Source organism: Mauremys mutica, chromosome 12 (genome assembly GCF_020497125.1).
Source record: "Mauremys mutica isolate MM-2020 ecotype Southern chromosome 12, ASM2049712v1, whole genome shotgun sequence".
Taxonomy (NCBI): Eukaryota; Metazoa; Chordata; order Testudines; family Geoemydidae; genus Mauremys; species Mauremys mutica.
The window spans coordinates 79483809-79766563 of NC_059083.1; the positions used below are offsets into that span (position 1 = coordinate 79483809).

General features: G+C 58.5%; 1 protein-coding gene across 5 annotated transcripts; it reads right to left on the bottom strand.

The window, feature by feature from the left end:
• Nucleotides 1–1622: 1622 nt before the first annotated feature.
• On the bottom strand, nucleotides 1623–173325 carry SDK2 (sidekick cell adhesion molecule 2). Of its 5 annotated transcripts, none has more exons than XM_044983580.1 (45): nucleotides 172587–173325; nucleotides 88733–88892; nucleotides 62860–62966; nucleotides 51145–51292; nucleotides 46550–46683; nucleotides 43704–43815; nucleotides 42897–43087; nucleotides 42391–42474; nucleotides 42098–42292; nucleotides 40355–40471; nucleotides 39216–39383; nucleotides 38787–38889; nucleotides 37641–37817; nucleotides 36453–36589; nucleotides 35913–36060; nucleotides 35677–35817; nucleotides 35353–35534; nucleotides 34667–34782; nucleotides 31964–32159; nucleotides 31446–31544; nucleotides 30661–30852; nucleotides 30158–30279; nucleotides 29853–29962; nucleotides 29261–29411; nucleotides 27007–27244; nucleotides 26721–26836; nucleotides 26100–26289; nucleotides 25188–25286; nucleotides 24259–24453; nucleotides 23904–24105; nucleotides 23489–23592; nucleotides 23059–23129; nucleotides 22372–22507; nucleotides 19923–19979; nucleotides 19486–19587; nucleotides 18941–19056; nucleotides 16859–17045; nucleotides 14979–15116; nucleotides 13296–13457; nucleotides 12866–12991; nucleotides 12367–12531; nucleotides 11304–11444; nucleotides 8950–9088; nucleotides 7910–8057; nucleotides 1623–3643 (listed from the first exon to the last, which is right to left on the bottom strand). In XM_044983580.1, exons 1-45 carry the CDS (start codon nucleotides 172663–172665, stop codon nucleotides 3290–3292), a joined length of 6555 nt encoding a protein of 2184 aa, XP_044839515.1. In that variant the 5' UTR covers nucleotides 172666–173325; the 3' UTR covers nucleotides 1623–3289. The 5 variants fall into 5 exon arrangements, with proteins under 5 accessions (XP_044839515.1, XP_044839517.1, XP_044839519.1 ...); XM_044983582.1 differs by having other exon boundaries at nucleotides 7910–8036; nucleotides 172587–173324; XM_044983584.1 differs by lacking the exon at nucleotides 19923–19979 and having other exon boundaries at nucleotides 7910–8036.
• Between the last annotated feature and the right edge of the window lie 109430 nt (nucleotides 173326–282755).

Consider the following 282755-nt stretch of genomic DNA (forward strand, 5'->3'; position numbering starts at 1 on the left):
AAGGCTGGACAGAGTGTCCTCAAAATCGGCTCACTAATGTCATATCCCGCCCTACTCCTGCCCGCCACTTCCCTCCGTATCCGTCGGACGGCAGCTTGCCAGCGTTCTCTTATTGCGGCCTCACGCCAGGAGCTCATGTGCAGTTACTTGCGACCAGAACCCCTAAGTCCTTTTCAGCGTCTCTGCGTTCCAGGATAGCGTCGCCCACCCTCCCCTTGTGACCTACAGCCTTTGCTCCCCCATGTAGGCCCTTGCATTGGGCCGTGTTAAAACGCCCAGTGTTCAAAGAAGCCACCTTAGCGCGAAATCCATCATCATTTACCTTCCACCGATTCTTGTCAGTGGCAAACTTCACCAGCAATGATTTTATATTTTCTTCCCAATCATTAATAAAGCGATTGGAGGGTCACAGGTGGATCCTTGCGAGAACCCCTCCCGCCCTCGATGATGATTCCTCATTTACAGTTACTTTTTGTGAGCTGGCCATTTACCAGTTGCTAATCCACTGCTGAGTCCTGTCTAGCTAGAACAAGGACACCCGCCACGGGAAGCGCACCGTCTCTCTGCTATTCCTTCTTTCAAGCCTGGCCGTGGCGGACGGCTCGGGCAATGCAGATTTTAGGACTGGCGTGTCAGCTGCACAGGAAGGTTTCTGCAGGTCTGACCTCACCACTCAGGCTGATTCCAGTGCGGGGGGGGACCCCATTGACTTCCGCAGGCGTCAGGTCCTTCTGCTCTGTGTCTGGATCCAGAGCGACCCCCCACCCTTCACCCCAGGGAGGAACCAGCCCCACTGCTAATGGGTTTGGAATCTGCAAATTAAACTGCCAGCCGGCCCCCTGGGGATTCTTGATTACCTATTTCCTGGCTCTGGGCTAATCCCAATCAGGCCTTGGCCTGCAAGCCAGGGTCAGTGTCCTCAGGGTATCAGAAGGTGCTGATTAAATCCTGGGCTCACGGGAAGCAGCCAGCACTTGCCCTGTCCGTGGTGGTGAGTGGAGGGGCTGAGGATTTAGCTGCCTTGCAATGAGGGGGCCTGTGGGTTTGACTGGACGCTTCTTTCCTGCATAGCTGTGATCCCAGGGAGGTAGAGACCTGGCGATACGGTATCTTTGCAACGTAGGGCAGGCGCTTCCTACAGCGACAGAAGGGGTTTTCCCTGGCTGGAGTTAATGGAGCTCTCCACAAGGCGATCTGCGTGGGAGGAGGGCTGAGCTTTGTAAAGCTGCACCAGTGGGAGCTCTAGTGTAGCCAAGGCTCTGGGGCACACGGGTATTTTAGCCACCGTGCTCTCCAGCCCTGCCCTGAGCGCTCAGACAGCACTGCAGAGCTGATTTCTGGCCAGCTCTTTCCCAGGATAACCCATTTCTCGGTCACCTGCACAGAAACCGTCGCTCCTTCTCTGCGCACCTGAACGTAGGCGAGAGAGACCCCGTGGGCCACAGCTACTTACCCACATCACCCTCCCTTGCAGGAATGCGCCTGCAAAAGGGACCGGCAGCTGGGAAGTTCGGGGTGATCCCAGCTCCATCCCTGTCTCAAGTTCTGCAGGGTACAGGGTCATTCCTGAGTGCAGCTCTCTGCTTTTGGGGGGAGAGAAATAAACCAAAAAACTATTCCAGCGCTTTCGAGTCTTTATTAAAGGGACCCCACGCACCAGGTTCAATCCTCTGTCAACCAGCCTGGGCCGAGAATGTGCAAATACGGGCGAGAGCACGTGGGGCATCATGGATGGAGCCAATCACCCTGGTGACAGCTCCGGACCCCCTCCGCAGAAGGAGGGGGACACCGCGGGGGACAGCCGGACCCTCCACTCGTACTTGGCACCCGTGCGGAAGGGAAGACGGCCGAGGAGTTCGGGATCCAGCTGACGAGTAGGCACTGTGTGTGTTTTGCGATGCTGGAAACAACCACCACCACCGATCCCCCTCCTCCCGGTTCTGGCCCCCTCCCCTCGCATCCCCCGCCAAACCTGGGCACTAAAACAGAACACAAAACAAAGACTGCGGCTGCCAATCCATCACGCCAGCAGAGCCCCACCCCGTCCCGCCCCCCTGTTCTGCTGGAGTTAAAGGGGCGGCGTCTGTCCCAAGCCAGGGGGAGAGGACCACGTTGTAGGCGGAGGGTACATCTCGCCCCACAACCATCCCGGGCCCCGGGGCATTTTCCTTTCCCTCCCCCTTCCAGGATGTGGCCAAGGAAGGAAGAAATGAATTGCTGCCCCAAACCAAATGTCGGTGCCGATAAGCAACCCCCCTGTGCTGGTCACCTGCCCCGTGGTGCAGTTCGGCCACAGAGGCCCCCTCCCCAGCGGGCAGCGCTTCTCGCCAGGGATAAGGGAGGCTGGGAGGGGGATGTCTCCTCCAGAAGGATTCAAGTAAATTGATTACAACTCCAGCACCCCCGTCCCTCCCAAATCCACTCTCCAGCCCCCACATCCCGCCCCAAAGCAGCAAACCAAACGGCTGCACACGGGCTTTGTGTTTCGGTTTGTCACTTTTCCACACTCTGACATGGCGCGTCACGGGGAGACAGGAGAGGAGACGGGCAGAGGAGGGACCGGCGAGCCGAGTGGGCAGCCTGGCAAAGCGGGTCCCACGTCCAGCACGCGGGCCATCGGGCACGTCCGCGGCCCACTGGAAGCAAGGGCCGCAGGCATTGTTCCCACCTAACGCTGAGCAGAAGAGCAGCACCGTTCCCATCCCACGTCAGGCTCTGCCGTGCTGGGCCGAGGACGCCGTTGGTCACTGGCGTGGGTTCGCCGGTTGAAGTCTTGTGTAACCATGCTGCCCGATGGCACTTCCACGCCCCGCTCCTTCAGACGCCGCGGGTTGCCGCTAGCTGGCTGGCCTCTCAGGGATCGCACAAAGCAAGCTTTGGCCAAAAAGGGGTGGGTTTGTCCTGTTAGCAAAGGCCCTTGAGTAAACCCGCCTGCAAGGAGCCAGCGCCATGTGGAGACACCAGCGTCGTCCGGGAGCCCGCCTGCTGCCGTCCCTTACCCTGTGACTTTCCTCTCCGCGCCTCAGCCTCAGAGAGAAGAGGAGCCCCCCCAGCTGGACTGCAAGCTTTTGCAAAGGTCCTTTCAAGGGGTTCCTCTTCTATAGGGCTCCATGTGCCTCTGGAAGCAGCAAATGCTTAGAATCCGAACCGGGTCCGCTTGTCTCTCCCCGGCCGGCGCTGGGCTCACCTGCCGGACGTCTCCTTCGCCTCGGAAAAAATAACTCTGGACGTAAACGTGGGTCTGGGATTTTTTCTCCTTTTTCGCTTTTCTTTATTTCTTTTGAAACCATCAAACAAAAGAAGAAAATCCTGCAATGGGGGCTCGAGAGCCCGGCGCCAGGCTGCTGGGGGGGCGGTACAGGGTGCTCTGCTGGCTGGGGGGGTTGACGGGCGTCTGGGGGGTTGGAGTCCTACTGACTTTGGGCCGGAAGAGGCTGCCTTGCTGGGTGCTGGTGCTGTTGGACAAGGGGCAGTGGTCGGGGTCGCCGGAATCGCTCTCCGTGTAGCTGTAGGCCTGGGCCCGGGAGATGCCCTTCTGCTGGCGCCGCCAGGAGTTGTAGTAGGTCGGGTCGCTGATGTAGTGGTTGACGAAGGAGTGGGCCTTCTGGTGGTTCTGATCCACTTCGTACTCGCTGTCGCTCCCCTGCAGAGACAGAGCGCTGGGTTACTCCAGGTCTGGCTGGGCAGCACTCAGCCGCCCGACAAGCACAGGCCCACAAGGACATGGCGCTAGCAGAAGGAGCTGAGGGGGCACCCGCCGGGCAGTGCCATCAGCAGCCCACTGGGCACTGGCTTGTGAGAGGCAGCTTGGAAACCGTGACCCTACATGACATCAGAGCCTGCACCTGAATCCTTCACCACTGCACCCATCCTGCAGGCAGGGGACTGGGTGGGCAGGTGCAACCGGGGTCTCCCACACATTGGTGTGAGTCCAGAGTGATTCCATGCAACAGCACTGGAGTAAGGGAGGGTCCGAATCGGGCCCTGGGGGAAGCTGGTGATAGAGCATGACCAGACCCAGTGCCCGTCCCGGCCCGGCGTCCCTTCCTCAATGACCAGAACCAGTGCCCAGCCTGGCATCATCCCCCCAACAACCAGATCCAGCACCTGGCCCGACCTGGCGTCCCTTCCCCAATGACCAGATCCAGCACCCAGCCTGGTCTGGCCTGGCATCCCTTCCCCAATGACCAGATCCTGACCCCGGCCCAGTGTCCCTTCCCCAACAACCAGACCCAGACCCCTTCCCCAGTGACCAGATCCAGCACCCGTCCCGGCCTGGCATCCCTTCCCCGACAACCAGATCCAGCACCCGTCCCGGCCTGGCCTGGCATCCCTTCCCCAATGACCAGATCCTGACCCCGGCCCAGTGTCCCTTCTCCAACAACCAGACCCAGACCCCTTCCCCAGTGACCAGATCCAGCCCCCAGCCTGGCCTGGCATCCCTTCCCCGATGACCAGACCCAGGGCCCGCCCGGTTTCCCTGGTGACCAGGCCCAGCGCAAGCCCTGGCAGCGCTGACCCTCCGCGCCATCTCTGGGAGCAGCCGGAGTTATTTCGTCAGAGGGCACAGCGGGGAGGGGAGGACGGGGGAAGGAGAGAGCTCAGGCAGAGGCTGGGTTGGCTCCCGTCCCTCCTTTCAACTCGCCCTCTGCTTTCCATAATTGAATTCAGCTTCCCCCTTCCCCAAGGCACAATGGCCCCATTCATGAGGAAGCTGGGGCCGGCCAGGAGAGCAGCTTTCCGCTCCGCAGCTCTTACAGCTCCTCAAAGACACTCAACCGGCGATAATGCAAAGGGGGGTTAACTTGGATTTGCCTCCACTTTGCAGGCAAAGGAAAGGGCAGGCAAGGCCCAGGACTATGGGGCAGCTGGGGGGTTGCTGAAGAGCTGGAAGCCCTCAGCTGCCTGTTCCCCTCTGCGGCTCTGAGACACAAGCCTGCACCGGGCTCAGGTGATGGGAGCGGCCAGGGAATTCCCAGCTGTGCCCCAGATGCCCGAGTAAGCGTCACTGTACCTGCTGGGGCCCCAGCTCTCCTGCAGGAATAACTCAGCCTGCGAGGCCCTCTCCGTGCGGGGCTACCCAGTGCCTGGCACAAGGGGGTCCTGATCTCTGGGGGCACCTGCAGGCGCTCCTGTCGTGGGGGTACACGGGCAGGCTTAGTGCTCACGCAGCACCCGCGTCTGCACCCCCTCGGGTTCCCTCTGCCCCTTCCCAGTGCTCCGCCAGAGCTCGGCCGCGCAGCTACAGTCCTCCAAGGCGTAGGGAGAAAAGAGCCAGTCGGTCAGATTCCCACTCCCAGCGCTCCAGTAGCGTAAAGGAGCCTTGGTGCAAGGGAAAGGCCAAAGGGACCTTGGTGTAAAAGAGAAGCAGGCGCTATGAGCCAGAGTGAGATCTCGGCTACACCCGGCATGTCCCCCCCAACTCAGCGGGGATTTGCCCGGCTGCCACTGACAGAAGGATCTGACCCATCACCTCTACCCGCTGCTCCTGCGAGTACCATAATCCCGCTCTGAGGCTCTGGTTATTCCCTAGGCGCACTCAGCACTGGGCACCCCCAAGCGAGGGTCCCGCAGGGTGGGAAGAAACGTGCACCAGGGAGTCGAGTGCCTCAGCTGAGACAGTTGCTGAAGTGGGATTAGCGGGCCTGGGTCCCCTGGCCCGCTGCTCAGCCCCACGTGGTCGGCGCGAGGTGCTAATGACCCCGGTGCTAATGACCCGAGGTGCTAATGAGAGAGCCGAGCGGCAGGGTCTGTTTTGGCCTCGCCATCGCTCACAGTCTCCCAGATGGAGCGGGGATTCCAGGCAGCCATTTGAATCTCAGCCCCCAGGGCCACTGGAGGAGAGGGGCTCGTTTACGCAGGCCTCGTTAAGGGCCAGTTCCAGCACAGCTGCAGCATCTGCACCTGGAAATGCATGGCCAGGAGAAACCAGGGGTCCTGGGGGAATACGCGTTTTCCTGAGGTCTCTCTAGCCCCATCCTGTTCCCAGGGGTGCCGCTGCAGAGAGTCTCCCTGAACCTTGGCCTGGACCCTGCGGCCACTGCTCACTGCTCACCATGGCCCAAAGAGGGTGTGTCAGACGGGGACACAGGCTGCCTGGGGTCCCGGAGCAGCTGTTCCCTTTGTGGGGAGCTGGGCTAAACACCCAGCAGCTCCCGGCATGGTGCAAGGCAGTGCAAGATTGCCAGCTGGGGTTTGATACCGGCGTGGAGAGAGCCCGTGGCGAGGGCCTGTTTCCACTGTCCCTGGGTATATTCAGCATCTGGCAGTTACCGCAGCTCAGCTCCCAGCCTCCTGGATCTGTGCTCACCCCCGCCACTGTGCGAGCCCCTGGCTCCCCCCTCCGACACCAGGAAAGCCAGGGTCCCATTTGGTTGCTGCGGGGCAGGCTGCTAGGGGTCTGGCTGTCTGAGCAGCAAAGCAGGGGCATGCTGGTGCATCGGGGACACGCCCATGTGCTGTGCCAGCTCGGGCAGAACAAACAGTCCTGGGCGCACCTGCCAGGGGACAGGAGTTTTGTGTCCGTCAGGCCCAGCTGAGATGATAACCACAACCCTAGGTGCTCAGAGGGTGACCCATGTCCGTGGTGCTGCCCAGGGTGCACGGGGGGTAGCCTGCCTGCAAACAGGGAAGGAGCCTTTGTGGGGAGCACACCCCACGGTGGGAACCCCAGGCAGCAATGGAGCTTCTAGCAGGAATCAGTCGGGGCTGGGGAACTGTATCGTTCCTCCCTTTCCCAGCATGCACTGTGTAGAACTGATCAATGAAATTGTTTTTAATTGTTCACTTTATTAATGTAACTTCTGTTCACCATTCACTACACTTGCCTACATTGTAACTTCTATTCACTGTTTGCCATATTGTAATTCAAACCCCATTTTAAAACGCTCACTCCATTTTGTAAAAGCTTCCTCCAACCTTCATTTTTGCAAACCCTGCTGTACTCTTATGAGTTAGTTTAGACGTGTGACTGAGGTATGGATGGGTGATGGAATCAACCTCCAGCCCCAGCCTGGCCTGATGCAATAGAGTTCAAACCCCACCGGCTGAAGATGCAGACAAGAGCCCTAAGGAAGTGAGAAGAGCCCACCCTAAAAAGGAAAGGTGCAATAGAAGGAAGATCAAAGCCAGGTCCCAGGCTGAAAGTCACACCTGCAATTGACGGGTGATCGATCACCAAACCCAGAGGCAGCCTGACACAGAGACCTAGAGACTCTGGATTCAAACTAAAGCCTACAAAAAGGATGGGTGAGCTGGGAGAGTTTGGAGGGCAACATTCTGCTGCCAACATGGAAGGGCATCAGTGCGTGCCCAGCAGAGACCCAGCTCGTCCTTGTGCCCGGCTTTCCTGGCCAGTTACCGCCACAAGCTACGAACCCAAGCTGCAAAATCAAGCTACGAACTCAAGCTATGTTCAGGACTGGGAACTATGCAGCAGCTGGAGAACATCTGATGGATGTGTGTGTGTGTGTGTGTGTGTGTGTGTGTGTGTGTGTGTGTGTGTGTAGATATTAGGTATAATGTGTGTGTATAAGGATTAAGATATTAGTTATTGGTCATAAATCAAATTGTTATCATAATAAATGTGGCATCTTTGTCTTGCCCCCTGACAAGATCCTGTGTAGTTTTGTCTGTACAACAACTGGAACACACTCCTGTCCCCGGTCCCCTTTACGGGGTGTGGGGAGGTGATGAGGACAAGGGGATGCAGCTGACAGAGGGGACAGGAATTGCGGGGGATGACGGAGGCAGCCAGCCGGGGGGCCAATGGCTGAATGGGGTGGGGAGGCCTGTCTGCCCCCTTGGGCTGCAGCCACCTCTCACCCTCCCGCCAGGCCCTGCCGTGAGCGCGTGCTGCCCCCCAGCCCTGCTGAGCTGAGCGCCCCGGCCCCGGCAAGCCGCCCCTCACCTGGGAGTCCGAGATCTCCGAGGGCTTCTCCGTCAGGCTGCTGCTCTCGGCCGGGATGAGGTCGTTGTACTTGGTGACGTCCTCGTCGGAGTAATGCAGGCTCCCGGGGCTGGGCCGCGGCGGGGACCTCGGCAGGGACACGGAAGCTCTACGTTTCGTTTGGAAAGGGAGAACTCTGGCGCTGGAGCCGATCCCCCGGGCCCCGTTCGGGGAGACCAGCCACGGCCCCCCCAGCAGGCCCCACCCGAGCCCACTCACACCCCCCGCCATGACCCTGGGCACTAGCAGGGCTGTTCAGAGCATCGGCCGTGGGGCTCGCACCCCAACCCTCCCCTCTGCAGTCTGCTGGCCTGCCTGGGGATGAGCCGTTAACCAGCGGGGTCCTGGCAGCTCGGCTTCTGCTGCTTTCCTCTCCTGCCCTCTCCAATCCGAGAGCCGGTTTGGTGCTCGAAACCAGGAGCCGGGCAGGACGTGAGCAAGTGCCTACACCCACAGCTCCGCCAGCACCACACTCCTGCCCCGCAGCCCCGGGGTCCCGCCCCCAGCTCTGCCGGTGCCCCTCAACCCTGACCCGCAGCCCCCTGCTAGCCCAGCCCAGGGCTCCTGCCCCCCAGCTCTGCCAGTGCCCCTCAATCCTGACCCACCGCCACAGACCGGTGTGCTGGCTGCAGCTAGCTCCTGGAGCCGGGCGGGGGAACAGCCAAGCAATCCTGTGAGGTGCCTATGGGCTTTGCGTCGGCCCAGCTCCCAGGTGCTTCAGAGCAATGCCAGCCCCGGGCCCCCTACAACAGTCATGGGTGGGGGGTGAGCAGCGGCAGCCCCACTGGAGCCAATGGCTTTGGGCGGAGCCACATCCAACCCCTTTGCTGCTCCGGGCTCCACATCCCCACCCAGAACCACCTGTGGGTGCAGTTGGTGTCGGTGAGTGTCCGGCGGGTGCTAGCACACCCGTAACCCGGGCAGTGGGGCGCAGTGGGGGCGGGGGCCTGGCCCCAGATCTCTGGCTGGGCACACAGAGCCCTGGGCCCCACGGCCAGTACCTGGTGTAGATCCCGTTCTTCCTGCAGAAGGAGTTCTTGACGGAGAGGCGCCGGTTGTTGAGCTCCAAGGCAGGGAAGCTGCCCTCGTCCAGACTCACCATCTCCCCGTGGCTCAGCGCGTTCGCCTTGGAGTTGTTCCCTGTCGGGGCGGGAGGGGAGTCATCAGCTGGGGCAGCGCCCAGCCCCAGGGGAACCCGCACATCACACACCCGACTACGGGACCAGCTCGGTCTCCTGGGCCGACCCGCCCGACCTGCCGTGGGGAGCGGCCTGCTCCCCGAGACAGGCCTGGAGACGAGCAATGGGATTTGGAGGGGAAGCCCCCCGGGAAGTTGATGGAGAAAGGAGGAGCAGGGAGGTGCACTGTAGCCAGGGGTTCCCCAGGCCGATGACCCCCCTCTATCCCCAGGTGCGTGGGCATAGAACATCCCCAGCTCAGCCAGCGGGCACCACGCCCAGCACGCTCAGTGCCAATGAAGGGGTAGGGCAGCCTGCACCCGTCCCGTCTCATCACTCAGGCTGGGCTGGGCTGGGAGGGCTCCGGGGGATGAGCTCACCCCCTCTCCAGCCAGCCCTCGTATCCCAGTGCAGTGCCATATCGCCAGGGCTGAGGCGCCTCTCTGGGGCTCTTCACAGGTCCCCGGCGTGGCCAGGGGGCAGGGGTTACGCAGAGCTCCCCGTGCCAGCCCAGCCGTCTGGGCAGCCGAAGGCGTGAGGCACAGACTGCATGGCTGGTGCTCCGCTGGGAGTCAGGCTCAGCTCAGTGTCTGGCCAGCCCTGCTCGTCACGCTGCGAGCGTGGTAAAATCCCACCCGGTATGCCATCTGTGAAGTGCCCAGGCCTCGCGCAGACAGCGGGCGGATGGCACGCTGTGCCCAGCAATGGGGCAGCAGGCCCTGGGCAAATCAGGGCTGAGCATCAGGAGATCTGTGTCCCAGCTCTGCCAGCAGCTGACTGGGCAAATCACCACTCTGCTCGTGACTGGGTTTCCCCATCCCTAAAACGGGGGTACGGATGCTTCCTGATCTCCCCCAGGGGTTAACCCGTTAATGTCTATAAAGTGCTTTGAGATCCCTGAAGGGCGAGCGCTGGGTTTTGGCACAGGGTTCTGCTGCAAACAGCTGCACAAGCTGCCCGGCTCTGGCCCCTCTGCCCCCTGCCCTCCAGCCGGTGTGGGCGTTTCCTGGGGCAGCGCTGCCGTCGGACGCTGGCACCGGTGGGGCGAACGGTGCGGCGGCACTTCACACCCACAATGCCCCGGTGGGAGCAGTCACCCAGCAGCCGAGGGGTGGAGAATCGGGCCCCTTGGCTTCCAACTCCGGGCCCCACAAACCCAGACCCCAGCCCTAGAGGCTCTGGGTGCGAGTCGCCCGCACTAGAAGCCAGGAGTCCGGGCTCCCAGCGCCAGGCGTCTGCTACACAAGTGTATTGACTCAGCAGGGCGGGCGGCATTAGCCCCACAATCTGAGCCCTTCGTTTGGCTAAGAAAACAGCTAATCCCCTGACCTTTCCTGGCGCTGGCAGCTCACAATGAGAGAAGCCGGTGGTTTGATCTTTAGCTCCCAGCGACATTAACACGCTTTTCTAACCCGCGTCTGCCAGCAGGGCAGGGGCGGGATGGGTCTGTTGTGCTGGGGGGACGGTTCTGGTGTCGCTCCCATCAGCAGAGCAGCTGGCGGGCGAGTGGCAGAAGGCGGCAGGGTCTCACCCGCGAGCCAGGGCAGTGAAGGAAAAGGCTCCCACTGATCAGGCTGCTGGGTGAAGCCTTCGGGGAAGCTCCCAGCGCTGGGTGGCCGGGGCAGGCACCACGCCACGCCCAGGGACGCCAGGAGCACGGTGTGCACCCTGACGCTGGCTCCCCCGGGTTTGGAGTCACCGCCTGAGCCACGTTCTGCCCTAACCCCGGTGTTACGGGGTGCAGCGAGAGGCCTGGCCAGCAGTGACGTGAACCATAATAACTAGGGCAAAAGCTGATGGAGACCCCTGGCCTCCTCTGGTGTATCCAGGCACACCTCCAGCAGAGCGGCGCTGGTCTACCCCAGCCACGGGACAGGCCCTCTGGCTCCACAGCCCCGGGGGGTGCAAGCTGCAGACAGCGAAGGCGAAACGCGACCCTCCACAGCCCTCGTCTCCCGTACCCAGGCACGGCTCCCGGGCTCCCAGCGCTGCACCTCTGTCTTTGAGACCCGGGCGGCTCGGAGCCAGACCCCTGGTTCCCAGCACCTTGTCCGCAGCCGGGTGAGTCTGGGGGCCGCTCCTCCCGCACCGCGGCCTCGGTGGCACCACATCCCCCTGCGCCGGGCCGGGCAGCCCCACTGGGCGGCAGCTCCTGCCCTGCCTGCAGGGGCGCTCACCTGAGTCTGATTTCTTGGCATACTTCTTGCTCTGCCCGCGGATGATGAGGACGAAGACCAGCAGGAGGATGAAGATGAGCCCGACCAGGGCGATGACCACCAGGAACCACCACTCCTCGTAGAAGGGGTTGGCTTTCTGGGCTGGAAGGCAGCCGTGGAGAGCAGGGTGAGTCACCCACCCGCCCTGCCGGCTCACACCCTGGGGCCTGTCCTGGGCGCTGGCGGGGCTCGGAGCTTGTTGGTGTGTTGGGATGGGACCTGTCTCATCCCGGGGACCCTTCCACTGCCCCTGGGGAACCCCAATAGACTTGCAAACAACGGATCTTCTTCAACTGGGGGGCTGGGATAGCGGGGGGCTGGGAGTGGGGGGCACTGGCAGAGCAAAGGGGAGAGTCCAGGGCTGGGTGAGCAGGGGGCTGCCAGTCGGGGTTGAGGGGCACTGGCAGAACAAGGGGGAGAGTCCAGGGCTGGGTGAGCTGGGGGCTGCCAGTCGGGGTTGACGGGGTGGGGCACCGGCAGAACAAGGGGGAGAGTCCAGGGCTGGGTGAGCAGGGGGCTGTGGGTTGGGATTGAGGGGCCCTGGCAGAGCTGTGTGGGGAGCCCAGGGCTGGGCTGGCAGGGGTGATGGGTCGGGAGTGAGGGGCACCGGCAGTGTTTGTGGGGAGGGAAGGGGAATCACAATACAGTGACCGCCAGGTGTCCTGTCCGTATCCGCCCATTTTCAGGCTGTGGAGCAGAGCACATGGAGAGATCACCCCCTTCCCGGCAGGGGCTGCTCCAGTTAACTCAGCCCCCCCCCACTCTCCAGCCCAGGCCCCTGCCCCCAGCATGCCGACAGCACCTGCTGCCCCCCACCTCCCCTGCTGCTGATTTCCCCAAGTGCCAGATCCCCGCCCCTCCTCGCCCCCCCAGCCTGGGCTGCAGGGACAGGGGTACATTAGGTGGGACAGGGTGAATGAGGAGGTCCCTGCCTCCCTGTGGCATGAACCCTCCTTCCTGGCCCAGTGGCCCCACAGACAGGCCAGGAGAGCAGCCCGGGGCACGCCCCTCCCAGCCCCCGCACCTGAGACGGAAGGGGAGGGTGCACTGGGCGTCCCGTAGCCGTAGTCGTTGACGGCGATGACCCGGAAGTCGTAGCTGACCCCCTGCTTGAGGATGTCCATGCTGAAGGTGTAGGAGGTCACCTCCCTGGGGATGTCCTTGATGAGGATGTCCCACAGCCCCTCGTCTGGAAGAGAGGAGAGAGGCCCAGCTCGGTTGGGGGGGGAGCAGCCCTAGAGCGCGGGGGGGGGCGCACGGGGGGGCAGAGGGCAGCAAGTTCCCAGCTGTTCCAGTGCAGTGCGCGCTGGGCTGCCCCCCGCGCTCGGGGCGCCCGGCCCTCCTTCCCCCTGTAGGGCCCGGTCCTGCCTTGGGCCCCAGGGACAGCTAGGCCACCGGCCCGCGTCCTGCCCTGCAGGGATGGCAGCCGCGGGGCAGAGCTGGGCCCTGCGTTCCTGCCAGGCCAGTGGCGGGGGGGATGGGGACGGACGGACATGCTGGGGGGTGGGGGGAGCGTACGGTACCTGAGGGCCGGGCCTCGATGACGTATCGGGTGATGGGCCCCTTGCCAGGATCCCCATTCGCCCAGTGGATAGTGATGGCTGAGCCGTACCGGGAGATGAAGGGTTCGCCCGGTGGTCCGGGGGCACCTGGGAAACCAGAGAAAAACAAGTCGTCATGGGGAGAAAAAACACAAGCTTCTAACATCACTGGGGGGGGCGGCAGGGTCCAGCCCCCTGCCCTCTACCCAGCCCCCAGCCTGCCTCTGTCCTCAGCCCCCCATGGCTCCAACCCCCACATCCAACCCTGACTGCCCATCCGGCCTCCCACTGCATTTGCCCATGGGGCCCTTCGGGTCAATCCTTCCCGCTGCAGAGATCTCTGCTTGTGGGAATCCTGGGGGCCCCCCCACACCTCCGAGAGGCAGCATGAGCCTGAGCAGCAGCGCCGTACCTTCCCCGGGCCCTGTGGTGATATTGGCCTCGATCTCGGGCCCGTAGGCGAAGGTTTTGGCCCGGATCCGGAACCGGTACGTCACGCCCTCCGCCAGGTCCTTCACCTTCATCCACAGGGGGCTGCTCCCCTTCACGTCCACCGTCACGATCTTACTCACGCCTGGGGGGCAGAGGGCACAGACGTGGCATGCAGAAATCCTGGCGCCCACCCTCCCTCACAGTGCCAGGACTTGGCGCTGGGGAAGAGAACTGCAAGCCTGATGTGAGTGTGGCCAAACCAACCCACAGGCCTGTGTGGAGGAGCGACTCCCTGCAGCACAAATCCAGAGTAGCCGGGCTGGCGTCCCTGCTCTGGGGACTGGATCCCAGGTCTCTTGCACTATAGCACAGGCTGGCTCCGTTAACACACACCTACATGGCCCGTATCCTGCTCCAGTACCCTGCTTTGCAGGAAGCACGTAATGCCCCCTGCTAGCTGGCACAGCACGAGGAGGGAGAGCCTTCCTGACCCCGCGGGATCAGCACACGCCCTGAAGCATACCCTTTGCTTGGCAGAACCCCAGGCCCCTCTGTGCTGTGGGCGGCAAGCAGGGTTTGCAGGATCAAAGGACATCCTGCATGGCGCGGGTTCAAAGGAGAAGCCCCCCCGCCCTTGCTCCCTGGGGTCACTGCGGCCCTCCTCCAGAGCTCTTGCTTCACGGCACTTCCTCTGAACCCGACTCTCAGAAGCCCAAGTGGCAGCAGGGAACACTGAGCAGCCATTGTCCCCGGGCCACCCCACCCGCGCTCTTCGCTGCGTTCTCAGGCTCTCTCCTGCCCGCTCTGCATGTCCCCTTGGCCGCCCGGGGAGGAGGGGGGAGCCAACGCTCCCCCTATTTGCCTGTCGCTCTGGAACGTAACAGCTCAGGCAGGGGAGCCGGTGCTGTGGCAGTGCTGGGCCGGGCTACATGGGGCACTGCCGGGCTGCAGAGAGACGGGGGGGGGGGGGTGCTGGACCCGCTCTGAAGACGTGATGAAGGATCATGAGAGCTGGCTGCACCGGGATGTATTGACCCCATGAAAATGCCACTGAAGATGCTCTTTGCTCGGTTTTATTTTGGTTTGTTTTTTTCTGAATCCCTGAAACTTTTCACCAACAAAGGGACTTTGGCCAAAATTTCCATTTTGTTGAAAAAAACATGTTCACCATCAAAATGGCGGGACAAAACATGCGCCCTCTGCTCCCGCAGCGACGCTTCAGGTGTGCTCAGGACCGTGTGTCCTCATGTATCTCCAAGCCCTTCACACAGTGACCTACGGGACAATCCCAGGTGCCCTGCAGCCACCCCTGGGGAGGAACATGGGAACGGGTTTAAAGGGAACAGCAACAGAAGGGAAGGGCACAAGCGGGAGTTGGGCCGGGACACTGGGCTGGTCCCCAGACCCTTGTGACGAGTGGCAGGGGGCCACAAAGCGATTCTAGCCCATGCTGCCCAGCACATCCACCTGGCCTGGGGTAAACTGAATCCTTCCCCAGAAACAGATTTTCCTGCCTCCCGGGCTCCTTTACCAGCTCTGCTTCCCAGCCCCCCGGGAGCGGAGGCCCCCGACCCCTGTTCACACCTCCCCAGCTTTCCCCTCCGCAGCGAATGGCCCTGTCCCATCTCCACCTCACCCCGCCCGTTCAGCCCAGGGCCCTCACCGTCCACAGGCGTGCAGGGCTCATAGACAAGCCTGTACCCTTCCAGGATGCCGTTGGGCAGCAGAGGCGGCTCCCAGGAGACGTTCACTGAGGTGGTGGTCAGCTCGCTGAACCGGATGGTGCTGGGGGCGCTGGGGGCTGCGAGGAGAAAGCAGAGGGGCTTTGCAGACTTCCCCCGGGGCGAGGGAGCAGCGGGGCGTGGATCCCGCTGGCCCCCCTCGCTCCTCGGCCAGCCTGTCCTGGGGTTTGCTGGGTGGGGTGGTTGGCGAGTGAGACCGTGGGAAAGGGATGGATTCAGTCACACGCCATCAGCATTAACGGGTGTGTGTCTGTGACCTGCCCAAATTCCCTGCCCCCCACCCGGCACGCCCTATTGAGCAGGTGTGGGAAGCAGACAGGCAGTCCCTCGGAGCGGGGGTGGGGGAGACTGTGCGAGTTTGTGTTCTGTGTTTGAAAGACTTTGTCCAAGTGTGGGTTGCCAGGAGAGACACGCTGGGCTGGGGCTGGGGTCTAGAGGGCCAGCATGCACTTGAGGACTCACTAAACGGACCCTGGGAAGGGGTCACTTGGGGGACTTTTGGACCGAGTGAGTTCTTAAAGGGCCCTCAAGAGGGGGGACACCGAGGCAGGGCGCGATGGAGGGCGTGCTCAGGAGGTGGCTGCCCATGGTACGCCGAGTTAGCTGAGAACTCCAAACTCATCCTGCCAGTGCCAAGTCCCCAGTAACAACCCCCTTGCGGGGCTGGACTCTGCCAAGCCCCCCTCGTCCCACCGCATCTCCAGAAAAGAGCGAGAGACACTAGCACTCCAGACCCGATCGGAAACAACTGATCGGCCCTGCCGGGCCCCTCTGTGCCTCCCCAGTCTGCAGAGCTCCGCACCCCCGGTGCAGCTGGGCTGTGTCTCCTCCTGACACCAGCGCACCTTGCGCCTCTGGTTTCCCTGACGACAAGCTCCCTGCCAAGACACCTCACACCTCTGGATTATTTTGGGGAAATGCTACTTCCTGCCCTGACGCGACGGGCGAGGGGACGAAGGGGTTAATGCCCCCATTCCCCTTTTGCCCGGGGGACAGGAACGATCAAGGAGAATGAGGCATTGTTGCAGTGTGCTCGAAGCCCACCCGGCAGAGCGTCTCCGGGTCTTGGCCCTGAGGCCCCCCCAAAAGGCCGAGACGGGGGGGCCTGCCCCAGCGGGGAGCCCTGGAGCTACCAGGGCAGATCCAGCACAAAGAACTGGGGCGATTATTTTCAGCCTCCTGCCTGGTGCTGTGCCGAGAACAACCCCAAGGCCGTGACGAGATGCTGCCTCCGATACCGCCCCTGTGGGTGAGGGACTGGAACCCAGGACCAGCTCCTGCGCAGGCATCAGCTGGTGGCAGTGGGGTAACGTGGCCGGACATGGCAGCGGATCCGGCCCGGTTCTCCCGCGTTGCCCCCACGCTGGCTCCGTACCTGGAGCACTTGGTCGCACGGGCTGGTTTATTTCTCAGATGGGAAGGGAGGGTGCCAGGGACTTCAGCAGCCAGGTGTCCCCACAGCATTGCTAACTGCAGAGCCCCGCCCCCACCTGGCTTCAATCCCAGCCCGGGGCCAAAAGTGGGACGAGTCTGTCAGGTCTCAGCCTAGAGCCGCATAGCACCGAACCACCCGGCAGGAGCACAGCTCGGCTCAGCGGCCAGCCTCTGCTCAGGGCAGGACCAGAACCCAGAGGGACGTGGTGGCAGCACACAGGGCTTGGCAGAGCTGGGCAGCGGGAGCCCAGGGCTGGGATAAGGCGGGGCGGGCGGGGTGGGTCTGTCGGTCGGGAGGGGGCACGTGGGCCGCTGTGCGACCTCTCCTGATTCGCGGCCCCATGAGTGAGAGGAGGATGGAGCCCACCTGCCTGCTGCGTCCTGCCCCTGACGGGGGCACTGCGGGGCCCGTCCCCGGCGGCGTTGAAGGCTGAGACGGTGATCAGGTACGAGGTGTAGCCCGTGAGGTTCTTCAGCTTCACCCCATTCTCGGGCAGGAACAGCGTCTTCACCCGCTCCGTGCCGTTCCGGCGCTGGGCCTCCCAGAAATAGATCTGCGGGGAGATGGGGTCAGGCCAGGCCCAATGCTGCTAGCCTCGCTGATCCCCACGCGCTCCCCTTCACAGCCTGCTCCCGGCGTCTCCACCCTGGGCTGGGGTCCCCGGCTCCCCACGCGCAGGCTCAGCTTCCCCCAGATCCAGCCCTGCCTGGCTTCTCCGTGTGCAGAGCACGCCGGGAAACGGACCCCGCTGCGGCCCCTCGGTGGAGCGACTGCGGCGGTGGCTGCTCGGCGGTGGAGGACACGTAGGGCCCTTTATCGTTAAGGTCCCCTGCCCCTCAAGAAAGACCCCTGCCCCATCTCTCAGTGGGACACGTTCAGACACGCTCCAGAAAGAGGAAAGCTCCTGGGCCCACCTACCCTACAGCGGTGCAGTCAGGCCGGTGCCCTCTCCTAGGAAACGCACCTGCTTGGCACAGGGTAGGGAATGGGGAGTTCAACCCATTTCTCAAAACCTCTGTGAGGGGATATCGACTGCGGGTCAAAAGTGGCTTTTCTGGGCTTAGCTTAAACGCCTCCTGACCAGTTTGAGCCGAACACCACAAAGCGAAGCGAGTGTGTCCACATGGGGCTTGCACCGGTTTCATTAAGTCCCATTTTCAGCCCCTGCGGCGTCTGGGTCTGGAGAGTCCCAGGTTCCAGAACCAGCAAAGCGCCGGAGGCGTCTCCATTCCAGAAGCCCCCGCAGCCCCTCTCGGATCCAAAGGGCCCAGCCACACGCCGGCCGGGAGCACAGAAGACGCACGCACGTCTCTGGCTCTGAGTCGGAGAAGGGGCTTTCCTGTGTCCAGAGGAAAGGGGGGAGCAGGATGCGCCGTCTCCAGGCCACGCTGGATGGAAAATGTGACCCACATCCCTTGGCTGAGCCCAGAGACTCACACGCGGGCTGAGGTCACCCCTGAGCGGTGCCCAGATATCCAGGGAGAGGCTGTACGGTCCCAGCAATCCTGCCCCAGCCCCGCTTCCCTGAGAGCGGCAAAGCCACTGCCCAGAACTGGGCCTCTGCAGCACACCCCATGGCCTGGCCATGGACCCATTCTGCCCCCGCCCGCTGACCCAGTATCCCGCAGCGGTGCACCCCCACCACGCCACAGCGCGCGTCAGCTCAGGGGCAGACCCACCCCGGCCCTACGGGGGAGGCAACGGGGGGGGGGGGCAGCCAAGCTGCAAGCTCCCACCACCGGGCTGTGGGGCAAAGAAATCCGGCCCGTGGAGAAATGCCAGGTCCCCCCCCGCCCCAAATCCCAGCTGTGCCCTGCTGCAGGGAGCGCCCCGACCCCGGAGAAAAGGGCTGGGGCGGGATTGGAAGTGAAACCGCGCCACCTGCTGAGCACACCAGGAACTGCGCTCAGCTGTGACGATTCCTTCAGGGGGACAAGGACAGTTTGCTTGGGCCCGTCCCGTGTGTGTGTGTGTGTGTGTGTGTGTGTTGGAGCCTGTCACTAATCCGCTGCCCCATAGCTCAGGCTACCATGCCCACCGCCTCAGGGCTGGGCACCGCCCCCGGGGTGGAAGAACCCTGCTCCCCGGGGGCGACGGATGCACTGCAGGGTGGCTACATCCCCTGTTCCCATTCCCTTGCAATCCCGATGCCACTGACTGCTGGGCATCAGCCCTCCTGGCTCCGATGGCCTCGAATCAAACAGGTTCACTGTGGCTTGTATTCCTGGAGCGTCTTCTACCCGAGCATCTCCCAGCACTGACCAGTTAAACACCTTCACACATCTGGCTCAGTGCTCCTGGCCCCGCTGGCATCAGAGGGAAACTGAGGCACATCTGGTTTGGAGAGGGAAGCCAATGGGAGCTCTGGGAGCCCAGTGCCCCGCAGCAACGTGCTCCTATGGGCGCTGTGCCGATTGTAACAGCCAGCGGGAGGTGGGGGGCCAGTACCTTATAGCCCTGGATGTCGCCGTTCTGCGCCTCCAGGGGCGGCGGCTCCCACGTGACGTCCAGCTGGGTGGCCGTGGCGGTCTGAATGGCCACGTTCTGCGGCGGGGCGGTGGGCACTACAGAAGGAGAGCGAGCTGGGGTGAGAGCGTCCGAGCCCCCTGGCACTCCCGTCCCCTGGCATGGCGGCTGGGGTTTGGCGGGAGAGGGGGACGGCCCCTCTTCCATCTGATCGCACCCTCTCCCTGCGGTCCTGCAGCCGCTGTGCTGCCATCCATCAGACGGTGTCCGGCTGCTGGCTGGCTGCTGGGGAGCAGGGCAGGCCGTGGGCACAGGCTGGCTCCTTGCAGGGCAGTGCAGCCCCGGCTGCCGATAGGGAATGGCGACAGCTACCACCCTGGGAGAGGCTCCCTTAGCTCAGCTGGCCAGGGCCCGTGAATTCCCTGGTGAGCGCTGGGTGTGGCCCAGGGACGGGGCGGCCCTTAGCGACCAACGGGGGAGCTCGAAGCCTGCCCGGAAGCAGAGATGCCCACGCAGCCCTGACTCACCTGCCTCGCCGACGAAGACCTCCTGGGGGGGGCTGGCGGGCCCCTCGCCTGCGGCGTTGTACACACTCATGCGGATCTCGTAACGCCTGTGCTTGCTCAGATCTGCAGGGGGCGAGAGCAGGGGAAGTGGGTGCCAGGGAGAGCCGGGCAGGGGCCCATCCACAGGGCCAGGAGCACTGGTGTTTCGCCTCCCTCCCATTAACCCCCTCGGGGCTAGGCCGGGCGGTGGGGATGTCCTGTCCTGCTGTGATGCCCCAGCCGCAGGGGGCAGCTCTGCCGGTAGGTACGATGGGGAGCAGTGAAGTGACCAGGGGTCGGCCGTAGGTGGAGTGCGGGGGGGGCCCGTAGGTGGTCGCTGGAATGCGGGGGGGGGGTCAGGAGGGGAGCGACACGCAGACGGACAGAGACGAGCCCCGAAGCGGAGAGCGGAGACTTACTGTCCAGTTCGTGGTGCGTGAGGCCGGCTCCGGTCAGGTTCCGCACGGCGTACCCTGCTGCAGGCGTTGAGAGGGAGCGCAGGGAGAGCGGTCAGTGGGGTTAGTCACACACAGACACAACAAGCAGGACGGACGCCCCGCGGAGCACGGGAGCGGCGGGACGGCTGCCAGGGCTAGCGCAGCGGGCAGCATTGGTTAGCGGGCAGGAAGTAACTGCTGCCACCGGGGGTTCAGGGGAGCCAGAGCTGGGGAGCGCCCCGGGAGTGACAGGAGCTGGTTGTGCCCGGCTGGGTGAGTTCGCCCCGGGACTGCCCTCAGATGGCTTCCTGCCTCCCTGCCCCTGGCATGCCCGGTCTCTGCCCCTCAGCCTCAGCTCCTCTGGCACTGGCATTAGCCCAGCTGGCAGTGCCAGGCTGCCTGCTGCCCATCTGGCACTGGGTGGCCTCTGCCCTACCATCTCACTCCCCTTCTCCACTACCAGGGCATGGGCTGCAGCCCTCCCCAGGGTGCTGTTCCTCTGCGCATTAACCGCAGCCAGCAGGGAGCACGCAGCGCAGTGCCAGTGTCGGCGCCATGATCAGAGATGACTGACAGGTCTCAGCAGAGCAACTCTGGGAATTGGGGGCTGGGGCTCCCCTCAGGGCGGCTTTAGCATAAGTCTGGGGAGAACCTCAGCCCCTGGCCAACTCCCCTGGCCCCTGCCTGCCCCTGGCCCCTGCCTGCCCCTGGCCCAGCGTGCAAGAGACTTCGCAAACAGGGAAAAGGGGAAAAAAAGCACCAGGTCAAATTTCAGGCTCTCCCCAGCTAACCAACGTCCTTCTCAAGCCGGGAGCTGCCCCGATTGCTCATAGCCCTCTCCAGGTCCCCCCACCCGGCAGGGAGCAGACCCCTGCCCCACCCCCCCTTGGCGTCAGCACTCACCCCACCAGCCATGTCATCCCCCCGAGGCACGGGGCTCAGCCCTGGCGGGGGACGCTGCCCTGAGCCCCGCGGGAGGGGAGCGGGACACGCCGGCGCAGGACAGCTCCTGGAGCTCGGCTCGGTGCGCAGGAGGCTCTGGGGCCAGCTGGCTGGTGTGCACACGCAGAGCGCCCGGGGGGGGCTGGTGTGCACACGCAGAGCGCTCGGGGGGAGGGGGGCTGGGGTGCACATGCAGAGCGCCCGGGGGGGGGCTGGTGTGCACACTCAGAGCCCGGGGGGCGGGGGTGCACACGCAGAGCGCTGGGGGGGGGGGGGGCTGGAGTGCACACGCAGAGCGCTCGGGGGGGAGGGGGGGCTGGTGTGCACACGCAGAGCGCTCGGGGGGGGCTGGTGTGCACACGCAGAGCGCTCGGGGGGCTGGGGTGCACACGCAGAGCGCTCGGTGGGGCTGGTGTGCACACGCAGAGCGCTCGGGGGGGCTGGTGTGCACACGCAGAGCGCTCGGGGGGGAGGGGGGCTGGTGTGCACACGCAGAGCGCTCGGGGGGGCTGGTGTGCACACGCAGAGCGCTCGGAGGGGCTGGTGTGCACACGCAGAGCGCTCGGGGGGGCTGGGGTGCACACGCAGAGCGCTCGGGGGGGAGGGGGGGCTGGTGTGCACACGCAGAGCGCTCGGGGGGGAGGGGGTGCACACGCAGAGCGCTCGGGGGGGAGGGGGGCTGGTGTGCACACGCAGAGCGCTCGGGGGGGCTGGGGTGCACACGCAGAGCGCTCGGGGGGGAGGGGGGCTGGGGTGCAAACGCAGAGCGCTCGGGGGGGCTGCGGTGCACACGCAGAGCGCTCGCGGGGGCTGGGGTGCACACGCAGAGCGCTCGGGGGGGCTGGTGTGCACACGCAGATCGCTCGGGGGGGGCTGGTGTGCACACGCAGAGCGCTCGGGGGGGGCTGGTGTGCACACGCAGAGCGCTCGGGGGGGCTGGTGTGCACACGCAGAGCGCTCGGGGGGGGAGGGGGGGCGGGGGTGCACACGCAGAGCGCTCGGGGGGGGCTGGGGTGCACACGCAGAGCGCTCGGGGGGGCTGGTGTGCACACGCAGAGCGCTCGGGGGGGCGGGGGGCTGGTGTACACACGCAGAGCGCTCGGGGGGAGGGGGGCTGGTGTGCACACGCAGAGCGCTCGGGGGGGCTGGGGTGCACACGCAGAGCGCTCGGGGGGGAGGGGGGCTGGTGTGCACACGCAGAGCGCTCGGGGGGGCTGGTGTGCACACGCAGAGCGCTCGGGGGGAGGGGGGCTGGTGTGCACACGCAGAGCGCTCGGGGGGGGAGGGGGGGCTGGGGTGCACACGCAGAGCGCTCGGGGGGGCTGGGGTGCACACGCAGAGCGCTCGGGGGGGCTGGTGTGCACACGCAGAGCGCTCGGGGTGGGGGGCTGCAAGGCAGGGCAGGGGTGGGGCTGGGCCTCACGGAGAGCCCCACGGGCCAGGGCGAGAGGAATCCCCCCTTAAGCAGGAGCCGAAAAAGGGCACTCACGGGTGAGCTCCGCCCACTTGGCGCCGGGGCTGCTGAGGCTGCGTGTGGTGAAGCCGCGCAGCCCGTCGTAGACCAGCTCGCGGTAGCGGATCCGGAAGCCCAGCAGGATCCCATTGATCTTGTCCTCGGTGGGGGGCTGCAGGGGGAGGACAGGAGCCAAGGGGCGGGTGCAGTCAGGGAGGGGCAGCCCATGGAGACGGTGCCTGTCCTAGACGTGCCCGGCCCTGCCCGCGCCCGGAGCCTGCGCTGCCCTCACCCCTCTGTGGGGTTTCCTTCTTCGCTCGCTGCCTACAGCCAGGGCGGGCTCAGGGGTCCCTGCAGAGCCCAGCCCTGGTGTGAGGAGGGATCGATCCAGAGAGGTGCAAGGTGCCTCAGCAGCGCTCCCCGGAACCCGCGGGGAGCAGCAGTACCCACCGGGGCCAGCCTGCTTCCGGCCCCTCTGCGGCAGGCACTCTGCGCCCCGGATGCCGGGTCCTACTGGGCCAGCCGCGGCGGGCGGGAGCTCTGGAGCGGGTGGTGGTGAGCCAGTGGGGCCCTGCCCACAGAGAGCAGTGCGGATAGGAAGGGAGGACGAGGGGATCCGCAGTGCCAAGGGGACACGGCTCCCAGGCCCTCCCGGGCTCGGGAATGTGAGTCGAGCTGCTGTCTTACAGAGACAGGCAGGGGCAGCGCGGTGCCGCACGGTACCTGCCAGCGGATCAGGACGGAGGTGGTGGTGTGAGGCGTGACCGAGAGGATGGTGGGGGCTTCCTCTGGGGCTGAGGGGAGAAGAAACACAGGTGAGATGCTGAGAGGCACGAGGGTCCCTCCCCCATGGCTCCAGACTCCGGCTCCCTTCCTGAGCAGCTCAGGGGGTTGGAGCCTTCCACATGGTCTCTGGTTCTGGGAGGCCCACGTGACCAACCCCGGCCTCGCCCCACAGAGTGCCAGCTGGCCCCCTGGCCGAGGGGAACGAGGCCCCCTCGCTCTGCAGACAAGGCTCCAGCCTGGAGCGCGCCGGGAGCCGTGACCCAGCGTGGGCTGCACCCTGCCGCTGAAGAGACGAGGCCGGCTCCGGTGGCCTTCAGCCTCCGTGTGCCGCGTCTCCCATGCCTGCCCGCGGGGGAGGGGGACTGACCGGCCTGCAGGGTGGTGAGTGACTCCGACTCCGGGCTGTATTCGCTGTCCCCGATGTCGTTGGTCGCCTTGACGCGGAACTTGTAGGAGGTGAAGGGCTTCAACCTGGGCCAGGAGGGGAAGGGGATGGGTGTGAGGCACCGGTTCCAGAGCCTTCCAGTGGAGGCAGACGGGGCGGGGCGGCGGGGGGGGATGAGATCGACCAAAGAGCCCAAGGAGCGTCACAAAGCCATTCTCCTCATTTCAGGTGGGGAAACTGAGGCACAGAGCGGCGCCTAAGGTCGGTGGCAGAGCCGGGAATAAAAGCCAGACCTCCTGACTCCCAGCCCAGTGCCCCCAGGCCACGCTGCCTCTCGCCTGCCCCACCCCACCACAGATCCTACCAGGCCGTGCCTGCTTCGAAGGCCCCACCTCACCTGTCCACGGCAAAGGAGGTGGCGTTGTGGCTGACCGAGGCGGAGTGCAGTGTCCACTCGCCAGCTGGCAGCTCGCGGGTCTGCACGGTGTAGTACCGGACCGGGGAGAGGCCGTCGCTGCCCGGCTCCCAGCACAGCAGCACACTGCGGGCTTTCACGTCCTCCTGCTGCACCACAGGCTTGCTGGGGGGCTGCGGGCGGTCTGAGCAGGGAGAGACGGCCGTGAGGGCTTGGTCGGAAGCAGCGCCTGGCCCCATCCCCCCTCGGGCAGGGCCTGAGTTCCACGCCCGTGGCTGGCTCGGGGCAGTGCCCGCCCCTGCCCTGGGAGAGCGCCCCCCAGCCCCGGCACGGTTACCTCTCTTCTCGGTGGTCACCACCAGCGCCTCGGCCGCCGCGCCCCAGCCTTTGCGGGTCTGCGCGGTGATGCGGAAGAGGTAGGTCGACTCCGGCTGCAGGCCGGTGGCCGTGTACTGGCGGGCGCTGGGGTTGAGCACCTCCACGGTGGCGGCGTTGGTGCTGGTGGTATTCAGGCGGTGGGTGATCTGGTACGCTGCGGAGAAGGGGGACGGCGGCGGTCAGCAAGCGCCGGGGCAAGGCTGCCCCCCACCCCGGCCTGCAAGGGGGCAGAAAGGCTGCTCCAGGAGACACGGGATGGAGCCAGGACTGGCCGGGGGGACGCACTAATGAGCCAGTCGTGAGCGCCTGGGCCCAGCTGCCCCCGCAGGGTCCGGCCCTAGGGCCCGCCTGGGAGGTGACCCCACGCCGGGGGCGGGTGGCACTGGGCTGGCTCCGCTGCCTCAGGCTGGGTGAGATGTTCACAACTGGCCCTTTGGGACTCACTGTCCATGTCTCCCCGCAGCAGGAAGATGGGCGCCCGTGCCCAGCCCATCTCGGTGCCAGGCAGGGCTGGGCTCGGGCCAGCCAGAAGGGGAGGGGATTCTGCATCCCTCTGGCGGCTGATGGGGCTCGCCAGCTCTGTGGTTTATCAGGGGAGCAGCTCAGGTGCATCCAGGGACCGAGGCTGCTGGCTCCTGCCTGCTGCAGAGGAGCCCTGAGCTGGGGAGTAGCTGGTACAGCAGCGAGACCATGGCATGCAGGGCACTGGTGGGTCTCCAGCACGGCCCTCCCCCTGCAGGGCTCAGCTCAGCTCCATCCCCCGGCCCCAGCCCTGTCGCTCACACACACTGCTGCACCCCTCCCGCTGCCAAGCATCCCTAGCACGGCCCCCTCCCAGGGGTCCCGGGACCGTTACCCACCCGCCAGGGCGCTCGGAGAAGCGCTTACCTAGAATGATGCCGTTAGGCGCGGCTGGAGGCTGCCAGATCAGCCGGACTGAGGTGGTCCTCACTTCTGGGAAGAGGATGCCCACCGGGGGCCCAGGCACTGGGGCAGGACGAGAGCAGAGGGCGCGCTGGGTGACGGGCAAACAGGCTCAGTGCCCTCGGCCGGAGCAAACGGGGAACGGAGCCCAGCCCAGCCCAGCGGCTGGGGGAGTCCGCTGGCCAAACCCTGAATCTAGCGGCCGCTGGGCCTCCATTGCACAACTCTGCCGGGTGCAAATGCCCCACAGGGCACCCGGGGTGACAGGGGAATGGTGCTTCCCCTCCGGGAGCCGTCCCGCTGAAAACTGCCCGCGCCCCGACTCAGGCTGACGGAGCAGAAAGACTCCCACACGCACACGCGTGGACTTAGGGACAGACACACCCCGACCCTCCCTCCACACCCTTAGGGACACCCTCCCCACACCCACAGCCCCTTAGGGGCACACCCCACCATGCACCCTGTTAGGGGCTCCCCCATCCGTACACACCCCCTCCTCAGCATGCCCTGCTGGGGGCACACACCAGCACAAATACACACACGCGTGCATGGGGGCACACACCCACCCTGGGGCCCAGATACACACTCAGGAATGCTCTCTCCTGCCCTGTTACGTCCCCTCGTTCTATTTCTGGGGCCGGCACCCCCACCCCCATCTGTGGGAGCCCTCCGAGGACAGGCAGACAGAGGGGGAGCTGTCCGCACGGAGCGTGGCGAGGGCCGACCAGATGCCGTTTTCTCCCCATCCCAGCGTGATGGGGACACTCGCCCTCTCACGGACTGGCCCCCGTTTGCGCCTGGCCTCACCCCGCGTGTCACCCGCCGCGAGGGAGCGCCCCCGACAGCGGGCATGGGCGGGGGAGGAGCAGCGCCTACCGTCGTCCAGAGTCCTCTCCAGGATGGGCGGGGAGCTGGGCGCGCCGTCTCCGATGCGGGTGAAAGCCAGCACGCGGATCTCATACAGCACGTACTTGCCCAGGCCTGCGAGCTGGGCGCTGCGGGAGGCGTTCCCCTCCGCCGGCCAGACCTGGGCCCGCGCATCCGAGTCCTTCTCCTTGTACACCACCTGGAACAGGCCACGTGAACCCACGGAGCCACCCCGGGGCTGCCCTGCCACACCAGCCGAACCCACGCCCCAGGCTGAATGGGGCCCGGGCACACGACGGCCCCTCAGTTCACCCCCCATCGAGGTCACCAGGGGACACCTGCCCTAGCCGCACGTGACAGCGCCACGCCGCACGCAGGGCAGCCTCTCCCCAAGGAAAAGCCACGGCAGGAGCACTGACAGGCATGTTTCGGGGAGCCCAAGACTGGAATAGCCACGAGCCACAGGGCTGGGGAGCAGGGGGGCTGTGGATCGGGATTGAGAGCAGAGCTGGTGGTGGGGAGCCCAGGGCTGCGTCGCAGGGGGCTGTGGCTGGGGCTGAGGGGCACCAGCCCAGCTATTCAGAGGGGGCGGCTGGGTCCGAACAAGGGATCACCCGGGCTGCCACCCACCTTGTAGCCCAGGACGAGCCCGTTGCGATCCGCCTCGGGGATCTCGCTCCATCGGACCAGCATGCTGCTGGAGGTGGTGGCCAGCGCAGACACGTTGGTTGGGCCGGAGGAGGGGACTGGCGGGGGGAGAAGAGAGCGAGGTCAGAAGCCGGCCCGGCTGCTCCCCGTGGCAGTGGGGCTGGGAGGGGCAGAGGGCCGGGCAGGGCACACCCAGGCTGGGGGGCTGCTGGGCACTGCCAGCCGAGGAGCAGCCGGTGGGGCAGGCCCCGGGCCCGGCAGGAGGTACCTGACTCCCTGGTGCGTCCCAGCACGACGTGGCTCCAGGGCCCGGCCCCGATGGCGTTGAAGGCCTGCACCTGCACGCGGTACTCGGTCCACTCCTCCAGGTCCTCGATGGTGAACTCCCGCTCCACCCGCTCGTGGATCACGTGCGCCACCGTCCTGCCCCGCCCGTCCGCCCGCGTGTACCGCAGCCTGTAGCCCACCGACTCCGGGTTCCCGTTGTACTCCAGCTCCGGGAGCGGCTGGGACGGGGGAGACGCTCAGCACCAGCCACCCTCACCCGGCCCACCCCCAACCTGCTAACCCACGTACCCTCCCCGCACCCGGCACAGCCCCCTGCTAACCCACGTACCCTCCCCCCACCCGGCACAGCCCCCCGCTAACCCACGTACCCTCCCCCCCACCTGGCACAGCCCCCCGCTAACCCACGTACCCTCCCCGCACCCGGCACAGCCCCAACCCGCTAACCCACGTACCCTCCCCCCCACCCGGCACAGCCCCCCGCTAACCCACGTACCCTCCCCCCCACCCGGCACAGCCCCCCGCTAACCCACGTACCCTCCCCCCCACCCGGCACAGCCCCCCGCTAACCCACGTACCCTCCCCCCACCCGGCACAGCCCCCCGCTAACCCACGTACCCTCCCCCCACCCGGCACAGCCCCCCGCTAACCCACGTACCCTCTCCCCACCCGGCACAGCCCCCCGCTAACCCACGTACCCTCCCCCCACCCGGCACAGCCCCCAGCTAACCCACGTACCCTCCCCCCCCCCGGCACAGCCCCAACCCGCTGACCCACGTACCCTCTCCCCACCCGGCACAGCCCCCCGCTAACCCACGTACCCTCCCCCCACCCGGAACAGCCCCCCGCTAACCCACGTACCCTCCCCCCCACCCGGCACAGCCCCCCGCTAACCCACGTACCCTCCCCCCACCCGGCACAGCCCCCCGCTAACCCACGTACCCTCCCTCCACCCGGCACAGCCCCCCGCTAACCCACGTACCCTCCGCCCACCCGGCACAGCCCCCGGCTAACCCACGTACCCTCTCCCCACCCGGCACAGCCCCCTGCTAACCCACGTACCCTCCCCTGCACCCGGCACAGCCCCAACCCGCTAACCCACGTACCCTCCCCCCCACCCGGCACAGCCCCAACCCGCTAACCCACGTACCCTCCCCCCCACGCGGCACAGCCCCCCGCTAACCCACGTACCCTCCCCCCACCCGGCACAGACCCCTGCTAACCCACGTACCCTCCCCCCACCCGGCACAGCCCCCTGCTAACCCACCTTCCCTCCCCCCACCCGGCACAGCCCCCTGCTAACCCACGTACCCTCCCCCCACGCTGCACAGCGCCCGGCTAACCCCCCTTCCCTCCCCCTCCCCCGGCCCACCCCCAACCCGCTAACCCACGTACCCTCCCCCCCACCCAGCACAGCCCCCGCTAACCCACGTACCCTCCCCCTCACCCGGCCCACCCCCAACCTGCTAACCCACGTACCCTCCCCCACACCCGGCCCACCCCCAACCCGCTAACCCCTGTACCCTCCCCCGCACCCGGCACAGCCCCCCGCTAACCCACGTACCCTCCCCCGCACCCGGCACAGCCCCCCGCTAACCCACGTACCCTCCCCCGCACCCGGCACAGCCCCAACCCGCTAACCCACGTACCCTCCCCCCCCCCTGGCACAGCCCCCTGCTAACCCACGTACCCTCCCCCACACCCGGCACAGCCCCCCGCTAACCCACGTACCCTCCCCCACCCGGCACAGCCCCCGCTAACCCACGTACCCTCCCCCCACCCGGCACAGCCCCCCGCTAACCCACCGTCCCTCCCCCCTACCCGGCACAGCCCCCACTAACCCATGTACCCTCCCCCACACCCGGCACAGCCCCCCCAACCCACAAACCTTCCTCCAACCTAACCGCTCCCCCCATACCCTACACAGCCCCCAACTAATCTGTACAAACCTCGCTTCCCTTCTGCACTCCTCACCCAGCCCCCCATTCATCCATGTTCACCCCCTCACCCAACCCAGCCTGTGTGCAGCCCCCCACGCACTGCAATGCACAGCCAGGCTGCTTCCACCCCCCACCCCCGGGAAGACAGTGGCTGACGCTGCATTCCACAAGGCTGCCGCCCCCAGACCCTGTGACTGCCGTTTTCCCGGCTCCCCACCCAAGGGAGCGCCCCGGGCAGACACGGTGGCAGTGCCCATCCCGGGCAGGGTTTCCAGGATGCGCCCCATGGTCACTCACCATCCAGCGCAGCCACAGGCTGGTCTCGCTGGCCGTCCGCAGGGTGACGTTGGCGGGTGCCACGTCCGGGGGCGCCTGCAGGGTCTGCATCCTCCTGGAGGGCACGCTGGGCGGGCTGGTGCCCACGATGTTCACCTGCCGCAGGCGGAAGCTGCGAGAAGCGGAGCCGAGTCACCGTGGGCAGGGAGGGGACCCCCCGAGCTCCTCCACAGGGGCGACAATACAACCCCCACCCCGTTTGTGCAAAGCTCAGGGCATCCCCACCCCCAATGCTGCACCCATGCTGTGCTCCGGGGGACACTAGGGGGCGCTGCTGCTGGGGAACGGTTCAGCTGCACCTGGGACCCAGAGCCCCCCTCCCTGATGCTCTCAGGCTCCGCTACCTTCCCAGGGCGAGGCTGACGCTGGGGGCACGATGCTAGGGGAGGAGAGGCTGTGTCCAGCGCCTCTGGGGAAACACGTCTTCGGCGGAGGAAAGCCCAGTGCCCGACGGGCTGAGAAGACCCCTTAGAGCCAGCCAGGCCCCCTTGCCACCCAGGGTGGGGGTTGTAGCAGCCACGGCACTCGCCAAGCGCCGGTCCCCAGCACCCACCTGTAGTACATGTACGGGTGGAGGTTGGGCACCTCCATGGAGCGGACGTCGGGGTCGTTGGCCAGCTGGTGAATGAGCTCCCACTCCTCGTTCTCGCCGATCTGACCCACCTGTGGACAAGTGGGTGGCGTGAGGGGCGGTGGCGCTGCCTGCACTGCACATGGGCCATGCAGGTCGCTCCTGTCGGCGCAATGTCCCAGCCCAAGGCAGCGGAGGCCGAGAGCTCCCAAGTGCAAGGTGCTGTACACCCCCCAATAGGCCTGGATTCCCCGGTTCCTTCACCTCCCTCTCCAGAGACCCCTCACCTGAGCTTCCACCAGCCAGCGGGAAATAGAAGTCTTCCCGTCGTAGCCTGGCCTGAACTGGAGCGTGACGGAGCGCGGGCCGATGTTGGAGATGCCCAGATTGGTCGGCGCGCCAGGGAGCTCTGCAGGGAGAGGACAGGATGGGAGGGGACATCCTGTCGCAGGGCCAGGGGGCAAGTGCAGCCGGCCTTCCCCTCCCATCAGTGCCCGCACCCGTGGCAGCAGTGGGGGGAGACCGTAGGGGAGAATGGCACAGCTACTGGAGCATCATGCACACGTCCCGGCAGCTCTAGGGGCAGAGTCACCCCCAGCACGAGTAGCCAGGCCTGGTCAACAGCTGCTAAGGAGCCAGCTCCCGCTCTGTGCTGCTCGGGCCCAGCCTCACCCCCTGCCCCAGACCCGCTCCCAGCACATTCTTCGTGGGGTGCCCTCCACCCAGGGCCTGCTGGAAGCCAGCGGGAGGCTGGTGACGGGAGCAGAAGGGAGCTGGGAGCCGGGTTTACCTGGAGGAACCCCGGAGGAGATGGTGGAGGAGGACACCTGGCCCTGCCCCTTGGACGTCATGGCGGCCACCTCGATGGTGTAGGTGGTGAGGGCGGTGAGGCCGGTGACGCGGTACTCCAGGGTGAGGTTGGGCAGGTAGTGCGTCACCCGTGTGTTGGTGCGGTTGTATTCCTCCCAGGAGATCCGGTAGCCTGCAAACACGAGCCAGCCACATGCACACGGGCGGGTAACACGCAGCCCCCCACTGCGGGAACCTCCCTCCCCCCGAGGGGACACCCTTCAACTTGCCTGCACTGCACCCCTCCCCAGGCCAGCGCGTGGGCCCCAGCCAATGCAGTGCCACCCCCAGGCTTTGCAGCAGAGGGGCCTCACTTCCCAGATGCCCCCAGCAGCCTGACAGCCTGGCGCAAGGGGCCACTAGCCAGAGGCTGAAGGGCAGAGCCAGCTCCTTGAGCCAATGCTGGTCCCTTCTGCCCCACACCCCTCGCTTGCCAACCCCTCTGCGGTTCAGGCACCAGGAGTGGGATGTTCAAGCCGCCTGGGGGGTTGGGAATGTCCCACCCGCCGGCTCTTGCCCCGAATTCTCCACCGAGTGTTCGCCATGGAGCCAGTTCCCCACTATCGTCCACAGCAGCATCCAGCCGGTGTAGCGGGCGCTGCCCCGGCCACGCCAGCGCCTCCTTGGCATGCCGTGGCGCGGAGGGATGCGGAGGACGGGGCCGAGGGGAGCGAGGTGGAGATGGGGTAACGGAAGCACCCCAGGAGAACGGCAGGGGCTCCTCACCGGTCAGGATGCCGTTCTTCTCCAGGGGCTCCTGCCAGCTGACCTTCAGCGACGTGTCCAGGATGTCGCTGAAGCTGAGGTGTCCCACGGGGCCAGGCGCTGCCCAAAAACCCCCAACGCCAAGAGTTAGAGCGGAGCAAGCAGTGCACAGCTCAGCACCCCCTGTGCAGCCAGGCCGAGGTGAGCCAGGGTCTCCCCAGGGCGCTGGCTAGTGAGAGTGAATGGTGAGCTGGAGCGAGCAGGGGTCTTCCCGGGGTATCCGCCAAAGGGAATGGGCACAAGCAGGCGTCTTGTGGGGCATCCCCCACGGTGAACTGGAGTGAGTGGGGGTCTCCTTAGGGTCTCCCCCATAGTAAGTTGGAGCAAATGGGGGTCTCGCCGGGGTCTCCCCCATGGGGAGTTGGAGCGAGGGGGGGTCTCCCCCATGGGGAGTAGGGGCAGGTTCTAGGGCCCAGGTGCCTGGCTCTGCAGGCGCCCCTGGGAGCTGTGTCACAAGGCAATGCAAGGCCTCCCCGTACCGTCCTCGTGGGTGCGCACCAGCTGCGGCGGGCTGCGCGGGCCGTCGCCCGGCGTGGTGAAGCACAGCACGGAGGTGAAGTACTCCGTGAACTTCTTCAGGCCCCCGAGGTAGCCCACGTGGATGCTGTCCTGGAAGTTGGGCCTCACCGTCACCACGGTCACCTCCTCCGCCTGCTCCGGCTCCCACGCGATCAGCTAGGGGGGCAGAACAACAGGGTCACAGCCCCGCGTGGGGGGAGAACCAGCCCTCAGCCCCACGGCTGCCCCCTCAGCAGCCTCTCCTCCCAAAGGGCGGGTCGTGAGTGACGGAAACGCCCGGGATGTCCACTGGTCACGGGGACCAGAGGGACGCCAAGACGCCAGATCACTGCCCCAGCCCCACCGCACCTCCTCCGTAACACAGCCCAGAGACCCTCGCCCAGCGATCCTGGCTGAAGGAGCACAGCAGATCTTTCGGTCTCCATTCAAAGACACCGAGGGATGGAGAATTTACAGCCCCCCTTGGTAACCTGCCCCGATACTTAATTAGACAGACTGGAAGGTATGACAAGGGTAGACAGAGCCAGATGGTGATAGATAAGCCAAGGACGCCTTAATCTACTTTCTGCTGGGGCAGAGTCCTGACCTTGGGAGCACGGTCAGGTCTGTTTCTGATGCGTCCGTGTTTCCAGCTAGTGTGTCTTTGGGGCCTACGATCCTGGATCTCCTCTGAACTCAGCTCACTCCCCCCACCTGCTCCTGCATCTGGCCAGGACGCTGGGGTTTAGCTTTCCCGGGGCGCTGTCAGACAGGCCAGAAGGGACGTGTGGAGGGGGAACGGAGCGGCTTTGCAATATCAGTGGAAAGGTTCCCAGCGCTGGGTTTAGCTGGCCCCCAAACACTGCAGCACCGGGCTCCGGCAGGAGACTCACCCAGGGAAATGGGCCCGACTACTTTCATTGCCCGGGCTCAGACCAGAAAACAGGGAAAAGGTAAATCTGATGCTTAAACAACGATCAAAGGAGTTGTTAGCAACACAGGTGGCGTCAGGAGTGTGTGATTATTTTTGAATACATGATTTTTAACCTTTAACAAACAGCATTTTTAAACCAGCCTCTGTATTATTATTAGCTGCTGTGGCAGGTGCTTTACAAACACAGAACGAAGAGACGGCCACTGTCCCAGAGAGCGGGCAATCTCGGAGTGCTTAGCAACTTGGCTTTACGAACTTCCCGGCCACGCACGGCCCTCAGCCAACAAGCTGAGCTCTGAGGTGTTTGCTACTGGACTCCCACAACCTTTTCACTCACAAGCTGTGGGGGACGTTTTCGCTTTCCCCAAGGGAACAGAGATTTCCTTTGGGGAGGGGGTATCTCCCCACACTTCTCTTCAAGACAATGCAAACCCTCTAGTGCATCTCCAAATCAAAGCTTTTCATTCGGAGCCTCTCATTTATTCGGCGTTGATTAAACATCAATTAATGGCGAAAAGCAAACACTTGATGTGTTTTAATAAGCATTTGTATTTATCCATACAAAACAACAGACAGCTGATGCTTTGTGATTAACTCCTCCGATAACAATGCACAATAGCCTGCTTTGCTATGGTGTTACATTTAGAAGGGACGTCTAGGCATTAAATTGGGACCATGGAAGATAGCCTATAGCAACTTAATTAGCTACTAATTAGGCCCTAAAATACTAATCAAAAATACTAAGTGGAATTTAATAAGTATGTTAAATATCCTGCTTACTCTGGTTATCTCGTTTGTTGGCAATTAAATTCCTGAACTTCTTTGCAGTAGATTAAGAAACAAGTATAATATTTTAATTCAATGTAATTAATGTAAATTTGAATTAATTACGATTTGGAATTAATTACGGAGCGTTGGAGGCTGAGGTTCTGTGTAAGTGTTAAATCTTAGTAACTGTTATTTTAATGGTCAGGCTCGACTCAATTGGAATACCTGCTTTGGAGGGGTTTTAATGCAAAGGGAAGCCATTTTTGTTCAGGGTCTGGGAAGCGGACACAGGAAAGACTTTTCCTTGGAAAAGAGGTTTAGAAAGTTTGAGTGCGGAATGAGGGTTTAAGCAGAGATGCTGTTGATTTTATTCACATTCCCGGCTCGCCCCCCTGGCGGAGAATCCAAGATGGTGGCGCCGTTCCTGGGGAAGCTGAGGCGTAAACACTGCCTTCTCGCTAATTAATCCAACGAATCGCAATACAGAGCAAAGATGGATTAGGGTCTCTTAGTACAGCCCTGAGTGTTTGCAACACACGGGCACAGTGTGTCCTGCCCACCCTGTAGCAGCTGGCTCACACCGAGGATAACAACCTACTATTGCTGCCAGCGAGTGGAGTTACTCTGTTAGCAAAATGGGAGAGGTTGGTGCTGGAGGTCCCAGGTCCAAACCCGAGTGATGACCCATGGAGAGGGGGATGCTGTTTCACTCTCACCCCAGAGAGGGGTAGGAAATGAGACATGGACCGGCTGTAGCTAAGTGACAACGTGTGAGAAGAAAGGAATGTATTGGCCGTGGGACTGAGCTGAGGGTACTCAGCACCTCCCAGGATCAGGCCCTTCTTCCACGCTGGGTTTCCTATCCCCCCGCCCCCCACCCTCGAGGCCTGTGCTGCTGGTGGGTGTCTCAAGGAGTGGGTGCCATTCTGTGCCTTGTGTTCGATTTGGAGCTGTGCCCTCCCCTCCCCCGCCTCCCCCTTACCTTGTAGCCCTGGTTGATGCCATTGATGAACTGGGGGCTGGGCGGGTTCCAGGTGAAGCGGATGGTGGTGGCGTTGGTGGCCTCGGCCTGTACGTTGCCCGGGGGCACGGTGGGAACTGCAGGAGAGGAGGGCAGGCTTAGCACGGGGGCGGGGACGCTGTGCGGGATGGAGGTGCTGCCTGGGCCTGGGGCTTGCGGTCAGGGCCACTGGCAGCGGCAGCATCTCTCTGATCAGGCAGCCTCCCTCCCAGCCACGGCACCGGGACACCGGGCAGGCAGGGAGTGGCAGGCTGGGCTCCTCTCCGCCCTATGGCCACCCACACCCCCCACAGTGAGCTCTGAAACCTCCCTGGGGATAGGGGCACTGCAGAGCCCAGCCCCACCTCTCCCCCAGCCGCAGGGCGGGTTCGCTCGGGAGGTGGGGGTGGGGGGGTGCTGCCTGGGGCAGACACTGCCCAGGCCCCTCTGGGGACCCAGCAGCGCAGCTGCCCGAGCGGCCTGGCAAATGCTGCTTTGCGGGGTGGTGATCTGGGTCCGGAGCCAACTGCTGATCACCTGGCCCCCAGCAGCTCGTGAGCTGAGGCCGGGCTCACGAATCCCCTGGGACTCAGCACCCCATAGCCAGGCAGCGGAGACCCAGCGCCCTTCCCCCGGAGCTGGGGAAAGCCCCCCCCCTCCTCGCCCACCTCCCTGCAGGGTCCACTCGGTCACCCTGGCGCTGTAGACCCCCAGGCCGGCGCTGTTGTACGCCGCCACCTCGATCTCGTAGTTGGTCCAGATGATGAGATCCTCCAGGAGCAGGTTGTTGACCTCGGCGCTGGTGATGTTCTTGAACTGGTAGCCGACGGGCAGGCCGGCCAGGCAGAACCTGGGGGCAGGGGGAGGGCAAGTCAGGCCAGCGGGCAGCCGGGCCCCCTCTGGCTCCACAGGCCCATCCGGTGGGAGCCAGGCAGATGCCGCCCTGGGGACCGGCCGGGTGGGGAGGGCCGGCTCCCCCCCCAGTGGCCTACCTGATGAGGTAGCCTTTCAGGAGGCCGTTCTGGTGGCTCTCAGGAGGCGGCTGCCACTGGATCATGATGGACTGGTTGGTCCTGCCACTGGCGATGACGTTCTGGGGGGGCGCGGTGGGGGGCTCCTCCGGCAGGGACACCCTGGGAGGGGAGGCAGCGAAGGTCGTGAGTGAGGCCCCCCGCCCTGCCCTGGCCAGCTCCTGGGCCACGCAGGCGGCCGCCCGGCCCCGCCTTACCTCTCGGTGTCCTGGCTGAACTGCCCTTTGCCCACGTCGTTGGCAGCGCAGAGGCGGAACTGGTAGGAGCGCGCGGGCACCAGGCCTCGCACCACCATGGAGGTCGCCTCGGGGTCAACGCTGGCCATGAGGGTGGTCCAGGGGGCGTCTGCGGGGCAGAGAGGGGAGGGGTGGAGCGGAGAGCCGGCACGGGGCAAACACAGTCCTTTCAGTCGCCAATAGGCCCCATGCCCGCTCCCTGGCCTGGCACCCCCCGTGCTGCTCGGCTGCACAGGACACGCGGGGTCCCCGGCTGGCTCCCGGCTGTCAGCCACTCTGCACAATGTGCTGCAGGCGAAGCCGCTGGCGTGCCGAGGGCAAGCCCCAGGCCCCGGCCCGATGGCGTGCGGTTAGTGCCACAAACCAGGGAGCTGGATTTCCCCCCGCCCCTTGCAGGTTCCCCCCTCGGGAGCCCAGTCGGGCGGGCCAGGCCCATCCACGCTTGTGCCCGCTCGCCAGCCCCGGCACCCCGCTCCCAGCGCCCCGCGGCGGGTGCCTTACTGTTCTCGGAGACCTCGAGGATGTAGTGCAGCAAGGGGCTGTTCCCGTCGAAGGGCTTGGCCCAGGTCAGGTTGATGGCACGTTTCTCCAGCGGGCTCAGCGTGGCCACCGGGTTCTCCGGGGCGTGGGGGAGCTGCCTGGAGGGGGGACAGAAACCAGCGGGACAGCTTCAGAGTGAACGCTGCCCTGGCGAGGGGGGGAGGCAGGCAGGGAGGAGGTGGGGCAGGGAGCTGAGGGCGTTTGGGGCGGGTCACGGGAGCTCACTCCGGTGGGGAGTGGCATCGCGAGGGCAAGCCTGCCTGTACTGCCGGGCTGCCACGGCACAGGGGCTCTGGAGCCTATGGCCTGGCTGCAGGGTGCCCCGGTTAGCCGCATCGCAAGGGAGCAGGGGATGCTGTGGCAGGAGGAGGCAGGGTGCGTGGGCAGGGGGATGCCATAGAAGGTACGCCGTGGCGGGAGGGGACCCCGTGGCAGGAGGAGGCAGGGTGCGTGGGCAGGGGGATGCCATAGAAGGTACGCCGTGGCGGGAGGGGACCCCGTGGCAGGAGGAGGCAGGGTGCGTGGGCAGGGGGATGCCATAGAAGGTACGCTGTGGTGGGAGGGGACCCCGTGGCAGGAGGAGGCGGGGTACGTGGGCAGGGGGATGCCATAGAAGACACGCCGTGGCGGGAGGGGACCCCGTGGCAGGAGGAGGCAGGGTGCGTGGGCAGGGGGATGCCATAGAAGGTACGCTGTGGTGGGAGGGGACCCCGTGGCAGGAGGAGGCAGAGTGCGTGGGCAGGGGGATGCCACAGAAGGTACGCTGTGGTGGGAGGGGACCCCGTGGCAGGAGGAGGCGGGGTACGTGGGCAGGGGGATGCCATAGAAGACACGCCGTGGTGGGAGGGGACCCCGTGGCAGGAGGAGGCAGGGTGCGTGGGCAGGGGGATGCCACAGAAGGTACGCTGTGGTGGGAGGGGACCCTGTGGCAGGAGGAGGCGGGGTACGTGGGCAGGGGGATGCCATAGAAGACACGCCGTGGCGGGAGGGGGCCCCGTGGCAGGAGGAGGCAGGGTGCGTGGGCAGGGGGAAGGGGGAGATGCCATGGCAGGAAGCCGGGAGGGTGTCTCGGTGGGAGGATGAGCCCCTGCAGCGTTCCTGTCCCAGGCAGGGCACGCTGGGGGGACCTAGGCCAGCAAACTCCCTCACCTGACGCGCAGGTGGGCGCTGCGGGAGTCGTTGCCCCCGGCGGAGAGGACCCGGCAGGTGTAGGTGCCGATGTCCCCGGACCAGGTCTGGGAGATGTGCAGGGTGCCCTCCTCGTCCAGCCGGAGCCGCGGGATGCCGTCCACGCTGACGGGCGCGCCGTCCTTCTCCCAGACGTACCTGCCGCAAGGCCACCACAGGCTTCAGGGCTGGAGCTGGGAATGGAACCCAGGCGTCCTGACCCCAGCCCCCCTGCCGCAACCACCAGACCCCACTCCCCTCCGACAGCTGGGGGAGAACCCAGGTGTCCTAGCCCCCACGTAGCCCCCAGACCCCGCCCTGTCTCTCTGTAACGCAGCGACGGCCCTTGCTCTGGAGGAGTCCTACCGGCCCCTCGGCGGGATGCGGTGCATGGGCTGCCCCGTGCGCGCTGGCTTCGCTCAGAGCAGACCCCCAGCCTGGGTCTCAGCCACCAGGCGGGGCGGGGGCGGCGGTGGGGGGGGGCGGCAGGGGCATGGCACAGCTCGCAGCGTCCCGCAGGCGCTGTACCCAGGTTGGGCACCGGGTGGCGGTGCAGAGCTGCAATGACACGGCTCAGGAAGCTGGGCGTGGGGGGGGGCACCCGAGATGGCAGCGGGGGCTCCTGCAGCAAGGCAGCATTTCTCCCCCCATCAGATACTCAGCCAGGGCCAGGGGAGCGGATCTGTCAGCGCTGGGGTCTCTGGCTCTGCAGGGAGGGTCCCCTGGCTCCCACCTGCCCAGCACCGGGGGGTGGGGGGTGTTAATTCACCCACTGCCAGGGAGCTCGGGGAGCAGGGCCGGGACCCCCCAACCTCCCCCCTGACAGGGAGCTCGGGGAGCAGGGCTGGGACCCCCAACCTCCCCCCCTGCCAGGGAGCTCCGGGGGCAGGGCTGGGACCCCCAACCTCCCCCCCTGCCAGGGAGCTCCGGGAGCAGGGCTGGGACCCCCCAACCTCCCCCCCTGCCAGGGAGCTCCGGGAGCAGGGCTGGGACTCCCAACCTCCCCCCCTGCCAGGGAGCTCGGGGAGCAGGGCCGGGAGCCCCCGGACGCCCTGCCAGGGAGCTCGGGGAGCAGGGCCGGGAGCCGGGGTTCCCAGGACAGAGCCCTGCTAAGCCAAGGCCACGTACCTGACGGCCACGCTGGGGTCGTGGGTGACGCCGCAGCTCATGGAGGCTTTGGTTCCCTTGATGACGCTCTGGTCCTGAGGGGGGCTGGTGATGCGGGTGCGGGCTGGGGAACAGACACATAGTGAGCAGCAGCCCCCACTCGTGGGAATGTGGGGGGGCTCCGCCCACTGGGGGGCCAGCTCCAGCAGGGCTCTCTCTGGGGCAAAGAGCAGGAGAGCGCGTCACAGCCTGGCGGCGGGGAGGGTGGGGTTGTGCTCCGCCCTCCCGTGCCAGGGGCCTGGAGTCGAGCCCCACGTAAGCCTCACAACGGGGCCAGCAGGGGGCGCTGGGGAACCCGGGCCCAGTGGCGAGAGCCGTGCCGCGCTGGGTGCTGGGGACGTCGGTCTGGGTCTGATGGGGCGGGGGCCAGCAGGGGCGGAGCAGCCTTACCCCACACGACGAGCTCCGCAGAGGCCTCGTCCACCCCACGGGAGTTGGTGGCCAAGCAGGTGTAGCTGCCGGCGTCGGCGATGTGCGTGGGGCTGACGAGGAGGCTGCCTGACTCCAGCAGGGTGAAGCGCGGCAGCTGCACCGAGCCGCTGGCCAGGATCCGCTCCCCTGTGGGGAGAGGGGAGAGCCCCGTCATCCGCAGGAAGCGATGGCCAGGGAGAGCCCGGCGCCCGCAGCCAGCCCAGCGCCCCGCTCCCGAGCCACACGGGGAAGGAGCCACAGGGCCAGGAGACCTGCCTGCAAACCAGCCTGCTCACAAGTGACATGAGTTTGCAGAGTCCTGCAGGGCTGGGAGAACGGGGGGGGGGCTGCGGCTGGAGGGGCATCGAGGGAGCCGGGCAGGGTCCATCACGCCTGGCTCTGAGCCAAGCTCTCAGCCCCTCAACCTCATGCTCACCGAGCCGAGCCCCTGGCCTGGGCTGGAAATGCCGGCAGGAGACACTGCCCGTCTCCCAGGCACTCAGCCGGGGGCGGGCAGCGCGGGCTTTGCCCCGGACAGGGAGCACGAACCTCCTCCCAAGCAGCGCTGCGGCCCTAAGAGCGGGCGCCGGGGGGGTTTGACAAGGCAGTGACGGGGGCCTGCGGGGGAGCAGCGTAACCTGGAGCTGTCCTCCCAGAGGGGGCGGGTGAGCCTGGCATGTCGGGAACAGGGCAAGACTCCGCAGCTCCGGACACTGCTCCTAGAGGCGGGACATGCCGGGGGTGCGGCAGCAAAGGGACCCGGCCTGCCTGCCATGTGCCCGATGTTATGGGGCAAGCAGGGCACTGCCCGGGGAGTGAGAGCCCAGCTGAGTCCCCCACAGGCTCTGCCCAGGCACCGACACCTCCCACTGCCCTCTGGCTCAGGGGCACGGCAGGGAGAATGGCCAGGTGCCGGCTGGGAGGTGAGGGAGGGCTCTGCATGGGGATGAGAGGGTGCACATGATGCATGAGGCAGCGGGAGGGCTCTGCCACGGGGTGGGGCTCTGGCTGGGGGAGGTGGAGGTGCCCACAGCTCTGGGCCCTACAAGGACCCCAGGTGACTGTGCCCAGAGATGCAGCGCTGGGGCACGGCCCGTCCTCCCCGTGGCCCCCTTTACCTTTCTGCCAGGTGATGGCCGGCCTCGGCGCCCCCGAGGTCTCGCAGCTGAGAACCACGGACGTGCCGTCGATCACGGTGCTGTCAAGGGGGCCCTTGGTGATGTTGGGAGCGATGCCTGAGCAGAGGAGACACGGAGAAGCCTGTGAAGCGGCTCCTGCGGCCCAGCTCTGGGGTGCCCCAGTGGCTACCATCAGGCTGCGGCAGCCCCCGGCCCGCTCGGGCTCTCAACACCTCGTCCTTGGGCTGACCCATGCCAGAGGCTTGGGATCCACTGCCACCCTGCGCACCCTCCGGTGCCCGCAGAGAGGCCCTGCACCCCAGTGGCAGTTGTCCGGCAGCCTCCTTCCCTCGACACTGCACGAGGGGCGGGGCAGCACTGCCCAGCACGGGACGGGCAGTGAAGGGGCACCGGGGGCTCTCGGTGGCACCGTGCTCAGGGCCGGCAGTGCCCCTTTTATCCTCAGGCAGCATCTCCCGCATCCTGTGCTGAGGCATTGGGGTCAGCAGTGACCGCCAGGGGAGAGCGCCCCCTCCTGAGATCCCCCCCCGCAGCACAGCGCCCCCTAGCACCACACTGGGGCATTGGGGTCCGTGCCTCCTGCTGGGGCTCCCCACAGCACAGCGCCCCCTAGCGCCACACTGGGGCATTGGGGTCAGCAGTGACCGCCAGGGGAGAGCGCCCCCTCCTGAGATCCCCACCCCGCAGCACAGCGCCCCCTAGCACCCCACTGGGGCATTGGGGTCAGCAGTGACCGCCAGGGGAGAGCGCCCCCTCCTGAGATCCCCACCCCTGCAGCACATGCCCCCTAGCACCCCACTGGGGCATTGGGGTCAGCAGTGACCGCCAGGGGAGAGCGCCCCCTCCTGAGATCCCCACCCCTGCAGCACAGCGCCCCCTAGCGCCCCACTGGGGCATTGGGGTCAGCAGTGACTGCCAGGGGAGAGCGCCCCCTCCTGAGATCCCAGCCCCACAGCACAGCGCCCCCTAGCGCCCCACTGGGGCATTGGGGTCAGCAGTGACTGCCAGGGGAGAGCGCCCCCTCCTGAGATCCCAGCCCCACAGCACAGCGCCCCCTAGCGCCCCACTGGGGCATTGGGGTCAGCAGTGACTGCAAGGGGAGAGCGCCCCCTCCTGAGATCCCCACCCCTGCAGCACAGCGCCCCCTAGCGCCCCACTGGGGCATTGGGGTCAGCAGTGACTGCCAGGGGAGAGCGCCCCCTCCTGAGATCCCAGCCCCACAGCACAGCGCCCCCTAGCGCCACACTGGGGCATTGGGGTCAGCAGTGACTGCCAGGCCAGAGCACCCCCTCCTGAGATCCCACCCCTGCAGCACAGCACCCCCTAGCGCCCCACTGGGGCATTGGGGTCAGCAGTGACTGCCAGGCCAGAGCACCCCCTCCTGAGATCCCAGCCCTGCAGCACATGCCCCCTAGCACCCCACTGGGGCATTGGGGTCAGCGCCTCCTGCTGGGGCTCCCCACAGCACAGCGCCCCCTAGCGCCACACTGGGGTCAGCACTGACTGCCAGGGGAGAGTCACCCACCCCACTCCCCGCAGAGCCTAGCTAGAGACTCTGGAGGTCTCCCAGCCAGGGCAGCCTTGGCCTGTCCCTGCTGGGCTCCCAGCCTGTGCCACGCCCGAGGGGCTGGCGCCAGGCACCAACGGGCTCAGGACCCGTGAATCCTGGGCCCACTGCTGGGCGCTATTCCCGGGCCTGCAGGGCTGAGAGCTGGCACCTACTGGTCACTGCCAGGTACGTGGAGGTCTGCACCTCGCCGGCGGCGTTGCGGGCGAAGCACTGGAACATGCCGGTGTCATCGGGCACCAGCCCGCTGATCTGCAAGCTCCCGTCGCCCAGCAGCCGGAACCGCGAGAGCTTCTCCACATGCACGAGGGCCGCGTCCTTGTACCAGGCCATGGCTGGCGGCGGGACGCCTGCAACCCAAAGCCCGCCCCCGAGAGGCAGCGTTAGACATGAGCAGCCCCGGGTCTGGGCAGCGGCAGGGCGCCGGGGCTGGGGGGAGACACGTTACCTTTGGCCTGGCAAGGGATGGTCACCACCTTCTCCATCTCGGCCGTGACGTGCCTCTCCGGCTCCTGGACAAACTGGGGCGGCTCTGCAACGAGACCCCAAGAGGTAGAGGCAGGAACAACCGGAGCAGCCCGCTGCCCTCTCCCTGGCCCTTGGATGAGCAGCCAGCCGGGGGCACCCCCAGGGCCTGGCTCTGATGGGCCCCAGCCGCGGGAGGGGCCCTGGTGGAGCCGCAGGAGGGTGCTGGAGGCAGCGAAGGGGCTGCGGGGGGCCCCACCCCCTTGCAGTGCAGCCCTGGGGAGCGCGCCCGAGGCAGAGAGAGCCCAGCAGCCTTCAACTCAGCCCGGGTGCTGGGGCTGATACGCTCCTCCCCACAGGCCCCTGGCACTGAGACCCCAGAAGGAGCAAAGGCACGAGCCTGGCCAGGCTGCCCCGGCTCCTCCGGCGCCTGCTTCTGTACGGTGACCCAGCAAGACAGGACCTCCCCAGACTCGCCTGGGCCCTTACCCAGCACGGCGAGGAAGGCCCCCTCCGCCACGGCAGGCACGCTGCTGCTGCGCAGCACGGCCTCGCACTCGTAGTACCCGCTGTCGCCCAGCGTGGGGTTGAGGATGGTGAGCCGGCGGTTGTAGTCGCTGAGCCCGCTGGACAGCGGCGCCCCGTCCTTCTTCCAGACGATGTGCAGCTTCATCAGCGGCCTGGGGGGTGAGGAGAGTGTGGGAGAGCCGCCCCGGACACAGCCCCTGCCTTCCACCCGCCCCGGATCCCCCTCAGCTCCTGCAACCGGAACCTGCCAGCCCGCAGGGGAACAGGGACCCAGGCATCCTAGGGGGAGGGAGGTTTCAGAGCAGCTCTGGGCCAGGGATCTGCGTTTGCAGGGCTCAGCAGAAGGGGACCCCAAGCCCGAGGGGAGTCTCTGGCCTCGACCACAGCAAGAGACCTGCCCATGTCACTGGGCTGTCTCCCGCCCCCCCAGCGGGAGGTGGGTTTGGAGCCGGTCTCGACCTGCAGCTGAATCCCTCGAGCGCTCTCGTGGCACAGAGCTCTGGGGCCCAGCCAGGGACCTCCCTCGCCATGGGGCAGGGCAGGCAGAGCAGACCTGACCCAGCAGAGCCCCCTATCACCCAGCACCAGGGCACCCACCCTGGGCAGGGCCCACCCTCTGCATCTTAGGCCAGCTTCCCATGCCAACAGGGGTCCCTATGCCAGGAACCCCACCCCACCCCACACCTAGGGGAGCCTGATCAGGATCTGCCCCAAGGGTAGCCTCAGATGAGAGTCCAGCCCCCGGGACCTTGGGGGGCAGCTACCCACCTGGCGTTGGCCACGCACTCCATGGTCACTTCCGAGGTGCCGGTCACCACGCTGGTGTTCCTGGGCGGGATGATGATGGTGGGAGCGATGGGATCGGCCGGGCCGCCGACATCTAAGGGGAGCCGAGGCGGCAGAGCAGGCTGTTAGAAAGCGCCCGCCTCCTCGGCCGACGGGGCTCGCGGGGCGGGGCCAGGCACCAGCACGGAGGGCCAGCGAGCCGGTGCGGGTCGAGGGGGAGGGGGCTGTGCTTTCGGTGGCTGGGAACAGGCAGCAGGCGAGTCCGAGCTCTGGCAAGCCTGTCGGAGCCCCGCAGTCCTGCCTTGCAGACCTCCCCAGGCTCAGCACGGCTCCGCTCTGCCCCACGCCAACTCCCAGCTCAGTGGGGGCTGGCACCCACCTGCTCTCCATCACGGCCTGGCCCACCAGCTGCCCAGCCACGGGGGTCCCGTGCCCAGCCGGTCGGGGATGCCAAGAGTGCTTAGCTGAGTGGGAAAGGGTTCAGGGGGTTCTGTAACCCACCCACCCTCCCGCATGGTCCCTACAAGCCCCGGAGGGCATCGAGCATCCATCCCCCGCCCCCCTGGGGTAATCTCGGCAGCCCTGCGCCGCCCGCGGCTTCGGCAGAGAAGGAGGGAGTGGGGAAGTGTAGAAGGCAAAATAATTGCAACGATAAAAAACCCTCATGTAGGTGCGGTAAAAAGGGATTGGCGTGAAAGCTGCTGATCTAGCTGAATCCATAAACAGGCCTTGGCGTTGTTTATTTACGTGGCGGGACACAGCAGTACAGCACGACGGATTAATGGCGCGCCGGGCCGGGCCGGGCGGGGCCGGGCCGGGCAGATAAAGCCCGACAAGGGAGGCCGTAAAGCGGCCGCGGAGCAAACAGCAGGAGGGAGAGAGCAAAGGGATGAGATCGCGCGGGCGCTTTGTACCAAGTCAGGGCTTTTTCCAGGGGACGGGTCACTCGGCGGCTGCGGCAGGGGCCACGCTGGTCAAGGAGGGCCATGGGCAGGTGAGGTCAAAGGGGAACCCAGTGCTCATTGCACTCGGCCGTGGGTCGGGATTGAGGGGCACAGGCAGAGCCTTTGGGACGCAGAGCCCAGGGCAGGAATTGCACAGTGGGGTGGAGCTGCACCGGTGCATGGGGAGTCCCTGCCCCATGCAGAGCCCCAGTCCCTGCCAACAGCCCCTCATGAAAGCCACAGGGCAGGGACTTCCTGCAGCCCTTTCTGCAAGGGGGGGCTGCCCAGAGCTGGTCCACCCCCATCTCCAGGGCCAGGGCAGGGCATGTGCCATGCTGAGGCCCGGGGAGCCTGTGGCGGAGGGAGGGTGTACGGGGAGGGGGCTGGGCTGGTGAGATAATTAGTGCCTGCCGGCTCCTGCAGCACGGCCCAAAGAGCCGAAATAAATTTCAAGGAGGCTGAGCTGTTAAGTCAGCAGAAGTTGGAGCCTCCGAAGAGATTTACTGCAAATTAAATTTGGGCCTGAGCCAACGGGAGCGGGGGCCAGAAAGCCAGATGCACAGAGACAGCCCTGGAGACATTGGGGTTGTGGTGGTGGGGGGGACCCTCCTGGGTGGGGAGCGATGGGATGGGAGGGGGCTCTGATGGAGCCAGGAGAGCTATTAGCAGGGAGCAATTCCCTCAAAGAATGTAGGGAGCGAGCTGCAGCCCCCCGCCCCATCCGTGAAAAGCCCTGGTAAACCTTCTGGGGCCGGCTGCTCCCCCCCGCCCCGGCACCGACGGCACTGCAGAGCCAGCGGCACCATCTAGGCTTCCCTGATCCCTGGGCAGCCCTGGTTAATGCCAGGCTGAGCCTGGGGGCCCATCACCCTCCCTTGTTCTACACAGACAGGAGAGAGTGCACACCCCCCCGCCTGCCTGCACACACGCCCACCCGTGCACTCCCGCCAGTGCACACATGCCAGCCAGTCCGGTGCACACCCGCCCGCCGGTGCACACCCACCCACCTGTGCACACCCACCAGTGCACACAGCCAGCCTCTGCACACCCGCCCATGCACACAGACCCGCTTGCCGGTGCACACCCGCCCACCAGAGCACACCCACCAGTGCACACAGCCAGCCTCTGCACACCCGCCCATGCACACAGACCCGCTCGCCAGTGCACACCCGCCCACCAGAGCACACCCACCAGTGCACACAGCCAGCCTCTGCACACCCGCCCATGCACACAGACCCGCTTGCCGGTGCACATCCGCCCACCAGTGCACACAGCCAGCCTCTGCACACCCGCCCATGCACACAGACCCGCTTGCCGGTGCACACCAGCACACCAGAGTACACCCACCCACCTGCACACACGCCCGCCCATGCACACACCCCCTTGCCCGTGCACACATGCCCACCCATGCACACACACCCGCCAGCCGGTGCACACCTGTCCACCCGAACAAACATGCCCATCCATGCACACACATCTGTCGGTGCACACCCGCCTGCCTGCACACACACCCACCTGTGCACACCCGCCAGCCGGTACACACCTGCCCGTCCAAACACACCCGCCCACCTGCACACAAAAGCTACCCCAAGCCTCTGACTGGCCTCACAGTCACGCCCTGCTTCTCCTCTCTCTCAGGCTGCTCCCACCCCCCCCGAGCACACTGCACCAAGTCTGGACATTGCGGATCTAACCCAATGCCAACCCCTCGCCCCCTGGATCTGGCCCTGGGACCCATGCGCCAGGCGGCGCAGAGCCAGCAGGGCACATATTCTTTCCCTGCGATTCCTGGATTCCTCCCCTGAGGAACAAGCCCCTGGAGCGGCCTCCAGAAGCTCCAAGCAGCTCCCTTTAACACGCCCCGACCCGGGGCCCGGGACTTACTCTCCACGGTGAGAGTGATGGGCTGGCTCGTCTTGTTATCTCCGTTCTTGTCGTTCACGGCCTGCACGTAGTACCGGCCGGCGTCGGGTGCCACCGTCGACAGGATGACCAGGGTGTTCTCCAGCGTGATGGCTCTGGCAGGGGAGCGCAGAGGAGACAGCGTGAGAGGAGCGAACTCGCCGCAGGGAGCAAGGGGGCAGGGGCGGGGCCAGCCCTCGAGTTCAGGGATCTTTGGTCCAGGGCCAGTTCAGGGTCATCTCTGGACAAGGGTCCCTGCGGACATTCGGATCCGGAGCTGGTGGGGAAGGCAGCTCAGAGCCTAGCTCAGGTTCGGTTCACGCTCCCCCATCGCGGGTTTCACTAAGAGGGTAAAACACCACAGGAGGCGCCGAGCGCAGCGCACAAATTAACGAGCCTGCAAAACCCTTAATCTCGGACAACGAGCAGAATTTACACAATTGATCACGTCTATCTTTATGTTGCCCAGTGCCTAAGCATTGAGGGAGGGGGCCGACAGATCGGACAGTTGCCGATTAATAGGTTTTTCTTTTCTTTTTTTACCCAATGATCTAATCTGCTGGAAACATAAAATGGTTTGAGGAATATATTTTGCCATTAAATATGAGATAAAGGAGTTTTATCTCCTCAATCCTGCTTTGCAAATAGAAAAGAGACCAGTTCAATTCCCACATAATGTGGGTTACAAATTCAATTCCAGCTCGCTGTGGCTGACGGCGCCCAATGCTGCTGCCACCTCTCTCTCTCTCTCTCTCTTTGTGTGTATATATCTCTGGTCCAGAGACATGGGGACAAGTGTGTGTCCACCGTGTAAGTATTTCTATATCCACACATGGGAGTGTGAAACGCACACTGGGAGCATGTGGCTCTTCTAGCAGCTGGTCTGCATAAAAAGTTACAAGCCTACTACAGCTGCCAGTGAGTGGAGGTGCTCCTTTAGCTAAAGCAGCAGATGTTCAGGCTTTTTGGGCTTCAGAGTTCAAACCCCAGGGATGCCCGGAGCAGAGGGGCCACCCGTGTGTGTGTGTGTGTATGGAATGTGTCTATCTGTGTGCCCCATATGTGTGTGTCTTATAGGCTACGCAATCCAGAACGATTACATGTGTGCATGGCTGTATCATGTAATATTGGTATGTATGTTTACACACGCCATGTACATGTGCATGGCCGAGGCTGTGCACCGCCTCGCTGCTACCTGTGTGTGTGCGCGTTAGGTGGGTAAGCACACAAGCAGAGAGGAGGCTGCTATGAGAGCGATCTTTCCTAAAGACTAGCCCAGGGGACAAGGCATGTCTCACTATGAATGTATCCGTCTGCGTGGGGAGAGGGAGTCATTTTTTTCCAGCAGACTATTCCGGCCTGCGTGAGTGCCAGCGCTTTCCCTCTCTCATTTTCTCTGGCTCCCGCATTTTTTTTTTAATTCATTTTCTCAATGATAAACAAAACCATTAGTTTGTCAAGTCTATCTCCGGATCCTAATGTGAGGCGCCCGCGACATCTGTTAAGCATCCTTAATGCTAGTTTAACAAGGACAAATCCAGTCGAGTTCTTTTCGCTTTCTCCCATTAGGTGAGCGTGGCAGGGTTTGGATGGATTCTCTCCAATAAACAGCTCCGCTAATGTCTCTGCCTCCCTGCAGTCGGGTTGGCGGGAGGGGGGATCGGGACGTCTGACACGCGTCCGAAAGGCTGTGAGAGAAGTCCGAGATGCCCTACTGCGGCCTCAAAATACAGATGGTCCAGGAAACAGTGCTTTGTCTGCCTGATCTCAAAGCAGCCTGACTCACAATTTAGCACAATCCAGGGATGCAGGTACACCCCCATATGGCTCCACCCCCCTGCTGTGGCCCCACCTCTCCTCGAGGTGGCAGCAGGTTTCAGAATTAAGATGAATGAGGCATTTGGAGCTATTGTTTCAGGCTCTCTGCAGACTCAGGCAACCAATAGTCATGCTCAATTCACATTTTCAAGCTTTTCTTTGCACGCATGAGAGCTAGAAAATATAGATGTTCTTCATCGTGCGACTCCAGGAGCTGTGGCCCAGCCTACGATGCCCAGACTTTAAACCAGCCCTCGGACTCAAGAAACCCTGTCATGCACAAGCTCACTGCACCATGGCGACAACGTGTCACATGCTGGGAGGCAGCAGCATGTCATGGCATAGCAGCAGCAGTGTGTCTCAAGGCTGAGAAGCCCTAAAGAATCTGAGCGTCACGTTAACAGCTGTGCCAGCTGAGCTGGTGAGAAGTGTGATCCCACAAAAGTGGCAGCCCTAGACTGACCAGCCTGGGCTCATTCTTTCACCTTGGGGCTGCCGGAGAGAGCTTGGGCCAACTCATTCTTTGCACTCAGGGTCGGCGGGATGGAGCCATCAGAGCCGGGAATCCCACCCGGCTGCGGAAGGCTGCTGGGCTCTGATGCATGCTGCGATGGGCAATCCCGAAGGCAGGGGACCTCAGCGAGCAGGCGCCCAGGACTGGCGGGTTGCAAAGTGCTGGGAACCCAATCGCTACAGAGCTCTTTGAGGTCAAAAGGAAAGTGGCTTCCCTTCGCAGGACTATCCCCTTCCCTCTGCCGGGAAGAACCAGCACTCCACAGGTCCGTCAGCAGGGGGTGCTCTTTGCTCTGAAATACTTTCCGAGCAATGCCCTGACGCACCCTTAGGAGGTGCTGTGCCGCTGCAGTTGGGTTCTTAGTGTCCTGGCCAGGTTCTGTTCTGCTCCGGGCTTCCCCGGGAGCGTTCAGCCCCTTTGCCGTATTCCCAGGCTCCTGCTGGCGCGCCGCGTGGCGGTTTGCTGTCCTGTGGGGGTGCCGTGATGGCTTTAAGACCAGACTCTAAAGCCCCCTGGAATCCCGGGGATGAAAGGGGCTCTAGGAACGTAATGACAATGATAATAAAAACTTTGCACTGATATCGCTTTGCAGTGACTGTATGGAACAGCCCAGTGCCTGGGGCGACTGGCTGCTGCCTCGGAGGTGACTCCATTTAAAGGAAATTAACCCTTCACGTGTTTGCCAATTGCAAGCGGAAAGCGTCAGTTAGTCTGTGTCCTGCATGCAAACAACGCAAGACACAGCGCCAGCTGCTCTCAGGCCAGGACTACGCTGCAGCCGTGCTGCTGTAGCGTAGACGTACCCTCGGCCCCAGTGCTGCTCCGCTGGTGGGTCCCGGGGTATGTGTGGGTGCGGCTCTGGTGTGGCACCCCTCCACGCCCCAGGTAAAACGATAACACTGCACACCCTGCAGAGAGTGGCACGGCGCAGGTGCTGTCTGGATGTGGAGAAGGAACCGGGCGCACCTTAAGATGCCAAGGGGACGGTAAGGGGTGGGAGAGCTGAGGGGAAGGTAAATGGGGAGAACCCTCTGTATTTTGGATGCGAGCTGTCACCATAAGCAGCTCCAGCACTGCCAGCCTGCGCTAAATAAATGAAGAGCTGCGTCTCCTCGGTACCCATTGTTGCCATGGGTACATTTCCTGCCTCTCCCTGCTCTCCTAGACAGGAGTCTGTAGTTAGTTAGTCGAGCACCTGCAGCCGCCTGATAATTTAATTAGGAGACAAAAGCGAATCAATCCCAAATAAATAAACGAATAAACAAACCCACCCCCGCTGCTCCCCTCCCCGCTCCGTGCTCGTCCTGGCGTGGGCACAACACGGCCAGTGGGTTGATAAGCGGCTGCTAATCACCAGGCAGGGGGCAGGAAGCCGAATTTCCCGGTCAGATAGGGGGCTCCGAGGGCTGGTGGCTACATGCCACCCTGGCCTGCCTCTGCCAGCCTGATAGCACTCATCAGATCCGTATCTCCACCCCGCAGGCACCAGCCGATTCGCTCCCAAGGACCCCTTTGAACTCCGCCATGAATATTAATCTGCTGTAATTGCCAGGAGCAGGGTGATGGAGCGGGCGTTTAATAGAATCAGCGCGCAGAGCCCGGGGAGGAGGCGGGGGGCTGGTTTGCAGGCTGGTAGGCAGGCTGGCTCCCCAGAGGGCTGTTCGCCAGGGGAGGACACACCGGAGCGCACACTCCCCCAGGGGAAGGTGCAGTACAGGGCCTCTGGAGGCGATGGGGGACGTGCTCAGGGGTTTCTCTGTCTCCTGACGTGCAGCAGGCGCTTGGCAGGCAGAGGGGTGATGCTAGGGGGCAGACGGGGAGAGCAGAGAGAAGCTGGTGCGTGGACACGTGCAGGAGGAAGGCTTGGGGCTTCCCTCCACACCTCGGTACGCTACTCCTGCCCCCAGCGTGCCCTGCGGGGCCGCACTGCTGCAGGGGGGCGCTGTAGGATGCAGAGTGAGCGCTGCCCTAGTGCCCGGCTGGACCGCGCCCAGGACTGCCGTGCGGACGGCTGGGGGCAAGTCGCCTTGTGCAGTCGGGGTGGCCTTGCCTTGCTCTGCAGGGGGTTATTTAGTTAGACGACCCCCTGCCTGCATAAGCCATGACAACCCCCCACAGGCAGCAGGCCCCGAACCTTCACCCCGTCCCGTTCCAGCCGGTGCCATTGGGCCACCGGGGCACCTGTCTTTGGCCTCCCTAGAGTCAGCGGCTCCTCCCTGCCCCCAGGCGTCCCTCCTGGACTCACATGCGGCTGCTGGGGGGGATTTTCCGGCCGTCCCGGAACCAGGTGACCTGGGGCTGGGGGAAGCTGGCGATGCGGGGGGCGTGGATGACGGCCGCCTCGCCGTGGCACACGCTCTGGTGCGTCTCGCTCTCCTCGAAGCTGCCCATGTCTGGAAAGCAAACAGAGACCAAGGCGTCAGGGCCGGCAGGGAGCCAGCAAGGTGCTCTCGGAGCCCAACGCCGGAGCGTGGGCCAAGGAGGGAACTGTCTGTGTCCGTCTCCTTGCCACAGCGTGGGCCTGCCGCTCGCCCCCGTCCCGAGCAGGGCCAACGCGGCTGTCCGGGCAGCACAAGCCTCGCCGCTCAGCTGCCACACCTTGTCTCCGACTCGTGGCAGGGCTAGACTCTCCTTTGCTGCAGTGCCGACACAAAACCTGGGCCACGGTTCAGCTGCTGGTGTGCAGAGACCACAGCCCGACACGCTGACCGGTACCGCCTCACGGTCCCTTTGCGCGCCCCCGGCCGCCTGTCTGCAGCAACCCTCGTCTCGTGTCTTTGACTTGGACTGGAAAGGCTTTGGGGCAGAGACCGTCCCTGTGTCCTGGGTTTGAACAGCACCCGGCACACTGGGGGCCAGGCGCCACAATGGAATAGCGTATTGGGGTGACCCGCAGATGGGGGCGGAATCTCCATCCTTAGAGGTTTTTAAGGCCCAGCTTGACAAAGCCCTGGCTGGGATGATTTAGTTGGGTTTGGTCCTGCTTTGAGCAGGGGGTTGGACTAGATGATCTGCTGAGGTCCCTTCCAGCCCTGAGATTCTATGAAAAACCAGCTGTGTGGAGGGTCCGAGCCGACTCATGACCGTGGCATTGAGGGCAAGGTCAGAGCCTCACTCTGCCTTCTTACTGCTCAGCTGTTTGCACCCTGGAAATTTATCGCGGTTTTAAAAAATAGGAGTAAACTAGGGTGTGTGAGGAAGAGGGGAGGGAGGGGAGATATTTTATTGACTTCCCTTAATTGCTGTAATTAAAAACATGTAAAGAATCTTTTTTTAACGACTTTGCCATTATCATTAGTTGTTAGCGCAGCTGCCTTATTAATTTCTCATTAGCTTCTTGATTTGTCATCACTCTTTGAGAGCGGGGCTCGTGGGGATCTGGCTGGGACCAGCTTTGGGGGTGACTCTGGAGTGGGGTGGGGCTCACATCCAAACAACCAGAGGAGAAAGCCAGTCCCTCAGCACCGGAGTGAAATCACCGCTGGGCAGGGGGCCAGCACGATACCCAGGGCACCGCTTGAGCCTGGCTTTAACCCACAGGATTAAGTGCCGCGTGCTCGAGCCCTGCAGAGGTACCGCAGCCCACATCAGGAACGGTCCCAGTCCAGACACAGAGCCACCAAACTCACTGCACCAAGGCCTGGGCCGTTTTCAAACTGAGCTGCAAAGGCCCCCGTTACCGCTCAGCTGGATTGTTCCGTTCTGTCACTGCTTGGCTCTGCTCGGAGACTTTAATGCTGGATGAGACACAAGCGGGGGCTTGCTCAGACACATTCCTCAGCTCATTACAACGGCCCGGAAATCCCTTGCACTGCAGAGGATGGGCCGAGTTTCTGAGGAACCCAGGACAGCTCACCTGGGTGTGCCGGTACTTTGTGATTCATAGATTTGTAAGGCTCAAATGGCACTTGGGGACCATCTAATGTGACCTCCTCTGTCACAGAACACCCCCACTTCCACGATTCCAGCATGCCGCCCGCACCTTCTGGCCGAGGCTTTGCGAAAGAGTCTTGAGTTAAAGACTCTCATGTCCCCCATTTCCCTAGCTACACCGTCACAACGGTGATTGCCCTCCCTGCAAACAACGTGCGCCTGATTTCCAACCTGTTCTTGCACCAGCTCCCCGCCACAGCCTGCCGGGCCTGTCACTGCGGCTGTTTCACCCCCTTTTTCAAAGAAGCCAACGAGCGGTTCCGTTACCCAAACTAAAGGGCAGACGAGCGTTTGCATATTCAGATCCAGCAGCTGAGAGTCCCACGGGGGCAGCTCGGCTGGGTGAAAGCCCTCGCCGGGTGACGACTCAGGGAACCTCGTCCTGCCGTTCTAATATTTCACCTTGAAAACTGTTGTCTGCAACAGGCTTGTTATACCTCAGCCTGGTCTGCGCTGCCTTGACAATCGGCTTAGCCGCATGCTGGGCTGGGGCTAGTGGTAGGGGCTAGTTTGTCTCATGATTTGCCGCACACAGAGCCCAGCTGCGCTAGGCGCTGTACTTAGCCATCGCCGGAGATAGTCCCTTGAAATCTAAACAGACGACGGGGATCATTCTCCCCCCAGGGCAGACAGAGAACGGGGCCTGGAGAGAGGAAGTGACTCGCCCAAGGGCACACAGGGAGGCTGTGGCAGGGCGAGGCCCTGAACCCGGATCTCTGGAGTCGTAGCTCAGAGGCCATCCATCCTTTCTTCCCTAGCAGAGCTTTGCTCCTAGGGAGAGGCTGTGCCAGTTAGGAGCTGTAATTCACCCCCCTTGCCAGCTCTGCCTGTTGGGACCAGGGGAGGCTGCCACGCAGACGGGGCTCTGTGCAGGGGCAGGTGACCCGACGGTTAAAACGCCTGAGACTGGCTCGCCGTGCGGCCTCCATCTTGCTAGCCCAGAGGGCTGCCCCGCTGGTGAATCATGAGGCCTCTGCCCAAGGCAGGGGCCAGCGCGTCTGTGACAGTGCGATACTGGCGGGACCCAACTGAAAGTGCCAAATCAGGACCAATTGCTTAAACAGGGCAGTCACAGCCCTAGGCTGGGGTTTTTCCACCTCTAAGGCAAACCAAACCAGCCAGACAAAAAGGACTTTGGTCTCACCCCACTGGCTAACCACAAGTCACACAAGCAATTTCCTTAGACACTCCAGTCTCCCAGTATCACCACCAGTGCACTCGTCCTGGGGATGAATGGTTATGAAAACCAACACCCCAATAAAAGAAAAAGGTTCCCTCGATCCCAAAGGACCAAGCCTCAGACCCAGGCCAATATACACATCAGATCTTACCCACAAATCACGCTGTTGCCAATCCTTTAGAATCTAAAATCTAAAGGTTTATTCATAAAGGGAAAAAGGTAGAGATGAGAGGTAGAATTGGTTAAATGGAATCAATTACATACAGTAATGGCAAAGTTCTTAGTTCAGGCTTGCAGCAGAGATGGAGTAAACTGCAGGTCCAAATTGAGTCTCTGGAATACACCCCCGCTGGGATGGGTCAGTCAGTCCTTTGTGCCGAGCTTCAGCTTGTAGCAAAATCCCTCCAGAGGTCAGAAGCAGGATTGAAGACCAGATGGAGATGATGCCTCAGCCTTATATAGACTTTTCCAGGTGTAAGAATCCCTTTGTCCTCACGGTGGAAACTTACAGCAAAAATAAAATGGAGTTTGCAGTCACATGGACAAGTTTCTGCATACTTTGCTGAGTCACAAGGCGTGTCTGCCTTCTCTCCATGGGTCAATTGTGTAGCTGATGGCCCTTTAATGGGCCATCAAGCCAGCTATGCAGGGCTAACATCAGCTTGTCTGGGATCTTTCCCAGAAGCAGAGCATAATACAAACTACAGACAGTACAGAGCCAATACTTATAACTTCAACTACAAAATGATACACAGACATACAGACAGCATAATCATAACCAGCAACCCAGAACCTGGTCTTAGACACCTTATATGACCCCCTTTACTTAGGATTTGGTGCCACCACAGGACCTTGGTTGCAACCCATGTTCTATATGGTTCCCATTTATATCAATAACGTCACACCCCCAACGCAAAAGTGATGCAGGAAGGGATGACAAAACATCACTGACTGCATCCTAAGAGCTCCCCACTCTGGACAATGCATCAGCTACGATATTTTCCTTCCCCCTTATGTGGATTATATCCATTTCATACTCTTGAAGGGCCAAACTCCAGCGCAGCAATCTGGAGTTGGTACCTTTGGCCTTGTGCAGCCAGACCAGAGGGGCATGATCACTCAACACAGTGAAACTTTTGTTGTACAAATAGGGCCTAAGCTGCTTGACAGCCCAGACAATGGCATAACATTCCTTCTCAATGGTAGCATAATTTTGCTCAGTGGGGGACAATTTCTTGCTTAGATACGCCACGGGATGTCTTTTATCACCTTCCCCTTCTTGCATCAGTACTGCCCCAAGCCCGATATTGGAAGCATCTGTACACAGCAGAAAAGGTTTGCTAAAATCTGGGCTGGCCAAAACCGGCTCTTTAGCCAAAGCATTCTTGATGCTTTGAAATCCCTGCTCACAGGCCTCGGTCCATCGCACCTGGTCCGGTTTTTCCTTTTTCGTCAGGTCTGTGATGGGAGCAACAATGTCACTGAATCCCTGAACAAACCTCCTGTAGTAGTTGGCCAGACCAATGAACGATTGGACCTGTTTCTTAGTTCTAGGGACAGGCCAGCTCTTAATGGCCTCCACCTTCAAAGGCTCAGGGCGCAGTTGCCCATTGCCCACCCTGTGCCCCAGGTAGGTCACCTCAGCAGCTCCCATTCTGCATTTAGACACCTTAACAGTTAGATTGGCCTCTCTGAGCCGGTGCAGCACAACCCCTACGTGGTTAAGGTGATCTTGCCACGAACTGCTGAATATGGCCAGGTCGTCTATATAGGCCCTGGCAAAAGACTCTAATCCCCGTAGGACCTCGTTTATAAGTCTCATGAAAGTAGCCCCTGAATTACGCATCCCAAAGGGCAACACTTTGAACTCATACAGGCCAGATTCCACTATGAAAGCGGATTTTTCTTGTGCATCAGCATCTAGGGGAATTTGCCAATATCCCCTAGTCAAATCCAGGGTGCTTATAAACTTTGCCCCCCCAGTGTATCCAATAGATCCTCTATTCTGGGTGTGGGGTAAGGGTCAGGCTGAGTGATCGCATTTAGCTTCCTGTAATCCACACAAAACCTCATGGTTTTATCCTTCTTTGGCACCATCACAATGGGAGAGGCCCAGGGGCTCATGGATTGGGTAATTACCCCCATTGTCAGCATGCTTTTTACTTCCTCCTGGATCTGCCTTTGCATGTCTCCCTTGGCCCTGTAAGCTCTGCTAGGAGCTGGGCGGGGACCCACCGTCTGAATGGAGTGTGTCATCCTATCAGTGAGCCCTGGCCTGTTGGAGAAGGTTCGCTTGTGGTGTTTTAACAACATTAGCAGCTCCTTTCTTTGAGGGGGGGATAAACCCTCCCCCATCTCAATGCTCTCAAGAGGCGTCTCTTCCTGGGTTTCAGCAACCATGTCAATCAAAGGGACAGACACTGCCTCTTCCTCAGCACAACAGATCATGTTTACATTTACCTCCCTTGCATGATAAGCCTTCATTCTGTTCACATGCACTGTCTGCACACTTCCCTGGAGCTCTGGCTTTCCCACGTCATAGGTCACCTCATTAATTTTCTCCACTACCTCCATGGGCCCAATCCAAACATCTTTCATTTTGTTCCTCCGGACAGGATCTAACACCAATACCATGTCCCCTATTTCAAACGCTCTCTCCTTAGCATCTCTATCATACCAGGCTTTCTGAGAATCCTGGCTCTCCTTCAGATTCTGCTCAACCAACTTCATCATCTCCTGCAAACTCTCCTTGAACTGAGCCACATACTCAGCCACTGGCTGCTCTGTCTCCTTCACATTACCTTCCCACGAGTCACGGACCAAATCTAGGGGCCCCCGGACCTGCCTCCCATAGAGCAGCTCAAAGGGAGCAAACCCTGTAGACTCTTGGGGCACACTCCTGTACGCATACAATAGATACGGCAGCAGAACATCCCAGTCATTCTGGCGTCTATCAACATACATTTTCAGCATAGACTTTAGGGTTCCATTGAACCTTTCCACTAGGCCATTAGTCTGGGGGTGGTAGGGAGCAGCCTTCAGGTGCTTTACCCCACATAACTCCCACAACTGCTTGAAAACCACGGACATGAAGTTAGACCCACGGTCAGACAATATTTCTTTAGGAAAACCCACCCTGCTGAAAATAGAGAACAAGGCCACTGCCACTGTCTCTGCCTCAATATTAGCCAAGGCTACAGCCTCAGGATATCTGGTAGCAAAATCTACCAACACCAGAATGTATTTCTTCCCATTTCTGGAGGGTCTTGGGAATGGCCCCACAATATCCACAGCCACTCTGGCAAAAGCCTCCCCAATAACAGGCAGAGGCTGGAGGGGCACCTTGCTAGGCCCTCTTAACCCCTTACGCTTCTGGCACAGTTCACAGCTCCTGCAGTAATCTCTCACCGACCCAAAGAGGTGAGGCCAGTAGAAATTTTGCTCTAGCCTGTCACATGTTTTGCCTACACCCAGATGTCCTGCAAATGGACCATCATGAGCCAACTTCAACAAATCACTGCGGTAACTCTCCAGTACCACAAGCTGTTTGTGAGCTGCTGCTTGGGAATTCTTCCTTCCCCTGGGCGGCTCCCTATACAACAGCCCATCCTGCATGAAAAACCTGCCTCTCTCTTCACTGGCTGGGACCTGACTTTGGGCATCATTCCTGGCTCTCTCCAGAGATACATCACTTTGCTGAGCCGCAATGAATTCATTTTGGGTTTTGTTTGAATTCAGAGCCATCTCTGAAACTTCAGACAAACCCTCGCCTGCTTCATCATGAGAGACACTCTCTGTCTGTTCGCCGTCCCCCTCACTGGCCTCAGTCAAGGTATCTGCCCCAGGCACCAACTCTTTCTGCGACCTGGTCACCACATTCACGTGGCCATTCACCCTCAGTATGTTATTTCCTACCAAAACATCCGCCGGGATTAAATCCCGGACAGCAGCCTTCACCTCCCCTTGAAAGCCATCCCACTCAAGGTGGATCCTAGCCATTGGCAGGTCCACAGAGTACTCAGATAGTGCCACTATTGTCACATATTCCCCTGGCAACATGTCCTCTGGCTTCACCAGATGTCCCTTGACTATAGTTACATCAGAGCCCGTGTCTCGCCATCCCATGCATTCAACACCATTGACCTTTGCTTCCTTAATAAACCTCTCACTCCCTTGCCAAGCCTCAGTCCTGACATAACTGGTGAGCTCATCCCCTCCCCCCAGGCCACTGGAGACAATGGGGTTGGCATTAGCCATCGCTGTGCTTGCACCTGGACTTAAGGTGGCGCTGTTGAGGCTTGGTTCAGCCTGAGTGCTCAGGGTAATGGAGTTGGCCTGCACTGCTGGCTTTGGGCTGCCCTTCAGGGTCGGGCAATCGGGTCTGATGTGGCCCAGCATACCACAGTGATAGCAGGTCACCTGTTCCATCCTGGGATGCGAGTTCCTACCCTCCATCCCCCCTTTAGAGGAGTCAGGGCCAGGTTTACCTTTAAATCCTTCCCTCCTCTTGAGCTGGGGAGAATGGTGACTAGTTTTCCCCAGGGGTCTACACCCTTCCCGAGCCCTGTTTTGGGTATGGGCATCCGCAATCTCTGCCGCCCGTAGGACTGACTCAGGGTCCCTATCACACACAGCTGCTCTCACATGGTCAGGCACAATGTCTAGGAACTGTTCTAAAGTTATCAAATCCAGCAGTTTGTCAAAACTCCCATGTGCCTTTGCTCCCATAACCCATTTTTTAACAAAACCCATCAGTTTATGAGCACATTCTACAAAAGTACAATCCTTAGACATTTTAAACTCTCTAAATTTAACTCTGTAGGATTCAGGAGTGACTTTGAACCGCCTTAACACAGAATCTTTAAACCGCTCATAATCCAAGGCTTCCCGTTCCCCCAATTCATTAAATACCTCCCTGGCTTTTCCAGTCAGTCTGGTCAGCAGGACAGGCATCCGCTGACCTTCTGGGATTTGGTACAGATTGCAGAGTCGTTCAAAGGTAGATAGAAACGCCTCTATATCCTCAGTATCACTGTAAATGGGACACATCCTTTCCCAGTTTTTCTCATGGCGGTGGGGAAGTGGAGTATCAGGGGGTGATGACTTTCTCCGCTCTTCCACTTGGAGCTGAAGTTTGGCCGTCTCCTGTTGCATCCTGTGAGTCTCCCGTTCAGCAGCCAGCAGCTCCAGACGCCCCTTACGAGCTCTCTCTTCTCTCTCATCAGCCTCCTTCTTTCTCTCATCAGCCTCCTTCTTTCTCTCATCAGCCTCCTTCTTTCTTTTATCAGCTTCTTTCTCTCTCTCATCGGCCTCCTTCTCCAATTCAGCTATTTTTTGCCTTTCCAGCAACCGAAGATCTGTTAGATTCCGTTCATGCTCAAGTTGCAGTTTATCTGTCGCTTCTTGCCCTCCAACTGTTTCTGCAGCGTCAGGCAAGGGCCAAGCTCCCTGATCATTGGCCATTAACAGATTTCTGAGTTCCTCCTTTGTAGCTTTCTTTCTAAAGCTTATCCCCTTTTCTGAGCACAAATTTTCCAGGGCTCTTTTGCCCAGTCCCGCATAATCTCTCTGCTCAGCCATTGCAGCAGCTCTCTAACCAATCAAACTCTCAAACCCCAAAATTCGAATTTGGATAGCGTGGGGTTCTGACCCAAAGCTTAATTGACCTGGTTCTGTGGATCCAAGCACGACTACGCCACTGTGACAGTGCGATACTGGCGGGACCCAACTGAAAGTGCCAAATCAGGACCAATTGCTTAAACAGGGCAGTCACAGCCCTAGGCTGGGGTTTTTCCACCTCTAAGGCAAACCAAACCAGCCAGACAAAAAGGACTTTGGTCTCACCCCACTGGCTAACCACAAGTCACACAAGCAATTTCCTTAGACACTCCAGTCTCCCAGTATCACCACCAGTGCACTCGTCCTGGGGATGAATGGTTATGAAAACCAACACCCCAATAAAAGAAAAAGGTTCCCTCGATCCCAAAGGACCAAGCCTCAGACCCAGGCCAATATACACATCAGATCTTATCCACAAATCACGCTGTTGCCAATCCTTTAGAATCTAAAATCTAAAGGTTTATTCATAAAGGGAAAAAGGTAGAGATGAGAGGTAGAATTGGTTAAATGGAATCAATTACATACAGTAATGGCAAAGTTCTTAGTTCAGGCTTGCAGCAGAGATGGAGTAAACTGCAGGTCCAAATTGAGTCTCTGGAATACACCCCCGCTGGGATGGGTCAGTCAGTCCTTTGTGCCGAGCTTCAGCTTGTAGCAAAATCCCTCCAGAGGTCAGAAGCAGGATTGAAGACCAGATGGAGATGATGCCTCAGCCTTATATAGACTTTTCCAGGTGTAAGAATCCCTTTGTCCTCACGGTGGAAACTTACAGCAAAAATAAAATGGAGTTTGCAGTCACATGGACAAGTTTCTGCATACTTTGCTGAGTCACAAGGCGTGTCTGCCTTCTCTCCATGGGTCAATTGTGTAGCTGATGGCCCTTTAATGGGCCATCAAGCCAGCTATGCAGGGCTAACATCAGCTTGTCTGGGATCTTTCCCAGAAGCAGAGCATAATACAAACTACAGACAGTACAGAGCCAATACTTATAACTTCAACTACAAAATGATACACAGACATACAGACAGCATAATCATAACCAGCAACCCAGAACCTGGTCTTAGACACCTTATATGACCCCCTTTACTTAGGATTTGGTGCCACCACAGGACCTTGGTTGCAACCCATGTTCTATATGGTTCCCATTTATATCAATAACGTCACAGCGTCGCTGTTACATGGCCCGCTGGCGACGGCACCAGACTGTGCCAGTGCCCAGCGGGCACAGGGCCATTCGGAGAGGCGGCCGGGAGTGCGCAGGTCTGCTCAGGTGGCTCTGATCCCAGCGCTGCAGGGTTCCCGCCTGAAGGACGTAGGACGAGCCCATCCCAAGAGGCCTCCGGCCTGCGCGGGAACGGTGCCAGGACACAGAAGGGAGGGAGGAAGAGAAGCTGGGGGGGGAGGGGGGAGTGACACGCACTCAAGGACAAGAAGCCCCCTCGACATGGTCAGCGGGGGGCCTTTGCTCCAGTGTCCCCCTCCCCCCCCCGGCTGTGTAGCTGTCGGATGAGAGGCAGCTCAGTTAATTAGAACGAGCTGCCCGGCTTTTCCCTTCGTTACTGCTGAGAGCCGGTCCTGGCCCGAGGCTTTCATCCTAGCGCCGAGCGTGGTGGATCCAAAGAGCTCCGGCGCCGCGGGACAGCCAGCCAGGCTCCTGTCATCCCTGCCTTACCAGCCCCTGCCGCCGTGGTTGGGGCACCCCCGGCCTGCGTCGATGGCACTGTGCCCAGCGAGGATCCCCCACCTGCCCGCTCCCTGTCAGCCTCGGCCGCCCCCCCCTTTTCCAACGCTTCCCAGCCAATTCCGCCTCTGCCCCTCTCCCGTGCTGAGGGGTGGGGAGCCAGCCCTGGGCGCACGGCCCGCTCTGGGTCCCTGCCTTCCACACACCCCGCGTGAACCCCCAAAACAACCACCCCTCCGCCCGAGAGGGGCCGTCCCAGCCTCCTGCACTGGGTGCCAGCCTCAGGGCCTGATCCTGCCGGCCTCATCTCTACACCATCGGCCCTTGAGGGCAGGGCCCGCCTCTGTCTGTGCAGCGCCTGGCAAACAGGGCCCTGTCTGGGTCGGGGCCCGCCCCTGCTCGCGTTGCGTCCCAGCCCCATGCTCCTCGGCCCCGTTGCTCCAGTTCTTCCCCCTCTCTCTGACGGACGAGACTCGCCAGCTACACACGGCTCGGCAGGAGCCATCCGGCAATCCCGCGCCTCACGCCAGCCTGAAATCCATCATCTTCCTTCCAGCCTTTCCCGCTCTTCAGGGCGCCTGCAGCTGCCTCGCTGCTGATTTATGCGGGCGGCTCGCCCCGCACCAGCGTTTGCATTTGCTTTCCATAATGATTATAAACGCTGTTTACTTTGGGTGCCTGTCGAAGGCTACTCGGAGGAACGGATTCCTCTCGCTCCCGGGGGAATTTTACTCCTGAGTGAAGCCTGGACGATGCCGGCTTGAGATAGGAGTGGGACAAGCTGCCCCCGCCAGCTCTGCCAAAGCACCTCAGTCCTGACCCACAGCCCCCTCTGCTATTCCAGTCTGGCCATGCACCCCCAGCTCTGACAATGCTTCCTTATTGCTGAACCACAGCCCCCGGCTATCCCAGCCCTGGGCTCCCACCCCTCAGCTCTGCTGGTGCCCCTCAATCCCGACCTGCAGCCCCCGGCTATCTACCATCTACCGTCATGCTGCCCGTTCCACTCGCTTCGTTAGGCCCCTCTGAAGTTCTTCACGCCCTCTCCCGTGTCCTGACGAACGGTACAAATTTGGGTCATCTGCACATTTTGGCACCTCACTGTTCCCCGCCTTTTCCAGCCAGTCCCAGGACGCCCCTCTCCGTGAACCTTTAGTGTGTCGAAAACGGAGCTCCAATTCCTACCCCTTTGCAGTTGGTCTCTTAGCCAGAGTCTGAGCCAGCCAAATCTATCATACTGAGCATCTCTTATTACATCCGGTGAGGAATTTAGCCTGAGGACACCACTGCTCACAAAGGGCTCTGCCCATGCAGAGGCAGCATCACCAGACACCAGACTGGGGCAGGGACTGTTTGCTGTTCTGTGTTCATACTTCACCTAGCGCAGAGGGGCCCCGGCCTCGGTCATAACCATAATTAAGAACAATGACATCTGCCTGCCGTGGGCCGTGAAGGTCATTTGGGCTCTGGTGGGCTCTTCGGGGCACTCCAGCTCCTGGGACAAAGACTCACCCACCAACGGAGACATGGAGGAGGGTGCGACTTACATGCCACCTGGACTTCTGTCTGCCTTTGCAAGAGGGCCCCCATCCGATTGCGGACGATGCAGCGGTAGACGCCGGCATGGGTGCGGTCCAGTGATGTGATCATGTACCTAGAGGGAGAAAGGGAGAGGTGACTAAATAGATACAGGTTTCAGAGTAGCAGCTGTGTTAGTCTGTATCAGCAAAAAGAACGAGGAATCCTTGTGGCACCTTAGAGACTAACACATTTATTTGAGCATAAGCTTTCGTGGGCTAAAACCCACTTCATCGGAAGCCCAAATAAATTTGTTAGTCTCTAAACAGATACAGACACCCAGCTGATTAGATACGCTGGGAGGCCAACCACAAACTGCCACATCAGCCAAGAGACTAACCAAGTTCCTACTATCTTTATGTCTCTCTGCGCAGCACCAGCTCGACCAGCATCCACAATGATCTAGGCACTTATTTAGTGATGTGCCTCGCTGCAGTCACTCGCCAGGTGCCGGTTACTTCTCCAAAGCCAGGACCATAGACTTCCCAACCCACGAGACAGCTGGACGGGCGGGATGGGGACGGAAAAAGAGAACGCCCCCTGCTGGCAGCAAATGGTATTACCAGAACACAGCCTGCAGGGTACATTTGCATTTTTTTACCCATGATGCTTTGTGGAGCATAGATCAGGCAGTGGCTATTAGCCAAGATGCTCAGGGACGCAAGCCAGTGCTGCAGAGGTGATCCTAAACCTCTGGCTGCCAGACGCTGGGACTGGGCAATAAGGGAATGGATCAGTCCATAAATTGCCCTGTTCTGTTCATTCCTTCAGGAGCACCTGGCACTGGGCATTGTCAGAAGACAGGATATTGGGTTGGGTCAGTGGTTCCCAAACTTTAACAACCTGCAAACCCCTTTCACAGAAATATCAAATCTCACAAATCCCCTCCTAAAAATGAATATTTCCAGGGATCTTCTCCCTTACCTGAACATAAATCACAGAAGCACTGATCTTGGAAATGATTTGGTTTTTTTTATGACATGCTTATTACACACTATTTATTATTACATTATTATTTACCATTACAGTATTAATTTTATTACATTATGGAAATGGCAACGCTCTTCCAAGATTTCACTTTTGTAGCTCATATCACTTAGATGAAGCCTCCTACATGTTTCATCAAGGAGTACCAGACGTGAAACAGCAGGAAGGTATTTAATAAAGAGTTCCTCCCACAAGCATTCGGGTCTTGAGCAGTCCACGCAAACAACGCACGACTACAACAAAGCTTAAACTTGTTCTGCCAGGAAGTCATGCTCACGGGGCTCGGGCTGCCGGCCCCCGTGCCCGGGGTCCCTAGGGACGGCTTTGTCCGCCATTACAGAATTTTTTTCTGAGAACCCCCTGATACATTCACGACCCCCCAAGGGTTCATGAACCCCAGTTTGTCTGACCCAACATAGGCACCATCTTTATGAGTTGCTGGGGGGTTCCTGACCCCTGCTCTGCCCCTGATGGCACCCTACCCTCACTCCCCCCCAGTGCCTCCTGAACAGCTGATCTGCAGTGGGTGGGAAGCACTGGGAGGGAGGAGGAGCAGCTGATTAAGGGGCTGCCGGAGGGTGTTGAGCACCCACTATTTTTTTTCTGTGGGTGTTCCAGCCCCGGACACCCCAGGAGTCGGTGCCTATGTAACCCAATATGGCCGTTCTTATGGGCTTCGCATCCACGTGGCTTCCCTTGCTCTAACACAGCTCAGGTAGCGCGCGTGCCTTTAAAAAGCAACCATGCCAAGTGTGGGATGGGAGAAATCTCTTGCTGTGGTGAAATGGGCACCCTGGTGCAGGATTCGCAGCACAGGACACAACGCAGACAAGTGTCGAGTTCGTATTTCTGCCAGGAAACACGAGCAGTGTTCACCAGCTGCCCCCACCGCTCGTGTGCGCCTGTGTCGGGGACAGGAGGCGGCCGGCTGTCAAAGGTAGAGACGTCTGGAGGGGCTGTCCCAGAACTCCTGACCTTTGCTTGCAGCCTCTGAGCTTCACAGAGACCAAACGAATTCCTGACAAAGCGCTGCTCTGAGTCACTGGCGCCCGGCTGCACAGCTCTGACCCCCAGCAAGGACACAGAGACCTTGAAGTCTGTTCTGGGCCTTGGGGAACGAGCATCCTTGGCCCCACTGACCCCACGAGGGAAGGGGAGTGGGCTCAGGGCTCCTTCCCCCCCGTTCCGGACTGCAGCCTTTAACACAGGTGCTTTTCCCCTTCGCTGCTGAGCCGTTAATGGCCCCGCCATCCCCACGCCTGCCACTCAGCACAGTGCGGGAGCCTGGTGCTTGTGTGGGCTCCTTGCCTGGGGGATCCCCACCAAGGTCTGGGAGCCGGTGCCGCAGGTCAGTGCATCGCACTTCGCCTCCAGGCATTGGCTTGAAGCAAAGCCAAGTCCTGGGGGCTGTCTCTGAAAGCAGCCCCGTTCTGCCCCCTTTCCGAGGGGCCCCAGGGAAGGACGTGGCTGTAGCGGGTTGAGCTGTGCCTTTGGCGAGGCGCTCTGCAGAGTCTTTCATGGCCCCCTTTAGTACACTTTCACGCTTGACTGGCCACAGTTCATGCTCCTTTCACTTTCCCGCACTGGGATTTGACCTCCTATTTTTAAAGGAGGATTTTTTGCCTCTAGCCGCCTCTTGACTCTGCTGCTGAGCCCTGGAGGCATTTTTGGCCCCCTGACTGTTTCGTTTTTATTTGGGGTCCATATTTCGTTTGGGCCTCTATCATGGTGTTTTGAAATAGTCTCCATGCAGCTTGCAGGCGTTTCACCCTGGCGACTGCTCCTGTTGAGTGCTGTCTAATTAGCTTCGTTTCCGTGTCGTTCCCCGTCTGGAAGTGAAATGCTACAGTGGTGGGGCTCTCTGGCATTTCCCCCCGTGGCCATTCCTGGGACCCGGGACAGCTCCCTGGCATGACCCAAAGGGAAGCCAGGAGTGCTCAGGAGCAGCACGCAGGATGGGGAACATGGAGCAGCCTGGCTTCCCAGCTCCGGCTCTCGCCAGGAGACAAGCTCTGCCAGCCTGAGGCAACAGGCAACTTCTCCAGCTCGAGCAGCAACGCAGCCAGGCATCACTCAGACAAACGCGCTCTAGTCCCTGAAACCCCACTGCCTCCTGCCGGCGGCCTACGGGAGACTCGCCCGCTCCTTGGCAGAGCCGCCTCTCTCGAAAGGCCCTCCTGGCTCACCCCAGCCCACCCAGTTTGTGCCGGCGTGAGTCCATGGCCCGCAGCGACTGGAGAGACAGGCTGCAGCCTCAGGCCCAGCCGCTCCCAGGGAGGCTGCCGGGGAGCAGGGCCGGCCCGCTCGGCAAGGTCACCCAGCCCGGCGCGGTTCTGATGAGTCTGGCTCGAGCTGCACGCCAAGCCGCTTATCATCCCCGCCACCCGCGGCGGCTGCGCTTATCTCTCCCTCTCTAGCCTCAGCAGATTATTAGGAGATAAGGAAAATGAATGTACATTGGCTCGTTTCGGCGCCCTTGGGCACCGGCGCTTACCTCCTCCGTCCCACTCACCCCAGCTCCCAATGGGGCGCCAATTCCCTGGGGATTTAACACTCAGCCCCCCCTGGATTTAACCCTATGGGGATTACAGTGGCCCCAAGCACAATCAGGGCTCCATGGCGCACCCACAGTCCCTGCCCCAAAGCATCCACAGCCGAGACCAGGCAGGAGGGGGACAGAGAGGCACAGAAAGGGGGAGCGATTTGCCCAAGCGGGTTGCGGACCCAGGAACAGAACCCAGCTCCGCAGTGTCCCAGGCTGCCCCTTAGCTTCAGCCGCCTGAGCCTGCAGGGTAAAGCAGCACCTCCCGGCCGGAAGGCATGAGTGGCAGCCGGAGCATTAACCTCTGCACTATTTCTGTTCAGAACAGAGAGACACCGGAGACAGGGGCGAGTAAATAAATAAGGAAACCCGAGCCTCCCCCCGACAGCCAATCAAGTATTAAAAAGTGCCGCTGGCTGCTTTGATTCGGCTGCGTTTTGTCCTTTTGATACAGTTTAAATTAAACTTTAATAACAAGAGACTCACGGACAGTTGCTGCCTGACAGATTAACCCTCCCGCCCAGCCGCTGTGGGCATCAGCACTGCCAGTGCCTCCCTGCCCCTCACCGACACCCCCCCACCCGGTCAGCCGGCACCCACACAAGAGCTCGAGAGGAGCATCTCGCCCCTGTGCTGCCGCACCTGGAATTTAATCTGCCCCACGCGGCGGCTGGAGAACAGGAGCCGGGAGCCTTTGACGTGACCAAGGGGAAGAGGGCGATGGAGGTTTCATGTCAAGGCCCCACAGAGAGCTGGGGGAGCAGCAGCGGCACCGCTCTGCCGTGCCAGGGCTCCGATGCCAAGCGGGGGGCTAATGGAGTCGGGGAAGTGGCTCTTTCACCCCAAGGAACCTCTCAGGGGGCCTGAGATAACCTAGATGCGCCCTGAGCCACCCCTGGGTGCATCGGTGGGTTGATAGCTGGGAGAGCTGGTCATGTCGTGGGGACGTGCTGTGCAAAGCTTCCCCCGCCCGCTCCATCTTCGATGACGCCCCTCGATCCCAAGCAGCAAAGTACCCACCCCCCCGCGCTCCGCTGTGCCACTCCTGGGCTCCAGACATACCCAGCTCTGCCAGCGCCCCTGAATCCCAACCCGCAAGCCCCACCTATGCCAGCTCTGCCCCCACCCCCCAGCTCTGCCAGTGCCCCTCAGTCCCGACCCGCAGCCCCTGGCTATGCCAGCTCTGGGCCCCCCACATACCCAACTCTGCCAGTGGCCCTCAGTCCCGACCCGCAGCCCCCAGCTATGCCAGCTCTGGGCTCCCCACATACCCAACTCTGCCAGTGCCCTTCAGTCCCGACCCGCAGCCCCCAGCTATGCCAGCTCTGGGCTCCCCACCCCCAGCTCTGCCAGTGCCCCTCAGTCCCGACCCGCAGCCCCTGGCTATGCCAGCTCTGGGCTCCCCACCCCCCAGCTCTGCCAGTGCCCCTCAGTCCCGACCCGCAGTCCCTGGCTATGCCAGCTCTGGGCCCCCCACATACCCAACTCTGCCAGTGCCCTTCAGTCCCGACCCGCAGCCCCCAGCTATGCCAGCTCTGGGCTCCCCACCCCCAGCTCTGCCAGCGCATCTCAATCCCGACCTGCAGCCCCCAGCTATGCCAGCTCTGGGCTCCCCACCCCCAACTCTGCCAGTGCCCCTCAGTCCCGACCCGCAGCCCCCAGCTATGCCAGCTCTGGGCTCCCCACATACCCAACTCTGCCAGTGCCCTTCAGTCCCGACCCGCAGCCCCCAGCTATGCCAGCTCTGGGCTCCCCACCCCCAGCTCTGCCAGCGCATCTCAATCCCGACCTGCAGCCCCCGGCTATGCCAGTTTTGGGTCACACACCCAGCTCTGCAGACGCACCTCATTCCTACCCTGCAGCGCCCCGTGATATTCCACTCGGGCGCTGCACGCTCTTCACGCACGCATCTCTGCCAACGCCCCTCATCCCCAATGTGAAACCCACCCCTGAAACTCAGTCGGCTCTGCCGATGCCCCTGAATCCCAGCCCTGGCCACCACGCTGATCTGTGCTATAGGGAACAGGAGGCTGCCTGCTCGGGGCCACACTCATTGCTGAGACCTTGCAAACTCATGTCATTCACCACCACAGCCTGGATGACCCCTCCGTCTTTCCACAATGAGAGACAAGCCTGGAGGACCCCAGGGCTGCCGTGGGCTGTGAACGCCGGGCCATCTTCCTGTCCATGCTGCTTGTCTGCCCTGGCCGTGGGAGCTAGCAGGGGATTTGCAGAGACAAGATGAGCACTGTCCAAGTGTGTCTGAGAGCAGGATCCTTGCGTATTTCGATCCCCTGCCAGCTCACAGAACAGAGCAGACAGGCAGATCGGAGCTGGGGACAGGCGCACGCCGGCCTGGTGTGCATGACTGCAAGCAGGCCCAGTGTCCTGAGAGCCGCTCAGTGGAGACACAAGAGCTAATTGCCACGGTTTGCCAGGCCTCGTCTTAAAAACAGGGCACCGCTGTTCCGAGAGCAGTCATCATGTTAAAAGCGTGCAAGCCACCAGCGTGTGCGAGCCACCAGCGTGCTGAAATTCCACCGGGTCCCCGACCAGCCCCTAGGTGGCAGTGTAAGACCCCCATTGGGCCACTAACCCGTTTCCTAAGGGCTCGACTCTGGTTCTCCAGCGCAATGGACAGGCCAGGTGCCACCAGCGTCCTGCCAGCTTTCCCCCTGCCCCGCTTTCCACCGGCAGCCAAGCACGCCCGGAGTTCGAAGCCCCAGCTTGGCCGGCCTCATTAGCCCAAGCGGCCACGACTCCCTGACAGCCGCACTGTCACAGCTCTTCGGGCGCCTTGGGCCAGAGGGAGCACCGCCAGGCCCTGGCATTCCTGCAACACCTCCCTCTCCACTGCACACATTCACCACCCCCCGCCCCAGATGATCACAGTGCTCCCGGCTGAGCCAATCCCAGCACGCCTCCGCCGCCAAATGCAGCCACTTCTGGGGTGGAGGCTGTTAACCCACTGGCGCACACCGCGCTGCCCAGGAGCAAGCTGAGCCTGGCTGGCAGGCTATGAGCTCAGCTGGGTTGCGGTAGGACCAGGCTGGCTGAGCAATCGCCCCTGACCTGTTCCTGACCCCCGTCTCCCGACTCCTGCTCCAGCCATTAGGCCTGCCTGCTCGTGACGCCACTGTTCCCCCACCAAGTGGGGCTGTGGGTGAGGGTCATCTGGGGTTGCAACACCCTCCCAGCCCTGGATCTTCTGCTGCGCTGAGCATGGGCAGACGGCTCTCTAAGGGGGAGCTGCTGACCCCCCCCCGCCTCACGTTTTGTCGTGGCTCTGTGACTGGTTCGGAGAGACACGGTGAGCGAGAGGCAAGCAGGAGAGAAGCAGGAGAGCCCAAATCCCCCCCGCTGTCTGGGCCAGTGGCCAGCAGTCCCTTGGGCACGGTGAAACGGCCCCCATCCCCCGCTTCCCCCCACCAGGCTGTCATTGGCCTTTGCTGGAAACGTCAGACCGAGCTTCCCCGGGCAGGGAGCTGGCGGAACAGGGCCGGGGGGCAGGGCGAGCCCCCGGCAGGTGTTTGCAGCGTGACGGTGCCCAGCAGTCCCCCTGAGGGCCTGTGTGCCCCCCTGGGGTCCAGAGCCAGGCCTGGGTCTGAGCGTTGCCGGGGCCAGGAAAGGAGAGAAGACCAAAGGGGTCTCGTCCTGAGCTGGGTGGAGCCTCTCCTGCCTGACACCAGCCTCGGGGAGATCAGAACTGGGCCTGCGGGGTCCATGCCGGGGTGGGCACAGCACAGGGTGACCAGACAGCAAATGTGAAAAATCGGGACAGGGGCGAGGGGGTAACAGGAGCCTCTATAAGAAAAAGACCCCAAAATTGGGACTGTCCCTATAAAATCGGGACCTCTGGTCACCCGAGCTGGCAGTGGCGTTCAAAAGACAAAGAGGTGCCAGGAGAAAAGAGCCGGCTCAGCCCTGTGGCCCGTGCCTGACCCTACAGGGAGAGCACCCGGTGTCCTATGGGAGAGAGTCCTTGAGTGTCACACCCGATATCGACCAAGATCCTGACTGGCTTTAAATGAGATATTTCAATGCCGCCGAGCTGTCAGGAGCCGACGCGGACACCAGGAATAAACGGGCAGACTCTCCTTGCACTGTCCTCGGTAAAAAATCTCACCCGCACCCCCAACGCCGTGTAGAGACACAGACGTGCTCACACACACACGCAGACACGGACATGCACGCACACGTATGTGCACACGCCGGGGCCCAGAAACACACACGCCAAGGCCTAGCACCCCCAGCACAGACCCAAGCGTGGGGCTGGCGGGGGGAGGACGAAGGGAGCAGGGTGCTGCGGCTGGCCCAGCTGGAAGAAGTCTGCAGAGGACTCTATGCTCTGGTGGAAATTAAACAGGGGGCCCAGGAATTTGCAGCCACCGCAATGACATACCCTGCTGGGACGGCAGGGAGCTGGTCATGGAGCAAGACCGTGGTCCACCCACAGCCTTGTGCTGAGACAGCCACAGGCTTGAGCTGGGCACAGGGCCCGGGCTAGTCCCTGCCCCCTGCCTGGATGCTGTCCCCTGTCCTAGCCCCTCCCACAAAAAGCTCTGTCCTTCGCCCCCTTCGCATGGCAGTGACTTCAGTGCCAGCTCCTGCCCTAACCTCCACACACACCTATCCCCCGCTGGGAGCAGAACCCAGGAGTCCTGGGCCCCGTCCCCTGCCCTAACCGCCACACACCCCTATCCCCCGCTGGGAGCAGAACCCAGGAGTCCTGGGCCCCGTCCCCTGCCCTAACCTCCACACACCCCTATCCCCCGCTGGGAGCAGAACCCAGGAGTCCTGGGCCCTGTCCTCTGCCCTAACCTCCACACACACCTATCCCCCGCTGGGAGCAGAACCCAGGAGTCCTGGGCCCCGTCCCCTGCCCTAACCTCCACACACCCCTATCCCCCGCTGGGAGCAGAACCCAGGAGTCCTGGGTCCCGTCCCCTGCCCTAACCTCCACACACACCTATCCCCCGCTGGGAGCAGAACCCAGGAGTCCTGGGCCTCGTCCCCTGCCCTAACCTCCACACACACCTATCCCCCGCTGGGAGCAGAACCCAGGAGTCCTGGGCCCCGTCCCCTGCCCTAACCTCCACACACACCTATCCCCCGCTGGGAGCAGAACCCAGGAGTCCTGGGCCCCGTCCCCTGCCCTAACCTCCACACACCCCTATCCCCCGCTGGGAGCAGAACCCAGGAGTCCTGGGCCCCGTCCCCTGCCCTAACCTCCACACACACCTATCCCCCGCTGGGAGCAGAACCCAGGAGTCCTGGGCCCCGTCCCCTGCCCTAACCTCCACACACACCTATCCCCCGCTGGGAGCAGAACCCAGGAGTCCTGGGCCCCGTCCCCTGCCCTAACCTCCACACACACCTATCCTCCGCTGGGAGCAGAACCCAGGAGTCCTGGGCCTCGTCCCCTGCCCTAACCTCCACACACACCTATCCCCCGCTGGGAGCAGAACCCAGGAGCGGGATCGCGAACCCTCTGGGCACAGCGTACGGGAGAGACAGCAAGCGTGCGATACTGCACCCGCGTGCTGACTTGCAGAGAGCAAAGGGGCAGGAAAGCTCACGGGGACTCGGCAGCTGCATTCCCAGCTCCGACACTGTCTCACTGTGTGACCTGGGGCTGTGTCCACGCTCCGTGCCTCAGTTTCCCATCTGTAAAAGGGGGATGAGAATACGCCGGTTGCCTTAAGGGACTGTGCAGGGCTCAGAGCATGCAGAGTGCTATGTAAACAAACAGGAGGGGCTGAGTATCACCCGTGCGGCCTGAGTTGCCTTGCGTATATTTGCTGGCTCACCCAGAGGATCCGCTCACGTTTGGCGTGTGGGTAACCCTCGCTGGTTTGATCCCCAGCAGCGCCCACTACATGATACCTGGGCTTGCATCACGCCTGCTGCACATGCAGCCTGCTCGCGGATGTGCCGTGTGTGCATGCACAAGCGTGTGCAAGGCACACGTACGCATTCTGCTTGACGAGCGTACGACGTGTCTGTAAGTGCACAGACAGACGCAAAACTCGTACGCTGCTTCCCCCCAATGTGTTTGTACTGTGCGCTGGGGGGGTGTACCGGACCCCTTGTCCAATTCACTCGAAGCCCTTGATTAACGCAGCCCAGTGCAGGGTCCGCCAACCCCCAGGGACCCAGGGCTAGAGACTCATTTGAATTCAGTCTCCCCGCTCACCCCCCTGCTGGCCTCCTCTATCAAATGAGCAGCGTGTCAGTGTCTGGTGCTGGCAGGCTCCTTGCCTGGATTCTCCGGCTCCGTGGAGTGTGGCAAACGCCTTGGCGCCGTCTCCTTGGGCCTGCGAGGGAGGAGAGAATGAAGAGATCCTGACACCCCAATTAACGGGCCTCTTCTTCTCGCCACCAGAGGCAAAGGGGCCATTAAGGAGCTGGCCTGTTTTGCACCTGAATGGATGGAAATAGCCCAGAGAAAGGAAACAAATTACTCAGCACAGCCTGGCCTGCAGTTATTAACCAAATCACAGCCTGGCCTGCAGTTCTCTGCGGCTCGCCTTCCGCAAAGGCTTTAATTTTGTTGTCTTTCTGATCTCCCTTGGCATTCGAAGGGTCGTTACTGAGTGCAAGCGCGCGCCTGACCAAGGGCCGGGGCTGCCTTCACGGGGACGGGAATTAATTGGGGGCCACAATGCAGAGGTGGGCAGCTCTGAAATCATTAAGCAGGAAGTTTTGTTTATGGTATAAACCTTGAGGAGTGGCACTGAAACCAGCCTTCCCACGGCATGGCCTGTCCTCCGGCACAGCCTGGCTTGTTGCTGCTGTGCTGCTCACGAGCACTGGGCTGGGGCAGAGCGGTTTGTTATTGTAGGGTCACGCACAGGGCGGGGACACGCGCCGGTTTGTTATTTTAGGGTCACTCACAGGATGGAGACACGCGCCCGTTTGTTATTGTGGGGTCACTCACAGGGCGGGGACACGCGTCGGTTTGTTATTGTAGGGTCGCTCACCGGGCGGGGACACGCACGAGTTTGTTATTGTAGGGTCACTCACCGGGCGGGGACACGTGCTGGCTTGTTATTGTAGGGTCACGCACAGGGCGGGGACATGCGCCGGTTTGTTATTGTAGGGTCGCTCACCAGGCGGGGACACGCGTCGGTTTGTTATTGTAGGGTCGCTCACCGGGCGGGGACACGTGTCGGTTTGTTATTGTGGGGTCGCTCACAGGGCGGGGACACGCGTCGGTTTGTTATTGTAGGGTCGCTCACCGGGCGGGGACACGCACGGGTTTGTTATTGTAGGGTCACTCACGGGGCAATTACATGCACAGGTTTGTTATTGGAAGGTCGCCCCTAGTGCCAGGGGCAGCAAAGGCCAAGGGGCAGAGAAAAGGAACGGCCTCTGAGCTGCCCAGGAAATCCATCTCCCAAAGCCCTTCCCCTCCAAAAGGGGGATGACCAACACCCACTCCCCTGGGCGAACCTGCTGGCAAAACAGCCCCTTCCGCCCAGGGGCGGAGACACACGGGGATTTCTAGGCTCATCTGCTCCGTTGGTTTGGGTGGGAGTTGCCCTTTTGGGCTCCTTCCCCAGCCCTCTCCTCCCGTGAAGGTGAAAGGAGGAGAAACTGTGGCTAGCACTTCCCTCTGTGGCAACCAATCCGATGCAAAGACATGATCTGGGCTATCTTGGGGCGTGGCCGCCTGACCCAAGCCATCACCCCGAAGCTCATGTCGCTTTGTTATCGTAGGGTCGCTCCTGAGGGCTGGGCTGCAATAGGGGTGGCTCTAGACATTTCGCCGCCCCAAGCACGGCGGCATGCCGCGGGGGGTGCTCTGCCGGTCGCCGGTCCCGCGGGACCAGCGGACCCTCTGCAGGCATGCTGCCGAAGGCACTCTGTCTGCCGCCCTCCCGGCGACCGGCAGAGCGCCCCCCGTGGCATGCCGCCCCAAGCACGCGCTTGGCGTGCTGGAGCCTGGAGCCGCCCCTGGCGGCAAGTGCCAGTTTGTCATTGTACAATACGGCTGCTTACGAGCCCCGGGATATTAACACTCACTTTGTTATCGTAGGGTTGCCCAGGATCGTGCAGGCTGGTTTGTTATTGTAGGGATCTTTAATGGCTGATGCCACTGATTTATTCAGGGGGTGAAGGGACATCACAGCTGCAGCGTTTGCTCTAGCAAATTAAAAACCAGAACGTTGCAAGGTCCATGTGACACTTTAAACACAGGCCACAGAAAGCAGCAGCTCAACAGATTTGGGATCTCAGAGCCTTGGCACAGCCCCTTTGATTAACATACTGTAGAACGACTAATTAATTCTACAGGGGCACATGTACTGGAATCGTTATTGTGTGATAATGAAATGGCAAGAGAGCATTAAAACACACTTAGCAAGATTTACCAGCTCCCCACATGCAGGGAGCAGTGGCCAGCCGCAGCAGAGGGGCCTCACTCAATGTGTTTTTAACCATCCCCCCGGTATTTAATCAGGTCATGTTAACGGTGTTATTGAATCTCAATTAGCTCCTGATTGGAGAAGGCTGCAGTTTGACACATGCGGCCAGAGCCATCCTTGGCGGCGCCTGCCAAAGAGGCATTTTGCTGCGGTCAGGGGAATTCCAGTAACTCCGGCGGCCTTGTAAATCGCCAGCTCAATTGGTCCGGCTAGAACAATAAGCCGTTTAATAATTCATGCACATGCATTAATCTGCTGGCTTCCTACGGCGCGCAGGGGGCGGAGAGCCCCGCCACGTCGGGCCGGAGAGAGGCACAAATAACAAGACGGCGATTCATGTTTCAGTATCTAAACGGGACGTGGCCAAGGTCAGGGCAGGAGGCCGGGAACATGTCCTACTTTCCTCCGCCGCTGGGGTGAGTGCCTTCCCGGCCTGCTGCTCCAAACTCACGAATCGACACTGGCTCTTCCACAGACACCTCCCCTCCCCAGTATCCAATCAACACGCACAGCTTGGCTACCCTACAATAACACACGCAGCCCCGCCCTCCAGAGCAACCCTGCAACAACATACCAACCTCGGTAGGCCAGGGCTCATGAGAAAACCTAAAATCAATCAAGCGTCTCTTTCCAAATAGAACTGGGAAACATCCCCCTTCAATAAATCGATGGGGACGCTGCAGCCCACAGCTGCACAGACCCTCCCGCCAGCAATGGGGCTAGAACTCCGAACCCCCTGCTCCGGAGGCACCCCTCCCTGCCACGTGAGTTAAAGGAAAGTCTCCACTACCTCGGAGCAGCACAGGGCCTGGCACAGACTGTAGAGCGGTTCCGATTGCCCCCAGTACAGGGCACTGGCACACCCCAAACACGCTGCACTGAGCAGACCCTTAAAACGAAACGACACCCAGAAAGTGCAGGATCAGCAGCCTTCCACAGGGAGGGGAGCGCCAGCTGGAGCGGTGACTGCAAACCCGCTGCTTCTCCAATCCGCCCCAAATCCCTGGACTGGCAAAACCTGGCCAAGATGGAGCACGCGGTGCCGCCTGGCTCACGGGAAAGCTCCTGGCTGCCCACAGGAAGGGTGAAGCCTCGTGGACGGGGCACGTCCTGGGCTCCCCACCCTTCACATTCCCCTCCCCCGGCCCCTCTGTTTTACATGTAAAGTTCACTGAACTTTCAAGAACCTCACAGGGGTTGGGATGCATCTGACTTTTAACTGGCTGCATTTCCCTCATCTCTGTGGTCAATTCCAATGAGCCGGCCAAACCCTGAGCTCTTCGCTCCGCTCAGATCCCCACAGCTGGTGCCCATTTGCTTGTAACGCCTGAGGAAGGAGCCCAGAAACCAAACTGGGATTCCTCTCGCTGGTTTTAGCAGCTGATTCTTGCTCTCGCTTGCGTCAGCTTCGCACTGGTGCAAAACCACTGACTTGGGCGGAGCCGCTCCCGAGTGAAACCCATGGGAGTAGAGTGACCAGATGTCCCGATTTTATAGAGACCGTCCCGATTTGTAGGTCTTTTTCTTTTATAGGCTCCTATTACCCCCCAACTCCTGTCCCGATTTTTCACACTTGCTGTCTGGTCACCCTACATGGGAGCGAGAGCAGAACCGGGCCCGTTTTCTTCCCGGCTTCCTCCGAAAAAGGTATTACAAGAGCCAAAATGAGAATCCTGTGCCAGAAAGAGAACCCGCGGGCATCCAGCCCGAGCAAGGCGGCGGGGGAGCTGTGGCGTAGCAGAGGAAACCCAAACCAGAGCCTGGTGGGGAATTAGTCATGCAAAAATGTTTTTTTGGGGAGGGTGAGTGACGTGTCTGACAAAGCTAAGATGCAAGCCAAGGAGCTAATTAAATTTTCCTAGTCTCCACGCTTCTGGCAGAGGGCTTCTGGGCTCGTGGGAAGACATGGGAAATCCTCTGGGGGGGTGCCGGAGTCCTGCACCAGCTGTGGAGGGAGAAAGGATGGAAGCGGAATGAGAATGTATTTAATAGAGGGAAAGGGGCGTGTGTGTGAGAGTCCGTCCGTCTGTCTGTCTGTCTGTCTGTCCATATTCTAATATATGTGCGATGTAATTTCAGAAGGGAGCAGGACTCAATGCAAACCCTAATACACAATCTCATGTGATAAATTACCAGCCCTAACCAATCTGCATGTTCAATTTCTTGCACGAGAAATAAATATCCTCAATCCGCCAGAGAAGCTCTTTCCTTCGGAGGGTTTCATTAAAGACATCGCACGCCCTAATTTGCATGTTATGATTCCGTGTATGAAAAGAGCTCAGATTCTGGAGAACCCACAGGAGGGAGAAACCGCGGAAAAATGTCTTAGCCCCGAGCCATAGGAGTGTGTGTGCGTGGGGCTGGGGTCGAGAGAGCGCAGCACACGCTAGGCAAAATCTTTCCAACTTCTCGGCCTCAAACTCTCTGGAGACGCTGGGTTAAGCTGCCTTCTCCTTAAGGAAGGAGAAACCCTTCTCTGAGCAGTTTAGCTTTTCCCTGAGAGCCTCCCTTCCAGACAGGTAAATGGGAGGGTGGGAGCTGATCTGCAGAGACTGGTGCACAGAAGGCAGCTAACCAGCGCGGGGATCTCCAGTTTCCTCGCAGCGCCTGCAGGCCGGGCGACTGGAGCCCCAATGAGCTCGTGAGCCCAGCACGCTTCACGGGGGAAGCTCGCCAGCTCTGATGCAAACCCAGAGCCGCACGAGGACGAAGGGCCCCCTGACCCGCATCCTTCCCCCTCGCCCTTCTCGGCACCTCCACAAGTCGCTCCCCTTTGTGTGCCGGGCCCTGACTCACGGCGGGAAGAAAAGGGGGGTTGCTATGGAAACGCGATGCAAACCTGGGAGACGGGTTCTTTTCTTTAAAAAGAAAAAAAAGTGAACTTCTTAGTCTCCAATGCCATAACGCCTGAAAGGCAGCGCAGGCCCCCTCGCTGGGCTAATCAGCCTTCGTGCCCCCGCTCCTTCCTACTCCGCTGCTGGGGGTAGGACCCCAGCACTTCTCTGGGTGACCCCTGCTCTTTTCAGTCGGTTGGAGGGCTCGGTGTATGCAGGGGGGAAGGACGCCAGGGCAGTTCCACCCACGACGGGCTGCCCGTGACTGCACCCAGATCTGGTGTAAGGTGGGAAACGAAAGCAACGGAGCAGATGCCAGGCTGTGGGGCATGGCGCTTGCTTTGGGAATTAGCGACGCCTCATTTGGCAAGAGGAACCGGAGCCCCGGCTGTCCCCAATGCCAGGGCAAGGGCTCTACAGGAACCACCGTCTGCCAGCTCCTTGCATGGAGCCTCAGCAGACAGGCTGCCACTTCCTCAGATGCTCTTGGCGAGGGTGGAATCTGCCTTGCCGGGGGGTGGCACGGATGGGGTGCAGGCAGGGACGGATGTAGCCTCCAGATTCAAAGGGTGCACTGTTCTAAACTCCTCCGGGGTCGCGGCTCTCCCTCCCCAGGGGCCCAGGCCTGTTGGGTCGCTGTTCTCCCCTGCGGGATGGGGGGACTCTCCTCTGTGTGTGGCCGAGGGCTGCTCTTGTCAGGGGAGAGGGGAGATTGCTGGCACAGTTGACTGGGAGACAGAGGCAGGACAGCTACGTTCCTGGGCCAGCCCTGCCTCTGCCTCACTCTGCGAAGCTGGGTAAAGCCATTCCCCGCTCTGTGTTCCACAGAGAGCCTTGCGCCAAAGCTATTCTAGCCTGGAGGGTGAGTGCAAAGGATAACAAGAGGCCAACCCAAATCCAGCGCTCCCATCTCGCAGTCCGGGCCTTTCCCACTGGGCAGGCAAGCTGGCACCTTGGACACCCCAGTTTCACGGGGGCAGGCTGCCCGCTCTTTGGGGCAGGGACTGGCTTTCTGTCCTGTGTTTGTCCTGCACCTAGCGCAAGTGTCCTGGCTCGGTCTTGGGGCCACATGGTGACACACACAATAACCAGTGTCAAATCCTGCATCTCCGCTGACCCAGCTGGGCCTCCCGAGGCAAATGCCTGGATGGAGAGAGAGGATTGCGCGACCAAGCCAGGAGTCGGCCGGTGCTTCTCTTCTCCAGCCGCACCCCGGGCTGCTACCGGGCGACAATACCCCAAACTGCTTCCTTCCTGGGCAGGTGCCGGGACAGGAGGAGCAGGGTGCTTGGTAACCGGGCCGCCCTTGTGCTGCTTTAAACAACAACAACAAATCGAACTGGGCACTAGTTCATAGCCCCGGCAACGGAACCGATCAGAGAGTGAATAGCTGTAAATGGCCAGCGCTCACCCCGTCCTGTCGCTGTCTGCCGCTCCCAGGTGCTCCTCTGGCATCCGCTGTCAACACCTGAAACTCAGCGCTTCGGGGCAGAGACCCTGACTGGTGGTGTATCGGGCCCAGCATAACAGGTCCCTGGGCCCAGCTCCTCAATGGAATTTGGGTGCCTAATTCCCTTTGAAATCAAGGTGCCTAAATACCTTTGGGGCCTGGGACCTGCCCTCTTAGCGCTACTGCAATACAAATAACTAATCACGTTCCACCCAGCGGCACCAATTCGCTTAACGAGTGCGTTAAGCCCCACACCCTCCCACGAGAACCCCTTAACAAGAGGGGAAACTGAGGGTGCAGAGGAAGACCAGCGACTTGCAGAGCCAGAATTAGAACCCAGGAGTCCCCTGTACTGAGTATTATAACAGTAAAATCTACAATCCAATTACCTTCCTCCCAACGAACCTGAAGGGAAAACACTCTCCAGCCGCGGCAGAATTCATTGTTAATTGTGAAATAACTTCACTAAGGAGCACTGGTTCAGCAATTGCCCCGAGCAGAAACCCTGGCTAGTGAAGAGAAGCACTAAAGATGATAAACAATTTTGACCCGCGTAATTACTTTTTTCCACCCTGAAACCGGTATTTGCTGAAAAACCGTGAGTGATGTCCCTGTTCCGAGGGCCGCACAGCGCAGTAATTGTGCCATTAGGAGCGAGCTATTGGCAGGGCTGGCTAAGCTCGGCTCTGGAGAAAGGGGAAAGAAAGCCACAGCATTGGGTTTCAGGTCACATCCCGGCATCGCTGCTCAGCCCCAAAGCAGCCCAGTGGGATGACCGGCTGGCAGCCGTACGGTGCATGCTGCTTGACTTTAGTCGCACGTACCCGGAGCACATTGACTAGGCCAGGTAGAGCATAGTGCTACGCAGGCCGGCTCTGCCCAGGCGGGCTGCCTGATCAGTCCCCATGCTCAAAGTAACGCCCACACAGCTCCTCGATAGGCCCCTGGCAAGCCGAGGGGTGCAGCCACCATGGGGATGTCGGGAAGAGGTCGCCGGCCTGGCTTGGAGCTTGATTTTGTAACCTGTAACGATGTGGCGGTGGGTTGCCCCTCCGTTCGCCACTCCCACCTGATGCGTAGCAGAGACCCAGGCAGCTCCACATCCTTGGCCCCAGTGCTGAGAAGAGCTGCCCAAGCAAACCCCACTGCAATGAGCCAGCCATGCCGGGGCCCAGGGCGGCGAAGGAGAAAGCGGGTTTCCTCAGGGGTGCACCCGGGGGGCCTGCCTCGTTCCTTTTTCACCAGGGCAGCGCACGTGGACGGCGGGTGCGAGCTCTGCCAAGCCTAAACTGGCAGCAAAGAACGAAACGGCCGGAGCACCTGGGGAGCGAGACGCTCTGCAAGGCCAGCTGGGCCCGACGGCAGCTCCATGGTGCCGCTCCGCTCACCCGCTGGAGAGGTGCCCATGGCCACACCCCGGCGCAACCCAACCGAGGGTCAGAGAAAGGAGGGAGCCTTTGGCATAAAGGGATCTCCCAGCCCTGCTGTCGCCAAGGACTAGTCCATTTCTAAACTCGTTAACTGCTAATTACTACCGCCCCTCTGGCTGGCGCAGTGCCACCTACATCTCCATTAACCTTCCATTTATGCCCATCACAACTAGTTCCGGCACTTCCGCTTCCTCACCAGCAGCCCCCAACTTCCAGACAAGAGGCCCAGGCCTTCGTCTCGATGGCGTCCGTCTCCACGGAGACTCAGGCTGCACCGAACTGCCGAGGCCCGGCTGGAGAAGAGGGTTAGAGTCAAGCAGTGATTTGCTTCGTTAGCCGCAGAGCAGTGGGCTGGCTTGTTTGCCTTTCCCTGCAGCACGTGTTTGTTTTCTCTCACAAGCCTCTGGCTGGAAGCTGGATCGGGGAATCTGGAGCCTTCTCAAGGGCTGGGAAATCGTCACCTTTGCACCCATGAGACAACCGTGACCGTCACACTTATATGAAACCTTTCAGCCAATGAGCTCAAAGCACTTCAGCAATATGGGCCCTGCTCCTATTTTACAGATGGTGAAACTGAGGCCTAGAGCTATGAGGTGACTCTCCCATGGCCACCCAACGAGTCAGTGGCAGACCCGGAAATAGAACTCAGAAGTCCCGGCTCACAGTCCTTTAATTACTAAACTGCGCTTCTTCCTAGAGCCAGGAAGCAGACCCAGGCATTTTGACTCCCAGCGCCCCACTGCTCTAACCACTAGCCCCCACTGCCCAGCCCAGGGGTGGGAATAGAACCCAGACGTCCGGACTCCAGGTCTCCTATGCTAATCAGGAGGCCACGCTGCCTGTTGTAAACCCGACCCACCCACTCTCGGCACCGGGACACGACAGTGGTGGATGCTGCAGGATGCATTTGGGGCGGCCTCGTCTCTGTGACCTCAGCGCCCCCTTTGCAGTCTCTCCTCCCCAGGCCGTGCACACCACTCCCCACCCCCAACCTGTTCTTACTGGAGTTCCCACAGTCCAATGTAATGGTTGATATTTTGCATTATTCCCGCAGCAACGGGGAGCACGTTTGATTCCTGGCCTGAGTGCGCCCCAGTTCATCCGCCGGGCTTGATGAATCCTGTTTGCACTGACACCTCTGGCCTGGAAATGGAGGGGTTTCTGCTCCCTGTCCAGTCCAGCCTGTCCCCAGGAGCACAGACAGCCTTGATATCATGTGGAGCCAAATCCAGCCATGGGGTAAAGTAGGCATCAAATTCAGTGGCCTGGCACTTACATTAGGCCTGAAAGCTCCATGTGCTGAGATACGGGTGAGCAGCTCCCCTGGCTCAGGGCACCAGATGACCAGCTGACAGGGGTCAGGAAGGGTCCTCTCCCCGGGCACGCTGACTCACCAGCCCAAGGTGGTATTGGTGCAACTGCCCACGTGCATCACAGGCAGGGGCAGCGGCATGGTCCAGCAGAAAGGGCAGAGGAGACCTGGCTTCTGACTCCAGGCTCTGTTGCTGTTAACTGAGGAGAGGGACATCTGTGGGGTGCCGCAGAGGTACGCTAGTTATTAGAGCGACGATCGTTTTCACTTTGCATCCGGTGCTTGTTTTCCAATGTGTCCAGGTATCACGGGGTCCCCGGGTGATGCTCTGGAACTGCTCCCCACCAAGCCAGTCAGGACTCTGGGGAGCCTCCTCTCCCTTGGAGCAGACTGTCTGCAGGGCAAGAAGCTCACACGGCTTCACCTCCTGGGTCTCTCCTTGGAGCATTCAGCATCCTCTGCCCCTCCGTGCGCTTCCCACAGCGAGTCCGCCCCGGCGGGGTCCTGGGGAAGCCAGAGGGCCCTGCACCCCCACCTTGCAGTCAGACGTGACTCTCAGCCAGCCAGTAAAACAGAGGTTTATTTAGATGACAGGAACACAGTCCAAAACAGGTCTTGCCGGTACAGACAAGACGACCCCCCTTTAGTTAGGTCCATCTGGGGCCTCAGGGAGGCCACCGCCCCGGAGGGAGGCCCGAGCCTCCTCGGGGCTCCCCTCCATTTCCCAGCCAGCTTCCAAAAAACCCCAACCCCCCAGCCCCTCCTCTCTGGGCTTTGTCTCTTTCCCAGGCCAGGAGGTCACCTGATCTCTCTGTCTCCCACACCTTTAGCATCCCCTTGCAGGGGGGCAGGGCCTGGCCATTAGTTCCCAGGCGACAGAGGGTCAGCCAGGAACTGAGCCCCCCCCACAGTATTCAGAGGGAACATTAAAACCAGTCCCACTTCGGCACACCAGGTCACCAAAGGGCAAGACCGTTGGCTTGACATCCTCAGCCTGGCCCTGCTCTCCTGACACCTAAACCTGGGAATCCCGGTCACAGCCTTGTAAAATCCAGAGAACGTCCCCATCACTCCAAGGACTCTCGGTCTGATGCAGCCAGGGAGAGAAAGACGGGTCCGGAACTGAATGGGTTAATCCCCACTGACCGTCTTGGGAGTTGGACCTGGCAGCCAGAGCGTCCTCAGAGAAGTGGCTTCGTCAGGTGTCCTGCCTTTCCACGCCGGACAAGTGACTGGTTGCCGTTTGGCAAAGTGGAAAGGTTTCCTTCCTCCAGCAGCTCAGAGGCACTCTCTCTCCAGTGCCTAGCTGGTGCAAGCAGGCTGAGTAACTTGTCCCTTGGACAAGACCCTGGAGAAGGTCTAATCTTTACTGTTTGTCCCGCACACACCATCCTTTCCCTCCATCCCTCCCACCCTGGCAACACATCTCTTCCCCCTCCCCCCCCCCCCTCCAGCCACAGGCTGGGCAGAATCCCATTTCATTTTGTATCATTTTGACAGATAACAGTGATGTTTATTTTTAAGCAGGTTTTTTTTTTATTTTTATCAATGTAAATATTCACACTTGTGGGAAATTATGGGGGAGCCAGGCAATTATTTCATGACAGTAGACTTGACATTCAGAAAGTGAAAGGTCTCTAACAGTGGTTTTCAATCTGGGGTCCATGGACCCCTGGGGGTCCACGGACTATGTCTAAAGGGGCCGAGAAAGGTCGTTACTGTAGAACGGTGGTTTTCAGCCTGCGTCCGCAGACTATGTCTAACATTCCCAAAGGGGTCTGCACCTCCATTTGAAATTTTTTAGGGGTCCGCAAATGAAAAAAGGTTGAAAACCGCTGCTCTATAACCCTTAAAACACAACCTGTCATCGTCCCATGTCAGAACACACAAAGGAAGCAGCCTTAAATCCAACGCAAACGAGTTCCCAAGCAGCATTTTCCTTACTTTGCCTAGCTGTAAATTTCACTTCTCCTTGAGGAACCTATTGGTTCCTGGTGAAACTGACGTTTCCTGACATCCCTCTCACCCTTCCAAGCCTCCCTAGCCATGTGACCCTTTTCCACGGGGAAAGGCCTCGATTCCCCCTCCCCAGGCCACTAACAACAACAGGACTACGCCAGCTGGTCCTCAGCGGAGGCAGCCCGTACTGAAATGCACCGCAGCACCTACGCTGGCCAGCGGGGTGGCGCTGCGGGCGAGGGAGCGGCGAGTGGCTCCGTGGCCTGGTTTTGCACAATGCGGCGGTTGCGGGACTTTCCAAGTGGACGGGAAAAGCCCCCTTGACATGCTGCCCTGCTCCATAACACGTTAACCAGGAGCCTGTTTCCTGTCTTCTCCTTTAAGAGCCGCAATGGCTGGCTCCTCTCCGGGCTGATCCGTGTGCACGCCACAATCCCAGCCCCAGCACCTGTCACATGAATAAATAAACCCACCTTGGAAACGCCGCCGCAGCAGCTGCCAGCTAAGCTGTCATGTCGGCATCCACCTCAGTGCTTCTCTCGCTGCCCTGCTTAATTGGCTCCCCATATTGCTCACCACACCGATCCCCAGCCCCCTCAGTGACCCAGAGATCCACCCCGCCCCCAGCACCACCGGCTTTTCTGCCGCCTCCCGGATGTTTCAGCATCGAAGGGGAGTTTACAGAAACTCACAGGTGGCAGAGCAGCAAACCCAGCCCGATTCTAGCTCCCACCTGGCCCCGACTCCGTCTGGGGGTCCGCACCCCGGTCGGGACGCTCATCTGGCTCCCCCACTCCCACAGTGCCCTCAAGTCCCCACCTCCCCCGACCTGTCAGTCCCCTGAGTCGGCTGCGCTAAGCGTCCTGGTGGCTTTGCCCCAGCTGCCCGCTGCAGGGGCTGCTGAAAGCTGGGGGAGAGGGGGTCTCCTGGGGCCTGCGGGTTGTCGGAAGCCTGAATGGGAGCATTTGCACCCACAGATCTCGAGCTCCCTCGAACTGGCAGCTGTGTCCCCGTGACCGCTTGCAGTGTAGGAACCCTGGGCTCTCCCGCCCTGGACAGACCCCCTGCCACACACTCCACGGGGCTAATGCAGGCATCACGGGGGTGCCTCCCTCCCAAGAGCCGGGGGGTGGGGGGGTCTGTGCTCACAGCAGGTGGCAGGGAAGGCTGAGGCGTGTGACGGGCTGCGTGTGAAACACCCATGCATCGTGCTGGTTCTTCCCCACCCACCTGGCCCCGACTCCACTGGGCAGCACCCGCTTCGCTCCAGCCCTCTGACTCGCAATTTGTTCTACGCTTGTTTGCTTAAGTGAGTGACACCCCTCCCCAGCCCTGCCCCAGCGAGTCACTGCAAGCCAAGTCTGGAGGGTCTTACGCTCGCTGCGGGAGTCTGGCTAAGGCACTGGGCCAGTATTTGGGAGCCCTTGGTTCAACAGCCAGCTGCCTCTGTGACCACAGGCAAGACCCTTTGCAGCTCTGTGCCTCAGTTTCCCTATCTATAACACGGGGGAAATGACACTTGCCCCGCTCCAGGGGAATGAATGTGCAGTGCCCAGATGCGATGGTGATGGGAACCACGGAGCCATTGTTCGCTCAGGCAAAGGCCCCGAGAGGTTAGCTGGAGCACAGAGCCCAGGGACGGGCCCTGTGTGCAGTGCGACGGGGTGTGACTCTGGCCTGCCCAGAGCTCGCTGCCTGTCTGCGCACAGCAGGGAGGGGTAATTCGATTCTCAGCTCAGCATTTTTCCTTGCAACCCCAGAATCTCAGCTGGAAAAATAAACCTCAAAGCAAAAGCCCAGCCCAGCCCAGCCACCCGGCGCAGCGAGGGGAGAGCCCGGCATTCCTGGGCCCTCTGCACCCACCCCCTCGGCTAACACAAAACAAAGTTACTTCCCTTCATAGCAGGCCCAGCAGCCAACAGGGGTCCCCCAATCACCGTCAGGGAGGGGATTTCACACCGGGCCCATTGTCTGCCTTCCCAGGGTCCTGGACCACTTAGGAGTTGCTACGGCAACGAGAAGCCTTTGGATTTGATTACTTGAAATGGGGAATGGCTGGTCTCGGGCTGAATTATTGATTAAAATAGAGAGGATGACACACGCGGAGGAGAGGGGGAGAGGTGCCCGGCCTGATTTAAAGGTGAGCCTCAAGGGCTGTGACTCCGGGGCAGTGGCTTTTCTTTCTGATTCCTCCCACCCGCCACGCGAACCGGGAGCTGGGAATAAAGCTGAGGATGGGCCCTGGGGACGGCAGGTGGGGCTGTCGCCGCCGGGCTGGAGGGGGTGGCATTGCCAATCACGGCGAAAGCTACTGATAATGGTCAAAGCGCGGGACAGCTAACGAACAGCATGAAGATGGCGAGCGCCGGCTAAGTACACAGCGCTGGAATATTAGCATGCGGCACTTTTCACCTTCAAAGCGCTCGGCCTGGCGTTAATGGATTATCAGAGCGGGGTGCACGGTGCACACAGATCTCACCGGCCCAAAGCAGTCCCCCGCCTCCACCTCCGTTTGCTGCAAGTGCAGCCACCCGGGCAGGGACTGACTTTGTGTTACACACGTGTTCGGTGCCTGGGGAAGCCACTACGCAGATGCCCTGGCCCGTGTGCTCTCCTGACACCGGCCCCAGTCCCTTTTCTCCCAGGCCTCAGCTCTGAATCTTCCAAATCAAACAGTTTTACGTAAATTCAACGGGTCAATCAGATCCTATCCCCCCAACTGGAGGTCTTCTGCAGGAGCCGGCTCCTGGCTGGAATTACCCCACACTGGCGGTCAAAGGCCTCGCTGCTCCCTTCTCCTCCCTAGCCTGCTCCCTGCAGAATCACTCTTTGCAGTCATCTGCCTGAGCTGGCCAGAAACCCAGTCCCAGCGGCTCGTGCAGGATCTACCTACTCTCCGCAGCTCTTCTTTTACGAGGACCAGGTGATCTTCAGGTTATCACCGGATCCTTGGCGTCCCAGCCTCAGTGGGCGGCAGCTGATCAGTCCCTGGTGGGGTCAGCCTGGGACAGCCTAGCACAGTGCGGGCCCCATCCCTACCCACGGCTTCCAGGTGCTACTGCACTAGAATATTTCAATGTCCAACGGGTTCCCCATGCGCCACCCCCCGCCCCACACTCGCTCCCTGGGAACGTCTCGGCCGGGGGCGGTGCTGGTCCGGGGCAAAGGGAGTCCACAGCCAGAGTGTTCCTGGGAAGTGGGTTTTAAAGCCTCCTGGGAAAGCAGGGACCTCAGCAGCCCCGGCAGGCTCTGGTTCCTGTCCCTTCCCCCTTGACAAACCTGCAGCCTCTCCAAACCATGCCCTGGCTGTGCGGCATGCCAGCTGCGTCGCCTTGGCCTCCGCCCGCATGCCGCTCTGCCCGAGCACTTCCTCCGGTCACCGGCCTGCGCTTCCCCGGCCCAGCGTGTTCTCCAGACACGGCAAGGCAGCCCTTGGCATGCTCAGCATTGTGCACCGACATGGGGGCACCACACGCACGGCTCCTTCCCTTCCACCCAGATGGGCCAGAACCAGGGGCTGGGCCCGAGGAACCTCGGGGGGAGGCGGTGGTGTTGGTGTCACTAGGCATAAATCTGGCAACAGTGGTGCACATCATTGGCCTAAAATGTGGCCCATACCTAAGGGTGACCAGACAGCAAGTGTGAAAAATCTGGACAGTGGGTGGAGGGTAATAGGAGCCTATATAAGAAAAAGCCCCACATATCGGGACTGTGCCTATCAAATCAGGACATCTGGTCACCCTACCGATACCAGCTGCTCTCATCTCCTGCAGCGGGGCAGCCAGCTGAGACTACAAGTCCCAGCATGCAACACTCCCCCTTAATCCCCTGTGCTGGGCCAAGATGGAGCCCTGAATGCTGGGACCCGTAGTCTCCCCAGGCCGCACGCCGCGTTCAAGGGGATGGCAGCCACAGATCATACTGGACGGGGTGTGGCCACCTCGTCCCTGGCAATCCTGAGTCCCTGCCCAGTAGGGTGACCAGATGTCCCAACTTTTGGGTCTTTTTCTGATATAGGCTCCTATTACCCCCTCCGCCCCCCCCCCCCCCCGTGCCAATTTTTCACACTTGCTGCCTGGCCACCCTACTGCCCAGCCGCCTCCCCCAACGCCCCTGCCACAGTGTTCGCGGGGCAGCGCGCAGGGCAGCAGGTGGGCAGACTGCCCCCAACGGGCACACGCCTGAGACTAGACCGTCGTGTCTGGGAGAAGGGGGTGAAGCCGGGAATTAACTGGCAATTTCCACAGGTCTCTTGGACACCCCTGGCCAGTGCAGGGCAGTTGCCCGCACCCCAGGAAAAGCACCGCCAGCACCTGCCCCCCTCTCTGCCCAGCTGGGCCTTAGCAAGGGACAGGAGCTCGGAGAGCGAAGGGGGACAGACGGCTCCTGCCACTCTGCCCTTTTTTCTCAGCACTGGCCCCTTAGCGGCTCTCCGGTGCCTTGGATGTGGGGGCCGGTGCATCCCGGCACCTCCCGATGGCCCTGCCTGCTCCACGATCGCTGAGCAGGCAGCGGGGGCGTAGGGGCAGCGACACTGTTAGCAATTTCCTGCCCTCGGGTGGATGGTGCCCAGGGAGGCCGGGAGAGGGCAACATCATTTCATCTTGGCTCCGAGCGTGTCCCTGCGTCCCACCTCCACAGCAAGCCTCCCCAGATGCGCGCCCAGACCCCGGGGAACTCGTCCGCTCTACAGGACGCTTGCGTGTCCTCCCCCGGGATCCCCCAGCACCTGGGACGCCCCGGCCAGCTCCCCTCGTCCCACCCCACAACAGCCTGAGCAGAAGAAACAGTCGAGAGGCGCAAAGCTCCCCAGCCCCTTTGCTGCGGCTGCTCTGGATGTGAAGGGTCCCGGCAGTTCCCGACTGGGGCAGGCCAAGGCGGGCGCGGGAGCTCGCTCACCTGTATTCCAGAGAGAACTTGGTCAGCTCCTTGTTGTTGTGAAGCCACTTGAACTCCAGTGGCCAGCTGCCCTCGGCCATGCAGGTCAGGACCAAGCGGTTCCCTTCCAGGTGGACCTGGCTCCGGACCGGCTCCGTTTTGAAATACGGCGAAACGTCATCTAGAAAGAGAGGCAGAAGGGGCAAAATGAAACCCACTGGATCCCGAGAGCACCCCATGTGGCCCCCGTCCGCTCCCGCGGGGCCTACGCCCCCCCCCGGCACCCACAGCATTGCGGCCGCCACACGCCAGGCTGAATGGCAACTGGCAGGAGCGGGACTCCCTCAGCCCCCCCAAGAGTCACCCACCTCCCAAGACCAGCCTCAGCCCCGTCAGGTGGGCACATGCCAGCCCAGATGCCTCCCCGAGCTGCTGGCCCATGCCTCCGTTGACTCTAGCAGAGCCACCCTGCAGGGAGGTGGGGGCGGCACCGCTGGGCATTGGGACTGAGGCCTCCTCTTTGCTCGTTCAGCCGGACGGTCAGAGCCCTGCTGTCCTGGGCGCGGCCCGGGAGGACACAGGGATCACACGGGGGCGACTGCGGCCCTGGGAGGTGAAGAGCCTTGCCCGGGCCACACCGGGACTCAGCGGCAGAGAGGAAGTTGATCTCGCCAACCTGACCCCTCCGCCTCAGCAGGGTAGCGGCCCTGGCCCACGGCTGGGTGGGGGCTGGAGGAGGTGTGGAAAGGGGCCTGGGAGTAGGGGGATGGAGAAGGAGGAAAACAGAAGCGAGAGAGGAGAGGAGCGAGTGGGGGGACTTTGAAGGGTTTGTTCTTTCCAACCACCTGGTGCTTAAAAGAGCCCTGCCAAGGCCGAGATGAGACCTGGGGACGCCTTTGCCCCGGGGAAGATTTGTTCTGTGCTGACAGTGCCACAGCCGGGGAGATAATGATGCTTTGGTGCCAGGGGATCTCAAAGCCCTTTGCAAACCTCCTCCCCACCCCGCCAGGCAGGGCAGGAACTGTACCCCTGCTTCCCAGCACAGGGGGACCCGCTAGGACATCACCCACAGTCATACAACGGGGGAGATGGAGCCCAGGCGTCCCAGGCTCCCAGAGCCGGGCTCAGGCTGTTAAACGAAGCAAAGTGGGGGGGACACGGCAATAGACAGTGTCCCGTGAACATCTCGCTGGCCACTAGCCATCGCCCAGACACCACTGCCCCTCGCACTCGGCACCTCGCCTTCCACTGGCCATCGCCCAGACACCACTTCCCCTCGCATTCGGCACCTCGCCTTCCACTGGCCACCAATCAGACACCACTTCCCCTCGCATTCGGCACCTCGCCTTCCACTGGCCACCCACCAGACACCACTTCCCCTCGCATTCGGCACCTCGCCTTCCACTGGCCACCCACCAGACACCACTTCCCCTCGCATTCGGCACCTCGCCTTCCACTGGCCACCCACCAGACACCACTTCCCCTCGCATTCAGCACCTCGCCTTCCACTGGCCACCCACCAGACACCACTTCCCCTCGCATTCGGCACCTCGCCTTCCACTGGCCACCCACCAGACACCACTTCCCCTCGCATTCGGCACCTCGCCTTCCACTAGCCATCGCCCAGACACCACTTCCCCTCGCATTCGGCACCTCGCCTTCCACTGGCCATCGCCCAGACACCACTTCCCCTCGCATTCGGCATCTCGCCTTCCACTGGCCACCAACCAAACACCACTTCCCCTCGCATTCGGCACCTCGCCTTCCACTGGCCACCAACCAGACACCACTTCCCCTCACATTCGGCACCTCTCCTTCCACTAGCCACCAACCAGACACCACTTCCCCTCGCATTCGGCACCTCGCCTTCCACTAGCCACCAACCAGACACCACTTCCCCTCGCATTCGGCACCTCGCCTTCCACTAGCCACCAACCAGACACCACTTCCCCTCGCATTCGGCACCTCGCCTTCCACTGGCCACCCACCAGACAACACTTCCCCTCGCATTCGGCACCTCGCCTTCCACTGGCCACCAACCAGACACCACTTCCCCTCGCATTCGGCACCTCGCCTTCCACTGGCCACCGCCCTGACACCACTTCCCCTCGCATTCGGCACCTCGCCTCCCACTGGCCACCAATCAGACACCACTTCCCCTCACATTCGGCACCTCGCCTTCCACTGGCCACCAATCAGACACCACTTCCCCTCGCATTCGGCACCTCGCCTTCCACTAGCCATCGCCCAGACACCACTTCCCCTCGCATCCGGCACCTCGCCTTTCACTAGCCATCGCCCAGACACCAATTCCCCTCGCATTCGGCACCTCGCCTTCCACTGGCCACCAACCAGACACCACTTCCCCTCGCATTCGGCACCTCGCCTCCCACTGGCCACCAACCAGACACCACTTCCCCTCGCATTCGGCACCTCGCCTTCCACTGGCCACCAACCAGACACCACTACCCCACCCTCTAGCTGTCTGCCGGACACCACCACCCCTCGCATTCGGCACATCCTCTTCCATTGGCCTTCACCCATGTGACCCTGGCAGACCAGGCACCAGCTCATGCCAAAATCCTCACGTCTCGACTGGACACTGACAGATCTGGAGCTGGAATCTGCCGGGCCCGCTGGCGGGTTAATATTGATCAAACCGGTATTAGAATGCGAAGGAAGCGTTCGGTGTTCGGACACTGTCGAATGCTTGTGAGCAGCTGCCTGAATTAATCTCACTGGCAGTATCCGTGCTCCGTACTGCAGGGTAATGTGTGAGCAGGCGTAGCGTGAGCCTCTGCGACCGGATGCATGACTCTGCAGGGGTGGGACATTCATAGGGAGAGGCGCTGCTCTTCGAGGGAAATTGTTCCGCCCCTCCCGAAAGAGGAGCCCCGTCAATGCCAGACGGGCTCTGGGTCCAGACAAGTGGAAACTCCCCACGTCTGGATAGGGGAGTCACCAACGAAAGGATCAAAGACTCTTATCATTGCTCTCCTCCCTGGGAAGATGAGTGTTGCCAGTGGAGTCCTCCCAGCAGCTGAATTTGCTGCTCAGCGCACGTGGCAGGAGGGGTAAAAACCCCAGACCAAAGGAACTAAGGATCTTTGTGCTGCTTGGACTCGGGGGTGGGGGGAAGAGGCAGGTGTTTCTAGGCATAGCTGGGGTAGCCCTAAGGGACGAATCAAGCTTGCTTCTCCGGCAGGATTGTGGTGTCTCCTGGAACACAGGACACGGTGAGGGCCTTTAGAGCAGTGGTTCTCAGCCAGGGTTACACATACCCCCGGGGGTACGCAGCAGCCTTCCAGGGCGTGCAACAACGCAGCTAGAGATTTGCCTAGTTTGACAACAGGCTACATAAAACGCTCTAGCAAAGTCAGCACAAACTAACATTTCATCCAATGACTTGTTTATCCTGCTCTGTAGACTGTACGCTGCAAGGGAAGGACAGTATTTATATTCCACTGGATTTATTTGATAATTCTATGGTAAAAAGGAGAAAGGAGGCGATTTGTCAGTAACAGAGGCTGTGACACTTCTGTGTTTTCCTGTCTGATTTTCTAAGCAAGTCGTTTTGAAGTGAGGTGAAACTTGGGAATCCGCAAGACAAATCAGACTCCTGACAGGGGGACAGTCGTCTGGAAAGGTTGAGAGCCGCTGCTCCAGAGGGCTCCCACTCAATTCCTAGCCCACCCTAGCACTCTCCAGCAGGACACCCTGTGTACGTGGCTTTACTGACACAAGCCAATTCGTGCTCCCGGTAGCCCCACCTGAGCTGACACAGCTAGAGGAGAGTGAGCTGGGTGCTCTTCCTCCTTGTGCAGCAGTGCAACCACCGGCCATGCTGATCCCGCACCATGAAGGACGTCCTGCTTTCAACACACAAACCGCGCCAATTTGATCTGGGAATAGTGGAAAGAATCTCGGGACACCTAGGAATTCACAGCTGTCATTCCACTGCCAGTGGAACATCCTGGCATGAGGGGGACAGAATTCGGATCTTGCCACCTAAGCTAAAGGAGAATCTCCATTAGTGATTAACAGTACAGCTCCTATGAAACACAGCTGAGCACTTCTGATCCATCCACTAGAGGGCAGCGGTCTCACAGACCCAGCTAGATTCATTACAAGATGAACCCCACACATCCCCGAGTCACTCTTTAAACCAGGGGTGGCTGACACAGCCTACATTAATCTGGTTACCCCGCGAAGCCACCCCCAGTAATCACACCGCTCAGAAGCCTCCCTCCACCTCTCCCCTCCAGGCCATTTTTGCAGCCATATCGACAAGAGCTTAGTCCGTCTAGGGCTTATTCAAGCTGCTTTGTTTCCTTTATTGCCCGCTCCCTTTGCAGCGGCTCAGATGGCACCGGACTTTTAACTCTGGGGGCTGGAGAGCTGCAGGCTGAGCGAGAGAAGAAGAAACAGTCGCTCCTCTCTCCGGTTTGCTTTGCTAAGGAACCTCTAAATTGAAACACACAGCTCCATTTTCGGTTTAACAAATGGAAGCCCTTGTACTTCAAAGGCACATTCCTATTCCCCAGCAGCCTTCAAGTGCACTTTGAATTGCAGTTTAATTCTATTTATTTATTTATTTATTTACGGGGGGAGAAAACAAACATGATGCACAAAACCCGCTGCCCTTAGTTCCTGTCATCAGCAGTTTGTTTGAAGACAATAGCGGCTCTGGCCCCCGGGGCCCGAATGCCCCTTCCCCCCGGGGCCCGCTTCTCAGCAAGCAACAGGGTGGGGGCAGGAAGGGGTGCGCATGGCACTAAATGGCTCTCTGCTGCTTTCATGCGGGGCAGTTCGCTCGGAGGTGAACGCTTGGACGTCCTGGCTTCTCTCGTCCGCGGACCAAACTCAGGACTGTTGGCGAAGGCGTCAGGCTCTCACCCCAGGGCAGGCAGGCGCCATGGTTCCCCCCATGCCCAGAGGACAGCGGACCCCAGCCCCGCTCAGGGCGTAGCTGCCCACCAGGTGCACTGTGATGATTGGAAAGTGCTTGAAACCCAGGGACAAAGGGCACCTCCCAGAGTCCCTGGCCCAGATCACTCTGACCACAGCAAAGCCGCAGCTGCACCAAGGAACAGGCCAATAACTAACGGGATCCTGGTGTGTTTCGGGGCACCCTGCACGGCAGCGTGGGGTCTGAGCTCCCTCTCATGCTTCGTCCTCTTGGGGGTTTCAAATTCACCCCTGAACATATCCTCTGCTGGCTTCAGGCCCCGAGGGCCAGGCTGCCGGACTGGCTGCCCCCAGAGTCTCCAGTGCTGGCTAATCTTCCTTCTCGGTTAGTTTCAATCTAATCTTTCTTGAAAAAGAAAAGCAAAAGAAGAAAGAAAGAGAAAACGCCTTCATCTTTTCCCCCCCGGCATAAGTCAAGCTCTTTGCTTAAGCAAAACTGCTAAGTCTTGAGAACTGAGAGGAAAACAGTAAATTGATGCCAATCTACACTACAAATGCCCTCTGTCTGCCATCCAGCAGCATTCCGAACAGAGGCATGCCCCTTGGCAGAGAGCGCACGGGATTAACATGTCTCTGGGGGCAGGAAAGGCACTCGCGCCCACGCCGCTGGCTGAAACACGCCGGCTGGAGCTGGCTGCTCCGTCAGGCGGGCTCCCAAACGAAAGTGAAGGAAATAAACGTGACAGACACAGTCCCTCACCCCCTGCCCACCTATCTAGGGACCGAGTAGCCGCACGTGCTTTGTGACCTGCTATGGCCATGGGTTAGCAGAGGCAGACAGCCTGCAAAGAAACTGCTATGAAAAGTTGCCTCTGCAGACGGGGACGTGACTGACCACAGCATAGGCCTTATAGAATAATAACGAGGAGCAGTGATACCTGGTCCAAACACAGCCACTTTCACTGGTGCATCTCAATGCATCCGGCCCCACAAGTCCCCCTGCGTGTGGAAATCCCATGGAATTCAGTGGGGAAACTAGGCACTGAGGAGTTTGCAGCTGGATCGCACCCAAAGGAGAGCAAACAGCATTAGCCCTATTTTACAGATGGGAAAACTGAGGCACAGAGCAGGGATGTGACTTGCCCAAGGTCACCCAGTGAATCAGTGGCATTGCTGGGACTAGAACCCAGGTCCCCTCCATGAGCTAACCTAGAAAGTCCCACCATGCTGCAGCCTCACAAGCCCACGTGACAGCTCGCCGGGGGGCTGCCTCCCGGAGAAGTCAGGAGAGCTGGGAAAACTGGCCTTCCATGACAACTTGGCAAGCTGCTCCACTGACATCTTGGGTCTCGCCTCCTGGATGGGACGAGCCGGGGAAGGAACTGACAGCTGCTGGGGTACCCAGGGCCGGGCCCTGGATGAGTGGCCTCTCAGCCTGCTCTGCTCCCGGTCCCACTGCACCTTCATCTCCTCGGCACAGGCCGAGGGCAGCACTGGGGCCTGGAGCACGTCCTGCATTCTCTGCTCCAGAGGCACCACGGAGCATTCGCTCCTGGGAGAGGAGATGGTGCTGGACAGCTGGGACCCTGACGATCTCCGGCCCTCCCCAGAGCAAGTCTACAAGAGGCAACCCAGTCTGATCTCAGGGGCGATGAGCCAGGGGTGGCGCCCGCCACCCCACGGCCCGATGCTATCGGTCAGGAGGGGTCAGGGCCGTGCAGTGGCTGGGCCGACAGGGAGCCTCCCGCTCTCACCAAAGCAGCTGGGTCACTCCAGCTTGGGCAGTGCACCTGGTCCTGCTCGTCCAACGTGCGCCTGCCGGGGGGGGGAGATCCAGCTCCACCCCACCCGCAGGTAAAAGACAGTCCCCTACAATCTCTTGTCTTGTGCTTGTCTGACAGCAGGACTCCTGTCCCGTCCCCTGGGGACCCTGTTCCACCGCTGGGCTGATCTAACGGTCAGGGAGCCTCCTCATCTCATCCCCCCCAGGGGCACCTTGTTCATACCCTACGTAGATTTAGCTCCTCCAATCTCCCCGGTCAATGCCACCAGCCCCCCTGCCTGATCACTCCAGGGCTCGTCTTCCCTGCAGATTTTACCCCTGTCGTCCCCACAGTCATCCTGCCCGCACACTCCTGTCCTCCAACGCCTCCTCGCAGGTCCCCCGGGGATGTATTTTCTTGCCCTGCTTCCAGACTGGAAGTCACCTACCAATTCCCATTGGCCAGGTCAGCACGTAAACCTCACATTCAGCATCTGGCAGGACAGGACCTAACCCAGATCTCCACCCGCAGCCAATCCCCGCGACTGGCCCATTTCAGACCCTCAGCCGGCTGTCAGTCGGCGACACAGCATCAGTGTCTGAGCCAATCTGGAGTCAGCTGGGACACGATTCTGCCACCCTGTTCCCAGCGGGTGGATCCTGGCTCTGTTGACTCCAATATAACGGGCACAGAGTAAGGCCCTGTTCAACGGGCTGAACACAACCAGAATCTGCCCTTCTCACAGCAGACCTGCCGGATCCAGTGCTCTGCTAAAATCCAAGTATACTGCACCACGGCTCGCTAATGTGCTGCTGGGCCGGTTCTAACGCAGCTCCCTCCAGCAGCATCAGTGGGCATTTCTGGTTAGAGACGAGACCCCTGCTAGCCGCCCTAGCCAGGTAACTAGGCCGCGCCTGGTTTGAACACAGGTAGGAAGCCCCCCAAGTCTCATCCTCCGGGGGACAGGGTCTGGCAGGAGACAGCAGAATGAGCCAGCTGGGGCCCTAGCCACCCCCTAGAGGTGTCAGCCTGGCTGTTCCCCCACATCTCCTCCCAAGCAGTCAGTCTAGAGCCCTGCACCTGTCCCGGCTGCCTCCCGTGGGGGCAGGAGAGGGGTTAGGTGCGGGGTGGGGGTTATACTGAATGACCCCCCCCCAACACACACTCTCCCCAGCAAAGCCGTTCGCCCAGGCGGGCGGCAGGGCCCCTCCGCTCTCCAGACGAAGCAGTTAATCAAAGCCGACTCCAGGCCGGTTCCCCGGGCAGCCGGGTAATCGTGAGGCTGGGAGCGAGATCGGAGGGGAAGATTGGACCCAGCACGTTCCTGGAAAGGGAAGGGGGGGGGGCGGAAGGTGCTGGGGGGCGGCAGCTCTGAAATGAGCAAGGCCCAAATGGACTGGTTACAAACGATGGCAAACCAGCTCAGCAGGAGAAAACCCAGCCGGGGACGGGGGATCCAGATTGCAGGGAGCTCGGCCTGGGGAGGGAATTACAGACTCTGACACTGGCCCCGTGCTCAGCCTGTGCCCAATGCCTGGTGGCGGGGGGGTGGGGCAGGCTGGGCTTGGGGGGCTCCCCCTGAGGGGCGAGAGGCCACCGCCTGGAAAGCGTGGACAGCACAGGCCAGGGAGCGCAGTCCCTCTGGGGATGGGCTGTGCCCTGTGCCCGGGGAAGGGGTGTTTGCTGGCGTAGGGTGTGGGTGGAGGCAATTGAAAGCCCCACTCCAATCCAGGACCCCCCAGCCCAAGTCTCCCTTTCCGGCTGCCACGGGATCCACCCCAGCTGGGACAGGGTGGGGCGGGCCAGGCTTTATTTGCTGACTGGCTGAGACCAGCCCCTCCCACCCCAGAAGGCATCAGCTGCCGGGCTCCAGGCTCCAGAATTCCCAGCCCCTCTGGGCCAAGGCGCAGGCCACTGGCAGCAGATGGACTTCGCGCAACGGAACAGCTCCGGGGCTGGTCCGAGACACTCGCGCGCTGAGGCCTGGCGTATTCAGGGCACCCAGGCAGCCCCTCCCTGTGCCAAGCCGAGATCCCACTCCAGGTGTGGGGGGCACGGAGCGATTGCCTCCCCAGTCGGTCCCGCTGCAGGCTGCACACCTCCGAACCTGATCTCAAACAGCACACTCTCTCCTTGCTGCTCCGAAGCCCCTCCGCCATCTGTTCTGCGTTAAAGGGTGAAATGCAGCGCAGAGGCGGAGAAGCGGCGCGTAATTCCACTACTGATCATGTGCTCGCGAAGGTCACGGCTGCCTTTTTACAGCTAGCTAGTTCTGGGTTCCCCCGCCCCAGCCCCATCTGCCGAGAGCCCACCAGCAAGCAGCACTGGGAACTCATGTGCCGAGACTGAGAGGGGACAGTGGAATGCCGGGAGACACAGATCTGAAAAGCATAATCTCTCTAATACCACAGATCCAAATTCCTCACTCAGTGCTGAAATGCAGCCACCTCTGGGGTGGGGCGCAGCAGCTATTTAACCGCCACACAACAACACTGCACAGAGATTGCTCACTCAGTGCTGAAATGCAGCCACCTCTGGGGTGGGGCGCAGCAGCTATTTAACCGCCACACAACAACACTGCACAGAGATTGCTCACTCAGTGCTGAAATGCAGCCACCTCTGGGGTGGGGCGCAGCAGCTATTTAACCGCCACACAACAACACTGCACAGAGATTGCTCACTCAGTGCTGAAATGCAGCCAGCTTTGGACAGAGCCCGCGCAGCTCTTCCAAGTTCTGGGCAAGTTGCCCAAGGTTTGTCTGCATTTCTGGCACACCAAATGTCCCATGACATCTTTCATAGGAGTGTGGGGGTTTCCCCAGCCCGGCTTTCCAGTCTTCATGGTGTCGTGCTGTGCACTGGCAGTTGCCATCCTCCACCCCAGAGGTGGCTGCAATTGAGTGATGTAGGCACAGTGTGACCTGAAACCCTTATTATCCTCCTTCAGACACGCTCCTCGTTTGCATGCTGAGGGCATCCTCCTGCCTGAGGATTGCGCTTGCTCCTTTCCCACTGGAGTCCTCCAGCCCCCCTCCGTGATGACGAGGATGGTTGCTGTGGAAATGATGATGAGGCAGCTGGTGGGGATGGGGGGGGGGCTGGGATTTCAGGGGGGGCTGGGGAGGAAGCAGCGAACCTGAGCCAGAGGGAGCCGGAGGCCTGCAGCAGGCCCTAAGTGACGGAGGAGGAGGAGGCAGGCTGCTCCCAGCCCGCCCCAGCCATCTCCCCTGGATTTCACGGGGAGCAGGTTCAGCCCCGACGGCCTGAGTCAGAATGCTGCTGTCTCCTCGCCTCCCTCTGAATGCCAGGGGAGCCCGGGAGGGGTGCAGGCAGCAGGGCCGTGTCGGTGTCCAGCCCCCTTCTCCGCTCAGCCCGTCGCCAGCTGGAGCTGCCTGACCAGGGAAACGGGCCTGCCAGCTAAGGCTCTGCCTTAGCACTCCCGGGTTCAGCTCCTGACTCTGCCACTGCCTCCCTGTATGCCCTTGGGCACATCACTTCGTCTCTGGGCCCCTCTAAGGCCACTGATCTCTCCTTTGGGCAGAGCCGCTCAATCACTGGGTGTCCATCCAGCACCTAGCACAACAGGGCTTCGATCTCAGCGGCAGCCTCGCAGTGCCGCTGCAATTCAAACAATTAATAATAATAAATCGAGGCCGATTTGCCACCCCAGCTTTCCTACAAACCCTCGTTTTCTGCCTCACTGCCACCGCATTTGGAACCCGGCGCCCTGGAGTGACGTCGTTAACATCCCGGCCGAGGCCGAGAAAGGAGCCTGCTGACGAGTGCTGCCTAGCTCGTTAATGGGAAGCCACAACAGCAAAGTCTTAATAAAAGAAAAAAGAAAACAATCCCAGGAGTGAGCACCGAGAGGCAGCGCAGGCTGGGGCGGAACAGGAGCGCTCCGAGGCGCAGCTCTGTAATTCAGGTATCATCAGTTTAGTTACTGAACTGGAATAAAAGCGAGATCTGAGGCCGGGAGATTTCTGGGCCTCCAATTTACATGCAGCAAAGTTCTTTCCCTGGAAATTTTCTATGTAGATTCTTTTTTGATGCCCCCAGACATGAGCGCGAGCTCCTGGAGTTTGACGGCAGAGCGTGTGGATTTTTGCACTCGGGTGGCTCAGCTTTGAAAAGGGGGAGACAGAGGGGGGAGGAATACAAAATTACTCCGAGATGCTGATGAGGGAGAGAGAAGAAAACCTGGCTTGGTAACGGAGAGGTGATGTGAGGGAACACGAGGGGGTGAGCGAAGAGGATCTCTGGGGGTTCGGGCACTAGCCTGGGTCTAGGAAGAGCTGGGTTCAATTCCCTGCTCTGACATCTCCCTGCCTTACCTTGAGCAAGTGGCTTTATAGGTCTGTGCCTCAGTTTCCCATTGGTGCAATGGGGATAACACCAGTGCTCTTGTGCACAGCCAAAGCGTGTGTGACAGGCACAAGGGTCTGGGAGCCGCTCTGTAGCCTGCAGAGGGCCCAGCACTGCTCACTTTGTCCCAGGAAACTACCGTGGTACAAATCACTAGTGAGAATAGTGCAGCTGCTGTCTTTGCCTGCCTGGGAGGGATACCCGGGGGTGAAAGCTGCTGAGTGTAGGGACGGGGAGCCAGGCGGAGAGGTTCAAGTCCTGCCCAGACGAGTCGGGATGGGGAGGTTATTGCGGGCTGGCAGGCAGGCTCAGAGTGGCCAGGAGACCGGGAGGAAGGCTTGACGTGATGGTGATGGGCTCCGTAGAAGAGGTTGATACGTGCGTCGCTAGACGGGTGCGTATGGAGACAGACTGACACACCGATCTCCCCCCCAGGATTCAGCACTGCATTGACCGGCCCTTGGCACCTCCTGCTCACCAGCCAGCCGGTCGCTCGGCCCCCAGCCAGGTCCCCCGCGGAGCAGCCCCCGGCCCCGGGCAGCGTTAATGGTAACTGACAGTGCCATTATGCAGCAGGCGTGCAGCCGCGGGATGACTGACACTTTGACAGGCGGGGACGTGAGTGGCTCAGGCGTGATTGATGGGCCGAGTGTACCAACAGGCCATTTCCAATTCACTCCTCGGCACCGGCTCCGTCCCCAGGAGCAACCGTGGTTTGTCCCCCCGCACCCAGCTGCCTCTCCCCCTCCCTGTGACACCTGACACTGTCGCCTACAGATCTGACGCAGGGAGGCCGCTGGGTAAGGGGGGGGCGCTGGTCAGAGCTGGGGGGCCTTTGGGGGCCCGCTGCAGGCTGATGCTCTGCCCCCACTGACATGGGAGTGGCAGCTGTCTTGCTGGGCACCCTGGAAGGGCAGCGCCTGCACCACGTGCTGCCCTGGCCCTCAGCCAGCCGCCCCCACGGGGCTCCAGCCCGTTGGTGGGGGACGCGTGCCAAGCTAAGGATCCCGTGCGGGACTGGGTGAGGGTGAGGGTGAGGGTGAGGGCAAGACAGGGGACTGTCCCCCCGGCAGGTGGCTCAAAGGACACTCCCCCCCGCCCCACCCAAACAGCTGCGGCTAAAACGTGCGGGCAAGACGTGCCCTCGCACAGCCCACGCAGCGTCCTGGGCACCCCGCGCTCCCCGTGCACAGCCAGAGCACACCCGCGGGCCACGCCTGACGCACAAGCCCTGGGGTACCACCGCACGCAGGGGGGCAGCGTGCCCAAGGAGGGGTGATCCCAGGGGCTGTGCACCCAGGGGCTCCCGCTGACATCAATGGGGCCTGAGGCAGCCTCGCCAAATCCAGGCTGCCAACACGCGCACACGGCAGGCACACACGTGTGTGTATACACGCACGCATACACACGCCAGCAGGTAGAGGCCTTGGGCAGATCTCCACCAGCAAAAGCCAGGCAGACATAGCCCACGCTAGGCCCACGCTGGAGACATCCGTCAGCGTATTCTCCTAGGACGGACAGAGCCAGGGAGGCCGCACGCGCCGAGCCGGACTCTGCCCCCTTGCCTGGCAGAGGCAGCCCCGCCACTGACGGGTCATTATCACTAGTGCCGCCTTCTCCCCCATCTGCTGGGATTGTTTACACACCACTGGCTAATTAGAGACTAATTAGCTGGTGCAGGAATTCATCACTTTCCAAAGCCAGGCGGGGGCGAGGCGGGAGAGCAGGCGCCTGGAACATCTGCACATCAGCTCCCCGCGGGGCGGGCGCTGCACCGGGGTGCGTTGGGGAGTGGGGTGCATTGAGGGCAGGGCGTCAAATTGGTGCCCAGCAATTCCTGGCACCCGACAGGCAGGGGCTGACGGAGCTCTCCCCTCCCCCTCCGCCACCCACACACCGTTAGGACAGGCAGACAGACAGACACAGCCCTGGCGCTGCGATACCAGTCCTGGTCTAACACAGTGCCCCTCAACCCCGACCCGCAGCCCCCTGCTAGCCCAGCCCCCTGCTAGCCCAGCCCCCTGCCCCCCCAGCTGTGCCAGTGCCCCTCAACCCCGACCCGCAGCCCCCTGCTAGCCCAGCCCTGCCCCCCCCAGCTCTACCAGTGCCCCTCAACCCCGACCCGCAGCCCCCTGCTAGCCCAGCCCTGCCCCCCCCAGCTCTGCCAGTGCCCCTCAACCCCGACCCGGAGCCCCCTGCTAGCCCAGCCCTGCCCCCCCCAGCTCTACCAGTGCCCCTCAACCCCGACCCGCAGCCCCCTGCTAGCCCAGCCCTGCCCCCCCAGCTCTGCCGGTGCCCCTCAACCCCGACCCGCAGCCCCCTGCTAGCCCAGCCCGGGCTCCCCCCACTCCAGCTCTGCCGGTGCCCCTCAACCCCGACCCGCAGCCCCCTGCTAGCCCAGCTCCCTGCTAGCCCAGCCCTGCCCCCCCCAGCTCTGTCAGTGCCCCTCAACCCCAACCTGCAGCCCCCTGCTAGCCCAGCCCCCTGCCCCCCCAGCTCTGCCAGTGCCCCTCAACCCCGACCCGCAGCCCCCTGCTAGCCCAGCCCCCTGCCCCCCCAGCTCTGCCAGTGCCCCTCAACCCTGACCCGCAGCCCCCTGTAGCCCAGCCCTGGGCTCCCCCCACTCCAGCTCTGCCAGTGCCCCTCAACCCCGACCCACAGCCCCCTGCTAGCCCAGCCCCCTGCCCCCCCAGCTCTGCCGGTGCCCCTCAACCCCGACCTGCACTTACTTTAAAAATGTCTATACAGGGTTGCGCTGCAGTAGGACCTGTCTGTGTGGGGGATGGGCGAGCCGGGGGTGGCTTTAGGTAGGGACAGGAGCTGAGCCTGTAACCTGAGCCGGGCAGGGGCAGGGGGAGGGGTGGCAGCACCTTTGCCCGGGAAGCTGGACAAAGGACGGGGCGGCTGGGGAGGGGTGCTGGGAGTTCAGGGAATCCTGAGCTGGGATCCAAGCACCCTGAACCCCAGAAGGACTCGATTGAGGGGTCCTGGTTGTACCCACAAGCTCTGCTGTAGCCTGCGTTCCTGTTGTCCAACAAACCTTCTGTTTTCCTGGCTGGCTGAGAGTCGCTGGGAGTCCCAGGAAGGGGGGTGCAGGGCCGGACTCCCCCACACTCCGTGACGACTGGTGGCAGCGGCGGGATCTACTGCACCCCGTGGACGGCGCTTCCTGCAGTAAGTGACTGGGGAGCAGTAAAACGAAGGGGCGATTAACCCCTGGGGCAGTGTGGCCAGAGAGAAGGACTTTGCAGTAACAGGGTCCCCCGGGGGATCACAGCGAGTGGTCCCAGGGGCGGAGTCTGCAGCTCGACCCTGGCAGAGAGGGGGGAGCGGCGAGCACCTCGGCCTGCGAGCGGCCAGCAGGAGGATGTTTGCCACGCAGCGCAAGTGCGACCTGGTGGAGCTGTGCCAGCGGAGGGGGCTGCACAGTGGGAAGCTCACCAAAGACCAGCTGATTGCCCAGCTGGAGGAGGCAGATCGTGTGAATGAACCGGTCCCTGTCTCTGAGGGAAGCAGCCGGGCAGATGCAGCGCAGGCACCAGGGTCTGTCCCCGCTGGGAGTGGTCAGCCGGCGGCTGAGGGCTCCCCGAGACCCCCCCTTCCTATGCCTAGGGGAAGGGGCCCAGTGAAAACGGAGGGCACCGTGACCCCCCCGGCCAGCGGGGGACCCCCCCGCGATGCTCACCCCCCAGCCGGGGATCGTCCCGGCGACGCTCGGCATCCGTGGAGCGGAAGCGGCTGGAATGGGAGAAAGAGCTAAAACGGAGAGAGCTGGAGGATCGTGAGAGACAGAGGGAACATGAGGAGAGACAGAGGGAACATGAAGAACAACAGCGTCATCATGAGCTGGCCTGGCGAGGCTGGGGGCAGCAGGCCCCCGGCTGCGGGGAGTGAGGGGGGGCCCAGGACTGCGCGGAGCTTTGATAAGTCCATCCTGGCCCCGCGCAAGGAGGGGGAGGACAGGGGTGACTTCCTGGGGGCCTTTGAGACGGCCTGCGAGCTGCACCAGGTGGATCCTGCGGACAGGCTCCGTGTTCTCACCCCCTTACTGGACCCCAAAGCCGTGGCATTGTACGGCCAGCTGGGGGAGGAGGAGAAAGGGAACTACGACCCATCCCAGCAGGCCCTGCTGCGCGAGTTTGGGCTGACTCCTGAGATGTACCGGGAGAGGTTCCGGAGTCAGGATAAAACCCCTGAGGTCTCCTATCTGCAGCTGGCCGTCCGCATGGAGGGGTACGCCAGCAAGTGGGCAGATGGGGCCCAGACGAAGGGGGACCTGGTTAAACTGCTGGTACTGGAGCAGCTGTATGAGCGGTGCCCATCCGACCTGAGGCTGTGGTTGAGGGACCAAAAGCCAGAGAACCCGCGACATGCAGGGCGGCTGGCCGATGACTATGTGAAGAGCCGGTTGGGGGGTGGCAGGGAGGAACCCCAAAGGAACAGGCCCGTCGCGATGCAGAGAGAGAGTCATCCTGGGACCTCCCAAAGGGGGAATCGGGAGAACCCCCTCCCAAGGGGAACGCCCAGCGCCAGGGACAACCGACCGGTTCGAGGGGACCCACGGGACATGAGCTGCTATCACTGTGGCCAGAGGGGCCACATCCGGTCCCAGTGCCTCAGGCTCAAGGACTGACTGAGCAGACCGACCCCCACACCGGTAGAGGCCCAGCCGGACAAGGGGCAGGCTTCCCAGGCAAGGGGGGCGCTCGCAGCTTATCAACTGCTCAGGAGAGAGGTCCCCAGGCCGGCTCCTCTGGGGGGTTGGATGCCCCGGACTCAAGGTTCTCGGTTTACAGGGTGGGCGCAGGGCTGTCCCTGCGGAGCGAGTGCCTTGTTCCCCTGGAGGTGCAGGGGAGGAAGGTCTATGGATACTGGGACACGGGCGCTGAGGTGACGCTGGCCCAGCCCGAGGTGGTGGCCCCAGATCAGGTGATGCTCAACACCTTCCTGACCCTGACGGGGGTGGGCGGGACCCCATTCAAGGTGCCCGTGGCGAGGGTGCATCTGAAATGGGGGGACAAGGAGGGGCCCAAGCAGGTGGGGGTGCACCACCATTTGCCCACTGAGGTATTGATGGGGGGGGGATCTAGAGGACTGGCCAAGCAACCCCCAGAACACCTTAGTCGTGACCCGTAGCCAGAGCCGGCGAGGGGCCCTACGCCCTGACCTTGGGGAGGAGTCACCCCGGAGGCACAGAGCCCCACCCTGGTGGGGAGGGAACGCCCAGGGACACGGCTCAGGGGGGCTGTGGCTCCTGAGCCAGCCGATGAGAGAGAGCAGGTCCCCATCCCTTCCCCAGCTGCCGAGTTCCAGGCCGAGTTGCAGAAAGACCCCTCCTTGCGGAGGCCAAGGGACCTGGCTGACCTCAATGCAGTACAGCCCATGAGGAGAGGTTGTCAGGAGAGGTTCCTGTGGGAGAAGGGGTTCCTGTACCGAGAATGGGCTCCCCCCGCGGAAGTGGAGTCATGGGGGATCAGGAGGCAGCTGGTGGTTCCCCAGAAGTTTCGCCACAAGCTGCTGTACCTGGCCCATGACATCCCCCTCGCCGGGCACCAGGGAATCCGGCGCACCAGGCAGAGGCTGCTACAGAACTTTTACTGGCCTGGGGTCTTTACCCATGTCCGACAGTACTGCCAATCCTGTGACCCCTGCAGAGGGTGGGGAAGGCCCGGGACAAAGGGAAAGCAGCTTTGAGGCCTTTACCCATCACAGAAGAACCTTTCCATGTGAAGGGAAGCGCCAACCTGATAGCGGACGCGCTGTCCCGGAGAGGGGGCCCTGAACTTCCCCGGGACACTGGGCAGAGTGACCCCGCTCAGTTCAGTCTCCAAGGGGGGAGAGATGTGATGGAGCAGGGACTGTCTGTGTGGGGGATGGGAGAGCAGGGGGTGACTTTAGGTGAGGGACGGTACCTGAGCCTGTAACCTGAGCCAGGGAGTAAACACCTTTGCCCGGGAAGCTGGACGAGAGCCTGCTAGAGAGGGTTTGGTCAGTTTTGGTTTTGGGCTGGCTGAGGGAATTCAGGGAATCCCGAGCTGGGATCCAAGCACCCTGAACCCCCAGAAGGACTCGATTGAGGGGTCCTGGCTGTGCCCACAAGCTCTGCTGTAGCCTGCGTTCCTGTTGCCCAATAAACCTTCTGTTTTACTGGCTGGCTGAGAGTCACTGAGAGTCCCAGGAATAGGGGTGCAGGGCCCTGACTCCCCTACACTCCGTGACAACTGTGGATTGGGATGGGCACCATCACATGTGTGAGGGGGAGGGGGAGCCAGGCGCTGGGATAGCCGGGGGCAGCAGATCGGGATGGCAGAGGTGTGTATGGGGAAGCTGGCTGCCACTGGCATGTTCCTGGTCCAATTAGCCATGGGCACCAGATGCTTTTCACACGGCTGGTGCAGATTAGCATCAGCTGCTGCTCTCGCCTCATGGCCGCTGTTTGCACTCACGGAAAGCCAGCGAGAGCCTCTCCGTCCCAGCCAGCGGGAGCGCTCACCCGCACAAGCCAGACTGCCCGAGTGGACGGGGACACTAAGTGGAGGCCTGGAAACCCAGTGAAAAGAGCAGCAGGAATGCGCAGGGGTGGGGAGAGAGTCGCTGCCCCTTTCATGCCAGAGCCGGTAAGGCACTAATCCCTCTTAATGGGATAAAAATCTTTGCCCCTGCACTTTATTTACACAACGGGCATTAGGAGCCGTGCTGTGGAGCAGCGCTCTGTGCATTAGCACGAGGAGGGCGGGGAGGGGGCGTTTATATAGGTCAAGGGAACACGTCGCTGCCCCCAGCCCCGCGCCGACAGGGAGTAATGGAGCCTAATTCCTGGCCGTAATGGGGCAGCTTTGCAGATAAACCCCGCGCGAGAGAGAGCCCCTCGCCCTGCCCCAGGAAAATCCCCTTCTAAACCCCGAGAAGCCAAACTGAACCCCTGCCAAGGCGCCACTCAGACCGAGGGAGATAAACCGAGGGGCAGCAAAGGAGATTTTAAATCTGTCGATTCGACTGTGTCCTTCGCAGCCCCCTGCCCCCAGGTGCTTTTAGCCGTCGAGGACGGGTTATTGATCAGGCGCCTTTCGCCATCCGCGGGGTCAGCTGGCGAGGGCGAGAGGGCCAGGCGTAATCTGTAATGAGAGGGGCCGGGGCACAAGCAAGTTTTTTTCCTTTCATAGCGGCCGTGGCAAAGCCAGAGGTGCCGGGGTTCAGCCCTGGCTAGCCTGGGCACCAGTGAAGCTCTGGGAGGGGAGCAGGGGCCCCTCCCAGAGGAGCGCTCAGAGCTGGGGTCCTGGGGGCCCCCGGGCACGGCACAGGAGGGGAGGAAAGGGCAGTGGCCCCGCACAACTGGGCAGGGGGCTGCGAAGTGGCTCAGCAGTGCCGGGCAAAGCCAGCGAGAGAGACACCAAATCCCCCTCCGCCTGCTTGGCTGCTCCAGGCCTGCTGGCCGTGCTGACGAGCCGCAGGACGGGGCGCAGGGACGTCTTGGGTCGACGGGGCTTGAACTGACACAGCCTGGCCGGGAGCCCGGCTAGGCAGCTCCAGCTCCCCCCTGACTGCGCTCAGCTCTGGCTACGGGGGCAGCTCACCCCAGTGCCGGGGCAGTCACAGCTCACCTGGGCTCTGCCAGGCAGATCCCGGCCCACGGGACCCCTGCCAAGGCTCCCAGAGCTGGAGGGGGCCGAGGACGCAGTCTCTGTCCTGCAGCCTCCCCTGGCCCCAGCTCCAGCCAGGCTCGGCTGACTGCGCTGCTAATGCCCATTGATGCCGCTGAGTCTCTGGGCTCAGGGCACTGAGCTGGCTCGCTCCACACCAGGCCTCTCCTTGCTGTTCGGGAAGCAAGGAGCGACTCTGGCTTTTGGAACGGGAGGGCGAGGAGAGGGGAGTCGGGCGGGTGGGGCAGGACCGATGGAGGAGGACAGTTAAGGGGCATCTCAGACAAACACCCCAGGGCTCTCCTGGAAGGGAGGCAAGGAAGCAACAGGAGTGTGCACGGAGGGCACAGAAAGCAGAGGTCCCCCTTGTGCCCGCACTCCTGGCTGACAGGCAACCCAGCAAAGCAGTGCGGGCTTGGCATGGCCCCTGGCACGTGGAGAGCCAGGCTGATGCTGGCCTGCCAAAGTGCTGGTGCAGGTCCTGTCAGCAGAGAGGAGGCCAGGAAGACGGAGGGGAACCCTCCAAGGTACCCTCCCTGCCTGACTCCCACTGCCCCGTGCCACCCGCACGGCCCCTGCCAGCCCCACGGCCCCGTCACTCCGTGCAGAGGGGGATTTCGCTCCATCCCCAGCTGATACACCTCGTTCCTAACACCCTCCCCTCCACTATTCCAGGTCTGGGATGCCCCCCCCAGCTCTGCTGAGAGAGCACCCCTCCCCCCCCCTTGAGCCGGGCCCAGCAGTGTCGAACCAAGTGGCAATTTCACACCGTGAGCCACTGGAATCCGCAATGAGATCCACCAAATTCATTTCCCCTCCTGGGCTAAAGCCGGCGGGGAGGGCCGGGGGCCGCCCGGGGTCCCCGCCGAGGGAAAGCTGGAGCCAGCAGAAGAATTCCCACTGCAAAGCGAGCGCTGGTGCAGTGAGACACGGCCAGGAGCTGGAGCGACTCAGACGCGCGACGTTCCAGATAATTGAGAGATGCTTTTCCAGCCAGAGGGTCCACTGCAGGCCAGGGGATACCGCCCCCCTCCCTTGGCTCCACTAAAACACCAGGCTGGCTGCCGCTGGAGGGCTGGCCCCAGGGGGGTCAAAGGTCAATCCCGAAGTCATTAGCTTGCATCTGAGAAACCTCTTCAACACTAAAGGATTCTCTCAGCTGCTCCCGTCCCTCCTGGCGGGCTCCGCTTATTAAGTTACACAGAGACCAGACAGGAAGCATAGGACAGGGATGGCGGCCAGGACGCCTGGGATCCATTCCTGGCTTTGCTGCTGCGTGGATGTGTGCAAGTCACAGGCCCTCCAGGGGTGGGGAGGGGGTAGGATGATCAGCTAATACCCAGAAACTGGTTTTGTCTCAGGACTGGAGGTGCCCTCTCGTGTTTGAGCCCTCCCAGGGTTACCAGGAGGAAACAGAGGCAAATAAGAGCGAGGGTCCCTAGGAAGCACCAATACAAATCCAGCAAGCCAGAGCCCCCAGGCCAAGCACAACGCTCACCCAGTCAGGAGACAGGGCGAAGCCACGTGCGTCCGACCAGCGCTACCACCACCACCACTGGGATGTCCCCGCCAGCCCCCTGCCAGCAGGGAACGAGTGCTAGTGAGCTGCTCGGGGAGGGCGAGGTCTGCACCATCCAACAGCATCAGAGATCACAGCTCTTCTTTACCACCGTATTCTTACCAGCAGCAGCTGAGAGCCGGCCCCAGTGTGCCAGGCGCTGCACAGACACAACTGCCGAGATCCCAGCCCCGTCGGCCCGGGCGCCGCACAGACGCCGAGATCCCAGCCCCGTCGGCCCGGGCGCCGCACAGACGCCGAGATCCCAGCCCCGTCGGGCCGGGCGCCGCACAGACGCACAACTGCCGAGATCCCAGCCCCGTCGGGCCGGGCGCCACACAGACGCACAACTGCTGAGATCCCAGCCCCGTCGGGCCGGGCGCCACACAGACGCCGAGATCCCAGCCCCGTCGGGCCGGGCACCACACAGACAGTGACCAAGATCCGGACCCATTGTGCCAGGCGCTGCACAGGATATATCTGAACCGCAGTCTAACATCCCCGCTGGCCGGTGTCAGCTGACCAGGCTCACGGGCCAGGCTGTGAGGCTATAAAACCGGTGTAGACATTCGGGCTCAGGCTGGAGCTGGCGCCCTGGTCATTTTCCCAGCCCAACACCTCCCCACCCCACGGAGACTGGTTCCCCGGTAACAGAAGGCTCCCACTCATGGCCCGGAGGAGGGGAACTCTGGCCTTGATGCAGATGCTCTGTGACTGCATGGGGGAATCCCTGCTCCTCTGTGCCTCCATTTCCCTCGAACAGGGCAGCTCCTGACAGCGGCTCAGCTCTGACAAGCAGCTCTGGGCTTTATCCTCAGCTGAGAGCTTTTAAATCCGCTTGTGTGTGGGGAGAAGAAAGAGAGAGGCTAACAAGAGAGGCATCGGTGACAGGCGCGATCTCTATCTGTGTCAGCTCCACACAGCTCACTGCGGCCCTGTCTGCACACACGCGCACACACACTCATTACACATGCGCACACGCTCAGTACACACGCACACACACACTCTACACACACACACGCTCATCACACACACACGCATGCACACGCTCATCACACACACACACACGCACACGCTCATTACAGTGACTCCAGCGCAATAAACCACTTCAGCAAGGGATAAAAATCTCCCCCCGCCCAGCCCATGCCAAAGAGCGAAATGCCGCAAGCAGCCTGGGGGCTTGCGGGAGGGAATGGACTTTGACGCTGATCCCCTCTGCTCTGGCTCAGGCTGCAGCCTTTACGGAGCCCGCCCGGCCGGGTGGGGCGAGGTCAGGGCCACGCGTCCCGGCGCTGGGCGCGCCAGCAAACGCCTTGCGGGCCGCAGTCCCCCTGGAGAGCTGCCTCAGTGCTTGAGCAGGAATAGATGAGGCAGATTCTCTCCTGGCTGAACTGCAGGCCTGGGAGCCAGGATGCCTGGGTTCTATCCCCAGCTCAGCCACTGTTCTGCTGGGTGACCTGGGGCATGATTTAGTTGGGGTTGGTCCTGCTTTGAGCTGGGGGTGGGACTAGATACCTCCTGAGGTCCCTTCCAACCCTGAGAGTCTATGATTCTAAGTCATGTAAAGCTCTGCCCTGCCTCAGTTTCCCCAGCTGTAAAATGAATAATGATACCCAGCGTCCGGGGAGGAGGGCGTAATTCAGCCCTGCCGGAGAGCCCGGGGGTGGGGAGGGAGGTTCCATGAGGGGACGAGGTGGATTGATGAGGATTTCTCATCGCCAGCCTCCTATAATGTGGTTTCATTAGATGTGCCCAGGGTTGGGCGTGGCGGGAGGCATCTCTCTTGTACCATTCGCCCCAGGCTGCTGCCAGCACCAGGGCAGCGGCTGGACCTGGCTGACACTCACTCCATGGGCAGCCGGTCCTGTGCCCAGAACCCCCGCGATGCTCCGGCTGGTTTTGCAGAGTCCCTGCTGTCTGGCATTTGCTTTCAGCCAGCGGGCCGGGGAGGCCAGGTTCAGTCTAACAGCCGCCGGCTCTGCGAGGACCCCGCCCGGGGCAGGCACTGCGCTCTCTCCCATCACCCAGGAGGGAGCAGGCCGTGCTTGCTGGAGGCTCTCCCAGGCGGGCACGGTCAGGGCACTGTCTCAGCCGGGCACGCAGCTGCCCTTGACAAGTCTGGGATCCTTCTGACCTCAGCTCAGCTCTGACTGGAGCTTCAGCGAGAGGAGGGGAGGGGAGAGGCAGGTTGCAGTGACAAGAGGGAAACGTGACCATGGTAAATACCCTTAGACGCCACGCACATGCCTGCCTCCCACCCCCTGTCAAAGAAGCCCCTTGCTTGGGGGGCTAAGCGCACCCCTAGCTGCCTTCCCAGCCCAAGGATCTCAAAGCACTTCATGGATATCGGGCCAGTCCTCCCCACCGCTCTGCTAAGGCTGGCATCACACGCGCACATTGGCACAGCAGAGGGAGGGGCCTCGTCAGGGAGAGTCCGGATCATTATGTGCCCAGGGGAGAGGGTATCATCACCATTTTACTGGGGGAAACTGAGGCAAAGAGCAGGAATGAGCCGGGGAGTGAAGAGTTCACAGGATCCTTGGGAAGAGACCCCAGGAATCTGGGCACCCAGGCCTCCCCTCTAGCTACTAGGCCACACTGCTCCCTTGCTGGCAGCGAGAGAAGTGTCTTCGTCACCCGCAGCAGTTCAGAGCTGAGACACATGAGGGGGGCTCTGCACAGGCTCCCCACCCCCACCTCCCCTGGCTGCAGTAACACCCATCCCAGCCTGCCTGTGGCTCTGCTGCCATGATGGCAGTTCCTTCCTGACCCCAGCTTCTGCCCTGAAGCATGTGGATCCATAATGCAAACACTGGCTGCCGCTGAGCTGGCCTGGCTGCAGACGCTCCCCTCACCAGTGATGCTTTGCAATCAGACCAGGCTACTGGCCTTCATCACACCTGCAGCAGGAAGTTCCACATGTGATTTATATACCCACCCCCCGCCACACACACACACTCATCCCAACCAGGCAGCCACGGAAGAGCGTCCCTGCAAGAAGCCTGGTTCTCTGCGAAAGCCGCACAAACGCGGCCTTTCGGGGTCGTTTCCCTCCTGCTCAGGAGAAGCTGAGCCTCAGAGCAGACCCAGCCCTGCCACACAGAACAGAGCCAGAAAAGCCGCATTCTCCTCCCAGAGCAGCCCCAAAAGCCGGCTGAAAGGTTTGGAGCCTGGACCTCCCAGAGCTCAGAGATTCAGCGTTTCACCTTCTGAACCTTCAGAGAGGCAAAAAGGGCAAAGAAAAGCAAATTGCCCCCTTTCCCCTGTGCACGAGGGGCCATTAACTCTGCCCCCCACGAGGTGCCCGAGGCACGCACCAGCAAGCGCTGCATCTGGAACATCTGTCCCACAAGGAGCAGGGAGCCCACGCTGAGCGCCTGCCTACGTTCTATTTATACCCGTGCGCCCAGCCAGGGAGCTGGTTAAAAGCCAAGCCGACGCCAGCCCTCGCAGAGCGCTCCTCATTGCAAGCAGAAGGGGCCGGGGGAGTCTTGGGAGCAGATCTCTCCTCCCCTGCGGGGCTCTCAGCTGCCTTCCACCATCCCTTCCCCAGCCGGCGGGCTGGTCTTCCTCTGGGGTGCAGGCCCCTCTGCTCAGAGCCGGCCCGGTCTCGAGGTGCCGATCGGCTGGGGCAGGACGCGGCGAGGTGACGGCGCTAGCCCAGAGAGAACGCCTCGCCCCAACAGCTGGAGAACACGTGGACGCAATGAAAACTCGGGGGGGGGGGTAATTGAACCATAAAGCCTGTTAAATCAACAGTGCAGGCCGGCTAACGTATCAATTCCCTCCCAAGAGCCAGCAGCCAGGCGCTCCCGGTGCAAGCCCTGTGGAATGTGCAACACCCCCCCAGCCAGGACCTCATCGCAGGGCTGAGCTGGGGGGGTCACGGCTGGGACAGCGGGAGGCTGCGGGTCGGGAGTGAGGGAAACAGCCAGGAGCCAGAGATCCCAGGCCCCTTGCTGGGTCTGGGGCAATTTGCCCACTCGGCTGCCACCCGCTCGCTGCGTTTCTGGGCGGGGGGGTCTGTCCGGTTTGTCCGGGGGAGATGTAAGCGACGGGGACTCGGAGGAGTGGGGATGGGGGCTCTGGCTGGGCAGCAGGAATCCGGCTCACCGTGCCCAGTGCAAGAGGAATCTGGGACTTGAGAGGCAAAGGGAGAGTAGTGGCCCCCTCCCCAGCCCCCAGGGATCTGGACAGACACCAAGACAGCAGCTCCCCAGCACCTGAGCGAACAGCTGTGAGCAAGGAAACGGCTGCAAAAAATTCCATCCAAATCCCACTAGGGGCGAAGCTCCTGGCCACTGTGCCAGCGAGCTCCACGGGGCCTGGGAGCAGGGCTGGCCCCCCGGTCCAAGGCTCCTCCAAGCCCCCCCACACCCAGCCTGGGGGAGACTCTTGCATCGCTGGGGCTCACTGCAGCCTGGGCCGTCCCCCTGTGCCACCGGGCTTTGGCAGCTCCCCAGAGGCCCTTGAGCTGCAGACTCCCTCCAGCAGCACCAGTGCCCGAGCCCCAGCGTGTCCACAGGGGTCTCAAGGCAACTCTGCTCCTGCCTGCATAGCCCCCCCAAACACACACCTCCAGCTTCCCAGCATGCACCGCGCTGGGGAGGGCCACATGCCAGGGAGAGGGAGGGAGGTGTGCCTGGCTGCTGAGCTCGCTGCATGGCACTGCCCACAGGGAGTGGGGAGCCCCTCTCCAATGGGCCCGCGGGTGTCACACAACCCCCCATCTCCTGTAGAGTCACCACCTCTCAGGCCAGCCGGGACCATCTGACCTGCGCAGCACAGGCCAGGGACGCCCCTGAATTAAGCCCTGGCTGAACCAGAGCCGAGCTTATAGAAAAACCTCCCATCGCCCTGTGAAAGCCGCCAGGGATGGAGAATCCACCACCACGCTCAGTCAATCGTGGGCCGCTGCCGTCGAGTTCTGCCCTCGCGCTAGTCTGAACGGGTCTAGCTTCAGCGTCCAGCCACTGGGCAGCGTGAGACCTTCCTCGGCTTGACGGAGGAGCCGTTACGCCGTGTTCGGTCCCCATGTAGGTACTGAGATCCAGTCCCCCCCGAGCCGCCTTTTTGTTAAGCTAAATACGTTGAGCTCCTTGCGTCTGTCCCTACAGGGCAGGTTTTCTAACCCTTTAACCACCCCCTTGGCTCTTCTCCGACCCCACTCCAACGTATCAACGGATACAACTGAACTGCACCAGAACTGCACACGGGACTCCAGCCGCTGTCTCACCACAGCCACATCCAGAGCTGAGAGAATCGCTCTGCTCCTACCCAAGAGTCCCCTGCTGGCGCGTTAGCCAAGGATCGCGTTAGTCCGTTTCCCCACAGCGCCACACCCGGAGCTCTCGTTCATCTGATTATCCACCGTGATCCCCAAATCGTCCCCAGCACCCCTGCTTCCCAGGACAGACTCCCTCATCCTGTCTGCATGGCCTGCGCTCTCTGTTCCCAGACAGACACATTTCCATGGAGCTGTATTACAACACCCCTTGTCTGCCTGTGCCCGGGTTACCAAGCGATGCAGATCGCTCTGTCTCAGTTAGGGTGACCAGATGTCTCGATTTTACAGGGACAGTCCCAATATTACATAGATGCCTATTACCCCTCCACCCCCCACATTCTGTCCCGATTTTTCACACTCGTTATCTGGTCACCCTGGTCTCAGTGACCTGCCCTCTGCATTATTTCCCACTCCCCCGTGTTTGTGTCGCCTGCCAACTTTATCAGGGATGATTTTCGGTTTTCTTCCAGGTTACTGGGGGTGTCCCAGTGACCCCCCCCTCGGGGCAGGCACCTCAGCATAACACAGCCCCACATGTGCCATAGGGGAGGGGTGGAACAGACAGATTGCTCGTTCATGGTCGCTCCGTCCTTCCCTTCCCTCCCCAGCCCAGCGCACGATGGATTCACTGCCCTGTCCGGTCTCGCACACGCGCTGCCAGCTCCGACCTTTGGCCTCCAGCCATTTTGCCAAGGGCTGGACCGAGGTTTTGGCTTGGAGCGGGGCTGGCAGGTGTGTTACTTTGAGCCCGTGATGCGTCTGCAATGCGGGGTCAAAGCTGCATTTCGCTCCGGATCAGGCAAGGATTCCTCCAGCTGGGCCAGCCCCCCACCCCCGCGAAGGGAGATGAGCCCTCCCATCCCCCCAACCTGAAGATCAAGGCTCTCCGTGCTGGTGAGACTCCACCAGAGAGGGAACCGGTGCCGCTGCCAACACGAGCAGAGCCAGGAGAATGCAGCTCAGACGGCTCGCAGCTGGGTCCCACCAGCCCTCGCCCTGCCCAGGGTCGGGCCTTCCACACCAGGGTCACCCCCTCTCTCGGGATGCTCTCTCCTGCCTGTTGGAAGGGGATGGTCTGCCTGGCGCACGGAGCCGGAAAAACATGAGGGATTTCTCGCCCACCTTTAAATCTCTAAGCAGCGACTTTGGCCTCAAAAATGCCCCAGCCTGTGACAGAGGAGACACCCACACTGCGTTCTCTCCACGGACACGCTACTTCTGTTCTTTCTTGGGGATGATTTTCTTTAAGACTCTTTGGAAGGGGGAGCCGGAGGAGGGAGCCAGCGAGGAGGAGGAGGGGCAAAGGTGTGAAAATCCCACGCGGCCATTGGCCGTCGCCTGCCTCCTGGACAGACAAGAGGCCCAATGGCCACGTCCACCCCCAGCGCCCTCCAGGCAAGTAGCTCACACAAGGGCTACGCTTGCCTTTCCGCCCCACCCCCATTCCTTCTCTCCCTCGTCGGGTATCGAGTTAAGTCTCTTTGGCATCAAAATATCATCAGAGCCACACGGCTCGGAGAGAGATTAAAAACCAATCAAGAGCGAGCGAAACCCTCCGCTCTCATTACCAGCCCTTAGCCGCCAGCCGCGAGAGCAACGGAGAAAAAAAAAGAAATCCACTAAAATTTTAATAGAAACCACTGCATTCCATTTGACGACACATTTTTTCAATTACCAGAATAATTGTTTTATTCATAAAATGAGTTTCCATAAAGAGGGTCATTTTCCTTTGTTTTTATTATTCATTTGTGCAACATCTTGGAAGCGTCACTCCCCGGCGCTGAGACAACTTCGAGGAGAGGGGATGTGCCTCTGGAGAGCCGGGCAGCGCCGGCCCCGGGGGCGAGGAGGGATGCGCGGGCGCGCACACACACAGGCGGGGTGGATGCATGCACACGCCTCTGCCGAGGCATCGAAGGGTCCGAATCCTGCTTCGGATCCCACGTTTCTGCACCTCCCTAAGCAGAGCCCGAGGGCACAGCCTGGCGGGCGGCAGTTCAGATCTCAGCCCAGCTGAGCTCTCTTCCCTCCGCTCCGGCTGGAGCCTCCCTGGAAAAGGGATGTCGCACCGGCGCCCCTCGCCCAGATCGCTCCCTGCTGGCCGCCCGCAGGATGACCAAGCGCTGACCTCAGGCTGGGAAGGGGCAGAATCCAAAGGGGGGGGGCGCCCTGGAAAAGCCCCTCAGACTCCCAGCCACCCCCGGCCCACGTCAGAAGGGAGAGCCTGGCTCCTCCTGCCCACGTCGCGAGGGGATGGGCGCACAGAACAGCGTCGCGGCAGGTCTCTGCCGCGCTGCTTCCCGCGGCTACGAAGGGGGCGCACGCCCCGCGCTCCCAGAGCTCCCCCCAGGGTGCCGCCGGCTCTGCCTGGGACCCGGGGGTCTGGGAGGAGTTTGCATGTGCCTGGCCCGAGCCCCTCCTGTGGCCTGGAGAACAGTCTCACCCCAAACACGCCTCCCCTTGGCAAAGCCCAGCCCAGCAGCGTCTGTTCCCCTCTCCCCGCTCCGAAGCCTTGTTTTGCCAGCCGGAGTTGTTCCAAGTAACAATACCGCCCCGCTTCTAAAAACAGCTCGGCAGCCGGTGCTCGGGCGTACGGGGCCTGCTCCCAGATGTGGCCTTGCTTGGCCGGGCTCCCGGGTTCACAACTGCTCGCTTGCTTCCTTCCCACAGGCGAGCCGAGCGCCCGCCAAGTGCGGCCGCTCCAGCCCCTCTGGCTGGAGAGCTGCGCCAAACCCCACTTCCCGAGCCTCAGCTCAGCTCCCAAAGCAAAGCCCCCCTCCCCGCCCCCGTCCTCCATGCAGTCGGGAGCGCGTCCCGGCCGTGCTACCGCCGGTGTGCACGTACACACACGAGCTGGCTTGTGGCGGAAGTTATTTAACAAACCCCCCACATTTAAACCAGCCAGGCAATTCATTCGGCCCTTTGGGAAAACCCCGCAAGGGCCAGCAAACCTCAGTGCCCGAAAGGGCATGGGCAGGAAGGGTCGGCTTTGCTCCCCCTGCTGGTCCATGCACTGCATTGTCCAACTGGCACAATTAACCTGTGGAACTCGCCGCCACTGGATACCGTGGAGGCTGAGTGCTTTGAGGAGCTGGATATCACTACCCCCTCCAGCTCAGGAATTCCTGCGGCCCCACTGCGGTACAGCACCTCGCCACCTGTGACGTGTTTGTCCTCAGACAGTGGTCTGATAGAGAGCCAAGGCCCAGAGAAACTAAGTGACCTGCCGCGGGACATCTGTGTCAAAGCAAGGAATGGCACTCTGGTCTCTGGAGCCACGGGCTAGAGCCCTACCCACTGCACCGGCCTTCCTCTGCACAGGCAGCTAGGGTGGGGGTGCGGGCAGCGAGAACGGCCAGAGACACACAGGGTCAAAACAACCACCAGGAAAGAGAAAAACCTCATGCTTCAGGGCACGAGCCAGCCAGGAGAGCGTCCCTGGGGCAGGTTATCCCAAATTCTCCAGGAGGGGGTTTCTCCCACCTGCCCCTGACGCAGTCGGCTGGCGCGGGCCGGCGGAGCCGGCGGGCTGGTTTACATGGATCCCCAGCCTGACCCCTGTTCCAGCTGAGTCCAGGGGCCAAGCCAGGTGGCCCTGGGAGAACAGCAAGCCCAGGATTCAGAGATCGTGCATGGAGCCCCCAGCCCGAGCCCCTCCTGGCTCCGCCGCACAGCCTGGCAGAGGAGGTTACCACACAAGGCTGTTCCAGGTCACCCCTCCCCTCACCTCGCGGGGGCCCAGAGAGCCGGCGTCACTGCTCTGGGGCCAGCGCAGCTCTGCATCAGGCACGTTACATTTGCTGCTTGGTAAATGTCAGTGTGCGGTTAGGAGCCATTAATATTTCATCGGCTGTTGGTAAAGTAATCGCGCTGATTAAATGGCGCACATCCCTGTGTGTGTGAGTGTGTGTGTGTGTGTGTGTGTGTACACACGGCTACGGGGCATGGCACAGGGTGTGCATGTGAGAGTGTGTGTGTGTGAGTATGTACACACCTACGGGGCATGGCACAGAGTGTGTGTGTGTGTGTGTGTGTGTGTGTGTGTGTACACGGCTACGGGGCATGGCACAGAGTGTGTTTGTGTGTGTGTACTGCTATGGGGCATGGCACAGAGCGTGTGTGTGTGTGTGTGTGTACACGGCTACGGGGCATAGCACAGAGCGTGTGTGTGTGTGTGTGTGTACTGCTATGGGGCATGGCACAGAGCGTCTGTGTGTGTGTGTACTGCTATGGGGCATGGCACAGAGTGTGTGTGTGTGTGTGTGTGTGTGTGTACACGGCTACGGGGCATGGCACAGAGTGTGTGTGTGTGTGTGTACTGCTATGGGGCATGGCACAGAGCGTGTGTGTGTGTGTGTGTGTGTACACGGCTATGGGGCATGGCACAGAGCGTGTGTGTGTGTGTGTGTGTACTGCTATGGGGCACGGCACAGAGCGTGTGTGTGTGTGTGTACACGGCTACGGGGCATGGCACAGAGTGTGTGTGTGTGTACACAGCTACGGGGCATGGCACAGAGCGTGTGTGTGTGTGTGTACACAGCTACGGGGCATAGCACAGAGTGTGTGTGTGTGTGTGTGTGTGTACACGGCTACGGGGCATGGCACAGAGTGTGTGTGTGTGTGTGTGTGTGTGTGTGTGTGTACACGGCTACGGGGCATGGCACAGAGTGTGTGTGTGTGTGTACACAGCTACGGGGCATGGCACAGAGCGTGTGTGTGTGTGTGTGTGTACACAGCTACGGGGCATAGCACAGAGCGTGTGTGTGTGTGTACACGGCTACGGGGCATGGCACAGAGTGTGTGTGTGTGTGTGTGTGTGTGTGTGTACACGGCTACGGGGCATGGCACAGAGTGTGTGTGTGTGTACACAGCTACGGGGCATGGCACAGAGCGTGTGTGTGTGTGTGTGTGTACACAGCTACGGGGCATAGCACAGAGTGTGTGTGTGTGTGTGTGTGTGTGTGTACACGGCTATGGGGCATGGCACAGAGCGTGTGTGTGTGTGTGTGTACTGCTATGGGGCATGGCACAGAGCGAGTGTGTGTGTGTGTGTGTGTGTACTGCTATGGCGCATGGCACAGAGCGTGTGTGTGTGTGTACACGGCTACGGGGCATGGCACAGAGTGTGTGTGTGTGTGTGTGTGTGTACTGCTATGGGGCATGGCACAGAGCGTGTGTGTGTGTGTCTGTGTCTGTACACGGCTATGGGGCACGGCACAGAGCGTGTGTGTGTTTGCACCTCTGGTGGCTGTGGAGTGAAGCCAGGAACCGCTGACCTACGTTCTCAGCTCTCTGCCCCTCACCTGCGCAGCCTCCAGGGCCTGTCTGCGAAGTGGGCACACGGTCGGTCGCTCCCGCCCCCGTATGTCACCACGGTGTCAGTCCTGGCGCGATGCCCCGGAACCCTGACTGGATTATTTCAGACCCGGGTCTCCTATCGATTGACTGAGTCTCCCCCGGCCTGTCCGCCGAAAAGTGGGGAAAGACCCGAAAAGCTCTTTCTAGCACATGTAAAGAGCCCTGCCAGCGCGCTCCTCTCCCCAGCCCAGCGCCGGCAGCCCGGCCTGACACTGCAAAGCCTTCATCCGAGCCCACGCGCCGCACAATCCGCCCCCCTCGGCCCCGCAAGATTTTTCTGGCTTTTTTGAGTGCAAGACAATATTGTTCCAGACATCTCCAGCCTCCTCTGATAGCAAAGGAAATCTCACCCCCCCCACGCCCTGTATCAGCCCCTCCCCTGACAGCTCCTCCCGCTTCTGCGCTAGGCCAAGGGAGAGTTTTCCTAAAACACTTGCCTGCCTGCGGAGTTTGTCATTGACAAGGCGCCAGGGGCAGGAACAGAACCGCGCTGGCCAAGGACTTTCCCTGCTCTCCCCCCCCGGGGGGGGGGGCTGCCCAAGGACAGGTCGGGGGAATCAGCAACACTTTTACTTATCCAGTTCTATTGATGCCCTTCAATCTAGTCCGCCGCACCCCTGTTATTCCAGTCCTGGGCTCCCCCCGACCCCAACAGCTGTACTGGTGCCCCTCACTCCTGACCCGCAGCCCCCCGCTATCCCAGCCCTGACCTCCACCCAGTTCTGCCGGTGCCCTTCAATCCCAACCCACGGCCCCTGCTATCCCAGCCCTGAGATCCACCCAGCTCTGCCGGTACCCCTCACTCCTGACCCGCAGCCCCCCGCTATCCCAGCCGTGACCTCCACCCAGTTCTGCCGGTGCCCCTCAATCCCAACCCATGGCCCCTGCTATCCCAGCCCTGAGATCCACCCAGTTCTGCTGGTGCCCCTCACTCCTGACCCACAGCCCCCTCCTATCTCCCCAGCTCTGCCGGTGCCCCTCAATCCCAACCCACGGCCCCCCGCTATCCCAGCCGTGACCTCCACCCAGTTCTGCCGGTGCCCCTCACTCCTGACCCACAGCCCCCTCCTATCCCAGCCCTGAGATCTCCCCAGCTCTGCCGGTGCCCCTCAGTCCCAACCCACAGCCCCTGTTATCCCAGCCCTGACCTCCCCACAGCTCTGCCGGTGCCCCTCACTCCTGACCCGCAGCCCCCTGCTATCCCAGCCCTGAGATCCACCCAGCTCTGCCGGTGCCCCTCAATCCTGACCTGCAGCCCTCTGCTATCCCAGTCGTGAGACACTCCCAGCTCTGCCAGTGCCCCTCAAGAACCTGCAGCCCCCCACTATCCCAACCCTGAGATCCACCCAGTTCTGCTGGTGCCCCTCAATCCTGACCTGCAGCCCCCTCCTATCCCAGCCCTGAGATCTCCCCAGCTCTGCCAGTGCCCCTCAATCCCAACCCACAGCCCCATCATCCCAGCCTTGGATGCACCACATCCAGCTCTGCCAGTGCCTCTCAATCCCGATCCGCAGTCCCCTGCTAGCCCAGCCCTGAGACCCCCACCCAGTTATGCCAGTGTCCCTCAATCCCGACTCGCAGTCCCTGCTATCTCAGGCCCGGGCTCTCCTCTCCCACAGCTCCGCCGACACCCCTCAATTCTGACCAATAGCCCCCCTACTCTTCAAGCCTTGCCCCTCAATCCTTCTCCAGGCCTCGTCTGCCCCGAGGAGTCGCCCCCGGTAGCTCTAGTACCGGGGCTGCCCTGTCACCACCGTCTCGCCTCCCCCATCTCAGAGCTGCCTCGTCTACACTAGCCCTTTGCTGCTAACTAGTGTAGACGGGACCCGTCAAGCCCATCCCCACCCTGAGCCGCCTTTTCCTTGTGCAGCCGGAGAGCCAAAGACTGGCTGGAGAACCGAGACGCGTCAGCAATATCTGTTTGTAAAGGGGTTTCTTTTTGTCCCCCTTTCCGTATTCCACAAGCGGCAAATCACAAAGCAAAAGCTCCTTTCAGTCCTCTCTAATCTTCCTCAGTCACACAAAACGCCACCGGCAAAACCTAACCTCGGCAAATATTTGCTAAAGAATAAAATGTAGCTGGAGGGAAGGAACTTGTTTAATTTTTATGCATTTGTTAAAGCGACGAACATTAAAGGGAACGTTGCCGCAGTTCAAAGATCCGGCGGGGAAAATGCTTTGCACCTGGGGCCGGCGCCGGCGCCCTGCCTAGGGAGAGTTGGAGTTAGACTCAAACCTACGTCGCGCTCGCTGTGGGAGGGGTTGTTATTTTAGAGATGTTTTAGTGCACGCTCTGCCAATGCACTGCCCCGGTCCTGGGACCCTACACGGCTCTGCCAATGCACCCACGGCCTGCTGGCTGCTCCGGCCCTGCCAATGCACCCACGGCCTGCCGGCTGCGCCGGCCCTGGGACCCTCCACGGCTCTGCCAATGCACCCACGGCCTGCCGGCTGCCCCGGCCCTGGGACCCTGTACGGCTCTGCCAATGCACCCACGGCCTCCCGGCTGCCCCGGCCCTGGGACCCTGCACGGCTCTGCCAATGCACCCACGTCCTGGCGGCTGCCCCGGCCCTGGGACCCTGCACGGCTCTGCCAATGCACCCACGGCCTCCCGGCTGCCCCGGCCCTGGGACCCTGCACGGCTCTGCCAATGCACCCACGGCCTCCCGGCTGCCCCGGCCCTGGGACCCTGCACGGCTCTGCCAATGCACCCACGGCCTGCCGGCTGCCCTGGCCCTGGGACCCTGCACGGCTCTGCCAATGCACCTACGGCCTGCCGGCTGCCCCGGCCCTGGGACCCTGCACGGCTCTGCCAATGCACCCACGGCCTGCCGGCTGCCCCGGCCCTGGGACCCTGCACGGCTCTGCCAATGCACCCACGTCCTGCCGGCTGCCCCGGCCCTGGGACCCTGCACGGCTCTGCCAATGCACCCACGCCCTGCCGGCTGCCCCGGCCCTGGGACCATACACGGCTCTGCCAATGCACCTTAGCTCTGACCGACTCCCACCCCCGCCCGACAGCGCTGCCAATGCACCTCGCTCCAGATCGACTCAAGGGATCTGGGGGTCGGACCTGAGTGTTCTTCTGGGGGGACGCCCAGAACATGACATTTAAAGAGTGAGGGATATGGGTAATGAGAGCAAATCTCAGGGGGCAGGGACCCCTGGATTCCCCCTTGCAGACCTCAGGAACTGCCCTCCAGCTGCCTGTGACACATGGTTACAAATGGCCGTCTCCCGCCGGGCCCGGCCCGCGCTCAGAGCTGCACGTGCTGCTTCTGGCTAACGACCGCCCAGACCCGTTATGGTTTACTTGGGGGCAAGCCCGGCTCTCGTGATGTGCCCCCCGGCCGCAATATGGGGGGGGGAGGGAGTTCATTACTGAAATGAGGGGCCCTTCCCCTCCCCCAGCCCATCCGGACTGGCTGCAGCTTCTGAGCATCCCCTCCCCCTGGGGCAAAGGGGCACCAGCCAGAGCCAGATCTGGGGTGGCCACAGGGTCACCCTTGCTGGAGGAGGCAGGTGCTGGGAGAACGATCCAGCCAGGGAGCTGTTTATCCCCCTTGGGGCGATGGGGGGAGGAGAACCCACCCACTCCTGGCTCAGCTGAGCATGGTGCTGGCTGGGGGTGTCCCCCCTCCCCCACTTTCCCCAAGCCCCACAAGCAGATTTAGGGGCTTACGAGTGGGGCAGGTGATGAGCAGCCGTGGGGCGTCTGGGGCAGGCAATTCCCACCCAGGATGGGGCAGCCAGCAGACACAGAGAGGCCAGCTGGCACCTACCTCTGTGCTCCAGGCCCCTCTCTCCCTGTCCCCCCGGCTCCCCACTTTCCGTCCCCCACCCGCAGACACACAATTGCCAAGGACTGGGCCCTGCTGTGCCGGGCGCTGCACAGACACAGAGAGAGACGGGCCCTGCCGTGCCGGGCGCTGCACAGACACAGAGAGACGGGCCCCGCCGTGCCGGGCGCTGCACAGACACAGAGAGACGGGCCCCGCCATGCCAGGCGCTGCACAGACACAGAGAGACGGGCCCTGCCGTGCCAGGCGCTGCACAGACACAGAGAGAGACGGGCCCTGCCGTGCCGGGCGCTGCACAGACACAGAGAGACGGGCCCCGCCATGCCAGGCGCTGCACAGACACAGAGAGACGGGCCCTGCCGTGCCGGGCGCTGCACAGACACAGAGAGAGACGGGCCCCGCTGTGCCGGGTGCTGCACAGACACAGAGAGACGGGCCCCGCCGTGCCGGGCGCTGCACAGACACAGAGAGACGGGCCCCGCCATGCCAGGCGCTGCACAGACACAGAGAGACGGGCCCTGCCGTGCCAGGCGCTGCACAGACACAGAGAGACGGGCCCTGCCGTGCCGGGCGCTGCACAGACACAGAGAGACGGGCCCTGCAGTGCCGGGCGCTGCACAGACACAGAGAGACGGGCCCTGCCGTGCCGGGCGCTGCACAGACACAGAGAGACGGGCCCTGCCGTGCCGGGCGCTGCACAGACACAGAGAGACGGGCCCTGCCGTGCCGGGCGCTGCACAGACACAGAGAGACGGGCCCTGCTGTGCCGGGCGCTGCACAGACACAGAGAGACGGGCCCTGCTGTGCCGGGCGCTGCACAGACACAGAGAGAGACGGGCCCTGCTGTGCCGGGCGCTGCGCAGACACAGAGAGAGACGGGCCCCGCTGTGCCGGGCGCTGCGCAGACACAGAGAGACGGGCCCCGCTGTGCCGGGCGCTGCGCAGACACAGAGAGACGGGCCCCGCTGTGCCGGGCGCTGCGCAGACACAGAGAGACGGGCCCTGCTGTGCCGGGCGCTGCACAGACACAGAGAGAGACGGGCCCTGCTGTGCCGGGTGCTGCACAGACACACAGAGAGACGGGCCCCGCTGTGCCGGGCGCTGCACAGACACAGAGAGACGGGCCCTGCTGTGCCGGGCGCTGCACAGACACAGAGAGAGACGGGCCCTGCTGTGCCGGGTGCTGCACAGACACAGAGAGACGGGCCCTGCCGTGCCGGGCGCTGCACAGACACAGAGAGACGGGCCCTGCTGTGCCGGGCGCTGCACAGACACAGAGAGACGGGCCCCGCTGTGCCGGGCGCTGCACAGACACAGAGAGACGGGCCCCGCTGTGCCGGGCGCTGCACAGACACAGAGAGACGGGCCCTGCCGTGCCGGGCGCTGCACAGACACAGAGAGAGACGGGCCCTGCTGTGCCGGGCAGGCTGGTGGGCAGAAGGTCCTGCCATCACAGCACTACCCGGGGTGGCACCGGGCTCAGATCAACGATGCGGAGTGTCCCTGCTGGCACGAGTCTCAGTGGGGTGAGTCCCCTGCAGAGCCAGGCTGCCCCCCGCCCTTAGGGCTAGCGGGGAAGAGGGGTGGTTCTCCCTCCCCTCGCTGGCATCGGTGCCAAGGGTCTTCATTAACGCCGCTCCGGCTCTGCCTGCCGTGCTCAAAGCGCTTCCTGGGCAAGACGAGGCAGGATTCATTTGCATAGCGCACGCTGACTTGATTGATCCTGTTGGAGCCATGCAGCCTAGGTTGAAAGAACCTCCCCCTGGCACCCCCTTAGCCCGGCCGCCGACTGACAGCGCCGGATTCCACCCTGCAGCAAGTGACAGGGAGCTGGGGCACGGGGGTAGGGGGAGATCTGGGCTCACCCTCACCCTGCTCAGACCCACTTGCTCCAGCAAGTTACAGCACCGTGCTCCGGGCCACGCAGGAGACCCGGCCCTGGCCTCTCCTGCCCGCATCAGTCACAGACATGCCGCAAGGGCGCAGCTTGCAGGAGAAGGCAAGAGGACACGTGCCATGCAATAGTCTGCCCCCTGCACTCTCACTGCCTAGATGGGCCATATCTACCAGTATGGGACCAGTGCTGGTGTAGATCACTGGGGAGTGCGTGTTACAGGTCCCAGCCACGCCCAATCCACAGCCTGTCACAGCCCCAGCTAGGAGGCAGCTCCAGGTGCCTCATCCCCCAGGAGATTTTTGCTCTGTAACGCCTGCCCTTCTCCCTTCCACTCGCTGCCACGCAGGACTGGGCATCTCAGCTCCTTGCCAGGTGGTGACGGACGCTCACGCCCACTGGGCTGTGCTTCTCTGCCCGACGGCCGCTCGCAACCTCCGTCCCCTGACCTCTGCCCTCGGCAGGGGATGGCACTATCTCTGCAGCGTTGGCAGCAGCTGGCACTGCCGGCTGGGACAGTTCCCCAGACGTTCAGTGCACGTCGCTCTCGGTAACGGACACACGCCGGCAGCTGGGCACTGGACATGACTGGGGGGCAGGGTGGGGGGGTCGAAGCACTCAGGGGCTGCGGGTCAGGACTGAGGGGCATCAGCAGAGTTGGGGGGTGGGCTGGGGTCAGGGTTGAGGTGCATTGGCAGCGTAGCAGACGTGGGCAGTTTGCCCAGGGCTGGGCTGCACTGTGCCCTGCTCGGAACCACATCGGCAGAGCCGCTTCCCCTCACGGCTACAAGCCACCAAAGCGAAAAAACAGCCAGAGCCGGATCTGAGCTAGTTTTCTGCATGAGAGCCCAGGAGCGCCGTTCACCGAGGCAGGGCTGAGCCGAACCAGCGTTAGGCACACGGGTCAGAGCGTCCCTGCGCGACCAGCAGCCCGGTCCCCCCACGCGCCGGCGGCGCTGAACCGGCACAGACACCGAAGAGGGACTCGCTCGCGGGGTCGGCGTGCGAGGCCACCCCCTCGCCGGGCAGGGGCCAAGCGGAGACGGAGCCTCGGCAGGAACTCCGCTTTCATCCCCAGACAAAAGGCGGCAGCTCCTCTGAGGAAGGCGCCCGCTTTGAAGTGGGAAGCTGCCGTGCTGAATAGATTCATACCCGGCCCTTTCGTTCCCCCTCACAACGGCACTGCTCTCTGGGCAGGGAGCAAACACCAGGGCTCCACATCCCAAGCAGCACGTCGCTCTCCCAGACACCGGCCCTGGCAGGCGGTGCTGGGCCGTACAACTCGGCCGAGCCACGCGGGGGCACCTCTGCCAGGAACCCACCCACTGGGACTCGGCGGCAAACCCTTTCCCGGCGCCGGGGAGAGCACTGGCCCTACAGCTCTTAGCTGCGGCTCTCCGGCCTCACGCCACGTTCGGAGCAGGGGTGGCAGGTTTGTAGAAATTTTGGTGATGCCCAGAACCTGCCCCTGCCCAAACTCCGCCCCCCCAAACTCCATCCCCCACCTGCCCAAGGCTCTGGGAGGGAGTTTGGGTGGGGGAGAAGGTCTGGGGTGCAGGCCCTAGTCTGGGGTCGAGGATTGGGGTGCAGGGTGCAGGCTCTGGGAGGGAGTTTGGGGATGGGAGGGGGTGTGGGGTGAGGGCTGTGGGGTTTGGCTGCAGATGAGGGGTTTGGGGTGTGGGAGGGGCTCAGGGTGAGAGTAGGGGTGTAGGGGGTGAGCTGGGCTCCTGGGCTCTGAATATTGCTGGTGCCCAGGCACCATGTGGTAATATAACTCGCCGCCTATGGTTCGGAGAGCTCGGCGCACGGACCCTGAGCCCTTTTCGCCCCCGCAGAGCCCGTCGGCCCCTGCCGGACCCTCCCCACCTGGCGCGGAGGGCGGGTGCATCAGGGTGGGTGACAGAGCTGTTGAGAGCTGGGCTCGGCCGGCCCGTCCGGCTCAGCCGTCGCGGTGGAGTTCAAAGGGCTCCTCCCTCAGCAGAGAGAGGCAGCTTCGCCCAGAGCCCCGCCACGAACCAAGCTCCACTCCAAAGGGGCCGGCGTGGCTTTCCGCCTCCCTGGCTCGCTGGGCCGGGGGTGGGCAGGTGCCAGGACCTCTCGGAGCGACGCTTCCTACACGGGGGGCGGCTCCTCCCAAACGCTCCGCTGGGGGTTCGGGGCTGAAAGCGCCGACGCAGGCGCCCCGGAGAGCAGGGGACGGGGTCTGCTCAGCGATCGCAGCCAGAGCCTCTGTGGGGAGCCGGACCAGGCCCCACAGCCCCCAGGCGGCTGCCCGGGCCCAGACTCTGCAGGGCAGGTACAGGAGCTCGCAGCAGGGCAGGGAGGTGAGGGAAATAAGGAAGAGCTGGCTCAGCTGGCGCAGCGAATGGCCAGTCGTGAGCCACCTCCCCTCCCAACCTGCCTGTTTCTAGGGCTGGTGCTCCCCACCCCCGGCTCGGGAGGAAGGGCTTGGCCCTGCCTCACCCGAGATGCAGCAACCGGCACCTGGAGCGCTCGTCCCGTGCTCCCCTCCCAGCCACCCGCCCTTCCCCAAGCTCCTTCATCCTCGGCTGCTCTCGCCTCCACGCAGCAGGGCCGACGCCGGCTCCATCGCTTATCGCCACGTGTTATTAACGACCCTCCGTGGCTCACGGGCGGCTCCGTGCCGCTCCACCACTCCGGAGTTCGGTCATCAATAACCCCGGCAAACAAATGAGGTGTCCGCCTCCTCCTGCCCCGGGGGGCGATACGCACGGGTGTGTTCCTAGCACAAGCAGACTCACGCGCCCCTGGGCTCACACAGTCCCTTGCACGTCAGTGCTTGCCACGGAGATCCCAGCCCCGTGGCTGGCGGGGGGGCGGAGGGGTTTGAAACACTCCAGGGAGCTGGCACCAAACACATTCCACAGACAAGGCGGAAAAGCCCCCCGGCTGCAAGCCTCTCGCCATGCACCAGAGGCCCCTGCCCCAGGAGCTCCTCCCAGGCTGTTAGTGCCTGGGGTGTCTCAAGGGGACCCAATTCCCTCTCTAATTTACTCCAGGCACCGGCAGGGGTGGAGGAAAAGGATGCGGCAACTCCAGGCCGGAGCTAGCAATGCTGGGCTGGTGCAGAGGTGGGACGGGGAAATGTAAACACTTACAGAGGGCGATGTTACATACCCAGGCTGGCAGGCACCTCCCAGCGCCAGGGCTTCGTTTCCAACGCGAGACAGGATGCGAAGGTGACGCCTGCAGCCGTGGCTCTGGGACAGGTCCCCATTGACACGTGGATTTCAGGCGCAGCCCTTTGGCTGGAGTGCTCATAGGAACGAGGCTGGGGGACAGACAGAAGGAAGGTCCTGGCTCCCGCACCGGGCTAGGGAGGAGACAGTGGGTTCTCCTCCTCCCATGACGGGCTTGTCGGGTTTGGGCAGCTCTCCCTCTGCCTGCTTCAAGATAAAGGGTCTGATCTCTTCAGATTCTTATGCTCCCCCCATTTCTCCCAGCGCGTGACTGCCTCTCGCCTGGCTGGTCTCCTTGACGCGAGGGAGCCGCTGGCCTGGCCCAGCTTGTCTGGAACACAAAGAGGCATGATGACACTGGACTGAGGTGTCAACTACTTGAAAAATCAATGGGCATAAAGGCCCCATTCTGCAGCCCGGCAGGCGCTGGCTGGCGAGGGGGGTTCCAGGACGGACACACGCGCTTCTCCCGCACAGACCGAGGTGCAGTCACGTCGCTTACTGCACGGCCGGAAGGCGCTCAGAGCCCGGGGTGATGAGCAGGCGGGAAGAACTCACAGGACAGATGGGCTGGGCAGAATTCACCGCTTAGTTTTTAAATCATTGCGACGGACAATATCGATGGTTATTTTAAAGCATTTTTTCTAAATGTATCTATTGAAATTGTCATAGTTGTGGGAAACTATGGGCGTGTGTGTGTCAGGAAATGGGGGGAAGGGGACCATTATTTAAGGACAGTAGATGTTGAGATTCAAAAACGAAAGCTTAATAACTCCTAAACGACAGACTGTCCATGTCACGCCACGGCACACAAAGTAACTAGCCGTAACCGAGACCCCGCTTCTCCAGCAGCGCTTCCTTTGCCTGCCATCTCTCTCCATCACCGACGGAAATATCTTCCCCCCGCTTAGCGTCCAGTGAAACCGACTCCTGCCGATCCGTGCCGATAAAGCTCTGCTCCTGCCCCGCCTAAGGGGAGAACCAAGCAGCTGGCATTTGGGCACGGATGGCCAGTTCCACCCCAAGCAGCACAGTGGGAACTGCCTCCCGAAAGGAGATGCCAGGAGCCCGTCGCCAGGAGCAGTCGTTGTGCTCTGAGGAGCACAGTGGACTCATTAGTCCCTAGGGCACATCACAGCCCACTGAGCTATTCGCTCAAGAAGTGCAGCCATGGCCTGGTGGCTGATCTCTGGGGCCTCAGCGAGCCCATGGCGGGTGGGCTGCTGGATGCAGACTGCAGGCCCCTGTGCTAGGGCTACAGGCGGGCGGGGACTCCTCACCCCTCCCAAGGGAGGCCGAGCTCTGCTAAGCCCGCTCAGGCACAGCAAAAAGCAGCCACGGAGCCAGCAAGAGGGGACAGCTCAGGGGAAGCCAGGGGTACAGACCTGACACTGTGCCAGGGAAGGCAGGAATGTCACAGGACAAATCAAACCCCAGAAGCCAAAGAAGGGGAGAAGCTGCTTTCATCAAAGGGTCAAGGCACCTGCTAAAGGTCGGCAGCTTTGTGAGAGCCAAGGAACGAACACACCGCCGGCCAGGGGAGGTGTGTGCAGAGATCTCTGCCTGCCGCCGGGGAGCAGGATGAGTCCCTCGCACCAGAGCAGCGTGGTGTGCGGCGAAGTCACTAGAGCTGCTGGAAGAGAAGCCACCTGGCATAACGGGCACGGCAGGCCACACACGTCATCTGTGCTCACGGCAGAGCCAGGCAACAATAGCTTATTCAGCCGGATTATCGGGTTAATCTCGGACCGTGGGCCAGCACCTATGATCTGCCCCCCTCCCCTTGGGAAAGGCAACTATCCAGCCTCCAGCCAAGGGGGAAACAAGAATCCTCGCCCGCCTGGCCCTCCACTGGCAAGTCACCCACGTGCCACCGGAGGTCTCATGGCTCCGATGACCATTCCTGCCCTAGCCAGCTGGCCCCAGTCAATCACTTCCAGGCTGGCATGACCAGCAATACAGATACAGTCAGGGCCGGCTCCAGGATTTTTGTCACCCCAAGCGGGGTAAAAAAATAAGATAAAGCCGATCGGCGGCACTTCGGCGGCAGCTCAATCGCGCCGCTTCATTCTTCGGCGGCAATTCCACAGCGGGTCCTTCGCTCCCTCTCTTCCTCTTCAGCGGCACTTCGGTGGCAGCTCAAAGAGGCAGAGAGGGACTGAGGGACCCGCTGCCGAATTGCCGCCGAAGATCCGGATGTGCCGCCCCTTTCCATTGGCCGCCCCGAGCACCTGCTGGCTGCGCTGGTGCCTGGAGCCGGCCCTGTCTACATTAAAAGTCATCAGTCGTTAATGCAACCCTACTGCCAGGGAGCTGGCATCTGTCCCCAGCGAGCTCTGACTGGGACTCAGGAGACCTGGGTTCTGTTCCTGGCTCTGCCACTTGCCAGGGTGACTTTTGGCCAGTCACTGCCCCAGTCTGAGTGTTGGTCTGGTCTGTTCAGAGTCAAACCCTTCAGGCCAGTCTGTCGCTGTGTGTCTGTGCAGTGCCCGGCGCAAGGGGGCCTGATCTCAGGTGGGACAGGGCACCTCTGTCACTGTGCCCGCTTGCAGTTCTCTGGACGGCGGACGTGCCGCCAGCACCTCTCACTTACCGACACAGAATACACCTGGGTTTTCAAATCCCAGGCCCCAGCACAGCCGGGGTTAAAGCAGCCACAGCCCAGCTGGGGCAGGTCCAGATGCAAGCCCTCAGTCTCCTCTTGGGTCTGGAGGCAGGACCCCCGGGCAGGTCCCCCGGGCAGGGCCATGTGGGGTGTGACGCTTTGGGACAGCTTTCCAAGACACCAGGCCAGGGCAGCGCGGGCGGGCTGCTGGCGGCACAAGGGAACATTGCCGGGAACGGGCTGGGGGGAGAGGGAAGAAGAACACGTGGCCTCTGGGCCCAGCATGGTTAGCCCAGGAAGGGAGCCCGGGCTGCCAGTCCGGACTGCCCTCGACAGCTCTCTCCAATGCCCCATCTCCTCTCTCCCCCATCCCTGCGTCCCGCTCTGCCCGCAACAGGACAAAAAGCACAATTAAAAACTAATCAGCAAAGGAAACCCAGGGCTCCTTCTGCTCCGCACGTTCCAGCCCCCACTCTGCCCGCGTCTCTTCGACTAACAAAAAGGCCGATAATTGCAGATGTGTCCATTAATCTTTGTAACTTACTTCACTCCATTCTCTTCCCCCGTCCCCTGGCTTGCCTGCCTCCCCCTGCTGAGACAAAGAGCTTTCAAACTCCTTCTGGCTATTAATTAAAAGCAACCTCTCTGTTATCATGAGTGTACTTGCCATAAATTAATAGCGGCCTTCTTAATCAAATCTCCTCTCTGCGCTCTGAACGCACAGTGCGGGAGTTGGCTTCGCAGCCTGCCGGGCTGTGAAATGTAATTTCCAATGCTCCAATAGCCCACGCCACACCCCCACGCCCCCACACACCCCTCCTACCTTTCCCTAACCTGGATTCCCAGCCTCTCCGTCAGTAACATCCCCTCCCCCTAATGGGGCGCTGGGGTTTTGGGGCTTTTCCTGGGGTTGTTTCGAGCGTGTTTGGCGGCTGCGAAACAAGACGTGGAGGACAGAGCAGTCCACGCACAGCCCCAGAAGGGACTCCCCAAACGCATGCTCCATTTCTCAGCCATTCACCTCGTTTAGACACAGCCTCCGCGGAGGGCTCTAACATTTTTGCATTATTTAAAAAGTACAGCGGAGCGGGCGGGTTGTATCTCAGCACAGCGCGAGTTTCCGGGAGAGGTTCCAGGAACTTTCCCTTCCTCTGTTAGCTCCCGAGTCCTCCCCACTCCCTCTCTCCGACAGGCAGATGGCAACCTTAGCCCACGGCTGATGCATGAAGCCTCCCGTGGGCCCAGTCCAGAGAGGGCAGGCTCCAGGGGCCACGTGGGAAGCGGGGCCAACCTGCTGAACGCATCCAAGGTGCCAGGCTGGCAACCCAAGAGCCTGAACGTCAGCACAGGCACACGCTGGGTTTCCCCCAGGGCCCTGGCTGGGAGTTTAGATTGCCAGCTCTTTGGGGAAGCCACTGTCGTGTCCACTCAGCACCCGTTACAACAGGGCCCCGGATCCCCACGGGGGCGGCCGGGCACCTCTGTACCACAAACCCCTAGGGACAGAGCCCAGCGCAGTCTGCGTCGTCCATGCAGAGCAGGCTCCAATGGGAACCAAAGTCAGGGGGAATCTTCTCATTGAGCTCAGCGGGCTCAGGCGTCTGCTCGGCTGGCGGGGAACGTTCACCCTGTCACGGCCCCTGCTGCGGCTTTCCACACCTCTCTGGGGGCAGGCAGGCGCTGGGACCGGGGCTCACCGCAAAGCAGAGGTGGGTCTCCCTGGCCTGGCCCCAGGCGGCCGTGCGGCAGGCCCAGGCCCGGAAGAGAGGTGCCGAGAGGCAGGGGCTCCCCCCGAGTGGGGAAGGGGGAGGAGCTCACACGTTCGAGAGAAGCCGAGGGAGGATGGCAGGCGCGGCTCCGGGAAGAGGTTTTCTCGGCATGACCCAGAGAGCTTTTAAAGCAGCGCGAAACACGTCCTGGCTGCCCGAGAGCACTGATGGAAGCTCCCATTAGCCCTGGAAGTGCTCTGCAGTCTGGAGAGCTGGGGGGAGGAGGGTGGGAGCACGAGGCCCCCACATAGCCAGGCTCCGCTGTCCATGCAGGCACATGGCCAGTGCCCTGTGCCACGAGGCAGCTGCTCTCTGTCCTTGCTGGGGCCAGACGGCCCCATCTGCCTCTCTCCCAGCACCGCCAGCCTAGGCAGTAGGGCTGGCAAGACTGGCCTGGTGTGTCCGAGAAGCTGTGTGCTGGGAACAGGAGGGGGGAAGGAGATCCCCCACCTCTGGGCGGGCAAGAACGCAGAACGGGGGCAGGGGATGATCCATCTGCCAGCTCGACCCCTCTCTGGTTCCTGGAGCCCTGTGCAGCGGGCGCCCTCGCCCCCTGCGGACACATGAGCTGAGCAGCGGGGGAAGGCGGCGGGGGTTAAGTGAGCTCTGCTGGACCCTCATTCCCACACCCACAATGATGGGGGTCCCTAAGCCCCTGCCCCTCTGCCAGCCCAGCCACAGTCATCGCTCTCCTCTGGCACTGGGCCTCTGATAAAGGCCAGCTCAAACCCCAGCCTCCCACTCGGAGCATCTCTCGCTCAGCCTTCGAGCCCCGGGCCAGGCAGCTCTGCAGACCCTGTCCCGGGGCAGGGAGAGCACGGGCAGGCGAGAACGGGGCCGTCTGAGAGCCCCCAGTGCCATGGGGCTGCTTGGAGCGGTCTGATCTCGGCTCCTCGCGGGTGCTGTTAGCCACAATGCCAGCATCTGGCACTGCCTGTTCCCACAGCTGTCCCTCTTGGCATCCGAGATTCTGCACCATCCTTTCCTGCCCCGTCCCCTTTCGCTTATTCAGTGAGCAATGGGCACAGCCCCGCGAGACGGGCTCCCTCCCGGCCCACCCCATCCATAGACCCAGCTTCCACCACCTCACCATCCAAGCCACCTCCCCGAGCCGCGGCCACGCAGCCGGCTCTCAAAGGTGCCCGCACAAAGGGACTCTAAGCAAACGTTTGTTCCTGCCCTTCGTAGCGCGCGCTGCCTGGTGACAGAACGGGGTAATCAATCATAACTGCAGGTGTGCATCTGGCGCGCATCTGGCACCGGTATCCGGGGGGGACGGGCAGGCACGATCTTGCCACGAACGGAGGGGGTCAGGGAAGCCTGCAATGCTGGGGAGGTGACAAGGGAAAAGTTACAGACCTTGCAACTGGAAGCATGCAAAAAGTACTGGGTATATGTGCACGCGCACACACTGAGCACACCTAGAAATCCACACACGCACACCCTGCAGTGCACCTGAAACAATCCAAAGTCACAAGCGTTGTGCAATTTGCTCTGGTTTTGGTGACACACACATCTGTAAGGACACGGTACAAATAAGAGATGCTTGAAAAACCTCTCTTACATCTTAGGTAAAACCTTCAAAAGTGCCTAAGGGTTACCAAGGGATTTAGGGGCCTAGTGAGATTTACAGAAGCAAATACAGAGGTTAGGCGCCCGACTCCCATTGAAAGCCATTTAGGTGCCCAATTCACCTAGACACTTTTGAAAATGTTGGCCCTGCCCCTCCCCTCTGGCCAGCATTGGCTTGCTGCCACTGCCGGTGTCTTGTCCAATCCGGTTCTGCGATGACTGGCCGTCCCCAGAGGCCTCGCTGGAGACGACAGAGCCTTTCCTGGCTTCCGTCTCTGGGCACCAGCATGGCTACGAAATCATTGGTCAGAATCAGAGGTCGGGGCCCATCGCGCCGGGCGCTGCACGGAACAAGAGTCCCTGCCCAAAGAGCTCCCGGTCTGAACAGGCGAGACAGATCCCGGGTGGGAGAAAGGAAGTGCTGCTGTCAGCCGCATTAGGAACTGGATGCTGATCTGAAGAGCCCCAGCCCGGTGCCTCTACCCCACATCCCCTCTGACCATCAGCACCGGACACGCTATCCCATCGCCACACCTGCCCTCTCTCACTCACTCCTGCCCCATCGGAAAGTCAGGTAGGAGCCACAATGCACCCGCACTGTAGGTCCTACAGAAACAATACAGGCGGGGTGTGTTCATTCATCTTTCAGAGAAACTGTGAACCAAAACGTGACGGCGGACTCAGAGCCGCTTCCGGAGCTGCCATTTCTTTGCCACGCTGGGGCTGGGAGTTATAAGCCCTGCTTGGAAACCCCACCCATGCTGGTAATTTTCTTATTTGGAAACCATGCCCCTGCCTCCCCCTGCGTTCCTAGTTTATCCAACGTGAACGCGGTGGGTTTGGGCTCTGACCCTCTAGTTAAGCACCAAGGTCAGAGGGAGGAACGCAGCCGCGTGCTGTGGCAGAGACAGCGGGGGGAGCTCACACCTTGGGGTTGGGGATGGTTTATCTTCGCTGGGCCACACCGAAGAGGAGCCGTTTATTCTCAGTGAGCGCAAAGCACGGTTAAGAGGGTTTTCAACAGATAGCACGACAGAGAGCTCCCCCCTCACTCAGTGCCAAACGCACAAGATCACAACGGGCTCTAAAAATAAACCCATTTCCCTCCCCTCGTCCATCCCCCCCGCCAGGGCCTGAAGGTACTGGCTAGGTCAGACCTGAGCTACCTGCTTTTACAGATTCACGAGCATCTAGAAGTGCCAGTGACCAGGAGAGATGCTAAATCCACCATGTTATTCCCGCCCCCGACACCCCCCCCCCCGTACCAGGGAAAACAGATGCTATTGACAGCGCTTCTCAGTTTTGCACCATGACTTGCAGCCTTGCAGGAGGGGCAGATCTCTTCTGAGGGGGCTCTCCACCGCCCGCCCCCCAAGGAATGCCAGCCCACGGAGGGCATGTGCCTTCCGGCTGCATTTCAAACCCTCCTCCCCCACGGTCGTTCTGGTCTCAAGGTTACAGCACAGGCAGCCCCAATGCTAATCACCGGGCTGCACAATAAACCCTTCCGCTGAACAGCCCCTGCGACCAACAGGACGACTAATCCGAAAAGCAAGCAGGAAGGGGAGGCCGAGTCAGCCGCCCGGGCCAGCTAACCCGCATCGACTTTCCCCTGCTAGCGCCATTATTGCAGCACCGCTCAGCCAGACCCCCCCCGTGCCCTCCAGCCATCTGCCAGTGCCAGCGCCCCACACGCGTGCCTTGCTCACTGAAATGGAGCTGTCTGCAACCTGACAGGCTCACGCTGAGACCCGTCCAACGGTGGGTGTAGTGCAGCGTGGCAGCCTGCAGCTCTGCCAAGGTGACGAGGAGCGAGGCGGTGGCAGCAAGGGCATGTTGGTTCAGAACCCACCACCCCCCAGACAGGAAGAGTCTGAGCTGGGAACAGTGCCCCCATCCCCCCCTGTTCGCTGTGTGTGTGACTGGTGTCACGCCACCAGCAAAGAGCACCCAGCTGGGCACCATCCAGACAGCAAGTGGGAAAAATCGGGATGGGGGTGGCGGGTAATAGGAGCCCATATAAAAAAAAGCCCCAAATATCGGGACTGTCCCTATAAAATTGGGACACCTGGTCACCCTACATCCGGCTGCTGGGCCGGAGCGCCGGTGGCCCCTTATCCGGACAGGACACTCGCTGGCTACTGTAAATGTTGGGGGAAGGCAGGGCTCCTTGTAAGGTGCTCCCGCCACCTTGGGCCCCCCCTGCGGCGCATGTTGTATTCACCAGTTGTCTCTTCCAGCTGGTCTACAGGAGACACCCGCAGGGGTTTAACCAACGTCACTAGTCAGGTGCGAGGCACGGTGTGGACGCTCCGCCTTCGCTCCCAGCCCGGCTGATCTGGAGTCGATTTGGACCCACAAGGACAACGGCCACACGGGGTGGCGCTGCCTGAACACAATCAGATTCAAAACCTGCTTAAGTGAAACGGATGCAACTTTCTTATACGAACAAGGTCTTATTCTTAGCTGCTCAGAGCTGCTTGGGGCCTGGGCCAGCTTTCCTGAGGGGGCGTGCGTGTGCGTCCGGGTAGGTGTGGGGGGTGGACAGTGCAAATAATGAACAGGGAGACAAGCCCAGCCGTTCACAGGGGATAATGTGTCTGGCTCTCTCTCTGCACACAACCCCCCAAGCCGGCTAAAGGTTGACCCGATTCCTTCCCTCCAAAGAAAATGATCGTCCCTGTGACTTCGCAGAACACTTGGTCTCTCTCTCAGCTCTCACAGCACGGGGTGCGTGTGCACAGAACATGCCCAGCTGCTCACTGCAGCACCCCCGTCCCAGCCCCGCCTCTCTGCTGAAGAGGTGGGAAAGCTGAATGCTCACCACAAAGTGTGTGTGGGGGGGAGGGGAAGCATGTCTAGTGGTTAGAGCAGAGCAGGGAAGGGCTGGGGAGAAAGGTGGCTGGGAATCAGGACTCCTGGATTCTACACCGCTGACTCACTGGGGCAAGTTACTTAGCCCCACCCCCTGCCTCAGTTTCCCCACCTGTAAGAGGATGTGAGGCTCACTGTTAGTATCACACACGCACAGGGCTGACAGCACACAACCCTTTGAAGGGCAGAGCAGCTGTCCCAGACTTAGGAGAGTGACTGCGGGCACACCCCTTCAGGGAGGATCAGCCAGGATCTCAGTGGGCACGGGGCAGGTGGAGGAAACCCTATGGAAGCAGGAGTGTGTAGTACTGCACTGCCCACCCAGATCAGGGCCCTCACCATGCCAGGTGCTGCACAAACACAGCAAGAGGCAGCCCCTGCCTCAAAGAGCTCCCAGTCCAAACACACAAGGGCAGAGGGTGGATACCCATTTTACAGCCAGGGCCGAGGCAGGTTCTACAGGGAAACAAACCCCAGTCTCCAGCACCCTAACCCTCCCCCTCCCGCTCTGCAGGACAGCGAGGGCTGCAGGCAGCAGAACTGTTCCCAGCGGGGCCCCCGCAGGAGCATATGGTGCTGGAGCTGCTTCCCCCGCAGCCACTCACATGACTCCTGCTGATGAGATCGGGGGTTTCTTACACGGCGTAATCGGATTGCACAGGGGTGTTAACTGGATTAGGCAGGAGGCTTCCAAGAGACTCACAGGGCACGTCTACACTGCAGTGAAACCCCTGCGGCTGGCCTGGAGCCGCTGACATGGGCGGGGGCTGCGGTGCAGCTCCTCTGGCTGGGCCCCCACGAGGGAGGAGGGGCCCAGAGCCCAGGGTCCCTCCGAGCCCGAACGTCTGCCCTGCAGTTTTATAGTCCTGGCAGCCACGGGGGTTTTTAGTGCAGCACAGACCTGAAGCGGCCGGTAAGTAGCAGGCAGCTCCTGCCCACGTGAGGCTGGCAGAGCCGCCTTCTAAACTGAGTTCTCAACCTAAGCCCCTGCTTGGCTGCCTCTCCCGTCGCGTGCTGGAGGATTTACCGGCCCTGGCAAAGGGGGCCACCGCACAGCTCGCTTGTCCCCCGGCTGCAGCCCTCCCGGCAGGGGTATGACCCGCAGGTCACCACAGTGCAGGCTCAGACGCCAGCTCGGAACCTCCTTCAAACACTACACCAGGGGGCACCGGCTGCGGGGACTTGGTGCAGCTGCCTCTGGGGTGGGGCACGCACAGCCCGCCTCGGCGCCGTCACACGGCCCAGTTATCACGGGGCTGCTGGTTAGGAAAGTCCCATTTAAGTAACTGACGGGTTTGCAGGAAGCGAGAGCAGCGAGCCCTCCCTGCTCCCAGAGCCGCTGCAGCGAGGTCTGGCCAAGGTGACAGGGCTGGTCCTGCAGTCTCAGCTGCCAGCACATCACGCCCCAGCTACGGCCCAAAGGAAGCCGTGTATGTGCCCACAGCATTCTGGCATTGACGGTTCATTAACACAAGAGCCTGTGGTGAAAAGGCCGGACAGCAGCCTAACTAGGGTGGGACGTGCAGGATCGGACCCCCTGCTAGCTGGTGAAGCCCCATTCTTGACCCTGCTACCTACGAGGTCGCAAACTCGCCCAGTTCCTGCTGCCCCGAGTCGCTCGGGCCGCAAGGCCCCGTTGGAAAGCGATGGGCTGGTCTCGTTCTGTAGCAGGTAACTGTGTCCGGGCCCAGATCGGGGCAGGCAGAGGGGCAGTAAGTTGTCAGGCCATGGGGCAGGTGGGTAGGGGGTGCACTGTCCCACTGTGGGTCCTGGCACGGAGGTTGAGCCGGGCGTTTTCCATGTTTCCTGGTAACACCCTGCTATATATCCACGGCTCCCGCCGGGAAAGGTCAGCTGCTCCCGGGCCGGAGCCTGTCAGTGCCATTTGCAGGAGGTGCCAGCGTGCAGCCGTGACAGGGGACGGCCAGGCAGAAGTGACCCGGCACTCACAAAAGAAAAACCCCAAATGTTTGTGAATGGCCAGAAAAGCTCACTTTGGTCTGGCTGGGCTCAGGCCCCAACTCTGTCTCCAAGTGGTGCCAGCCCCTCCAGCCCGGGCTCCCGGCGCGTTTGGCACTGCTCAGTGGCTGCGTGGCACGAGGGTCTGGCATGGGCCAGCCTTCACGCCACCCCGGGGAGCTGGGTACCAGCCCTGCTGCACAGAATCAGGCACAGAGGGGAAAGCCACTTGGCCAAGGTGACAGACCCACGCACAGAACCCAGGAGTCCTGACCCCTAAGCCTCTGCTCTAGCCACTAGCCCACGCTCCCCCACACTGAAACATTGTGCTGGCAGCGAGATCCCACGAGCCCCCCTCAGAGAGGTCCCTCATGCGAGCCCCAGGGGTCTGGCTGCAGCGCTGAGCCGCACGGCCATGTCCAGACAGAGCCCAGATAGCATCAGCTGCCCAATGGGCACACACAGGGGATACGATCCAGGGAGATGCTGGAGTTTGGGAGTGGGGGTGAGATTGGTTGCAGCATGTAGGGTTGCCATGGTGACTGCCAAGGAGGTATCGGAGGTCTCCAGAAATCTCCAGGCCCCGGCTCCTGCCAGCTGCCAGGGAAGCTCATGCGGGGGGTGCGGTGGGGTGGGGGGGGCAGTGTCTCGGGCCGGCCTGGATACCCAGCATGACCACCTGGCTCTGTAGTGGGCTGATGGGCAGGGCAGGAGCCAGGAAACCCAGCTGCAGCGGGGCTGGGGCAGGGTCCCGCCACCTTGGGGACCTGGGACCCAGGTGCACAGCTCATTGGCTGCACTGCTCCTTCTCCCAGACGCTCTGGGGAGCCGGAGCCTCATCCCCTGGTGAGGTGTGAACCACCCGGGCCGAGGCAGGGGCAGGGCACCCACATAAGGGGCAGAGGCAGCTGCAGGGGGAGGGAAACTCCTGATGTTTTGCAGCCACTTCCCTCCCCCACCCACCCCAGCTGCACGTCCTGGTTTCATCTCCCCCACCCGCCCCTGCCCCAAGGACACAGCAGGCACCGGCGGTGTAACGGAGCCAGGCTCTGCGCTGCCAACCTCACAGGGGAATGCCCCCCACCCAGGGAGAGGGCTCTGCGGGCTGGAGTCCTGGAGCCATCCCTTCCCCCAACGAGCGCCCAGTGGCAATGCCAAGAAAGGTCGAGCTGCCTGCAGCAGAGCCCAGGCGGCACTGGGGGGGGGGGACCGTCTCCCGTGCCCCCCTCAGTGGGGATGGGATGCAGCGACAGCTCCCAGTGCTGACAGGAGAGCTGACAGGGCAAGCGCCGGAGCCGGGCTGAGGCTGGCTTGAGACAAGCACCCTGACCTTGTCACGGGAGACACGCGGGAACGGGTGTGCGGGGTCCCCCGCCCTCGCCGGGCTTGGACAGCTGTAGCGCTCCCAGGCTGACACCGGAGCTGCTTTCGCTGACGGGGCTCGCTTCACACACACAAACACAGCCCCCCGGTTCCCCTCCCCTGCCGCGTCACAGCCCCCAGCCAGCGCGGCTCGGGCCTTGAGCAGAGGGCCTCCCTCCTCCCCATTCACGGCTGGCTGTAAGGGGCCGCAGGGCGCTCCGAGTCTCCCGGGAAAGGCTGCACTCGTGAGAGGCACCGACGGGGGCTGCAGGGCCCGACGCACCTGGGGTTTGCACTTCCCATCCTGATAGACCCAATGCAGCTCAGTCGCTAAGGTGCCAGCGTCCCCGCTGGCAGTTCTGCGGGGTACAGGAAGCTGCCCGGTGCTGCAGGCGGGGACTCTGGAGGGTGCAGGCCGCGCCGCTGTTGGGTGCACGGCCTGAGCATATTCATCAGCCACTTTTAGCTACTCCTCTCGCTCGTTCACAGCCCAGTAAAATTCATAGTGCAGGCAGAGGTCCCGCCCCGCCTCCAGGACTCGGCGTTTGCTGCACCATGAATGCTCCAGCCACTCACCCAATGGTGCCCGCTCAACGGCCGGCTGGAGGTGCGCTCTCTGCAGGGGCTGGGCGAGCTGCCGGCCAGAGAGCACTTCCCTATCGGCCACCCCTCACTAGCCCTTCCTCGGCTCCTCTCCCAGCGCCGGGGGGAACACGCACCGGCCTCCCACGGCCCCACGTGCTGGGCAGAGGCAGGGGCTGCGCTGGTTTGCAGCGAGAGGTGTTACATTCTGCCCCAGGCGCCTGGGTCGAGGCCAAAGCCACCAGTTATCCACAGCCCTGTAAACCCTGAGCTGTTACGCCAGTGTAAATCCAGAGTCACTCCATGGTGCATTTACACCAGGGCAGGATCTGGCCCCTACCATCCACACCCTGGGGCCAGAGCTTCCCCAGGGGAAGGATTAGAGTGACTAGGGCCATGCCGGCAACAACCCCTTTTGCCCACTAGCCTAGCCTTGGCCGTTCCCAACGGGGGGCGCACGGTCCTTTCCCTTCCTCTGGTGCATCTGGCTCTGGGCCTGGATTATTTATTTATTTTTTTAATTAGCTGCTGTTTCCATAACAAATGCTCTGGCTTCTCCTGCCCTCCAACAGCCCTGGGGCTGGATTGTTAACGAGGATTTTAATTTGTTAATTAAAAGCAGACTGCCTTCATAACAAGATCCTCTGCCACAACCCGCCTCTGCGAGGGGGCAGCGAGCCAGGGCCAGCGTGGCCCAGAAGACGGGGGGGGACGGGACGTGGGCAGAGAGGCTGGGAGCCCCACAAGGGCAGGTCCACATCCAACAGAACTGGGTTCAGGCCGCAGAAGGAGCCAGAGCCTGGCTCTTCCAGCAGCCTCGGTGAATACGGGCTGGAGGGCCAGGAGGCTCCAGCGTTAATGGCCTTTGCACAGGACAGGCTGATCCCAGAACCAAACAGCTCCATCTCCCCCTGCAGCGGTGGCTCCGGGCACTAAACCACAGGCTGCACGTGCAAGCACCTCCGGTCTCCATGGGCTTGTCCCTGCCAGCCCTGCAGCTACCCGGCTATGCCCGAAATCCTCGGAGAGGCGATGGGCATGTGGGTGGCACAGGGCCTGAGCCTTGCAAGACCCCAGCCCCGGGCATTGTGGGCCCAGCCTAGAGACAGTGCACAGCCCCTCTGCTGCACCCTCCACAGGAGGGACTCGGAGCTCAGCTGTGACTGACCCTCACCACCCCCAGGGAAACGGAGAACAGACGGGGCGGGGGAGGGGGACGTGCTCCGGGACAGCAGGCAGCATTAGGACTCAGGGGCTCCAACGTCCCAGCCTGGCGCTCGGAGCGCTAGGGTTCACCTCTCCCTCCCAGCCTCGCACAGAACTGGCGTCTGGGGCAGCAGGGCTGGGGGCTGCGCGGATCTCGGCTCTCAGGGCAGGGCGGGCAGAGGCCGGGCTCACCCCCGGCCGCGCTCCAGCCAGCTCCGGTTTGCTTTGCTCCGCTGTATGGAGGTGCCCATGCCAGATGGCACACTTCCAGCTCTGACCCATGGGGCAACAGGCAGGCTGAGCCACAATGAGCAGCACTCGAGGCTCCCCGCCCTGGGATAGCAGGGGCCTGGGCTGGGCCCTTCAGGGGATCCGTGTTTATCCCAAGGCGGGGCAGCCGTCTGCGTTTTCGCCACCGGGATGGGAGGCAGGAAGGGGGCCGAGCCTGGGGAGCCAAGTCTGGCCCAACTGCAGCCGCTTCGTAGCTGGGAGAGGAGGCTCGTCCCCGGCTGGGGAACAGAGTCGCTTTCAGCCCGGCGGCCTGTTGCCACAAGCTGGGGAAAACAAGCGTTTCTGTCTCGGAAGGAGGCTCAGCTGCAGAAACGCCAGCCCCACCCAGCCCTGGAAAAACCAATATTTTCCCCCAGAAGAAACGTACACGCATGCACATTGGCACCTTTGTTCAGCCCCGACTGCCAGGGGAGCCGGGAGCCAGCACTGCCCTCCTCCCACAGGACGTTCCTGCTCACACCGAGCCGGGGGCGCAGCATGGCACATGCCCAGCGGGATCTTTAAAAACACTCTGCAGCCGGTGGTGCCAAGTGCTCCTGGGATGGCAGAGCGGGAGGGTGAAACCGGCCGCAGGCGAGAGAGAGACAGGGCCTCTGATGAATCCCTGCTACACAGATGCCCAACGGTTGCAGGCTGCAGGGCCATGAAAGAATAGAGAGTCTGTCTGTCTGTCGGGCCCTGTCTACCCTCCATAACACTCCCCCGCTCCCGGACTTCAGGGCAATAGCAGAGAGGATCAGTTGCTCCGTGTGCAATGCCCCTGGGGGGTTGGAAAGTGCTGGGGTCCGGCCCCTCACAGCCCCCCACAAACCCAGCCCAGAGCACTTTGGTTCATCGCTGCAAGGCTGGCGGCAGGTCAGGCAGCCGTGGACATGGACGGGTGCAGAGGGCAGCGTGCTGGAAAGGCACCAGAGGCAAGGGCAGCAGGGGTGCCTGCCTGGGAGCCACCAGGTGGGTGGGCCCCCCTTGGAAGCAGGCTCCCGTTCCCACCCCTTTCACCATGAAAAGGGGGACCCGCTCCCCTGCCTCGTGTTTGGAGAATCCCGGAGCCCTCGTGGGATGTGCGAGCAGTTGCAGCACTGGGGGCGGGAAGGGGAAGCCTGCACCTGGAGCAGACCCCAGCCAACACTGAATCTTCATCTGCTCATGCAGTTTCTCCCGGCCTCCCCTCCCCTTGCCGCCCCCAAGTGCCGCTGATCTTACAGTCGACATTTTCAGGAAATTCACTTGTCAGCCTGCATCAGCGCCCGGGGCTGAGACGGGCTGCCCGCTCCGTCGGCTGGCCAGCCGTCCCACCCGATCAATCAGCCCTGACACCAGCTGGGCGGACACGACAGATACGGACACTGCGCTCCGGGGAGCTGGGCCTGGGACAGGGGCTGTTTTAACACTGATAGGGGTCACAGTGTCACCAAGCCCTTCCCGGCCCAGCCGACCTTCCCAGGAACCTGGCACGCGTGTTTCTTAGTGCTGCTTCACGTCACACCGCAGGTCTGGCAAAGGGAGGAGAGATGGAAAATGGCCGCTCCTTGGAGAAGCGTGGGGCAGGGGAGGGAGGGGGCGGGAGACGGAGTCACTGCCAGCCCCGTAGTCAGTAACAGGGCAAAAAGCATTGTGTGCATGGCCCCCCTGGAGAGCCAGAACGGCCTAGCGGTCAGAGCACCAGGAGCCCTGGGCTCCCTTCCCTGCTCTGCCAGACACCCGGTGCGACCGGGTCACTCATGGCGAAGCTACGCGCGCACTTGCTGGAGTTAGCCGAAGGTGCGAAGCTGAAGCGTGCTAACCCCGTGCGGCCACTGTCATTGGGAGCTGCCCTGACTTTGCTGGAGTTTCCACGGGGACGCAAGCTGAGGGAAATGAGCCAGCTCTTAGTCGCTCCATGCCTCAGTTTCCCTGGTGCACAGGGGCGTGGGTGAGGACAGCTCCATTACACCGTGAGGTGCTCAGACACTGCCGTAATGGGGAGCAGGTCAGGACTCTGCCTGAGCCCAGGGGCTATTGAGAGAAGGTGTTTCCTCCGCAAGCTGCGCTAGCGGCTCCTGGGGGGTCTGAGCCCCCCTCCATCCCCTGCAGGCCGGCTCCACCACTCAAGGACAAACAGAAAGCGTGCGGCGTGGGCGCCAGAGACGACGGGTGCCATGGCCACCCTGCTCAGTTACCCTGGGTACGCCAGGACGCAGCTCGGCTGTGTCTGCAGGCAGCAGCCGCTGAATCTGTGCTCCCGGGTTAGCACCATGGCTCCCCGGCACCCCGCTTAGGGCTGCACAGTAACAGGCTCAGAGCCACATGGCCAGGGGCCAGGGTGCTGACCCCGATCTCCCAGGCAGGGCTCAGCCGGCGCGTCTAGCCCCAGCGCCAGAGCTGTTCCCCTCCCTGGCTGGTGGGGAAGGAGCTGTGAATTCACAGCTCGGGTTGGCAGATGCACCTGGGTTAAAAATAGCGCCCTGACCTGCTGCCACCTCGCCGTCACCGCAGTCTGACAGGCGGGCACCGCCGTGGCAGCAGAGAGAGGGGCCAGGGTGGCGGGAGGAGGGTGGTGAGGGGGCAAAGATGCCGAGTTCAGAGGAATTTAGAAAAGCAGCTTCCGGCTTCCGGTGCAAGGCACAGGCCGCCCCTAAAACCTGCTCAACGCCGCCAGCCTTGGACTCTGCAAAACCCGCTGCCCTGGGGGCCAAGGAGGGCAGAGGGGGAGTCCCATTTCCGCAGCCCTGTCACCATGTACCGAGACCCCGCCTGGGCTGGGGCCAAGTCTGCAGGGATTCCCAGGGGGACGGGGCTCCCCCAAGAGGCGCTGGTGTATCGAGGGGGGGAGGGCACCAGATTCCTCACTGAGATTTAACCCCAGACTGGATTAACAGTCACTTCCCCTCTGTGTACCCAGGCGTTCAGCCAGGAGCCAAGACGCAGCCCAGGCAGGGGCCAGCAGCCCCCCCTTGTTCTCAATCACTTGGCAGCTCCAGCTATCAACCCGAAATGCCTTCAAACTTCTTCAGAGGCTGCCAAATCCTTCAGACTCTGCGATTAGCCGGCTTCTCCCTATCTGGGTCAGTCGCTGGCTCCGTGACTCAGAGCAGTGACTCAGTGCAGTTAAGGCTCTGCCAGCGCAGGGGGAAGGCAACGGGACCAGCTAATTTCCCCAGGAGTGACTTTAAGGGCAAGGGCGGGGGGGGCACTGCAGATTGGGGGGCACTGGGGTAGGAATGGCTGGGGGCAGGTCTCTGGCCTGTGTTTACAGGAGGTCAGACTGTGATCACAAGGGTCCCTTCCGGCTTTGGACTCTAGGAATCTGAGCTGGAGCCACGAGAGACCCACGAGTTCTCTTGTTCTTCAGTGGTGGTGGGACGGGGGGCACCTGTGAAAGTGCGACCTATGGTGCCCAGCCAGGGCTGCTGCCCTCATGCCTCTGCCCACTTCTCTGAACGGCAACGCCCTCCTCCCCAGCCCCTCTCCCAGCCCCCTTTTGCAGCCAGGAACCAGGAAACGTGGGCCCTCGGCCTCTGCCACGGTACGCGCCCCCCTGCCCCAGCAACAGAGAGGGCACGGCTGTGCCCAGGGCACTGACCTTTCCCCCGCCGGCTCCTCTAGCCCTGCTCCTGGCACTGCGCCCGCCGAGCCGCACCGGCATGGAGGGGGTGGGGGTCAGGCACGCGAGTTCTCCTCTGACTCCCTCAGCCCCAGCGGGACGAACGCTGCCCTGACGGCCCGGAGGGTGAAGAGTGGCCTTGCATGGGACAATGTGAGTAGCACAGTCCCGACGCGACAGTCCCCGCCCAGCTAGCGCAGGGTTCTCAGCCAGGGTGCACGTCTCCCCGGGCGCACTCAGAGGTGGTCCGGGGGGGCATCAGCTCCTCCAGAGATTTGCCTAGTTTTACAACAGGCTACAGGAAAAGGACCAGGGAAGTCAGTGCAAACGACAATTTCACACAGTGACTGGTTTACACTGCTCTGCCTACTATACACCGAAATGTCAGTACGGTGTTTATATTCCAGTGGATTTATTCTATAATTCTACGGTAAAAAGAAAGTCAGCGATACGTCAGTAACAGTGGCTGATGCACTTCTGTGGTTGTGTGTCCGATTTCGTAAGCAAGGCGTTCTGAAGTGAGGTGAAACTTGGGGGTCCGCAGGACTAATCAGCCTCCTGGCAGGGGGACGGGAGTCTGGAAAGGTTCAGAGCCGCTGAGCCCCTGCTCACACCAGGCTGGCTCCAGCCTGCCGGGTCCGTGCTCCGGTTCACTGGGACACGTGGCACTGGCTAGGGCGACGCCGCCGGCTCTGCAGCAGGGCCATGGCAGCCCGTTCCCATGTGGGACTCACTCAGGCCACAACAAGCTGTGCCCTGCCAGGAGCCCTTAGCCGGGGGGCACACGCTGCTCCTGCCTGGTCGGGTGCAGGGATCTCTGGGTGCCCTTTCCATGTGATCATCCAATCTGGCCATGGTACAGCGCTGATGGATCCCCGGGGGAGAGGGAGCTGTCGGAGAGACTCCAGAAGCCTCCAGTTCAGGGGCATGGACAACGGGCGAGAGCGGCACAACCCAGAGCTGACGGCGCCTTGGGAACCGGTGACCCAGACGGGCTCCCTGACGGAGGGGCACAGGGGCCCGGCCCTTGAGAGAGGCCAACACACAACAGCTTGGCCCACCCAGGGCACCTCTTGCAACGCTGGGGGAGGGGAGCGCTCGAGGCGACTCTGTAACCCCAGCCCCCGATGCCCCCCTCCCAAATTACGAGCCAGCGAGTCACCCCACAGCCCTGGAGCTGGGAGGAGCCAAGGGGCCGGAAGGAGAGACTGAGGCCTCCCCCTCTGTGGATGTGCAAGGAGCAATGGGGGGTGGAGACCCGGCTGGAGCTGAACGGGCAGGCAGGGGAATGTCACACGGCGATTCCAGCCCAGTCCGTCACTGCCTCTCCCTGTGCACGAGGAGCAGCGCCCTGGCTGCAGTCAAACCACTCACGTTTATTTCTCTGGCCTGTGTTAAAAATAAATGCCCTAGGAGGATGGGGGAGGGGAGAGGGAGGGCAGCTCCCAGCTGTCCATCTGATGCTCGTTCGAGGTGATGGGGGATCCTCCCGGCAGTGCCCAGCCCCGGGGCTCTAACAGCCTCAGCAGAAGAAAGGGCACGTCGCCTGCGATAAGCTTTGCTGGGAACACGCTCCGTGCAGATGAGCCCTTGCAGATGGCTGGCGCCCCATTACGCGCACACAAATGTAAGCGGTGTGTCCAGCCCCAGACACATGGAGCCGCCTGGGGTTCTGGGCTGGTCTCCTGCCTCCAGGGGTCACACCACAGGGACACTATTAGGAGGAGACACTGTGGCGCTGGGATGGGAGTCAGGAGACCTGTGCTACTTCCCGGTCTCTGCCACTGGCCTGCTGGGTGACCTCTGGCAAGTCACTTATCCACAGGATGGGATAACGGGCATGAGGGGATGGAGGAGGGAGGAGTCTTGCTTCCCCCGAGCCAGCCCTATGAAGTACTTTGAGGTAGACAGATGGAAAGCGCCAGTGTTATTAAATGGCGACACTGCATCCCTCCAGAGCTACGCACGGCTCACGGGCCCAGCATTGGAGCTGAGACGAACGGATGCTCGCTGTCCCCCCTGTGAGATTGCACATGGAAGCAGCAGAGTTCTGCAGCCGCGTTCTGCAGCCGCGTTCTGCAGCCAAGAACCATTTCTGTTCTGCCACCAAATCACAACAAACCGGCATCGCGGCACAGAAAATACGCCAACCCCGGCTCGTCATGTGGGGCCAAGCACCCCGCTTTATAGCCCAAAGGAATTGCAAATGCTTTGCAGGCTCCCCACCCATTCACAGGGCCCAGGGTCCCACTCACACATGCTCCTGCATGGGGGGGAAACCCAGCAAAAAACGATGTTGGAAGCTTTTGAACGCTTTGCAGCCTACAAGGCAACCCAGGTCTCTGCCACCCCACCAGGGAATGGCTCTGAATTAATAGGCGTAGGGAGGGGACAGGGGGTCTTTAACAATGACTTCCTTGCTCCAAAAGGCTAGTCAGTCATTGCAGTTCTAGTTGTTTTAAACAACACAACCACAATTATATCGTCTGGCTAAAAATCCTTTCCACACTGAGTTGCTCAGTTTCCCTCTCCCGGTTCTTGTCATGCCATCACTGCACTAGTTTGTCAATCAGACTCCAACAGGTTACCCAGGTAATATAAAAAATTGAGCAGAATGATTGCATTAATTTATACCAAATTCTAGATTTTTAAGGCTAGCGGGGCTCGCTGAGAGCCCTTAGTCTGACCTCCTGGCCAAGGAATTTAGCCCAGGGATTTCTGCATCAAGCCCATATCCTGTGGGTGAGCCAGAGCACGTCTCATAGACAGAGACACCTACTCTAGATAGAAAGACGCCAAGTGATGGACAATCCACCACTCCCTTTGGTGATTCCTTCCAGAGGTTAATTCCCCTCACTTAAAATACTCTGTCTGCGTTCTAAGCTGAAATTATTTAGAATCAGTGTCTAGCCCCAGGATTTCATTCTTCCTTGACAGCGGTCGGCCCTGCCTGCTACATGATCAACAAGCAACATTTAAAAAGGGCTCCAGGCTGATTTCTCCCCTTTACACTACACCATCTAGGCACACACCTGGATACACAATACATACACACGCAGGCAGGGTGTTAATATTACCCATCAGCCACTGGGAGGGGGGACATCTCCCAACAGCAGAGTTTTGAATTAAACATGCTGCCTAATGAGTTGATTTTATTAGTTTGCGAATGCACTGAGAACTCATTATCAAAATAAACATCAATTCATTTCACCAACCCCCCCCCCACATCTCAACAGCATTGCAGCTGTAAATTAACTGTGTGACTCAATCCCTCCTGCTGCAGCCCTCCCCTCCCCCCAGCGTCTCTGCTCTTCTGCAATTTACAGAATCAATAGGCGCTACAGGTCCCCTCTTGAAGTTTACTCCTCACCATGCAGCGTTGCTAAAGTAACGGAGCCCTGAGCAGCAAACCCCAGGCCCTTTGCAAGCTGGAGGAGAAGGCAGAGCCTGCCTCCCCTGCACCTTTCCTTGTGGGGCTTGTCCTGGGCTCCCAGCCCAAGCAGGAAGAGTGCTGTAGTGGATGTGGTCTAGGTTACAGGGGCTGGCTAAGTACCTTATGTGTGTATGGTGCAAGAGAGAATCTGAGTGGGATCAGCAGCCGCCCGGCCCTCCCGTGCAAGCTACTAAATTCGGCGGAGACCCAGGGTCAAGTTTGCCAACTGCCCCCGAAGTCCCGGGCAGTCTGGATGTGGGGTTCGGAGCTGGGCCCATCTCTGTGGGGCGAAGTGCTCCCCTGAATCTAGGATCAGCCGTTTGCAAGAGAAATGCTTCTTCGGAATAACTTTAGCAAGCCCTTCCCAGAGGAGCATCGTCCCACTCTGGGCCAGGGCCTGGAGAAATTGCCCTGCCCATCAGCTGGAGAGCAGTCACGTCCCTTAGTTCACTCCACCGGAAGGTGCTCAGGGGCCATGCTGATGAGGGCGGATTAAGGATCTACACCGAACAGAAGAAACTCTCCCAGAAACACCAGAGGCTGCTCCCTCACTCCCCCAGAGTAACCCAGCTTGCAATCCCCACAACGCGCCCGGCCCCGGCCGCACACGGCCATCTCCCTACATGGCAATGCACCGCGAAGCAGCCCTCGAGCCCTACTCTAGATAGGGGCAGTGGCTGCTGCGGGGTGGCCCGGGCTGGAAAGAGGCTGTCCAGACACTGGAGAAATTCCTGGGTAGATGGGTGGGGCTGTCTGTTTGCAGAGGAAAAGCTGATTGTAGCAAGCTGGCTAAGGGAGGAAACGCAGGGGCCTATGGCCAGCTGGAGCATCCTGATCTCATGGCAATGCATCGGCCAACCCCCCCCACCCTTCCCTGCCCCTCCCACATCTGACTAGGGGGTTGAGAAGTTAAGCATGAAGCCGGCGGGACAGCGGGTGCATTGTGATTCTCTGCACACTAGTCTCTCTTTGGAAAGGATGGGCTAATCCCACTTCATCCCCCTTCATGACTGTCAGCTGTTTTCAGGCATTCAGGATGCGGGTTTCTGAAATCGGAGCTATTGTGTCCACCCCCGACCTCTGCTCTCCCCCCCAACCGGGTCAGTCAATAGCACCAGCAGGGAACGGGCCTGTCTTAAATCCCCCTGGAATGGCATTCCTGCCCCCCCGCGTTGCTAATTCCGCCCAGGCCCCGGGGTTACGCCTACAGCAATCCGTGCCAGCCCTGGGATGAAGGGAGTTTCCATGAGCGGGAGGTCCTAAGCCCCTCAGCGCCTTGGAACAAGAGCACTGGATGCTGGGACCCATCTACGCCGTGGGCTGGAGGAGTGCTCCACTCTGCTCTGCTCTCTGCCCGGGGGGTGCCCCCGGCCCGGTGCCGGGCTGGGCGAAGCTGGGGCTCCCTGCGCTGTTTGTAACTGGCCACTCGGAACCCGCCTGCCCCGGATCTCGCATCACACGAAGTCCCTCTGCGAGAAGTACCCCAGTCCCTTCCTGTGCCAATGCTCCGGCCTGGCTCCTGCCAGCACTAAGCGGAGTCACACGGGCGCAGCAGGCCCGGTGACGGGTGGGGCCCCTGCACACAGCCGGGCTTATTGCCCCCGGCCAACCCCGGTCAGCACCGCAGTCGTAGGCCGTGCTGCTCTCACCCCGCACAAGAGGGAATCCAGATCGCGCCCCACAGGGATGGGAAGGGGAGGAGGAGGAGGAGGGGGTCTGACTAGCCCTGGACAGATCGCGGGGAACGGCTCCAGGAGACTGAACCAGCCCCTTGGGGCCCTCCGCCCAGCTCCCGGCAGACAGGAATCTAGAGCTGCCATTAGTGGGGCCCCTTGCTGATTAGGGGAGAGGTCAAGGACTAGCGGCCCCTCTCCGCCCCCCAACAGGGGGGGCAGCGTAGGGGATCTGCTCCTCCTGGACCCGCTCTGTGGTTAAACCCAGCCAGTCTGCCCCTCGAGCCGGCAGCCCGGCCCCCTCCCCAGCGGGGGTAGTGCTGGGGGAATGGAATCGGCTGCGAACAGAGCCGAAGGCTCGGCTGCAGGTTTGAAATCCGACGCACCGTTCTGCTTCAGAAGCCCCAGCCTTGGTGAAGAAGGGAAAGCCGGGCCTGAAAAGGGACCGGGGGGGTGTCAAGGACAGGCATGAACAGAACACTCAGGCATTGCGCAGCGCGGCAAACGCTTCCCAGACACCTAATTCATCCTCCCTGCCAGGTAGCCATTATCCCCAGCGCGGCGCTCAGGGAGCAGGACAGAGGGGTTAAGAGACTAGGACAAGGCCGTGGAGGGAGTGTCAGCGCTGGGATTCGCACCCACATGCCCGTTTGCCAGGCCCTGCTAAGTCTCTCCGCCGGGGAACGAGGACCCTGCAGGGGGGTCTATGTACACAGCAAACACAAACAACGCCCCAGGCCTCAGCTCCACCAAGCCAGAGCACAACTCGCCTTGTTCAGACTTGCGTTTTAGGAGGGGTTACATGAAGGTAGCTGGCAGGATGCAGCCTTTACATGCTAGTCTCAGTGGTTTGAGCATTGGCCTGCTAAACCCAGGGTTGTGAGTTCAATCCTTGAGGGGGCCACTTAGGGATCTGGGGCAAAATCAGTACTTGGTCCTGCTAGTGATGGCAGGGGGCTGGACTCGATGACCTTTCAAGGTCCCTTCCAGTTCTAGGAGATTGGTATATCTCCAATTATTATTTTTTATTTATAAAGCCAGGGCATCTTGGGGGGCACCTGGGAGGGCCACAGAGTAGAGATTCTCAGCCAGCAGCATGATCTGTAGGTCAGCGCCCCTTCGGAAACGCCAGCGCCTGCAGCTTCCACGCCGGAGCCGCCTGGAGAGGAGTGGTAGGACGCCGGGGATCACGAGAAGTTAATGTCCAAGTTGGAGGGGGCTTCTTCAGGGGAACATAACCTAGTGCTCGGAATGGCGGGCAGACAGCTGGGGCCGTGCCGGTGACTGACCCTCGCCCTATTGAGTTCTGTGGCTCAGGAAGCCACATGGAAGGTGGGTGGCCCAAATGGTCACACCGATGACCCAGACCCAGAGATCGAGCCCAGCTTCTCTGTTTGGGGCATCTCTCTTCAAGCTGCCCCTGACAAAATCAGGAGCAGCTTTGGGGTGTTTGCAAATCTAAAGCCGGGGGTGGGGATTTGGGAGCTGGATGGAAGAAAGTAGCGTCTCTCTGCTCTCCATTTCCAGGCACGCTCCACTGCTCCCCTGCAGAAAGGCGACCGCTGGCTGATCCTGTTCAGGAGGCCAGCCCCCTGCGTGGGAGAGAGGAACCAGGAACCCACTGCAATGAAGGAGCCGATTTATTCACCCGTCCCACGCGGGGCTGGGCCCGTCACCAAAACGCAGCCAGAGACAACAGACTCGCAGGTTTGCGGGAGTCTCCTTGGGTTAGCGCCGGCTACATTTCATAGATGCATCATGGGGATGTTGCTTTTCTCATGCCCTTCCCCCCTCCTCCCCGTTCTCCTCCTCCTTCGCCGAGCAGAGTTACTGGTCCCATGGAACGCCCGCTCCTTAGACAGGAAACCTACACACAAACCCCACCAAAAAACCATCAGTTAAGGGCTCTAAAAATAGCGCTCCACTCCAGCAACTGTTCTGAGTCATGAATAAACTAATGCTGCTGGACGCTCTGCCCTCGCCCCTGCTGCTCGGGCCTCTCCTGGCTGGCAGGAGAAGCTGGGACCCAGCTGATTCGCAGCCCCGTTGGCTCACCAGCATCTAGCCTGGTTCTCCTCCTCGTGCTCCGGGCACAGGTGCCACGCACCTGGCACAAGGCCCAGCTCCTATCTGCCAAGGCAGCAGAAGCACATGCCCATTGCCAGCAGCGTGCGCGGCTGCCCCGAGACAGACAGAACTAGCCTAGGACAGCTCTGAAGCGTCTGGGGAGGGGGTTCGTTCCCCTGTCTCACTGGAAGGGGGCACCATGCCCCACAGTAACAGAGCTGGTCCCGTCCCCGCTTAGGGAGGGGCCACAGACCGTCCAGCTATAGGGCACCAGGTGGCATCTGGACGAACTCACTGCAGACACACGCCAGCTTGTGTCCCCAACTGGCAGGCTCCGGCCCCGCTGCACGAGGGCCGTGCGCTGGAAGGGCATTCGGGGTAACGGCCTGCAAAGGAAACACCCAGCTTTGGAGCGCTGGCATCGGACGCGGGGTAGCGTTTGCCCAGGCGGGCTGTGCAGTCCTGACACCAAGCCTGGCCCAGCCAACGGGTGACGTTCACGCTGGATGGAAGGTTCAATCCTGGCAGCTGGGGAAGGCGGCAGCAATTCTGTCCGATAACCTGGAGTAAGAGCAGGGAGATGCTGCTCGCGGCTGGGCGCGATGCTCCATTAGACCTGTTGTCTGCATTGACCCCAACTCCTCCCGTCAGGGATCCCGCGCAGGCAGTCTGGGCTAGTGGTCACAGCTGGGCTGGCATCCACAAGTCAAGGATAGCCCCGAGGCAGCAGTCAAAGAGCCAGGGCGAGTCCGGCTGGGGTGGGAGACCAGGGAGCCGAAAGCGAGCTGAGGTCTGGCGGCGCAGCAGGCCCGCGGTCTGCATGGTCACCCCGACAATTCCTGGGCAGCCAACCAGAAGGCCACAGGGTGCTGCGGCCCTGGGCTCTTTGGCTGGTACTTCCTGCAACACCTCATCGCCACAGTGCTCTTTGGATGGGTCTCAGTGGGGCCTCCTGGGACCATCAGCTACCCCAGGCTCCGCAGACCCCTGGCCTAGTCCCATGCCAGGCAGACTCAGACCCGGAAGTACCGCTTACGTACGGAGCCCCGGTACCACGGTGCAGCGGGTGGCGAGGGAAGAGCCGGTCCCGCATCAGACGGCTTGCTGCAGTAACGCACGCCGCAGACTCCAGCGCATCCCGCCGCATTGCCTGGGCACTGCTGTGCCCAGGTTTCAGACAACGGCCCTCCAGACGCAGCAGTGGGCTGGAAGGGGGCCCAGCGAGCCGCTTTGCCTCCAGATGCTTCATGCATCACAAACATTCCAGGAGCCAACGCAGCATTGCCCTCCGCAGCTGGGAACAGCCCAATTGCTGCAGCCGCTGGCAAAGCCAGTTCTCCATCTGAGCACTCAGGGCGCAGCGGGGAACCGGCCAACTCTTCTGGACCAAAAACCCGGCGCCGCATGTGGAGCTCTGGCCACACGTGAGTCAGGGCAGGCGCTCAAGGTTAGAGGGGGGAGGGCTCTCTCAGGTAGTCACCTCACCGAGCGCCGTAAAAGGCAATTAGTGATCGCAGCTAAAATTAGATCAACGACTTCCTGCCGCTAATGGTCGAAACCGTCAAGGTTTCCTTCCCTTCCCCGGCTCCGAGGAACGTGGCATTTTCACATTAGGGCTGGGAATGATTTATGAGACAGAACTGAACAAGGCGCACACACGCGTGCTCACACACACACACACACAGCGCCCGAGCAGCTCAGACTAAACCCGCTCCTGCAGGCAGCACTGAGCGGAAGAGGACACTTGGTCCAGCTGCTGAAGTCCTGGTTCAGGCGTCCGGACGCCTGGGTCCCATTCCCAACCCTGGCACTGACATGCGGGGTGACTTTGGGCAAGTTGCTGCTCCTCTGTGCCTCAGTTTCCCCCTCTGCATAAATGGGAGCAGGGAGGGTTATGGGGACTAGTGCTTGCAGCTCCACACGGCTCACTGGAGGAAGGCTCCCGTTTAACCCTTTCAGGTCTGACCTGATGTTTTTGTGACCTGGAGAATAAAAGCCATGGAGCAGAGCCGAGCAATGGGGTGCGACTCCCTGGGGCTCCAGAGGGCGGGAATGGCTCCCCCAGCTCCTCCTCCATTGACAGCACTTCCCAGGCAACTGATGAGCTCGTCCTGCTGTGGGGCACTGAGCGCTCTCCCCCACTGGGAGCCTCCACTCTGTCCAACCCCTTCCTCTCTCCAGCTTCGCTGGGGCTTCCTCGCCACCTCGGCCAGCCAGGGCTTGGCGCATCACGCAGGCTCTCGGGCGGTTTGGGGGGATTCGGGGTCGCCGGGTCGACATTCTAGCAAGCCCCAATCCGTTGTGTTTCTATACGCGTCCCCGCCCCTCTCCCCTCGCCGACGCTGCTTGGACAGGGGAGAAAAACAGAGAGAGACAAGAGCTCTGCTCTTCACAACTAGTCTGGTCTGGCTGCTTGTTACTGCGCTTGAAGTCATAATCCCGTTCGTGACATCACTCCTGGCTGCCGTGGGGATGATGCCAAGGTCCCAACGGGGGGGAGAGGGGGAGCATGGGGCGGGAGGGGGGGTTCTATTTAGCCTGGGCAGTTTTTGCTTCAGAGCCAGCAGGCCCCTGCAGAGCTGGGGGAAGAACTGGGAGCCGCAATCCGCTCCGGCGTTCCCAAGTCCAGGGGAATCCAGCCCCTGCGTTTTCAGAGTGCCGTGAAGATTTCACACACGCTGCCCTGGGCACTTGCCAGCTGCCAGCACCAAGAAGGTGTTTGCCAAGGGCTCCTCAGGCTTTGCCCAGCTGTGGGCTGCGTCGGCTGCTTGCCAGGAGGTGGCACCTGGCCGACAAACCAAATAGCGCAGGCTGCAGCGGCCCTTGTTCTGAGCAGCAGCTGGAGGAGACGGCAGTTCCCACCATTCAATTCTCTCTCTCGATCAGAGTGGCCCCCAATGGAGACCCTATAGTCTCCTCTGTATCAAAGACGAGGCAGCGGCAGCCCCCTTGGGGCCCTGCTGGGCCCAGCCAGCCGGTGCTGGTTCTCCTGGCCTCAGCCGTCACACGGGCCAGAGAGAGCAGGGCAATGGCAGGTGGGCTGCGGCTGAGAGGTTTGCTCCCAGCTCCTGGGTACCCTCCGGTGCTAATTCCATGTGCTCGGAGCCAACCGTTCCGACCCAGAGAGAGTACAAGAAAGGCCGGACAGTGCGGGGACAACACACCTGCTGCGGCTGTCACGTCCATAGCCCCCAACCCCCAGTTCTCAGGATCAGGTTACCGAGTTCCCAGCCAGGACTTCGGCAGCAGCATTCCTGTGGGTCCCGGGAGGGGGCTGCCCAACTGGCCGGAGGCAGGTGGCCCACAGCAGGCTGCTGAAAGAGGGGCCGGGAAGGAATGCAAAGCATTCGCCGGCTCCCTGCTCCCAGCGGCATGGCGGGCTGGGGCGGGGCGGCTTTGGGGCTGCAAAGTGATGCCCTGACAGCTCCTTCCACTCGGTACCGAGGCCTTTCCTGCCTGCTGCAGACCTGGGGACTCTGGGGAAGTAGCTCGTGGTGCTCCGGAGATGCCCCCTCCTCAGACTGTCCAGCCACCCCAGAAGCAGCAGCACCCAGCGGCTCCAGAGGGAGCAGTGCCCAAGCCCTCCTTTGCCCGAAGGACAAGAGGGTCGGTAGGGGAGGGCTGACGGGGAACCCCTTGTCCCTCAAAGGGCAGAGAATTTAACGCCAGCGAGGCAGCTCTCCCAGCCTCCCCCTGGACCCAGCCCAGGGCCATGCGGACACAGGAGTCAGCTCCCCTGGCCGGCACGTGACCCGGTCACAAGAGAGCGGTCGAGTCGTCTGTTGCCCGGGCTGCAGTCAGAGCACCTGCCCATTAGCCTTGCGTGCTGGGAGCCAAGCCGCCACCGGAGCTCTGCGGGCGCTCTGCTTAATTGCCCACTCGCAGAAACCTGCTGGTGAGCAAACTGCCTCCCTGCAGGGCGCCCTGGAGCGCGGACCGCCAGCAGCAGGGTGACTCGCTCTCCGTGCGCAGCATCGGCCCATCTCTTATCCTGCCTCCTACAGCACGCTTGGGCCTGCTCCTCGCCGGTGCTGGCTCTGTCTGAGACGGGCTCTAGTGTCTGGATGCAGGGTTCTGGTTCGGTCCCAGCGCCAGGCTGAACAGAAGGGTTCCTGCCCTATGCCCAGCAGACAGGCAGGCACTGCCTGGATTCCCTGGCCGGCACGCCCCTTCACCGGGGCGAACAGGCATGAAGGAATGCCAGATACGTCCGCCTGGACAGACCAGAGCCTGGCCAGCAGCACTGTCCCTGGGCCATGCAATGCGAACAGCTGATGAGCCCGAGAACCCTGCAGCCCAAAGCAGCGCCCCCTAGAGGCAGAGCCGCAGATCCTGCATTCCAGCAGCACAAGGGTTTGAGCTGTCCAGGTCTGTCGCATCTTACGTGCATTTAACGTGCACGATTTCAGCTTTACGTGGTCGGCAAAAACAAAATAAAAAAAGAGAAACATAATTTTAATACTGTACCTGTAGTGCGGGCGATTCCGCCCGCCATTCCACTCAATGTAATTTTGACTATACGCGGTTTTCGCTTTACGCGCTAACCGCGGAACGGAGCCCCCGCGTAAGATGAGCCTCGCCTGTATGGCTTTGGTGAGTATTCTGCTCTGAAGTCTGGCCCCCACTCCCAGGGAGAGTCATTCTCCCCTAGGCCTGAGCCTAAGGAGCCTACAGAGACAGAGGCAGCCCTGGGAGGAATCCCCAGAGGATGCTTGGCAGAACAGTCCACATACGTCTGAGTCCCAAGTCAGCCTGGCCTCCTCCCTCCGCTCCCCAGGCAAGGGGCATCTCTCCCACGAGAGGGTTCCCTGCCTGCCTCCGGGAGCTGCTGGAGGCTTGAGAGATCCCATGGCGCTTTCCAAAACCAGCAGGCGGTAACCCTCCTTTTGCACCCCCTTCCCGAAGCAGCAGCTCCCAGCGCCCCAGGGCCGAGCTGCATTTGCCCACGCGGCTGGTGTCCAGCCCGGCAAAGTGGCAAGTGCCCTGCGAGAGCCGGAGCACGAGAAGCGCTAGGCACTCGGGAGACAAGCTCTAATCCCACGCTCCCAACCGCGTCCTGTCGTGTTTCCAGTGGGCCCAAGAGCGGCTCCCGCTTCCTCCCTCTCACTCGTCCGCCACCTCCGCCCACCCGCCTGTCACGTTCCCTCGGCTTCCTCACTCTTCTGCGGAACCGCGGGGAAAAGGGGCGAAGTGCACCCAGCCGGGGGGGAGGGAGCTTGTGGCAGCGCAGCAGCTCCCTTTCGTGGCTGATTTCTCTTCATTAGTGCAATCACATCAACACTGACAGCGGCAGATTTATTATGGTCCCAGCCCTGACTGTTTTCCACCCAGCAACGCGCAACTTGATAATGAGCTTAGAGGGCAGCTCTGCTAATGAGGGGTCTTCCTGCAGCCTCTGAGTGGGGAGCTGGTATCTCGCTGGCCACGAGTTTAGGAACAGCAGTGGGCTGCTCTCCGAGGGTGCGTGCATGGCGCGGCGGGAGAACAAAGGTGTCGATTGTTTCACGAGCCCATTTGGGACTGATCGGCTGAACGGGGATTTCACTTCTGCATCGTTCGGGGTCGGGGTCTGGCGTACGCGGCAGAACCCGCCACACATGAGGCCTGCCCTCTGGATTGCAAGATCGATTCAAACGGAACGCCCCTGAGCTGCCGAGAAACTTTAAAGGCAGTGGCACGGTGTGTGGGGGAGACAAGGCCCTGCACCCCTGGCTCCCTGCGATTCACCATGGCTCTCAGCCAGCCAGTAAAACAGAGGTTTATTTACACGACAGGAACACAGTCCAAAACAGGTCTTGCCGGTACAGACAACAGGACCTCCTTTAGTCAGGTCCATCTGGGGCCCCCAGGGAGGCCACAGCCCCATTGGGAAGCCCAAGCCCTGTCGGGGCTCCCCTCCATTTCCCAGCCAGCTCCAAACTGAAACTCCCCCCAGCCTCTCACTCAGCCACCCCTCGCCCCCCAGCCGGCTTTTGTGTCCTTTGTCCAGTGTCCCAGGCAGAGGTGTCACCTGGCCTTCAACCCCCCTCCTGGGTTCTCATGTTACATGCTCAGGTGTCCTCCCTTCCCCAACACAGACGGTCCCAACTCCCCTGCAACCTTCCCAGGTCAATACTCCCCACTCAGTATTCGAAGAGCACATCAAGAACGTTCCCACTTCGTCACAGGCAGCCCAAGTGCCACTGTTTCCGTAGGACCTACGGGAAGCCCTGTTCTGCTCCCACAGGGTCGACCAGACAGCAAGCACAAGCCCCCCCATCTTATGCCAATAAGGAAACAAAGAGGAGAGCAGCATTGACCTGGATGCCATGGAGTGAGGGGTAGGGGGAAATTTCAGGGGATGCGTCCTAGAAGAGGCAGGGCTGGTAAGGGAGAGGGGATCAGCGGTATTACTACAGAACCAGCGACATGGACCCTGGACAGACCTCGCCAGCTGTGCGCGTCATGCACCTGCAGCTTCCTATCCCCAGCACAGCTGCCAGCAGCACTCCTGGGTATTCCCCACCCAGCGTTTCACTAAATAAATCCAGGAGAAGAAATCCACGCGGGTGCCTTGCTTCCAAGAGGCTCTTACTCCAGTCGAGTGTCCCTTCGGCCCCCGATCTATAGGCAAACTCCAAACCAGTGGGGCTGCATGAGTAGCTTTTGATTTAAAAATATGAGGAAGCCGAGAGCTTTCACCAACTCCGGGTGGGCGACCCCAGGACTCCCAGCTACCATGCTCGATTCCTAAGTGCATCTTCCTCCTACACGCCGGGACGCAGCTGCCCCTCAGCTCCTTTGTTTTGAAACATTCCTGGGCATGCAGCAGGAAGAAACACAATCACCCTCCTTGGTGGGCTCAGGGCCGTGCTGGCCCCCCGGAAACAGGCTGAGGAGGAGGCGCGAACATTTAGGGGCAGATTTCCGCGCTCTCAGAGCAATGGCTCAGAATGGGCTACACGAGGCCCTGCATCTCCCAAGGCTGACTGCAGCCCTGGGGCAGCTCACCTGGCCACGTTCTGAGGGCCACTCGCACAGACGCTCGCTGCAGTCAGAGTGAGAACGACAGAGGCTCACTCTGGCAACCTGCAAAGAGCCCAAGGGTCCAGGCGTTGAGCAGAGCCAGCCCTCAGCACCATCCTTCTCAGTGCCAAGCAGCCTCTACAAATCCCACCGTGCAATGCAGCCTGGCCTCTGGGCTTGAGGGGGGGGGGGGGGGTTCCCGCTGCATGCTGGGACTCGCGGTCTCTGGGGGCAGCACCTCCGCGCCGGGAGAGCCTTGCAGGGCGAGCTCAGCCAGCAGCTGCTTTAAGCAGTGGGCGCGGTAGGAACTAGCCCTCCAGCCTGGCGTGAGGTGCACGAGCCAGACTCCGTCAGCGCATTGCCCGGGGCGCTGGGTGATGGAGGAAAGATGGGAGGTATTTTCCCAGGAGTCACCCTCCAGCCCTGCTGCGGCTGGGCCCAGCTCAGCTTCCACGCAGTCACCAGAGGCTGCCTGAGCAGCGGCTGCAGATGGGCTGTGATGCCTCACATAACACGCACCTCCGGCATGCTTGGATCCGCCAGACCGTACGTACCAGAGTGCCTGCAGGCTGCCTCGGCAGCAGGGCGTCACCCATCGGGAAGGCACCATGCCAGCTGCAGTGTTTCACACTCACGCCTGCCCCTCCACAAAGACAGAGGGGAGCCGGCAAACTACAGGCCTGAGAAACGGCCCAGGGTGTCCGAGCACCAGCAGGGGCGGGAGGGAAGCCGGCTATCCCAGCTGGATACTTTCAGGGCCTTAGAAGGGGGCAGAGTCTTCAAAAAGGCACTGCCAAGGGGGTTTGATTTTGAATTACCCAGGTTCTTATGTGGAGCCCATCCCCATGGCATCAGGTCATCTCTCACAGGAAGGATGGACGAGCCGGTTTCCGATCCCAGATCAATTCCATGCACCCACTCCAACCTGGACACAGTTCATAGCACGCACTGAGGTCAGAGCTCAGACAGCCCAACCCCCGCGACTGCTCCAGCCACAGAACAGGGGTGCAAAACAGCCCCTTAGCGACACTGCCTTTCCTGCTTGCACTTGGCCCACAGACGCCTGGCCTACCTCAGGCACCAGCTGCGTCTCCTCCTCAGGACAGTAACCTGGCCCTACCATCAGGCCGGCTGCATGGCAGCCAAGGCTCTTGCCAGGAACAAGCCGGACAGCAACCTGCGCAAACGCAGATCCAAGAGCTGAAAGCAGCCGCACGCTGCCCTCGGCCACCATTAATTAAGCCCATTTGCTTTCATACGTCGCCAAGTCCAGAGAGCTTTTCCCCTGGAGCTCAAAGCAGCCCCGGTGCAGATGAGCGGCTGGGTTTTATTGTGTGTGTTGAAAAGCCTCTCGCCTGTCCTGCTAACCCTCACGGCTGCAGCAACGCCCTGAGCGTCAGGCAAGCTGATCCCGTCTCCCATTCAAAGCCAGAGCTTCTGCACTTCACGTTTCCTTGCCAGCCGGCCTCCACCGCTTCCCTCAGCCCCCACACCAGCCACACAGCGTCAACTGAGAGCCGAACTGTGCACACCCCACCAGCGGCCCAGCTCCAGGCCACCGGAGAACACCCTACAGAGCCGTACAAAGTCAGGAGCTTAGTCCCAGGGCTTTGGAGGGCCGAACAGCTTACGAAGAAAGGTGGTTCCTAAACACAGAGGTTGTGATCAGATCACTTCATCGTGGGCTTGTCTCTAGCGGTCTGAGCCCGAACTCCTGGGTTCCCCTGCAGCCTCCAACGCCAGCTCTCCCATGCTTCAGGGAAGTTCTGGTGACCAAACAAGTGTGACCAGACAAAAAGTGTGACCAGGGTAGGGTGACCAGACAACAAGTGTGAAAAATCGGGACAGAGTGTGGGGGGTAATAGGAGCCTATATAAGGAAAAGACCCAAAAATCAGGACTGTCCCTATAAAATCGGGACATCTGGTCACCCTAGGTGATAGCCACAGAACAGCCCGGGGGGGGGGCATTTCCATCCCTCTTGCTCCCTGGCTTTTTAGATTGATAACAACATTAGACTGTTTGCACCGATGTCTCCTTGTTCACAGAGCAGAGTGTGCCGCGGTTCATAGCCCACAGCCATCGCCCATCTCGGAGGCAGCCGGCCTTGGCTGGAAGCAGCATGTGTTACAACAGCAACACTGCAGGAACGGGGACCCAGGGATCGTGCATCCGCTGTACTTGCCTTGCTGGGATTCAGCCAGGGCTCCAGGGTTCACGCCGCTGGCTCCAGACAATGTTCTGCTGAAGAAAGCAGCCATGGCCAGGCCTGGATTTCCGTCTCATCTGAAAGGCAGCACCTCTGACGGCACAGTGCCAACCCGCTCGCTCGGCCTGGGGCACGCTGGGTTTTCCTGGAAGTCCCCCCCGGCCCCAGTCCGAGTCCTGACCCTGCGTAGTTTATGAGCTCTGAGAAGAGGAGGGCTACAGGCCGTGCATTTACATGCCAACCCCCCCCCCAACCTTATTAAATGAGTCGCGAGGTCACGTCAATGCTAATCGGGCCGCCGTGGCTGCCTGCTGCTCAGCGGGGACTGACAGGAGCCGCGTGCTGGAGAGGTGCATTAGAGTCTCTCTATAATCACTGCCTCATTTCTCAGATATTTACACAGCGCCAACCACCGCAGGCTCTAGGCACTCCAGAGTCCTATTCAAGGCCGCCAGGCCGGCCGCTCGGGCTAGTGCCAACACCCCGAGCACAGGAGTGGGAGCCAGGACTCCTGGGTTCTAGGCCAGGGGCCCGTGAGCAGCTCGCTTCTCCTCGGTTTGCCATCGCTGGAGAAGGTTTGCAAGGGCTGCGAGGAGGAGGGCTGCTAAGCATCGTGCCCAGCAGCTGTCTTATCGCCCCCGCCCTAGGGAAGCGCCACCCAGTGCCACATTCACCCCACAAGCTGCCACTCACTCGAGCGGATGCCACTGGCCTCGCCCACGCTCCATCCCCCCACAGTAATTACGGGCATTTTTCTGGGGGTGTGAGCAGCCAGCATCCAGGTCTCACCTCCAGCTCCCTCCTCTGACGCCCGCTGAATGGCACAGCTGATCCCCATCGGTAAGGCAGGGGAGCTGCTAGCCCCTGCTCCATCGAGGCATTGCACACACACACCCCCAGCTGCGGTGCTGAGAGAGGAGCCAGTGTCCCTAAGCCTAGGACATCGGTTACTGGACTGCCTGGCCACTGGGACGCCCAGTGCTGCCAAGGATGCCCTCGCTCAGGGCTCTCTGTGCCCTGCCTGGAGAACGAGCCCGATGGCCCCTCTCTCACGCCAAACCCTGCTCGCGATCATACGGCGGCCGCCAGGGACGGTCCCCACCCCGGGCTGGTGCTGAGGGGGATGATGTCAGTCAGGACTGGGGCACGCTGGCAGAGGGGAGGGAGGCGTTAATTTACAATTCCCCTGACTCAAGCCTCCACCATCAGCCCCTTCCACCCACAGGGACCATGTCACACATTCGCACGCGCTACATACAGGCGACGGGGATTCGCTCACTCGGGAATCGCAGCTATGAAGGGCACCTCCCCGGGACCCGAATCGTGATAAGCAATAGTAAGTATGGTGCCCCTTTGCTTTGCAGGCATGGGCTCACTATGTCTCATGCCCCAGGGGGCAGAGAACGTCCTCCATTTTTACAGGTGGGGAAACTGAGTCACAGAGGTGGGGCAGTGACTCACCCCAGGAAACTCTACATCCAGCCAGCCCTGCTCAGCACCTCCTGGCACCATGCCCAAGGTGCTCCCTTCACCAACATGGTGCCCACTAGGCCTCCATGCTCCTGCAGCTACTTATCCAGGGTCAGATCCCAAAGCGCTTGCATTCCTGCTGCCTTCAGTGGGAACTCTTCCCTGTCAGTTTATGGCCTATGCACTTGCCCCTCCTGTGACCCCAGGCTGCTACGTGCAGCGGTGGAACGTCAGAGGAGGATTACGCTTCTCTCCTTACAGCCGGGGGAACTGAGACCAAAAGACCCGGAGAGAGACGCCAGCCCGGAGTGGCTCTACAATGATACAGACAATGGCCCCGCGTTCCCAGCCACCCAAACAACCCCCCGGCTCTGCTCGAACCGAGCTCCCCCCCAGAGTCACTAATGGGCTGCGTTGCAGCCAATAATATTCCCTCCCCTTACGATTATCGTATCATCAAAATTTCATGGCCATTGCAGGCCACTAATGGCTTTCTAAGCAGCATCAAATTTTAATCGTCCTGTCTCCTCCTTCACCCCCTTCTTCCCCGAAAGCCACTTTTCCTCCCCGTGCCGCTTCGCACAAGGCCAGCAGCTCATGCGCCCACCCACCTTAAATCCGATACAGCGCTGCAAGGAGGGGGCCGCGATCCGGCTGGGCAGCAGGGCCACTGGCGCAGAGCGGCCCCTGGCTGCCGTGGAGACTGGATCGGTGAACGACGCAACCGGCTGAGCCCCTCCTGGGCACGCTGGGCCTGCCAGCTTGGTACCGTACAACTCTCCCCATGGCACTGAGGGGCCCAGACGGGCATCCCCCGGCAAAGACCCACAGGGCTCTGTGGGGGGCGGGGTGGGGACAGAGAGAAGCATCAGGGGCACAAGAGGGCTCAGCCTACGGGAAATTGTACTAAGCAGCAGCAAAAAAATCGATCCGAGGCGGGAGGGTGAGATCTCAGTCTAGAGGGGAGCGAAGCTGAGGAAGGCTGCAAGCAGCAACCCCATTCCTGCCCTGGGGGACCGAGGAGCCCGGCACTGATCGGGGGTAGGGGGCAGTGCCAGAGTCACGGGGGGCACCCAGTCTTAGGGCAAAACCGGGCACTTGCCAGCAGTTCTGCACCAGTGAGGGCAGATAATCGGCCTTACGCCAGCTGGCCAAGGGCCCAGTCGACCAGCAGGAAACGCAGCTTCTAGGCCAGGATGGGATGGGGCAGCATCCCCCAGAGATCCACGAGCGGCTAAACAGTCTCCATTTCACGAGCAAACTGGCTGCATCGCAAACCCACCGCTCAGCCCGGGACCATCAGCTGCCTCTGCTCAGGCGAGCCCAGGCAGGCAGCTCGGCAGGTCGGGACCGAGGCACATACAGGGCCAGCTAGCCCAGCCCCAACTCACGGCACGCCCGGCCCCAGCTCCACATTCACAGCGCAGTTTGAGCGCAGCCCCTTCCCTGCAGCAGGGGGAACCTCTCCCCTTCGGTGGGGTATGGACCTGCCGGCCGTCGCTGATCGTACACAGAGGAACCTGCCTGCTGGGGGGTCCCTTCACCCAGACGGCAGGGCTGGCAGTGGACACTTTGCGGTGCCTGCCCGGTAACTGGGCTGGGTGGGAGAACGTGGGGCAGGGAGGCGTTTGACAGGGACCATCCTGCCTGCGACCTTGGCCTCGCTGCGGGCACAGCTGGTTCTCCCCAAATCACCCAACTAATTCCGATTACTAACTTCCTGAGCCCCATCTGCCTCTGGGTGGCAGGGGAAGGGGCATCACTCCCCCCTCCAGTTCAACCCCGGTAAAACAAGCCCACCTGGAGGGCAAGACATCGCAGTAGCCCGGAACCCCGCGTGGAGCCCGGAACCCCGCGTGGAGCCCGGAGGCTGGGTGGGGGCAGGGGAGCGGGTAGGTCAGCAAACATGGGTGTGCAGAGCCGTGGGGTGGCCCAAAGCCCGTGAATGCCAGAAGGTGCCGCAGCATCCCGCCTAATAAGCCCCTTTAGCCGGGGAGCTAGTCTGGTCTGCCCCCCCCCCCCCACCAATCCTGTCTGGAGCCCTAAGTCTCCCAATCCCTTGCAGGCCTGACCGCAGCAGTTTAAATCCCACTAGAGTATCTTTGCCCTTGGGAGGGGTACTGCTGCTCCCTCCCCCAGAACCGGGTGGGAGACAAGTCCCCATGCAGGGTTTGTCCTTAGATCAGCAAGAGGGGGTCTGGCAGGGCTCCCAGGAAAAGGCTGAAATTTGCGAACAAAGTCCCCCCTCTCTTTGCCCCCCCCCCAAATATTTTTAGTGACATTTTGAAACATTTGACATCTTGCCACGGGCTGCATCATGTCAATCAGCCACAGGTTCTATTGCCCTGCCCGGCTGTTTTCGACAAGGTCACAAGGCCTAGCACGGGCGGTTCCTTTTGAGTCCTGGACAAAAGAAACTCTCGAGCCAGGAAGGGCTTGAGAAACCAAGGATCTGACGTCCACAAGGTGAAAGCATCCCCTAGACGGGGAGACTAGGGGGCTCCATTTGTTGCAGAGCATCAGCGTGCCTGGAGCTGTACAAACACAAGACAGAGGCCTCGCCCCAGGGACCTCGTCATCACAGCGTCAATCCTGCGATGGAGCCTGGCACACAACAGGGCTCCGATCATGGGGTCAGGACCTAAGTCAAACTCGGAGCAGCCACAGGAGGCAGAGAAGATGCATCCTACGCCCTTGCTCAGGGCAGCTGGGCAAAGCCAGGCGGGGGAGGGAGATGGGGTGCGGAGGCATTCGGTCCAGCACCCCACGTCTTCAGATCTGTGACTGATTAGCCCGTGCCGAGCGCTGCATTCTGCTGGTAATTAGCGAGAGGCCCTAATCAATAAGTTATTTTTTGCCGTGAGTAATTAATAATTACATGGCACAGCCAGGCTGTAATTAAACTCTCATTCCGTCTTCCCCAGGTGTCAGGGTGTCTTTTGTTTTAGTGACGGCGGGTAAGAAACTCTTCACGCCTCTTTACTGGGAGCTGGGACGGCAGAATCAGCTGCCGGTGCCGGGAAGCACCTCTGGGGCAGGAGCGATCCCTCTTTCAGCATTTGAGCGGTTTCACTTTTTCATTCTTTTCCTCCTTTGCTCTCGCTCTATCGATCCCTCTTTCTTCAGCTGGCTGAATCGACAGAGCGCACACAAAAGCATGCGGCTCTCCTCGGCTCAACAGGAAGGTGCGGCGGCCACCCCCCTCCACGCTTCCCACACGTGGGTCTGGGGGAGCTTTTGGGAGCACTAGGGGGCTGAAAGGCCATGATACAGGTGGCAACTGACCCCGCCAGCCCCAGAGCACAGGGTGCAGGCACACAAACAGCAACTCGCTACGCTGCTCAGTTATTTTCTTCCCTCGTCGAACGTTTTGAATAGAATTTGGTGCCCAGACACAGCCCCGAAGAACGAAGCCCTTGAGTTCCTGTGAGAACGGGTACGGGCTCCCCCACGCACCACTCAGGATCCAGAGGGAGGCGCTTCCTCGCAGGGAGAGGAGCTCTGGCTCCCTGGCTCAGGTGTTCTGCAGCTTCTCTGCCCATCAGGGGCCCGCGGCTGGCAGCTTCTCCCCGAGACAACCCAGCTTGCTACGCAGGTGGATGCGAAGCCCAGAAGGGCTACAGCGGGCATACGAGAGGAGCCGGCCCGGCATGCCTGACGGACACGGCACTTAGCCACCAGAAACGAGCCGGAGCCAGAATCCCTTCTGCTGTGTGTTGGGCAGGGGAGGGGAGAGGGCCGCTGCTCAGAGCGGAGCGCCCTGCATGGTTCTGGGCACGAGTCGGTGGGGAAGAGCAGTTTCCAGTTTGGATGCGGCCGGCATCGCACGGGGATTGGCCCAGCCGCGAGCTGAAGAGACAGACTCTGACCTTGGCAGGTTTCTCTCACTCCAAATTCTCGTGACGGCTTGCAGGGTTTTAGTGGCTTCATGCTCCAACCCAACCTCCCCTGGATCCTACACTGCCTCTCTTAGCTTGCAGCATGCCCACGTTGGCTCCAGCAGGACTCCTCCCAGCAGCCCCCCCTGGAAATCTGTACACACCTTGGAGCTGCAGTCGCAGTCTCTGGGGCCCAAAGCCACCTTGGGGGCCTGCTCCGGCAGGTTTCCCTCTCCCCTTCTTCTAGCTACACTCCCAGTGCATTGCCCTGGGCTTCCTTACCAGCCTCTGGGGCTAGTACAGTGGCTTTCACCCCGGCAGGACTCCACTGCTCTACGGATGCCGTGAGGTTACCCTGTGCTCACAGCGCGAAGGAGATGGGAAGTAACAAGTCTCTGCATCGGGGTCCCGCTACGCCCAGATCCTGGTGCAAGCCCCAAGTAACCCAGCTCCAACCACCTGCTAGTAAAAATCCAAGCAGGTGGCAAAGGGCCAGTGCCACAAGAGAGCCCTGCCAGAAAGGCCAGCGCCGCAGGCTCAGTGAGCATTCCCCCATGTGGCCAGGCTCCCCTCTGGCCCAGCTCCATGGCCCGGCCGCTGCCCTGGGGACGCGGAGGAGTTTTGGACCAAGGACTATCTAAGCCTCACAGCCAAATTCTCTCCCATCCCTCCCCCAATTGTTCTGTTCACTGAGGCTCACACGTATTTACAACAACTCGTCCCCTGGAATTAAATATGAAAAGTTCAATTCATTAAACAATAAGTTTGGGGGGGAAACGGGAAAATAAGCAAACCCCCATCACCACTTCTGACCCAGACCCGTTTAAACAAGGCAAAACTATGCACCTAAACCAAGCGTCGCGCTCTGTACAAGAACCCCAGAGCCCTTAAAACAAACAGGAGGCAAGTTCATAACGCCAGGAAATAGTTCCAAAGGCAAAGAACAAACAGAGCGGTGGGGAACCTGGAAGACCGAGATTCAAAGACAAGGAGAAGAGAAACTCAGAGAGAGAGTGAATCAATCAAAGAGACCTTCACAGCTTCCGACACAGGCACTGCCTGTATAATATACTGCCAGTTTATATGTTATGTTCTGAACTTAATTACTGAGAAATTATAGCGCCGGTGCTAAGGAGAGGCAGTGGATGGGGAGTTTGAAGCCAGGGGCAGAGAGGGCTTTGGCTCCATTTGCTGCTGAAAACGATGGCTATAAATTTAGAGGGAGAGTATATTATAGCCCTGGAATACTGCCTGTCTCAGGGAGGGGTTCAGAGGCCTCCTTACCCACCCGCAACCCCTTCTACAGGCCGGATCCAGTGCAAGCGACCTCCCCTTGTCAGAGATTTCCCCAACCTGTCTGATCACAGGGTCTCTCTGCACACCCAGCCCCCATAACCTGGGGGACGGGAGGATGCTGAGTGCGGCTACAGAGCTGTTTAGAGTCAAGCAGTAATACAAGATCTCAGGCAAATCTGCTACATGGATCAACATACTTTAACACACATGTGCATCCCATGTACCTTCCATGGATGTACAACTGTGTACATCAGACACCCTCCTCTTTTCTATCCCTCCCTCCTGCCTATCGAGCTCAAGTGCCACAATCTCACAGTTGGCGGCACAAGGGCCTTCTCCTGTGCAGCTCCCACTGCCTGGACCACCCGTCCCATAGCATGCTCTGCCTCTAGATTCTCCCCCTCATTTGAAGCCTGGGCTGAAATCATACGATAGCCCCTTGCACCTGCAGAGAGAGAGAGACTCCCTAACAGTCACTGGGATGCAGGCAGCCCAGAAGATGCCACGCAAATCCAGCATGCCTAGGCGATGAGCCCCGGAGTTAGCAACTTAACCCCTGGATTCCTTGCAACCGAACGTGGCTGTCGGGCAAGGAGATTCTGTACTTCCTCAAAGTCCTAATTAATGAAAGGACAAAAGGGCTGTTCTCCCCTCTGCCAGCGAAAGCTCCCTTTCCCTTCAGCCCGGCCTTCCCCGCGTCCAGGGGCTGGCATTGCTCCGCGCTCGTGAACTCACACTGTCCCTTGGAGAACCAGGCAACTATTTATACAGCCCATTCAGATAACAGAGGCAGCTGGAAATAGGCTCCACAACACATAAGCATCCTGGAGGCGATTAGCTTATCAGAGGGGCAGTATTAGCTCACTGAGCACTGCCTCGAATCCCCTTTAAACTGCAGCTCTAAATTACTTACATTACTGCAGCTCAACGGGTACAGCGGGGGGGGGGGGGAGTGGGGGGGCGGACGGACGGACAGTGCAGGAACCCACATCGCAGGCTAGCCTTTTACAAATACAAGCGTGCAGCTTCTCAGCAACCGGTGGCAAACTCAAGCCCCCAGACTCCGAACGGAGCCTCTCGAAGCAAGGGGTGGAAATGCATTCCAGGGCTGTCACCCCGGCTAATCCCAGTGTGCACAGATGGTTAATCTTAGCAGAAGCCTCATAGCACGGACACAGGAATTCAAGAGCACGAAATAGGATGCAACAAAGGCAGTTGCCAACCACCTACCCAGCAAGCTTATGTAGCATTTTACTGCACAACCCACCTTCCCCATTATAGGTATTTATAGCTCTGCCTTCCCTCACCTGATGCCTGCCTTCCTGCCCCTACAAGATTCAGCCTGCCTGCCTCTGCTAGGGCTACCGTGTCAGCTCTGCCTGGGCTGATGCTTCCCTCTGAACAAGACTCTGCTATCAGGAGCTGCCAGTTCTCACCAGACCCTGGAAGAAAAGAATAAAGTTGGGTTGGCGGGCATCCCCCCTCCTCCTTTCACCCCCTACCTAAGGAACCGTAATAAGCTTCCAGGGTTCGGTTGGCCCCATTCTCCTGAATGTAAATCTCTCCTGGCTGTATTGTTATCTTGAGAGAGTAAGGTGCTTGGGAGAGATACACACAGTGTAAAGCTGCTCCTAGTCATTTCAAGCAGCTGTTTGGATTGCTAACCAAATATCCAATCCCTTTCTGAAAGAGCTTCTGAAACTTTCCAAGGAGGGAGCTCTGGGGAGGGACAGAGGCAACAACCTTCCTTAGTGCTTGGCAAGGGACTTCTTCAGTTCCACGTCGGACAATCAAATATTCAAAGATGCCTTTTTCGCGTGGCTTTTTCTCCAAGCGTGTAGCCCCCTGGAATGCACAACTTTCTGATTCCAGCCACCCGCATTGGCTCTTTTTGACATCAGATCAGGAGCCTGCTTTTCAGGTCATGGCTGGTGTAAACATGGCTTCGCAAATCAACACTTTTCTACAGATCCATATCCACATCCCCATACAGTTCACTGATTTCACACAGTTCGCCACTTGGTGCGACTGGAACCAGATCGAACGGAATGCAGCCTGGGGAAACGGCCGGGGCGCAGCTACTCTGCACGGCATGTAAGCGATCACCTCAGCGAGCCAGCCACGCGAGACAAGCTCTGGAAAAGTGTGCGTGGGGCACACATGCTCCTCAAAGCCATGACATGGACAAGCTTTGCCTTGCTCCTGCTGCTACCGCTATTAACAACACGCCCACCTGTAACCAGCTAGCAACCTTATCTTCAGGCAACAGATTGGAGGACCTAGGGAGATGGAGTCACAGTTTACAGTACAAAGCCAGTTTGTTTAAACCATTAAAGGCCAGCATACATCAGAAATCACACACACACCCCCATTAACATACAACTCTCCAGCAGGCAAAGTTAACTCCAAAATAACACCAAGATTTTGGAGGACTAAGGAGAGAGAAATCAGGTTTCACACCTTGCCCTACTCTGCTCCATTGCTTCCTCTCAGCTGTCTGCAGGAGCCCCAGGCACTCTCGATTCCACCCTACACAGTCCTATTTGACCAGGCCCAAGGGAGCAAACCCCGAGCCGGGACACCACCTCCTGTCTGGAAAGGGCTCCTCGGCTCAACGTTACACATGTTGCACCGGGTTTTCATTTTTTGAGGGTTAGTCACCACCTGGCTGGCCAGCTCTGAGCCAGGCAGAAAGATCGGCCTCCCCCCCGCCACCCCCACCCGGGCCTTTATATTCACGTTGGGTTTCCGTGTCTTTTTTTAAACATTTCTCTCTTTTCCAAATCGTTGTGGCCCCAGTCCCAGGACTCCGCAGCCCCGAGGTCTCCTTTCCCATCCCTCGGAGCTCCCGATTTATACCCCCGTCTCCTGCAGACACAACTTTCCATAACGGGGTGTTGCTCCTCCTCTCCATCAGCAAGGCGAGGTCCCCTCCTCCTCCCAGAACCAACGCAGAACATTGTTTAAAACAAGCACCAGGACCAGAAACTCAAACGCCCGGGAACAGGGGCACGGGGAGGGGACAGCCCCAGAGATTCAATCAGCACATAAAAGAGACACCTCCACCGAGCGGGGGGGCTGCGCGTCTCTTGAGCTTTCGGTAGCATCAAAGTCAATCCCACAATTAAAAATAATGAACCGTGCAAAGCAGGGCTCGGGTTTCCTGCGCGCTCCCAGGCTGCTCCAGCCCAGTGGGGGCTGGGCTGGAAAGGGTCCCTCTCCCCCCCCCCCCACCCCCACCCCCCCGGTCGTGCCCCCTCCGCTTTACCTTGAGCCCCGGCGCCGGGGGTCCCCTGCAGAGCGAGGAGGATGCAGAGCAGGGGCTGCCAGCGGCCGCCCCCTGCCATGGTCCGCGGGGTGGGGGCTGGAAGGGAACTTTCCCCGACTTTTATAATCCTTTGCCCGGTCCGCGCCGCCGGCTCCGGCTGCTCCTCCCGCCGGTGCAGAGGCTCGCTGGCTCCGGGGGCGCCCCGAAAAACAGCCGCCGACCCCCGGGGCGAGGGGAGACCTTATGGGAAACGGCCCATCCGCGCTGCCCTCGGCCCGCAGCCGGCGCCGCCCCACCACCGGGCGAGAAAAGGCTCCGCTCCCAGTTCCAGAGGCCGGAGCGGGGGGCGGGCTGGACACGTAGCCCCGACTTCACTTGTCCGCACGAGGTCCCGCCTCGGACCGGGGCTCGGCCCCGCGGGGACCCCCCCCCCCGATTGCTCCAAAGGTCCCCCCGCGCCCGGCCGCCGCTTCGCAGGGCGCCCCAAGCTGGCAAAGCCCCGGGGCGCGGGGCGGCCCCACCGCCGCTGACACGCGGGGGTCGCGGCAGTTTTATCCACGCGCGGCGAAATCCGCGCTCCGCGTCCAGCCAGAAAAGTTTTTTTGGGAGGGGGGGGGGCTAGGATCCGACTGGGGGGGGCGCGCCCCCTTCCCCCTCCTTAGCCCGCCAGCGGAGCGATCCCCGTGGCCGGCGCCTTCGGGGCTTTGCCTCCTGCCACCCGCGCTCCGGAAGGTGCCCGAGGCCAGGTGGGGAGGCGGGCGCGCCCCGGCTCTGCCTGCCGCCGCCTGGGGTGCGCTGCTGCCCGGCTCCCGCCCCGCCCTTCCCCTCGGCCGGTTCTCGGCGGGCAGCCGCCGCTCCGCTCGCTGGCAGCGGACTGAGCCGAAGCTCTGGCAGCCGCGGAGCTGCGGGGGCAGCCTCAGCCGGGGGAGGCGGAGCGGCGCACAGCGCTACCCGGTGGCCAAGCGTGGAGAGGGCGCGGGGCTGCGCTTGGAACGAGGCTGGGGCCGCCGGCGCCGGGACCGGGCCTGGGCTCGGGCTCCTCCTTCAGCCCCAGCCGGTCTGCAGGCAGCGCCCAGGGCCCTGCCCCGCCAGCTCCTGCAAAGCGCAGGGATGGACCTTGTCCCCCCCAGGGCCCAGGGCTCGTAAAACTGACATTGAAAAACACGAACCCGGGACCTATCCTGGCAACCAAGCCCGAGGCCAAGTCTGTGCGCAGATCTATGCCAGTGACACTGTCCTAGGACCTAGCCACATCGGCCGCCATCAGGGGCTCCTTCACCTGCACATCTACCAGTGTGATATACCCAGCAGTGCCCCCCTGCCATGTACACTGGCCAAACCCGACCGTCTCTAGCAAAGAATAAATGGACACAAATCGGACATCAGGAATCATAACATTAAAAAACAAGTAGGAGAACATTTCAGCCTCGCTGGTCACTCAGTAACAGACTTCAAGGTGGCAATTTTGCAACAGAAACGCTCCAAAAACTGACTCCAACCAGAAACTGCTGAGTGTGAATTAATATGCAAACTAGATACAATCAATTTAGGCTTAAATAGAGACTGGGAATAGCTGAGCCATTACACACATTGAATCTATTTCCCCTCGTTAAGTATCCTCACACCTTCTTGTCAACTGTCTAAAATGGGCCATCTTGATTATCACTACAAACGTTTTTTTTTGTCTCCTGCTGATAATAGCTCATCTTAATTAATTAGCCTCTTACAGTTGATATGGCTATTTCCACTTTTTCATGTTCTCTGTATGTATATATATCTTCTTACTATGTTCCATTCTATGCATCTGATGAAGTGGGCTGTAGCCCACAAAAGCTTATGCTCAAATAAGTCTCTAAGTCTCTAAGTCGCCACAAGTACTCCTGTTCTTTTTGTGGATACAGACTAACCCGGCTGCTACTCTGAAACCTGTCATTTAAAAAGGCTGGCAGTGCCTGTAAAGGGGGAGTTTTATCGTTAGCTGGTGTGGCTCAGCAATTGAATAAACCAGGAGAGCCAACCTGCAGCAGTCCTAGAAACAGCCACAGCAACAGGAGGCAGGGATTACGTTTTGAGCCTGCGCTAGTCAGGGATAGCTTCTGTCCTTTCTTTTCCGATCTTCTGTAGAGTGTGTGGAGAGTTGCAGGGTTTTTTAAAATCCCTCTACTTTTAAAAAAAACCAACAACATTAAAATTCACAATTAGCCAGTGGAACTCACTGCTACTAGATTGTTAAGGAAGCCAGTTTAAAGGGATTTAAAAGAAAAGCTTTAGAGTATTTTGAAGCTATTAACTCGCATATGTCTAATGACTCAAGTCCCAGTCTTGCAATGGGCTCTGTGGTTCACCCACAGCAGGATTGTGGGACTTTGCCTGTAAACCAAGTGACTAGCTTATTTCATCTTTGTACAGCTCCATGCACAGTAGATGTGACAGTGACTTCTGGGCACTACTGTATAAGTAAGAAGTAGTAGTAGTCCATAGCTTACAATGGTGACAATATTGCCACAATTCTCATCTATGACTACACGTATGACTCTGAAGTCCGAACCCTGATGCACAGTTGCCCGCATGGAGGGCATGGGAAGTCCCTGGCCATGATGTCTGATGATGCAGCTCTGTGGCACCTTTCACGTGCAGCTTGGAGACGATTTTGTTGGTCGCACTAGAACCTCTGATCTTATCAGAGACCACCAGCAAGTCCTGTTCTGAGCCGTTTGCTCGAATTCTTTGCGATTGATGCCAGCCCACTGGAGACTGCTCTTCAAGTTATCTTTGAAGTGCGTATACAGATGGCGCTTCTTTCTTTTGTCCTGCCTCAGCTCCCCATACAAGATCTGGGATGATTTAGTTGGTGTTGATCCTGCTTTGAGCCGGGGGCTAGACTAGATACCTCCTGAGGTCCCTGCCAACCCTGATCTTCTAAGATCTGTTTTGGAAGCCAATGGGCTTCCATTCTGATGACATCACCGGTCCACCTGAGTTGTGCTCTCAGTAACATTTCCTCGATGCTGGTTGCATTTGCTCTTTCAAGGACCTGAGTATTGATCACTCTGTCCTGCCAGCGAATGCGCATTATTGAGCGGAGGGAGCGCATGTGAAATTGCTCAAGCTGTTTAATGTGATGTCTATAAAGAGTCCGTGTCTCAGAACCATACAAGAGAGATGTCAGGACCACTGTGTTGTAGATCTTCAGTTTGGTGGAGAGACAGATGTGTTGGTTAAGGACTTCTGCTGGGAGTCGGCCAAAAGTAAAGTAGTAACCAAGTAAACAGGATAAACTCCGAACAGGAATATCAACCCTCATGTTTCATGAGAAAACCAACCACTTAGTACCTGGCTTTAGGAAGAAATACACACACATCCATATGGACATGACTTTCCATGACTGAGGTTTCCCCACTTTCCACTGAAGCCTGGGATACAGGCCTAGATTCTCTCCTATGCAGATGCTGGGTTTTGTAACCAGAGGATAGTCTCTGGACCAAGGGCAGCGAGGCATCGCAGACACCCTGCAGATGTTGGATTGGTCACTCTTCCACCACAAGTTGCTGTCTGTGCGACGCTGCCCTGCCACCACAGTGTGGGGAGGAAAGCAGGCCAAGCTGGTGCACAGCTGTAAAACTCTGGTCAAGCCAGAGAGTCGCTGGTTGAGCCTGACCCAGGAACTATGATCCAATGGACTAGAAGGCAGGTGCAACGATGGACTCCAGAATTTATTTGCTGTGTTCGACTCTCTCTCCCCCATGCTTCCCCTCTGGCAGCACCGATCACCCACGCACGGAAAAGAGCTGGTAGCTCTCTTGTCCAAGAGCGCGTGAGCGGCTGTAGCAAAGGCTGCCGGGAGATGAGCCGGGGTGTGCGTGCAGGCACTGGGAGATGTTTCCTGTCTGCGAATGGAGCATAGATAATAGGAGAACTGAGACAGATGAAACCACCCAAGCAGACTTAACAGCAATGGCATCTTGTTGAAGGTCTGGTGGAGGGATGGGTGCCAGCACGTACAGACGGGAGCCACTAATAATACATTCGAGTCTCCTGCCTTCGCAAGGAGCCCCCTGCCAGGAGTGAGAAGCAAAGCTACAGTAGACAAAAATGGGAGCTCAGGTGCTTGAGGGATCTCTGCATTGGTCTGGAGTGGCAAGTGTTATGGTATTAAGGAAGGATAGTCTAGTGGTTGGGGATACTCCTATGGGAGACCCGTGATCAGTTCCCTGCTCCGCCACAGACTTCCTGCGTGACCTCAGGTGAGCCACTTAGTCTCTCTGTGCAATGGAGATAACAGCCCAGCCCTACCACACAGGGGTATTCGGAGAATAACCACATTGGGAGGGCTCAGATGCTGGTGATGAAGGCTGTAGATGCCCCTAAGATAGAACTTACCTGGGTTTCTCTCTCTGTGACCAAAGAGATGAATACAGAGGAGGGTGAAAGGAAGAGAGTAGCCTGGGGACAAACTCAATACTTGGGAGGAATTTAGAAGGTCAGAGTGGTTGGAAATGTAGTTGTAGGGCATTCTTTTAAAGAAAGTGTTGCTGCCCTATACATGAAACGTGCGTGTGTACTTCTTATACACACAGATATGTGTGTGTGTATTGGTATGCACCCATAAATCCTGTATATTTGTGTGTCTATAGCACACACAAGTGGATAACAGAGTTTATATTAAATAATTGGGGCCAAATTTCACCGGGGGGGGGGAATGGTCAAGTTGTGTTGAAATGACATCACCAGTAATAATCCCAGTACTCACCCAACGACCCTCTCCACTGGCCCTCATTTCCAGCAGATTTCCAGCAGATTTCCTCATTTCCAGCAGAGGACAGGGACTGACCAGGCCCAGCAGATTGCAATCCTGCCTCAGCCCTAGCGGGGGTCATTGTAAGGGTAAGGCAAGGCACGGTGGCACAGGAACAAGGGAGAGTGGCTAGCACTTGGCTTGGGCCTGATCCTGCAATACTTCCCCACATGCCTAACTTTAACCCTAGGGGTAGTCCCCGAACGCGACTCGCTACACACCGCATGCACAAGCCTTGGCAGGATTGGGGCCTTGTTCTGCAAAGAACAGGGACTCCTGTCTCTAGGGCTGTAAATTCCCTGCCAGTCCCCGACCGCAAAGGTTATATTTATTTATTGCAATTCGCCTTGCCAAGGAGTAAGCCAATTACCACCTCCATATATAGGCTCCCATCCCCATCGTGCCTGGAAAGACTGGACAAGTTTTCCATTTCATAGCAAACATTTCCTCCAGCCTTCCTCCAAAGAGGGAGCTGGCATCATCCTCGGAGACCCCTGGAGCACTACACTGCCTAATCAGAGAGGCTGGAACCATGTAGTCATCACCCAGAGTGACAGGAAATCCCAGGCAGTCTGAAATGATCAGACAGGATCAAGTGACCATGAGCTAGAGGAGTAACTCCATTAGCCACTAGAAGTAGTAGACTGTTATCCTCTAGCAGACCAGCCGCTAGAGGGGGACATCACACTCTGCTAAGCTTGTTACACAAGCTGTCTTAGGTCATTCTGCATAAGCCTTTCCAGGATCAAGGCCTTGTTCCGGAAACAATAGGAACTCATGTCCCCAGGGCTCTAATTCTCTGTCAATGCAAGTACTGGGCTCACCCCAGAACTCTGGAACTGCACCTGCCCAGCATCCTCACCTTCCAGGCCAGGCGTTGGGGCCATCTTATGTTTAATTAACCTTTGAACTGTAATGTTTTGGACACGCAAAGCGGCTCTGATCAATGCTGCGTGGCTGCGCCACCTGCCCTGACATGGGAACTGCACTGGAAGGGGAAAATGCAGGCGTCTGAATGTGCCAGTCAAGAGGTGCAGGCAGTTTTTGACTGTTCTGTGACTTTCTGTAGAAATCTTCCCCTGGGTGAATCCCACAAGAGGCCTCTGCCTCCAGCAGCAGCACTACAGAAGAGGGATCAGTGCACAGTTCCCCATCCCAGAGGAGTATCTGAATCCTGTGCACGGCTCTCCAGGGCTAACAGCGCATCCAGCTAGCTCGGCCGGAAACGTAAGATCTTAAACCAGGGGGAAGGAAAGCAGCCGTCTCCCTAATGACCAGTTAGCTCTTGTGTAACCCGTGTGGCATGTGGCAAATGGGCTGACTGTACGCTATTTGCAGGTTTCAAAGCTGTTATTTTGCTCCTCGCTTGAAGAGGGCGCATCAAAGACAAACCCAAAATACTTTGCTGGGTTTGAATTAAAACTTCTCCCAGAAACCGAGGCAAGTTACAAAAAAGATGAAGGGTTTATTTGAAATGGAAAAATCTTCCCCGACATGCCAGACACTCTGGGATTTGCCGGCCTGTGATACTGGAGGGCAACACAGCAACAGAAATGGATTCCTTTTCCCACACCCAAACTCCCAATCTTTCTGCTTTGAATACATCCCATTGTCCCCCTGCTATTTAAAACAATGGTTCTCAACCAGGGGTACGCACAGATCTTCCAGGGGGGACCTCAGCTCATCCAGATATTTGCCTAGTTTCACAACAGGCTACAGAAAAAGCCCTAGCGATGTCAGAACAAGCTGAAATTTCACACTGACCATGACTTGTTTATACTGCTCTACATACTATACACTGAATCGTAAGTACAATCTTTGTATTCCAGTGGATTTATTTTATAATTAGATGGTAGAAAGGAGGAAGTAAGTGATTTTTCAGTAACAATGGCCGGGGCACTTTTGTAAGCAAGTCGTTTGTAATTTTATGTCCGATTTTGTAAGCAAGTCGTTTTGAAGTGAGGTGAAACTTGGGGGTCTGCAAGACCAATCAGCCTCCTGACAGGGGGACAGTCGTCTGGAAAGGTAGAACACCAGCATTCCCCAGACAGCCTGGCTCACTAACATTCAGAGGGGTTGTGATATCGTGTCAAGAGGAAGAGAGACCAGCATGGGACACTGACAAACATGCTTTATATCATCTGTGTGATCTTGGCTGTATAAACAGAGGAATCTCGAGTAGCTGCAGGGAGGTTCTATTATCTCTGTATTTGGCACTGGTGCGACCGCTGCTGGAATCCTGTGTCCACTTCTGCTGTCTGCAGTTTCCGAGGGATGTTGATAAATTGGAGAGGGCTCAGAGAACAGCTAAGAGAAAACCTGCCTTACGGTGACAGACTCAAGGAGCTCGATCTATTTAGCTTAACAGCGAGGAAGTTAAGGAGTGGCTCGAAGTACCTGTATGGGAAATAGAAATGTGATGACGGAGCTCTCTTCAAGCTGGCAGACAAATGGGCTCCCCTGGCTGAAAGTTGAAGCTAGACTAGACAAATTCAGACTAGGACAATGGCATGTTTTTAGCAGCGAGGGTAATTGACCATTGGAACAATTTACCCAGGGTCATAGGTGGATTCTCCATCACCGGATATTTTTAAGGCCAGATTGGATATTTTTCTAGATCTGCTCTGGTCCAAGCCAGAAGGAATTCAGAGAAATCCTGTGGCCGGTGTTAGAGGGGAGATCGGACTAGATGATCACAGTGGTTCCTTCTGGCCCCCAAAAGAACTAATCTCATTTCAGGTTCCCCAGCTCACAGGGCCGGTTGTAGACCAAATGGCGCCTCCCTCCCATTTGTTAAACTTTTGAATCTCTTACAGCCCCCGAGCCTGGTGATCCCAGGCAGTCGCCTGAGTCGCCTGCCCCTTAATCCAGCCCTGCCTGCTCAGTAGGGTCAAGAAGGGCCAGATGTGACAATCCCCAGATGTGACAATCCCCAGATGTGACAATCCCCAGGCAGTTCCCAGGGCTCCGTGAGATGAGGCTTGTCCCCCAGACATGCCATATTTTTAATGGGGTCATTCCAATTTCAGCGCCATTCCACCTCCAGAAAACCCCCATAAAACTCGCCAGGCCTGCGAAGCTTGCCTCCCCCCCTTGCGATGCGCTGGTGTCAGGATGCAAGGGGACGACGCTGTCGCACGGTGCACCTCAGCAGCGCACTAGGAGCTCAGACGCAACCCAAGGTGTTTCCTGGTTTGCTCGGTCCCCACGGCTCTGCCTTAACGGTGCTCGCGCCGGGCCGGAGACTGAATCAGGGTCCCAGGCATGGCGCTGATAACTCCATGCTGCTTAAATTGCGGGAAATTATCCTGCTAGAGCCTGTCACTCCATCAGCCTCCCTCTGGCTTTCCCAGGCCTGTGCACCCCCCACTTGCTCTCATTACAGTCACCATGAAATTAAACAGCGGGGGCACGTCTGGGGGAGGCAGAAGGGACACAATTATACTTTGTCCTACACAAAGAAAGCAGCAGCTCGTGACCCAGGTTTGAAACGTGCCTTTTGAAGGAAGCCCTGGAACGATACATTAAGGCCCTTTGCAGAGAACACTTTAACCTCGGAGCCCCAGGAGGCGAAGATCAAGCTCTGTTAAGACAGAACCAAATATACGCGTCGGCTTTTTATTTATTTATTTCGCCTTTCGTTTCAAACGGAAGAGGAGCTTGTTCCGAGACGAGCTGCAGCTCCGTCGAGGCTCCAGACAGGGATATTGCCTGGCGTTCTGGTAGGGTAGGGTGCCGGGAGGAGTCAATAGATACAAAACCCCAAAATCCGTTCTCTCCGGCTCTCTGGCTCCCGGGCTGCGCTCTTGTGAAGCGTTACTGAGGGAGGTTTCTTCGCCACGGGACGGCTATTCCAGCTCCCCTACAGGAAAGCTGTGCCTAGCGGATTTGTCATTGCATTGCTGTAGAGTGGAGCCCTCCAGCCGCGATCAGGGGGAAAGAGACTCGGGTTCATTTCCCAGCTCCGGCAGAGACTCCCAGCGTGACCTTGCGCAAATCACCCCAACTCCCCGGGCCTCGGCTCCGCCCAGCTGTAAAACGGGGAAGATAAACCCAGGATCGCCGATCCCAAGGGTTCAGAAATCATCAGACACTCCCAAAACCATGAGATGGTCAAAATATAACCAGGGTGGTTTTCTTTCCTTTGCTGTCTGGTTTGATCCTGGACGTGGGACAGGGTGAGAAACTTCCTTTTATAAAAAAACACCATTCGAGATTCATAAGAACATAAGAATGGCCCTGTTGGGTCAGATCAAAGGTCCATCTAGCCCAGTGTCCTGTCTCCCAACAGTGGCCAGTGCCAGGTGCCCCAGACGGAATGAACAGAACAGGGAATCATCAAGTGATCCATCCCCTGTCGCCCATTCCCAGCTTCTGGCAAACAGAGGCTAGGGACACCATCCCTGCCCATCCTGGCTAATAGCCATTGATGGTCCTGTCCTCCATGAATTTATCTAGTTCTTTTATTAACCCTGTTATGGTCTTGGCCTTCACAACATCCTCCGGCAAGGAGTTCCACAGGTTGACTGTGCGTTGTGTGAAGAAATACTTCTTTTTATTTATTTTAAACCTGCTGCCTATTCCCTTCCCCCCCAAAAAGTCACAAGATTCTGGAGCTCAAAGAAAAACACCAACTATCACAAGACAAGATAAAATGACAAACTGGCAACTTGTCCGTTTCATCTGGGAGCTCTCTGGGGGAGGGGCCATCTCCCCCTGTGTCCATGCAGCACCTGGCACAATGAGGCCCTGATCTCACTTGGGGTCTCTAGATGCTACTGATCCAGATAATCAGATGAACCATAACCCCGCGCTGATGGACACGGTACATCGCATGGGGATCAGTTTCCCCAGCACGGAAGGGTGAAAGGTGGAGTGGACCCTTCGGGGATTAGAACACGCTACCGGAGGGACTAGATTCTGCTGTGGTGAATGCAGAGGCATCCACTGAGGCTGCCGGGCACAGACAGACCCTGTGGTTCGCTCTCGCTCTCGTGCTGATGCACCCAGCCTGTACTGCCCAGCGTGCCCGCATGCAGGCCCTGTCTTGGCCCAAGCAGTCCTGCCGCTCTGGGGAGTCTGCCACAAGCAGTCACCCCACTTCCCACATGCCACTGACTGCTCTGGAGAAGCCTCGCTGTCCGGGTTCCTGTTTGAAGGGACAGCCCCTTGAAAACCCCTTTATTCGCCATTTCCTCCGGCCCCACCCCCTGAAAGCTCCGGGGAGTCACGAGCCACTTTTCACTTTTCGGCTTCCTCCCAGCCACAGGTTTGAGCGACACCTGGGACTGGACACTCCAGCCCGGGCACCCTTTGGATAATTCCTGAATTTCGGAACGGCAAAGGGAAGAAAAGAAACAGCCAGCCCGGCAGCCAGTCCCAAGGATCCCGCTCCTCCACCCCGCGTGAGGGGCCGGGAACAGCCGAGCAGTCGCATGTGCCCATTTGGGAATGCTGGTGTCATGCTCTGAATTTCCTCTGCCTGCACTGTCGAGCCTCTGAAGGGACCCCTCTAAACTAATTGTCGCAAAACAGAGGCTTATGTTAAATAATTGAGGGCTTAAAAGAAAACCAAACAAAGAAACCAGAGAGAGGGAGAAAGAGAGAGCGAGAGAAAGATAACAACATGTTTTAAACATCTTCTTTGGATACCATGTCAAATGCCAATTTTCTTTCCCCGGGGCCAGAACTGCCCACCCCAGACAGACGCCCTGAAAGCTTCGGTGCCAATTAAGATCTACCTTCCACCCTGAAATGAGATTGATCCGCGACTAACTGAATTCTGCAGTCATCAGCGCCAGGCGCAAGGGAGCTCAGCGGTTTAGTCTTTCTCCAATAGCGAGAGCTAACATGCCGGGGGGCAGGTGGGAGGGGGAAGAGAAACCACTTCAAGCCGTCTGTTAATGATTACAGCCCCAAGGGGAATCATTTCAGAGGACACCGGCTAGGGTCACGCTGGCTCCTGGTCTCATCTCTAATAAGCAGGTGCTAGTTCGACACACGTTCACTGTTTGTCTCATGTCCCCCTCTAGTGGCAGAGCCTCAGTGAGGATAACAGCCTACTGCTGCTGCCAGCGAATGGAGACGCTCCTTTTGCTCCAGCGGTAGGTGACTGTGCTGAAGGGGAGAGGTTCAGACTCTGCTGCTGACCCCCACGGGCGGTTATCACACCAGCTGCGTGCGCAGTGCCACACAGGAGCTGAGGCAGACGGACGCAGGAGACGTGACGCACTGGGAAGCTCAGAGGCGGGGGCACTATTCAACAAAGCAAAAAAGTGAGTGATCAGCTCCCTTCCCGTGGGCATCAGAAATTCAAAACCTGGAGGGACAACCAGATCCTGCAGCCCGACCTCCCGTGTATCAGGGGCCGCCGCCCCTTACACACTAAACCCGACAGCTGGAGCTATGATGTGCCCCACGCAGAGAGCAGGAGGGGCTGAGGGTCACTAAGGCCCAAGGCCATGCAAACCGATTAAGTGAGATGAACCCAGAACCCAACCTGGGCCTCACGCTGGAGAGAAAGGTGCCCCTTCCCTCCCCCCCCCCCCGACCAAGGCCACTGCCAGTCTGACCTGGGGGGGAAATCCTTCCTGATCCCACACATGGCGATCAGCTAGATCCTGGCACATGAACAAGAACCAGCCAGCCAAGCACCAAGCTCGGTGCCAGACCCAAGCCCTGGGCCATCCCGCCCAGTGTGTCCCATCTCTGATGCATCGAGGGAGAGGACAGTCTAGGAGAGACGGGCATGAGGGCAAGGAGGTGGCTTGGGACAGCAGGGTGGGGAGAACACGCCAGGCACAGGGGGCAGCATGGGAAGCAGGCACAGACCTGAGCTGGGCACAGCATCTGGCTTTACAAGCCATGTCCTCACCCAGCAGAGATGGGAATCTGCCCCCTGCATTAGTAAGGTTGCACGAAAGGCCCTGGCCAGGGAATAGTCTGGCCCATCATCGGGGATGTCTTTGGATTTGGGTGTCGGGGGGGGCTCCATAATTGGGAGCCCAGCATGAGACACTTGGGGGCTGATTTTCAGAAGGGCTGAGCCCTGGCAGTGACTTCAGCCGGGTGTCGAGTGCGCCGCATTTCCGGCAAGCTGGAGATCCCCAGACAAGCGCCACTCAAGAACCCTGGCCAGACGGCTTGGCATTCTGCACCACCTGGTCCTGAACGCCCCAAGGCAGAAGCCACCCCACCCCCACAGCCCTCTTGAGCTCGGACAAGCAATGGCTGTGCCCCCCACGGTGGGATGTAGGGAAGAAATGGGGGCAGCAGGGCTAATACACCAAATCTCCTGGCGGCCCGGTCTGAGAGCAACCAGCTCAGGCAAGCAGTGGCCTGGGCGTGGGGCTTCCAAGAACCTAGAACATCCCCCTGATGCGATATGACAAGGATATCTGGACACAGCATCCACTGGCGTCTATCAGGGCTGCTCCTTCGCCTTCCCCAGGTATTTGGGGGATTCGCTCCCGCCAATAGCTTGCAAAAGGCAGCAGGACACGTCTAACCATAGAGCTATCGATTCCCCTTATTGGCTCTTATCAATACTTATTTATTATCCCTCCAGGTCAGCAGCAACCTTGGACTCACCTCATTCAATAGCCACCTGGCCGGCCGATGCATCTCCTCGCTGCCCTTCGCACCCATCAATATCTGCTTATTGCTCAGCTCTTTCAATGTCAGTGCATAGTCAGCCGAGGAGCAGGGAGACGCGCACGCGCACTGGCCCGATCCCTTCCTCAAACAGAGGCGTGGCACTGGAGACCACAGTTTAAAACCAATGACGCTTTCGGCAAACCGGGAATAATAAGCATGAAACTCAGGAAATGACAGAACTACAGCCGCAAAGACGCTCGCAGCTCTTCCGGGCACTCCTTAAGAGGAAGCACGTGCATACACGGCGACGCAACAGAACACAGGGTGGAGAGGAGGCATTTTGCGGGCTCCCTGCTTGTGGAATAGACCCGCCAGCAGGTGCAGGATCTCCCTAAAACCAAACCTGCCTCCAGGCCTTTCAGAAACAAACTACCTGGCCTGGGGAGGAAGCTGGGAAGACACCACGCTGTGTGGCAGTGGCTGGGAAGTTAGGAGCCATCCAAGGGGACAATCGAGTTTCCAGGCACTCAAACCAAAACACATCTAGGAGGAGGTACGGAGCCCACGATGGGCTGAACACCGCCCCGGCGGCCTGCAAGGTGCTCCGAGAGGAGCGGATTGAAAGAATACCAGACATTAATCCACCCAGCGATCCCCTCCCTGGGGAAGCAGGCAACACACCCATCCTCCCTGCTGTGCGTCAGGCTCCCCAAGGCCTGCTCTGCAGCTCCGCGAGAACGCCCCACCAGGACTGACGGGGGGCGGGCGGAGGGAGAGCTGGTACAAATTACCAGGGCCTGGCAGTCCGGAGGGGGACCTGGGGCCTGGCTTCCCCGGCTTCGTCAGCCCCGTTTAGCCGGTCTGCCCTTGCTGGGGGGCCCAAAACTTTTTTTTCACCGGGGCCCGAACCCGCTCTCGGCGGCCCTGTGCCCCACGCAGCCCCGCGGGCTAAGCGAAGGCCGGGCGGGGGCGCTCTCAGCTAGACCTCGGTGATGCAGGCCAAGCATGACGCCCCCGGCTCAGGGCAACGAGGCTGGGAGTCAGGCAGGCCCCATGTCCCCCTGGGAGCACTGCTCTCCCCTGGGGAGAAGAGCCGCCCGGCTCCAAAGGGTCTTTGACAGTCACCGAGGTGGGCGGGTCTGCAAAGAGCTTTGCCGCCAAACGGAACGGCAGGCTGGCTCCAACATGCCTGGGACTCAGATACACCCTGAGTGGAAGTTGGTCTCCTTGGGAAGGGACCAGATGGCCCCGGAAGGGTCCCACGGGCGTACAAGCTCTCCCCCACCCCAGGCCGTCAGTAACCCAGCAGAGCTTTCGGGGCCAAAGCAGGCGCACCCCCAGCGAAGGGCGCTTGATAGACAGCAAGACCCCAATCCTGCACGCTGCCAGCCCCTGTCGCCAAGCACAGCCCCCCGACTGTAGCAGGGTTCACCTGAGCAGAGCAGGACCTATAAGAACACAAGAGCGGCCACACTGGGTCAGACCATTGGCCCATCCAGCCCAGTATCCTGGCTTCTGAGAGTGGCCAGTGCCGGAGCTTCAGGGGGAGCGTATAGAACAGGGAAGCCATAAATCTTCCCCTCCCAGCTTCTGGCAGTCAGAGGTTCTGGTCTCCGCCAAGCATGGGGTTGCGCTCTGACCAGCTTGACAAGAGCCTTCCATAGACCTCTCCTCCATGAATGGACCCAGTTCCTCTTTGAACCTGGTTAAAGTTTTGACCGAGTGCCACTGTCTGCCCTCTCCCCTTGCTCAGGGGTAGGAGAGGTTACACTTCAACGTTAGAGATTCAATATCGGCCAATCGGCCACTCTGTCATCCTGCCCCGCTCCGTGCACACAGGCAGGGCCGGAGCAGCCCCAGGTGAGCGTTGGGTTGTGTTCAGGGACAGCTCACCTACTGCTGTCGCCTACAGGCCTGTGCCAACCATGTGAAACTGGGCGGGGCAGCTCCAAACCAGACCACCGGGGGGAGCTGTTCACCGGGGCTCCTGGTGGGGGTGCACACGAAGGGGTGAGGGCTGGTAAAGCCGCATGGGAACACAAAGAGAAGGGAGGGATTCCTGGGAGCTAGTGGGGTGAGGGAGGTGAGGCCATTAAATGGCACTGAACGGGGGGAGCCCGTTTCAAGGGGCGCAGGGATACGGACGCTGCAGGAGAAGTTCTGATCAGCTTCCCAAGTGGCTGCTGGCAGGTCCAGCTAGTCCTCCCAAGCCCCCTGTGCAACAGCCTCCAGCCCCAGACACCCAGGGCAGGGCCCCGGGCTACAGGAAGGAGCCCCCAGTTATCACGGCAGCCCCACATCCCTGGGGGAAAGAGCGTTTGGGAAGCACGTGGAGACGCGGAAGGCCTCATCTCTCAGGGCGGAAGTCTGTTACCACTCCCGTCAGCCTCCAGCGTCCCTCCCATTAGGGGGCTCGGAGTCAGAAATCCTCGTTTGGAACATCAGCTCTCTCGTGCCCTCGCACGTACAAACAACCTCAAGCAGCAGCTGCAGGGTTACGAGCAGGGCCGATTTGTTATCATTATACAAATACTTTTGAACCCAGCACAAATTCTTCCAGATCCTGGCAAAAAATTCCTCCCAGCAGCTCCAAAATCACAGACCCAGTGGCCCTCTCCTAACTGCCCCTGGAGACCTGAGTTTTCCTTATTGTGCTTGGAGGAAAAACCACCACCCCAGAATCAACCCCCAATGCAAGTCGGGGGTCTCTCTGTTACTTGAACAATGGAAGTGTGACCACTGGGGTAGTGACCTCCTCTGCCCACCTGCTTGTGGCTCGGATGTCTCCCCTCGAGTTCCACAATCCCCAGTCCAGCCCCCCCAGATTCCCAGCCTGGCATATTTTACTCGTTTTTGAGCTGGGTGCAAGCTTTCCTCTTCTTTTTTTAAATAAGGACGGCTGAGATTCTCACTTCATCTCCGGAGCTCGGGTTTTAAAAGAAGCCATCACCCAATATCTCCACAGCTGGCAACCCCGAGCTTTGCTCAGCTACCGCCTCAGAGACCAGCGCTCGGCTTTCTTCCAGCCGACCCCCACGGCTGCATTAGGGGCAGCAAACAGCTCTTTGAAAAGGGCTGAGTTCTCCCTCTCAGCAGCTGGGACAATGGGCGTTTTAGTTCTACCTGGGCCCAGAAGCAAGAGCAAATGGCTCCGATCCGCCTTAGGAACACTTGTCAAAAGACACGTGGGCTTTTTATAGCATCCTGCTGTTTGTTGTTATAAAACCATAGTTGTAACAAGCTGTCCCCCCGGCTGCCCTGGACTCAGCCCACGCCCAGGCACGGGGAGAGGAGGGGGGAGCTGGCAGGCAGCCCGGAAGTGAAGACTAAAGAGCCGTTTTAAGAAGAGGTGTGAATGGAAAAGACTCTCTCACCGGTTTCGTGGTGGGCTCACCCGCCTCCACATGGCTGCAGCTCCCTGCGGGCTGGGCCCAAGCCCCACATCTGAAAGAAGGGCCCAGTTCAGAAAAGAAAACAGCGATTTCCCCCTGGAGCACATCGTGCCAGGTGCAGTTCCAGCTAACAGCTCCACCCCTGCACAGGTGTGAGCAACACAGGTGTGCGTTTGCAAAATTCCCTGCCAAGGTTTCCCTGAGTCTGGCTGGCCCCAGAGACTACAGTTCAGCTGGCCTAGCCGGTCCCTGTGGGACCATATTGGCCTGCAGGGCAGGTTCTGCAAAACCAACAAGCCCTGTGCGGTTTTACAAACGCCAGGTGGTTTCTTTAAAATTCCCAAGGAAACAGGCTTGTTGTCTGGCTTCCAACTTTCTCCTTTAACATTCGTTACCCCATCACCGCAGCCTTGTGCTAGTGTCTGAGAGCTGGGACGTTACACCCTGTTCAGTCCTACGGGCATCAGCAGGCCTATCTAGCACACGCTCACCCCCCCTCCCGATATCGGGGTGATTGTCAGGGGAGGGACTAGCACAAAATGACTAGGAACCTCAGTGACACCCCCAGCTCTGCAGAATTCCCCACCCCAAATGTTCAAAAATAATCATCAGCCCCCCTGCCCCAAATCCTGAGATTTGCTAACAAGTCCGGAGATTGAAAAGTAAATCAAGTCTGGTTCTTTCGATTTGTCTCCTGTGGGCTTAGGGGTCACATGTTCAAGCTTTTCTCCACAACCTCCAGGGCTGGAAACTTACTTCTTGTTTTTAAGGGAGAGCGGAGAGTCTCTCATCATCACAGAGCTCCCGGAGCTGGGTCTTTAATTAAAACCCCAGCGCTTGCGAGACTACACAAGAGTCACAAGAGTTGGCAGCCTGGGGTCTGCCCATTGCCTGTGCTGACAAATTGGGGAGGGAATTTGTCTCTTAGAAACACGTCTTTGATCGGCCTGAATCCCCCTGAGCTGGGGGTTCGGATTAGCCTGAGACTATTGCTATGGGCAAAGCTTCACCCAGAATGGCACCTTTAACCCCTCGCTTCACCACTGCGCTGCACCTGACTTACCCTGCGGGCTGCCAGTGTCATGGGGCGATTGCTCTGCTCGCACTGTCTGGATCCCAGCCAGCCCTGAGGGGAAGGCAGGGCTGTTTGCCAGTCCAGCACATCCCGTCCCCTTCTCCCGTACACAGGGTGCCCTCCACGGCTGGACCACACACCGGGGGCTAAGTCTGCTACCGGCTTTGGGCTACCAGGGCAGTGTGGTGACGAAAGGTCAGGAGTCTTTACATTGCCCCCGGCCCAGATGCAGCAGGCCACTTGGGCTTCCGCTGAGGAGGAGAAAGCAGGGCGTACGGGAGACTCCCGTGGTATTCGCACACCAGCCGGCACCGAGCAGGCCTGCCTCTCCGCATCAGCGTCACACAGCTCAGGGGGGGCAGGGCCCCTCCCTCTGTAATGAACCTTGCGGATCAAGGCTTCATTTCCCCCCCCGGTACCTAGAGGCCCCTGTGTTTCCTTGCACCATGCGTGGGGCTGGGATTTGCTGGGGTTCGAAAGCTGCAGAGAAATCCCAGAAGTGGCCAGCAGGCCTTTCGCAAACACCTCTCAGCAACATGGCCCGCACATCAGGAGAGTGACGGGAGATTGACCCCAGGCAGCGTTACTCCCTTTGACAGAGAGCAGCGCTCGCCCGCTCACTCTCCTTGCCGACTACATTTGGGTCAGACCTTTGCATGACTGTTAACTCCTGATCGGCCAGTGTGGGAAGAGTTTTCTCACATGGTTTGTGCACAGCCTGGTCCCAGGACAAGCTACGTCCCAGGGGGGGAAGGGGAGTGGCTGGCTCAGAGAATTAGGAAGGAGATAGAAGGGATTCAGTGTGATTGAAGTGCCTAACTCACTCTGGCTGCTGTGAAAGCCCCAGCCCCGGAGCCTTCCACCTTTAAAGTCTACATGGAAGGAGTTTGGTGGATCTCAGTCCGGTCCCCAGGGGACCGGTGTCCACATCACACGAACTGGCATCACAGACGAGAGCAGCTCAGCCTGAGGCCTGAATTCACAGCGGATGGAAACAGGATCAATTCCTTGGAAGCCCATTTACAATGAACACAGAGACTGAAATACCCCCCAGCCCACCAGCCAGGCCCACTGAGGCAGAATGTAGCCGGTTGGGTGCTCAGGGGCATTGGCAGGTGGGGGGAGCCCAGGGCAGAGCTCAGGTCAGAAGTGAGAGGCCCGTGCAAAGCAGTGGCGTATGGGAGAAGCTTGCTCAAATCCTGCCTGCACGGTGCCCACACGAGTGAGTTCACATTCTTCGCTTGCGTGGAAGCAAAGGCCTGGGGAAGTGTGTGTGTGTGTGTGTGTGTGTGCAGGGCAGGGAGGGAAGAGGGGGCGCGTCCCTTTGTTTGCAGAGCTCCGTGTGTTTGTTTCTCCCCTTATCTCGCTGTTGAAGCAAATCCGCAGGATTACCGCTCTTTATTTGCCGCGGTTCTGTTATTGCGGTTTCCGCCAGGGGCAGCCATAACGCCTTGTTAACTGGGAAGCGGCACGTGCCCAAAGGCCCCTGGGTACGATGCAACGTGGAATTCCAGCGCTACGAGCCACGCGGCTACGTGGTCCGCTAATGATCAGAGCCAGGGCAGAGCAAAGCGCAGGTGGGGATCTCTGTGCTCAGACGTGCCAACCAGCCTCTGCCCCAGCCGCTGGCGACAACAGCACTGATCCAGCAGCCAGGACGGGCCCAGGCTTTTATTCGTAGAGCCAGAGGGAGGGAGCAGGGCGAATTCCTCCCTCCTAGCAAATTGCCCAAGGAAATGGGCTTTTCAGAGGGCTTGCCAAGGGCCATGGCCAGGCCAATCTCTCCCCTCGGGCAAGAGCCCTCGCCCAGCCCACTTCTAATAGGGGATTTTGGCCAATAGATCCATGGATACACTGGCCATGTCCCTGCCCCCCACCCTTGTGCTACAGGGGTTGGGGTCTTCCCAGCGTTCAGCTCCGCGGCAGTGAATGAATCCCGCCCAGCAACCTGAGACCCCGAGGGACTGATTTTCAGTGGCTCAGCCCCTCTGAAGAACAGGGCCCCCAGGTGTCTTGACTTGGGCTCCTGAAATACAGAGGCACCCAAAAAATCAGTGGCCACTTCTGAAAACCTTGGCCTAAGTGACTTGCCCAAGGTCGCCTTTTGACTCAGCGGCAGGGCTGGGAACAGACTCCCAGCCCGTGTCGCGGCGTCCGCTAGCTCAGGCTGCTTTGCACGGAAAGGGAGCTGCAAAAGCACCTGTCCTGTTCTCTCCACGGTGTAGGGACTGCATCTGCCTCTCCTCGCTTACTGGACCAGATTCTCCGCTGGTGGAAATCAGCAGCGCTCCCATCGGCTTCCATGGAGTGACACGGATTTAGGGCAGCAGAGGATCAGGCCTGCTGCATGCACCTTGCCTGCCAAGGGTTGTCTCTGCTTGGAACAGGAGAGTGGCACAGCTCCAGTCATGCTGCTTCAGCGTAGATACTCCCTATGCCAACAGGAGGGGCTGTCCCCTCGGCGGACACACTCCACCTCCCCGAGAGGCGGTCGCTAGGTCGATGGAAGAACTTCCGCTGACCTAGCGCTGTCTACATGGGGACGTAGCTTAGCTCGACGTCGCTCAGGGGGGTGGATTTTTCACACCCTGAGCAACGTAGCTGGGTTGACCTCACTTTTTAGTGTAGACCTGGCCTGAGAAACGACCGGCCCCTCTGTGCTCTCTTAGCCTGGGTCTTGGGGAAGGCAGCATGCTGGAGACCAGGCCACGCTGGTAACAGCGGCTTTACTGTCACTTTGCCAGCCTTGGTCGCATCTGCTTCGCCCCTGCTTGGCAGAGTTTTCATGTTCTCAGTGCGCCGAGCTTGACTTCCAGCCTTGCGTTCCTCCTCTCTGCGCTGCGGGCAGCTGAGCTGGGACCCCGAGCCAGGTGTATCTCACCTCCTGGGATTGTGCCTTTCAGAAATCGGGGGATACCCTGGGTGGGTGCCGCACAATGCAGCGTCGAGCGCTCGCTCCAGCGATGGGACTGTCGGACGTGCCTGGCGGGGCAGAGAAATGGCAGCTTGCAGGCGTGATCGTGGAGGGCAGGTGCAGGGCGTGATCAGCATGGGACGTGGGGGCAGGCTCAGCCTTTGCCTCCCGGGAAGGGATTTTAGCCAAGAAAACAGCATGTTGCAAACAGCTGAGCCAGCTCTTGGGCCCGATTCTGTCAGGGGGCTGAGTGAAGGGGCTGCAGGGACATGGAAGTCGTGTCTCTCAAACCAGGCTGCTCGGTAGGTCCTGTGTAATGGGAGCCAGCGAGCGGCATTCTGGGGTGTGGGTTATGGATCGGAGGGCATGAGCCACCTGCTTCTGATCCAGCAAGGGCCAGCACAGCCTGGCAGATCATTCATGCTCATGGCAGCTGTGTAGGGACAGCTGGGCCAGAATACACATTAGCTCTGCTTTTGCAAAGGCAGCAGGGTCTAGTGGATAGGACACTGGACGTGGTGTCAGGTGACCAGAGTTATACTTCTTGCCCGGCCACTGACCTTCCGGGGGACCTCACATGCATCACTTGCCCTCTCTGTGGCGCCATTTCCTCTCCCACCCTTTATTGGCCTCGTTTAGCCGAGGGCAGGGCCGGTCTCTCACTAGGTGTTTGTGCAGCGCCCAGCACAAGGGGGTCCTGCGCTTCGCTGGAGTCTCTCGGTGCTCTCGGCGTGACCGAGGGTTCAGGGGATTTCAGTTCTGGTTCAATGTGTCCCCTTCTTTTTTTGGTTCATTGTTGTTGTTCATAATACATATTAATAATGCACTTTATTTTCCATATTGTCATTCCTACCGGTGCAGCCCGGATTGCAGGAGCCACAGAATTAAGTGATAAATAATAGATAATAATAGTAGAAAATAGTAAATAATATATTTACAGACTAACATCATAAACAAGGCAGAGTTCAAGCTCAGCTGGAAAATTCCAGCTCCCAGGACATCCTGCTGCAATTCAGCAACCAAAGGCCAAATCTTCCAATGTATTTAGATACCTAAAGATCCAAAGAGTGCCTAAGTGAGTTAGAAGCAGCAAAGAATCCTGTGGCACCTTATAGACTAACAGATGTTTTTGCAGCATGAGCTTTCGTGGGTGAATACCCACTTCTTAAGCTCATGCTGCAAAACGTCTGTTAGTCTATAAGGTGCCACAGGATTCTTTGCTGCTTCTACAGAACCAGACTAACACGGCTACCCCTCTGATAAGTGAGTTAGGTGCCTTATCTGCTTGGGGTTCTGTCAAACCCCCTTGATAGCTTCAGGTGACTAAATACCTGACCCCCAAATCCTAGAGACAGCATCTGGTCCTTGCGAGATTGAGCCAATTATCAGCGGTAGCCCTGCAAACTGTATTTCCTGCTGCACACAGACATCAAGTGCTACTGACCCCGGCAAAGCCTGGATCTGGGAATAAGAGATCGTCCCGAAATCTGGATCAGTCGCCACCCCTTCTATTTTAACTGTCTGCACAGATGATAATGGAGCTGGGGTGGGGGGCTCGGTGTTCTGATAACACTGGATTTGGTTTTGATGGTGAAGTGTTGATGCATGTGGAATATAGAGGGCCAGCCAGAGGGCTTAGCCCCAGAATAGATCTCAGGTGCTCCCAGGGGTGAATTGCACCTTTCATTTTTTTAACTAGGAAAGAACAAACCCAGTAATCGTTGATCTTTTCTTTGAGCATGGAAAGCCCCACAGAACGGCTGCTGTGTAACACTCCGGATAATGGATTCAGGATGGTTCCTGTGGAGTAATTATGTTCAATAAGAGTCTGTCAATACAATTTGCTGTCAATTGTCACTTTGTACAGTATCAAGCCTAATGGGTTCAGGTGCGTGGGGGGACGGATTGACACAGAAAATGCTGATTCATAAAACTATAAGCAAAGCTAATACTGGCTGTGTATCACCCCATTTAATTTCAGGCAGATATGTTCCCACAATTCAATGTAGCACTCCAGCCCTTGTTTGCTTAGTGGGTTTCATGCCGGTGAAATGTACCAGACAGACAGACTGGAATCTGTACAACTGATAAATGCAGGAGCAGAGTGGGGCACTTTTCCCCGCCCAGCCCTTTGCGATATGTCCTTGAAGAAAGAGGTCAGGTTAGTGGTGAGGGATCTGGAGATCTGCGTTCAGTTCCTGGCTCTTCCCGTGTGACCTGGGCGAGTCGCTGCTCTGTGCCTCAGTTTCCCCACCTGTAAAATGAGGCGAAAACCCCTTTGTCTGTCTTATCTACACAGATTGCAAACTCTTCAGGGCAGGGACTGTCTGCCACTCTGTGTGTGTGTGCTGTGCTTAGCGCAATCGGGTCTTGATCGTGGTAGCCACTACTGTAATAAGAATAAATAGCCCCACCCCACACTGCTGTGCCTCATCTCTGGGCTGGAGGAACCAGCACCAATCACTGGGATAGCAAGAAATTCCCATCTCCATGTTCATCCTGTCGCCGGCTCTCCTGAGCCTATCACGAAGGGGCACCAGTGACTGCGGTGATGGGGTCAGCTGTCCACTGGGAGCCACAATGGGCCCCCCCCCACAGCTCATTCCATGTGGGCTCCCTAGGAATGAGTCCTTGGGTCACTAGGAATGGAGAGGGCCAGGACGGTGTCTGGGAATGGGAGGCAGGACGCCTGGGTTTCCCTATGTCCCTGTTTGGCCGCTGGCTCGGTCTGGAGCCGGGTGCCAGCTGTGGTGGATAGGACGGGGGGTAACGGAACATCCCCCTGGAAAGCCCGTGAAGCGCTGGGTATTATTGTCACTGAGAGTGACCTGGGAAGCCGCAGCCTAGAGTGGGACAGCAATCTGTGCCAGCTCCGGGTGTTTCAGACAGCTGGGCCCACGGAGCACTCTGAATGAATCATAAATATTGTCTGATAATCAGCCGATCGCTCTGATGACTCTGCGGCCTGCTGAGCTCCTCTCTGGCGTGCACAGCCCGGCAATGTCAGTTAAAACCCACTCAAATGCGCCTGGGAGGAGGTGGCCTGGCTCAGGGACCCTGTCCCTCTCTAAGAATATGGCTATCGCCTCCATTAACACCATAGGAAGCACAGCCTTTGCCCGAGCATAAAGCTGCCAGGACGCCTGGGTTCTATTCCCAACTCATCCACTGATTCATTGCAGGGCCTTGGGCAACTCACGTTCCCCCTCTGTGCTTCAGTTTCCCCACCAGGGCTAAACATTAAAACACCTGGACAAAGCCCCAGGGTTATTATTATTGTTAGCACAGGTTCCATAATGCGCTGGCTATGCAGGCGGAATCCAAGAGGCCTCCAGGGCAATTCTCAATTTCCATGTATATTTCAGATCCTCAGTTCGAGACACTACACCTGACACGGATTGGAGCAGAATCAGAGTCATGCTTGAGGGCTGCCAGCAGCTACTGAGCCCAACCTGCAGGTGCAGGCGAGTTCTTCTGTGTGCAGACCAGGAAAGCGATAAAGGGGAGAGATCCCAATGAGACGCAGGAGAGAGCAGAATTAGAGAGAGAGAGAGAGATTAAACACACACCCAACAGGGCAGAGAGCTGGGGAAATTGACTTCCTGCTTTTCCCATTATGCTTTGCAAGCTGAAAAATGCATTACGCACCAACCCCCTCCTGGCGACCGCAGTACTGCCTGATGGGGTGAGATTTAAAGAAGTGGGGGTGGGCTTTGGAAAGGGTCACATGGATGCTGGAACAAACAGCTCCGGGTGCTCGGAGCGAGACGGGGGAGATCCGTCTTCCTGACTGCAAGATAAAATGGTTACATTTCAGATAATTCCAGATAGTAAATTTTTTGAGTCCCTATAAGCTAAAATCAATATTGGCACAACTGTGCGTCATTAAAAACTAAATGAACATGACAAAGCCAAACTGCTGCCTATTAAACAAATGAGTTTTCTATCCACACAGGCACAGCGGGTTATTAAATTCTTTATTACCGGCGCATCGCATTTTATAAAAGAGTAAAAAATATGTCTTCTTCATTTGAGGCGCGATGTGTGATAGAGGCTGTGGAAATCTGACCTTCTCAGAGCCACTGCGAGCAGCAACGGCCGATCGTCCTCTGCTCCAAAATGTGGGATACAAGGAGTTCCCCCTGGAATGATTCAGGTCTTGCAGTGGGAGAACAGGGGCCATACGAAGGAAGAAGGCGATGGCTGGATTTCCCTTGAGCTGGAAATCCTCTGGGGTGGCGTATGGAAGCGAAGGGCCCACACCAAAGTCACCTGGACTCTGAGCGAGAGGAGCTCTGGGCTCAGACCTCACGTCTGCCTGGCCTCATCTCCGTGCTGAGCTTTGCCTGCCCCCAGCCCTGGGCACGTCTGAGTCAGGATCTGAGCCTGCGGCTGGAAATTCTGCACCTGGCGAGGGCTGCTTGGGGCTCCCGTACTCCCGCTGAACCCCCCTGACCCCAGCACTCGGGCCAGCCCCAGCTGGAGAATCTCTCTTCACGGCAGCGCAGTGGCCCTGACCAAGCCCCACCTGGAAGTCCGGGGGCTGCATGCCACGGAAGAGCAGATCTTGGCCCAGCTTTCCTGCTGTCTGCTCAGCAGCCAAGTGCCAAGGGCGCTGCTGGAGCCTGCCGCGGAGCTGGCAGAGCCGCCGAGGCCACATGCCCAGCCCCACGGAGGATGGCTGATCCCACTCAGAGCACTCGCACAGGCAGGGCCCGGGACTCCTGAGCAGCCCCAGCAGACAGACGGGGCTTTGATACAGGGCCGTGCTCCTGCGCAGGGATGGGGCCTGCCATGCGGACAGGCAGAGAGGAACCGCACCGGGGGTTACCAAGCAACGGACCAAGAACCCCGGGCTGGATCCGAAAACAACCACCCAATTCCGACAGTCATCGGGGGGGAAAACAGGGCTCCTGGATTCACTTCTACCCCGTCGGCTTCCCCACTGCCTCTCGTCTCCGCTTTAGCTCGCCAGCTCTCTGTGTCTGTGCAGCTCCGACAGGGGCGGCTCTACAAATTCGGCCGCCCCAAGCAGTCATGCCCGGGAGGCGCCCCCGAGCCGCGGGAGCAGCGGACCTCCCGCGGGCATGACTGCGGAGGGTCCGCTGGTCGCGCGGCTCGGCTGGACCTCCCGCAGCTGCGGGCGGTTCGCTGGTCCGGCGGCTCCGGTTGAGCTTGGTGCTTGCCCCGCTGGGCTCTGGAGCTGGCCCTGAGCTCCGAGCACCCTGCAGCCCCGATCCCTGACTGTGGCTCCTCCGCCCTATCAGGGCCGGCTCCAGAGCCCAGCGGGGCAAGCACCCGCCTGGGGCGGCCCTTTCCCGGGGGGGCGGCAGGCTGGGCCAGCGGACCTGCCGCCGTCATGCCTGCGGGAGGTCCACCGGAGCCCCGGGAGCAGCGGACCTGCCTCAGGCATGACTGCGGACGGTTCGCTGGTCCCGCGGCTCGGCTGGACCTCCCGCAGGCATGCCTGCGGCAGCTCAACCGGAGCCGCCGGACCAGCGAACCGCCCGCAGCTGCGGGAGGTCCAGCCGAGCCGCGCGACCAGCGGACCCTCCGCAGTCATGCCCGCGGGAGGTCCGCTGCTCCCGCGGCTCGGGGGCGCCTCCCGGGCATGACTGCTTGGGGCGGCCAAATTTGTAGAGCCGCCCCTGCGCCCTATTGCAATAGCCAAAATAAACAACAATAGCAGGCGGCCCTGCTGCAGCTGTCGTTATTTATTCCGCTTGTGGCAGATCCCGGAAGCCCCATTCAGAAAGGAGCCCATGTTACGCACTGCACGACGCCCACACGTAGGAAGACACAGTCCCGGCCCCGAAGACCTCCCTGGCTCGGTCCATTAACGCCCGTGAAGAGCTCTGAGATCTGCAGAGGAAGGTGCTCGAGGCGTGATGATAGCATCATTATAAATGCCCGACAGCGCGACCTGGGGCGTGTGCACATCCATTCTGTGCATGTACAGCAGCTGCAGGGTCAGCGACATGCACGTGTGCCTTCAACGGAACAGCAATCCTTCCACACGGCGTGTGCGTTTCCATCGAACCGCTCCAGCTCCCAGTTATTTATAGAGCACCTAGGAGATTCACCGACACTGTCCCGTCAGGCACATTGTGCATACACCTGCCCTCTAGACCGTGTTAACAACAGAGAGAGCAGCCGGCTCGGGTGTCATTAACAGGGGCCGTCCATTTACATTTACACACCGGAGGAGCTGAGAGCCTGTGCCGGAGGCTGACGGGGGAGATGGCCAGTGTTGCCAATAGCAGTCTGTGCACTGGGAGCATCTTGCATCCTGGATCTGGTCTTTGCCATCCCATAGACGAGGTGGGAGCAGCGTCCACAGCTCTGTAATGTGCTGCTGCGTACCAGCAGCCAGGGCCCCCAGGCCTTTGACAAAGCTAATGTGACCCTGCTCTGGCTCTCAGGACCATGTCTGTACAGCCCTCACGCGCACGATACAGCTTTATCCTTCACTCACTCGCCCCAATCCAGGAATGGCAGGGCCCGCCCTGCAGCAGGCAGCATTCCTTGCCTGGTCCAGTTCTGACAGGCCCTAGCAATGGAGCTCCCTCTCCTGGGAGGCTCCACCGCTGCCCAGGGCTCGCAGGCATGAAATGCCTCCTGATACCGAACCCACATGGTCCTGGTTCTCACATAGAACAAGCCCACGTGAGCCTGGTTCTCACCTGGGCTACGGCAGATGCCCTCTCCTTGCAACGCACACCCCTCCCTGCGGCATCCGTCAGCTCTGACTCTGGCATCACAACATCTGTCTCTTCCCGGGACCAGGGACCTCCTAGGAGGTGTTGGGAAAGGGGCTTCCAGCTGCCTCACATCTGGAAACCAGACCCTGGCCATTTCAGCCTCTTGGGCCCAAGCCGTCTGGCCTGAGGGGGGCTCGCCTTTGCCTGTTCATCTGTCATGACACACTCTTGTGGCACGTGTCACCCACCCACGCACCCCGTTACTGCCTTCTCCCTTGGGTCAATGGCGAGAGACGTAGGCCCCAGTCTGGAAAAGCAGAGCCAGAGCTGCACTGAGTTATGGCTGAAACCACTCGCGGCCTCCTTGCCCCGTGGCTGGCTCCCGAGCGTGTCAGCTCAGCCAGGCTGGGCGAGGGATAGCGACAGAATTCGCTGTGGTTGGGGGTGGGGTGCAGAGTTGTGGGGCGGGGGAGGTGCTCTCCTTGGTCTGGTTCCAGGCTGGCCCTCTTAGACAATCACCCTGCCTGACGCTGAATGCTGATCTGCAGGGTGTACTGGTGTAGGATGAGCAGCATCTGGCTCCATGGGACAAGTGCCCGGGACAACCACAAGTGCCTCCCACTGTTTGGAGCATCAGGTGCAGGTGCGAAGGCTTTTAGCGCCGTGACGTTCATTAGCACCAGTTAACAGACGACGCAGGCTCTACCACGCCTGGGACGCCATGTGGGGTGCCCAGTGTAATGGCGCTCCAGGGGCTGGGGCTGCAGGACAGAGGGTGTCTTTAGATTCTTTCATCCAGGAGCAGGATGTTCCCAGAACCGAGGTCCTTGGTTCTCCAGGGAATGTGTGCCGCATTTAAGCTGCTTAACAGACCCCCTGCCCCGGCATCACATGGGTCATATGAGCTGCTCAGTACCTGGGGGTTTCCATGGAAAAACATGTGACGTTTTGGTGAAAAATTAAAAATTGTCACCCCCAAAATTTAAAAGTGGAAAAGCAGCTGCGGTGCCTCCTGGGAGTTGTAGTTTGAGAGTCTCACCCCCCCCACACACACACATTCTCCTCTATGGAACTGGCTCCCTGTCAGACTACATCTCCCATGGTGCACCACAGTCTCCTCTCTTGCTGAGAGGACAGTGCATCATGGGAGCCCGTTGGTGCATCATGGGAAAACAATGTTGATAGAAATTTTTCCATGAGCCAGTTCCCAGGCAGAGTAGTTTTAGCAACAGCAGAGCCTACATTTCTCTAGTGCCAGTGACCAGTGCCGTAGAAAGGCCTAGCTCGGTAGGAACAGATCTCCACGCAGCTTGCAGTCTAGATAGCCCAGCCGGACACAGGCTGGGAAGGGTTATTTTCCCCATTGTACAGATTGAAACACAAAGAAATGCAATGTCAGAACTCGGACTTAATCCCATATCTCTGGAGTTCCAGTCCAGTGCCTCAATTGCAAGCTTTCATCCTCCCCTCCTGAGACTGACTAATTGCTGCTGCTCCAGACTTGACAGTAATGCCCAGGAATTCCTCCCGCCTTTCTTCCCAGCCGGGCTCTCCTTGTGTTGTAGCATGTCCCCCCCGCCCCTCGGCGCGGGGTTACCCATCACAGACAGCTGGCTGGCTTGCTAGGTATTTTGCCTGCGCTCAGGTTAAAGCCAAGATGGATGGATTCACTAGCCAAGCTGACAGGGCTATCAGCAGCCAGTGCAATTAATTTAAATCTGGTCACTTTCATTTCCCAGCCCCAGCCCAGCGGATCTGCTAGTGCCTTTAATTGCTACATTTTCTCCTCTGAAATTAATACCCTCTTCAGCAAAGGGAAACTCAGCAAGCACCGTGCATCACTGCCACAGCAGTAATTGGCCCCAGCCTGTGAAAAATCAAACTCACCCCAGAGAGGCAGGCTCCCTTGGTAAACCAGCTTCTTTTTCCCAGGAATTGTCTCCGGTCTTCAAACCCAGCTCTGGATGGCAGCATGACCATCCTATGGGGCCCGTGGGCAATGAGTTGAGTGGGTCTCAGCCCAGGTCTTAATGGGCCAGCCAGACGCGTGGCCAAAACCACCTCCTCGGGTGGCCACAACTGGCTTCTTCGTGGGCAGTCTTGGAGGAGCGGCTCAGCTCTGAATGGGCCCCCACTGGCCTCGCTCAGGATCACTGTGATTATTAGCTGGTGTTTCTAGTAAGGCAGGAGCTGGGAGACACCCAGCCCAAGGCCTCATTGTGTTTGGTCTCTTGCTCCCTAATGAAGGGTGTGTGTGTGTGTGTGTGTTTGGTCTCTTGCTCCCTAATGAAGGGTGTGTGTGTGTGTGGGGGGGTTGTGTGTGTTTGGTCTCTTGCCCCCAATGAAGGGTGTGCGTGTGTGTGTGTTTTGTCTCGTGCTCCCTAATGAAGGGTGTGTGTGTGTGCGCGTGTGCGTGTGTGTTTGGTCTCTTGCCCCCTAATGAAGGGTATGTGTGTGTCTGGCTGGCTGGGGGAGGAAGCAGGTTGGGGGTGGGGAATCAGGGTATATATTTCCCCCTCTGGGGGTTGCCATTTCATCAAAGCCCCGTCTCCTGCCTGCAAGAGCGCTGCCGGCCCGTTGAATTCTGCTCACCGGAGGCTCCGTGTCAGGAACACTCAGGAAATGCCCAGCTCCGACTCCCCTCCATATTAGTTGACTGTAATCATGTTCCTTTCTCTGCCGCCATCAGGTCGTCCCAGCAATCGCACTGCTCACAGCAACGACATCGCTTCTCCGCTAGCTCCAGTCTGGTCTGGAGCGTTCAAACACCTCCTGAAGCATTAGCATGATGGGAATGCAGCGCCCGGCTTGCCTCCCTACCGCAGTGTATCAGCGAGGTGTAGCAGGGAGAATCAAAGCACTCATTCCCTGGGATCCTCTTGGCAGATCTACCCCACCCCGTCCCCTGGCTCTAGCTCTGGCATACCCAGGCCTTGCTTCTCCAGCCGGCTAGCTGCCAGGTTACGTTCCTATCTGCAGCACATATGACTGCGTTCCAAACAAAAGAATAAGATCCATTCCTGGAGGACAGGTCCCTCAATAGCTAATAGCCAAGATGCTCAGGGACACAACTCTGTGCTTCAGGTTTTCCTAAGCCTCTGACTGCCAGAAGCTGGGACTGGATGATGGGATGGGTCACTCGATAATTGCCCTGGTCTGTTCATTCCCTCTGAAGCATCTGGCCATTGTCAGAGACAGGATACTGGGCTAGCTGGACCATTGGTCTGACCCAGTGTGGCCGTTCTTATATAATAAAACATATAGGACCAGATCCTCAGCTGGTGTAAATTGGCATAGCAGTCAGCAGCGACCAAATCCAGGACCTGCAGAACAACCCTTGACCATTTGAGCTAAAGGAGTAACACCCTTCGCTCACAGCAGTAGTAGGCTGTTAACCTCTATGTGGACCTGCCTGTAGTGGGGACCCAGCTCATTTCACCGGCATGAACCCCGAGAATCTCAGGCGCCAAAGCGGTTTCCTTCTTGGAACCCCCCCCCCATCTGTTAAAATAAGTAAAAACGGAGACCTGGGCCTGCTGCAACTCGGCCTCTGGGCCTGGAGGGTGCATTCGGTCCTGGCCGGCTCCTCTGGAACAGCAGGGTGCTCACGCAGGGAGTGCCGGTAGGTGGCGCAGATTCAATGGGCACCTGCGGGGCTGACGGCTAATCTATAAAGGCCTGTTCTGCTTTTTTGAGGGGTGGGGGGACACAGCACCTGCCAGGCTTCTCCTCTGACAGCTTCTTCCCTTTTCTTTGTTGCTCTCAACAATGTCAGGGCAGAGCGCTATCGATTCCACATCCAGGGGTTTTGGTAGGTGTCCCAGACATTAGATCAATAAGGCAGCTCCATCTTCATCGCGAGCCCAGCCAGAGCTGGGAATTATCCCCGCCAAGCACCGTCAGGGTCACAGGTCGCCCTGCCAGGAAACACCACCACTTTGGAGGCAGGGGGAGAGGGAGGGGGAGCATGGTGGTGGGTTTTTGTTTTAAGGGCACAAGCTGAACGAAACCGAGCGCCGCGATCTCAGCCCTTTTCAAACCCGCGAGAGGGTTCCAGAAAACCTCTGGAAAGTGCACAGCCCCCTTTTCGGCAGGAGGCCGAGGGATTGGATTGTAGCGGCACGAAGAGCAGCTCCCCGTGGCCCTTTCCCCTTCCGAGCCGCCGCTCCTCCCCCTGGGTTTGAATGCCGACGGAAGGGAGCCCAATGGGGAAGGGGCCGGGGGGAGCTGGAGGTCGGGGGACAGCACCAAAAGGGGTGGGAAGAGAGAAGGCCGTACAGGAGGGAAGCTGGGGGGAGACGGGACCTGCAGGACGCCGTCCCGGAACAGACTCACTGGTCGCTTCGCTGGGATTTTTTGCTCAGCAACCAAACGGAGAGCTCTGTCCTTCCGCAGAGCTGCTGAGCCGAAAGGCCCTACAGAAGGGTGCTTGGACTCCAGAAGACAACACGGGCTCTGTGAGGTGGCAAAAGGATGACAGAGAATGGGGCATTGGGGCTTCACGGGCTTCTGGGTAACAGAATGTGGGGCGGGGGCTGGCGGGGCCACTCCTCCATCTGGGCCCACAGGGCTGCACCTGGCCCCCGGTTTTACAAATGTCACAGCCCCACCATGTTTTTGTAGGCCCTGCAGGAATGCCCAGCAGTGACCGCCCCCTCCCCCCACCCCGGCAGCCCAGCAGACCCGGATCCCTGAGTCACGGGGCCCTGGGCACCAGGGGGACATTTCCCATACCCCAGGTATGGCTGTGAGAGCCACAGAGCCGTCTCCTTCCCTAAAGCAACTGTGCGCCCAACCTCTGACTGGCCTCTGCTGCCCACTCAGCCACCCACGGCTGATGCCCCAGCCCACACGGGCTCCAGCCCAGGGGGCAGGAGGGGCTGGGACACAGTAGCGAGGTGGCCTCCTGTCCTGGGAACCTGCAGGAAAAAATCCCAAGGGTCTCATTCTTCTCCCACGAGAGTCCGTGGGTTAATATGGCTGCATGTAGAATAACATGTCTCCCTTCGCCCACCATACCAACCCCCCCAGCTTGGTAGGTCCATTCACTGCATGACTGTCACCACTCCTGGGGTGGGGTGGGGGCGGTTGCAATGTGAAGACGGGCGCTGGAAACAGCTCACGATTAGTCCCTGCGTAATACTTTAAGTGGCCTGATTGTGTCGGTGTTCTCACTGCGTACTCGGCGACTCGGAGCGATAGGGGAGAGATGGGGGGACCAGGGCCTCGGCGCAGTGGGGAGGGGGAATTTTCACCCGCTCTCCACCCCTCTCCCTCCTTCGGGAAGCTGATTAGACAAGGTGCTGGCAGCCAGAAGGACTTGGGTGCCAGCGGGGGGGAGGGATTAAATGATGATGCATCCAGAGGAAAATGTGTTAACATTTAGTTGCTGGGAGAGGTTAACGTGCTAAACAGCAGGCGAGAGGGAGTGTGTGTGTGGTAGGAGCTGCCACCTACCGCATCTGCTTGATGCCAACGGCCAAGGGAAGTGGCAGCAGCTAGGAAAGCGCTTGCTCCGGTGTCACCTCCGCTATCCCTGCCTGCCGCCTGCCACCCCTCTGGCTTTGTGCACAGTGGGAGCTCCCCCCCGCCCCCAGCAGAGGGGTCTTGTGCATCAGCGTGGCATGATGTGCACCAGTATGGTGCGACCTACACCACTGCAGTGTGATTTGCATCATGCAGCTCACCGCCCGGGGCCTCTGCATGGGTGTAGCCACGTCTGCGCCAGGGGGTTGCATGAGCCCAGCGATGCCAGTGGCCGAGCCCCATGCAGAAGCCAGGCCTACATCTCTCCCCCATATTGCTCTTGGCAAGGGGAGGAAAAGCCCAGAGACTTTGCAGATAGTTGGTAACTGCAGCTCCTTCCCAGCTGTTGGTGTGGGAGCTTAGCTACCTTGAAGACCCCACCCCTTGGTGCCCCACGGGCTCCCCCGATCCTCGGGGGCAGTCGACACCCTGCCCACAGTTCTCTGCACTCTGATGTGCCCGTCTGGGTTTGATGATGGTGATTAATCGCACTGAAGAGCAGCGTTAGTGCCTTCCCCAAACGGCCTGACGCTCATTTCACACAAGGGCAGTTGCAATGATGGAACCTGACAGGTTGCCTGAGGGCTGTGGTGACAGCTTTGCTCTCTCCGGCACATGGTGCCGCCGACCATCATAGAGATGGGCAGGAGGGAAACCCGGTAGGTACCACCAAGGCCAGCAGCCAGCGTCTCTAGTTTCTGGCCTCTAGGCCACAGGCTGTTCGTCTGGACCCGTTCTCCTAGCGTCCCCAGCTGATCTCCACTCTGGTAGGGTGCGGAGGCAGGAGGACAAACATTTTCGGTTTCCTCTCCAGCCCAACTTTCTTCTCCAAATCTCCTGTAAGAGGCAATGTTACCTAGTGGTTAGAGCAGAGGCTGGGCTTGAGAGGCATCAGCCAAGCTGTGGGTGTGGGTTTCCAGGACTGGCATAGCAGGGAGCTCCTGGTTCACGATCCTGAGCTCAGCCCTGAACTAGCAGAACTTCGCTTGGTAAGTGGAAAATTCACCCACGCGCGGGGATTAAGTGATTTCAAAGCAAAACTTCCCCATATTTGTTTTCTCCTTGGAAAAACCATAAACAACCCCCAACCTAACAACATCCTGAGTCCACTTTATGCGCTCTCTCTCCTGATTGATACTTTGACAGCATGATGGATGGGCTCTGTGTACGTTTTCTGACACAGCCGCATATATTCTGCGTTCTTTAGCTGGTGTGCGCCGCTGATGGAAAGCTGAAAATAGGCTGCTCATAACAGGGATCCCAGATAAAATTCTGTTAAAGACAGAGGAGTCAATCAAGTTCCTATTCAATAGAGTGTCACGCGGGGCTGGAAGGAACAGGCTGGGAAGGTGTGTAAGTTGCCCGGAGAAATTTTATGGGGCTTGAATCAATCAATGGGGATTCCATAAAAGTCAGTGGGTATAAATGTGTTCCTCAAATTGGTTTTGACATCCAATTGTCTTTTCCATTTTAGATGGTATAAAGCTATTACACACACACACACACACACACACTCAGTCTATTTGCACACACATGCATACATACACACAGAGTTTATCTGTACACACATACATACACACCCCGTATATCTGTACACACATAGAGACACAATCTATCGGCACACACACACACACACACACACACACACACACAGTGGGCCTGCTCGTCAGGTGGTGCAAACTGAAGCTGCCCTGTTGAAGTCAGGGGAGGGAGCATTTAGCCCACTGAGCTTTTGGCCCGGCCTTTGCATACAAACACAAGCACACGGTGCCTGCACACATCTATCGGGGGCGTTGCTTGCTGGCTGGCTCACTGAGCTCGTCAGAAGCAGAAGTCTATTGCTTTTATTGACACACACGGTACTTTACTGCTCTCTCCTCACTGGCCCGTTCCTGCTCAGACACAGACTTGAGCAGCGCTGGGCGAATACTGAGCTGCGTTTGCCTTGGGAATATTTGTGCGAATTAACTCACGGGTTTGTGGCCTGTTTGCATTTGGCCCTGGCGGGTGCAAGCACCTGGAGCATCACCGGCACAAAGACGGGGTGGGAGCAAGTGTGTAACTTGCCCATGCAAAGAACTGCAACATGATGTGCTCAGGGAACAAGAGCAATACTCAGAGCTCAGCATCCCACGTCAGATTTCGGGTATCAGATACCGGCCGCCTGATGGCTGGGATCTGTGGAGTGAGGCAAAAGGCACAGCTGCAATTTGCCAGACATCCCACAGGCAGATAACCCCTCCGGGTGAAATTCAGCCTTGCACAAAGGCCCACGTGCAGAGGGGAACGTGGAGGCTGAAGCCAGTGGTCAGGATGCTCATGAGGTACCGGGAGGCTGCAGGCTGCTGAGTCACTGATAACCCAGCAGAGCGGGGCCCTGATCTTAGCCAGGGACTCTAAGCACCAGTGGGAAAGAATTAAACATTTGATTAAAGTTAATGTTTAAAAGAGAGAAGGTCCTGTACATCTGGGGTCCGGCTCGAGTTAGGAGGGATTACAGGTATCGGTTACAAGGATCATGAGGTACGTACATATCACATAACCAGCAGAGACGCAGATTGGGGTGCGGGCGTTTCTAAAGCGTCAGTGGATAAGTGGGCTTGGGTACACCACCCATGGACTGTACTAAGAGTCCAAGTCAGTATCAGTGTCGCGAATAAGTACGTGGGTGGGGTGCGTCCCTTGGTTCATCAGGGAAGGAAGTGGTTGTTTCCCTGGTCGGCGGTCTCGATTACTCAACGTGGTATTGACGGTGTCCCATGATGTGTTCCGTATAGAGGTCTCTGGACCACCTGATGGTGTCGGACACCATGAGCTGTCTCATTAGCCGACCGACTCCTCATGCTGTCAGTACTGTCTCGTTGTGGGGCTCCCACGATCAGGGCGTGTATCTGGACCTCGTAGCCCTGGGCTCTCAGGGTGTCAGCCAGCGGGGTGTACTTCAATTCCTTCCCCCCGCCCAAAGAAACACAGAGGTACAGGTCTCTCCTGAGCCATCTCGGAGCTTGCCGATTGCTCAGGTCCAGCCCAAGGTAGCCACCGTTCCTCTCCCCAGAGCACTGTTTGGAGTGCGTCCCCCAAAGATCCATCAGTTAATCAGTTCATGGACCGAGGGGGATGGAGCAGTAACGCTCTCTCCGATCTCTCTGCCTCTGCTAATGATGACCCTGGGGAAGAGGCCGAGCAAGCTGGGAGTGGATTCAGGGCTCTCTCAGGCTGCCATTAACCCCAGGCAGAGCGAGGAGATGGGTGGCTGGGGATCGATTTGCGAGGCTGTTTAAAAACCTCATTTTTTTTTAAAGAGCCAGCTTTCAAGCAAGGCCGGAATGTATGACTGCTGCGGCCCAGCCTCTGTTCAAATGGCACCATCAAAAGGCCGCTGTTCTGCTGAGAGAGAGAGAACTTACTAGGAAAAGCTCCCCCCCCCCCCCGCCCTTTCCTCTGCAGAGAAATCTTAGCTCCAATATTAGCTGCAAACTTAGATGAGCAAGCAGGTCATATATCATCTCTCCGTAAATCATCCGCCGCCCTTGAGTACGTGAGTGCTGGTGCTCAGGGAGACGCCTGCGCTTAAATAAAACAAAACGAAATTTACACACACCGAGAAGAACTGAGCCGAGGAGTACAAACTCAGGGCAGTGGGGGAAAAATCTCCTAGAGATGACGGCACGGAGACAGTGTACAGATTGTAACGCGTAGCTCCCAGCTTACCCAAGGAACAGTTTGGGCTGAAATTAATCTCTTTATTTTGCTGATGATTAATCATCTCTGAAAGTACCACAGACTTTCTGTCACACTAAGGACTAACTGCTTGCAGATTAAGAAGACAAGACATACTTCCTTGCCTTGCTTGGTTCAATCACACACATGCCCCAGTGAGAGCAATGCCTCACCGCACCTACATGCCGCCATTTCATCCCCCCCACCCCAGAATATGTGGCAGGGTTTGAGTGCTCGTAGCATCAAAAAAAGGAGAGGAAAATCATGTGAAAGGGCTAGGTCCACCTGGCGACTGAAACAAGCACACTCTAGGACCTTTGACCAGAAGGTCTCAAAGCATATTGCAAACATTTAGCAATTAAACATTGCAACAACCGTGGTCAGCTTAAATGCAGCCACCTCTAGGGTGGAACGTGGAAGCTGTTTAACAGCGCACTATAACACCACATGACAGCTTAGGATAGGGTGTAAAGAATAAGGTATCCAACTGAACATAACAACTAATTAATGCCCTACTCTTACAAAATGTGCTGTGGCGACGGTTCTCAAACTTTAGCAACCTGAAGACCCCCATTTTGATTTAAAAATCTTTCGCAGACCCCCAAGGCTCCTGTTCAGCCCTAGGCCCTGCCCCTACTCCACCCCAGAGCCACGCACGGTCTTTCCCGTGGGCAATGCCGACGACACAGGCACCCGTGCTGAGAAGCCAACAAAACCACAGCCATGGTGAGCTGCTGCCGAGTGCAGAGGGATGCGCTTGGCGGGAGAGGAAATGCTGTGGACAAGCTTCCGAGAGGGGCCCCGGAGACGGAGCGAAGCAGAGAAGTCGGAGCTCAGAAGGAAGCAGGGGAGACCACAAAGGCCTGTCACCTGGTCTCCCTGACCTTCAGCTCGCTGGCTGCCCGAGAGGGGAAGGTGACTTCCTGCAAGAGCCTGCGCACGCCGCGTTGAAACGCCAACTCTGGATAAACAATGACAGTCTATTTACCTCGGACCATATGGTGCTTGGGAACAGGTGTGTGGGTAATGAAGTACCAGCTCCAATTAAGCGTATGGGAGCCTGCCTCTTATTTCCTCCTGCTTCTTTTGGTTGGGCTGCAGCCTACTTACCCATCAGAGCTAAATAGGCTCGAAGTGCCACGGGGTCGGGAGGCAGCGCGGCCCGGGACGCCACGGGGCGGCTGTGCCACGGCTTCCCCTGCCACGGGGTCGGGGGGCAGCGCGGCCCGGAACGCCATGGGGCGGCTGTGCCACGGCTTCCCCTGCCACGGGGTCGGGGGGCAGCGCGGCCCAGGACGCCACGGGGCGGCTGTGCCACGGCTTCCCCTGGCGTCGCGCTGCAGCCCCATGGGCACCCGCCACCCAGTGCACGGCGGAGTGGGTGGGGGTCAGGGGAGCTCAGCTGGGTGGGCCTCTCGCTGGCCAAAACCCAGTGTCTGATGCAGTGTGGCTGGGAGTACCCAGCCCCAGGGCCCAATCCTGCACTGCTTTGGATCAGGTAGGGCTGCAGGGCGGGGCCACTTTGAGAATCAGCCCAACCCAAGGGGCTGAGACACCCTCTGGGAGGAAGCGTGTGGAAAGGAGCAGGCCTGTAGGACAGGCAGGGCACAGCGTCAGGAGCTGCCTGAACCTCGCTGCCTTTTAGGGTGACCAGACAGCAATTGTGAAAAATCAGGACGGGGGTGGGGGTAACAGGAGCCTATATAAGAAAAAGCCCCAAATATCTGGACTGTCCCTATATAATCAGGACATCTGGTCACCCTACTGCCCCTGAGGGCGCGGAGGAAGTAGCTCCAGAGTGGCGGGAGGGGCAGAACGGAGCCCCCTTCCCAATGAGCTGCAAAGCACCCGGTGGATTTACCTTCCTTTGAACCCTCAGGGCCAAATATTGGCCACCGCTGGTGGCAGGACACCAGACTGATCTGGTCTAGCAGCTCCCGAGGCTGATCCCTGCCTGGGGTCAGAGCTCTCTGCCGATCGGTCTCTCTCTGTGGAGGGATAACACCCCCCCCCCCTGTGTCCATATGGCACTGGACGAAGGAGTCTCGGGTACAGAAATCTGCAGCGGTGTTGTAGCCACCTTGGTCCCAGGATATTAGACAGACAAGGCGGGGGAGGGGGGAATATCAGGGATCTTGGGAACAGAAATGGTTTTCCTGGCTCTCATTCCCTGCCCTTTCCCAGTCTCCCCTCTCCCCCAACGGGAGGGGACATAGTGAAATGGCAGAAATAGCCCTGTCTTGGGCTTGCAGCGTCTCGTCCTCTCTCCCCCAGAAGCAGAGGCCTGCAGGGGGTCACCGCGTTAATCTCAGATTAAGCCGCCAAAGTCTGTTATCTGGCCAACTGGCTCAGCGGCGCATCTCTGGGGGATTGAGGGAAACGGGCCCTGGTGACCTGCTGACCCGGGCTGGATTCCATCCCGCTGGTGAGGGGCCTGGGCTTGCTGACTCTGGTACTGGGGAGCAGCGCCTGCAGCGGGGCAGCTTACGGATCAGCAGATTTGAGACAGGGAAACAGCTGCCTCAGACCCGGCTCCAATTCCCTCCCCCACCCCGACAAGAGCCCAAAGTAAACAGCTTCCCTTGGAAGTGTCTGGCCAGAGTGATACGGGCCAGCAAGCAGACGCCACGGTGCAGGAATGGAGCTCGCTACCCGCTCCAGCCACAGAACGTCGGCCTCTCTTCTGGGGGCTGCCTGTGGCCCAGCAGATCTTGCTGGGAATGCGTCCTGCATCTGTGGATTTCTAGTCGTAAGGGCCCACCATGATCACCTGGTCTGGCCTCCTGCTGGTTCAGGTGCCGGAGGGCTGCAGCAGAGTTTCCCCCGTGACTCCCCCAGCAGAGGGAGCTGTACTTCTCCATTAACATTCATTAGCCCCATCAAGCCCAGTCTCGGTGTGAAGACTCAGAGGGAGGGTGAGTTTATCAAGGCCCTGTGGGTCTGTCTACCCCGCATCCGGGAGCGAACCTCCCAGCCTGGGGAGACAGACTCACGTTAGTGGGGCTCGTGCTAGTGCCCTCAAAATGACTGTGTGGAGGAACCCCATCTATGCCACAAGCTTCACACTAGGTAGGATGAGCTGGCTGTCCGGGCTGGAAGGCTCCCTCCCAGCGGCAGTGTAGACAGAGCCTTGGGGGATTTGTGGAGAGTTGACCCAAACAAACCCTGGCCTACGCAGAGCTCACGTTCTGCTCGCTTCACCCAGCTGCTGCTCATGAGTTCGGGGGGGTCACCTAAGGCGTGTGATATTGTCGCTGCTCCGTGAATAGATCAAACAATACACACCCGAGTGCAAACTCTCCAATAATCCATCCTGTTACAATGTGGAATAACACGACCTCCAGACACCAGGGAGCCAGCCTGTTGTCTTTATTCATGCAGGGTGAAATCCACCCAAATGCAGGGAGAGAACTGGGGTACCATGTAAGGTCAACTCTGACATCTTGTGCTAGCTCTCTGCATTGGGGGAACATTACCCCAAATTCTTGTGGAGCCTCGTTTGGTCCAGCTCTGGGAACCATGCAGGGTGGAAGGGGAACGAACTGGCTAGTGGAGGGTGTTGCTTGAGTTGTTTGTTGAATTAGCCTCTCCAGGAAAGTGGTGGAAGCTGCCACCTTGGGACATTTAGACTAAACGGGGCAAGACTCTCAAAAATGTCCTGCTGGGATATTTACCCTGCTGGGAAATGGCTGGGATGAGCTAGAAGAACTTGTCCATCTCACTTCTATGATGCTGCAAGTATACGTAGGCAAATGTCTGCTGAGCTGTGACATTGGCCAGCATAAGAACCAATGTTGTCTCCTGGTTTTCTTGTGTATGATACCTCTTGTATTTAGACTGCCTGCGCTGTGGGGTAGGGACTGGTCTGTGTTTGTGGTGCCACGATATCCTGGTTCATTACTGTGGCTCCTGGGCCCTATGACAATACAAACGAGTAATAGCAAAGCCCTGTTCATTTCAGGGACTAAAAGACAAAAGGAAGCATGCGATCCCCAAACCTCCCCTCGACACAGCCCCTCGCAAGGAATGCGGCAGATCAGCCTCGTGCTGTCGGACGCAGGAATCCGAGGCAGGCAGGGTCCAGGCACTTGTGCCAAGGGATGTGGGGAGAGGATCTGTCACACAGGCTGCATGTGAGGGCCATGCTGCACCTCTGTTTATGCCTGGACGAGGCATGGGCCGTCGACTCGTGCAGCGCTGCGTCTTCAATCAGCGGTGGTCTCTGGAGGGGCTGGCTGCAGATCTGCACCGTAGAAGCTCAGTTCGCAGAAGACCCGCCAGGTCTGATCCTCGCTTCCCGGCTGCACAGAACTGGCATCAAGGGGAAGCGGCTACTGGCCAACAAGGGCCAGCGCTGGAGGGCATCAATTGCTTCAGCCTCAAATTGGCTGATTGATTAATGCGGGATTTTCAGAGCATTCATCTCACAGACTTGGCATAGGCTTAAAATACTGATTCCTGGTGCCAGCCTCAGCTTCCTTGGCAAACCTCTTTCTTTCTTTTTGACACAGCTTCACTGGGCCGAGGCGTTTGAATTATAGGCCGCAAGACGGGCTGCTGGCGCATACCGGAGAGCAACAGAAATGTAATCTGTGTGGCCATAAGAGTTATGTGCTACTTTTGCATATGGGGCATAAATAAACGGCAGGCGACGTGCTGCGAGGGACAGCGCAGCTGTGTGAGTGTGCCCGAGCGGTGAGTACAGGCCCAGCCTAGTGACTGAGGCATTGGGGAGAGCTGGGTTCTGGTCCTGGCTGTGCTGGGTGACCTTGGCCAAATCACTCCACTTCCTTGTGCTTCGTTTTTCTTTTGCACCTTGGCTGTTTAGACGGTGAGAGCTTTGGGGCAGGGACTGTCTCTCACTCTGATCTCTGCGGGGGCTACTGTAATACCAATAAATGCCAGTATGGAGTTGTCATAGGTTTGTTCCCCTATGACACTTTAGCGTCCACAAGATGGGGACCTGCATGGGACTCCTCTAAACTAAAATCCTAGCTTAGATCTGGTACACTGCCACCAGCTAGAAGTTCCAGTGTCTGACACACTCCCTGTTCCCCCTAACTTCCCTGGGGAACACAGATCCAAACTCCTTGAATCTTAATACAAAGAGGGATTCCCTATCCCCCTTCCCTTCCCCTGGTCCTTGGGAAATATACCTTGATTCAAACTCCTTGAATCAAACAAAGAGGGATTCCCTATCCCCCTTCCCTTCCCCTGAAAATCCAAACAAGGGAAGAAATCAATCAAGCTCTAAAAAGAAAAGGATTTTATTAAAAGAAAGAAAGACAGTACACTATATCTGTAACACCAGGATGAAAAAATATACAGGGTCTAGCTATAAACCTGGAGAGGCTTCCCCGCCTCCCTCCTTTCTCAGAATAATCAAAGTAACAGCAAACAGAAATAAAGATATTTCTTCAGCAAACACCCAATTGCAAATGTAGAAATTAATTATAAGACTAAACCGCCTCTCTAATACTCACTATACTGAATAGAAGAAAATACTTCAGGAAAACTGGGAGAGCTTGAAGATATGTCTGGCCTCTCTTAGATCCAAAAAGAGAACAGCAATCCAAACAAAGGACACAGACAAAGACTTCCCTCCACAGAGATTTGAAATTATCTTGTCCCTTGATTGGTCCTCTGGTCAGGTGTTCATCAGGTTACTGAACTTGTTAACCCTTTATAGGTAAAAGAGACCTTAACCCTTAACTATCTGTTTATGACAGGAGTGAGCTCAGTCGCTGAGGTCGCCAGGACCCAGCCTGTTGCATCCAGTGCCATGAATTGCATGGTGGAGCCTATGGAGCACAAAGTGATATCTCTGCCCTTCCCTTACGTTCCCCACCCTGCTGTGGTTTTCCCCCTTCCTTCCCCCACGTCTGGGGCTATCAGCTCACCTCCCTCTCCTGCATGTGGACAGTGGCGCTAGAACAGTTTTTAGCGTGGGGGGGGGCTGAGCTGCGCCCCCCCTTGTCTGCGCCCCTCACCGCCCCATAGAGCTGGGGCCGGGAGCAGGGCCGAGGGGGAGGACATGGACAGGGGTAAGGCAGCCGAGGCTGGGGTCACAGCTAGGGGCGGGTGTGGAGCCCTGTGCTGGGACCAGGAGCGGAGTCCCCATGCGAGGGGCTGGCGGCTGGGACCCTGGGTGCACCCCCCACAACCCTAATTCCTGTGCCTATGGGTAAGGAAGAGCCATGCTCTGGCTGCCCCAGCCCCACAGATCAGTAGGGAGCAGGAAAGGAATGGAGAGGAGAGAGAAACGGCCCTGGTGGGGAGCAGGCTGAAGAGAAGAGCCGTGTCTATGGGTGCAGGGCATGGAAGCGGGAGAACACTGGAAAAGAAAGAGCCAGGGAGGTGGAAAGCCCCCGGGGGGGTTGGTCCGTACAGCCCTCGGAGCTGCTGATGTGATGTCACAGCAACAGTGTTTCCTTCTGTTTTGTCTAGGAGAGGGGCTGAGGTCACCCCCGTCGTCCAGCGCTACCCCCTGCTGTCAACCCCCCCCCCCACACACACCCGAGAGCTCAGTCTGACTGGAACCCCCGGGCTTCGCTTTAGTTCCCTGAACCACCGGCACTTTTGCAGCAGGGTTTCTCTTGCCCTGGATGGCTGCTGCCCGCGTGAAGCCCGGCAGAGCACTGGAGGCGGTGCAGGGTCTGGCCCGGGGTGCGTACGTGCTCTTGCTGAGGAGCTGGCTGCGTGGCCACTCCATGAGCCAGGGCCTTGCCGCTGCCAGACAGAAAGCCCTGGCAAGCCTGCCCCGTGTTCTGATTGGCTTCCTTGATGCAGTGCTCAGCTGGCTGGCTCCCGCCGCTGCCCACGGGCATGGCAAGCTGTCACGGGGCAGCCCCAACTGGCAGAGACGAGGCCAGGGCTCGATTTACCACCCCTGCCCTAGGCCCTACACGAGCAGTCTTCAGCGTCTGGCACATCTGCTGCGGGTCCCACGCCAGGGACGCCGCATTAACCCCATTTCACAGGGGGAAGTGTCTGCCCCGCGGCTGAGGCAGGGTCAGGGGTCCTGACTCCTGGTGCGGCGCAGTAAACCCATGCCGATTCCACCCACCTCCCGGCACTTCCCCCCTCGCTCCGTGTGGTCTGCTAACGAGGCAACAGAGGAGTGTAAGCAGGAGACTCACCCCTGCGGCGCCTCCTGCTGGTCGTCTCCGGGAATTAGCTCTTCGACCGAGGAGCCACCTCTGTCAGCCAGTGATCCGCTACCGCTTGGCCCCCGTGTCCCTCCCAGGACCCTGGTGCCCCTTTCACTGGGTGCTGCCCCCTGGCAGTGCCCCCACAGTTCTGGGTCTCCCCCTCCCAGGGGAACCCCCAACCCACTATCCCCACTTCGCCTCAGTCTTGGCCAGTCTCCATCTAGCCCCCGCTCACTGGGGCAGGCTGCAGTATCAGCCACTCATCACAGGCAAAGGGGTTCAGACCTGCTGCCTTGGCTACCCGGGGGCTGACCCCTGCAACCCCCAGTACCTCATAGGCCTCACCAGGCCTGCAGCCTGGGGCTTTCCTAGGCTGGAGCTCCCCAGCTCCCTTGGCCTTTCCCCAGCCCTGCTCCACTCCAGATACCTGGTCAACCTCCCTGCAGCCAGGCCCTTCTCTCCCTGAACACAGAGAGACTGCTGAGCTCCTGGCTCCCAGCCTCTTCTATAGGGCCAGCTGAGGCCTGATTGGGGTGTGGCCCGGCTGTGACTGCTTCCGCAATCAGCCTAGTAGCTGCTTTCCCTGCCACAGCCCTCCCCAGGGCTGGCTTAAGCCCTTCAGGGCAGGAGCGGGGTAACCACCCCACTACAAGGAGACTGGGAGAACAAACTGGCCCTGCGTCGATCTGTCCCCCCTTGTGCTGGGCTTGGTACATACACGTAAGGAGCACCAGTCCCCTCCTGGAAGATCTCACAGTGTAAATCAGGGGTCGGCAACCTTTCAGAAGAGCTGTGCCGAGTCTTCATTTATTCACTCTAATTTAAGGTTTCGCGTGCCAGTAACACATTTGAACTTTTTTAGAAGGTCTCTTTCTATAAGTCTATAATATATAACTAAACTATTGTTGTATGTAAAGTAAATAAGGTTTTTAAAATGTTTAAGAAGCTTCATTTAAAATTAAATTAAAATGCAGAGTCCCCTGGACCAGTGGCCAGGACCTGGGCAGTGCGAGTGCCACTGAAAATCAGCTCGCGTGCCGCCTTCGGCACCCGTGCCATAGGTTGCCTACCCCTGTTGTAAATAAACAAGGGGCAGGAGGGAAAGTGACTTGTGCCGGGTCACACCACAGCTTGGAGCCAGAGCTGGTTCCAGCCACCCTGATGGATGCATGTGTCAGCAAAAAAGAACTAGAGAAATTCATGGAGGACAGGTCCACCAATGGCTATGAGCCAGGATCAGCGGGGATGGTGTCCCTAGCCTCTGTTTGCCAGAAGCTGGGAATGGGCGACAGGGGATGGATCACTTGATGATTCCCTGTTCTGTTCATTCCCTCTGGGGCACCTGGCACTGGCCACTGTTGGAAGAGATGACACTGGGCTAGATGGACCTTTGGTCTGACCCAGTCTGGCCATTCTTATGTTCTTACTAGTGTGGGGTCCATTGGCCCAGAATAGTAGGTCCCTCAGCCGGTCTATGCACTCAGCATCCCTTGCTCGAAGGCTGGGAAGAGTGCCATTATCGACGTTCCACAAGCAGCACGACTGCCCTTGCATAGCAAAATGCATCCCCTTTGCTGCGTGACACCTGCCCCGTTCCTCCCCCACCTCCGCTGCCTCTTTGTGCGTCTCGGTCCGGAGGAGAAGAGAGGGAGAGCGAGAAATCCGCAGGGCGGCTGCCAGCGCAGATGGAGACCTGGACGCGTTGCTCCCATGGGGGGAAACCCTTCCCCCATTGCCAGGCTCCAGAATTTAGCTGGCCAGCCTCGTGCAGGAAGGAGTCATGTAAAACCCTGCACCAAATAGCCAACAGCCCTGCTTTGGCTTGAGAGATGGGAGACACCCGATAACTTGTCTGCATGCAGCCTCCTAAGCAAGGTGGCAGTGCCTTGGATGGGTCATTAGCAAGAACTGAACCAGGGAGTTTTGGGGCTAAAGCAGGAGCCCCTGTTGTTTGAGCTGAAGGAGCAGGTCCTGTAACACTCCCCTGCCCTGGCTGAATGGGGAGTGGAGTAAACAAGGCACGAGTCACTACAGCCATCCCATGAGGAGGTAGAGCCTGGGTAAGCGTCTTCCCTCATCTCACTGCCACGCGTGCCCGCAAGGCTCCGTGCCCGGGACCCACCCGTTCCTGGGTGTCTCTGCTGAGACTGGTGCTGTGGACACTGGCCCACTTGGAACCAGGCCAAGGTCAAGATTTTCCAACTTGAGGCACCATAAAGGGGCCTGAATTTCAGAACATGCTGAGCACCCACCTGCTGAATAACAGGCCCCTTTGAGGCACCCCAAGTTGGGCACCCAGAATTACAGGTCACTCAGAAAACTCTTGGCTCAAGGCCTCTACCTACATCAGCTCAGGAAGAGCCTGGGTGAATCCCCAACCAGGCAAGACCCTGTCTTTAGAGACATTAGCCAGGAAGAAGAGCTACCGGGGGAGATGAGCAGAGTAGAAAGAAGTCCTCACAACCTCCCTTTGACCTCTCACTCGGAGCTGAAGTAGATGCAAGACACTTAGCTGGGGTCCGGATCTGCTGGGTGCTGAGCTCTCCCATCTCAGTGAGGAATCGGCGAGAGTTGACAGTGCTCAGCTCCACGTAGGATCGGGCCCTCGGCATGTGCTAAGGCTCCAGTTATGGATTACGAACAGCCTCAAAGCAGGAAAACGTTTTAGGAAATACGTCAAGAAAGTGTTAGGCGTTGGCATGATCGCACATGGATAGTGATAGGAGGCTGGGGATGGGGGTGAGAACTTAATATATTTGGGAAAAAAGCCTGAGTCTAGATGGCAACCAGGGTATTCCTCCCAGTTCCTATCACCTAGCAACTCTGGACAGCAGCCTGGCTGGACCAATCCTGTGCTCCCGCATGCGACAGTGTCTCCAAGATGCTCCAGGAGTGTGTTGCCAGGAGTTGACACGTGCGGACGCCGTCCCTCAAAGTGCGATGCCGATTCCCCCGACCGTGTCTGTGGTATAATCTGTGACATTTAACATAAACATTTTCTATTCCCTGCTGACCTTTAATGGCTTTTATCATCAGCTGCGGTTCCTGGCAGTTGTACAAGAACTCCTGTCTGTTGCCTATGTACATTCTGCCCGAATACTCCGGGAGACCACTGGTTTTCACAGCAGAAGCAAGTCCCTGGGAGATGTCAGCGGTGACTTGAGACTGCCACTCTTGCTTGGAAATAGCATGATATGTTTCAATTAGAATTAGTGGGGAAGCCAGTTATTAAGTGGTTAGTTATTATGGTAATGGATATACTCCACGTTAACTGGGAAAGGCTCAGCCTGCACACTGCTCCTGCTAAGGTCCAATTTTTTATCTCTAATTCCTCCCTTGTGGTTTCTTCTGTATGCAGCTAGAAAGATGGGAGAGCAGAGACAGAGCTAACCCGCTGAAATTCCAGAGGCAAATAGGTGCTGGCTCCCTCTGGCTGCCATCCCAGCCTCCATCCTGGCTCTCCTTGGCGCCTTTTCTCCAGGCCAGCGGTGCAGACGTGGGATGTGGGATCCACATGTAGCTGCCAGTGGAGGACTTTGATTTTCATGGCTGGAGCCTCGGTGAATGAAGCTGTGATAGGCCAGGGCCAGGGGAGGAAGAGAGAGATGCAGAGAGGGACAGAGGCAGAGGCTCTGGACAAGCTACCCACTCGCCCCTTGCGCTGCCATCTCACGATCTCCCCGCTTGTTTTGCTGCTGCTGAAGGGGGTGCGGACAACGGGAGACTCGTCAGATTCATGAAGAGGAGGAAGAAAGGATGTGTTCCTGAGACACCGTGTGCAGAGAGAGGTGGCCCCAACCTCGCTGAGCTGAGGGAATTATCTCCCACCCCAACCATTGTCTTAGCATTTGAATAGCTTTTATTTGTGGGGGTGGGGGAGCTGCCATGCAGTGCCTTAGTCTGATTCCTTTAATCTTTTGACATTAGCTGTCATAACAGAGTGTATAATTAGGATGTGCTATACCTTGCCGGGCTGCGCATCCCCCGCCACTCGCTGGTTTTGCCTCGTGCGAGCGGCTGCATTTTGGAGGCAAGCCGGGGTGATCAGATATATTGCCATAATTGCTTTACTTGCTTTCCTTTGTAGCTGTCTTGCTTGTACAGGAATCACTTACTATGACTCTAGGCGTTCTCCATGTCATTGCAGCGCCGTGTCGCAGGGACCCTTCTCCAGATCTGGGTGCCTCCGGCATGGAACAGGGGGCGCCAGTTAGGTGCATGATCCCTGCGCGGATGAGCTATGTGTGGCAGGCAGGTAGCATAGAGATGCGGAAGGATAAGAGGGCCCTGGGGATGAGACTGCAAATGCTGCTTCCTTAAATTCCTGGGATTGCTGTTAATATAAATGCCCCCAGACTTAGTAGTCCTCAGTTTGTTCTCTGGCTCTCACCCAGTCCCACTGGCCAGGAAAATGCAGATTAGCTGTCTCCCCATGCATACCCTGAAGCACGCTCTTGCTGCATGCAGGCCCAGCCAGAGCTCTAGCTACCAGCTCTCAATATCACACCCATCATGTGTACAGTCCAGCCCCACCAGCAACCCTGCCGTAACAAGAGTGTGCGTGAACCTGGTGCTCATGAGCATCTCCAAAACCATGGGCCAACATGTGCATCTCGGAGCTCCGCGAACAAAGTCCTCACCATCTGATGGTGGCTGTGTTGGAGGAAGAGGGAAGGGTCCACTGACTGGACATGCGCCATTGCGTTGCATTCTCCTTTGCCAATGCACATCATTAACATGCGCCGCAATGTCAAAGGCACGAGGCTTTGCCCTGCATTCCAGAGTTGAATGTCATCCCTCGCTCTATCAACTCTACCCCGGCTCCAGTCCTGTGTGTGATGCAACCCCTGCCGGATGTCTGCGACTCCTTAAGTCTGGTGCATCTCGCGCTGGGTAACAAACAAAAGCGGAATCGGCTCGACTCTAATCATCACCAGGAAAGCAACCGTCAGGTCTATGAATAAATGAAGTGAAAGCAAAGCGTCTGGCTAATGGAATAATGACAAATCTGTAGAGAAAGCAAAGGGAAAAGGGAACGATTTGAGAAATTAAATAATTGAACAGGAGACGTCTGTTACTGTGCCAGTGGGCGGGAAATGTGAGTAAATGCAACCTTGCGAGTTCAGAGCCTCTCCCTGGTGGGGGAGAGTCGGGGGCTTTTCCCTCACCGCCCACCCATGGGGGAAAGCTTTGGGCCCTGCTGCTGATGGTGCGCGGTACCTGGGGTGCAAAGAAGACGTGAACGGCTCAGCTTTGATAAGGAGGAATATTCAGAACCAGGAGGGAAGCAGGCAGAAGGGGTCAGCCAGTGGACCACATGCAACCAATAGACTTCTGAAGCACACCCACCACCTGGTGGCCCAGGTTGCCACCTGCATCAAGATGGAGCATGGCACACTGCGACCTGTAGTCTCCAGGGGCCACTCGCTGCATGGCAAAGAGGATACCCAGGTTGAGAGTGGTGACCACCAGCATAGTCCATAGCAGGGCTTGAATCAGGGATTTCCAGAGTCATGAGGCCATCAGACTTCCCAAAAATAATCCCTAGAGCAGATCTGGTAGAAAAACATCCAATCTTGATTTAAAAATTGCCAGGGATGGAGAATCCCCACGATCCTCGGTAAGTTGTTCCAACAGGGAATTATCCTCACTGTTAAAAACTTACACTTTATTTCCAGTCTGAATTTGTCTAGCTTCAGCTTCCAGCCCCTGGATCATGTTAGCGCTTTGTAAGCTAGACTCAAGACCCATTATCAAATACTTCTCCCCATGTTAGTACTTATAGACTGTCTGAACTCACCCCTTAGCCATCTCTTTGTTAAGCTAAATACATTGAGCTCTTTGAGTCTATCTTTACAAGGCAGGTTTTCTAATCCTTTAATCATCCTCTCCAACGTATCAACGTATACAATTGTGGGCACCAGAACTGCACACGGGATTCCAGCCGCTGTCTCACCACAGCCACATCCAGAGCTGAGAGAACCGCTCTGCTCCTACCCGAGAGTCCCCTGCTGGCGCGTTGGCCAAGGATCGCGTTAGTCCGTTTCCCCACAGCGCCACACCCGGAGCTCTCGTTCATCTGATTATCCACCGTGATCCCCAAATCGTCCCCAGCGCCCCTGCTTCCCAGGACAGACTCCCTCATCCTGTCTGCATGGCCTGCGCTCTCTGTTCCCAGACAGACACATTTCCATGGAGCTGTATTACAACACCCCTTGTCTGCCTGTGCCCGGGTTACCAAGCGATGCAGATCGCTCTGTCTCAGTGACCTGCCCTCTGCATTATTTCCCACTCCCCCGTGTTTGTGTCGCCTGCCAACTTTATCAGGGATGGTTTTCGGTTTTCTTCCAGGTCATGAATAAAAATGTTTAGTAGTGTAGAGCCAAGACCCCACTAGAAACACACCCACTCTATGATGCCTCCCTATTTGCAATTACATTTTGAGGCCTATCAGTTAACCAGCTTCTAATCCATTGAATGTGCGCCATGGTGATTTGATCTCATTCTAGTTTTTTCATCAAAATGTCCTGTGGTACCAAGTCAAAGGCCTTAGAGAAGGCTCAGTGCATTGCAGCAACGCTATTACCGTGATCAACCAGGGTCTCTCCAGCTTGAGCTAAGGAGCCTGTCTCTCTTACAAAGGCTCACAGAGTATCTCGAAGTGGCAGTGCCCCTGCAAGAGGCCAGAGTGACGAGGGCCGCAGCAGTACCTGGAGAGAAGGCTAAGAACCGCTTCTTGCAAGTAACTTGGGCCCAGATGAAGAGTGTCAGAACAGGGCCACGTGACAAGGAGACCAGAAGGAATTCATTCACACGTCTGCTGTGATGTCAGCGTGCGGGCAGCTGTGCTAGCGAGGTGCAAATGGACTTGTCAGGAGTTTACTGTCCATTTAAAATCCCTGTTTGCTCAGCTGAAGTTGCAGAAAGGGCATATGGTGTGGGGCCTGATCCCGATGGGTTATGAGCCTGAATCTCTGAGGAGCCACAACCCACACAGCTGCCAATGGGTGCTGAGGATGCTCAGCACCTCACAGTCTCACCCTGTTACCTGGAATGGATGGAGACCTTCTGAACAGCACACTGGAGAGGGAAAATCTATTTTGTGTTGTGCCTTTTCTTTTTCATCCAGAACAGTGGGTTCCATTGCCAGAGCGGCTGTTTATTAACACTAATTACCCCAAGGTCATTACACATAAGTGTTAAAAAGCCTGGGGCGTTGGATGGTTTAGGAGATCAGGGATAGAAACCCTCATGCTTCAGGGCATGAGCTGACCTCTGATTATCAAAGGTCAGGAAGAAATTTTCCTTATGCCAGAGCTGCCCACTGCCGGGGTTCTGGTCCCCTCCTCTGTAGCAGTGGGTGCTGGAGGCGGGATACTGGATGTGCCTCTAGTCTGATTCCTGTATTCCTTCCTAGCAATGGATAAGAGAGCGCCTCAGCTCTCGGCCACCAGAACCAAGCCCAGTGGGAGCGCCAATTGTTCCCCAAGGCTGACTGCTCAGTGGCCTGTGTGGAGTGGGGTTTGGTGAATCTCCATCCACTTCCCAGCAGATAAGTGTCCATGTCCCAGAATTACCCCACCCCTTGTCGGCAGGCTCTGCAGGGAGACCAGGAACCAAGCAATGGTCTCTAGAGGCGCAGTGGCAGGCTGCTGGGGGTCACCGTGGTGACCAGAAGGCCAGGCCATGGGCAGCTTGCCCCGCTGTTCTCTGCGTTGCACCTGCTTTGAGGATACCCAGGGATGCTCTTCAGTTCAGCCCCTTTCACCCACACAGAATCCGCTTTGTAAACGAATAGCATCCCTCCTGGTGAGGACACCGCCCCACCAGCCCTGCTCCCAGCCAAGCCAAACTCCCTGCACTCAAGTGACACACAGAAATGCTTCCCTCGCCAATGGAGTAACATGCTTCCTTCCTCTCCTCAACCTCTCAACTACCACCAACCCCATCAGGAGATAGAACCCGTAAATACAGCACATGCGCTGCTGGCAGAGAGAGCTACAACAGGTATGAGCTGAAACAGCCGGCTACCAATATACAGCCAACCGCCCTTTGTCATGTCTCGGAGAGACTCAGATACAGGCAGTCAGCATACTGCATGTTACAGTAGGGTGCAGTTTATTCTCCCAGACCTTCTAGCCACTACTGTGGTGCAGATAATAATCATCCATTCACTGCTATAACCCCACTGCCATAGTATCCGAGCTGCTGTGCAGGATCAACTTGCTCCCAGGGGTCTAATGGGAGCAATTCTTTCAGGAACCAGAGCTAGCTGGTTGGTTAGTAAGGGTAGTGGATGGCGGGCTCTGAGTCAATGGGGTGTAGCATTCGTTATTCACGAGTAGCTGAGTGACCACTGGTGAACTGTCGGAAAGGGCTGGCGAATCCTCACAGCCCTGCAAGATTTTAGCACAAAGCGCTCTGCGTCTGGAAATTCACCACCGGCAATTCCTCATTCATTCTTCTTATGGCCCTAAAGTTTCAGCCATCCAATCAGGGAGCAGCATGTGACCCAGCTGACAACCAGCCACACAACAGGACTAAAAGACACCAAACTTTCAAAGCCAACTGGCTCAGAAGCAGACAACAGGTTCCTCGGGCTAAGGGGGCAGGGAGGAGCACTCACAAATGGGGTGCTAACCCAAGGAAGGGGCTCTATTTCTAACAGGCAGTAATGTACCCTTCTGCCAGGAGTTGTTGGTAGCAACAAGGGCTGGGTTTAAAGAGCTAAGGGGTCCTTCTGAACACTAACAACACCAACTTGAGAACTTCTGGGTTCACAAAATACTAGTTCTTTTACCATTGTCACTTCCCTCTTTCCCCTCCAGTGAACCCCACTCACGGCCTAGCGTCAGTGTATAGCACAAACACAGATCCCTTAACTGCATTAGAACTGGCTTACCTAGGGCCTCTTGCAAATTGTTGCTTGATTCTGTCCTGAATCTCTACCACCTACCATTACCCAACCAAATGTGAGTTTGTACACAGTTATGGTGACTCCCAAAGTATCACTGAAAGAATCCTGGGTAGAAAACCTATGCAAATGAAGCTTTCTCTGTAGCCATACTTCCCCCTATTCACCAATAGATGGTGGTGGAGAGCTCATTCCCTTCTAGAGCTTCTGTCCATCTGGAGTTCTGGGTAAATAGTTTATGCAGATGAAGCAGCTCGGTGGCTGTACTTACCTCTGTTCGCCAACAGATGGGAGCATAGAGCTCCTTACAGGTGCCGGTTGGAGAAGTGTTGATGGAACCATATTCCCTCAAAAAATGTGGTTCTGTCAAAATCAGAACACTTTATGAAATTGAGTCAAGCTTGCTAGAATTTCATATTGGCAGAAAACCAGAAAAGAAATATTGAAATGTCCCATTTAGACATATTAGTTGCTGTTTAACATATTTCTTAGTTATTGCTGCAGTGGAATGTATTTCATCATCATATTTTATGACTACACCATCTGGCTTTTTCCCATATACAGAACAGAAATATTTATTGAATCCTTCCGTTTTTCTACATTGCTATTGACAATTGAACCATTTCCATCTAGAGATGGACCAATACCATTGTTAGGATTCCTTTTGTTCTTAATATACTTTAAAACTCCTCCTTATTATCCTTAATTCTGCTGTCCACAGCTTTCGCCTCCTGTCCTTTTGCTTCCCTTATCATTTTTCTACAATTCCTAGCTTCTGATTTATGTTTATTGCTATCAACTTCCTCTTTGTTATTGCTATTTATAGCCACTTTTACTTCCCCTCTAAGCCAGGTTGTTTTTTTAACCTGTGTGTCCTTCTTTCACTGTTGTGATATTGTGGCTTTTGGGCATCTAGTAAAATGTTCTTTAACAGTTCCCAATGATCATTCACCTTTTTTCTATTTAAATTCTTCCTCCCACCCCATCTGTCTCAGGATTGTTTTCAGCTTTCTGAAACTGGCCCTTTTAAAGCACCAAGTATGTTTTCAACACTGGTTCTAGGGAGAATGTGCCTTTATCGCAGGACACACACACACACTGGCAAGGCCTCTGTCCACATTCCAGACCCTCTTAAAGACTTGTGCCTACAGTGAGTCTCTTTAGGTCATATTTCCCTTCCCTTGCCCTCTGTCTGCCCCTGCATGGGGAGCTGTCCAAGGCAGAAACCATCCCTCCCTGGATGTCTGGGAAGCACCCACCACACTGCAGACCCCACTACAAGCAGATAAGAAATAATAATACCCCTGTGGTGCAGCCACCACTGCTGAGTGAGTGATAGTGGGATTTTAATGGCACCCACTCAATCTCCAGGGATACAATGGGACAAGGTTGGGGGGAAGCTGACAACAGACCCTGATTGGTACCCATAGTAATCAGGGGAGCCCTTGTGAGCTAACAGCAGAAATCAGCCCTGTGGCACAGTCAGTTTCTGCCTAGTACGTACCTTCTTTGCTCAGGTTCTCAGTCCATATATCAAACACACACAGAGCTGCCGAGATGCATCCTAATGCGCTGGGTCCCGCCAGCCCCTCCATGGTCCATGGGGAACACCCCCCCCCCCCACACACACACTGCATTCAGCTCTCATTAAGTGGGCAGAGGTGGCTTGCTGCTGTCATTTTCCTTCTCTTTGTGGTGCCCCTGGGGTCGAGACACCAGGAGAACTAGAGGGTGGCTGCATTTGTGATCAGCCTCTTTGGGACTGGGAGGTGATGGCGATCGGCTGGGCAGCAAGGACAAAACAGGCCCTCCCCACTCCCCATCCCTCCCTCTGAATTCTTTATTCCACCAAGGCTGCCTGAGCAGACAGCAGCCGCGGTGCTGACAGATGGGAGCAGGCTCATTTTCTCTGGCCATATGATCTCCCTTCAATGCATGGCCTGCAAAGCCGAAACAAAGCAACAGCTTTCACTCTGCCAGCATCGGCATTTGCAAATGAGCCCATCAAGGGCCGTGCGGCCCCCCATCCCTGAGAGCCCAGAGCCAGGATGGAGGCAGAGCCAAGAGAGCCCAGAGGAACCTGGCTGAGCTCTTGCAAGGCCTAGCACAACAGCCTCATGCACAGTGCAGCGGGGAGCTGGGTGTGGGTCCGAGTCAGGGAAATGCTGGAAACCCCAAACCCTCTGTGCACTCGCTGCCTTGCTCTCCGGGATGCAGGCTCCGACAGGGCGGAGTGGAGAATGGGCTTGTCTAAGGAGACACGGGACTGAGCAAGAGTCACCTCATTCGTGCAGGTCAGGGTCTCCCCATCCCGCTCAGCAATACAGACCTCCCAAGACTTGCCCCAGCCCCAGTCGGCTCAGGGCACAGCAAGACCTGAGCCGAGGAGCCACTGATGATCATCAGCAAGAGTGACTGGAGGTCTGGAAGACATGTCTTGTCCAGACAGACGCCAGATGCTCCATCTGCTTAGTTCATCCCAGGGAAGGGTAAGAGGTGACTTGATCACCGTCTACTAGTATCTACTGGGGAAGAGCTTTCTGGTTGTAAATGGCTCATTAATCCACCAGAAAAAGGCCTAATGAGACCGATTGCTGGAAACTGGAGCTGGACAAATTCAGACTAGATTGAACTCGTGAATTTTTAATGGTAAGAGTAATTAACCACTGGAACCACTTGCCACAGGATGTGGTGGATTCTCCATCACCTGAAATCTTTCAATCAAGACGGGATGTCTGGCTAAAAGATCTGCTGTCGCACAAGGAGGAGTTCTGGCTTGACGCAGTGATTACTGGAGGTTCTCTGGCCTGTGGGATGCAGGAGGTGAGATCAGCTGATAACAACAGTCCCTTCTGGCTGTAGAGTAGATGAAGCAATGCTCCTCATGGATGCAAAGAGGTGAAATGACTTGGCTGAGGCCAGATGAGGAGTCCCTGGCAGATGGGAACCCAGGAGTTCCCAGGAGTTCCTAGGGAAACTGAGTGCTGCGCTCCCCCTGAGCATCTCAGAAGATGGTGGGGATATCCATGCTGTGTAAGGTTCCAATCTGGCTGGACGTGACCATGGCCATTCAGACACTCCTCGCTCTTCAGGCTGCTGTGAGGGTGACTACTGAGCGGGTGCAGCCAGTTTAATTGCTGGTGACTGAGGGGCTACCAGCGGTCCATGGCTGGGCCCCTCCAGAAAAGTGCGATGTACGGGACTCCGGAGCGCATGCTCCCTCAGCTGGCCCAGGAGAGAGAGGTCACTGCAATCCTTCCATCAGAGCAAGTCTTCTGCCCTCAGAACCCACCCGTCCCGGTTTGCCCAGGCTCCGGCGGATGATGGCCCATAGATCTCAAACCAGCATAAGGGTCACTTGAAAGACTGAGGTGACCCCTGAGAGGCCAAGTTGCTGGCGGCGACCGGGGTTCGGAGCTGGAAGAAGCTCTTGGCAGGGATGCTGTTGCTAAGTGTAACTTGCTTGTTCTGGAACTGTGCTTGACAAATGATTCGGTAATTGGGGAATGAACGAGGGGGCTCCAGCCAGCTGGCCGGCTAGTGTTCAGTCTGAACAGGCTGACGGGACAAGCCCAGAGCTCCATGTGTGTTATGCTGCATGGTACTTTATAACCACCAGCTCCTGCTTTAACTGTATGTGCACACTCTCCAGCTAAGAGATGTTCGAATCAAGGGGCTTTTCCCGCTCCTGCTGGAATGTTTCCCTCCTCCTCCAAGAAAATAAGGAGATGGGCATGTACAATAGGTCAGATCTAGCTCTCGTGAGCAACCCTACAATAACAAACCAGTGTGTGAGCCCAGCTCTCATGAGGGACCCCAAAACAACAAACAGCAACCTCCCGATAACAAACCAACACCCACAGCACAATGCCCGCGGCTGGGCCGATCCTAACAAACCAGAATGGGCCGTCCCGCGCTCATTCATACAGCTCCGGTTTTGGCCTGTTCTCCCCAGCAGCCCTGCAGTAACAAAGCAGAGTGCGACAGAGGCAAGGATAACTATTCAGCCTCCACGCTCCCGAGGGGGTGATCTTGCAAGCAGCCACCGAAGGGGACAAAGCTGTCATTTTCGGGCAGGATGAGAGCGACCACAACGGCTGCACGCCCACTGCGATGGCACCGATAATCCCACTCCTGCTCCACCCTCCGAGGAAGGCTCATTTCAGCATGTCTCGCTTAAAATAGCTCCAGCTAGACTCCAGCTGGCCAAAGTCCTCTCTCGTTGCCGGTTAATGCCTGGAGCTCACAGGTTTCTATGGTGCTGCTCCGGGGGAGCGTGGAATGAGCTAATTGCTGGGTGGGCGTGGGGCTTCGGAAGGGGAATTGTTTGTTTCCTCCCAGATGTTTTCCCAGCCCCAGTTTTGCAAGATCCCGGAAGAAGTATGTCTGGGCCCGGCGCCTTTGAGCAGGCTCCTGGTGGGAGGGAGAGAACCCGGCTGGGAAAATGAGGGCTTGACAAATGAGCAAATGACAGGGAGAGGGTCTGACTCAGCAGAGCTCCAGCCCCGAAATGTCTGGGAAAGATCAGGGCCCCCGTCCCGCCTCGAGGGCGGTGGGATCTGACAGCAGCAGAGGCGTCGGGCAGTGGCTTGCGCTGGTTGGCTCCGAGATCACGGATGTGCCTGGAGACTGGTCCTGGGGCTCGGGCCCCCCATCCCTGCTGCGGTGTCGCAGCTGCAGAGGTGGGCGAACAGAAGCCACCTTCCAAGGTTCCCTTCGGACTCCTGCCAGTCCTGCTCCACCTGAGCCCTCAGTCTCATCTCACAGCCCTGCCCTGGCGTTCTGCTGGGCCCCCTCCCGCTCTGACACTCAAACCCTATTCCTCAGGGGTCTCCATATCGAACCCCGGCCCCCTCTCTCTGCGGCGGGGATGGGCGCTAGGGGTCTCCCACACAGGCGCCGAGCTAAACCCTGACTCGTGTGAAGCCAATGAGGCTCCTGCTGCCAGGGGAGTTTGCCAGATCAGGCCTCTCAGCTGTAATCTCCTCAGGGAAGGGATGATGGCTCGTCGCTTTGTCCGTAACATACCAGGCACAGCTATGGCCCTTCATCTGTGCGTCTGCCCCGGGTGTTTAGAGGCGCCAGTCAGGGCAGCGTTGAGGGGCCAGAAAGAGAGGGAGGATGCGCTTGTAGGACTCAGGAGATCTGGCCTCAATTCCTCGCTCGGCCACAGCCCCCTTGGGTGATCTTGGGCCAGTCACTTTCCCCCCTTTGTTCTTCACCCTCCAGCTGTAACAGGGCAGGGTGGGGGAGGGAATGAATCCTCCCTTTCTCCCACTTGCTGTCCACCTTGTCTCTCAGTGTGTATGTACAGCTCCTAGCACAACAGGTCCTGAGCTCAGACATGGAGTCTGGTGGGGAAGGAAGGCCCATGCTGCTTTCTTCCCCCTCTGGTGTTTGTTAAAATGTGACTGGATGCGATCCTGCCCCATGCATGGCCACTTGCCGTGTGATTGCCAATCACCTCTGATAACACCTGGCTGGAAGGGTTGGCTTGTCCTGTGTCTGGGAGAAACCTGTTCCCCGCTCCCTAGACTTGCCTGGTGAGCACATTTTAGTTCCACTTTTCATCCATGTTTGTATAGTCCCTGGGACATTCACCGCACATACACCATACAAGAATATTAATGATCAGTGTTTCAGAGGGGTAGCCGTGTTAGTCTGTATCAGTCTCTAAGGTGTCATTTATTTGGGCATAAGCTTTCATGGGCAGTTCATCGGATGCATGCAGTGGAAAATACAATAGGAAGATATATATGTATATATATACAGAGAACATGAAAAAATGGAGGTTGCCATACCACCTCTAACGAGACTAATCAATTAAGGTGGGCTATTATCAGCAGGAGAAAAAAAAAACTTTTGAAGTGATAATCAGGATGGCCCATTTCCAACAGTTGACAAGAAGGTGTGAGTACAAGTAGAGGAAAAATTAGCATGCGGAAATAGCTTTTATTTTGTGTAATGACCCATCCACTCCCAGTCTTTATTCAAGCCTAATTTAATGGTGTCCAGTTTGCAAATTAATTCCAGTTCTGCGGTTTCTCGTTGGAGTCTGGTTTTGAAGTTTTTTGTTGGAGAATTGCGACTTTGAGGTCTGTAATCGAGTGATCAGGGAGGGGGAAGTGTTCTCCGACTGGTTTTTGAATGTTATAATTCGTGACATCTGATTTGTGTCCATTTATTCTTTTGCGTAGAGACTGTCCGGTTTGGCCAATGTACATGGCAGAGGGGCATTGCTGGCACATGATGCCAATGATCAGTGTGTTATTACTCTTCTAATGAGATCTCCACCTAGCTGAAACGCCCTGTCCGATCCACTGAGCCCCTTGCCCCTGGCATTGGGATGTTTGGGTCACAGGAAGGTCCAGTGGCATCCCACCCCATCCGGAACCCTAAGTCGGATCCAAACACCAGCTCCTTCACCTACTCACAACAGCACCACGATCCAAATGATCCTTGGGCTGGGGCAGGCTCCGCGAAATCGACCCCTGGCTGATGAGGCCCAGAGAACCAAGAGCCGCCCTTGGTTTTCTGTCTCTGGAAGTGCTGTGTGGCTCTCGTTTTTTGGCTGGGAGAGGGGGAAGCTCTGGGGATTTCACCAGGCACGTTCAAGGGGGGGCCCATGTTTGCTGTTCCCTGATCAGGCCATTTCAGCCACTCTCCGGTACTGGTACAGCAAAGGCCCAGCACAGCTAGATGCAGAATGAAGGCTCCAGGAGGTAAATGTCCTGCACATTCTGGTAGCCAAAGCTTCCCTCTCTCCGGGAGAAACAGCAGCTTATCCTTCCTGGAGGCCGGGGGAATGGGAACAAGCTTGGATGCCATTGAACGCGTCGAGAAAGGGAAACCAGGGAGACCACGTCGGCTACCACAATAAAACACACCACTCCCAGCCAGCATGTTCCCGCATAAGGAGTGCTCATTACACATATAGCGCCGAGAGTCGTGTCAGCGCAGGACTGACTGGCAGCCAATCAAACGCCCACGGAAAGGAACCCGGCTAACAAGTGTATCGTGTCTGGAGCTGGGGGAGAGGGAAACGAAAGCAAATGACATCACTTGGCAGCGTGCGAGCCAATACCAATAAGCTATTTCTGGAAAGGGCTGGGCCAGACACCGTGGTTAAGCTGTTGCAGATGTCGCCTTGAACGACTTGCGAGGGATTGTTCCTGTTGGGGGGGGAAGGATGCTGAAGGTTGGGCTGGCTAATGGGCTAGCGGGGCAGCCACAAAGGGCAAGTGAGGTGAGAAACGCCCTCCTCAGCCCCCCGCAGTAGTCACGGGGCTGTTACCTTAGGCCTGGGTTCAAGTCCTGTGCTCAGCAGCTGGGATGGTTGTTTCGCCACGTGCCCCGAGTCTGGCTTTGCGTTTGGATCCGTACAAAGCCAGATGTGGGTGCCAAGCAACATCCGGCTCCACGTGGTCAGAAACCAGCAACCCACCTAGGCTCAGGCGCCTCTGGCTGGACCTGCAGTGTCTCACTGCGGCGAAGAGCTGGGGCTCAGCCCACTGACAGACCCTGTGGTTCTCAGTCTGACCCCCAGCCTGTGCTGCCTGGGCTCATGGAAGGGACTGAATCCCAGCTCCTGTCTACACCACAAGTGCAACTGGGTTTCTATAACCAGCTCTCAGCTGGCCAGGGCATAACAGATGCTGTGAGCTGGGTCCTGCCTCGGGGCATGCTGGGAAGATCTGGGCAGTCATCTCAGTGCCTCAGCAGGGGACAGCGAGCCCAGAGGACATGCCATGGGGCAGTCCGTGGGGCGGCCCGCTGTGGGACTCCTCGCTGCACAGAGAGCTGGGGGGAGGATCCCCAGCCGTGCAGAGAGGGGGCCCGCATGCACCGCAGTATCACGGGGGCTCGGATGGCTACGGAGAGACAACTGCCTGCCTCGGTGATCAGCCAGGGCAAAACGCTGTTAGTTGCCATGGTTACTGACCTAACATTAACAACCCACATTTAGCGCTTGTATCAGTGAAGCAAGGCCTGGCTGAGTCCTGACTGTAGCGCAGGCACCGGGCTTCTGATTTAGCATTTAGCAGCATCTGGAGGCCCCATATGTACAAACATCCATAGCACAGCCCGGTCCCTGCCCCAAAGAGCGTACAAGAGACCAGTGGGGAGAGGGAAGCGACCTGCCCAGGTCACACAGCAAACCAATGGTGGGAGCTGGGTTAGAACCCAGGCGTCCTGACTCCGAGGGCAGGGCAGGGCTCTCTCCCCTAGCCTGGGCAGCCTCCCTTTATAGGCAGCGTAGGGCTGTCCCGGGGCAGCCCCCCGGGGTTTCTCGCTATAAGAATTCCCCCAACGACTGCCTTTCAGTGGCAGGTGCAGAGGGTGAAACCACGTAAACCTCTCAACCCACTTAGCGCAAACGCCTGCGGATCCCATTTCGTGGCTGGGGGGAAAACAAGAAGAAACACTGAGCAAAGGAACCGAAGTCGTCTCTGAAACATCTCATTCAACATCTCATATAAAGGAAGAGGATAAGTGGTGCCGAGGCGCTGGCTCCTGTCAGCATTCATTTCCCCCCGTAGCAATCCTGGAAGCCGGCATTTGTTCCTTGGTTTGTTTAGGAGAAGTTTCGAGCCTGACGTATCTATTGCTAGGATACAGTCTGCCCTGCCTCAAGTGCTGGCAGAGACGGAGTGGTGCAGGCGTAGCCAGCCGGGCTCAGGCAGCATGTTCTTTTCTCCTACCGCTTCTTATGCAGCCTTGTAGCGAAGCGAAGACTCACCAGTGTGGCGCCTCCTGCTGGTTGTCCGGGAATTAGCTCTTCCAGCACTCGGAGCGCCCACTGCTGGCCGGTGTCTCACCTGCCTCAGGCCCCCGTGTTCCTCCCGGACCCCAGTGCCCTTTTCCCTTGAGCTTCTGCCCTGCAGTACCCCCACACCCTGGGTCTCCCCTTCCAGGGGAACCCCCAACCCTCTAAACCCACCTGGTCTCAGTGGCTACTGCCAGTCGTCATCCAGCCCCGCTCCCCGGGGCAGACTGCAGCCTGTCATGGCCACTCATCACTGGCAAGGGGTTAGGACCAGCTGCCTCTGCCTATTCCCGGGCTGCTCCTCTGCAGCCCCAGTACCTCCTTAGGCCTTCACCAAGGCCTGCAGCTGGGGGATTTACCAGGCTGGAGCTCCCCAGCTCCCTTTGCCCTTCCCCAGCCCTGTTCTGCTTCGGGTACCCTGCTCCCAGGCAGCCAGGCCCTTCCCACTCCAGGGCTAGAGTGAGACTTCTCCAGCTTCTGACCCCAAGCCCTCTTATTGAGCCGGCCACACCTGTGGTCAGCCACTGCCTCAGCTGCTCTCAATCCCTGTTCTCCAGGAGTGGGGCAGCCGCCCCACTACAGGCCTTTTTGTGGGGCAGTGAGAATCTGGAAATGGGAGTGTAGGCAAAACCCCATGATGCCTACAGCTCCTCTCCCGTGGGCCATGCCTGTGGGTCACTGATCTCTCTGGAGAACCCAGCCTCCTGGGGAGACTCAAGGGCGTCGGTTGGTGCACCTGAGGTGCTGAGGGAGCAGGAGAGATGAGGGCGGGAGAAGATACAACCCCAAGGAGAGCACGAGAAGGTGTGTGTTAAACTGGGCCGCGTCGCACGTCAACTTACACTTTCTTCTTACTTCCTTTTGGAGGGGAACGGAGTCAATTGAAGATGTGGCCCCTGTCTCTTATCTTACTCGGCACTCACTGGCTCAGTCACACGTGTGCAGCTCCACCGAGTCCCATGACGTTATTCCTGAGTCACCATCGTGAGAGGAGAGTCACCTCCATTGCCAATCGTAATTGATCAGCTGACCTGTTGAGCTTATGACTAGGGCTTCCTTTGGGAAATCAACAATATTTGTCAGAAAAAGAACGACTGTCCCACTCACTCCATGGTCGTTCTGTTGCAAAATGATCAGCTGAAGAAAAACGAGATTCTCCAATGATATCTTGGTTTAACAAAAACTGAGAAATATTGTTGGTAGAGAAACTCACTTATTAGGGAAAAATAACCCTACGATGTTGGAAAGTATTTTAAAATAGTACTAGTAAAACTGGATTATTTTATAATAATAAAAAATATTTACTCCAACTTTAAGGTGCCTTTACACTGGCAAAGTGGTGTCGTCTGGTTACTCGTTAGTAATTGAGGTCTCCTTAAATGAGACTCAAGCCCTAAATATCCAGCAATCCAGCCCGTGGGGAACTGTCTTTTTAAGAAGCTTATGTTAAGGGGCACCGAGTCATTCATTTCACCCCAGAAGGTCTCAGGTACAGGACGATCAGGGCCGGTTAAGACAGATCAGCCCCAGGCTGCTGCACTGTCATAACAAAGGGACTTAGTGCTTCCAAAGCAGCAATCCTGGTATTTCAAAGGAGATCCGCAAGTCCAAGCAACGGCGCAGGGTATCTCAGCGGCTAATTGGGCTTGATTAGTGAGTTCAGTCACTAGGGCGGCGGTAAGCATTTAAATTCTGCATTCCATAAATGTTGGCTGTTCATTGTTGTGTTGAATTTGGCTGGGACAGGAAGACGTGGGGAGCTGTACCTTGAAGACGCTCGTGGTATGGGATGCACAGGTCATTGGAGCTGGGACACAGAAGGATGCAGATCTCTGCCGAGAGCCCACCCAGTTATACTCCTTTTCTGGTTTACTACTTAATGGCAGATAGACCTCAATTGTTTAGTTAATTCTCTCTGTGCTGGGCTCTTGTTTGTAGCGACGTGAAAACCCAATAAAGTTTATCTCCTGGGGGGGAAACAAGAGGAAAAAAGACATTTAGCACCTCCTGCCCGCGTGCTGCAATCGTCTCAGATCTCTTCTCTTACCCAGGCTTGGTATGACCTGGAATTCTGTCCCCCAGATCCTGGCCCCAAGCAGAGGAGAGAGATTGTCAAAACTACCCTGATCAACCTGGGAACAAGGGTGTGACCCAGTGCTGTTAAAATCAATGGCAAAGCTCCCATTGACTCCGGTGCTGTGGGATTGGACCTAAGGGGATTCTGTCTCTCAGAGAACTTGAGTGCCAGCCAGCCTGGGGAAGGGAGAAGTGGAGTGGGCACAGAATTATAAAACTGTAGAATTATAGGACTGGAAGGGACCTCAAGAGGTCATCTAGTCCAGTGCCCTGCGCTCACAGCAGGACTAAGTACTATCTAGAGTCTGGTGTGGTGGTATTATCTAGAGTGCTGGCAGCTGCAGGCAGAAGACGCCTCTCATCACCCTCTTCTGGATTGATGGCTGTTAACCCTCCGTTGCCTACCCCAGTATCCCAGACACCAATTCTGAGCTCAGTCTCCTGTCCTAGCAAACTGGCTATTGTGTGTGTACATGTAGGGGGGATACCCTCTCCTGGATGGAACCAGAACTGTGCAACTATGTGTCATAGGCCCTATGCGATTAACAGCGCAGGGGGCAGGGGCCTGTGCATCTGAAGCCAAAGGATGTGGGTTCTAACCCTGGTCTTGCTGGGAAGTTCAGCCAGGCCTCAGATGGCTGCATGTTTGTCATGTGGTGATATCAGCCCTCTCCGTTCTAGGTGTCCAAAATGACAGCTTATGGCCTTGCTGTCTCCCCCCTCTATGCCTCCATTTCCCCATCTGGAAAATGGACTCATGATACTCAGCGCTTTGAGAGCTGCACAAAGATGTGTCTCAGGGCTAAGGCGCACAGGCAAGCCTCCTGGCGTTAGCGTGGACAGACGGGCAAGGAAGAAGCTGGAGCATGATTGGTGATATGTTTTAAGTCTGTAACATCTTTTATTGCAGTGTTTACAGACATTAGTTCAGGATCACTGAGAGCGTTTTATTGTTAGACCCGTTGTCCATATGAGTAAACTGAGGCACACAAAGGAGAAGGCATTTGCCTGAGGTCACCCATTGAGTTAGTGGCAGAGCCAGGGATTGAACCCATAGTCTCCCTGCTCTGCCCACTACACAGCTCTGCCTCCCCTCTGTTTCTGCACAGGGTTGTTCTGACATTCTAGCACAAACCACAGTGCCTCCCCGCCAATCTCAGCCCCTCATCCAGCGGGACCAGGCAGCACACTTTGCAGGCAGCGGCTGGCTGACTCCAAAGCACCTGGGAATTCCCAGGGATTTGTGCAGCATTCCCGCACGATTTCCCGGCGAGATCAGCATTCCTTCCTGGTGCCATTGCTGCGGGGGTGGGGAGTGCAGATGCTTCTCGGAGCAGAGGGATGATCTGCCCAGGAAAATCTGACACAGAGGTTGCATCGGGATCCCGTAGCCCCAGGGAAGCTCTGCCAGCCCTCCCCGCCTGCCCTGTCCTGCCTCTTCATAGGCTGCCATAGCTTTCTCTCTGCACACCTCTGCCCAGCAGAGCCCAAGTCCTGGCAGGTGCTTAGCACCCTGCGTGAGATGCTGGCAGGCCCATCTCCCACTGAAGCCAATGAGAGGCGAGGGGGCTCAGCCCTTTGCCTGCTCAGGCCCAATAAAAGCGATGCAACGGTGCAGCCGGTGCTCCCTTTCCAAGGAAACGGCCCGTGCGGAGAGCAAAACGAACATCGACAGGCCAGACCCAAGGCCAGTTAGAACACCCCCCCAGATCCAGCCAGCTCCTCCCAGGCTGTGGTGTGTTCGCTGTGGCTCCTGGCATCACAGCTGCATTTCTGCTTCATTTCAGCCAGATGCAAATTCCCAGCCGCAGTACTGCGGGGAAAACTGGAGAAGTGATTCTAAGTAGATAGGAAGAAACTGTCGCCACCCAGCACCAGCTTGTACTGAAGCTCCTGGTCCCAGCATGCTGCTAGAGTCTGAACCGTACAAAAACCGGCCCCAAGCTTGCCCCTGCCCCGACTTCAGTGGGGCTCTGTGCATATGGAAGGGACGGGCCGTGTCGAACCATGTAGAGCGGGGGGTCACCCCCTGGTTGCAACCTCCCTGCCCTTCTCATGTTGCTAAGATACATCGATGGCCCTTATTGCTTCTAGCAGCGCAGAATCTCCCTCTCCAATACTTATATCCTCCCCACCAGCCGTGCGGAAGGGAAGTGCCGTCATTCTGCAGGGTGCAAGTTGCAAAGGGGCCCCCGAGAGGTGGTCCCATCTGGGGCAGAAAAGCAGCTGTCTGCAGCGCACGGGCCAGCAGGGGATGCTGCAGCTTCCTTCTCCTGGGCATAGGGTGACCAGATATCCTATTTTATAGGGACAGTCCAGATATTTGGGGCTTTTTCTTATATAGGCTCCTATTACCCCCCACTCCCATCCCGATTTTTCACACTTGCTGTCTGGTCACCCTACCTGGGCAGGGCTCCCTGACTGCCCTGACTCCAGCTGCGAGTGAGCGCCAGGCCTTCCCTGCCCCGCCTTTCACCAGGGAATGGCCAAGGAGCCAAGAGGGAGGAGGGATGGAGCATGGCCAGGGAGAGGGACAGGCAGCCATGCAGTGGGAAGAGGCTGTGGGGGCAGGTATCACCACCTATTTTTTCCCCGTTTGGCGCCAGGATGGAGTACGGAGCTGACCCCTGATCTGCCGGCCAGGGATCACTGCCCCGCACACGGCGATGCCATGCCCGGCATGCACTGGGAGTGGGTGTACAGGAGGAGAGCCAGCACATCGGGCCATCTGGCTCTGGCGGGCCAGGCCGGGTGGGGCGGGAGGGGAGAGGCTGGGGATTTCCTTGGAGCAATCATCAGCTGCTGGCTGGATGGCAAAGTACCCTGGGCTCCCCGTCGCTCCTCTAAGCAACAGGCCTCTGTGCCCTGGCGAGCTGCAGCTCCTGTCACTTGCATGGGCTCTGCCCAGAATGCTCTCAATAGCACGACCAGAACTGCCTGCCACAGCTGAACTATTAGCCTGGGGATGGGCCCATCCCTAGGAATGGATGTGGGGACGCCACAGGCTGAGATAGACCCGTAGCATAAAGGAAACTTCCCCCTCAGCCCTTGCTAAGCACCTGTTTGCAGCAGAAGACCTTTGCCACTCACAGTACAGTTTAGAATGGGGCCGGGGAGCAGGTCCGGGAGGTACTGGGCTGTCACAGAACCAAGAGGTGAATGCAGAGGACGTGGTCCTGAGCCAGGGAAAGGGGGGGGGGCGAAGGGAAGAAAAGAAAACTAACAGGGAAAAAAGTTCAATCAGATTTGTAAAGGGCACAATTTACAAAATCCGTCACATATTTTACTAGGCTGGGATTTACGGATTAGCCTGTAATACTTAGGCGGCTTTTTGTAATAAAACCCTGAGCTGTAGCAGCCTTGGGAAAGAGAGAAGGTAGAAAGAAGCATTCTCTCTATCTCCCTTTCATTTTCCCAGCATTTTTTTTTTGATCTAGGCAGCCCCATTAATCTGTGCTTTATCTGCCTATGGAGAAGGATTGAGCTCTTTATTGGATTTTTGTCAAGAATAAATGATTTAGTTTGGGATATTGTGGAAACGATTTTTGTGGTATTACACCATCTAATAAATGAAACAGCAGGGATCAATTCCTTTCTTGCAATATGTTCAACAGGCTGGAGAAATATGCTCTACTGTTATTTGGCATTGGTACATATTCTATATATATACGTGTGTGTGTGTATCCGTGTGCACACACGCAAACACACACATACACAACCCCATTGATAAAAGGCTGACCGCATGAATAAGGCCCAATCCTGATCTCATTTCCAAAGGGTTTAGGGCAGTGTAACTCAACTCACTTCAGTGCCGGTAACTGCTAATTCCTTATGCAGGCTACGTCTGCACGATGAGCTAGGGGTGTGATCCCCTGCCTGAGTACATACACTCACGCTGGCTTTCATCGATTAGAGAAAAAACTTCCTTTAAAAAAAAAAATCAAAGCCGAGATTTTCAAATAATCACCTGGCTCCAGACCCTGGGGCTTTAAGAAACTCACGAATCACGAGGCCCGCAATAGAATCACGAGAACCGGCAACAGCAGTGTAACACAGAGAGATCAGTCCTGCTTTATTCATAGCTTCATAGCATTTCAGGCCAGACGAGACCACTGGACCATCTACTCTGACCTCCTGTAAAACACAGGCCATTCAATTTCACCTGTTACCCCTGTACTGAGCTCAAGAACTTGTGTTTGGCTAAAGCTAATGTTCCAGGAAGGTCTCCAGTCTTGATGTGAAGGCATCAAGAGATGGAGTATCCACCACTTCCCTTGGGAGTTTTTTCCTATGGCCAGTCACTCTGACTGTGAAACATTTATGCCTGAGTTCTAATTTAAATTTCCCTGGAGTCAGTTTCCAGCCACTGGCTCTTTTGATGCCTGGCGCTGATAGATTACAGATTATAGGAAGGTTATCTTTATAAACGTGGTTTAAATCATTTATAGGTGTTATAGGCATATTAGAAACAAAAGTAGCATGTGCCATAGACGGTTACAAGCCATGATTACGAACAGCCTATTGTACTTTAATAAATAGTGAATGAATAGTTACAGTTTGCTGTAAAGTGTCTATTAATCATTTATTAACACTTTATAAACTATTAATAAATGGGAGATTAATACAAAGTATGACCAAAATATCAAAGGCTAATCATCTCGCTGGGTGCAGGAGCTTCTGTCCTCAGTTTTTAAGTCTATCAAGCTATTATTAACATTGGGCAGAATGAACAGGGACATGGTTTAAACTTCTGATCAGCCTCCTACCTCCCCCCTCTCAAATATTTTTAGGATTTGGGACCAACTCCAAGTGTCAGCCAGACTGGACCCACAACATGCTCTTTGTCTCCCTCTATTGGCTGGTCTGGGTAAGAGGATAAAAGCTAACTACAGCTGCCAGCTTGTGCTCTTAGTACTGAAGGCCTCAGATTCAAACTCAGTTGATGCCTTAGGTCAAGGCTCTTGGTTAGGAGGGCAGAGCGCTAAATGCTGATACAAGACAGTGTTCTGCTCCAGATAGCTGACGGCTGCATCCGCTTCTTGGGTTCCTGACTCTCCAGAATGAGCGCAGCTCTGCCAGGAGGGATGACCTTACAACCCGCCCATGCTTTGCTTTGCCACCAAAGTGGTGACCCCCCTACGCCTCCAAACCAAAACTCTTCTGCTAATTCAGCCTCAAGAGAGGAGCCGGGCACGACACGGCTGTAAAGCAAATTAAAAATTGGAGCCTCAGTTCCCTTTCAGGCCAGGATTACACAATCCCCAGCAAAAATTCTTCTTGATCGGCTTAGGGAAGACTTAATTATGGTGGAGCAAGCGGGTCCTTTTCCGCTGACATGACAGAGCCATTTGAGCAGGGCTCGGGGAAACAGCGTAATGAGAGTTTTTATGTATGGTAAGTCGTGGTCAAGGAATCTCTGGCTGCGCCTGCCCCACTTACTTATCATAAGGACTCTGTAATGCAGCGTGCCCAGTGCCTTTCGTAATTGACCGACCAGCCTCACCGGCTCCATTGCGGGGCTCACCTGAAGGACTCTGGAGAGATGCGTGGGTTGTGGAGTAGCTTCTGAAGTCTCCTAATTTAAGAAAATCCTTGGGGGAAAAGAATCCTGTGGTGGTCGGTTCTCTAACATGTGGGTTGTGACGCTGGGGGATGGTATCAGACTGAGAACCCTGGAGTATAAAGCCCCGTCCAGCCAGCAAGACAAGGTTTATTCCTGCCCGCTGCAAGCATGAGTTAGCCTTGATGGAGGGAGAGGGGTGCTCACAGCATGGGCCCATTCAATGCCTGGCCTCTCAGCTGAGGGCAGGGGAGTGGGACAGGGAGGGTGGCCCACGTAGCTTGAAAATGATAAAGATCTGAATGGCAACCGCTCTCTGAACTGGCAGCTCTGGAACCTGGCGGGCTCAGGGGCACCTTCGTCTCATTGGCATCTGTCCCTTCCAGCAGCGCTCCCATGGGTGGCTCCGTCTCCATGGCAGGACGCGGTGACCCTCCTTGGCTGGACATGCCAACAAGGGGCACACCCGAAAGGGACCCTCAGACCGTCGCTGGGGCTGCTGGGCTCCTCCTGGAAGGGTGGGAACAACCTGAAAATCCCCCTCCTGCTGTTGCTGCCCCCTAGTGGACTGTGCAGCACACAGCCGGGGCGTGGGACCAGCTGCCCCCTGCAAGGGGGTCCCATCAGGATGCTGGGAGAGCGATGTTGCCAGGCGGGAGCTGCAAAAGGGGCTTAGACCCAGGTGCCTACGTTCCTTTACTGTCTCATTTTCCGGAGCTGGGCACGGCCACTGGTAATGCTCTGAGGGCTGACTCGCCCCCACATGCAGCCAGTGGGGGCAGAGGGCTTTCACTCTGGGTCTCCCTGTTTGACCCTGCGGCGTGGGAAGTGGGGGGTCCCACATGGGGGCAATGGCAGAGGAGGGCGGGCTGCGGATTCGTAGGATGTATCGTGCCCTCTAGTACCAGCTGGCACCGCTGCGCTCTCAGTGCCACACAGATGGGGCAGCGAGGCAGCGTCTCTCTGGCGCCTGCGCTCCCCTCCCCCAGCCCGGCCGCAGGAGGGAACGAACAGGTGTTCCCCATTAACGGGCTGGAATCACTTAGCGGAGGGAAGCGCCAAGCCATTAGCAGCCTGACACACAGCTCCGATTTTGACAAATACGTTGCAGATGCAGGAGGCGCCGGGAGCCCTGGGCACAGGGACCGGGCGGCTGCTAATGCCAGTGCTGAGGAGCGGGCAGCAGCCTTGGGAGTGGGCAGCCAGCACTCAGAGCGTCCAGGGGCCACTAGAGGAGCAGAGGAAGATGTGGGGTGGTGCCAACGCCAGCCGAGAGCCGTGGGCTTCGGGGATGGGGCTGTTCCCCGCCCCCGAGTCCCTTTCCCGGGTTACCAGCCACACATGGCTAAAGGAACAGCTGAGCTTCCCTGCCGGGCCTTGCCATGTGGATCCCTGAGCCGGGCTCACCTTCCTAGGACAGCAACATCCCAAGAGATCCCACCTGCCCCGGACTCCCCGTGTCCCGATCCTCAGCCCAGACCCACACAACGACCTCATGGGAGCTCCTCTGCTTTGCCCCCACTCATGCGTGTCCCTCTGCAGGGCCCCAGGGGTCCCCTTTAGAGCCCATCCTGCAGACCTGGGGGCCTGATACAGCACCCTGCATCAATGCTCCTGGGAGGGGCTATTTTCCATCCCCCGGCCAGTTTCCCTCCTGCGATGGTTTCTCTCCCCACCCCCTTTCATGTCACGTAAGGGCACTCGCGCCTCCCTCGTTCATGGCAGCCAGCGCTGCGGCCGCACTCGTGCATCTGCCCCGCGTGGCCCGAGAGCTAGTTTTTCCCTTCCCAAGAGCAGCTAGCTTTGCTCAGCCAGAAGGGCCCTCTCCCGGCACAGCTTGGCGCTGTCTGAACTTCGCCACAGAGCAAGGCTCGTGGCCCCGGCGGAGTTGGCTCAAGGGATGTCAAAAAATTAAAAAAGTGGCTGGGGGGTGGGGGTTTGGCTGGGACAGAACATCTGTCACCCAGCGCCTGGGGGGCTCTGCCGAGTGATGGATTGGCGGACGCCGCGGCTAAAAAAGAGCTGCTGCCAGGGTGTGGAAGGGAAGCGCCGCTCCTGGCTCAGAGTGAAATATTGAATTATTACCTTGGGAAATGGAACTGCGAATCCATTCCAAAGCAAAGCCAGGGAGGAAAAATCCCATTTTTAAATGGCAGCCGATGATTTATAGCAGCGGTTCTCAAACGTTTGTACTGGTGACCTCTTTCACACAGCAAGCCTCTGCATGTGACCCCCCCTTATCAATTAAAACCCCCTTTTAATACATTTAACACCATTATAAATGCTGGAGGCAAAGCAGGGCTTGGGGTGCCGGCTGACAGCTCGCAACTCCCTATATAATAACCTCGCGACCCCCTGAGGGGTCCTGACGCCCAGTTTGAGAACCCCTGATTTATAGAGTCTTCACGGGCTCCCACGCACCCTTCCCACGGCCATTGGCCACGGGGACGCCTCCTGCCGCCACGTCTCGCTCTCCCAATTTCCTCCTGGCATCCTCTCCCTGCCTCCAGTTCTTCCCGCTTTCTTCCACAGCCTCCTCCTCAGAAAACCCGGGCAGGCGCCAAGCCACGGGAGAGGGTTAGGCCTAACGAGCGACCATAGGGAGGTCTTGCTGCTTCATTATTGCTAATGCCCCAGGAGAACAGGAGCAGAGGCTCCGCCACGATACGGAGCCAGCTCCCACCCGCCGGTCTCCCTAGTGCAGGGCCTTTTCTCACCCCATGCAGGCAGACATCACCTGCATTGTCCCACACCTTCCGAGCCACCTGGGGGTGGTGCTGGGGTGGTGGGGAGGGGCGGGAATTGGGTGCAGAATGCAATGCACCCACCTTCACTGCAGCCAGCTCCCCTTTGAGGGCCTGGCTGGACTCCCTTTCAAATGGGCTCTAGCCAGGTAAAACTGCAGGCCGCTTACCAGCCGGCGCTAGATGCGTCCAGCACCCTGAGCCCCTGGTCAAGTCCGTCCCATGGGGACGCGTTGCCCTGCGAGCTCCCGGACACCCTGCGTGGCAGCAGCTGAACCAATCCTCTGCGTTAACGCTCAGCTGGATTTTACAGAGGCTGAGCAGCTATGTGGGAGGCCACGTCTGCCTCTTATTACACGGGTGAGATCGCTCCCAGACCCACGCTAGTCTTCCGCGACGCGCCTTGTGTGGAATAAAACCCAGTCAATATGCACACGGGGGCCCGGCGTAGCAGAGGAAAAAGGTAACGAAGTGACTCTTTGATTTAACACTCGCGTTGTTCTCTCAGATGCAAAAGTCCATGACGGCTGGGCCTGCCTGCTCCTTGTGCTCTCGAGATGGATGGGTCGGGCAGGGTCGTTACGGGTCCGACCTGTGCCTTGTGCTGGGAGAGCAATAGACAGAGCTGCGGCTGCAGGAGAAGGGCCCTCAGCCAGGATCAGCAGAATCCTTGATCCCCAGCTGTCGGGCTCCCCGATGGATTCACATTAGCTACAGTTCTTTTCCCCTCCACTTGCTGCCCGGGCATGTGAGTGCTAACCAGGTGTAAGGGGCACTTGTCTGGCTTTGGGGGTGTTTGAGGGGTGGCGGTGGTGGAAAGCACTTAGGTACCACAGCCACGTGCTCCTAAGGAGAAGCCAGAGCAGTGAGCCCAGATTACAGAGATCCCACACGCCAGTACATTTAGCTTCAAGGGCTAGAAAGTGTTTCCCTGTTTTCCCTCTCGGATGGAAAAGCCAGGCCATCCCTGACGAAAAAAGGGCATGTAAATAATTCAAAGCATTTTTCCTGAAGTGCCTGGTGGCATCCTGGAAGTTTACTGAAGTGGGGTGGGAGCAGGGCATGCTGCTCTGTCAAGAGCCAAAGGAGCAGATAACGGCTGATAAAATCCAGCAAAATCGGAGGGAATTCAAGGCATGGGAGCCCCTCGTACAAACAACATAAATTAGAGACTCTGTCACTTCCTGAGCTCTTTTTGTCCCTCAGTCAGATGCTCGCCCTGAACAGCCTTTTATACTGCTGAGCTGGAGCTAATGAGACCTATCTGGTCTGGCTGCTGGGGTGAGTAAGCAGAAAGGCTCTGTATCTCCTTGAAAGGTCCAAAAGTCTGAGAGTGAGTAACAGGTGCTTGAGATGGGCTCGAACCAAACTCCCAATTCCAACTCTTCCTCCAATGCTAGGAAAATTCAGCTCTGGAGCCAAGTCAAACATTGTATCTCAGGCAGGCTCATCTCCACGCCATTGTTGATGTTCATGAGAGGACCCACTCTGCGCGAGGTGCTGTCCAAACACTCAGGAAGGGACAGTCAGGAGCTCACCGTGCAGGGACAGACAAGTAGACAGAGGTTAGGGGATTGGAAGAGCAACGTGCAGACTCACTTAGTGGACAGAGCTGTGCTAGGAAGCCTAGTGGCCTTTGCAATAAAAAGACAATTGCCAACAATTGGGAAACCCAGGGTGTCTGGGCTGGAATGAGCCGGTGGCTTAGCCCTCGGAGCTCAGAGACCGCGCTGTGTCCTGGCAGGATCTCTGCTGAGAGGGATTCAGCATGGTGAGTCATTGCTTGATAAGCACCGACTGCGTGCTCAGCACTTGGCACTGTGAGAATCTCCCGGGCAGAGGCTCCTAAACCAGCATCCACCCCAGGCAGCGACTTCTCCCAACAAACGCTGCCTCCCTCACGATTCATGCTCCCCCCGCAGACCACCTCGTCGGTCTGGTCAGGTAATGCGCTGGGAAGGGACATAAGGTTATACCCACCTCTGCTTTGGCCTCAGGCTTGTTCTTAGGACCCTTTCCTTGCTGGGTCTCAAGCACGCCAAGCGCATGCCTGGGGCGGCAAGCCACGGGGGGTGCTCTGCTGGCGCTGCGAGGGCGGCAGGCAGGCTGGCTTTGGTGGCTTGCCTGCGGAGGGTCCGCTGGTCCCGCTGGAGAACCTCCTGCAGGCGAGAAGTCCACCGAAGCCGCGGGACCAGCAGACCCTCCGCAGGCAGCCTGCCTGCCATGCTTGGGGCGGCAAAATGCCTAGAGCCACCCCCGGTCTCAAAGCTGGTTAAATATCATGATCCCCACTCTCCGGGGGGCAACTGAGGCCCTGAGAGAATAATCCTGGAATCACAGAAATGTTGGGCTGGAAGGAACTTCGAGAGGACCAAATAACCTTAGACTAGCCCTGAAGGGATTTGCCCAACCTGTTCTTAAAAACCTCCCATACCGGGGATTTCACAACCTCCCTTGGGAGCCTGTCCCAGAGCTTAGCCACCCTTAGAGTTAGGACATTTTGCCTCAGATCTAACGGAAATCTCCCTTGCTGCAGATGAAGCCCGTTACTTCTTGTCCAGCTCCCAGTGGACACAGAGAACAATCGATCGCCGTCCTCCTTATTGTGACGGTTTAAATATTTCAAGACGGTTCTCGGGTTCCCCCTCAGCCTTCTCTAGGCTAAACAGGCCCAGTTCCTTCAGCCTCTCCTCATAGGCTAGGTTTTCTACAGAAGGAAGGGCACAGCCGCGGCCACAGAGGGAATCAGTGGGATTAGATCCCCGGACTCCTGCCGCCCAGGCCTCTGGGCCGGACTGCCTTGTTTCCCTGCAGTTGTGCAGGAGAAATCCCTTCCCTGCCCCCGCCTTGGTGGAGAGAGGCAGGATGTTGTCATCTCGCTGGTTATTTTCCAATCTTGGAGCTTTTCCGCGAGGTAATTCTATCACCGGCGGAATATGGGTTTTTAATAGAACGGCTTTGTATAAGCTGTCTGCCGCTCTAGTTAAATTGCATTCTTATTTAGAAGCATTACACCGCTGCTGCCGGGCATTCCGGGAGGAGATAGCGCACAGCGTGACCAGCAATAGAGAGCCGAGGAAATGGCAGAAAGCACTGCAAGGGAAGGCAGAGAAGTGGGTGAAGAGATACCAGCCTGGCGTCTCCCTCCCCGTCCCGCCCCCCATGGGCCTTATCTCCCAGCTAGCAGCTAGGCCGCATGGAGACGAGCTTGATTGTACTGGGATCTCATAATGATGGACCCCTCACTGCAGAGATCTCCCCAGCAGAACTCAGGGTGGTCTCGGAGCTCTGAGGTGGACACATATTCCACCGCAGACACTTGGATTTCAGCGTTGCTGGCAATTGTATTTTTATAGCAACGTTTCATTAGCTAATCAGGTAAGTAGGTAGATCTAGAAGATGCAATACAGACACAAACACACACAATCATCAGTCTACACACACTATTGCTATGCACACGCACCCCTCCTCCTCCTCAGCACAGCCAGTCATCTGGGACACCCAAAAAACCCTACAATAATCAACCTGCAGGAGTAAAAAACGGCTGGAGGAGAAACCTGTTGCTGAGAAAAGGGGTTTGGATTTTCAAGGGTGCGCTGGTGGGTCAGACACAGCTTGGCAGATGGGAGCTCCTGTTCCAAGCCCGGCTGCCGAGCGGCCGTGTGACTAGGCCAAGCCATGTAACTGCTGTGTGCCTCAGTTTCTCCACCGAAGCGAAGGATACTGCTGCAAGTGTGGCGGAGCCAACTGCATTCATATTTCTGAAGACCTTCCAGCACCATTGGTGGGAGGGGCTAGGGAAGGGCAACGGATGATTATTTTCAGCTTCCGAATGTGAACACTGGATGTTTAAAATGCAGAGCACTCCCATGGCCAGTGCCCTTCTGAACTGCTGTGGCTGCAGCGTGCCATTTGCATGCTTATTTATGCCTCCCTCCAACCTCCTTCGAGTGCCTGGAGTAATTCTATTAAAGCAGGGCCCTTCCTCCCGGCCTGACAAATGACCATGCAAGATGTATGGTCACCAATTAAGAGCCTGGCTTTTCAAGGACTCGGTGCGACGGGGCACTCAGTCAGCTGTATCTGGAGACTTCCCTTTCCCCTCATGGCTGCATTAGGAACGAGGTGTGTTGTAATTAGCCAACGGGAAAGTTGCAGGGATCCTCACGCTCCAGGGAGCAGAGATGTTTCCAAAGCCAAAGGGAGCTTGATTGGTGCAGGCGGACGATACCGCACGCTCGCTGCACCGGTGAAGGGTGCAGTTAGCTTCAGAACTGGGGGAAAAGGTGCCTGATTGACCAGAGCCCGAGGCTACTGGTAACAGTTACGTAGCTGCACAGAAAAGCCCTGAACAAGGTCAGTGACCCACTTGCCTCAAAAAGGGTGGGAGGGAAAATAGAGATGGAGGAGGTCAGGAACAGAAGGCAGGTCCTCCAAGCCAGAAACCAAACCACTAGGCCACGCTGCCTATATGCAGAATTCAGTTTTACCTGGGCAGGGCTGAATCCAAGCTGAGTCCCACCCCAGACCCAAGCCAACAGGCCTCAATCCTCCCCTGAAGGGACACAGACACTTCCAGATGTCAGGAGTTCTGTGTCCAGAGTCCCGCAAATATGCAAGGAAAGACAACGACTATCGGCTACTGCCCATCCACCCTAACGGCATTTCCCTCTTAACGGAAGGGTGGGAAAGCTGGAAATCCACCAGCGGTGCAGACGGACGTCTCAGTGCCGATGCTGTAGGAAAACATGGCCTCTCCTTTGTCTTCTCTATTTGTGAGCTCTTTGAACAGTGTGTCTGTCCCGATGCATCCGTAGCCCGTAGCACAACAGGGCTGATCTGGGCTGTGGCCCTGCCATCCTGGACACAGACTAGGAACTTTAAGGACAATGTGCAGGTCTCTGCACATTTCGCACTGCTTCCCGTGAGTCACAGGCCGTCCCCTTGGGGGCAGAGGGTCTGGGAACGCACATGTCTCGGTGGGGATGGGTGAGGCGATGGCAAATCAGATCACGTGACCGCACCCTGTGCCCACGATGCCAGTGCCGCAGTGAGTCACCCCCACCTGCCACTGACCCAGAAGGAAAATCAATGGCCTTGGCCAGGCGAGGGAGGTGCCCGGGCAGTGGCGTTCCTCTGCCATGCTCGGGGCACCGGCAACGCCTGCAAAAGCCACGGCGCGTTAGCGACAGCAAAGGCGAAAGGAAGCAAACCGGGTCTGGCTGGAGGCAGCTGCCAGCAGATGCGATGTTTCAAGCTTCTCTGCTGGCTGGAGCTAAGCCAGGCAGCCGGGACGCGCTCTGCAGGCAGGGTCATTGCTTTGTAATGACCTCAGAAATAAACAAACAAGCCAATAGACATCAGCCGTCACTCAGGGCCCGATCCAGAGAGCTGCGGGGCGCCTGCAAGTCCTACTGATCCCAGCAAGAGACGGACGAGAGACAAGCACCCTCAGGAGGCACTCAGGACCTTGGCAGGATCTGGCCCAGGGTGGTATGGGAGCATGAGCTGCTATGGGCCCTGCAACCCTGCAGCTGATGGGTGCCAATTTGGCCGATTGCCTCCATCGTCTGAATAACCCTAGTAGACGTGGCTCCCAGGCTGTTTCTCTTAGCGCCGTAGGTCCCTCCATCAAGCCTGGCCTATGGCTAGACCATCGCCGGGTCAGATTATAATCAGGACCTCTGGCCCTGCCATCCTGGACACAAACTAGGAACCTGTAACCAGAGCCACAAGTCACGGCTCTCCTGCATCACTGTCCGTTGGCCAACATGGGGGTCTGTTCTTCCACAGGGCCTATTGTCATGGGTGCTCGTCTTCATGGCCACGCTTAAACACCAGTCGCTGTGAGCTGTTAAAGAGCGCCCGCGTTCCACCCCAGGCGTGGCTGCACTTCAGCGGGCAGGCGCCGTGGTCTTTGTGCATATGGAGGGTGCTGTGGGATCCTGGGGACGGAGAGGGCTGTGGGTATGGGGAAGAGATGTTACCTTTTCATTCAAAGGCTCCTGCTGGAGGACTGGACGGCTCAGAAGATGGAAAACGGGGTACACAGCCCTTTCCGCTCCCAGCCCACTTGCGTTATCAATGGGTGGCTGGGCAGTGGCTCATGCTGCGATTTGGTCCAATCCCAGCAGACACCTGTCCCACATCACAGAAGCAGCCCCTACAGATGGGTGCCCAGAGGTCCGTCAAGGAGGTCTAGAAGCTGGATCACCTTTGGACGTGGCTCCTCGAAGCAGGGGTAGGATCCCCTGTAGTGAGAACAGTGCTGGCACTGCCATGCCCATGCCCCTCTGGGGCTGAGTGGGGGCAGATGCTATGGGACCGTGGGAAACAAAGGCAGGAAGTGACGAGGACCATGAGCACAGCCCTTTCCTCACCATGTTCTGTTCTCAGGGAGGGCCGGTCAAAGCCTCTTTCCCGGCACGTGGCGATGAAGATGGCCATGCCCCGCGAGCGGGCGTGTGCCCATCAGGAGACAGCCTGAATTCTCACTTTCCAGTGCCCTTTGCTCAGCCCTCAGCAGAACCTCGCACGGGGGCCTTTCTTCTCTCCTGTTCCTTGAAACAAAACCCTGCAGGCACATGTCTATTAATGGGGTCCCTGGAGCATCTGCAGAGCCTGCCCGTCCCTTCTCCGCCCTGCATCCTGGAGCTCAGCTGTCAGAAACACGACACCCGGTGCCATGCAGAAATAGCCACACTCCCGACTTCTGCCCGCGTCCCGGGCGTCTGGAGGACCTTGGTCCCCCCAGTTGCCTAGCTTCGCTCCCTGCGTCATGAGGAAGCAACACATCCAGGGGAAAAAACCCATCGCCCGGCTGCAAGCAGCAGCCATTCTCAGGAGTCCTAATTACAGTTGTGGGTTTGTGCGTGCATTGCTTGGGATAATTGCATTTTTGCGTCAGATCTCAGCCAGCCTGTTATGACACACAAGACGGGACAGAACAACACGACACAGCTAATTATTTTCTAGTGGGCCAACTTCCCTGGGGGCCGGGAACAAACCAGCACAAGGCAGCCAGTCAATCAGCAGGTTTCTCCGGCCTCCAAACAGGGTGCGTGAATAATTCAGAACTAGTGCAAGTTACCAGAGCGAGAGCCCTGGAGACAGAATTGCTGTTTACCTGTCCCCTTCCCACCCCCGCTGACTCATCAACACCTCTCTCGCCTGGCCTGGCCCGCAGCCTTGGGAGGGGATGGCAGGCGTTGCAGGATCTCTCTGCTCAGCCTGCCAACGGAGGGGCCCAATTAGTGTCAGTTAACGTGGGTGTTTGTCCACCGGGAACCGGACAGAGATGCAACAATTTGTTCCTCAAAGGGCACGGAGCAGCCGTCACGTGGGAGCAGCTCTGGGACCCCGTGGAGATAAATCTGCATCAGTATCCTAAAGGCAAAAGGCGGCTGTGCCCATCTCGTCCAGAGCCCCCCCGTGCCCCCCAAAGAGATGGATCGAAGCTGAGCAATGGAACCTGTGCCCACACAGGCCGCTCCTGGGATGGAAGCAGGGCTTCATTTGTAATGACAGAGGGGCAATTAGGTGCCAGGGCTCCAGCAATTAGTTTACTTTCATAACTGACATGGCAAGTCCAGAGCGGCCATGGCTAGGAACTGCCAAGCCCAGAGGTGCCACGGCTACGAATTGCCAAGCCCAGAGCGGCCATGGCTAGGAACTGCCAAGCCCAGAGGTGCCACGGCTACGAACTGCCAGGCCCAGAGGTGCCGGGGCTCTGAACTGCCAGGCCCAGAGGTGCCCGAGGCTAGGAACTGCCAGGCCCAGAGGTGCCGGGGATAGGAACTGCCAGGCCCAGAGGTGCCGGGGATAGGAACTGCCAGGCCCAGAGGTGCTGGGGATAGGAACTGCCAGGCCCAGAGGTGCCGGGGATAGGAACTGCCAGGCCCAGAGGTGCCGGGGATAGGAACTGCCAGGCCCAGAGGTGCCGGGGATAGGAACTGCCAGGCCCAGAGGTGCCGGGGATAGGAAATGCCAGGCCCAGAGGTGCCCGAGGCTCTGAACTGCCAGGCCCAGAGGTGCCGGGGATAGGAACTGGCAGGCCCAGAGGTGCCGGGGATAGGAACTGCCAGGCCCAGAGGTGCCGGGGATAGGAACTGCCAGGCCCAGAGGTGCCGGGGCTCTGAACTGCCAGGCCCAGAGGTGCCGGGGATAGGAACTGCCAGGCCCAGAGGTGCTGGGACTCAGCCCTGGCAAGACCCAGTTCAAATTATGCACTGGATGGAAGCCAGCCCAGGAAGGAGTTTGCCGTCCCCCTCCACCTGGGTTCTCCCTCCCCTGGGGGCAGGGTCCTGTCCAGGTACGTGGGACGCTCTGGGGTTTGCATGCAGAAGAGCACGTTGGGAAGCATATCCCTGGAGAAAGAGCATGGGCATGTGGAGGGCATCCTGCATGAGCTACCCAACCAAACGGCCCCTCCTACTCCTCCGGAGCCCCCCTCATCGGCAATGCCCAGCCCTGACCAGGCTTGCGCGTGGGGCTCGAGCGAGCCTGCTAGAAACAGCAGCGTGGTCGTTGCAGCTTGGCCCGAGCTCGGGTGACTAACCCAAGTCCCCGCTGGAGCTGCAGCCAGAGGCCTCACTTGCTAGGAGCCAAGGGGGCAGTTGTCCCACCAAACCTTTGGCCCCCTCAATCCCCATTTTTGTGAAACGATCCCCCGGCTGTGACAGCTATTTTCAGTGGCACGTGAGTCTCTCTAGCCAGCCGGGAGGCCGGCTCTCCGCTGCAGGGCGGCTGAACCGATGCAGACCCCACCCTGACAGCTTTGTCCTCCACAGCATGGACGGTGGGCTGTGACATCGGCTCCAAAGGCCGTTTCAATGGCCGGGGAAAGTCCTGCAGAGCTCAGTCAAACTCTTGGCCATCCTGAGGACATTGTGATGGGAGGGATTGGTCAATGACGCCAGGGAGCGAGCGGGTTGCGGGGCTCAAGGAATAAGGCCAGGGGCTTGCCTGTCCTTCCAGGGCAACCCCATCCCCTGTTTAGCCCAGCTAAGCTCTAGCTACTTCTCCCTGGCAATTCAGCATCTTCTCTGGACGGACGTCTGTCTGTAGCCCGCTCGTCCAAGGGTCCTCCCTGCGCAGCAACAAGGGTCCAGCAGCAAATGGGAGAGAAGCCGAGTGGCGAGAGACGCTGCGGCATCACGCACAGAGAGGAAATCAAGGGAACTGAAACACAACACTGAGCGCAGGAGAGCACATAAGTTACCGCAGCCCCAAGACATTCATAAATAATGTACGTGCCACGAGGTTGAAGCGCTTTTTGCTCAGTTAATTAATATGTACAGTAACATGCAGCCACTCCAAAACCAACGGCATGGGCTCCCCTCCTCCCCCATGCTCTAAGGAAAAATATTTCCGGAAGGACTGACACATTTATTATTCCTACCATAATTACCTGAGTGTGGAGCGTTTGTAATAAACCACGTTAAGCAGCTTCAGCCCCAGCCAGGGCTTAGACGCAGGGATTTTCACTTTGAAAAATTTGCGAGGAGTTCAGCGCTCACGCAAGTGGGTTAATACAATCCTGAGGCCATCACACAGCCCTGCCACTGCCCCTCAACCCTACCCGCAGCCACCCCGCTAGTCCAGGCCTGGGCTCCCACAAAAACGGCTCTGCCGGTGCCCCTCGATCCTGCCCTGCAGCCCTGGGCTCCCGCTCCTCACACAGCTGTGCCAGTGCCCCTCACGCCTGCCCCACAACCCTCTGCTATCCCAGCCCTGGGCTCCCGCTCCTCACACAGCTGCGCCAGTGCCCCTCACGCCTGCCCCACAACCCTCTGCTATCCCAGCCCTGGGCTCCCGCTCCTCACACACAGGGCCGCCCAGAGGGGGGGGCAAGAGGGGCAATTTGCCCCAGGCCCCAAACCCCACAGGGGCCCCCACGAGAGTTTTTCGGGGCCCCTGGAGTGGGGCCCCTCACTCGCTCCGGGGGGCCCGGAAAACTCTTGCGGGGCCGGGCGCAGGAGCTTCTTCTGCTCCCGGTCTTCGCCGGCGGGGGGTCCTTCCGCTCCGGGGCGAAGGACCCCCCCACTGGCGAATTACCGCCGAAGACGGAGTGGGACCCGCCGCCGAAGTTCAGCTGGGTCTTCGGCAGTAATTCGGCAGCGGGGGGGCCCTTCCCTTCCGGGACCCACCGCCGAAGTGCCCCAAAGACCCGTGGCGGGGGCCCCCCTCCGCCAAATTACCGCTGAAGACCGGGCTGCACTTCGGCGGTGGGTCCGGCTTCGGCGGTAATTCGGCGGCGGGGGGGCCCCCGCCGCGGGTCTTCGGGGCACTTCGGTGGCGGGTCCCGGAACGGAAGGGCCCCCTGCCGCCGAAGACCCCGGGCCCCCGGAATCCTCTGGGCGGCCCTGCTCACACAGCTGCACCAGTGCCCCTCACGCCTGCCCCACAACGCCCCTGCTATCCCAGCCCTGGGCTCCCGCTGCTCACACAGCTGTGCCAGTGCCCCTCACGCCTGCCCCACAACGCCCCTGCTATCCCAGCTCTGGTCCCCCCAGCTCTGCTGGTCCACCTGTGGCCCGACCTGCAGCACCCCTCTGCTACTTTATCAGTCTTATGCCTGTGCACATACAGCTCCCTTCACTGCAGTATCCCGGGTGTTTAAAAAGAGAAATAACAGAAACAGCTCCAAGCTCTGAGCCCCGGCCCCAGCTCACCCAACGTGCCCCAACCTGCAGGCTGAGGCCTCCTGCCCAGAGCCAGCGGCTGGCGTTCCAGTCTGCGGAACACAACCCCACAAAGGCACGTTTCCTCTGCACTGGCCTGGGTCTGCTTCTTATGGCACCCGCCTACCCCTTACTGAGCCGGCGGCTAGCTCCGCTCCCGGGGCAGGGCTATGGCTGACTTGCGTGGACAAGGTGTACTCTACCGTTGTAGCTCCTGCTTTCCAGAGCTTTCTCTCGCCACGCTCCAGCGCTGGGCAGCCGAAGTGCTGTTAATGAAGTGGCGGGGCAGTTAATCCGCAGCAGAGGCCACGCACAGGTGGCGACCATGGAAGATCCCCCCAGCGACTTGTCTCAATCCTGCGCTCAAGGAAAGGCCCCAATCCAGGGCGGAGGGAGGAAATCGGTCGCCGTGGCCTACGCAGTTCTTGGCCTCCTTGCTGAGATCAGAGGTCTCCTACCAGCACCATCCCTGCAAATCAAATTGCCTGGTTGTGCTAAGCTCCTTTTCACAATTGCCTCTGCTCTGTTCAATGAATTTGCTAGTAACGGGACATGGCAGAGGAAAGTAGGGGTTGCTCTGGCTGCTCTCAGGATCTCCTCCTTCCCTTGACTGACTCCAGAGGAGATTAAGAGTGAAACCCAGCACTGCCCCAGCGGAGCTGCCTCCACTCTCTGCAAGGGAGTCGCAGCTTCCGGTCGTCTCCTGTGTGTCTGAGTCCTGTGCGTGAGCTGCAGCGGGGAACGCTGTCAAAGGACCGTGTGTGGGTGACCCGTGCTAACACCGCGTGGCTGTCTGTGTCCTAGCGGCTGGACCTCCCAGAGAGGGCTGTTTGGGCCAGAGATGATCTTGGTCATTAGCAGTAGAGACTCATGTGTTGCGATCCAGAGGTCCCAGGTTCAGTGGCTGCAGATAACTGGACCCCAGGGGACTGTGGCCCCAGGATCAGTTGTTCAAGGACTAATGCAAGGGACATGCAGGCCTGCTGCTTAGTTAGGAAAACTCCTGCCCGCTCCCTTCATGGCCCTGGCACCATTGGAGCATGCTGCCATGGAGGAGGACCTCACTCCGTTCCTATAAAGCCCTCACTCTGTACAGAGGCCAGGATCGCGCAGCCCTCGAGAGTCACAATCAAAGGCTCAGTTAATGAGGCCTGAGCCGTGAAATCCCTGCAAACCGCTCCGCTGCCCTTTCCCGTCCACGCTGCCCCCCTCCTCCAGCACAGACGCAATCCAGGCAGTCCCACCGAAACCGAGCTCACCAGGCTCTGCCAAGCGGCTCTGATCCCCTGGCAAAGCACCTGAAGAGCGAACCCCAAGTGATAGCTGAGAACGAGCGCTCAGGGCTCTGCCAGAGGACTGACTTGGCCCAGCCAAACAAGCACCGGCTGTCTCGTGTGACCACCTCGCAGATGGCCTCTGAGCCAGAGATAAGGACAGCAAGGGCCCAGCTGAGCTGTGATGCTACAATTCTCCAGCCCCTGCTCAGACAGAGATGTATCTTTTCTTCTCCCCTCCAGCTAGCACTGGTTTGGCTCATCAGGAAAAACCATGGCCACTGACACTCCTCAATCAGGACCCAGGAAATGGCTCCTTGCAGAGGACTCTTGGCCTTGAGAGTGGAACTCTGGACTGGGTCTCGGGAACACCAAGTTCAATTCCCAGGTCAGCTGCACACTCTCTGGGCGAGTCGCTTCATCTCAGCAGCTCTGTCTACACTAAAACCCCAGGCTGGCAGGCTAAGGGGCTGTGTAGACACTTGGGCTGCAGCCCTCCCACATCTCAGGGTCCTAGAGCCTGGGCTCCAGCCTGAGTCCAGATGTCTACACTGCAATTAAACACCCCCTTGGCCTGAGTCAGCTGGCACAGGCCAGCTGCAGGGTTTTAACTCCCGTGTAGACATATGCTTGGTGTATCACATTCCCCACCAATGTGACATAAGTAGGTAATGTGGAGAAAGATGACTATGTCCTCATTCTAACCACCCTTCCTTTGTCTGCCTGTTGTATTTATAATCATTCCAGGGAGGGAACCATATCTCACTGCATCATCTAGCACAATGGGGCCCCGATCTCAGTTGGTGCTTGTAGGTCCTATCCTAATAGAGACAACAATAACCTCTGCGTACGTCAGCAGGTCTAACACACTCTCACCAGCAGAGGCCAGTGGTGTGCACTCGGGACCTCGCCCACGCCCACCAATGACATCCATGCCTCCATCACCGCAGTGTTATGAAACATCCCCTAACACACCACCATGCGACCACCGCTGCCTCTCATGGCCAGAAGATTTCAGACGGGAGGCTCTGGAAAGAGAGATGGATACAGGCAAAACATTATGAGACGCTCTGGAATTCTGCAGTCACGGGGGTGCGCGTTGGCTGGCTCGAATCGACGCCCTCCCACTGCTAGCCAAGCGGGGCAAATGTCCAATTGCAAAAGAACAATCCCACAGCTGGCTGGCTGGAGCGCTGCGCTGGCAAAGCCTTTCCGCTCTGCGGGAACGCGTGTGCGTTGCTGTCTCTCTCTGAGGTGCACATCCGCGGCCCCGGCGCTTGTCAGCCTGGGTGGAGAGGGGACAGGCCTGAATGACTGTAATATGAGCCGTGAAAGTGGATATTACAGGCTTTATTATAGGGTGATGGCTGCTAATTGCAATGCTCCTTTCAGGAAGCCAGGAGAAGATGAGCTCAGGAGACAGCACCCAATTATTAGAACTCAGTGCAAAAAAAAAAAACCCCACAGAGCGCAATTATCAGAACTTTATCCTCTGAACATCACAGGGCTGGAATTTGAAAATGAGATTTGTGTCGCTGGCGCCTGTTCGCTCTCGTGTTAGTGTTGTTGTGATTGTGTTATATTTTTAAGTTAATAATTGTTTCGAGCTGCCATTGCCCATTTATCTCGCTGTCCACACGTCGCTCCAGGGACGTTGTGCGGTGCAGCTGCTGCTACTGTGCCCGGAAGCGGGGCAGGGCCGGGGAGCTCAAAAACGGTGGCCAGGCGTGGCTTCCGGGCTGCATGGCAGGATGGGCGGATGCAGCTGAGAACCAGCCCTGGCTTCCTCACTGCCATAGCGACGTCAGCTGTAAATGAAATGATGCGATAGTTAAACAGACCCTCCCCCTCGCGTCCGTGTCACCGCCACCAAAACCACTGGCCTTTTGGGCTGCCCCCACCGTGGTTTTACTACGTGCTGCACAAGAGGAGGAAGCCGCAGAGAACGGTCTCTTTCAAGAGCTGGATTTCCTGCCCAGGGCACTGATTTAAAACAGCGGTGACAGCTTAGGCCCAGAGCCTGTGCATATCTGCTCCCTCTGCTTTCACCCTCTGAAATCAAAAGTCTCCCTCCCAATATGGGAGAATGATGGAGGTCCTGATCTTGGCCAGGGCCTCTAGACGTGAGTAAGAACTCCTCCTCTCTGGCAGCCTGTCCCAATGAGCAGGAAATGCAGACGGTTTTCTGCCCCGTCGCCGGCTCTGGGGATTCTATCACAAGTCTTGCTCTATTTGGAGATTTTTGTCTTCAAGTCCCAGCTCCTGGAGACCTCTGATGATGTGAGAATCTTAAAAAACAACCAAACTTCTAGCCCTTCTAGCTGTGGAGAAAAGCTGGAAACGGTGACTTGGACCGAACAAGACGACACTCGCATTTATTATCTGCATCAAATCCCCCGATTGCTAAGCTGAGCTAGTGATTCTGGGGGGCCCTGACTCCTGTTTGAATGCTGGGGGTTGGCAATATTGGCTCTGGTATGCACCCAGAGGCATACCAAAACCCCCTCCGCGTTGCCCTGCCACCTGAGAGCTCCAAGCACATGGCAGCGCCATTAGAAACAGCCACAAGCACAACGCCGGCTCATTTGCCATGCTGCAGGCAGAAGCAAGGACGCCAGGAGCGTGTGCGTACTTCGCATCGGTGCTGGCTTAGTAATTGACAATTACATGTAATTATACCTTTGAGAAATAATAGTGTAAGGTTGGCTTTTTTTTCTTTTTAGCTGGGCCTGTCTAGAGCTGCTTGGATTTTAAACTAGAATCCCCTAAATGATGTTCACACCTTTATCTAGGCCATTTGCCAGACTCAGGAATAGGACACGCAGCACAGCAAGGAACATTTCGTATGCCGGCAAAGCGATCTCTTAGTGTCGTCTCTATTTCAGCGGGCCAGCTGGGGATTCGGAGATTGGGGGCCTGGGTTAGTCCACCTGCCTTGCTCACAGCCATTTGGGCCGGTATTGGTGAAGAAGAATGGCCTAGTACGGGGGGGGAAGGGGGAGCCAACTTTTTGGCCTGAGAGCCACATCTTGGTATGGAAATTGTATGGAGGGCCGGCTGGGGCAGGGGATTGGGGTGCACGGGGGCAATGAAGGCTCTGGCTGAGGGTTCAAACTCTGCGGTGAGGTTTGGGGTGCAGGAGGGTGCTCTGGGCTGAGATGGAGGGGTTCGGAGGGCGGGAGGGGGTTCTCAGCTGGGGCAGGGGATTGGGGCGCATGGGGGGGGGGTGAGGGTCCGGCTGGGGGTGCAGACTCTGGGGTGGGCTGGGGATGAGGGTTTTGGGGTGCAGGAGGGTGCTCCAGGCTGGAATCAAAGGGTTTGGAGGGTGATCAGGGCTGGGGTGCCGGGGGAGGCTCAGGGGTGCAGGATCTGGGCAGTGCTTACCTGAAGTGGCTCCTGGAAGCAGTGACCCATCCCCCCTCTGGCTCCCATGCAGAGGCAGGGCCATACTGCTCTGCATGCTGCTCTGTCCACGGGCACCGCCCCCACAGTTCCCATTGGCCGCGGTTCCCAGCCAATTGGAGCTGCAGAGCCGGCACTTGGGGCAGGGGCAGCATGTGGAGCAACCTGGCTGCCCCTGCTTCTGGGGGCCGGGCAGAGCTGCTGCATGCGCAGAGCGGAGCAAGGCAAGGCCCCACCCCCCACTCCCCGTCTGGAGCACCGAAGCGGGGAAAGCTCCCAACTTTGCTCCCCGGCAGGAGCTCAAGGGCCAGATTAAAAGGTCCGATGGGCCGGATGCGGCCCATGGACTGTAGTTTTCCCACCCCTGCCTAATAGCTAGATCGTAAGACTCTGCAGGATGCCTTGGTTCTCTTGCCAGGTCCGCTATTGCTTTATTATCTGGCTTGTGCAAGTCACTTCAGCTCTCGTGTGTAAAATGGGGCTGATAAGAGGCAGCCAGGAATAGCACTCAGGAACCCTGCACCCAGGCTCTGTGCGTTAGCCCCTAGAGCATGCTGCCTCCAATAGAACACGTAGGAATTGCTTTATAAAATCAAAGCAACGGTCTATCTAGTCCAGTATCCTGATTAATAGTGACCAGGATCAAAGGCAGGGGCAAGAACCCCCTGTAGGCAGAATAACTCTTAGGGGAATAATTGCTCCTAGGGAAGCTTCTTCCTATTTCCCATCAGGTAGTGGCTGGCCTGATGCATGTCAATTTTACCTTGTCTGATGTAATTGTGGATGTTGTCATTATCCAAACAAATGTCTGTTCTTTTCTTCAATCCGGCCATAAAGATGACATCCCGTGGCAATGAGTTCCACTGGTTAATCGAGTGTAGTGTTAAAAAAAATAATCCTTGGATCGGTTTCAAACGTATTGCCTTTCAGTGTTACTGACCGCCCCTTTGTTGTTGTACTGAGAAGGGGGGTGAATAGCAGCATCAGCTGCTTTCTCTACACCGTTCATTATTCTGTATGCCTCTGTCATGTCCCTTCTTATTCACCGCCTCTCAAAACTAAACAGTCCCAATTTTCCCGATCTCTCGTCATATGGAAATCTCCCCAGGTTTCTAATCATGTCCATTACTGTCTCTGAGCCTACATCCTTATTGAGCTGGGGTGGCCAGAGCTGAACACGGTACCCCCGGCAGAGAGCATCCCACTGATTCCTATAATGGTATGGTAATATTTTCAGTATTATCGCCTAGCCTACCCCTTATGCACCTGGCCACTGTTTGCTTATTTATCTGCTGCTGTGCACTGAGCAGAGGCTTCCATGTTGCTATCCACACAACTTTGCAGGCACTTTCCCCCCGAGGGCTTACAGTGAATTTAGAAGCCAGAAACATGGTTGACACTTTGCACATCTTCAACCTGCCAGACAGCCATTGCCTAACCAGTCATGAGCCCCTCTCCAAGGAAGGTCCATATTACTATCCCAGGTTTGAATCCTGGTAAACGGATACAGAAAGGTGATGGGATGTGCCCAAGGTTGGTGGCAGAAACAATAACATAAGAACGGCCATACTGGGTCAAACCAAAGGTCCACCTAGCCCAGTATCCTGACCTCTGACAGTGATCAATGGCAGGTGCCCCAAAGGGAATGAACAGAACAGGTTATCATCAAGTGATCCATGCCCTGTCACCCAACGTAACTCAAGAGTCTCAGGTCCTGTGCTCAGTTTGCTAGGTCACACTGTTTTCCAAACCAGGCCTTGTGCTGAAGGATACTGGACCAACTAGTCTCAGTCAATATTGCATAGCCACCAGGCTGAGCTTTCTCTAATTAGAAAAACGATGGCATTTGCAGTGAGTCAAAATACTAGTCCCTCCCAGCAGAAACCCTGTAACTATGTAATCGACACATGAACGAGCCTAACAGAAAGTTGCAGTTAGCTCATATAAGGGAGTACAAAGACAAAGAAGCTGGGTTGAGTGCTATTACCCACAATGCTCTGGAGAAACAATTGTCCTCATTAAAACATGCAAGTGCCAGTTCACTTGTCCACCGGTAGGTGGCAGTAATTCAATGTCATGCCTGTGCCCAGAGAATTTGCCCTAGAGCTTCTGAAAGACTGGGTTCAGATTAACTTGTAAAAGTTCATTATAAAGTCTAGCTCTTTTCCCCAAACAATAAAGCCATTCACGCAGCCTGCAAGCTAAAAACCTCCCCATCCTCTTCTCAGAGGTATCTGACCCTGTTTGATCACTAACCACTGAACAGAATGCACGGCTGGATATCAAGGGCAGAAAACCATCGTTTCAAATCAATCTTTAAAAGGGTTTTGTAGCAAAATAATTTCAAACAACGATTCCAGCCTAGTCATGCAGTACAGGAACTCAGAGATGGATCAAAATAATAATTTTTTAAAAACATGTTTCTAGGAGATGTGATCATTTTGGGGGGCGGAGGGGTTGAATTCTTTCTACCTTCCCTTTTCATTTAATTCTCTTTTAGACGATCATTTACTCCATGATAAAAGTTCAACTCCAAACATCTGACAAATTAGGCCCCGGTGGGGATTAATAATTCCAGTGACAGCGGTATTACAGCAATACCGGGGCTCTCGATGATCATGATTCGTGTGGTTATTTTAATTGCTTTTATTTATCATGAAGTGGTGCCGGAATGAGCTGCGCTCTGCTGCTCTGGTGGAGCTGCCAGCCAGAGACACCGGCGCGCGGGTGAGCGTAAAGCATCACTTGATCGACACAGACTACATGTGTTCTGTTCGCACAACTCCCATGGAAGGCACGACAGCACGGTGACACCCCGGCAGGCATTCTCAGTGCCCCTTTAAGGAGTGCAATCAGATTGATTTAGGCCACATGCTACGGCTTTGTAGAAAGGTGTCAGAAAGTTTACGACTGACAGGAGCGTTTTGAGGATCATTTATTTCGGGTGGGGGCTTAAACACACACCTGCTGGGTTTGCCTCCTGAACGCTGCAGCCTGAGAGCTCGGACGTGAAACTGATCAGTTTGCCATTTGCTTCTACTGCCCCCCAACCCCACCCTGGTGGGTGAAGTGCCCCTAGTAACACAGCACAGCAGCATTCCAATATTACCCGCCAGGCCCCCAAATCAGAAGATCTCCTTAAAAACTAAGAGATTTAAAAATAGTCATAATAATTTGGGGGGTTCATTTCATTTCCATTCTGATTTCTGAGTCCCAGGGGTGAAGTCACTTCCCATTTTCAAGCTTTCCTCCACAAAGCTAAGGGCCAGAGACTTTTTTTTTAAATGAAAGCTGAATTTCCCAAGTAATCACAGGATTCTGGGAGCTGGGGCTTTCAGGAAAGCATCAAATATTGTGGGATACAAATGGTGAGAGTTGGCAACATTGGTATTATCTATCTATCTTGTCCATGCCCATCACCGCAGGTCTGAGGGTTTCTATCTGAAACCGACTGACAATACCAAAATCCCTAGCAGATACCATGGAGTTACTGGTTCTTCTCCCTGATCAAGTGCTGTTTATGGTAGGGATTTTGGGGGAGGGGATGTGGGGAGCTGATGCTGTGCCTCTCACTTGGATTATGGTGGAAAAGCTTTATCAAAGAGGAATGTTTCGCAGTGTTTCCTAAAGCTGCTGAGACTCTGGATTGGACTGATTGCCTCTGTCTGTTTGTTCCAGGGTCCAATCCCCACAATCCAGAATGCTTTCCCCCAGCTCTCATAGGCTTCATGATCTGCTCAAGGGCGACATCGTCATCAATTTTATTTTTGAAACGGAGTGTGAATGCTCTCAGATGTTCTAGCTCAGAGAAGGATATTTGGGTTTTGTTTAAATACATGATCTTTAACTTTATAAAAGCAACCCAGAGGCTTGAATCACTGCAGCCAATCAAGATTTCCCATAGCGGTGATCTTCCCTCTGAGCAGTTGTTCAGGGCTCTGGCAATAATATTTGCAACTCTCTAGCACTTTCCACCCAAAGCTATCTCTGAATGCTAGTGAATTAGGGCTTGGAAGCACGAGTGCCCTCAGCGAGGAAGGGGAAGAGCATATTTGGATACAGCCTGGCTAACCTAGCGAGGAGGGCTTGAAACTAGGTTCGAAGGGGGTAGGGCACCAAAGCCCACAGGTAAGTAAAAAACATGGAGACCTGGGAGAAGGTTTGGACTGTGGGGAGCATGGGCTGTTATAGCAGGGATAGAGGAGAGACAGGACAGAACTGGTGGCGGGGGGAATCAAATCAGTAGCTTAGATGTCTGTATGCTGATGCAAGAAGTATGGGGAATAAGCAGGAAGAACTTGAAATGGTAGTAAATAAACACAACTATGACATAGTTGGAATCACAGAGACCTGGTGGGATAATATGCATGACTGGAATGTTGGTATAGAAGGGTGCAGCTTGCTCAGGAAGGACCAACAGGGAAAACAGGGAGGAGGTGTTGCCTTATATATTAAAGATGTTTAAACTTGGACTGAGATTGAGATGGAAATAGGAAGCAGACTTGTTGAAAGTCTCTGGGTAAGGATAAAAGGGGTAAAAAACAAGGGTGATGTCATGGTAGGGAGCTGCTACAGACCACCTAACCAGGAAGAAGAGGTGGATAAGGCTTTTTTTAAACAGCTAACAAAATCATCCAACGCACAGGACTTGGTGGTGATGGGGGACTTCGACTACCCAGACATCTGTTGGGAAATAACACAGCAGGGCACAGATTATCCAATAAGTTCTTGGAATGTATTGGAGACAATTTTTATTTCAGAAGGTGGAGAAAGCTACCGGGGGGAGGCTGTTCTAGATTTGATTTTGACAAATAGAGAGGAACTGGTTGAGAATTTGAAAGTGGAAGGAAGCTTGGGTGAAAGTGATCATGAAATGGTAGAGTTCATGATTCTAAGGAATGGTAGGAGGGAGAACTGCAAAATAAAAGACAATGGATTTCAAGAAGGTGACTTCAGCAAACTCGGGGAGTTGGTAGGTAAGGGGGAAAACAATAGAAGACAGTTGGCAATTTTTCCAAGAGACATTATTAAGGGAACAAGAGGAAACTATCCTACTGCATAGGAAAGACAGGAAGTGTGGCAAGAAACCACCCTGACTTAACCAGGAGATCTTCAATGATCTAAAACTCAAAAAAGAGTCCTACAAAAAGTGGAAACTTGGTCAAATTACAAAGGATGCATATAAACAAATAACACAACTGTGTAAGGACAAAATTAGAAAGGCCAAGGCACAAAATGAAATCAAACTAGCTAGAGACATAACGGGTAACACAAAAACATTCTACAAATACATCAGAAGCAAGAAGACGACCAAGGACAGGGTAGGCCCATTACTCAATGTGGGGAGGTGGGAGGAAATAATAACAGACAATGTGGAAATGGCAGAGGTGTTAAATGACGTCTTCGGTTCGGTTTTCACCAAGAAGGTTGGTGGTGATTGGACTTCTAACATAGTGAATGCCAGTGAAAATGAGGAAGAACCAGAGGCTAAAATAGGGAAAGAACAAGTTAAAAATGACTTGGACAAATGAGATGTCTTCCAGTCACCAGGGCCTGATGAAATGCATCCTAGAATACTCAAAGAGCTGACTGAGGCGATATCTGAGCCATTAGCGATTATCTTCGACAAGTCCTGGGAGACGGGAGAGATTCCAGATGACTGGAAAAGGGCAAATCTAGTGCCCAGCTATAAAAAGGGAAATAAGGACAACCCGGGGAATTACAGACCAGTCAGTTTAACTTTTGTACCCGGAAAGATAATGGAGCAAATAATTAAGCAATCAATTTGCAAACATCTAGAAGATAATGAGGTGATAAGTAACAGTCAGCATGGATTTGTCAAAAACAAATGATGTCAAACCAAGCTGACAGCTTTCTTTGACAGGGTAACAAGCCTTGTGGATGGGGGGGAAGCAATAGACGCGGTATATCTTGACTTTAGTAAAGCTTTTGATACTGTCTCACATGACCTTCTCATAAACAAACTAGGGAAATGCAACCTAGATGGAGCTACTATAAGGTGGGTGCAAAACTAGTTGGAAAATCATTCCCAGAGAGTAGTTATCAGTGATTCACAGTCAGGCCGGAAGGACATAGCGAGTGGGGTCCCACAGGGATCAGTTCTGGGTTCGGCTCTGTTCATTATCTTCATCAATGATTTAGATAATGGCATAGAGAGTGCACTTACAAAGTTTGCGGACGATACCAAGCTGGGAGGGGTTGCAAGTGCTTTGGAGGATCAGATTATAATTCAAAATGATCTGGACAAACTGGAGAAATGGTCTGAAGTAACTAGGTGAAACTCAGTTAGGACAAATGGAAAGTTCTCCACTTAGGAAGGAACAATCAGTTGCACACATACAATATGGGAACTGACTGCCTAGGAAGGAGTCCTGCGGAAAGGGATCTGGGGGTCAGAGTGGATCACAAGCTAAATATGAGTCTACAGTGTAAGGCTGTTGCAAATAAAGCAAACATCCTTCTGGGATGTATTAGCAGGAGTGTTGTAAGACAGACACAAGAAGTAATTCTTCTGCTCTGATTAGGCCTCCACTGGAGTGCTGTGTCCAGTTCTGGGTGCCACATTTCAGGAAGGATGTGGACAAATTGGAAAGAGTCCAGAGAAGAGAAACAAAAATGATTAAAGGTCTAGAAAACATGAGCTATGCGGGAAGATTGAAAAAATTGGGTTTGTTTAGTCTGGAGAAGAGACGATTGAGGGGGGACAGGATAACAGTTTTCAAGTATGTAAAAGGTTTTTACAAGGAGGAGGAAGAAAAATTGTTTTTCTTAACCTCTGAGACTAGGACAAGAAGCAGTGGGCTTAAATTGCAGCAAGGGAGGTTTAGATTGGACATTAGGAAAAACTTCCTAACTGTCAGGGTGGTTAAGCACTGGAATAAATTGCCTAGGGAGCTTGTGGAATCTCCATCATTGGGGATTTTTAAAAGTAGGTTAGATAAGCACCTGTCAGGGATGGTCTAGAATAAATAATACTTAGTCCTGCCCTGCCTGAGTGCAGGGGACTGGACTAGGTGACCTCTCGAGGTCCCTTCCAGTCCTGTGATTCTATGATTTTACAGATGGGAAAACTGTGGCACAGAGAGGAACGTGGGACACCCAAGCTGACGCTGCAAGTTCCTGGCAGAAACAGGAACAGATCGCAGGAGTCCTGGCTGCGCTGGCTGTTCTGTTGCACAGCCGACACGCCGAGAAGTTAGTGAACAAAGCAATGAATAAATGCAATGGAAGCAAATAAGAGAGGGCTGTGATGTGCGACAGGAGCAAGCAGCAGCAGCGAGGAGCCCTGCTGTCTGCAAGGAGAGACGCGCTTCCCCAGCTCCAAACCTGGACGGCTGCATTGGCACCATTTCCCCGCCTCGGAAATGCAATTACAAAGGGTCTCGGGTGGCGTGAGCTGAACAGCTGGGCCTTCTTCTCTGACTTATGGACCTTGCCGAGGGTGAAAACGCCTCTGCCTCGCGCTGTTGCAGCAGCCGTTAGTTGGGTGGAGGTGGGATGGGGCCAGGCGCAGCCCTTAGCTGGCCAGAGCAGGTGAACAGGTGCAGTGATGTGTTCACGGCAAATGTAATGATGAACTCATGCCAGCCCCTGTCTGCAAACCCTGCTGACACTGACTTACCTCCAGGCTTGCATGGGAATAAAGCTGCCGCGGGGGACATCAAAAGGGGCTGCTGTTGGGCTGGAGTGGTGACACAGGCATGCCTGGGATTGAGGGCGCTTAGGCCACAGGCTTCCTGGGAGACCTCAGGCAAGTCAGTTAACTTTTTGTGCCTCGGTTTCCCTTTGTCGTCTCTATGTCGGCTGCAGTCTCTCCTGGGGCGGCCTGATACCTCCCGCTGCAGGTCCGTGTGCTGTGCCCAACGCAAGGGGGCACCAGTCTCAACCTTACCCTTCCCTCAGAGGGCAGGTTTTCTAACCCTTTGATCATTTCTGTTGCTCTCCTCTGGACTCTCTCCAGTTTGTGCACATCTGTGCTAACATGCGACGCCCAGGACTGGACACAGTTCTCCAGCCGAGGCCTCACCAGTGCCGAGTAGAGCAAGACAATTACCTCCTGTGTCTAAATACAACACTCCTCCTAATACCCCCCCACCCCGAATTAGCCTTTTTCACCACTGCATCACACTGACAACTCACATTCAATCTGTGATCCACTAGAACCCCCCCTTTCTGGCAGGACTATCGCCTAGCCAGTTAGTCCCCATTTTGCAGCTGTGCTTTTCATTTTTCCTTCCTAAGAGCAGGATTTTGCACTTCTCTTTACTGAATTTCATCTTGTTGATTTCAGACCAATTCTCCAATTAAGAAGGCGCCACACCAAGCTAATCACTAATAAGAATAATAAGCACTGCTGAGCCAGACCGATTGCACCAGGCGTCCCACGCGGCCAAGGCGATATGAAATAACACAATGCACCTTTCTCCTGTGCGGCACGGTTCATACAAATTGCATCCTCCAAGCCCTTTGCAGAGTTAAACGATACAATTACAGAGAGGAGCAAGGGCAGCGGCAGAGGCCAGAGCGGCCTGTTTCCCGCTATGATTTCTCATTCTGAATGCATGGAGCCCTCCCTGCCTAGCGTGACAGCCTGCCGCCTGCTCTTGCAACACAATGGCTTAGCATCGCCAAGACCAGTGAAGTCCCAGCTCCCGGGACAGGTGATCTGAACACACACAGGCGCGCTCTGTAATTCAGGGGGAACGCTGACACTAGATCCACCCTGGCTGTTTGGGGAATGCAGGGTATTGAGATGCCAGCTCACAGGCTTCGCTTGGGAAGGGGGATGTCCATGCTGCGGAGGGACAGCTGCTTCCTACTGGCCCCGCCAGGCACACAAGACACACATGACTCAGAAATAGAACAGACTCGGCTCAGCATGGGGGAGGCTGTTTGGAGTCAGTAGCTGTAGTGCCCCACCAAACTTGGGTTATTCGGACTATGCAGTGGCCCAGCTGCAGAGGGGTTGTATTTTTCAGCCCTAACCATCCATATGCTGCACTCAATCAGGGGGGTGTATTGACAAGGGCGGGATGGACCAGCTGATTTCCAAGACTCATTTTTGCCTTGGCAACAATCAATCCCACCCCCTGGTAGCATGGCGGCTTGGTCGGAAACCTAAAGGGAACAATCTTCCACAGCTCTGATTCAGCACCCAGGAGCCCGAAAGGGCTGGGTGTGATGTGGGGCTGGAGTGGCTCTGTTGAAGTCCATGTTGCTACCCCGGTGTGCTGAGATCAGAACCCAGCCTACAAGGTCTAAATTAAATATACTGTAGCCAACTTTCCCCACCTCCACGAGTGGTGGAGGTGGTCCGCGAAGGGTTGCCAGTTTTGGTTGGCCCTATTCCTGGGGGTTTCACACATGACAATCTTTAATTAAAGATTAATCTTTAGCTCCTGGAGATTCTGGGGCACTCCTGGAGGGTTGGCAGCCCTAGGGGTGAGAGAGGCCGGGGCAACGGAAGTTGAAACGCAGCGGGGGCTTTTGTGCGGTTGCTGACCCATTGGCAATAAGCGATGCAGCAGGCCGGTTTGAAGGAGAAAAATCTTCACCGAGTGCACCAAGAGGCCGGTGTTACAAGCAGAGAACTGGGTTTGACCAGGAGCAGGCTGCATTTCTGAGTGCTAGGTGACCCACCGGGTTAGGCCCTGTTCAGAAACCTGACCCTCTTCCTCCAGTTTCTCGCTAGTGGGCAGGAGCAGGGGAGTGGCAGGTGCTGCTCTGGCTGCGGTGAAGTTGTTGGCGGGGAGGGTTTGACAGAGGGTCTCACCTCAATTTTTCAGATACCATTTCTGCTTACAGTACCTTGTTCCAAAGTGCCTAGGCTGCAAGTGGTCCAGAGGGAAACCAGAGGGAGCGGGGGCTACAAACTCTCGATTGAGGGGTGCATGGCAGGCGGGCAGCGCTGCTCAGTGTGCTCTCAGTGAAGGAGGAGGAGGAGATGTAAGAGGAGTGATTAGCCAGCTTTCGGGGCCCAGCCTCCTTCCTCGAGCCGAGCAGCTCTGAGCCCCTCCAATGAGGGACGCCTGAGGGTGGATCTGAGACCTGCGCTTTCAGAGCGACACGTCCCCTTTAATGCCCACCGCTGGCAGGCTCTGGCAAGCTAATGAAAGCTGCCCGGGCGGGTGGCTGAGGTTGGGCAGGTTAATGCTTTCTGCGATGCGGGCTGCTGGGGAACATAATTAAGTGCTAACTTGTCATTTTTTAAAAAATGAAGTACCAGAGCTGGAGATTTATAATTGCTAATGAGTCAGAATAATAATTAGTTGGTTTTTAACGAGGGCAGCGAGTGCTCAGGCAGAGAGAGCGAGGGAGATGGGTTCTGGCTTTGGTCTATTTATTTTTTTTGGTAGTTACGTGGCGTGTCCAGCTGCCTGGAACTTCTTCCTTCCCCAGTCCTGCTGCTGAACTTCAGTGCCAAGCTCTGCTGGCACCATGGGGCACACACAGCCCTTTCTCTCCCCCCATCTAGCCAGAGACAGGGTACAGGGTGGGCCGTGCTGCCAGCTGATTGGGCTGTTTGCCAGCAGAGAGCATTAGAATTTAGAGGGTGTCTCTGGCAGCCCCGTCGCTTCTGCATTGCTCCCAGATCCCACAGGCAGGGTGGCATCTGGCCCACGCCACAATGACTTGCACCCGTGGCTGCATCAAGGGGTGTGGCAGGCAAAGGCAAGCCACTGTGCTGCAAGGTCAAAGGGAGTCAGCGTTTGCATCAAATCTTTATGAGCTACCAGCGAGTGGAGCAGCTTAATATACTGTACTGCACCGAGAACCTGGGCCGGGGGGCACCATCCTCGTGGGGAACGAACGCGCTTGGAAACCGGGGCTGTTAATCTCAGCTGCCATTTGGGAGCCTACATCCTGTTAGTTGGTTTCTGCGGCTAGCCTGGCCCTGCTGCCAGAGACTGCAGACCAGTTATCTGCCTGCTTCACTGCCAAACTTTGCTTGCTCCAGCTGAGAAGTTACCCAGGGAAATGGCCCATCCAGGTTGGCCAGTCCACACTCACCCCTGGGACAGTGTGGGGCTGTTCTCTAGACCGTGTTCAGTGCGTCAGCACTAGTCCAAGCACTGAGACTCCCAGTGCTTCCCTTGGGTAATTACATCTCTCCCCACTGGATTTCACCATTAGGACGTTTCTCTCCGGCTTCGGCACAACTTTCTCACTTGTCCACCCGCTGGTGCGTGGAACTGCTGCTCTTTTAGGACAGCTGGGAGAGAGAGTTCAGCTCCTTTATGAAACAATAGCGGCCTCGACTCCAAATACAGGCCCCCATGGGACTGCTCAGGAATCTGAGCTATGTGGTAGAAGGGCTGGGGGGAGAATGAATTTGGGAGAAGTGTGTGTGTGTGAGAGAAACTGCCCAGGAGCAGCCCCAGAGAAGGAGCAGAAAGCCTGAGCAAGCACTGGGAGTGTGGCCTCACGGAAAGCCGAGAGAAAGAGAGTTCTTGGGCAGAGTGCTGCTCGAAAGGGGCTTGGAGTTCTGAGTGAAGACACTGCCTCCCCTTGTTTGATTCCTGCTGAGGCCAGGGAAACAGGATTTTGTCCATTCTTTATAAATAAACAGGATGGCACTAACGATACCCGACTCCATCACCGCTTTCTGCTCCTGTCCAGCTTCAGAGGTGGGTGTCTGTCCTCTAGGGCTGCAGTGGGGCTGGCCAACGAGGCTAGAAACCAGCCTGGGGACGTGCCTGAATGGCTCAGAGCTTGGTGGTTCTGCTCCATTGCAGACAGTAGCTCTGGTTTTCCACTTCCCCCTGCGCTGGCGTTGGTTATACGGTGCAAGGCGTTCCCACCCTGCTGCGGTGCCGTTCGAACGAATAAAGAACACGGGGCAGCAAGGCCAGCCAGCAAACACCACAGTCCCTGCCAGCCAGGGCTGCCATTGAAACCTCGGACACCTGCAGCTAACCCAGCCCTTAGCCTGGAGAGGGTTACACCTCTTCCACTAGGCCTGCTGCAGCCGCTCCTTAAAACACCACCTTCCAGCAACCTGACAGATAATTGGCCACTAAATCCCCCGGGGGAAGAAGTGATGGGGGGGCGGGGGAAATCACAGCTGTGAAACTAACTCTCCAAAATTGCATCACCCTCGCTGACAGCATAATTGCGCCTTTCCCCTGATTTTTAATGTAGATCTTACATCCTTAAACACTTGTATGTTATTTTAAGGGCTCCCCTCCCCCCGTTTGCCAGGTGAAGCTGGTGCTGCCGACAGTTTGAGATGTTATTTTCCTCCGGCTCCGAACTATCAGAAAGTTCTTTGGATGGATTGTAATTGGTGAGGCCGTGGGGTGGGGGGTGGTGGTGATGTGCTGTCAGGGGCGGGGGGGCGGAGGCACCCTTGGCAGCTTCTGAGCCTCCCCATGACGCTGAAAGAGCAACACCGCCCCAGGATTTCCACACCTCTCTTGGCACTTGGGTCTGGGATGCAACGCAGCATCGGGATGAAGAGAGAAGCTTCTGTAAAGGTCACACTGACATGCAATTAATCCTGAGGCTGGTAAATGACAAACACGGGGGAGCAGTACAGCACCAGTCTGGAAGGAAAGGCATATTTCACTGGAATGGGGATCCAAGTACGCTGGGGGGGGGAGGGGAGAGTGATGGGGGACTTGAGCAAGCCCGTGTCCTTTCTGTGCCTCAGTTTCCCCCATTGTAAAATGGAGATAATGCTACTCACCTCATTTGTAACGTGCTTGGAGATAAAAAAACAACAACCCTAGACGAGCTACATTTCCTGATTATTATTATAAGGGTGGTAAGCTGGAGTTTACAGGAACTGTGCTAAGCTGGGTGGCTCTGCTCCGTGACAGACACCAGCTGCCCTATGCTATTGTCCGTAGCACCAGTGCACGGTGCGTATAAAATGCCCCCGTTCTGGTCCAGGAGCATTGTTAGGCATTCGCAAGCACGGAGCAGAACACATGGCTCGGAGCGGAGCTGTGCTGAAGCCGGGGGGCTAGGAGAACCCCAGCAAGGCATGGGCACCATAGGCACCGACTCTGTGGGTGATCCGGGGCTGGAGCACCCATGGAAAAAAAATAGTGGGTGCTCAGCACCACCAGCCCCAGCTGTTTGGTGGCACTGCAAAACAGCTGTTTGGCTGCTCGGGGAGGGGCTTGGAAGAGGGTGGAGAGCAGAGAACAGCGGGTGGGCTGGAGCTTGGGGAGGGGGCGGAGTGGAAGCAGGAAGAGGCGGAGCAAAGGCCTGGCCTTAGGGAAAGGAGCAGAGTTGGAGGCGGGGCCTCGGGGTGGAGCACCCCTGGCAGGGTGACCAGACAAAGTGTGTGTGGGGGGGGTAATAGGAGGTGTGGGGTAATAGGACAGGAGTGGGGGGTAATAGGAGCCTATATAAGAAAAAGACCCAAAAATTGGGACTGTCCCTATAAAATTGGGACATCTGGTCACCCTAACCCCTGGGGAAAAGTAAAAGTCGGCACCTATGACGGGCACCTCTGGCAGCCGTCGCCAGGCGAGCAGCGCTGCTGTCATGCCAGTTTCCCATTGCGAGATGGACACCGGCTTGACGCCTGCAGACACTAACCCGAGACTGCGGCCTCCATCGGCTCTGTGACTATCGACCTTCATTCCACAGCGCGTCCCCTCGCAGCCTGCTCCGAGCGCGCGGGGATTCAGGACTGGAGGGGAGCAGGCGGCTGCCTCAGACAGCAGCGCCGCTCGGTCTCCACGCACGCTAATGGCTATATCAATGTTAGCTTGCCTGGGACTTGCCCCGTGACAGATATATTAATGATCCAGCGGAAAGGGCACACATCACTTAAGGAATTCAAGTAAACAGCCAAGGCAGCTTCCCAAGGAGAAGAGACGGAAGGAGACGTCCTGCCCTGCCAGGGGAAGCAGGTGCTGTGTCCCCCCAGCATCTATCCGCGTGCTTCCTCCTGTCCTGGCTGGTGCCAAGCAAGACGTGCCCTGCGGAACAGGGAAGGGACACCTGTCAGGTCCCGCGGGCAGGTTCAGCAGGGCTGCGGGATGGTTCTCCCGGGAAGCACCTGCCTGGCAGCAGAGGGGAGGGGGCTGGGACCTGATCAATGAAGCGCTGGTTTGGCGTGAGAAGGTTTGGTTCTCCCGGGCCAGAGGGCAGGATGCTGGGTGCCTGGCCTGCCCAGGTTCTAGGCTCGGGGCCTATGCAGGTGTGCAAGGCTTGTGTAGGTGCACAAGTGGCATCTACTGGCCTGAGCACAGGAGTGGGAGCCTGGAACACCTGAGTCCTAATCCTAGCTCTGTGTGACCTTTAACAAGTCACCCCCCCTCCCTGGACCACGCCCCCCTCTGCTCTGCTCTACCATGTAGCATCCCAGGAGGAAGAGTGAAGTCCCGGGCACTGGTATTCCCAGCCACAGTCTGAGGGAGCCCAGACTCCCTGGAACCAGTGCCACCAAAACCCATTTTCACCCACCAGCTCATTTAGCTGCAACAACAGAGCAACGGCACTTGTTCTCGGTAATTGGTACTCAGCACTCTTCTGCCCCAGCCAGCTGCACAAACATTACATCAGCCCCACCCCCACTCCCAGAGCAGGTGAGCAGCATCATTCCCATTGGACCAATGGGGAAACCGAGGCATGGAGATGGGAAGGCCAATATTTCCCAGCTTGGGTGCCTGAAGTTAGGTGCCGACATATAGATCCAAGGGGCCTAACTAAAGCCTCAATATTCAGAGCTGCTGCACACTTGCATTTCCGCTTTGCTTTGATGGGAGCTAGGTATGCCCAGCCCCTGCAGCGCTCTGACCTCGAGCATTCGACAACCGCCAGAGCAGCTTCAAAATCATGAGATTTTAGAGACAGTAACGGTGGGCTCTGTTTATTCTCTGCCGGGGGTTTGAACCATGAGGGGGCTCCTTTTCAAACTTTTCTCTGAAGCCACAAGAACCAGAATGACTTTTATTTTCAATGCAAACTGGGATGCTCACAGCATCACAGAACTCCAGGAGTTGGGGCTTGAAGAAAACCCACCAAACAACATGAGGCTCTGGATAAAACTGCAAAAGCCGGCAACACATTGCACCCTAGAAATCAGGCCATGCCTAGTATGGATTTAGATGCCTAACTTTAAGTCCCTGTGGTTTGGAAATCTTTGGGGTCTGTGGTTTGCCTGAGATCACAGACTCTGAGCCAGGATTAGGACTCAGGCATGCCAGGCTGCTAGTGCTCATGCCCAAACAATCCGTCCCTCTTTGGCTTTCATCCAGGCTTTGATGTTAAGGTCAAATCACAGAACAAGCAATAAATCTGTCAGCAGAGCCATGTGCTTGGCTGTGTGTTAAGTCATAAAAGTCATGTAGAGTCTGTTAGCTCCTGAGCCACCCCCAGCCCCAGCCATAAACTGCCTCCCCACCCCACCTTTGTAGCTGCCTCACATCTGGCCAGGCACCCTGCCCTGACTGGGCCCAGGCCTGCACAGAGATCTGGCTTTACTCTCCTTATCTGGGGGGCCGCAGACCCGCCCCGCGTTGGAACAGCCCAGCCTGCCTGCGGTGCTAGGAATCTGATGCCTCGCCCGGAGGAACATTCTCAGGGCCTGCTACAGCGCTGGTTCTGTCCCTGAGCGCCGACAGCGAGAGTCCCATCGGCCCCTGCGTGGCCTAGATCGGCCCTTTGCAGCCGGGAGAGGAACAGCCCAGCATGTCCCATTCACTTCAGTGGCACTGCACTAAGCAGCAACGGGGTCATGGGCCAGGCCCGCTGAGTAAGAACTGCAGCACTGGTCACGACACCCCATACGTCCCCAAGCCAAGCTAGCCAGTGTCACGCTTTACAGCCCAGCTTGTTGCGGACAGACGCCAGCGCCCCACACCCCAGTAAACCGGCACAGTGCTTGTGTGAACCCCCACCAGAGACGGTGCAGCAGTGCGAAGGGGACCACTCACTACTGGTGCATCTACTGGTGCCTAAGTCTGAGAATGAGCTTTCTCCCCATCAGGCACCCCGTCCATAGGGCGTCTAGGCTTTTTCTGCCTCCCGCGTTTCCTTCTCACCACCAGAGAGTGACTGCAGACTCCCCCCTGCAGCCCCCTTCTGCTGTCAACTTCCTGGCTTGATAGGCTCAGCCGAGCTTCTCCCCATCTGTCCTTTGGTCCTGTCAAGCCCTGGTTCCCCTCCAGGTGCAGCATGACATCTATGGTTAATTGGCTCCTCCTGGCCCACCTTACCCCTCTCAGGGACCGAGTGGGGTGGGGCACACACCCTATCACAGCAGGATTTGAATGCAGCACCGAAGCACAGACCTCTGGTACTTATTTACTATTCTTATTATTGTAGCACCTCGGAGTCTCAGTGATGGACCAGGAAGGACCCATTGGGCTAAAGGCGTAACTCCATTAGCTGGCAGTAATAGTATGCTATTATCGTCTGGAGACCACCCACGTTCTAAGTGTGTAACATGGGTGCCCATCCCAGGTACCCAGTGCTCACAGGAGTCCCAGTCCCAGTCTGCTCACCAATACTGCGAGGAGTCAGGAGAAGGGGTTGAGCCCAGGAGGGTTGGATCTCCATAGCCCCAGGAGGAGGGTTTGACCTCCAGAGCCCAGCACACACACAGCATGTTACACCGACTCCCTCACTTCCATCCACAAGGCTCAGGGTGCTGGCTCCAGGCTGACACTTGCACTGCCGGATCCGCAGGGTGCAATTCCTACAGGCTGTACAGCCAGTGTCCTTGGGGTCGAACCCCGACCCTTCAGCCCAGGCGGCTCCAACTAGTATAGAAAATACACGATTCCTCTGCATCAGGGCGGGGGAGAGACCATACGCCGGGTAAATTCATGCTCACCTAGTGGATCTCTAAATAAACCTCCTGCTGGCAGCAGGGGAGGGGTGTCTGCCTATCACACCCACACCCCACAGCGCCCCATGGCTAGCCCCCCCCTTCCCACCTCTCAGAAATAAATGGCAATTCTACAGTGCCTGTCTGGGCTGAGACGCGTGATCGATAAGGTTGCTCATCTGTGCAGCTTGACTCTCCCTCCGTAGATGCAATCAAGGCGCTGGAGACAAGGGCTGGCAGTCGGTGTGCGGCGAGCGCACGCAGCCCCTCCGTTCAATCAAGGAACAGATGGGGAGCTGATGGAGTGTGCAGAGAAATCAGGTTTCTGTGATAACATCCTCTCCTCCGCCCCCTCTTCCCAGCTTCTTAGGCAGCTCGCAACACTCCTGCACTCCCACACAATAGCATCCGGAGAGACCCCGCCTGCCCCCACCCCAGCACACGCGTTGCTGCGGCGCATCGATTTTCCACGGACAGGAAAGGGCGAGTGAAGCTGAGGAGCCCGGAGTCCAGGAGCGCCCGCGTGTTGCTGACAGGCCGGGCACCGAGGGCCGTGGTGAGGCTGCCCAGCGGCAGGTTCTTTGCCTCTTTCCTTTCCCACTGGGGAGTCTGTCTGCCATCGATCAGTTTAACCCCTCGCTGCCCACACGGTTCCCGCTCAGAGAGATGAGGAAGGCCAGGCATGCATGTGGCAGCAGAGGATTTGGTGAAATTGTCAATGCCTGGGATCCATCATTCTTCACATGCCAGTCGCAGCCGGGCGCTCTCTTCCCCTCCCTCCCCTGTTGCTGTCTCTACCTGCTCCTGCTCCTGCTCCATCCAACTTCTCCCCTCGGGGCTCCCTTCATTCCCCCCTTTCAACAGGCCCTGAGCTGCACTCAGGACCAGGGAGTATCCTGGAATGCAGTGTCAATAGATCAGCCGCTCTCTGGGGCAGGAACTGGCTTTTTGTTCTGTCTTTGTACAGAGCCAAGCGCAGTGGGGTCCTAGACCAGGGCTGGGCTCTGACGAGCGACTGCAAGAGAAATAATAAAAATAACAAGAAGAGCCAAGGGGAGGATGCGTTTCCCTCTAGACGCACCGGGAGCGCAAGCCGGGTGCAGGCTCCAGTTTGAAAGGTTTAGTTAAATTAATAGATTCCAAGGCCACTGTAATCATCTCATCTGGCCTCCTGCGTAACAGGCCGGAGAACTGTCCTCAAACTAATTCCCAGAGCAGAGCTGTTAGAAAAACATCCAATCTTGATTTCAAAACTGTCAGTGATGGAGAATCCACAATGACCCTTGGGGAATTGTTCCAATGGTTAGTTACTCTCACTGGCAAAAATATACTCCGTATTTCCAATCTGAATTTCTCCAGCTTAAATTTCAAGCCACTGGATCATGAGAGACCTTTCTCGGCTAGATTGAAGAGCCCTTTATTAAATCTTTGTTCCCCTTGTAGATATTTATAGACTGTAATGAAGTCACCCCTTAGCCTTCTCTCTGTTGCCTAAGTAGATTGAACTCTTTGAGTCTATCACAATAAGGCAGGTTTCCTAATCCTTTAATCATGCCCAGGGATCTTCTCTGACCCCGCTCCAATTTATCAAGATCCTTTTTTAATTGTGGGCACCAGAACGGGACACAGGATTCCAGCAGCCAAATACAGAGGTGAAATAACCTCTCTGCTCCTCCTCGAGATTCCCCTGAATTCGAATTGTCCATCGTGCATTAATTTGAGCCCCGAAACAGTGAAGATGCAGGGCCAGATTTTCAAGGCCCAGCACCCACCATGCATCCAACCTGCGTAGCTCTTTTGAAAATCTTCCCCAGCAGCAGACAGTAGCATAAGGACAATAGTTATGGCCTCTGGCAGCCTTTGCCACTGGGTCTGTCCCTGCTTGTCACAGGATCTCCTGACCATGAGATCAGACACGCTCGCAGGAGATGCTACCAGGCTGCATGCTGCTCTGGGAGTCAGTCATTTTTAATAGTCTGAGATCAGATGAAATTCTCTCGTCTGTGGCCAATAATAAAGAGCATGAAATTCACCTTGAACCTGCAAACACATGGCGAGAAGATACCTGGAAACAACAGCACCCTGCAGCAGGAGACACAGTGAGGGGCTGACGGCTCTTGAATTTTAACCTGAATTTTAAAGTTGCTTTGCATGTCTCTGTGTTTCTGGGGCAACGTCTGGAGCTGTGGCCTCCGTGAAGAGTGGATTGATAACAAATAAAGGCTGAACTCCATAACCAACCACTGGTTAACTCAGGCTGCTGCCTTGGTTCCATTCCTGGGCAGATTAGTGTGTCTTGCTATGGGATTTATATGGCCCCAATTACCAGAGTAGGGAAGTGCCTCACTCTCGAATGCACGGAGGCCCTCGGATTGGGCCCAGAGGTCACACAGGGAGCTTGCAGAAGAGCAGGGAATTGAAGCCAGGTTTTCTAAGCCTGCAGCGGGTGCTCTAACCACTGAGCCAGGCTTCTTCCCGATGAGCAGGGCTCTCCCCTGGAGGGTGCTCCCTTACAAGTTGCAGCCTGGCCGTTTGTTTCTGAGACCAACAACTGTTCCCCATCTGAAAATACCCTGCCGGGGTGGGGGTGGGGGTATTTTGTGACAGCGTCTCCGTCTCGTTCTCTCTGAAATGTGAAACTGTGATCGGAAAAGGGTTTTGCCTAGGTCTGACTGCGATGGCTCTGGGCACATGGGGCTGCATGGCTCTGCAGCAGGGTCCCCTGGAACTCAGCTCCTCCAGCGCGGACCCCTGGCACAGGAGCTGCGAGAGAATCCCCAGTAGTTGGTAAGGGGCATGTGAGACCCCTTTGTGCTCTTCTGAGAGGGGCAGCCACCGTTCTCCACCCTCTCATCTTTCCTAACTCAGTACAGCCCTGGCTCAGATTAGACCGAGGGCTCTTCGGAGCAGGGACCCAGACTTCCTGGGTGCATGTGCAGCCCCTGATGCAATGGGTGCCCTGATACAGACTGGGGGCTCCAGATGCTACTGCAGTATAACCCGCCCCCCCAGTTCTTCACAGGCAGACACAACTCTTCCCCACGGCCTAGCCCCTACCCAGGAATCCAGAGCGACGGGAGTGAGGCACTTCCATGCCAGGCATTGCTTTGAAAATAAACCGCATTAAAACATTTTAGGATTATCGTCAAGTGAGATTGAGTTGTTTAGAAGCCAGGGAGCATGAAAAGGCTGCTCAGCAGGAAGCTTTATGCCAGCAAGCCCTATTCAACACCATTAATTCACCGTCTCCGGGCATTCAATGTGTCGCTCTGATGCTAGTCTTTCCAGCTAAACCGATGTTCCATTTCTCAGGGTCTCCCTCCCCGGCTGGAGTCTCTAACATGGACTTTCATCCCCACAGAAAGGATTGGCTTTGAAAAAATCAACCCAGCAGGACCCAGTTGGGGAGAGCCCCACAGGGAACTGCTATTAAAGCAGAAGCCATTTTTTTGTGTGGTCTCACCAACCTTGACTTGTGCCACTTTCACAACAGGAGCGAGAGGATGAAAGCGCTCAAGGAAATCTGCCTGAAATTCTTCCGCCAGCTGGAGATGCAAAGCAAGAGCAGATGGACACGGCGAGCTGTGCTGTCGATCCTAGGAGCCATACCTGTTAGGCACCGAAATCCAGCTCTGTGTCGGTCCGCAGTTGAACCATGGCGAGCGCAAGAGCCTTCCGCTGCGCCTCTCCTGGAGCATCTTCCCTTCATTGTTCAGTTCCATCACTCTCACGCACTCTACAGATGTCATCTGGAAAAAAATAACTCTCCCGTCCTAATTCCTTTCTTCTCCCGCTCCTCCCGCTGCGTGTTATGGACAGTATGTGACTGTAGCCCGTGACATGTAAGCATATTATTTATTATTTCTATTACCCTTGTCCATTTTTATTCTCTAAGTCTCTGTGATTCTCTTATTAACTCTCTGAAGTGTGTTTGTGATGCTCTGGAATGAAAGAGACGCCGTAAAGTTTAGCATTAATGTTCTCCTCCATATATTACAGTTGGACTGTGTCAGACAGACAGACCTGCCCCCACTCCTCCCGCAGACTTCTCGTCTTGACCCGGGGGGACTACATGTGCTAGTAAACCGAGGGAGGTCCTCACCATAATGTACAACAGCGACCTGCCCGTGGGGTAACTGCAGAGGGGAAAAAGGAAAGGCGTGCGGGTGGGGGGGCGGAGGGGGAAGCTAATCGCACTGTAATTAAAACCATGCTGTGTGGAGCTGTGAAATGTGGTGGCCTTTGGCTTGCCGTGGCCTGCACCTTTAAATGTCTCCAGGACAGGGGCCATTTTGTTCTCAGAGCTGCTACAGATTGTTGCAAAGCAGATGTCCACACCATGCTCTTGCCATAGAAATTTCATCTCCTCTGGCCTTTAAACAAAACTAATTTGATATTGAAAGCAACCAGATGCGTGATGACCTCTGGGGTCATCAGTGGGTTGTGAAGCCAGCAGGGCAGAATAGACCTCTGCCACTCCAAGGATAGCACCACAAGCCGAAAGGAGTAGTAGGCTGCTATCCTCTACAGACCAGCCCCTAGCAAGGGACATGGCACTTAAAGAACCTGTGGCTTTTGGGCTCTGGAAACTGGGATCAACAAGCTACTCTGGCTGTGTTTACCTGGGCTCCAGTGATGCCATCCTCAGTGTAGTGCAGCAGAGGAAAGATGGCTCCAGAGGCACCTGGCAAAGCGTGACTGAAGTTTATGGCCCCTGCATGGCCTTGCTTTCCAGTGCTGCTCTGTGAGCTGCAGATTTGCCGAGCTCTTCCATCCCCGAGTGGAGCTGCTTTTGTGCAAAGCGAAAGTGATTTGGCTTGCAATCTCCTTTTTTGCCATCAGTCACTGCCTGTGACACCCAGCGGTAATAGAAGGGCACAGGAGCTCTGCATTTTCTATTTCCATTCGGCAGCATTTCTCCTTCAGTGGGGACATAAATTCTGCCCTTTTTGTGTGTGCAGGTTTTGCAGAATTACTCGCCTTTTGCAGAGCTCTATATATTCTGAGCAGTGGTGTATGCACATGGGGTGCAAGGGAAGAGCTTGGCAGATGAGACTTAATTAGGGTACAGGATTTTGTAGGGAACGGCATATTGTGCATTTGCATTCCGTCTCTGGAGAAATGCACTTGTCTCTGGATAGCTCACAAATGAACCTTTCTGCTTTCTGAACCTTCAGCGTGTACTCAGATCATGTTTTCAAGCTTTTCCTGCAAACACGAGGGCATCAAATCAACTCACGTTTTTAAATGGAAGCTGAGATTCTTAAGTCGTCGCATGACTCCAGGAGCTGAAGCTTTAAGAAATACCCCAACTAGTGCAAGAGTTGACAACACTATTTTAGCCCATTTCTTCCTGGAACACACACAAAACCACTCACAATTAAAGAGGGGAGTGTGATGGGTTAGATCCCTCCATCCGGGATGCCACTTGATGTACTGGGATTTAACTGAGCCTGCCTGCTCCCCCTCTCCCTGTTTTGCTGAATTAGGCTCAACAGTCTCTGGCAGCACACACACACTCTCTCTCTCTCTCTCTCTAGCTCTCTCTCCAGCTCTCTATGAGAAGATTGAGCTAGGAAATCGCCCATAACTCAAATGCAGATCCCCTCTGGAAAGTACACCCAAAATAATATTGTCTTGTGCTGTAGAGAAATCGATAAAGGTCATAAATTCGCTCCCTCCCTCAACATGGAGGAAGATATGCACAACTTATTGCCCCCTCCCCAGCTAGAAATTGCACAAACTGGGTTTAATAATAAACCAAACAAAATCTGCCTTTTATCGTTGATAAACGTAAGTGATTATAAGGGATAGCAAACAGAACAAGGCAGATTACTAAGCAAAGAAAACAAAACACACCTATTAAGCGTAAGATCTTAAAGAGACTGGTTTCAAGAAATAATTTCTCACCCTAAATGTTGTTTTAGGCAAGTTGCAGAGTTTCTGTAGCTCAGAGTTCCAGGTATTTCTCTTTACAGACTAGACTCCTACTCAGCCCTTGCCTTTCCCTCCGCTCAGTTCCTGTGTCTATTCAGGCACTTTCAGCAGCCTCTCTTCTTGGGCCGGAAGGCAATGGAGGAGAGTCCTGTTTGCCTTACTCCCCAGCCTTAAATAAGATTTACGTACGGTGGGAATCTTTTGTTTCCCAGTCTTGACCTCCCTGTCCTTTTAGTGGAAAATGACTAGCAGTCCAAGATGGTGTTTAATACCAGGTGACAGGACCACCTGACCTAACAGTGTCACAGCTACTTCCCAGGACCCCTCTCAGGAAGGAGAGAGATTAGTATCTTCAAAGCCTTATTATTTCTTCCTAATGGCCCATCAAGGCTGATGGCCTGTTGGGTGGCTCCCAAATTCACACCCAGTTGTAATTGTTACATAGTCAAGATTCCTAACTTTAGATACAGAAATGATACATGCATACAAATTGGATAATCACATTCAGTGAATTATAACCTTTCCGATGATACCTTACAAGACTCATCTGGCATAAAAGATATCTTATGCCATATCCATATCATAAGCATAGTTTCATAAAGAATATGGGGTGTAACGTCACAGGGAGGACGCAATTGTTATTACATTTTAGGAAGATACCCTTAACCATTCCAGTGCAGTTAGGCTTTGCATCAAGAGTTTAGACACAACATGAACTTCCCGAGTGCTGCATTAATCAGCGACCCATTAGAAATTCTAACCCACAGCGGGCTGAGCAGGCTGTGATACATAAGTGCTATACATTTCCTTGCAGATGACATTGTTTGAGTAAGGTAGGTACTGAATATGACACCTAGGTGTCATATTCACTGTCGTTATTTTATTTTACTAAAACATTTTAAAATCTTTCCAGAGAGCTGTGAACTTTGCTTTCTAAAAATCTTGTGGCTACATTTAAGGGTGGCTCTGCACTGAAAAGTGACTGGGGAAAATGGCAATTTCTTATTCAACAGAGCTGCTCCCTTGGCATGTTTTGGGTCTGATCCTTCCCCTTCACTTACACCTGGTTTTCTGCCCATCTAACTCTGTTGACTTCAGTGGAGTGGCTCCTGGCTTACATCAGGGTGAGA

What these genes read in the sequence shown, in the direction of transcription:
- SDK2 (XM_044983580.1), bottom strand. Translation starts at nt 172,665, where the DNA reads ATGGCAGGGGGCGGCCGCTGGCAGCCCCTGCTCTGCATCCTCCTCGCT. An exon ending in GACCCCAGCGTGGCCGTCAG is followed by an intron (nt 37,818 to 38,786) that starts GTACGTGGCCTT and finishes GCCTTGCGGCAG; the next exon opens with GTACGTCTGGGAGAAGGACG. An exon ending in CACCACAGGGCCCGGGGAAG is followed by an intron (nt 12,992 to 13,295) that starts GTACGGCGCTGC and finishes CTGGTTTCCCAG; the next exon opens with GTGCCCCCGGACCACCGGGC.